This window comes from Papio anubis, unplaced genomic scaffold (assembly GCF_008728515.1).
Source record: "Papio anubis isolate 15944 unplaced genomic scaffold, Panubis1.0 scaffold86, whole genome shotgun sequence".
Classification (NCBI taxonomy): domain Eukaryota; kingdom Metazoa; phylum Chordata; class Mammalia; order Primates; family Cercopithecidae; genus Papio; species Papio anubis.
In genome coordinates, this window is record NW_022168830.1 from 6,182 (window position 1) to 291,649 (window position 285,468).

The 285,468-nt window shown below is 39.4% G+C and overlaps 1 protein-coding gene and 1 long non-coding RNA gene across 4 annotated transcripts; one reads left to right on the top strand and one right to left on the bottom strand.

The window, feature by feature from the left end:
- Positions 1 to 104,530: 104,530 nt before the first annotated feature.
- On the bottom strand, positions 104,531 to 240,226 carry LOC116273548 (ERC protein 2-like). Of its 3 annotated transcripts, XM_031662688.1 has the most exons (8): positions 240,025 to 240,224; positions 231,638 to 231,778; positions 228,364 to 228,504; positions 224,286 to 224,321; positions 213,177 to 213,370; positions 207,110 to 207,121; positions 171,585 to 171,720; positions 104,531 to 110,410 (listed from the first exon to the last, which is right to left on the bottom strand). In XM_031662688.1, the coding sequence occupies exons 4-8, from the start codon at positions 224,295 to 224,297 to the stop codon at positions 110,246 to 110,248; spliced, it is 519 nt and encodes a 172-aa protein (XP_031518548.1). In that variant the 5' UTR covers positions 224,298 to 224,321; positions 228,364 to 228,504; positions 231,638 to 231,778; positions 240,025 to 240,224; the 3' UTR covers positions 104,531 to 110,245. The 3 variants fall into 3 exon arrangements, with proteins under 3 accessions (XP_031518548.1, XP_031518549.1, XP_031518550.1); XM_031662689.1 differs by lacking the exon at positions 207,110 to 207,121 and having other exon boundaries at positions 240,025 to 240,226; XM_031662690.1 differs by lacking the exon at positions 224,286 to 224,321 and having other exon boundaries at positions 240,025 to 240,222.
- LOC103882042 lies at positions 205,980 to 206,905 on the top strand. The gene is made up of 2 exons (XR_643710.4): positions 205,980 to 206,064; positions 206,779 to 206,905. It is a non-coding gene; the product is annotated as an uncharacterized LOC103882042 (long non-coding RNA).
- Positions 240,227 to 285,468: the final 45,242 nt, after the last annotated feature.

Here is a 285,468-nt window from a genome sequence, read left to right on the forward strand (position 1 = left end):
CTGGAAAGGCAAGTGAATGGAAGGAGGGGGATATGGCAGGAGGTTCTTGTGGCAGATCATTTTGTCATTCACAATTATTTGCTCCCTGCTTCCCTCTAATAGCAGTCAACATCCCCTCCCCTTGCCAGGTGATTTGCAGGCCTTCCTGTAGGAAAAGTATACTTCCTTGCCCCATCATCAGGCTTGGCCATGTGATCTGCCTTGACTAATGGGATATAAGAGAAAGTAATGCATGCAAACTGCAAGCAGACACTTTAAGAGCCGTTGTATGCTTCTTCTAACTCTTTTCTCTTTGCCAGGAGAATGGCATATCCCAAACAGAGGCTGCTACCTCATCCTGGATCCTCGAGTGATGGTGATATGTAGAGCACAAGCACAGACCCCAGTGACCCATGGCTGACATGCAACCACTGAGCTGTAAGGGTCACCTGTTATCCTCCAAAGCCCACTAATATAGTTTATAAACTGGCAGCCTCCAGGCCACATCGGAACCATAGGAACATTTTGTTTGACTTGCATGGAATTTTAAAAATTTATTTTTTTAGTCAGTTGCCAAAATATTAAAAAATCCCAGTTTGAGGCTTTCTCTAACAATTGGAAGAATTGATAATATCAGAACTGTATTCCTGCATGACAGAAATCAACTGGAATGGAGGAGTGACTGCTCCCTTCCCCCTTTGATGGGCAGATGCTCTCCAGCCCTCACTATTTCCTAGCATCTTTCCAACTGTGAATCTAAGAGTTAGTTGCAATTTATCATCACTGTTAAACTGTTGGTTTTTAATTTTTTTATTATTTAAAAAAATTTTAATTATACTTTAAGTTCTGGGATACATGTGCAGAATGTGCAGGTTTGTTACATAGGTACACATGTGCCATGGTGCTTTGCTGCACCCTCAACCTGTCATCTACATTAGGTATTTCTCCTAATGCTATCCCTCCCCTTGCCCCCCACCCCTGATAGGCACCATTGTGTGATGTTCCTCTCCCTGTGTCCATGTGTTCTCATTGCTTAACTCCCACTTATGAGTGAGAACATGCAGTGTTTGATTTTCTGTTCCTATGTTAGTTTACTGAGAATGATGGTTTCTACCTTCATCCATGTCCCTGTTTTTTATGGCTGCAAAGTATTCTATGGTGTATATGTGCCACATTTTCTTTATCCAATCTATCATTGATGGGCATCTGGGTTGGTTCCAAGTCTTTGCTATTGTAAATAGTGCTGCAATAAACTGACGTGTGTATGTGTCTTTACAGTAGAATGATTTCTAGTCCTTTGGGTATATACCCAGTAATGAGATTGCTGGGTCAAATGGTATTTCTGGTTCTAGATCCTTGAGGAATCACCACACTGTCTCCCACAATGGTTGAACTAATTTACACTCCAACTAACTGTTGGGTTTTTAATACTTGATTCAATATAGATCATTCAGATTGCAAATTATCCTGATTTGCCTTAAAGATAAAATGGAGAATGACATTAACAACATCTATTATGCTAGGTACTAGGTACCTTATGTGCATTATCTCACTGAGTCTTCAGGTCCACCCTGCTACCGTTGCACAGAAGGGGAAACTGAGGCTGTGAGCCCAGCGTTAGACAAAAGTTAGTAAGAAGTAAAGCTAGGACTTGAACCCAGGTCTGTTTATCTCCAAATCCCATGCTTTTAACCCCTCTAGTGACTTGTTCACGGTGGAAAACTTAGAAGATGAAAATAAGTGGAAATGCTGAGGCATAAACCCTACTAGGCTGGCTGACTGTGCAGGCACAAAGCATGAGCCTCCTGATCAAACTGGGCTTCCAATTAACACAATCTGTCAGAACAGTAGTAACTCTTGCTCCCATTGCACTGAGATGAGATAATTAACCCTGCACACCTGATGAGACTGTGCCTTCTTCAGTACCCACTCTGCCCCACAACAGGCCTGAGGAGGCAGGCTCTCCACCTGTAATGGGAAATAACCTTTGCAGAGAGCACACAGGATGTCTGTAATTACGGGTTTTCTCAGAAATCTCAACTGTATCTCACCTTTTGCTCCTATCCAGTTGTAAGCTTCACAAACAACCACTCACTTGGAGGGGTGAAATATCCACCAGTGACCTGGGAGCAACTCATAAAGGCTCTGGGCTCCAAGGCCTCACGTCTGTGGGCCTCTCTACCCATCAGGACTGTTGTGAGTATTAAATAAGAAAATCCATGCCCAAAGGTTAGTATGGTACTGTAAGCATACAGTAAGGCATTAATACCTATTCTTAGAATTACCATTTATTTTATTAATTTAATTATTTTTGAGACAAAGTCTTGCTCTGTCACCCAGGCTAGAATGCAGTGATGTGATCTTGGCTCACTGTAACTTCTGCCTCCCAGGTTCAAACAATTCTCCTGTCTCAGCCTCCTGAGTAGCTGGGACTACAGGCACACACCACCATGCCTGGCTACTTTTTGTATTCTTAGTAGAGATGGGGTTTCATTATATTGGTCAGGCTGGTCTCAAACTCTTGACCTCAGGTGATCCACTCTCCTCAGCCTCCCAAAGTGTTGGTATTACAGGCGTGAGCCATCGCGCCCGGCCTATTTTATTTTAATTTTTGGAAAAGGTATTTCAGGTTATCACCCATCCTTTCCCTCCCTAAGCTTTTGTATTCATCAGCACTGAGCCCAGCATGTTGGAATTGTCAAATTTGCCAAGATGAAGAGGGTCCCTTGGGCCTAAACCAACTCCTGCTGCAGTTACCCTATCTTAGCTAAGGGTAATTCTATTCTTCCCATTTCTCAGACCCAAAACTTTAGTGTCAAGATTAATAGCACCACACCCTGCTCCCTGCCCCTGTACTTACATCCAATCCTTCAGCATTTCCTGTTGGCTCTACCTTCAAAACAGGTCCAAAGTGGACCACGACACACCACCCCACTGCCAAGACCTGGTGGGGCTTGCCATCATCTCATGCCTGGATTATTGCAATGGCCTCCTAGCTGGTCCCCTGCTTCTTTTCTCAACACAGTAGCCAGGGATCCTGCTAAAATGTTACACTGGAGCAAGTGATTCCTCTGCTCAAAACTTTCCCAAAAGTCTGTGCATTTTTCTCAGAGCCAAGCCAAAGTCATCCCAATGGCTACCAGTCCCATGTGACCTGGCTCCTAATTACTTGTCTAACATTATTTCTACTCATCCTCTAACCATCCTGGCTGGTCCCACCTTAGGGCCTTTGCACTGGCCGTGCCCTCTGCCTGGAGTGCTCTTCCCTCCCAGACATTCACTTGGCTGGCTTCCTAGCTCCTTCCAACCTTTGTTCAAATCTTGCCTTCTCTGTGAGGTCTTTTCATAATTAAAAATTCGTAATCCCAACATTTCAGATTCCCTTTTCTGACTTCAATTCTTTCTCTTTAATACTTACCACTATCAAAATATCATATGCTAGGTTAAATCATACACAGTTTCCCGTTTTTAAACTTTTTGACCTACCCACATGCCAGTTTCATATGAGACAAGCTAATACTCATCTTGCCTGTCGTATTGATTATTTCTCCCCTGTTGAGAACATCAGCTCCATGAGGCAGGAATGTTGGTTTCGTTCCCACACCCAGAATGGTGCTGGGCACAAAGTAGGCCCCCAGTCAATGGTTATTCAATGAATATGGAAAGTGGCACGGTGCTTCCATTTCAATTTGTTTTTAAAAAAATCATTGCTGACAGGTGCTCCTGGGAAAGGCTATTTTGGTTAGAAGTATCCCGGCCTTCTTACAAGTGCACAGAGAAAAACTTTAAGTATATTTTTTGGTTCACTGAACACCCAGGATATACTGAAAGGAACAGAGATTATAGAGGGAAAGAAGGCGGCTTTTGTGTATATACTTATCCAATTTGAGATTCTTGTCATTTTATTTTCCTCCTTCCCCAAATTTGGGTTGCTACCCCTGTCTGATGCCCAAAGTATTCTAACCAGAAGCCCCATAATCATAATCTTTTTGAAAAACATCCTTCTGGCTGCCCTGCTTTAGTTCAGAGCAGTAATTAACCCCACTGCCTTCTGAGACCTGAGCACCCTCATCCAACACACACTTTTAATGGGATACATTCAGTCTCAAACGAGGCTGGGTAAAACATGGTCCTTACTGAAGGGAAAGAGGAGACAATGGGCCATAACCACATAGTTCCTAGTGGTCCAAGGACCACCTAGCAGGGTTGGGAAGAAAGCTCATGGGAACTCGGGTAGTGAGGCATTATGTTAACACTGGTTCAACTAACAAGCTAAGATGGATTCTGCAGCCCAAGCACAAGTCTGCATGTGCATTTAGACACTGGGGAAATGAACTCCCCTGAGCTGTCTGGAGCAGGATACAAAGCACTCAGGGACCCCCTGACTTTGTGGTCTCTCGTCAATGTCATGATGCTGCAATCTTCCCCCTTTCCTTCGCTCTCCTGTTACCCTGGTCTGGTTCTCTGGGTCCTGCTCCCTAGGTGTTCCAGTGGTTTCCCAAAAACCTAGTTTACAAAAGGAGGCTTTTGTATTCATTCTGCAGGTTTGGCTTTGCAGAGCCAGGCCTTCAGAGGCTCGGATCTCCTTCAGAGCCTTGGCTGTCAGCCTGGGAGAACCCATCAGGTTGCCCACCAGGTAAACAGGATGTCCTGGCCCATTTGGGTGACCCAGGCAGGCTTTCTTTAGCCTTGGCCAGTCAGGGGGAACATAATATGCCTTTCCAGGCAATTTGCTTTATTTTCCATTTAAAAAGAAAGTCCTTCATCAAAATAACAAACCATTAATATTAACTAATTACTAATATTTATTTTAACATGGTTAAGAGAATGGCACGTTTTACAAGTATTAGAGACATAAAACACAAGCCCAATTTGGTCCTTGCCTCATTAAATTTTAAATTGTTACAGTTCACTGCTTACAACAACACTGATTCTCACCCCGGGGTCTAACTAAAGAACAAATTTTAATTCAATGGACATTTTAGGGAGACGACAGCCTTGTGGGAGTCTTTCCACAGTAGAAGCAGGAGCCCAGCTGGCATCAAATGTCCCCACACATGTCCTCCTGCCTTTAATCTCCTTAATCGGCTTTCCAACTACCCAACTTCAGGGGAAAGGCCTCTGTCTTCAATTTTCTGTTTCCTTTTTCCTTGCTTGCTTGATGATGAAAAAGACAAGAGAGACAGAGAAAGAAAGAGACAGCAGGGGTTGGTTGTGGTAGCTCACATCTGTAATCCCAGAATTTTGTAAGGCCTAGGCGGAAGGATCACTTGAGGTCAGGAGTTTGAGGCCAGCCTGGTCAACATGGTGAAACCTTGTCTCTATTAAAAATACAAAAATTAGCCTGGCGTGGTTGTGCATGCCTGTGGTCTCAGCACTCAGGAGGCTGAAGTGGGAGGATCACTTGAGCCCAGGAGGATGAGTCTGCAGTGGATGAGTCTCAAGGATCACTTGAGCCCAGAAGTATAGTAGTGTGATGGCACTCCAACCTGGGTGACTCTGGCAGAATGATACCCTGTCTCAAAATAAATAGATAGATAGATAGATAGATAGATAGATAGATAGATAGATAGATAGATAAAGAGAAAAGGAAAAAGTGAGAGACAGAGAGAGTAAGGAGAGATAGATAATATGAACAAATGAGAAAGGATGAGAGAGAAAAGATACTGAGAGGGCCCTGCCCTGTCTTGAACAGAAAAATCCAATGAGAAAATACTTTCCCTTCCTAATCTGCTGATTGTTACAACAGCAGACAATTAGCTATGAGTCCAAACCAACTTCTCCCTGCCAACTTCTGCCAGTTTTGAGATAATTTGTTTTGTTTGGTGTGCAGCAGCAGGGGCAGACCCAGTTGGCTTCCCCAGGGGCAGTCTGTAAATCAGCATCATTTGCATAATCCATCTCCTCATCTGCCCATGAGCTGTGCACCACAGGAGAAGAAGGATAAAGAAAGCAGTTTGGCAGTGATCCCCAGACCAGTCTCACTAAGCTGAGACAGAACCTATCCTTACCCTTAGGCTGGGCAAGAGGGGGCCCTACTGTGAAGGTCTGCATACCAAAACACCAACACGTACTTTTTCTTTCTATTCTGGCTCTTTAGAATGTTATTTCTTATTGTTGTTGAAAGTTTAGAAACTGACCAAGTGAACTGGAATTATAAAGGGCACACAAGCCACATGGAGCCTCCATTTGTCCTATTGCCCTAGGTCCTGGAAATGTCAAGAAGCGGGTCTGTCTGCACACCATGGAGAGAAGATAAGGACAGAAATGATGGGGGAGATTGTCATGGAGAGCACAACGGAGTAAGAACAGACTGAGGATTTAAATCCTCAGGTATAAAATGTGACTAAGGATGGAGCAGATCTAAGTGAGAGAGAAGGCTGACGCCATCTCAGGGATGGAGCAGGGAAGCCGCTGAGTGGGGACGATGGTACTAAGAAGGAGCAGGTCCAGGGATTCACTAGGAACATTCTTGGGGACTCGAGACCAGAGGAGCTTAGGAAGAGGGTAAAGACCTACACAAAGAAATAGGCACGAGTCACTCATGTGAGCCCTGGGGGGATGGAAAGGGGCTGGGAAGGGCCAAGCTGTGGGGCAGCTAGACCTGGGTTGAAATATTAGCTCCAGAACATCCTGGAGATTGGGAGCTGGAGCTGGTGGCCTCAAGCCTTCGACCTAGACCTCTCTAATCCTCGGGGTCCTTGTAAATAGTAGTCATCCCAGAGGGCTGCTGTGAGAAGAAAATGAGAAAGCTCATACAGAGGAATAACATAGCACCCAACATGGCAAACACGCACAAGCAGTAGGCAGTGTGGTTGGCATTAGCATTCATTTTAGTATTAATACTCATTGTAGTTTTTCTGTGAATGTGATTCCATTTGGCTGCTAGGGCCTGAAAAAATGTGGGAGACATCTACAACTTCCTCAACCCCATCTTTTCTGGAATTCTCTTAGGAAGATTCTCTTCTTGCTTATAGGACCACATGTCTCCCTCCTCTCTTTCTCCTTCTCACCCCAAAGGCAGTTAAAAATACATAAAAAAAAAAAAACCCCAGCAATATGTGGCATCTCAAAAAGGAACATGTGATTTCTCCTCAGGGACAAATGGCCTTGCCAGGCAGGGGCACCTGGCACCCTGTGGATCATACCTGGTTTCAAGGTTCCAGTTAGTGCCAGGGACATCTGGCTTCAGTTTGGCATCTGAGGGCCCATGTAGCACCAGGTTCTGGGGTAACACCCTCAGAAAGGCAGAAGTGTACCCAGCTAGAGCAGGAAAAAGCTGCAACTCTGTTATAGTGAAAATGAAATTTCATGCGGTGCGCTACAGAAGGCCCAAAGATGGGTGTCCTTTACCCACACCCAAGGACCTACCCTTCAGACCATCTCTGGATAGAAAGTCCAGCAACAAAAGTGGGCATACAGGCACTCCCGTGGGCTGGCAGAAGGAGGGGAAAGGGAGGCTTTGTTTCTAACCTGAACTTATTTATTGTCAGCCTCCAGCTCCACTAGAAATGCTGTTCACTACCCAGAAAGCCAAATTTGTGTGAGTTAATTTACAACTGAAAGACGTAATGTTATGGAATAATCTAGACTTTGATTTACTGTAAATTTCCTACTGGCATGAATTTTTATACACCAGGCTTTAGCTGATCCCCCTAACCGACAAATAATGCTTAACAATTACACACTATCAGGCAAACATGCTGGAACATACACTTTTACCCCTAATCCTGTATATAAATTTTACTTTTACACTTGTGTGGCTCTCTTCCACATGTGAGCTTCAGAATACTGTGCCCATTTAGTGTACTGTTTATCAAGGTGAAATGTGACCAAATTGACTATTTCCTCAATGAGGCAATTAAAAAAAAATTTGTTAGGTTTTTTATTTTCTAAAGAGAAACAAAATTCTCAGGCCATAGGAAATTTCCCTGATGATGTTTCATATCAGATTAGGTAAGATTTCTGATGCCTACTGTTGGCTGACATGATCCTTTTTCAATGAAGTAAATCCATATACTCATGAAAAAAATATCCTTAAAACAATTTTTCACAAAAGGGATTTTGTTAGAGTAGTACCTATGATGTAAATGCATATGCTTATGTATAACTAAATGAATACACGTGTGTATGTATATACATATATGCACACAAGATTGGAAAAAAATGCAGGTGTTCCTTAAATCCTCAGAGGGCTACTGGAGAAATTGGGTCCTCTAGAAACATGACTGGGGTAAGTCTGGCTGTTTCTAAGACTCTACTTTTGGCACTTTTATACCACATTCAGAGTGGTGTGGTAAGAAGGAAGAGGAAGGAAAGGAGGAGGAAGAAGAGGTTATTCTGTGTGTCTACTCCATTTCATGTATTTCATAATTAGACATAATGCCTAATTATTTCATTTCTCAATTTTATTTTCAAACTTCAAAAGACATGAAAAGACATGAAATCCAGATGCTATAAAGGAAAAGACTGAGATTCATATAATTATGAAAGCTCTGTGTGGCAAAAAACAACTACAACAGCAACTCCCTACATGAACAAAGCTGTAAGATAAATGTCAATTAGATAACCACATTTCAGATAAATAATTTGCATCCACAATATGACACATTAATAAGAAAAAGTTCTATCAGCCCAGCAGAAAGGTACAAAGGGTATGTATCATTAGCCCATGCAAAGGATATGAATATACAAATCTCTGAAGAGAGACATGCGAATGGCTAATTGATAAAGGATGTTCATGCACACAAATAACTAGGAAAACAAAAAGTAAAACAATTAAACTTCTTGGAAAGTTTAATCAAGGAGAAAAAGGGTAGAGACAGAATTTAAAGAAATAACTACAAAATGACAAAAAGGCAAGGGAATATAACAGATAAAGAAGAGATTGGAATAATGACAATAGACATATATGTGGATGAAATGGACGATACTCTAGCAAAACAAAAATAATAGGGAAGAGGCAGATAATCTAAATGGGCCAATAACCCAATCACCAGGAAATAAATTAAAAAATTGCCAAAAAATTATCTCCAAAAATGGCCCTGGGTTTGGAGTATTTAATAGAGTACTTTCACACTTCCAAGAACAGACCAATGTTTTTGGCTGCTTAAAAAGTTCTGGAAATAGGCCGGGTGCAGTGGCTCACGCCTGTAATCCTAGCATTTTGGGAGGCCGAGGAAGGTGGATCACTTGAGGTCAGGAGTTCAAAACCAGCCTGGTGAACATGGTGAAACCCCATCTCTACTAAAAAAAAAAAAAAAAAAAAATTAGCTGGGTGTGGTGGCAGCACCTGTAATCCCAACTACTCAGGAAGCTGAGGCAGGAGAATCACTTGAACCCTGGAGGTGGAGGCTGCAGTGGGCCGAGATCTTGCCACTGCACTCCAGCCTAGGTGACAGAGTGAGACTCTGTCTCAAAAAAAAAAAAAAAAAAAAAAAAAAAAAAGTCTGGAAATATAGACTGCTTCACAATTTAATTTTCAAAGCTGACATATCTTGGATACATAAAAGAAACTGTAGATCAATTCTACTTGTGACTATGATATAAAAACTGTAAGCCGCAACACTTGCAAAAAAAAAACCCAGCAGCACATTGCAGAAATGATACAAACACGGCCAAGTAGGGTTTCTTTAAGGAAAGTAATGATGATTTAATAGTAGGAATTCCATAATATAACACATTATGTTAATAAGTCAAGAGAGGTAAATGCATATGAGATCAGTCAAAGCAGTTCTTCTTCATCAGTGGTGCACATCAGAATCCTGGGTCTTATTCCTACCACAGCAAATTATCTTACAGTGTATCTGGAGAAAGTGGAGAAAGTCTTAGTCTTCTTTTTTTAAGTGCTCTTTGGAAATTCTTATATATACCTTTGTTTACGAACCACTGATTTAGAAAAAATTTTCATGAGGCATTTAATAAAAATTCAACAATTCTTGATATAAAATCACAGGAAACTAAGAATAAGAGCATATCTCTTTAATAAGGACTATCTCATCTGAATAACAAGCAAAGAAATAGTGAACTACATGCAACATTCCCATGAAATTCAGAGGCAAGACAAGGATACTCACTATAACTACTAGTATTTAGTATTGTTTTAGATATTCCACCTAAAACAATAAGACAAGGAAAAGATATTGAAACATAGCTATTGTAAAAGAGAAGCTTAACTGGGATTATTAACATACGATATGATAATCTATTCAGAAAGTACATAAAATCATGAAAAAGATTCCATTTCCTTTATGGAAAAGAGTCAACTAAAAAGCTACTTGAACAAAAAATAATACAGGAATGTGTCAAGTTAAGAATTCACGAAGCTCTACCTCAACCTGCACTGCCAGTTAAAAAGACAATGGAAAACGTTTCCATTCATAACAACTAATAGGTGTATCAAAAACCCACAATAGCCGGGCACGGTGGGTCACGCCTGTAATCCCAGCACTCTGGGAGGCCGAGACGGGCGGATCAAGAGGTCAGGATATCGAGACCATCCTGGCTAACACGGTGAAACCCCATCTCTACCAAAAATACAAAAAATTAGCCGGGTGCGGTGGCGGGCGCCTGTAGTCCCAGCTACACGGGAGGCTGAGGCAGGAGAATGGCGTGAACCCGGGAGGTGGAGCTTGCAGTGAGCCGAGATTGCGCCACTGCACTCCAGCCTGGGCAACAGAGTGAGACTCTGTCTCAAAAAAAAAAAAAAACCCACAATAAATAGACATAACAAAAAATTACAAGTTCCAATTTTATAAATATCAAAAAGGAAAAAAATTCATCTTAGAATTAAAACCATATAATGAATCAATACAAATAACATATTTTCAAAAATCTCCATCATAACAACTGTTATTTACTAGTATGTGACATATGCCAGTCTTTATGTGGAAATGAGCATTTTACAAGTGCATTTCATTTTCTATTCAGAAAAATTCACTCCTCTGTGGCACATGCCAATATTATACTTAAATTACGGATGTGCCTTTTGCCCAAGGTCATAAAGTTGGTAGGTGGCAAATCCTGTATTCAAATTCAGCCAAATCTGCCATGCTCTCGACCACGCTCTGTGGCAAATATCTCCTCCCACCAGGGCATCTGATTCTGTAGCCCTGTGTTGTGTGACAGTAAATGATATGCCAGGAAGAGCTCACTCAGCTTCATAGGGTCAAAACCTTTCCACATCACTGTTTATTAAAATGTCCTAAATGAAGAATAGCAATAAAGGGCTCTGAAGGAAGCTATCAGTGACATCCGGGGCCTCAGCATGTGGTATGTCACCCAAATACATTTGGACATTATATCATGGCTGTTGTTTTGGGCTCTTGCCCAAAACTCTGTGTGAGACCTTGGACAAGGAAGGCTATCTCTGCTGTACTGAGCATTCTGTCAACACTCAAAATAATGCTGAGGCAGCCACAGCACAGTGCAGGAAGGGATGTCCGGGGCCATGACATCTTGCAGAGGACACCCCATATTTATCACTGTTTCAAGTTCAGACCTGCATGAGCAACCGAAAGCAATACTTGGACTGTTGGCAGAACAAGCACTGGGATGGGAATGAAACCCTCCAGCCCTGAAACCACAGGCCCTGCCCACCAGCCCTGCTCTCCAGGGTAGGTGCTCAGAAAACATTCCCAGACTCCTCCATATGATCCTGATGGAAGCCTGGGGGAAGAAACATTTATTTTCTGAATTTTCAAGTTCATAGTGCATTCATTTAATTAATTTTTTTTTGTCATGGCTTAATTCCTTTCTCCCCTTTATTCTCCCTGGAAATCTGAGGAGATGAAAAAACTCACATGAAAAAGGAAGAGGGAGCCAGGCACGGTGGCTCACGCCTGTAATCCCAGCACTTTCAGAGGCTGAGGCGGGCGGATCACCTGAGGTCAGGAGTTCAAGACCAGCTTGGCCAACACGGTAAAACCCTGTCTTTGTTAAAAATACAAAAAATTAGCTGGGCATTGTGGTGGGCACCTGTAATCCCAGCTACTCGGGAGGCTGAGGCAGGAGAATCGCTTGAACCCAGGATGTGGAGGTTGCAGTGAGCCAAGATCGCGCCACTACACTCCAGCCTGGATAACAAGAGCAAAACTCAGACACACACACACACACACACACACACACACACACACACACACACAAGAAAAGGAAGAGGGATACAAAGTATGAAGAACCAGAATGGAAAAGCAGCCTGTGAGAACCTTCCTTAACTCCATGTTGCTTCCCTGTGGATTGGGAATGATGGAGTTGTAGAGAGAGGGGGATCTGAGGGGACATTTTACCACTCCTCTCCCACCAGGGTGTACCACACAGATATCTGCCAGGAACATCTCACATTGGTTCCCACTGTGTGCTCTGAGACACTCAGGCTTTCTCACACCTTGGCAGGAATTCTTTTCCTTTACACCTGTCCAGGAGAGACAGCCCACTGAGAAGGTTCTGCATGTGTCAGGCTGACATTCTTGCTGTCATCAAAGACCACAGGGGTCTTGCCTACAGGGTGATGCTAGCATTTTTCTGGGTACTTTGGGTTGCTAAGTCCCGTTAGATTTTCTGCTTATCCCAAGTCCCCATACCCATACCCTCACCTCTTCCCCGTGCATCCTTTTGCATTTCAGCAAAAAGCACCATCATCTGGTCATTTCATCTGACCAGAAATCCTGTTTCTTATCCACCAGGTTCACTCCATTTCTTTGCTTTGAACCAGTACCCGTCTCTCCATTTCATAGGGCAGGCTGCCATCACCTTATATGTTACAACCCCAGCAAGCTCCTTACTGGCTATCCTACTTTGATCTATTTACTCAACAAATACAGAGTCCCTCCTATGTTCCACGAGCTATTTAAGTGCTGGGAACACAGCAGTAAGAAAATAAAAACAAGCAAACAAAAGAACACCAGGGAAAATGGAATAGGGAGCAAGGATCGCATCACTACCATGAACAGGGTGTTAAGCAAGGCCAACTGACAACATGACAGACTCTCCTGTTCCCACCCACTGTAAGCTCCCACCCTCTCCCCAACATTCAGCCAGGATCATCTTCTCAAGATGCAAATCAGGCCAAGTCACCTTCCAGCTTGGAAATAGCCACTGACAGTTTAAATAGCATTCATCACTTCCCACCATCTTTTTGTCACCCTAAATAAGAGACATCAAACTAGTATTTGACAAATAAACGAGTAGGTTTTATCATCACAGTGAATATTTGCAATTACTCCCATTTTAGGAAAGAATACAGTGACGTTCAACAGATGGTAAATAACAGAGCCAGAATTCACACCTCTGACTCCAGAGCCAGAAACACCTGGTGTGGCCAGCCACAGCAGGAAGTGCCACAAAATGGGGCACTTTCTGTACAGTTGTCCCCAGAGGTGTGCATTTCACCCACATCATCTAATAATTCTCACCAAATTTTCCCTGGAAGGATGCAAGGAATACTTACCGAAGCCTGAAATGAATAACTTCGGTTTTTACAAATGCCTGTACTACCTCACCCGGAGGAAGTGTGCATAGCACCAAGTGCATGGGCTCTGCAGGCTGACTGCCTGGACTCAAATGCCAGCTTAGCCACTCCCTGGCCCAGTAACCAGTCTGGGCCTCAGTTTCTCCATTAATAAAAAGAAGCAAATACTCGTAGTACCAAGATCACAGGACTAAGGTAAGGTCCAAGGTAAGCACTCAGCAATGTGCCTAGATTGTTATTTTAAAAACTATTCTATAAACAAATGTTATTTCTCTGAATCCAACAGCCCACCTGTCATTGTTACATTTACTAGCCCTGAACTGATTCAGTCTCAAGAAATGAAAAATGTGGATTTACTTTTTAAAATATTTCACTCTTTACTCTAGAATGGCAGCCTTAAAATAAAAAAACTTTCCTGCTGCTGCCATTTAAAAATATTATTATCTACAAGCTAAATTCAGAGAGACTGATGGCATGGTCTTGATGTGCCTATCATTCGGGCTTACCGAGGCTGGAGAATGCCCATCCTTGAGAATATAGAAAAAAATATTGTCAACTGTCTTGGGTGACAAAGTCTCGTCACTTGCCCCAACAGGTGATAACGTGAGGATCACCAAACCCCATCCCCAGGGCAAGGTCCCAACACCGAAAGCCACAGCTGGCTTTAAAAGGACAGAACAATAACTAAGAAACCAGGGTTAGCTGTTGAATATCTAAAATGGTATTGGTTTCTGTGACATCTATCTTTCACCCCTAACTACTCTACAGGTTACCAGATTAATGTTTTTAAATATAAAATTTCTAAAAAGTAATTTCAGATGACTAAAATATTACCTTAAACTAGGACATTTTCATTCTAGAAGGGGAAGGGGTACTTGTTATAGTAGATGAAATTATGTTTGAACAGGCAGAAATGGGTTAAGGCTTTTTAGGAATAATTTCTCACAAGTTAGTTATGTAAAAAGAGGCAAAATCCTTTGTCTTTTGGATTTTTTGTTTTGCTCTAAAAAACCTCAGTTTGTCTTCTCTATCTTTGTGATTTTTCCCCTATACCTCCACAGAAGGGTGGAATGAAGACTATGAGAGAAACAAAGGTAATTCATTTTACAGGAGATTTAATATTTACTGAAGTTCATCATTTTCCATCTTTTCTAAAAAATAAAGAGTGTCAAGAGAGTTTCTATAGGACTTATCAAGTTTCTTGATTTTCATTACCAATTTATGGGACTGTGTAAAAAAGGCTGCCTAGTGAGGTCATAGGACCCAAACCAGTCATATCAACAACATTACCTTGTGACTTCGAAATTCTTTATAGGAACTCATAAATTATGCCTGTAGGTAAAACAGCCTCAACATGGTTTGGTCAGTGTTTTGAGTCCCTCTCTTAAACATGAACAGTTTAGAGATCTTTCTTCTTCCTTTATGTTTTATCGTCTACTAATCCCACCTCCCACCCCATTTTTCTAGGTTTTGTGTATTCTTCTTAATAAGTCTGCACAAATCACTATACTGTAGCTGAAATGTTAATTTTCAAATTATGCTTCAATCACCATCTACATGAAGCCAACTGGGAGACATCCCTTTGTCTCTTGGAATTTGTCAGGAGTTAGTTCCTTGCATGTGCCGGATGGAAGTTGCTACCAAAGCTAGAGTTTCCACAAATGCCCTCAAAGGAAACAGTTGCTCATTTACGCATCCATTATGTTACTTACCCCTTAATATGTGTGGTAATTCTGGCCTTAAGGAGAACAAGGGAGATAAGAAAGACATTTAAAGGAATAACCAAAGATTCGTGATAGAAAGCCTCATGAAGGAAGGGAGGACACCATGGTTCAATTCTGTGGAGGGTTCAGAAAGGGCAAAGGGTGCTTCCAGCTTCAGCAAAGACTTCTTGCAAAAGACATCATTAGATGTAGGCCTTGAAGGACATTTGACCCAAAGGGAATGACTGAAACAATTACCCGAAAGCAAGATCATTCAGGGTACACAAGGAAAACCTAAAAATAGGTCCTGATCAGAACTCTTTGTCTTAATCTTCCTGCTTAGCCTTTGAGTGTTAAGATGGCAAATATCGGCTTGACAAATTAGCCAGCACCATTCTTTGATTTCTCACTAAGTCCCATTTCAAATTATTTCAGAAAACAGATGCTATTGAACTTGTAAGGTTTCAAGGTTTCTGCCATCACTTTTCTCAGTTCCTTCTTTTAGCTAACCTCCATCCCTTGCTGTAATTTTGAGCCTATTTCTTCTTTCTGCATCCATGGGCAATAGGTGGTTTTCATGGTCCTTACTATGCCACCGTCTTCCCTCTTTGTCCAACTCTCCAGTGCCCTGCATTCCTCAACCTCAACTCTCCCCCGACACTGAGGACCTCACATGGCAAAGCAGTGTGCTCCGCTTCATGCCAATAAAGAGCCAGCAAGGGCTGCCTCTTGAGGCTTTTGCAGTCCACATCTTCTCATTCATGCTGCCCGGAAGTGCCTTTGACTTTTCAGCAATGCCTCTACTTGGGGTTGATTCTCTTGACTAGGTCTATACAAAGCTAGCTCTGCACCATCTTCAGCTCACAGTTTGTCTTTCTCCCGCCCCACTGAGTTCAAATAATTGTTACTGATAAATTCTTTAACATATCAAGGTCACAAGGAATTCTAATCCTTTCCTGTAAGATGCCAGCTACTTCTGAGTGGGTTGTGTTCCAACTCGGTGGTTACTGGGACTTTGAAATGGGCCATGTGTTTAACATATTGAACAAAGACTTAGATCTTTCAATGTGCATTTATCCTTTCACTTATTTTCTTAATTCGTGAATTGACTACCACTTATGGATCGTGCCTGTACATCTGTTTTAGATGTGGGAATTTTTTTTTTCAATTCCTTCGTCATTTGAGTTAAACTCTACATAGTATGTCATACATAGCTTGCAATATGCCAACATACAGTAGAACAATTATCTTTTCCTTTGCAAATCTGATTAAAAATGAGCCAAGTCCTGTCCTTCTGTGGAATGTGTGTATGTATATGGGGCAGACAGGTAGGGAGTTCTTTTGAGAAAACCAAAGCATGGCTTAACTGTATATTTTAGAAGATATTATAGAGCCTTCTACACATTGAATCTAATGCCATGGAAATTATTCAGATGCTGACGTGATGCCAAGGGCCATGCCCATTGAGTTCATTCCAGAGGAATAAAAAGTCTGATCTCTGGCTCTCCATGCTAGAGTCAAGCTTCACAATTAATTCCATGTGTGTAACTGTGTGTGCAGGTGTGTACATGAGGCTCCCCTGTTGCCACTGCTAATTATATATAATTGTATCTACAGTGTTGTGACACTTACTGTGAACCAGGCACTGTGCCAAGTACTTTACATAAATGTTTCATTTCACCTTCCCAATAAGCCTATTGTATTGGGTATGTACTATTATTATCCCCATTTAACAGATGAATAAACTGAGGCTTAGAAAGGTAAAACTCACATGAACCAAAATCTGTCAACTTCAAAGTTAGGTTCTTGATGGCATTGCCATTCTAAATGTATACATCTAAGTCAGAGGCCCCTGGAGTGTTGGCTCCAGGTTTTGGCCATGGCTGGAATACAGGATGAATTGAGTGAGCTCCACCCAAGGAAAATGATAGCATCTCCCTCAAAGTGGTGAAGAATGAAAAAATGCCCCCTGGCCTGTGTTCAAAAGAAAAGTTCTACTCAGCTAGTGCCCCAGCCCTTAGAAAGGTCACTCCCAGTGCTTCGCAGGAAGAACTATACTACTACGAGTCCCTGCCCTGAGATGTATATGGCTTCATTATGAACTGTGGGACAGATAGGACCTAGTTTTAATACCAGCTTTCCTAATTACTATCTGCACAATCTTAGGCAAGGTAATTGGTGTCCTTGAGCATCAATTTACTCATCTGCAAGAAAGGAATAGAAATAGTATGTGTTGGCTGGGGATGATGGCTCACACCTGTAATCCCAGCACTTTGGGAGGCCAAGGTGGGTGGATGGCTTAAGCCCAGGAATTTGAGACCAGCCCAGGCCACATGGTGAAACCCTGTCTCTACCAAAAATACAAAAATGAGCTGGGTGTGGTGGTGCATGCCTGTAGTCTCAGCTACTAGGGAAGCTGAGGCGGGAGGATGGCTTGAGCCCAGGGAGTTGGAAGATGCGGAAAGTCATGATCATGCTACTGCACTCCAGCCTGGGTAACAGAGTGAGACTCCATCTCAAAAAAAAAAAAAAATAAATAAAATAATAATAATAATAATAATAATAATAGTATTTATTTATTAATACCTAGTAGGGTTGTTATGAGAAATAAGTTGATTAAGCCCAGTATGTGATCTCTATTCAGATACAGGGCTAGACATGGCATCTCAATTATTTCTTATATGGTAGAATTTTTCACTAGTAACTTTTCATACATTTTACCTCTTATTGGAGCTTTTAGTTACTAATACTGCATTTTACTCTTTTCTAAATGGGAAATAGGAACAAGGGATATAAGAAGCATTCATCTCTTCAGTAAATCTACGAAGACCCAAAACAGATCCCTATTGATCCATCAGAACCCACTAGAGAAAATTTACCACTACATATCTGATACTACTACTCCCATAGGCTTAAAACAGTTTCAAGGTCAAATTCTCCAGAAGAGATCATATCTCAACCCCAAAGAAGTGGCATGCTTCTGAAACACATGGGCTTTCTAATTCCTGGGACCTGTTAGTCCCTATAAGAAGGAATCCCTGTCCTGGAAGCCACCTCTTGGATGGTTAGAGATTTTGATGTGTACCCAGGCCCTAGTATTATTGACGAAGAAGCCAGTAGCAAATTTATCCTCATAATCTTTTCTTAAGTAAGTCACATAAAATGACTCAGTGGTTCCAGAATCTTCCAAATTAGACATACTAAAAGGGAGAGGAGATTTTTAATCCCTCACAGAACCAGTTAAACTCATTCACCTTAATTACTAATAAGGCCAAGTGTTATCACCTCTCTTCTCTCATCTGAAAGCTAAGGATAGTGTGGCAGGCCTTGGGCCAGTTCCAATTGGGATGAAGAGCTACATGTCTGACTTAAAACATGGCCCAGAATCTCCCCTGATAATCTCAGAGTTCTTTAAACACTGGACAGCTAGGGCATTCCTTGACCACAGCAGAAGCCACTCTGCAAAGGGTATCTTGAGTCCTGGACATGTGCTGGGAAAGGGCCTAAGAACGCTCCCCTGTCTCTCCCCAAGAGAATGGTCATCAGTTACAATGGGAGGACAACAGGCAATTCAAAACCAAAACCACAGCATAAAAGGACCTCGATCTTTTTCTCCGGTGAATCTTTCCTTAAGAATTCAGCCCCATTCTTCAATTCTCACCTGGATACACTGAGTCAAGCATGTAATTCGGATGATATAGAGGCAGCAATGGCCTAGGAGAGGGTCCCTTTGGGTACCTCATCGATTCTGTAGCTGGTTGGTCAGCTGATGGTCTTTGAACACACCCTACCTCTCTCCCAGGTCTTGGTTTCCCAGATGTCAACATAAACAGGCCAGAGGTGATGGCCATTGAAGTCCAGCTCTGTTCAGTTCTGGTGGCCTACAGTTCTATTTTTATTTATTTTTAAAAATAAGCTTACTTACTGAGGAATAACATGCATACAAAAAATTTCACACATCATAAATGGATAGCTCCATGAATTTTCACAAAGTGCTCATATCTATGTAACCGGTGACCTTCTCCAAAACTAGAACATAACCAGCACCCAAAAGCCTTCTTGTGTAGCTTCCCAGTCACCTCCCAACAGGGGTAACCACTGTCATGAGTTCTCTAACACCATAGACTCGTTTTTCCAATTCAGACTTTATGGGATTGAACGTCTTCTCCTTTATTGTTTCTTTCTCTCTCTCAGCATGTTAGTGAGATTCATCTTTGTTGTCATGTTACAATAGTTCATGCTCAGTGTTCTAGAGTGTTTCACTGCATGAACATACCAGCCTAAGGCTTAATATTTGCAGATGCTACCAGATGTCCCCAATTTTATCCTATAGTGCATGACCCACTGTGACTGTCCTGCAAAAAGGCAGAAAAGCAGAACCCCCCAAAAGAGAGACTTTCTTTACTGCTTCCTAGGGCCATGGATGCCGTGTTTTTTCCAAGTCCGTAGGGAAGCTGAGAGTCTTCTAAGTGGCCAGAGATGCTGAAAGCAAAATATCAACACCATCAGCCTTGTTTAAGTAGCACCTTTCTGTGCTTGCTACTACTCCATGAGATTTACACAGATAAGATCCCAAGTCCCTTAGCAATTTTCAAGATAAGATCCCAAGTCCCTTAGCAAATTTCAAGCTAAAAAGACAACACTGATGCATAGAGAGATTACGGATGCAGACAAGAAACCCAATACATAATCTAATTTAAAGAAAACCATTAAATGCAAATGAAAGAAAATACTTCATGTGCAAAAGGAAGAATAATGGCATTTTGTGGGGTTATGTCAGGTACAATTGCTATCCTTTCCCCCAAACAATTGGTCTGAGAAGAACTCACATGGTACCCTGGAAGGGAAAGGCACTACAGAAAGAAAAAGAAACTTTCCTATTTAAGCACATATAGAGGGTAATAAGCCTACTAATGATACAGAAAGGCAGAAGAGTTCCAGAGCCATCATCTGCATCCCTTGACAAGGCCAGGGGACTTTTTGGCATCAATGTGATGTGATTTGGCAGCCAGCATTGATACCGTTGGGAAATGTCAGCTTGAAAAGAGGCTGTTCTATTGGACAGATGTGAGGCCATGACTTAGCCTCACAGGCCTGGATTACTGCAGCATACTCTCAACTGGGCTTCCTGTCTCCAACTGTCAGTCCTTCCCTCCATTCTTTGAACTGAAGTCTAAAGGCTCTTCCCCAAACATAAACCTGATCATGATACACTCTCACTTGAAATCTTTTCATGATTCTCTATTCCCCGCAGGATAAAGTCCAACTCCTGTGTAGCTTTTGGGGCTTTGGGGAGCTGACCCCTGATTGCCTTACCTTGCTCATCTCTCAACACACTGCAACCATATGGAACTTCTTATAGTTCCCTCTGCCTAGAGCACCTCCCTCACAGCCTTCATTGGGCTACTTCTGCTTCCTGGCAGGTGTTAGGGAGCTGCCAGTTTCTCTGGAAGTGCTTCCCTTATGGCCCCTCTATTCTCCTGTAGCCCCCCACAATACAGTAATCATAGTCAAGGTCTCTTGCACTGCTTATCAGCCCTGGCCAGTGCCTCACCCTCATCCCCTCAGCACTCAACAGCACAGAACTTGTCAACAGAGTCCTACCGTTGACACTGGTAATTCTACTTGTGGGCTTCTTCTTGGCATGCCCTGCACATACAGCCCAGGAGCACCAGAAGTTAGTGCTCCTAGGAGCATCCCTCAGATAACAGTGGAAGGAAAATGGAGGGTGAATAACAACCCTGCTATCCCCCACCTCCAGATAAGCTACTTGTATTCAAATCCTTGTCTGAAGGCCAACTTCTAGGGAAACCCAACCCAGACAATGGCCCATCCCCCAGCCAGACTGTGAACTCAGTGAAGCTCGGAACTAACTTTCATTTATCAGTGGACAGCAGCCATATCTACCGTATGTCTGGCATATAGTACCTAAATGTTTATTGAATGAATGGTAAATGTTCAAGGAACCCTTGTTTCATTCCTGGTTTTCTACTCAAAGGCAATACAGAGCTCAGCAAAGAGCATCGGCTCTGGAGTCAAAAGACCAAGTTCACTTCAAAAGGTTTCGGAATCCTCCATTCCAGATGGGTGTGAGTTTGGGCAGGCGTGGGTAACCCACCTGGGTCTCAGCTTCCTCTTATTTTCAACCAGGGTCATCATGAGACTCAAGGAGAGCTGTTTGAAATTGCAGGGAGTCACACAAATTAAATAGTGTTTATTTTAGGCATTCATGTAATTCTTTGTGACTAAATATGGGGAAGGAGATTTTGTTCTAGATAACACAAGCACTTGTGGTGGGAAGAGGAAGTTGATGAAAATTGGGGCTGGGTAAACAGTTAATTCCACTTGGAGAGCCTTTAGAGGCAGAGATCTCTGTTTTGATAAAGATCATTTAAATTCCAAAAAAGAAAACAGAATGGAAGTGAGAAAATAAGTTTTTAAAAGTTCAGAAATAATTGCTAACTATAAACAGACATAAAAGATAGGCACATATCTCTATGTGTGTATATATATACATATATAAGAGCAGACAGGTAATGAACTATATTAAATATGAAAAATCTTACTGTGTTTTTCCACTTTGTTTTTCTCCTTTAAGAGCTTCAGAATTCCAAAACACAAACACATGTATGCTGAGAAATGCCTGAGATGTTTTTAGGTCAAGCTAAAATCAAATGTTATCTTATAATCTTCAAAAAACTGCTTTTATTTTCAAGACATGCAAACATCCATATTAACCGATCAGGCACAATTTTGAATACAGGACTTGAATGAAAAATTAGAATATAGTCAAAAAGAGTGAAATTCGTATTTGTGGTCAATATTGAATGAATTAAATGTCTTTTGACATATTTTTAATTTAAGGTCCAGCTTTAAGAACAAAAATATAGAAATACAAGGAACCCAGATTTATTTTTCTTCCCTTTATTTAACTGTTTTGTATTCTAGTGGGGGAAAAACATGGAAAAATCTGATCCACCTTCATATTGATTAGCACTCTGCAAGAGGAAGGAGTATGTGAAAATTTTTACTCCAGAGTTCTCAAAGTTAATCTTCCAAGGCTGGGCTTTCTCTCCAGACCCTCACCCACGACTGTGTATCTTATGTATTCATGCACATGGAGGACATAAAATACATGTCAAACAAAATAAAGCAAGTTATTAAGTACAACAAACCCCTAAATCTTGGTGGAAGTCAACAGATAAACAGACTATAACAGACTATAATAGTCTAAGTACACAATGCATAATTCATGGCTAAACCAAGGCTAGGCTTGTGCAATATTTCACCAGCTCTCCTTTGCAATCTTTGAGGTTAAGACTGGGTAAATCGCACTGACTTTGCTAACTCAGCAAAACTGAAAAATTAGAAAAGAAACCCCTAACCTTTCCAATAATGGGAACAGGCAAGAAGGCAGAAGGTGGAGAAAGGTATTGTTTAGCTCTTGAAGCTAGGTATTTAAAAGTCACTGTGTACTAGGCTACCCATTATCTTATTAACATATAATTTTATTGTTGACAAATGTTTATTTTTCTGCTAAAATTAAGAGAGCAGATCAACTTCCCTTCTTACACCTAATCACCAGCCCCTGTGCTCAGTTCACAGGAGGCCTTCAATAAACATTTGTTGAAAGAACTTCCTTTTGATTTCCGTTTGTTGTCTATGGAATGCAGCAATGAAATGTGAAGGTGAATATGCAATAACCAACAATAGTAATGGAAAGGTGAATAAAATTAAGCACCTTTATGCAATCTGGATCCTGGACAACTTTTCCATTTATTATTTCCCAAAATGTAGAAAAAATGAATGTGCATGAATTTCCCAAAGCTAAGAAGGTGAAACCAAGTCCTTGGCAGCACTTCAATAGCCACAAATGAGGCTCTATTCTGTTAAGGACCACCATGTCTTCCAGGGACTAGCGAGCTGGTGGATTCTGGGTGTACCCAGTGTAGAGTACAGTGTCATTTTTAGCAACTAAGAAATGAGAGAGGGAAGACAAAGGTCAAGTCAGCATCAGCAGAAATTATTGTGTTTCCTGACAATGGGGGAACCATGCCTGGTGATGCAATAACCCTGAGCCCTGGGGAGTATATAGATGGGTCCAAATAGCAATATTTGTGCTAAGATAACTGTGGATGCAATTTATTTATTTACTTATTTTATTTTATTTTATTTTATTTTATTTTATTTTATTTTGAGACAGAGTCTTCCTCTGTCATTCAGGCTGGAGTGCAGCACAATCTCTGCTCACTGCAAAATCCGCCTCCCGGGTTTAAGGGATTCTCCTGCCTTAGCCTCCCGATGTAGATGCAATTTAATTCTTTCAAGGTACTTTGCAAATATTTTTAATAACGGAAATTGAAAGAATGCTATAAACACAAAAAGGTGAGAACTCCCGGTTTAGCCTTCTAAGCAAATAGATTGAACCAGTCATTAACATCCTCTTTTGAATGTGTTGAGGTTGATGGTTATTTGCTGATCAAAAAAGCCAGGTGAACATTCTAATTACAGAAGGTCTGTGACTTATAGTCACTGCAGGACTGTTTTTGCCTAGGAGTAAGCAGAAAACATACTGGTTCTGCAAAGTTTTTATCCAGTGCTATAGGGAAGTTTCTTTCACTGTTTAAAGTTTGAAGGGGCAGTGGGAGACTTTAAAAAGAGTTATGTTTTGATTATTTCACAACTCATGTTATTTTGACATATTGATGATATAAATATAACAGCAGATTGCATTGCTAATAAGCAAATTAAAATTAAAAACAGAAAAGCCTAGATAAAGCAGAAATAATTTACACTGAATCTGTTAAAAGCGGTAACGCTTCACTTCCTATGAAAAACTATTATTTAGGGCCCCTGTCTACATCTAATCAAGTTATGAAAACCTCAGTACATCACTAATGAACAAAGAGAGAGAGAGACCAACAGAAAAACTTGAATGGTAACTCAAAGCTGTCATGAAATTTAAAAAATGATGGTGAGTGGAAATTTTAAAAATTTGGATATGTTCAAGTAAAATCCCTGTGTAATTGCCTAGATGTAGAAATAGTGCCAGATCTCTGCAACATAGGCACACAGATTAGAATTTCTTTCTGGACCTTTAAAATATGCATTAAAAGCAAAACCATGTACCTTTCACAATATGGAAATAAAAACTAGTACTCTCACAAAATGTCCCTACTCTGAGTTGCACTTTAATGTTATGGCACCCTCTTTTATGGGGAGTCATTATAGGAGACAGTGCTATGCAAACCACATCTGCATTTGCTGGAAAAGGCTGTCAAGGGAATTATCCATTATCTATAGAAAATCACACATAAGTAACTCCTTCTGCTATCTGGTGCCAGGAAAATCTTTATCTCTAGAAACTAATCTGTTTCCTCCTTTCTAATAACAAGAATGATACAGCTTTTATCCTGTTTCCCTTTTTGCTCTGGCTGCCAGGGAGTTCAGGGCCAAACGTGATGATCAGTCATAGTAATTATAATGGACTTTGTGGCTACAGGAATTATTTCTCAGGTTTTCATGGCTTTTATTTTCAATTTTTAGTTGTATTAATCATGTTTTATGTGTCTTTGTGTGCACACATGTGAAGAATTGTTTTTAATTGTAACTTATTTCAAGTCGTTTTTGGAAAACTTTTATTTCATAAAAGTGAAAAATACGACAGATGTCAAAATACACTTTTTCCTGGTACAAATATCTTTCATACCTGTGTGTAAGCATATGCATTTTGTCTTTCTCTTTAGGGAAAACTGCTTCTAAACAAGTTATATGTTAGTCAACATTATACCCAGACAAGCTTTATTCTGCTTATGGATCATTTCTTTGACAAAATAATATATCCTTATTTATAGTTGATACCTTCCAGAAAATTAACACCATAATTTTGCAAAACTTTGTTAAGCTCACAGTTATCATGAAGTCCTTGAAGTTGGTTCTGATGGTTTGGTTGAATTCACAGAATCACTGCAGAGGATTCATTTACATTACATTTACCAAATGTTTGAAATGGACCATCATGTCATTTTCACTTTGCTTCAATGTTTTCTTTTTTCTTAGGTAATATATATGAAATAAATGGTTGATTTGCTTCAAATGGTCTATTTTCCTTCCCTGAGCCTGTTCTATTACCTAGCTTACATTTAAACATATTTCAGTCATATAGATTTTCCACTGACTAATAAGCAAAACACAGCTTTTCTAAAATCCTAAAAAATGTATGTTAACCTTCGTTCAAATTATTGTTTTAAAATAATGTTCCACATTAAATTCCCAAGTTTGGGACAAACTGGAAAGAGCCCCTGAGTTTTTAGACCATATTCATTTCTCTGAGCATGGGGGCTCTGCATCCTGGATGGTACAATGTCTTCAGTGCCCCTGTCAGTTGGAATTTAGGAAGTCATTTCTCTTTAATGCTTGCCAGACCTCCTGGATAAGCTGGGGCACTTTGCTTTGCCCCAGATCTCCGCTGAGAATGGAACCTTCCTACTTACTTTCCCTTCACCGTCATAAGAACACTGGGATCCTGCTGGCATAAAACCGTTTTGACCCCTGAATCATAAAGCTGTACATTAACAGTGGGATTGTTTGCAATTAGGTAACTGATCCTTTTCCCCATTTAACTTGAGTCAGCTCATTCGATACTAACATAGTGCTTCTGTAACTCCACCTCTCCATCCCCCGCCTTTCACTCCCCTGACAGGTCTCCAAGAATAGCTGGGTGGCTTTGTTCTTCAACGCTGTACGTAACGAAGAAACCAAGACCATAGAGGGACTGGATGTCAGCCCAGGGCCTAGAATCAAACAAAGCCACCTCAGATTGAATCTGGGGTCTGCCATTTCCTAGCTGCACGACCTTGGGTAAGTGACTTAATTCTGTGAAACCTGAGTCTCCTCATCTGTAAAATGTGGATACCAATAGTAGTACCTGCCTTATAGGATTGCTTCATCATTCAGCAAATAATTACCCAGAGTATCTACTATTGGCCAGGAACTGTGCCAGGAACCAGAATACAGTCAGAGCACACAGGGTTCTACCTTCATGGAGCTCTCAGTATAGTTGAGGAGTCACATACTAAGCAAACAAATGAAAAATGCATAGTTACATATTTTCAGAAGCGTTTCAAGTGAGATAGAATTCTTTGGTGAGAAACAGTGAGAAGTTGTGGTAGGGGAGTAGAAAGAAATCAAGGCAGCCCTCTTAAGCAGGAAGCATTTAAATTAAACCTGCAAGGCTATAGCAGAGGAAGCTAGACACAGGACACGTGGAAGGGAATTTCAGGAAGGTGGAACAGCACATGCAAAAGGTCCTAAGTAGGCAAGGCCTGACTTTGTTTGAGAAGAAAAGTGAACTATTGTGCCTTCGGTGGACTGCGTGAAAAGCAGAAATCTCAAAAGTGAGGTTGGTGAAGCTCAGTAGAGATCCAAGACACAAAAACACTTGATCCAGAGTTTAGAATAGATCAGAATTCCAGGAACTACAGAACTGCAGTCCAGTCCATGGACTCACTGCGTGTTTCTTTTTCTTTCTCTCTCTTTTTTTTTTTTTTTTTTTTTTTGAGACGAGTCTCACTCTTTCACCCAGGCAGGAGTGCAGTAGTGTGATCTCGGCTCACTGCAACCTCTGCCTCCTGGGTTCAAGTGATTCTCCTGACTCAGCCTCCCAAGTAGCTGGGATTACAGGCGTGTGCCACTACGCCCAGCTAACTTTTGTATTTTTAGTAGAGATGGGGTTTCACCATGTTGGCCAGGCTGCTCTTGAACTCCTGACCTCAAGTGATCTTCCTGCCTCGGCCTCCTGAAGTGCTGGGATTACAGGCATGAGCCACCGCGCCCCGCCCCACTGCCTGTTTCTATAATAAAAATTGTACTGGAACACAGTCACACCCATTTGTTTATGAATCGTGCCACTGCACTATAGCATGTGTGACAGAGTGAGACTTCGTCTCAAAAAAAAAAGAAAGAAAGAAAAAAAGAAATAATCACAGAGGAAAGATAGCCATTTACAATTAGCCCGACAGCCAAGTTTTCCACAGCAACATTGGAAGCCAGACATTTGTGGAATAACATGTTACTGAGAGAAAATAATTATCAACCCCAAATTGGGTGAATCAAGAATGAGGGTAAAATAAGGACATTTTCAGAGAAACAAAAATTGAAATGGTTTATCGCCAATGGACCTACACTAAAAGAATTTGTAAAAGCATAAAGAATTATAAGCCCAGAAGAAAAGTTTAAGATGTAAGAAGTTATGGTAAACCAAGAACATTATTTTAAAAAAATAATTTTATAATTGGTTTAGAAGTACCTATATGTTTTTTAAAAATAATGTCCAATTTATGGCTCAAAAAATAAAGAACAATTAAAGTACTAGACAAGAAGCGCATGTACGTAAGAGGGTGGTACACAGAGTTAATGTGTGTTCTCATCTCTATATAATATGGAAGGGGGAGTCATTGGTCACAGTAGCAGGGCCAGTAGGGGCCATGTACAGCTCAATCGTACAGCTTTTTACTCACCAAAGCTGATCCAGCAACCACCATGGCTCAATGTATAAAGTGCTACTGCAAAGGCCAATGCTGAGTCCCTGGGTGGACTAACTGGCTACCTAGTGACACACTGATGACACTAGACTTCTCTGACTTTGAAGAGGGCAGTACCTTGACTTACACAGGATAGTAACATTCTGTGTGTGGATTTTTCTTCTTTTCCTTCAGTATTCTTCCAGGACCACAATTCTTACATGTACAAAATGCCTTATCTATCACATGGCATCCTACACAACATCACCTCCAATTATGGGACGCATTTTACCACATGCAGTGCATCCAAGGTTCCACTCCACAGAAGTTCTGGTTTAGTAACAGCTGAGTGACAACACACGAAGAGGTTAGGATACTTTCCTATAGGAATGGAGTATGTGCCTTAAATCAGAGGCCACTGTATAGTGCCATCTCTCCCATAGTAAAGATGCATGACTGGAAAAACTGAGGAGGAGGTGGGAGTGGTCCCTCTCACGAAAACACCTAATACCTTGCTGGAATGATGTTTGCTTCCACCAGAGAACATTATCATGATGTGATGAATTAGAAACTGAGACTGTCCTTCAGCCATTTTGGGCTCTTCGTTCCATTGACCCAACAGTCAGAGTACGTGTCACCATTATTGCTATATAATAGGGATAAGGAAGGCAATATGCATAAACCAGGGATTCACTGGGGTGCCCTTAAACAAAAGCCCTGGTCAGTGAAAACAGTGGTAATCCAATCAAGTTAAAGCCATCAAGGACTGAGATGACTTCCATTATTGAAAGATGATGGAAGAAGGAAATGTGATTACTAATGAGACCTGGTAGTCAGTTATAGAGACAGGGGCTAGAGCAGTTATGTTTCTTCCTTTCTATAGCAGTTATGTCCCTCCCTCCCTCCCTCCCTCCCTTCCTTCCTTTCTTAGATACAGTCTTGCATGGAGTGAAGTCAGCTCACTGCAACCTCCGCCTCCTGGGTTCAAGCGATTCTCCTGCCTCAGCCTCCCTCCGAGTAGCTGGGATTACAGGCGCACGCCACCATGCCTGGTTAATTTTTGTATTTTTAGTAGAGATGGGGTTTCACCCTGTTGGTCAGGCTGGTCTGGAACTCCTGACCTCATGATCCATCGGCCTCAGCCTCCCAAAGTACGGGGATTACAGGCGTGAGCCACTGTGCCCGGCTAGCAGTTATGTTTTAAGTCACCACTAAGTGACTTTTTTCTCCCCTTCCCCCCAACTTCTACCATATAAAAAAAGACAATGCTCATGATAGTTCATGTTTTAGATGTATGGCCAAACTGACATTATCTTACAATGACACAAGACCTAAGGTGACTCCACACCTCCCTCGTGTTGGGAGAACCAACTTTTCATCTTATGAAAAACAAGAGTAGAGGCCAAGAGGCAAATGAGTGAACAGCACCAGGTATTGTCCATTTGCCCTTCTAGATCCATCTCCACTTTTCTCTCCTTGCTTTCTTCCCCACAGGGTGACATATACGAATGGCAGCAGAGAGCTCTGCACCCTCAGGCTTCCAGCAGAGTTAAGCTAATACCAGGAGATAGATGTAGGAAGGAAAGTAAGGTCAGCACATTTATTCCCATGGTTCCCTCCCAGTAAGTTCACTTCAGACTGGCTGTGTCCCTCAAAAGAGGGTTACTATCCTTCTTAATGCAGCTCTAGGGGACTCTCTCTTCTTCAAGGGTCTGAAAACCTCTCCTTCTTTTGTCCTTTTGGGCCTAGAAGCAGTGACATTTCTGCCACTGTAGCACTAGGTTCTTGAACAAACCGTAACATTCCCCTATATCGTGCCCACACCTTTGGAATTAATCCCTTTGCACAAAATTCCTTCTTAAATTATCTCAAGTTGAAATATCTGTTTCTATTGGAACCTGACTGACCCATTCACTGTGATTACATGTTACTTAACACAATGTCTGTGAACCAACACCCATACCAAGAGATTTTCTTAAGACGCCCATAAACTGAGATACCTGGGTAATTCTGAGACCTGGGTAAAGTCCCAGGAAATTCCCTGTGGACTCAAAACCGGTTAACAGTTTGGAAGCACCTGACGGGCTCAGAGAAAGTTTTTATAAGAATACTTTCTGGTAACCAGGGAGAAAGAGGTCCAAGAGGGATGTGAAAAGTCAGGTGCATGCTACTTCTGGTTGTAACTCTTCAACAATTTCTATGGAAAACCAAGAGAGAGCCAAAGGTTTGTCTAAAAACCAGGTTACCCAGTTAAGAGAAATATTAATCCAGCTTAGTGTTACCTTCTCTCAGGACCAATTTCCTTAGAACAATTTGAATCATTTGAATCGGTTTGAATTTATAATCAAATGACCAACTGACCAGATACCCAGAGGGAATCAAAATATTTCTGGAAGACAGAGGTTCTCTAAGTGAGCACATGAGCATCACCTGGAAGCAGGACTGGCTATAATTTGGCAGGGCCCAGGGCAAAGTGAAAATGTGGGACCCTTGTTAAGAAATTATTAAGAATTCCAAGATGGTGATAGCAGAACCATTAAACCAAGCACAAGGCTCTTCTAAGTGCAGGGCCCTGTGTGACCACACAAGTAGCCCACCCATGAAGCCTGCCCTGCCTGGAGGGTTTGTTACAACACAGACTGCTATGCCCTGTTCCCAGAGCTTCCAATCCAGTGGGTCTGGGGCAAGGCCCCAAAATTTACATTCCTAACAAGTTCCTGGGTGCTACTAATGCTGCTGGTCCAGGGACCACACTCTGAGAACCTCTACCCTAGATAATACAGAAGACAGGGAAAAAAAAATCTCAGAATAAAATGAACATATGACCAATGTATTTAGAGCTTAAACTGACTATCTATATGGGTTTTGTACTGAATATCTCAGTGTATATCTACAATTCATAAAAAGGTGAATTTACTTAATTACAAATTTATAGATACAAATTTAATATCCTGAATATTATTAACTGCCTATATCACATTTAATTATTCCTTTTCCCAACAAATGCTTTTTGTCTACTTATGCCAGGGTACTGTGCTTGCTCACGCATTACGTATTGAATAGGTTATAAATAAACGAGGATATTATTTAGAATAGTGATCTTGAGTATAGGGGAAGGGGAGGCATGAAGTTCAGATAGGGAGAACACCCAGATAGGGAAATTAAAATGTGGGAATGCTATGTCATTTCTTATAAACACAAACCTATTAGAAGCCTATTAAGAAAATACACCTTGACAAATATTTTGATTTTGATAAAATTGATACATAAAATAGAGCAAACATCATATCTGGGTGCTTTTTAAATGGTAGATAACTCATTTCAAGTAAGGAAGAAATATTTGGTTTTCATGGTTACCTACAAAAGTTTATTGAGAATTTTAAACTCCTGTCCTATATTGAAATACCCAGTATATAAACACACAAACAAAATCTTCAGAAGTTTTCAAATATTCCACTTGGAATAACCCAAGTTATTTGTTAAGAAAATCAGCAAGTTTAGGGGGAATTTTTTTTTCTGAAGGATTAACAGAATGTTAGATATCCTTCTATGAAGATGACACTACCCCACTGTCACTTACAAGGTCTTACAAAGACACTGACTGTTTTCACAAACATCTCCAGCATCACAGCCTGCAAGAGTCCATGCCAGGTTCAGTGTTCTGGTTTCTCCTCCTGAATATATGGTGTGGCTAGCTATTGACCATGCATCATTACAATTTCAAAGAATGAAAAGTTGGCTCATGTGGAATGTAGGTGTTCTTGACCTCTGAACTCCATTGTTCTGAAGCAAGGGAAAAATATGAGTATGGAGGTGATACTAAACAAATCTGATAAGGTCATGCTTGGCTTCAAAGGAAGACCAGTAACCAAGTGCACAATAGCCTGCAATTTTCAGTATATTCTTCTCTCTAAGCCCTGAGTGTTGATAATTAACTTCCTACTATTCTAAACTGAATTTATTGCTTTTTCAATTGCAATTTTAGTAAAATTAAATAATTAAAATTTTAAAACTTATTATATGACATTCAAAAAATTAAATAAGTGATTTTTTCTCCCATGGCCTCCCTACCTCACACTTAAACATAACGATGAAAATATATGTACCATATTACAAGGGGTTTACTGGGAAGAACATTAATGAAGAATACCAAGAAAACTTTATGCTAGACTTCTAAAACATAAAAATAAACACAGGAACTCCAATTGCCAATAAAAATGTTCAAATCAAGGGCATTTCAACAGATGAATATTTACTATGAGTTTCTGGTAATTTTTTTTTTTTTTGTAAAGCATCATTTTTTTTCAAGCAAAGATCAAAGAATATTTTGTATCTGGTCCCCTGTTGATTTATATCAGTTTAACTGCCAATATTTCTTAATTCAGAATGAAATTGCACAGAGCTCAATTTATAAATATTTATGTATAAAGTTAACAACTGTGAACTGCAGTGGTGTGTCAAACTGTAAACACAGTCATGGAATATTGGTTCATTTTGAGAACAGATGTTATGCTATCTCCATGATGGGACTGATTGCAGGAGAAACAAGTCATGATTTAGTCTCTTGCTTTTTAGCAACTTTCAAAACAACAGGTAAATCTAGGGAGAGCAAAACCTGACACTCCAGTCCCCACTCTCCATGCCTGCCACAGTGGCAGACATCACTAATTTCTTCTAGAACCTCCTCAGAGCTCAGATTACCCTTGGTATAGTTTCCAACATGTGCTCCGGCAGTCACTATCTATTGACTGGAAATTATACAAGATTCAAGCTATTTTCTCTGTGTTTAATTCTTGTATCTTGCAGTGGTTCCCAAAATTTTTTTATGTGTAGTGTATTTTCAAATATTAGAAAGTCTGTAGCATTCTCAAAGGGATTAAGAGATTGAAAACAAGTATAAATAAATTTCACCAACAATAATAATCGAATCCCTCTCACATCCTCTTGGTCTAGTAAAGTGCCACAATTATCTGGTTCATTTTGTATCCAAGTTACCCTCAAAGGGTAACTTTACAGCTTTGGCGACATGCCTGCATTTACTCACAGAGTAAATCTCTCTTGTACCCATTAAACACATTCCTTTAGGTCCTCCTGGTGGTCTGCCTAGGAGAGTAAACTCTACTGTTAAGAGAATGGGGTGAGATGCTGTCGGTTTGCCTTAGAAAGAACATTTTGGCCAATGAGTGTTAGCCTAACCCGAGACAGAGAGGATGATTAGGAGTCTACTGGTTGTTTGCTGTGAAAAACAATTAGGTATCCCTGTTTTATTTGCCTTATTTCCTTTAATCCTCTCAGCACTGCTGTGAGAGAACTGAGGCTCAGTGAAGTGAGTTCCTTGCCTTGTGACCCCAGGAAGAACTGACAGAGCCAGGATTCTAATCAGGAGATATGGCTGACTTCAAAGCCAGTGTGCTAAGCCTCTTTGTAACTCTGCCCTCCAGTGACTAACAGAATCCAGTGACCTTCCATAGCAGGAATGGATCTTAAAAACCAACAGCCATACCCCAAAATGAAATAGCCACCATCATTCTTTTCACTGCTTCAGTCCGAGTGGTTTTATTGAGGGCAGAGAATCTACTTCGTGCTTGGACCAGGTGCCCGAAAGCAAATGTTCTTCTGCTTGCTTCAGGAAGTCTTTCTGAATCACTGGTCTTCCACTTGAAGTGTGGCAACTCAGAGGAGATAAAGCAGATGAGAGGGCTTTATAAACATTAAAAGCCACAGTGCCACACAATATGAATTAGTGTCAGAATTACTTAAATTTAGCTCCTTACCTTCAAACAGGAGCTATATGTTTATTCTCACCTTATAGGTGAAGCAATGAAGGAAGGAAGACAGGGACCCTACTAAACTTTATTGAGTACTTACATGCCAATGCTCTTCTAGATATGACATATATGAGATCGTTTAATCTTCACCACAGGTACCAAGGATATGTTTTTAATTCCTTCTGTTTAATTTTTATTACCATGTCACCTACTATATGTTTTACTTATTTAATTTACTTATCATCTGTGCCCTCCCCATCCCATTAGACTCTTCCTTAAGTGATTCAGATTTTGGTCTGCTTCATTTACTGCTCTATCTCTAATAGTGCCTGACATAGAGCAGATGTTCAATAAATACTAGTTGAGTAACTAAACGGAGGCTCAGAGAGATTCAGTACCTTCCCTGAGGTCACACACTTGGAACTGAGCCCTGTGTCATCTGTATCCAATCACCACGTGAACACTCCCAGCTCTGGACTCGGGGTTGCTTGAATGATTGACGAGTCCCACCAGAGCAGAAGACTGAGGACAATACAGTCATATTTGGATATCACTTGGCATTGCATTTCACAGGAAAAAATTGTGACATTTGTCACAACTAGGGAAGGGTGCTACCAGATGTGCTCTGAAATTATTGCTTATTCACAACAACAACAACAACAAAGAAAGAAGTTTAGTCCAGAGATAGCAGACAGATCTCTAGATTTAGAAAACCCTAAAATAAATGGTCCTTATCGGATTACACACCCAGAAACCCAGCTCACAATTCCTCCTTGATACTTTCCTCCTAGTCTTTGGCCCCTGTCTAGTTCAGATGCCTGTAATGAAACTCAACAGAAACTGACCAAGGGCCTACTCAGGGCCACTTTGTGTCACCCACAGGTGGTAACTGGGGAAAATGTTCTGAAGTATTCAGTCTACTATGAGGAGAAAGGCAATGAGACACTAAAGTTTATATGAAACATTACAAAAATGATAGAGCATACAATAGAGTGCCGAGGAAGGCAAGTCTGTTATCCAAAAGCTTAAAGAAGATATGAGGGGCCAGCTGTGGTGGTTCAAGTCATAATCCCAGCACTTTGGGATGCCGAGGTGGGCAGATAAATTGAGGTCAGGAGTTCAAGATCAGCCTGACCAACATGGTGAAAACCTGTCTCTACTAAAAACACAAAAATTAGCTGGGCGTGGTGGCATGCATCTGTAATCCCAGCTACTTAGGAGGCTGAAGCAGGAGAATTGCTTGAACCCAGGAGGCAGAGGTTGCAGTGAGCCAAGATTGTGCCACTGCAATCCAGGCTGGGAGTGAAACTCTTGTCTCAAAAAAAAAAAAACCAAAAAAAAAAAAAAAAAAGAGAAGAAGAAAAAATGAGGAAGAAGAAGAAAGAAGAAGAAAGAAGAAGAAAGAAGAAGAAAGAAGAAATAATGAGGGAGGAGGGAACTTGTGACCTGGGCTAGGAAGAGAGTCACTGTCCAAAGGAAGGAAGAATCACAAGGTCACCACCAAGCTCAAGCAGAGGAATCATAGATTCTACAGGTCTATGCAACACTCAGAAGCAATAGAATTGAGCCCCAGGATTCTCACCCAGGTGTGATTTTGCTCCACAGCTAACATTTGGCAATGTCTGGAGACATTTTTCACAACTAGGGAGGGGTGCTACTGGCATCCAATGGGCAGAGGCCAGGGAAGCTACTAAGCATCCTACAAGACAAAGGATAGCCCCTACAACAAAGAATTGTCCAACCCTAAATGCCAATAGTGGCACGGCTGAGAAAGTATGACTCAAAAATTGTGAGCTTTGAAGGCCAACACACCCGGATTGGGGTCCCAGCTCTACCCCTAAGTAGCCAACTTATGTTGGGCAAATGACTTATCCTCACTCAGCTTCAGTGTGTTTATCTGTTAAATGGGAAATGCTAGTGGTAACTACTCCACAATGATCACTCCTTCATTCAGCAAGTATGCCTAAGGGGTCTCCTAAGTGTGGAGCTAAACATGGAATTTGGGCATAAGAGCAAAAAATGATACTAAAGAGGTAGAGGTGCTATTGAAGAGATACATGATGGCTAAAGAAGCTTCAAGAAGGATCATCTACCCTACACAAGCGAGATCAAAGACTTCCTGGAAGAAGCAGCATTTAATTCAACATGTGAAGGACGGTGAAAGATGACTCATATGAAGAGGAGTGGATTAAATGAGATAGCAAATGATACTCATCATGAGATGTGTACATTGCACCAGGTACTAGAGTAAAAGTTTCTCTTCTTCCTAGGTACTTGGCTCCTTGTCTAGACATTTTCTAAACTTCCTTACAGTTGATATGGCGGTGAGACTATGTTCGTGTTAATATAATTGAGAAGTGATGTGTTGATTTCTGGGTCTGGGCTTTTTGGTCATTGATTTCCCAGTGACTTCTTTTTGTTTCTTCCTGAATGCAAAATAGGGAAGTGGCCCAGACCCAACTTCAACCACGCTAGGGCAGGGGTAAGCAGAGTTCTTCTGTAAAGGGTTATATAGTCAATATTTTCAGCTTTATGGGTCATATGAACTCCATTGCAATTACTCAGCTCTGCTGTTGTAGCACAAAAGTATCTACAATACACAAGTGGGCATGGCTGAGTTCCAATAAAACTTTATTTATAAAAAAAAAAAAAAGCAGAGGACCGGATTTGGCCAGCCATAGTTTTCTAATCCCTCTGCTAGAGATGGAGGAGCAATAAGATGGAAGGAACCTGGATTTATGACAGATAACATGGTCTAGAACTTCCCTATCAACCTAGACTCCTTCCTTTGTAATTGTCAGGAGAGAAAGAAGTAAATATATACTTTAAGGCTTATAATGTAGCCTTACCGTAACTAACACATGGGCTTTTCAGCCTTCTTTGGGCTTTTCAGCCTTCTTTGGGCTTATTTAGACTGTCCTCAAATCTCAATAATTATGTACATATAATATAGTCTTCTGCTAAAATGACCTCTGAGCATGAGGCTTTTGGAAGTAAGGCTGCCTTCAGGCTGGAGGAAGCTCATACTTTAGCATCAAGGGTTGAGAGTTAAATTCTCAGCACTCACACCCCATCCAGCTAAGGGAAGCAAATTGGAGACATCACCATCATTTCAAAAGTCAAGGTTTATAGAAAACCTAACAAATTGCCTAAGTCTGGCTTCCTGACACCTATTGGTGTCCTCCTGGAAACTCCCCTCTAAGTAAATGGATGGTGAGTGCGTCAAATGAGGTAAAACAGCAGACAAACTCTGGGTGCTTGCCGGTAGGCCAGGCTGGCTCAGTGGGGCCTTGGTAACCTAAAATAAGATGAAAGTAGAATTTCTTGTGGGCCTCTGGACCAAACTCAATGATGGTGTTAATTATTTCTGGTTTGCTTATAGCTGTTTTTGTTGGGAAAGTAGGAATGTAAAAGTATCCCAGGCAGATCTTTTTCCAAAAGATTTTGAAACAAAATGATCACAATTCTTTTTATAGTCATAATCCATTTACATCTATAACTATTTTAGGCAACCCCACCTTCAACAGAAAGTCATCATTGCCAATTCTAAATAATCTCTAGACCATGACAAAAGAGAGCTAAACCAGTCAGAGGCACTGGGAGAGGAGGGAGGGATGGCAGTGCCAAGATGTTTCCATTAGAGGGAACTTAAAAAGTATCTAGTTTAGTTTGTTTCTACCATTTCACCGATGAAAAAATTTTGACTCAGAGAAGGTAAATTTTCAAGGTCAAAAACTAAAATAATATATTATTATGCCATAATTACATATATAATGTATAACTAAACATATATATATATATATATATATAAAATTATGAGAGAATATGACTCTACTGGTCCTTTTCCTCTTTTGTTTTCTATATTGAAAAGATCCAGAGGTAAATGTGGACCTCAACTTTTTAATCAATTTTTATGACCAAATCACAAACTCTTATAAAACTCAGAATTAATAAAACCTGCAGAATATTGATTTATTTATTAACCTCACTTAGTTGTCTACTAAGAAAAATGGTATGAACAGATAACATATTTATACTTAGTCTGGTCAAATAGCAGCTGTGTCCCCCAGTACAGTCTTTTAAAAATATCCTACAGAATTCTATGGCTTTCAGAAATAAGATGGAAAAGAAGGTAAGTACTAGTTACATTTAGAGTCAGATGTAAGGATGCATCATAAACAAAATTCACTTTTCTGTTTTGAATCTCCCTGTATCTTTGAAAATTGATATATAACATAGGCACACTGTTTTGGAATACATGTGGTGTTTCGTGGCATGCATAGAATGTGTAATGATCCAGTCACAGTATTTATGGTATTTATCACCTGGGAATTTATCATTTGAGGATGTCGGTCTAGGCAAGGATTATATGGCTAGTATCTGAAAAACACAGGCAACAAAAACAAAAGTAGACAAATGGGACTACATTAACCTAAAAAGCTTATGCACAGCAAAGGAAACAATCAACAGAGTGAAGAGACAGCCTGTTGAATGAGATAAAGTATTTGCAAACTATTCATCTGACAAGGGACTGATAGCCAGAACATATAGGGAACTCAAACAACTCAACAGCCAAAAAATTTTAACTTGATTACCTCTGTAAAAAAATAAGAAATAAAATAAAATAATAATCCCATTAAAAAATGGACAAAGAACATAAAAGGATATTCCCCTGCACCTTTGAATAGGTTCTCACCTGGTTTCCAGAGAGTCCTGTGTCACACACCCTAAGGGTAGCAAAAGATAAAAGATTCCAACACAGGTCTGCATGGCAGGGCCCCTGCACCAGGCTGCCACTTATCACCCCATTGTAAGTCTAGGAACAGTTCCTCCCTGCCTTACTTAGAGTGGCACAGACACTCACAAAGTCAGAAAGACTTGGCCTCCAATCTCAATAGGCCATGACTTCTTTGAAAAGCCAAAGCTGGGACAAGAAAATGTTCAGTACATGGCACTATACTGTTGATTTCCATCTAAGCCATATATTTTACAGTACCTAAAGAGTGAAAATATGTATAAATTCTCCAGCCTGGTATTCAGAAAGATCAGGTTGGCTGGGAAGTTCCGGGATCGCAATCCAGTCTCTGGGAAATCACACCAGGGCCATTTGTCTATCAACACAACCAAAGTATCAAAGTCCCCACTGGGCTTCCCTACAAGCTGGTTGGCATCCGTGCCTCAAATCACAGAGGCTTTGTGGTAAGAAATTAGCTGGAACAACTGCTGGCCACATTATGATCCCCCAAACTGCAGGGAAAATGCATGTATCAAGTGTTTTCAACACATTTTCAGATACACCAAATATGTTACAATAAAGAGCATCTCAGGTAGAGGAAAACAGTTTTGCTAGTTCTTGAGTCTACTTTCAAAGGGGCCCGGAAGGCTGACACATGAAGAGCAAAGATGTACTTCACATTAAATAACCAACGACGACAAGAGTTTAAGGAGATAAATCCTTTTCTTCACAAAATATGTGTAACTCACTGGCATGTCTACAAATCATCAGGCAACTACTGTACATTTTAAAAATCCATCTTAGTCCTCTGTTCATGCAAACATTTTCATATTCTGACATAAGCAAACATCTCTGCTTCTTTTTGTTCTTTTTTGGTTACACGTAGAATTCATATCATAGAAGAAAATCCAAAAGATAAAGATAAGGAAAAATAAAAACAACAAACTATAATCTCATCAACCCAAAATAAAAAATATTCAGATACTGGTAAATATCCCACCAAATATTTCTTTCTTTTTCTCTCATGTCTTGTTCTCTCCTCTCCCCTCCAAGTACATAACACACAGACGTACACATCCTAAAATGAATGCACATCTAGATAGTAATCTGAGTTTTTTCACTCAGCGATATATGTACAATCTCTCTGTCTCTCTCTTTTTTTTTTTTTCTTTTTTTTGAGACAAAGTTCTGGTCTTGTTGCCCAGCCAAACTGCAATGGCATGATCTCAGCTCACTGCAACCTCCGCCTCCCAGGTACAAGCGATTTTTCTGCCTCAGCCTCCCAAGTAGTTAGGATCACAGGCATGTTCCACCACACCCGGCCAGTTTTGAACTTTTAGTAGAGACAGGGTTTCACCATCTTGGCCAGGCTGGTCTCAAACTCCTGACATGAGGTGATCCACCTGCCTTGGCCTCCCAAAGTGGTGTGATTATAGGCATGAGCCACCATGCCTGGCCTAGAATATCTCTTAATGAAAATAAATGCATATCTACATGATACCTTAATGGGTATATTGCTGTTGAACAAATAAGAGATATCTCTCCTTCCCTCTACTGTCATAAATGATTCTTTAATAGATGTGGATATCCATGTACCTAGATCTTTATGTATCTGTCTAGTAGTTTCCACAGGCTAAATTTATAAAAGAATAGTCACACCAAAGAATATAAATATTTTAATGCTTCAGAAGCCTACAATTCCCATGTTAGGATGAGTGCTGTTCAGAGCTGTGAGAAAGAACTTGGTGATATGGAAAGGTTCTATATCTGCACTATCTGATACAGGAGCCACTATCCACATGTGGCTAATATGCATTTAAAATGCCATTAGGATTAATTTTTCATTTGCTTCAATTTTAATTTAAATAGCAACACATGGCTAGGGGCTACTGTATTAACATCACAGATTCTAGATCAAGTCAGTATTACCGGAACTTTTAAGAGTAAATGTGCCATATCAAGCATGTCTTTTCTTAATTAATCCCATACGCAACCTTGACATTAAAGAACACCATCTTTCCTATCAAAGAGCTTTTAGGTACTCTCTTTCAAGAGGTCTTCACAGTATCTTCTGAGAAAACAAGGGCAGGCATTATTTTTTTCCATTTCATACATGATGAAAACTGGAGATCACAGAGGTGAAGTAATTCAGAGTAAGTTAAAAGAGGCAAATGGCACACAGTTCATGTTTTCAGCTCTTTGTCTAATGTTCTTTGCTTATAAAATTAGTCTACATTACCTGAGCCTTACACAAATGGAGTTCTGCCAAAACTGAGTTCAATTTCTTGCCACCCAGCCTTTGCCTATGTGGTTCCCACTGCCAGGGATACTGGTCCAGTTCCTACTCCTTTGCCTACCTACCTGCTCTTTATCTTCCAGAAATCAGCTTAGATATCACCGTGCTTCTTCCAGCAACCTTTCCCTGACCATGTATCCCCAAGGCCTGTGTTACGTATCCCATTCTCAAAATCCTATAGCGTAATACATTTCTTCCTTCCTCACAATTGCCTATTTCTCTTTTTTTAATTTAATTTTGTTTCATTTTAAGTTCCAGGATACATGCACAGGATGTGAAGCTTTGTTACATAGGTAAACGTTACATAGGCCATGGTGGTTTGCTGCACTTATCTGCCCATTACCTAGGTAGTCAGCTCCACACGCATTAGCTGCTCATCCTGATGCTCTCCCTCCCCTACCCACCTCACAGGCCCCAGTGTACGTTGTTCCCTTCCCTGTCTCCATGTGTTCTCATTGTTCAGCACCCACTTATAAGTGAGAACATGTGGTGTTTGGTTTTCTGTTTCTGAGTTAGTTTGCTGAGGATAATAGTTGCCTATTTCTTTTTCTGAAATCGGAAGCTGTGCTAAGGCAGGGGCCATGCCATTCTTGTTTACTTCAAGACCCTCAGCAGCTAGCAAGGTACCTTCTCCCATGTAGTGGACCTCGACAAATGCTTGCTGAAGCAGTAAATAAAAGTATAATAGAAGAAGGGATCCCCACAGCGTGTTTATTAGCAAAGAACAAGTATTCTGAGGTTGGAAAAATAACTTCAAATAATCCATTAATGTGATACTCAAAAGACTACATAATCAATTATAAATGTAAACTAATCCATCAAGCAAATACTTGTTGTGTATCCATGATGTTCCAGACATTGGATTCCAGATTCCAAAGATACAACAGAGAATAAAAGAGTCACAATCACTGCTATAATGTGATGAAACAGGCAATCCAGAGGGCACCCAACTACAAGTGGGAGGAGGTACGATGGATGAGGTTGAGAGGGCAATCAAAGAGAACAGGAGGGAGGATCTACTTAAAAGGGGGGAAAGGGAGCATTCCAAGCACAGGGAGTTTGACTATTTTATTAAAAGCATGGTAATAATAAACACAAAACCCAGGGTCATGGGTGTATCTCAGGGCAAGGCACAGGATAGGAGAGGGGGAAACCCCACACGGACATAATGTTATAATTAATCTGCTGATTCTTGGTGTGATGGTCAGTTTGTGTTTGTGTGTACGTGTGTACATGCATGTGTGTGCATGTGCATGTGTCCTGCATGCTGCATGGACCAATGATGACAGTATGGCATGAATCAAGTATCATGGTTAAATTAACTCCATGAACTAAGGTCCATTTGAAAGATGAATGAGTGCCAGGCACTGTGTTAAGCACTGTACACTTTCTTATTTCAATTCTCATAAAAGTCCAATGAGGAAGTACCGTCATTATCCCTATTTTGCCTATTAAGAAACAAGCTCAGAAAAACCAAGTACCTTGCTAATATCCTATGGAAAGCAAATGTTAGGAGTTGTACCAAGGCAGCTTGACTCCAGAGCCACAGTCTTCTAAACCACCACGATACAAACCTTCTCAGGCTATACTGGTTCGGTTACCTATGCATCCAATACAGTATAGCTAGGTTCCTCCTAGCCACACTGGGCTATTTAAATTTGAATTAATTAAAATTGAAAAAGTTTAAAATTCAGTTGCACCAGCCACATTCCAAGCACTCAGTGGCCACATGGAGCAAGTGGTTACCCTCCTGGAGATTGAAGATGGAGAACTCATCACCACAGAAAGTTCTACAGGACAGCCCTGGCCTAGATGATTGCAGAATCAAGAACACAGCTCAGGCCAGCTCGTTTCCTGGTTCTGTGCTCTTTCCCCTACTCCAAACTGCTTCTCAGTGATCTTGACAGTGCTTACAGAATCTCTGCTCAGGAAGGTCCTTTGAAAATCTGCCCTGCATTGATCTGGAAAGGTACAAGGTGACCGGGTCTGAGCAGGTAGCCAGCTTTCTATGCTAGCCTTCTTCTCAGTACTGGCTATTTTTTTCCTAACAAATGAAGAAACAAAAATTATGTAACATAAAAATGTTCAGCATGTGTAAATAGTTACACAAGAGAAAAGAAAAGGCTTGCCACAACACCTTCAAAGAGCCAGCCTTAATATAAATGCCAAATTTTTATCATTCCTTCAAAATTATTTCTCCTATTAAATGCAAGTCCCTCCATTAAAGCCACATTGGCTCATTTAGTCAACCACTCTTCTAGCCTTGGGCAGCACACACTTTTCCACTTCTTCTCATGTAACCCTTTTGGCTACTGCGAATGCTACAAAACCCACTTCAAAGCATGTGAAAGGCGGGAACAGGATCTACATGGCCAAAAAGAAAAGATTCCAGGGATGGGGTAAGATACGAAGCTTGGAGAGGAAGATGAAAGCATTTATAAACATTTTTGCAAATGTATTAGTACCAGCAAATTGAAGATGAAACAGAATGAAAAACAAAAATCAAAGTGTATCTCTGGCATTCCAATCAAAAACTCTTTCCAGGAACCTGATTATTCAAAGGTTCTAAAATTCAGGAAGATTTAAATTAGATTTTGGTTGCTTGACATGCATAATCCAACCTTCAGGATTATTTCATGTACATTTTCTCCTTTTGATTTTCATGACAATCCTATATGACACAAAGCTAGTGGTAGTATGCTCATTTTGCAGGTAAGAAAACCAAGATGAGTCAAGTTTATAAATTGCTGGAGAATCTACATATGATATAGGATCAAACCAAGATTTCCTGCTGCCAACTCTGAAGAGTTTTTGCTCTGCTGTGCTGAATTTTAACTTTCTTTTTACATTTTGAAGCATGAATCATATTCTCTACTCTTCCCTTTCTGTTCAAATAGGGCTTATGTAAAAAAAAAAACCCTTTGAAAACCATAGCTCAAGCATGAAATAACTAGGAAAACAGAAATGTTGGCTGAGGTGGTCAATCTTTCTATAGACGTAGTTACACGATAGATGACAAGTTATAAGATATATGTGGGGTGGTAAATGTGGACTATTTATTTACAAGCCTGCATGAAAGCTGGATGCATATACGGCTCTAGTCACTCTTCTCCGTGTTCCACGTGAAAGCACTTTTCCTGACCCTTTCCTTCTTGTCAAACTCACAATCGTGTGGTACATGCTGGAACTCAGTGGATCCCATGCAATGACAAAGTCATCTAAAACAGGCATGGTGTTTGGCAAGAAGTCTGCTCTTCACCCCTCTGTCTGGTTAAATCTTTCTCATCCTTTAAGTCTGTGGTCTGGACAAGATACGTCATCCAGAATCCTCCCTTGATTCCTTAGCACTCTGACCCCTATTGTAGCAGCTGCCCATCCCATCTTACTAGGGCAGTCCACTTGTTGTAATCCCCTGTTTAGTCTGTCTCCACCAACAGACTCAGCTCCAAAAGGCAATCTTTAAATACTGGAATGGGGCCTAACATAGAGCAGCCACCTGTAATGTTTATTGAACAATTATTTCAATAACTTCGATTAGGGTTCAAATATGCCAAAGATGCCCATTTAGAAATGTGCTGAGACAACATCTACTCTTAGTGGGGTGTCATAGGCAGAATCTTGGCCCCTGTCATTTTATTCCCTAGTGTTATACCCATGAATATATTACGTTACCTGGCAAAAGGGACTTTGCAAACATAATTAAGGTCACAGATGAGCTTTGCCTTTAAAACAGGCAAATTATCCTGGATTATTCTGGTGGGCCTAACATAATCATCTGAGCTCTTAAAAGCAGAAAAGGAAGTGACAGCAATGTGAAGCATAAGAATGCAGTCTGCCATTGCTGAGTTGCAAATGGAGGGGCCACGTGAAAAACACCAGAAGGCAATAAATTCTGCCAACAACCAGGAGTTTGGAAGGGGAGCCTGAGCCCTGGATAAGGACTGCAGCCTCAGCTGCTAACCAAATATTAACTTGTGAGACCCTGAGTAGAGAATCTAGCTAGAATTCTAACCTACAGAACCTGAGATAACAAACGTGATATTTTAAGCTGTCACCTGTGTAATTTGTTATGGCGACAATGGAAAACCAATGCGGGGGATTCCCCAGATGTAGCAGGCTCTAACACAGGATTTGACTGAAAGGCTTCAATTGGAAAGTTGACTGCCTTGTCAAAACTGGTAAGAGGGTAAAGAAGTGAGCCAGGAAAGGAAAGGAAGCCAATACAAAATGCATTCATGATAAGCAGGTTACCACTCTAGGAAATGGAGCTCAGTCCCACTGGGAGCCTCTGGAAAACCTACCACACTGCCTCAGTTATCTTCTTAGAGGGTAGGCAGCTGGGACTCTGCTCTACCAGTTCTCTCCTGGCATTGGTGGAGGACTGCTCCCAGGGACTTTAACTCTGCAGCACTCTAGCCTTTCTGTATTTCCTTCTCTCTTGCAGCCTCTCCTCTAGGAAAGGAAAGCAATCTGATAACATAATTCCTCAGAAAGTATTAAGATGACTTAGAGAAAATGTGCAATGGTTAACCTTCTCAACAGTGAATCCCAAATGGGGGAATTTTAAGCATGCATCGGATGGGAGAGGCTTTCCTAGTCTCCCTACTACATCTCCCTACTCGCAAGTCTCCATCCCTACTTGCTGCTGCATCTGCTGGCAAGGCTTGTCTGTCTTGAAAACTGCTGAAAGTTAGCATTTACTAGTGACATTATTTAGTGAATACAAGTGTGAGCCTTATCAAAACTGTGACCCATGTGGCCCCTCTCCATACCAATGTGCACATCTTTAACCACTTTGAGCATCTCAAATGAAAGCCACTTAGATACAAAGCATTATTCCCATTTACTGGTAATGATGGTAATAAATCCAAAGAACAAGAGTAAAACCTGATGCTTGGGGACATTCCGAGGATGTAGGAGACTCCATGGAGGAACTCATATCTTAGCACAAGCATAACTGCACTTATGCCAGATGCAATCTCATGTCCCCACATAATTCCCATTGCTTTAAGACAATTCAAATCCCATCTTTCCTCGGAGGAAAGGCTGTGATTGCAAAACAAGGAGTTTTTTACAGCAGGGATAAATTGGGTTATTCTACACAACCATTTTATCTGAAAAAAAAAAACACCCCAAGCAGGCAAAGTAGGCCTAAAGGAGACTCCAGTAGGTTGCTATGGATGAGCAGACCTGGCCAGGTAGAAATTCCTTACACAAATCCTGAAAGAGACTTGAAAAGATTTTCTGCGTCTGGCATGTGCAGCAGTGCAGAGAAAGTCATGAGTGAGCTACCCAACTCTCAAATGTGTCAAGATTCCTCAGAATATTCATATCAGAGGCTAGTCTCAGGCTCCACTGAACACACAATGCTTCAAATAACCACTTTCAAAGGTAAGGCCCATAGGACAGGAGGGCTTTCTACCCATCTCCAATAATGTGGGTTATTCACTACTTTCTAGACCCTGGTTTAAGCATCATTCATGCAATTACTCACAACCACCTTCTGCTATTATTCTTATCCCCATTTCACTCCTGAGTGAGGATCTTAGTCAGGTCACTTTCCCAAGGTCAAAAACAACTAAGATCTGAACCCAGCTCTGACCTGCGACTCTGGTCCCTGTTGTGATCATTTACAAGCTTTTAGTGTTTCACATCCAGCGTGCACAGGTTCAGGGAACAAATGGCTGAGCCGTTCCAGCAGTGAGGTGGGCAGCCCTCTGCTGCCTCTCAGCCTTGACTTGTGCCACAGCATCCCCAACTGGGCACTCCTGAAAGTTCACCCAAGGGATGCACGGTCTTCAGCTCATCATGTCTAACCTCTCCTCTTTCATTCTAGAAAGCATTTCAGGTTGCAAATAAGCGATACTTACATTGTTATAAGAATAACCCTGAATTGACTCTCATATATTTATTAAAAAGTCAACTACTCCCAAACCTCGGTTAAGGCACTAATGTGTAGGGGTTATCTCCTTGGGCTCAGGGGCCAAAAGAACTTCTGAATTCACCTGCTTTGTTCACAAGTCACTTGCAAGGCAAAGCAGTTAAGTTACCTGAGTCTCAGTTTCTTCATCTGCCAAGTAGACCATTTTATAGTATCTGTTCATGGTGAGGATCAAAAGAAATAATGCATGTAAAGAGCTCTGAACAACGCCTGGAACATAAACAGCCTTCAGTAAATGTTAGTCTCATTATCACCATTATCATCTTATTATTTTCTGTAGTGGCAAACCTCCAGCTGATGAGGACATAGCAGCTCCAGGTAAGTCAAAGGAACGACCTTCCAGTTCTCTGACTGGATGAAGTCTCAAACTTGGCCTCTCCTTATTGACCTTTCGAGCCAGCCATTTGACTGCTTGTCACCGCCTCTTTCATGGGGCACTACACTTCTGGGAGATTGTAAGTAAGATTTAAGGTCTGAACGATGGGACTGTCAAGTGAAATTCCTCCTTTCTTTTGGCAAAACTGCCAACACCTTCCAGAGCTGCAGAAGGAGACCATGCCCTGAATGTTTCAATCCATTACAGTGACATTTATGCAACACGGATTCTGTGTGCCAAGCTCCACACTCAGAGCTGGGGCCTCACAGCCAAATCAGCCTGGTCCCTGCCCTGGGGAAAAGCACAGTGAAGTGCCTTTCATTTCTTCAGAATACAGCAGGAGTCTGAAAGAGTCAATACATCCTAAAAGTCGGAATTAAAAAACAATACAGTACTACTAACTTTTATACCTCGATGAATGATATCAATGTATATCTCACTGCAGATCAAATATTCAGCAATTATCAAGTGCTATTACACTGATAAGATTTCTATGAAACACACAGTACAACAGTACAAGAACGTTTCTTCTTTCAAAAGAAAAACAGAAACACAGAAGCTGACCCTCTGTTCAGATGAATCTAGCTGTGAACTCTCACTGGCTACTTGCAAGCTGGGATAGTTAGCAAGTGACCTAACTATCTTGACTTTGCTCTCTACTTCTGCAAGATGGAGGCATCGAGACCAGCAACCACAGACGGCTGCTACGTGTGTGTGCAATGTGACAAGGCAGCTGAAGCACTTAGCACAATGCCTAGCATTCACCAATTGTTAGAAATGCTTCTTATTTTTAGAGTGCCTCCAAACTCACTACACAGATTCACTGGCAACAATTCAGCAAAGAAGCCTCTAATGGATTCAGAGAAGGGATAGGTTTAATTTTTCTAATGGAAATCATTTCAGAGTTGATGTATATAACTTGTTTCCCCAAGTCCACAAGTGTCTCTATGTCTACTTGGGCACATGGGAAGGAACAAGCTTTTATAGATACCAGAGTACCTTGCAAGGTTGACTGGCACTGGTGCCAGCTAGTGTGGGTCACCCCATAGAAATTCATTTTTCTGCACTGACTCTTAATGGTCCTTCTCTGCTGGGCATTTTGGGCTATGGTTTAAAGAAAATGCATTCAAATAAACATCTTTTGGTGCCAGAAATGCCATGGGCACATACTTTTCTTTCAATGGTCCTGGGAAGTGGTTTGTTAAACTATTGTTCTCAATTAAAAACTCATGTGTTTCTTCAGTCCAATATGGGTCGCCGCTTTGAGTGAAAGATCCCTTGACATGGCAAAACCTTGACTTGTGACAAGTCAGTGCCAAGTATGTCTTAACCAGATGCAGGCCCGGGTTTGATTAGCAGCCACTGAATTCCATGTAAAATCAGATAATGATGGTTTTTCTCCTTTCTGTTGAGCAAATATCCTCAGCTTTTAATCAAGTCTATACATGAAAACTCCTATATAAATAACTCTATGCAGTACAATGGTTTTAAAACTATGGTTCATCTCAACTTTCCTGACCTTTGACTGCTTAATCTGAGAAGAACCTGTGCAATACCAACTAAAAATAAAGGAACTACACTATTTACTTTGGCAGATTCCATGAAGATATAATAGAGGGACATGTGGTGAGTGGAAATTCTCTACCACACATGGAGAGAAGAGAAAGGAAAGGCTCTGGAGCCCATTTTTGTTTTCCCACTCGTGGGATGGCATCTATTGGATAATGATGATATTAGGACGGCAGAGACACGTGCCACTTTGGAATGGCCGCACCAGACTCCACAGCCATGCACAGAAGCCTTCTCTGCCCTGTTTGATGTTCAAAGGATCCAACTCAAACCTGGGAAATATGAACCTTTTCAGAGAGGCTGGGGTCTCAGCCTGGGCTTCCTCTCCTTTCTTGTGGGTACAATTTGGGCATCTGAAGTTAATTATTTGCAGGTGCATTTTGGCTGCATGCAATGGAGGGTGCTTCCCAATTAGCCTCTTGCAGGTGCAATTAGCAATTTCACCTCACTTTGAGGGGGCAAGTGGATAATTGTGCCCATGAAGTGGTTCCTAAAGGGGTCTAGCAGAATGCCCATTGCAGACTGTTGTCTGGAGAATAAGCTCCATGAAATGGGATGCTAAGCATTCAGGAGTAAGTGTCAGGTATGCATGTGGGGTCTAGAAGTGTAGCCCCACCTGGAGGGTGGGGTTAGGAGTTCCTTCCGGTTCTTCACATCCATAAAAAGAGAGTGGAGCCACAAAACAGCATTAAGAAACAAGGACCATAGGCAGACTCTCTGAGGCATAGGGAGTAAATATTTTGGCCTGATGACATTGAGTAATACAAGAAAAACTAGCTCAGAATGGAGAGTGGACCAGAACTACAGAATTAACATTTTGTAGAACAAAATGGCAAAGCAGCTCAGTGAAAAGAAATTATTATTAACTTTGCAATAAGTCTTACACTTAAAGTGCTGTCACAGGAATCATCTCACGTGAGCTCATCTACTTAGTTATAATATTCAAAATTTTAATAACAACACTTACTGAGGAGTTATGGTATCTGACATTATTCTAAAAGTGTGTGTGTATTCAATCAACGCTCTTAATAGACTGCTTCAAAGACTCGCTCTACCCATTTTAAAGAAGATAAATTGAGGCACAGGGAGATCCAGTAGCACACCCAAGGTTACACAGCTAGTAAGTAGTAGAGCCAGATCTCCAAGCCAGGCAGGCTGGCTCAAGGGCACCAGATAGGTTACGGCTCTGGTTGATAAAACGTTCAAACAAGAAGATGGAATCAGGGAGTTGAGGCTTGCTCTGCAGGATACAGCTATACAAGATCATGCATTGCTTAATTCATTTGTTCAATCATCTAATCACTCAAGGAACATTTAGTGAGCCCTGGGCCCAGTCACTCCACTGGCATAAGTGTAAGGGAGAGGGAGACAGCCTTATTGGTTAGGAGTTCCTTCTGCTTCTTCACATCCATAAAGGAGAGTGGAGCCACAAAACAGCACTGAGAAACAAGGACCACAGGCAGACTCTCTGAGGCATAAGGGAGTAAATATTTTGGCCTGATGACATTGAGTAATGTCACCAATGTCAGATGAATGTTTTTATAACTTGAAGGTTTCCTTGGCTGCTTGTTCAGTGTTGGGAAGAAAAATGGGAGACAGCAAGAGAAGAAGGAAGGAAACAGAATGAGGAAAAGAGAGAGGTATGAAGGGTGCTAGAGAGTGTGAAGAAGAGGTAAAAAAGGAATCCTTCAAAATGAGTTTTTCTTCTGAAAATGAATCCTTTTATGAGAGGGAGAGGAGAAATCGCATCAACTGAACAGTGAGATTAGACTGAGGAATGTGGAGGAGAAACCCTACTGTACCTCCAGATGATTGTCTGCTTGCTTTAACAAGAATAGGTGTGCAATAGGACTGCCAAAAGTTATTCCCCGTGTTAAAATCTGAAAACCAAAATGACCCCATCTCCGGCTTGTTGGCCACTGTGGTCTGTAGAGGGGCTAATTCTGAGTGCTTGAGTTCTAGGAAACCCATCCAACACATGGAAATGAGCTTGATGAGAATCGCTAGATGTGAAGGGGCTGAGTGCTGCTAACACAAATTCCACTGGCCCATTCCCTTACTGACCAACCGCCTGTATTTTGTCACTTTTATTGAAGCACTCTTTAGCAGCATCACTACATATTAACCTCTGTTGAGACTGAAACAGAAGATTCACAGTGATGCACCCTAAAGGATGCGCAAAACTTGAGAGCGCGCAGGACCAAAAGAAACCTAACTATTGTTTTCTGACAAAGCTGATGGTCATTCTAATGAGAGCTGATGTAGCGTGCATGCAAATGTCTCACAGGGACCATCATTCAGTCCTCATGATGAACCTAAGAACAGATATGACTCCGTTAACCTAATAACACCTAATACATACATATTGAGAGCTTCTGTGTGTCCCACACTGTGCAAAGCCCTTTATGGAGACTATCTGATGATGGAGAGTATCTCTCAATAATCAGTACATTACCACGGGCTGGGGCTTGGAGAAGTCCCATACCTTGCCTAAGGTCACACAGCTGGCAGGTGTCAGGACAGAGAGAGAATGTATACACTCAGATGTGTTCATGCTATGCTCCCAGCATGCACATGGAGTTGGTTAAAAAAAAAGATCTTTCCTTTGATGTTTCCTAAAACTTCATTTAAAACTTCAATATTTTTTTTCTTTTGCTGAGAGGGTGTAAAGGATATTGTCACTGTAAAAGTCTCCTTCGCTTTACTGGTTTCATTAAGTAGCTGGGCATTCATTCTATTGGCTTACTAAAGTCTTGCAAGTGTACATTTTTAAATGTTCTGAGATTTGAAATTGATATGGTGCAGTCATCCAAGAGACTGTGAACTTGGCATAGTGTTAGTCATCAAAGAAGTTTTGACTTTGGCATGGTGATAGTCATCCAAAATATTTCCTTTTAAGATCCTCACTTATTCTAAAAAGATTTAAAATTAACTAACACGTGAGGCCTGTTTCTGAAATTTATGTTGCTACAATATAATCTTAAAGTTAGTCCTTCAGGGTTAAGACCTGCTACACCCCTTAATTAAATTATCTTGTTTTACTATGTATGGCAATGAAAGTAGGGACTCAGTGCCCCACTCAGTGAGCATGCTTAATTTTTTTTTTCATCCTCATCATGGTTCTTATCACCAGCTGGACTGTACTGACTTACAAGAATTTTTAATAGCCATCATGCTGCCTAGAATTGTCATGGCAAACCCCTTCTTCCTTTTCTTCATGCGCCAATCACATATGGCTTTGCGAGTATCATCTTGGCTAAACTAATGAGGTCAGGAATTGTGCAGTGCCTTTCGTTTCTATTTTAAAAGACATGAAGGAGTCATTTGGCCTCTTTGTGCTGAGTTAGTAGAGCAAAACTGGGTCCACTCAATTACATTTTATGTTCATTGTAATTGAGCTGGCTTCATGAGAGAGCTGGCCTCACAAGAAAGCTGGCCATGGGCAGTCACCCATCTGAGTGATTTGAAGGGACCTCAGAGAGTTCACTTGCTCCAAGGCTTTAAATTTCCATCATTCAAGCTGGACCACAGGCAATGTTCTTTGAAAATCCCAATATCCTCCCAGAGGGAGCACATTTTCTGCCTTCGTAGTGGACACCTCTTGTCTTTGTTAGCCCAGTACACTTCATACTTTGACAAATGGCCTTCCTACTATGCCCTGCTGTCCTGGTAAACATCTTAGGCACAGGGCCCCCTCCTCCCTGTCTCAGGGTGGGCATTTTACCTAGCCTGAGTCATTCATAGTACATGCCCCTCCTCCTCCTCACCCCCACAACAAATGATTGGTTTAGACATGGACTTTGAGAGGGATGGAGGAGGAAGTCAATGACCTGGTCTAGTGGAATTGAGGACCTTTCTCTAAACCCATAGAGGAGTAGCCCAAATGCAAAAGAGGGGACACAGGGTATGGCAGATACTATACCATACTACTTAGTAAACTCATTTTTTCTTCTTCCTGGTGCGTAGCTAAGGTTTCATTTTCCAGATCCCATCGCACATAGGGGGCCATATGACTGACTTCTGTTTAATGAAGAGTGAGTGAAAATGATGTGCCCCACTTCCAGTACAGCCCTCAAATTGCCATTGTATTAGTTTACTTGGGCTGCCATAACAAGATACCACAGACTAGGGGACTTGAACAGCAGAAACTTATTTCTTCACAGTCTGGAGGCTAGATGTCCAAGATCAAGGTGTCGGCAGATTCGGTTTCTCCTGAGGCCCCTCTCCTTTGGCTTGCAGATGGTCACCTTCTTGCTGTGTCATCACATGGTCTTTTCTCTATGCACATATAACCCTGCTACTTCTGTGCATGTCCCATTTTCTTCCTCTTCTAAGGATGTCAGTCATATTGGATTAGGGCCCTCCTGAACAAGCTAATTTTAACTTTATTGTCTCTTTAAAGACTTAACCTCCAAACACAATAATAGTCTGAGAGACCAGGAGTTAGACCTACAACATAGAATTAAGGGAGTGGCCAAAATTTTGCCTCTAATACCATTCATGATTCTCCAGGCTCTCTCCACTTCTACCATCTGGATGTCAACGCACAAGTGGAACTGGAAGCTGTGAGTTGAAGATGGCCAACCTCCATCATCCAGGCCCCCATAACACCCATGTCGGAACAGAAACTCCTGTTAACCTGGACCTTCCTTGGACTGTTTATGTGAGCAAAAATAAACTCCCACATGAGTAAGAAACAAACTCCTGTATGTTTTAGCATTTATACATTTTTGGGTCTATGTGTGAAAGCAGTTAGTTGACTCCAACTCATATACAGGACAAAGCATTTTTTGACACTTTGTCCAAAGTCAGCCTGGGTGGAATGATTATTTATGTTGAGGATTCTGAGAGTTCCCACAACACTTTATCACTTCCAGTGTTATCACATGGTTTACATCAGTGTTTCTCAAAGTGTTGTAGAAGTATGGATTCCTGAGCCTCAACCCACATCTGTTAATCAAAATCTCACTGCATTTTGGGGGCTCTGCATTTTTAATAAGCCTATATGTCACTCAGATGCACATTAAACTTTAAGATGCATTGGCTTACACTGTGGACCCCATTCTAATTTTAAACGAACATTGAATGAGTATAGCAAAACTTCTCTTTCTCACTTGTGGTTAGCTGTTGAAATAAGTGTTTAGATTTTCTCCACAAATTACAGAATATGTTCATTCATTTTTATTTCCTCTGTATTTTAGATAAGCCACAGAACTCAATTTCCCCCTTAATCATCACTATTTTATGATGATTTACCATTAGATTGAGGTCTCAGGTAGAGCCACCATTTTTTTTTATCATGATGTATTTTAGCAACTTTAAATTAAAACTAGATTTACAATGGACACAGAAGTTCACCCAGGGAGTACCGCAGGGCAAGAACCTGGAATTCTTCCTCATGTCTTCATTTCAAACTGTGAGCAGGGTTGCTTAGTTCTCAGCATTACAACTTTAGGTCCAGGCTGAGGAAGAGCAGTGAATTACCCTGAAAAATACTCCTACTCCATTTTATACCTGAGTCTTGGGCTGGCATTTTCCAAAGTGTGACAGTAACTCCTTAGGGTTTTAATTACTAACAAATAAGTAATTGAGAAATACAATATACAATTTAACAGATTTCTTTATCTAATGATTATGATCTGAACCTCCAAGAGCACAACACAATGTCCAAATTTTCCAGACTTGCCACAGAGAGTTTGTGTGTGCATATGTTTGTATATCTATATGTCTGCATAACTATTTAAAATATCACTATTCTTCAGTACACAAATATCCATCTAAAAAAATCACTAATAATTTTGATTTGAGGTCATATCATGGCTGTTTTTTTCAATGGACATAGTTACGTCTCAATTTTTTCTAACATTAGAACCATTATTAATGTATAATCATCCTTTTAGTCCTGTGATAATTTCAGCCATCTCTCAAAAGATATTTTACCCTCTGCTGAGAAATTAATATCTCATCTGTGGTGATATTACACTAAAGCTAATATAAAGTTATGAAAACTGAAAAACTACTATATTTGCTAGTATTAGTGACATTATTGTGTTTGTTGTTTTTACTTATTATTATTTATAACATCATTATTCCTATCTCTACACCTCTTTTACATGCTGGATTCTGAACATTTTTCTTTCTGGGGAAGTTGAAGTTAAAAAAAATAATTAAAAACAAAACAAAAGAAGGAAGGAAGAAGGAAGGAAGGAAAGAAGGAAGGAATGATGAGAGAGGGAGGGAAAGAGGGAGGGAGGGAAGGAAGGAGGAAGAGAGAAAGGAAGGGAGGAAGGGAGGGAGAGAGGACATATTGCTGCAGAAACCACAGAGCTTCACAGAGTCCTTGGTATCTCAGGAGTATAAAGGTGGTTGTGAACAGTAATAAAAGCTACTTTAACTGAAGCAATAGTGTCTAATTACAAAGTTGGAAGGGCCCTCGGTTGCTGGGTGGATGGCAAGCATCAGTACACTTGTCTTCATTCTGTCCTCTTGTGCCACAGCAGGAAAGAACAATCAATCCAGGACAGCTCTAGTGTACTTGGCCTCAAAATGACTGTGAACACAGCACTCCAGAAAGCCACCACAGAACAGTCAGAATTAGGGCTCCAGCTGACCTCTATTACTGAGTAGTTGTAATTTCCAAGAGTCTACCAGAATCTGGACTCAGAATACCTTAATTTTAAACTTATTTGACATTGGCAAATACAGTAACTTCCCTAAGCCTGAATTGCCCATCTAACAAAAAGGAATGTTAATAGTGTATATATTATAGGTTGCTGTGAGGTTAAGTGAACTAGTTCTTGTAATGCACATAAGGCAAAGCCTGACAATAATCATTGTTTAACAATTTCCATTCATTGTTTATTCCATCAGATATACCACCCTCCCCATTTTACAAAAGGCTAAAACTGAGACTCAGAAAGTGTCTTAAAATATGCCAAATTAATGGAGCCTAAATTCCTGATTTCCACTTCACTTTTTTCTCCCCCATATTCATTCTGTAGAAAGTCTTTATTACACTTATTTATCTATTTAGAAGTGTATTTATTTTCTTACTTTGTCATAACTATTTGGATAATTCCAAAAAGATTTAAAATAGCTTTCAAATGGAAGACTGGTGAGGCATATTCTGCTCTGGGAGGGGTTCCAACTCTCCTGCCCAGTTCTCCTGGAGGGCAGTGGATATCACTGAAGAGCCGGCTGAAGTGAGAGGCCACCGAGCAGAGCACAGCCTGTTTCATTTTAATAGCAGCCTCACTTTACTTGCTACTGACAATGCCCTCCTTTACATTAGCTATAACCTCAGATGGCTGCCTTAACAAAAGGAAGTAACACAGTTTAATTGTTCTGGATTTATCTGTAACAATTCCCTCTTGAGTAAGGAGCATTCTTTCTGTATTCCTGTTGCATGTGATTCCTGGCCCTTTTCCAGTATATTTAGTCATTCCCTCATTGAAAGGAAAGAAAAGAAGAAAAGAAAAGAAGAAAGAAAGAGAGAAGGAAAAAGAGAAAGAAATGGAGAGAAAGAAAGAGAGGGAGAAAAAGAAAAAAGGAAGAGAAAGAACAAAAGAAGAAAGAAAGAGAAAGAAAGAAAAGGAAAAAGAGGGAGGGAAGGAGGGAGGGGGAGGTGAAAGTAAGAAGAGAGAGAAAGAAAAAGACAAAGAGAGAAGAGAGAAAGAGAAAGAAAGAGAAAAAAGAGGGAGGAAAAGAGAGAGAGGGAGGGAGGAAGAAAGGGAGAGAAGAGGGGGAAAAAAAGAAATGAAATGATAGTCACATGGTCATAATCAACCCCCACCGTGCTTCTACAAAGCTATATCTGGTAATTCATAAATGCCACTGCACATGTGGGTAAAGATGTTGATTGAATAATCACTACACAAATTTAATCAGTCGGTTTTTCATGGGGAAAACTTGGGCACAATGTAAATCACGTTGTTGTTTGTTGTTTTAATATGTCTATTTCCCATATAATGAGCAGAAATCTTCACTGAAACCATGATCCTACCTTTCCCATGGTACCTGAGTCCCTACGAATTCTACATTTCTTCATCCTCCCCAGTGACAAACGCTTGGACTTAAGCCTTCAAAAATGCCAGTCACTGGATGACTAGTAAACCAGAAAGAAGACTCTTGCACACAGAAAAGTACTAGAATCCATGATAAATACAAAGCCCCTCATGAGAGACTGTCATTTGGGATATTCACAAAACGGTTCCACTCAGCAGCAATGTTGAGAAGCCAGACAACATCGCCTGTGTTCAGCACATCCATCGCCACTGCGGCCAAGCCGACGGAAACCAGCTGGGAAGTTGTCAGCCATTTTAAACACTCAGCTAGAATCACTGTTGTGCTACCAACTGCGACCGTCTGGAAAAATCACATAAGTATAAAGAGGCACAAAAGAATAAATTCTGAACTCCACTTTTAAAGAACACAGGGAAAGCTGCACAATGGCAGGCAGCATTTAACTCTTTAGGCCCTGAGACTTCCATTGCTGGCCATAGTGGAGTGGCCCGCCACAGACCAGCTCTCTTACTGATTACAGCTAAACGGTCCAGACAAAATGCAAAAGCAACTTCCTGAAGGCTCTGAAAGTGATGTGCCAGCAGCAACCACAAAATAAAAATTCTTGGGGAAACCTGTCTTTCTGGCCATAGACCTGGGGAAAGAGGTCCCTGTGGTCCAAAGAGTATGGGGGAAAATCCCTATTTTGCTCTTCCTTTTTTCTCTTTCAGCTTTGCCTAAAGGTGGACTGTAGTCACAGGGCTGTGCTGCGGCAGCAGGGGCAGCAGGCAGTTAAACCCCCAAGAAAAATCCCATCCTTCTATCAGAGGACTACAAAAGAGGGCCCTGTGGACTGAAGAGTATGAAATGAATCCTGGAGGGAAAAGAGCTGAAGATGAAAATTTCATAAATTTGTGTATGAACTTGCAAAATTGTATCTCATCCCTAAGCTGTGCATGTGCACAACAGATCCAAAGACTTGAAAACTTAATGGATACTGAGACAACCACCACCAAAGGTGAGACAGACTTGTGGTATGACCCTAACCAGGTTGACTGCTAAGAAAAAAAAATTCAATATTCTCTACAGGATTTTAGCAGGACCAAGAGTCTAAACTATACAATGTTCAAAATATTCAGGCCTGGTGCAGTGGCTTATGCCTATAATCCCAGTACTTTGGGAGGCTAAAGTAGGCAAATTACTTGAGCCAAGAATTCCAGACCAGCCTGGTCAACATAGTGAGATCCTGTCTCTGTGAAAAATACAAAAATTAGCTAAGTGTAGTGGGACATGCCTGTGGTCCCAGCTACTCGGGAGGCTAATGTGGGAGGACTCACTGAGCCCAGGAAGTCGAGGCTGCAGCGAGCCATGATTGTGCCACTGTACTCCAGCCTGGGCAACAGAGTAAGACCCTCTCTCAAAAAAAATTTAGAATCCTTGACATATAAAAAATAGGAAAGTGTAACCAATTTTGAAAGGAAAAGACAATCAATAGATGCCAACCCCAAGATTACTCAGATATTGAAAACATCAGACAAAGACTTTAAAGCAACTATTACAACTATGCTCCTAAGATAAAGGTTGATACATTTCAAATAAATGGAAAGGTCGATCTCAGAAAAGAAATAAAAATAAAATATACAAATTTTTAAAAATCATTGGATATCTCAATAGCAGAATGGAAATGGCCATGAAGTCATGAAACTTGAAGACAGATCAACAGAAATCATCCAATCCAAAAAAAAGGGGGGAGAAAAAATTAACAAAATATAAATAGAGCCCCAGGAACATGTAGAACAATATCAAAATATCTTTTTTCTTTAATGAGATGGGGTCTCCCTCTGTCACCTAGAGTGCAGTGGCACAATTATGTCTTACTGCAGCCTCAACCTCCTGGGCTCAAGTCATCCTCCCATTTCAGCCATCAAAGTGGCTGGGACCACAGGTGTGCACCACCACACCCAGCTAATTTTTTTTTTTTAATTTTTTGGAAAGATTGGATCTCACTATATTGCCCAGGCTGATCTCATCTCAAACTCCTGGGCTCAAGTGATCCTCCTGCCTCGGTCTCCCAAAGTACTGAGATTACAGGTATAATCCACCACACCTGCCCCAAAATATTGAACATTTGTGTCATTGGAATCACAGAAGAAGAAAAAGAGTACAGTGCTGAAAAAATATTTGAAGAAAAAATAATAACTGAAACTTCTGAAATTTGGTAATAGACATAAATATACAACTCAAGAAGCAGAGCCAACTTCAAACAGGAGAAACAAACAAACAAACAAAAAACCCACCTGCAGCTACATCCAAATCAAACTGCTAAAAACCAAAGGTCAAACAAACAATAACAAACAAAAATAGGCTTCAAAGCAGTAAGAGAAAAATGACATGTTACATAGAAGAAAACAATGACTGAAATGACTGTGTACCTCTCTCAGAAATCACTGAAGACAGAAGACAATGGAACAATTTTTTAAAATCCTGACATAAAGAAACTGTCAACTGAGAATTCTACAGCCAGCAAAAATATACTTCAGGACTGAAGATGAAACATGATAAAGGCAAATTCAGAAAATTTATCAATGGCAGATCTACTCTAAAAAAATGATGTTAAAAAGTTGCTCAGACTAAAGAGAAATGCAGAAATTCAGAAATGAAGGACGTTCAGAAGCAACTGCAAATATCTGGAAAATATAATAGACTAATTTTCTCCTTTTCGGGCCTTCAAACTATGTATGATTGCTAAATGTAAAAATTATAATGTTGTCTTGGGAGGGGGTTTCAATGTACATATATAATACATTTGACAAATAGGAAAGTGAAGAGAATTTTAAGTTTGTGAGGTTTCTCAATTTACGTGAAGTAGTAAAATATTAACTCTAAGTAGACTATGAAAGATTAGGTACCTGTATAGTAATCTCTAAAGTAATAATTAAAAATGCAAAGAGGCTGGGTATGGTGGCTCACACCTATCTATAATCCCAGAACTTTGGGAGTATGAGGTGGGAGGATGACTTGAACCCAGGAGTTTGAGACCAGCTTGGGCAACACAGCAAGACCCTATTTCTACAAAAATTATAAAATACTAGCTAGATATGATGCTATTGTGCCTGTAGCCTCAGCTACTTGAGAGGCTGAGGCAGTAGGATCCCTTGACCCCAGGAATTTGAGGCTGCAGAGAGCTAGGATCACACCACTGAACTCCAGTCTGAGTCGCAGAATGACACCCCATTTCTTTAAAAACTGAAATAAAACAAATATAGTCAAAAGCCAATAGATAAATTAAAATAGAATATTAAGAATATTAAAATAAGCTAGTTGCAGTGGCTCACACTTGTAATCCCAGCACTTTGGGAGGCCAAAGTGGGAAGGTTGTTGGAAGCCAGGACTTCAAGACCAACCTAGGCAACATGGCAAGACCCCTCTCTACAAAAAAAAAAAAAAAAAAAAATTAATTAGCCAGGCAGGGTGGCGCACACCTGTAGTCGTAGCTACTTAGGAGGCTAAGGTGGGAGAACTGCTCAAGCCCAGGAGTGTAAGGCTACAGTGAGTTGTGATGGTGCCACTGTACTTCAGACTGGCTGACAGAGCAAGATTCCAACTTGGAAGGAAAGAAGAAGGGAGGGGAAGGAAGGGGAGGGGAGGGGAGGAGAGGGGAGGGGAGGGGAGGAAATCCAAATAATCTAAAAGAAGTCCCAAAGGGGAGAAAGAGAACAAAAAATTAAAGGAGGCAGGGGAAAACACATAATAAAATGGTAAACCTAAATAAAATCATATCAAGGATTATAATAGTCTAAACATATCAATTAAAAGACAGAACCTGTCAGAGCAAATTAAAAAAACAAAACCCTACTGTGTGCTGTCTGTGAGAAACCCACTTCAAATATAAAGATATACACAGATTAAATGTAACAAAAATGTGAAACATATACCATACAAAAACTAAAGGAAAAAAAAGCTGCAGTGGCTACATTAATATCAAACAAAGTCAATTTCAGAACAAACAGTATTACCAGCAATTTTTTAAGAGTCTCTAGTAATAAAAGATAATCATTACATAATAATGAGGTTGCAACAATATTACTCATTTATGTACTTAATAATAGAGCTTCAGGATACATCAAGCAGAAACAGAACTGAAAAAAAATTATTTTACTTTGGACTTTAACATTTCTCTCTCAATAATCAATAGAATAAGTGGAAAGAAAATCAATAATGGTATAGAAGATCCATACATTATTAACCACTTTGACTTAATTGACATTTTAGAACATTCCACTCAACAATAGCGGAATACACATTCTTTTCTAGTACACATGGAACATTGACAAAATAGACAAATTCTGCTGTCATACAGCAAACCTCAAGAAATTTAAAAGAATAAAGATGATAAAAAGTATGTTTTCCGACCATAATAGAATCAAACTAAACATCTATACCAAAAATGTATCAAGGAAAATCCCCAAATACTTGAAAATTAAATAATATACTTTTATATAACCCACAGGCTAAAAACGAAGTCACAAGGGAAATTAGAAAATATTTTGAACTGAATGAAAGCACAACATATTAAAGCATACAGAATGTAGATAAAACAGCAATGACAGAGAAATTAATAGCACTAAATGTTTTATTAGGAAACAAGAAAGGTCTATCAATCAAATTGAAATTAGAAAAACAATGCTAAAATCAAGGAAACAAAAAGTTTGTTCTTTGAAAAGATCACTTAAGTTGATAAATCTCTAGGCATACTGACCAAGAAAAAAGGAAGGAAGACAGAAAGTACCTGTATCAGAAAGGAAAAGACACCATCATCATTAGAAACCCCCAAACATAAATAGGGAATATTACCTATGATTCTATGTCCATAAATCTGACATTGATGAAATAGACCAATTTCTTAAAAGAAACAAACTACAAAAGCTCACTCAAAAAGAAATAGATAACCAAAATAAAGTATTAAATAATACCCTGCTACTCATGAAGGTACCATAAAATGGCAGCAACAAATTTTATAAACCCACAGATCCAAGAAGTACAATAAACCCCAAGCACAAGAAACGTGAAAAATTAAGGCAAGGAACATCATAGCCAAATTAGTTAAAACTAATGATAAATAGAAATCTTAAAAGGAGTCAGAAAAAAACTTACAAAGAAACAAAGATAAGGATAACAGAAGATTTCCCATCAGAAACAATAAAAGTTAGAACACAGTGGAACAACATTTTTAACACATCAAAAAGAAAACAAATCAGCCAAACTAGGATACTCTTACTGCAAAAAAACTACCTTCAAACCGAAGGTGAAATAAAGACTTCTTCAGATAAAAAAAGCTTATAGAATTCTTCACTAGTAGATCGGCACTACAGAAAAATGTTAAAGTATTTAAGCACAAGGAATGCAATACCAGATGGATATTCTGATCCACAAAAATGAATAAAGAGCACCAAAACTATTAACTACATGGATAAACATAAAGATATTTTATCTCATCATTTAAACTTCTAAAGATACTTAGCTATTTAAAACACACCTAATAAAAATGTATTGTGGGGTTAACAAAAATTAAAATAAAATATATTACAGCAAAAGCACAAAAGCCAGAAAGAGAAAAATGGAAATATAATAAGATTCTTATACTCTACATGAAATGGTATAATATTATTTGAAGATAGAGTTTAATAAGTTAAAGATATATATTATAAATCGTAAAGCAACCACCAAAATAGCAAAACAAAGAGCTATAGTGAATAAATTGCCAAGACAAAACTGAATCAATTAAAAATCCTCAATTAATCCAAATCAAGACAGTAAAAAGGAATTAAGGAAAAGATGGGGCAAATAAAAAACAAATAGCAAGATGACAGATTTAAACCTGACCATAACAAGGAATCACATTAAATGTATTTGGTCTAAGTACCTCAATTAAAATGCAAATATTTTCATACTGGATAAAAAAGCAAGAGTCAAATATATGCAGCCTACAAGTAATCCATTGTAAATATAAAGACAGAAATAGGAAAAAAGTAAAAAGCTGGAAAAATAAATATACTAACACTAATTAATCAAAAGAAAATTGGAGTGACTATATTAGTATCAAAGTTGATTTCCAAATAAAGAATATTAGCAGGGATAGGGAGGATCATTTTATATTGATAAAGGAATCATTTAACCAAGAGGACATAACAGTCCTAAATGCTTATGCTCCTATTAAAAGAGCTTCAAAATAAATAAAGCAGTCCCTACACTAGGTAAAAAGATTTGCAAATCACATATGTAATAAAGAAATCAGATATCAAATATATAAAGACCTCTCAAAACTCTAAAACAAGCAAACAAATAATACAAAATGGGCAAAATATTTGAACAAACATTTCACCAAAGAATCTAACACAGATGACAATTAGGCACATGAAAAGATGTTCAAGTTCATTAGTCTTTAGGGAAAGGCAAAATAAAACCACAATTAGATACTTCAAATCTTCACCAACACTTGGTATGGCTAAATTAAAAGGACTGACGATACCAAGTGTTGGTGAAGATTTGAAGAAACTGGAACTCTCATACACTAATGGTGGGAAAGTAAAATGGTACAACTACTTTGGAAAACAGCCAATGATTTCTTAAAAAGTCCAGCACACCCTACCATATGACTCAGTTATTCCTCTCTCAGGTATTTACAAAAAGTAAAGAAAACATTTGTGCATAAAAAGGCTTATACAGGAATGGTCATAGTTATTCTATTTAAAATAGCCCCAAACCAGAAATAATCAAAATGTGCAGCAACAGATGAACAAACAAACGATATGCCAAACCTACGGGCATACTAGTAGGCAATAAAAAGGTATAACCTATTGTTTCATGTAACATGGATGAGTAAAAATAAGCAAGTCAAAAAAGAGTACATTGATGATTCCATTTATATAAAATTCTAGAAATTGCAAACTACTATATAGCATAGTGACATAAAGCAGATCAGTGCTTGCCTAAAGATGGAGATAGAGGGGTCACGGAGAGATAGGAGGAATGGATTACAAAGAGGCATTAGGAAATTTGGGGTAGTAATGGATATGTTCATTATCCTGACTGCTTTACATGTGCATCCATATGTCAAAACGTATCAAGTGGTACACATGAAATATGTATAATTTATTGTATGTCAATCATACCTTAAATAAATTTGTTAAAACTTCAAGCAATAAACTTAAATAAAACAAATCTGGCTGATATGGTTTGGCTGTGTTCCCACCCAAATGTCATCTTGAATTGTAGCTCCCATAATTCCCATGTGTCCCATGTGAGGGACCTGGTGGGAGGTAACTGAATCATGGGGGCGGGTCTTTCCTATGCTGTTCTCATGACAGTGAATAAGTCTCACGAGATCTGATGGTTTTATAAACGGGGCTTCCCCTGCACACGCTTCCTTGCCTGCTGCCATGTATGACATGACTTTGCTTCTCGTTTGCCTTCTGCCATGATTTTGAGGCCTCCCCAGCCATGTGGAACTGTGAGTACATTAAATGTCTTTCCTTTATAAATTACCCAGTCTTGGGTATGTCTTTATTAGCAGAGTGACACCAGAGTAACACACTGGCAACACCCAAAACAATACAGAAGATACCTTTTACTAGGCATTTGCTATGTTCTAGGTGCCATACTAAATGCTTTTCATATCATCTAATTCTTTCAAAACACATAAGGCAAGTACTATTACAGTTTCTACATTTAAAGAGAAAGACTAAGGTAGAGAAAGGTTAAATAATTTGCCTAAGGTCACAAAATTAGAAAGGGGTAAAGCTGGAATTTGATTCTAGAGTCAACAGTCTTAACAAAATCACCATGAGGAAACTGAAACTCAAGGAAGGCCACATAGTGTTGGGGATCCATCCTAGATCTGTCCAACCTCAGAGTCCGTTCTCTTAATTGCTTCATTGTACTACACCCCTTCTTGAAAATATTCTGCTGAAAACCTAGTAGCCTAGCCTGAACACACCTGTGCTAATTAAATAAGTATTTCCTAGTTCCCATATTCAGCAAAAAGGGGACTCATACTCAGCCTTTCTCAGTTTTCATGTAACCAACTACTGTTGCATGAATGAATTAGGTGAATTAACTTAAGGTTACTAGCAAAATGTCCTCATGTTAAAAGAAGTAAAGTGAAACTGGGGGAATTTGAAGCTCAGAAAGATATCAAGAAACTGCCTAAAGCCAAACAGTGAGTTAGTAGTGGTGAAAGTGGAAGTCAAACTCAGGTTGGCTAACTCCAGAGCTAGATGACTCTGTCTCTCCAAAAAAAGATGCTCAAAATCTGCCTGCTAAAAAATTGCACCCTTTAAGACAACCATGAGTGGCTCAGAAGTGTTGAAGAGCTGCAGATGAGCTGAGACAAGCTTACAAAGGAATGTGGGTGTCCTGTTCCAGGGACACACAATGAATGCCCAGCTCTCCTTGTCTCTGAAGACAATGCATTCCAGGCTCCCAGCCCTATTTAAGAGTGGAGGGGTTCTGCTATTCAGCTGTCCAGCACCCCTGCTATCTCAAGTTTAACTAATTATTTTCCTTTATAATTCACTGTAGACTGATAACTATTACTTCCCTGTCTAACACATACTGACAAGTGCTTTGGTTAAATATAGGTTGCTAGGAATTGGGGTGGAAATTTTTTTTAGCTCAACTTTATCAAGGGTCTGTAGACTCAGAATTCCAGAATCATCCCATTACCTCGGTGAAATTGACACATAGACTCAGCAAAAAAGAGAACAATTTTTGTTTTCCCAGATCTTGAGAAAGATATGGGAAGGTCTGCATGGGAAGATATGGGAAGGACTGCATGGCTTTCTGTCCTCCTATTTCTTGGTTAGAACTTCTAATGATCAAAAGTGAGTTGAGGAGCTTTACGAGATTAGTTCTATGCAGAAGGACAGCAGGTAAGAAGGACAAGCAGTGTGAGAGAGAGATAAGGAGAGATCAGAGTTCATGAATAAAAAATATGCAATTTATTTATCAAGGCTCCAAACCCACATAGGACTGCTGGTTATTGTCCAATCTTCCATTCTATAATTACAGATGTTTAGCTGGTCTGTGGTACACAACTAAACACTAAATTTTCTATTTCCCTGCAACACAGGATATAGCCATGTGACTAAGTTTGAGCCAAGGTATGAGCACAGTAGTGATATACAAAGCATCCAGCCTGTGCCCTTGAAGGAGAGGAATATGGTCTCCATTACTTGTTTCTCTTCTCATAGTCAGAGCACAAACTGGATAGAGGGAGCTGGAACAGTCATTTTGGACCAAGAGATGGAAACTGTCATATTTTTAGGGTGGCAGAGGGATAAGATAGAAGGAACCTGGTTTCCTGTCAAACCATTTAGTCTGTTCTAGGTGGCCTACACAGACTTTGATGTAAGGAAGAAACTAATACATCACATCATACGAGACTGACAATGAGGATAACAATATTGAATGATATTGATAGAAAGGAGAATTTTATTTCATTGCCACAAACTCTTCTGGAACACTCTTCCCCAACCACCCAATGGTACAAGTTCAAGAAGAGATCAAAAGTGTGATTTATTGTCATGGACTTAAAAATCTAGAAAATATAGTCAAGTTGTTGAGCTATTTCAATTTTCCTTTGCAGCTTCTTTCTGAAGGCTTGAAATATTTTACTTTAAATGTGGAATGTTTGCAGGGAGGACTTTCCAAAGCTGAAAAGCACAAGTTCTCCCATTCCCTAATCCCACTGCAAAAATGTGTGGCCCCAATGTTTCATGTCAGACCTGTTGGCTCCTTCCTTTGCAAAGTCTCCAGTTGTTACACTAAAATCACACTGGATCATATTAGCTCTCTCCTCCCAATTTCCTGTTCATAAAGCTTGGAGCCTCATCACAATGAATGTATTGTAAAAATATAGAGTAACAAATGTTTTCTGCTTGGCTTGGTAAATTGGAATGAGACAAGGATTGGGCATTTACACCCAATTTACTTCAGACCGTATTACCTATAGACTAACTCGTGAGTTCTTAGATAAAAGCAAATAATGGAAACCATGCCAAAGTAAACGAACATTTTTCAATTCCTTTCAAATATTAAATACTGATATTTTCCTCCAGAAATACAAAAATGCATAGCTGTGAGGTCCACTTTCATGCAATATGTGGCATATGCTCTCTACCACTATTTTGGAAAGGTTGAACATATGCATTCTACATATGTCTTTCTACTCCTTGGTATATCTGCAATAGAAATGTATGCAAATGTTCATCAAAACACAGTTAGTAGAATGTCACAGCAACACTATTCATAATAGTCCCCAAATGGAAACATACATGTAAAACAGAATGGTTTAAAATAAAGATTATATAATTGAAGAACGGAATACAACAATGAGAATGAATTGACTAGAAGTACACACAAACAGATGGATGAATCTCACAAACATAATGTGTGAAATAATCCAGAAAGGAAAGAATGTCTGCTGTATGATTTCATTAACATCCAGTTCAAAGCCAGGCAAAATTAATCTATGATGTGAGAAATCATAATAATTATCTTTGAGAGAAAAAAATGACTAGGAAGGGAAGACTTCTACAGTGCTCAAGATGTTCTGTTTTTTAATCTAGATACTAGTTACATGGGTGTGTTCACTTTGTGAAAATGTACAAAGGTGAAGTCATATAATTTGTACACTTTTATGCATGCATGCTATATCTCAATTTAAAAACATTAAAGGGATACATGAATTCAAAATATCACAATTGTTATAATACCAAAATAAAAGCATGAAAAGATTGCTACTACCCTTCATCTAAGACATTTACACTAAAAAATACTATGGACATATCTATAAAAATGAATAAGTTACATCAGAGGATAAAAAGAGACACTATAGGGCAGCAGTCCCCAACTTTTTTGGCACCAGGGACTGGTTTCATGGATGACAAGTTTTCCACAGACCAGTGAGGGGGTAGTTTCAGAATGAAAGTGTTCTACCTCAGATCATCAGGCATTAGATTCTCATAAAGAGCACTCTACTCAGATTCCTCACGAGACAGTTCACAATAGGGTTCACAGTCCTATGAGAATCTAATGCCACCACTGATCTGACACTGATCTGACAGGACTGCTCAGGCGGTAATGCTCACTCACCCGCCACTCATCTCCTTCTCTGCAACCTGGTTCCTAACAGGACATGGATCAGGATTGATCCAGCCCTGGGTTTGGGGACTCCTGTTATAAAAAATAGGCAAAAATGGAAAAGCAGGACTTCCCTTTTTAGGAAAATCTGCTAACAACATTTGAGTCTAATTCTAAAAACATAATTCAACACCAACTGTTTTACTTACAAGTAGCAATTTTCACTCTTAAATCTTACCATTTGAATTATTTAGAATCCATTTTTTGCAATGAATCTGAATCTATAAGCCAGAATCCACTGGCTTATAATGCAAGCCTGGAACACCAGATTCAAGAAGCTACTGTCTGTAAAGGCAAGACAGTAACTCAGCTCACAGGAGACCAACTAAAGTTTTCAATATGGCAGCCATGTACACCAAAGGTTGTGCAAATAGAGCAAGCAACTGATGAAGTTCAGATTAAACACAAACGTATTAGTGAACACCACTGGGGACAGAAAGTTGTAAGGAATATCCCAGAAAGAAGGGCAGCCTCTGAGTTGGAAATGACTTCTTACAAGGATTGATATTATATCATTCTTTTTTTAACTTTTAAGTTTGAGGGTACATGTGCAGTTTCATTACATAGGTAACTTTATGTCACAGGGGTTTGTTGTACAGATTATTTCATCGCCCAAGTACTAAGCCTAATATCCAATAGTTATTTTTTTCCTCCTCTCCCTCATCCTACACTCTACCCTCAAGTAGGTTCCAGAGTCTGTTGTTTCCTTCTTCATATCAATGTGTTCTCATAATTTGGCTCCCACTTATAAGTGAGAACATATGGTATTTGGTTTTCTCTTCCTGCCTTAGTTTGCTAAGAATAATGGCCTCTAGCTCTATTCATGTTCCTGAAAAGGATATGATCTCATTCTTTTTTATGGCTACATAGTATTCCATGGTGAATATTTACCACATTCTCTTTATCCAGTCTACCATTGATGGGCATCTAGGTTGATTCCATGTCTTTGTATTGTGTACAATGCTGGAATGAACATTTGTGTGCACATGTCTCTATGGTAGAAAGACTTATATTCTTTTGGATATATACCCAGTAATGGGATTGCTGGGTCAAATGGTAGTTCTGTTTTTAGCTCTTTGAGGAATTGCCATACTGCTTTCCACAATGATTGAACTAATTTATATTCCCACCAGCAGCGTATAAGTGTTCCCCTTTCTCTGATATAAGTATTATTTCATCTTTATTCATTCTCATTCTCTCTCTCTCTCTCTCTCTCTGCATTGGTTCTGATTTCAGGTTATGTTTTCATGATATGTTTTGTCAGGAGAAGGGATTTCAGAGAGATGGCAGGCTTCCATTTCAAGATAGTCAAAGCCCTTAATGATATCTTTGCCTGCCTTGCCACTAGGAAACTCAACAGAAAGCTTGTGCAGTTTGTAGGGTAAATGGCAAAGTGCAAGTGAGCAAGTTCCAGACACACTGCTTCATACATCTGCCTGTTATTTGTGGAGGTAAGAGAAGGTCTTCTTAGGCCTGACCTGGAAACCAGAAACCATGAAAAGGTTGGTAGATGTGGAAACATAAATGTCAAAAAGGCAAATGCACATACACCCACAACACAAACACACTGGGAAAATATTTTCAATGTTTCTAACAACGGATATGTATCTTTAATACACAAATAGGTTTATCAGATGTGCCATCGGATCAAAATCAAAGGGAAAAATGAGACAATTTACAAAGGAAAAAGTATAAGTGGGAGGACTTTACAGGCTTATAGGTTATAAATCTATAAAGCTTTTGCCATTGACCATAAATAAATAAATTAAATGAGGATTTCCACCCTCCTTTTTATTGAGAGGGAGGGGAGTCTTCCAAATTAAAATGATTTTGAAAATTGCCAAAGTCACTATTGGCAAAATGTTTAAAAATGGACTATCTCATATGAATTCATAGTCATATGCAAGGGCTTGAAATGTGTGATCTCTAACAGCAAGACCTGGAGATAAACTTGACATCCATTCACAGGGAGTAGTTGAATAAATCACGATGCCACAGATAAAAGTAGAGTGCTCCACAGCTATTAAAAACAATGAGGTAAAACTGTGCATCGTCACCAGCACTGAAACTAATGCTGTGCTGAGAACCAAGCTGACTGTAGTAGCAAGTACGATTTTACCACTTTCATATAAAATTATACATACATGGTACCAGGAGGACAGATGAAAAGAAGAAGGAAGAAAGGAAAGAGAAAGAGAAACGAAGTTTCAATTATTAAAATGTTAACAATGATTATCTCTGCATGGTGGCAATCTGGGTGATTCTTACTTCATTGCTTATACATTTCTGAATTACTGCTATTATTATTTTTGAGACAGAGTCTCACTGTAGCACAGGCTGGAGTGCGGTGGTGTGATCACAGCTCACTGCAGCCTTGACCTCCTGGGCTCAAGTGATCCTCCTGCCTCAGCCTCCCAATTAGCTGTGACCACAGATGTGCTATCATGCCTGGCTAATTATTTTATTTTTTGTAGAGATGGGGTCTCACTATGCTGCCCAGGCTGGTCTCCAACTTCTGGGCTCAAGCAATTTTCCCACTTCGGCCTCCCCAAGTGCTGGGATTATAGGCATGAGCCACCAAGCCCCAGTTAGGATATCATCACTTTGAAAAAAACAAAACGTAACCAAAGATAACAAAACTAAATAACTGAAAAAACTTCAGACTCCCTAGGAGCTCATATTTATGACATCATCTGAAGCCGTCTTCTCCTCCTTCTGCCTTTTCTTCCAAAGCCAATCTGTTTCCATACCCTATTAATTTTACTCAACGCTCAATAGCCATTTTATGAAGCTCCTATGTTCTCTGTGTTTCTCTCTCCTTCCTCTCTTTCCTAATTCTTCTTCTCTACCAGGATTTATCTCCACCACTGCCCACCTGGGCCATCGCCTAAGCCTCTTAACTTACGCCTGTGTTTCTACTGACTTCTGCTCCCATTCATCCTTCACACCTCAGAGGCATCCTTGCATTACGCTTTTAAAGGCCTTCCATGTTTCCTTGTGGCTCCAAATTCCTTATGGTGGCATTCCAACTTGCTGGCCCATACTGGCACCTCCACCCTCATCTCCCATGCATTCACTCCTATCCATTCTCAACTCCCAATAATTGCTTGCTCCGAGGATGACTCACCATTCTCTAAGCTCACCACATATGTTTTTATATTTCTATATAGTTGGTCATCTTGTCCTCTAAGATGCTAATGCCTGATTTCCTTGATCATGGAAGGGAAGTTTCCTGATTATGGAAACTCTGATTACTTTCCAAGATTCAGATCAAACTGAATCTCCTCCAATAACTCTTGCTCAATCTTTTTGTTTTTGTTTGGGAAAACAAAACAAAACAAAAACCAATCACCTTTCTTAGTCACTATTTCATTCTTCTAAGTGTGCCCACACCTTCTTCACTACAATGTGGAGCTTTTGTGAGTGGAGGCAGTTTTTTATTGTTGTTGTTGTTGTTCAACTTTCTGATACCCTAACATGCCTAGCACCAGGTTTTTCATATCTTAGGCACTTAAAGAAATTTTTTTTTCCAAAAAACTGAGAGAGTACCTGCCATCTGCCAGGCTCTATGGTAGGTGAGTCCATAGTCAACTGTTCTCAAAACAAGTCTGTATCCTGGGCACAGTCACTCTCATTTTCTGTGTGGACAAAACTGAGGCCAAGAGATTCAGTAACTTGCCACAGACCACACAGTAATGGCAGATCTGAGATAAGAGTCCTAGACCACCATATGAATCCAGATTCTTTTAACTGATCTGTGCTTCTGCACATATGTATATGGAGTTGGACTGATCTGAACATGTAGGAAGTGCTGGCTCCTAAAATCCAGATTTCTAACTGAGAAAGTGATCAATGTATTCCCAGGTTATAAAAATGTCCATTTGCTTTAGGCCAGCTGAAGTATCATCTATCCCCTGGACCTGTGGTTTCTCTAAGCTTCTATCACCCCAAGAATGTCAGTGCTTGGGGGTCTGTCTCCAGACTAACATCCTCTTTGCACATTTTAAGATTTTTTTTCCCAGAGCTCACTTTTCCTAGAATTCAACTCCCTGCCTTCTCTCAAATTTGGATGTAATAGCTGGCACCGATACAGGAGGATGCCTTGTCCATTCTACTGTCAGCCATTCTATCTCCATATCAACAAATGCCCATCCCTCTCCTCAATTTTTACATTCTAATGATTTCAAATTTAAGCTTTCCAAGGACTAAGTTCAGGGAAAAATAGTCCAAAGAACAAGTCACTTGCCACCATCAGAGGTAACAGTGTTTCTGGGTAGCCTGAGATTCTGTTCGACTTTATCAAAGTCAGCAAATTCCAGGACTGCCCAAATTATGAGATAGCCAAGGAATTGATCTTCACCTTAAAGACAACAACAATAATAACGCCAATACCCAATGTATTAGTTTCCTAGGATTGTCATAACAAATTACTGCTATGGTAACTTAAAACAAGAAAAGTTTATTGTCTTACGGTTCTGGAGGCCAGAAGTCCAAAATCAAGGTGTCAGTAGAGTTGGTTCCTTCTGGAGGCCCTGAAGAAGAAACCATTCCATGCTCTTTCCTAATTTCTGGTGATGGCCAGCAATCCTTGACATTGTTTGACTTACAGATGCATTACTTCTCTACCTCCGCAATCTCTGCCTCCATCTTCACGTGAACTTCTGGTCTGTGTCTCTGTGTGTCTTCTTCTTTTCTGTCTCATAAGAACATCTGTCATTGGATTTAGGGCCCGTCCAAATCTAGGATGTTCTCATCTTGAGATACTTACATTAATTACATCTGAAAAGACCCTTATTCCAAACAAAGTCCATTCTGAGGTTCCAGGTGGACATATCTTTTAAAGGCTTTCATTCAACTCATAAACCAACAGTGGTTGAAAGTTCACTGTGTAACAGGTGCCATTCTAAATAATGTGTATTAATTCATTTTATCTTTACAATAACTGGAAGAGGTAAGTAACTATTTATAGAGGAAGAAGATAAAGACATAGGAAGGCCCCCTAATCTTCCTAAGAGCTCATGGGTGGTAAAAAACAGACCTAGTACTCAGGCGTTCGTCTTCTTCATACCAGGGTAAACTGTCTTAGATGCATGTACCAGAATTAAAGTGTCCTAAATAACAGCCACGACCACTCCTAGAGAGTCACACAGTTAATCTAAAATCCCTGAACTAGAGAATGTTGGAAAATATATAACATATGGGCCATTGCAGTTTCTACCCAATCATGTTAGACATCACTAATTGATCACAGAGTTGTTCCCTATGGTGCCTTACGTGTTTAAAACATTCATTAGCCATCAGTTCAAGGTAGCACTTTGAATGAAACCTCCTGACCAACCTGTTTGTAGACATTCTTTTTCAAACACACACATAGACACACACACACACAGAGGAGAGAACCAAAGGGCAACATTTGGTCTCTTCCTGTCAAGCTCCTGTCCTGCCTTCTAGCCTGCCTTCCCCTGAGACTTGTATTTGCCTTCCAAGTCTGATTGACAGAGCAAGACTGGATCCCATCAAACAGCCTGGAGAGCCAGACAGAAGTCCATGCTCAAAATCCAGACCCCATCAGACTTTGTTTGAAATTCAGAGACTGCAGGGACTGCTGGCACATTCTTGGAAAAGCTCTGATCTTGGGAAGAAACCTTACTTCCATCTCTAAGAAAAAACACTAGATAATGATTTTTTTAAGCCCATGCTGGGGATTGGTGGCAGGATGAGAATGCACACGGTAACAGGACAACAGTGGGTACTGGCCTGGAGCAGGCTCCTACGTGGCCTCCCCAGAGTCCAGGCTTTATTCTCATCATTCTCTATGATCCAGCCTCTCTTCACTTAAACTACACTTCAGATAATGGTGTTTGCTACAACTCTTTACAATCAATTATTTTGTCATTGTCTTTATTTAAACACGTACACACACACACACACAACTAGAGGGAATGCATTGGAGAATGACACACAACGCGTTCCAAGGAAATAACATTTTTTCTGGGTTGCGTGCCCAACCCCACAAACTTGAGGATCACCAGGGGTTTACTTAGTTTGGTTCACATTACCATTATGTGAGGCATGTTAATAACCGGACCCCAGAGCTTTGCTTTTAGATGCTTGTTCCTCACCTCTCCCATCTAGAGTTTTAAAAAATAGTTTTTATTGTATATACATATTTTTTGCTTTTCCTGCCCACCGAACTTTTAAAAAACCCCAAAATCCCATCTACTCTCATGAAAGTTGACCACAACAAAACTGCATTAGGAAAAAAAAAAGAATCCCTTGTATCACATGGGTGTCACACCACTGTTGGCCATGGGAGCTCATCTTAATAAGGAGAAGATATGACAACAGAAAGAGCCCAGAGTCTTGTGCCCTTTGCACAGAACATGGTGTCCTTACTGGCAGTTTGTTTTAGGCTTAACATATTAATTTATTGCTAAAACAGGCTGGGTATGGTGGTTCATGCCTGTAACCCCTGCATTTTGCGAGGCCAGGCAGGTGGATCACTTGAGGTCAGGAGTTTGAGAACAGCCTGACCAACATGGTGAAACCCCATCTCTACTAAAAATACAAAATTAGCTGGCGTGGTGGCACATGCTTCTAATCCCAGCTACTCGGGAGGCTGAGGCAGGAGAATTGCTTGTACCCGGGAGGAGGAGGTGGCAGTGAACTGAGATTGCATCGCTATACTCCAGCCTGGGCGACAGGGTAAGTCTCTGTCTCAAAAACCAAACAAAACAAAATAAAAAAACTGATGTAGTAGAATGTGCTTTACAGTAATTACACCACAAGAATAAAACACTAGCTTAGAATTATTTGTTGTATTTCACTAATACCAAAGACAAAGATTTTTATATGTAATACAAATCCTTTATTTTATAGGTGAGATAAATATGGCCCAGAGAGATCATCATAATTGCCAAATGTCACATAGCCACTTAGTATCAGACGAGCACAACAGCAAGTTCTCCTAGTTACAGCTCTACACCTCATGACCTCCATGGAGCCATCTAACCTGATCACCAGATTACCCATAAGGGAATTTTAAAAATTAAAAAAATTCCCTTGTAGATAATCTGGTGATCAGGTTAAAAATTCCTTTAAGAAATCTTGCAGCAGAATTAATGAAGGTAAAGGTACATGGATTCTTTTCTTTTGACTTCTTCCATTTTTACACCTGTAGTTACTCCATGAGAGCAGGAACTCAGTCTGCATTTACTCATAATTGAACTCTCAACATTTAAGACATTTCATTAAATTAGTAATAAATTGATGGCAGCATAGAAATTTGTTTCAAAGCTACTCAATAAAAATACATACTGCATTTTTCTCAAGATTTTCCCCCAAAAATTATTAGCATAGTCATTAACCTTTTATAGGAGTTTTTCAATTTGTCACCTTGACATTTGGATGGGCTAATTCTTTGTTGCAGGAGGCTGTCCTGTGCACTATAGAATGTTTAGTAGCATCCCTGGCCTCTGCCCTCTAGATGCCAGTAGCATACCTTCTGGTTCCTCCCCACCCCACTGTCCAGTTGAAACAATGAAAAATGTCTCCAGTTGTCGAATATTCCTGGGTTGGAGTTGGGGTGGGTTATGGAGCACAATTGCCCCTGGTTGAGAACTCCTGATCTACGGTGACAGCATACCTACCTACCCTCAACCCTCCAACCATGTGATTCATGGGACATGGAAGCTTGATGAATCAACCAACTGAAAATTAAAAGATACACATAGAAAGCACTCAGGAGGCTGGGTATGGTGGCTCATGCCTGTAATCCCAACACTTTGAGAGGCTGAGATGGGAAGAACACTTGAACTCAGGACTTCAAGACTCACCTGGGTAACATAGTGAGACCCTGTCTCTACAAAACATTAAAAATTAACCAGGCATAGTGGTGAAGCACCTATAATCCCAGCTACTTGGGAGGCTGAGAGGGGAGGATGACTTGAGCCCAGGAGGCTGAGGCTGCCATGAATGTCATGATTATACCACTGCACTCCAGCCTGGGAGACAGAGCGAGACCCTGTCCCAAATAAACAAAGAAAAAAAAGAAAGCACTAGCATTCAGGAAATATAAGTATGAACTGAATTAGATATACTCTAATCTGCTTATATTAAACACCATCACTTTTGAAGACATTATGCTAAGTGAAATAAGCTGGTTACAAAAGGTCAAATATTATATGATTCCACTTACATGAAGTACTTAGAGGAGTCAAATTCATAGACAAAGTATTATGTCAGTTGCCAGGGGCCAGGGAGAGGAGGAATGTGCAGTTATTATGGAATGAGTGCAGAGTTTCAGTTTGGGAACATGAAAAGAATTATAGAAGTAGGTGGTGGTGATGGCTGCACAACAATGTGAATGTACTTCACACTGCTAAGCTGGACACTTAAAAACAGTTAAAATGATAAATTTTATGTTACATGTTTTGACCACAAGGCCTAAATTAGACCAAACTATCACAAGGCCTAATTCCACAAAGCACGAAGCAGGCCCAGCGTGGTGGTTCACACCTGTAATCCCAGCACCTTGGGAGACCGAGGTGGGCTGATTACCTGAGGTAAGAAGTTTGAAACCAGTCTGGCCAACATGGTAAAACTCTGTCTCTACTAAAAATACAAAAATTAGCCAGGCATGGTGGCAGGCGCCTATAGTCCCAGCTACTCAGGAGGCTGAGGCACGAGAATCGCTTGAATCCGGGAGTCGGAGGTTGCAGTGAGCTGGGATTGCAACACTGTACTCCAGCCCAGGTGTCAGAGTGAGACTCCATCCCAGAAAAAAAAAAAAGCACAAAGCACCTAGATAAGATTTAAAACTCCCACATTCTCCCATAAACTTGAGCTTTTGTTGTTGTAGTTGTTTTGTTTTTTGTTGTTGCTGTTTTGGTTTGGTTTGGTTTGGTTTGTTTTAACAATAAATTCCTTAGCTAAGGAATCCAAAAGCTAAGAAAATCTTCCTCTTCATTTGTGGCTGAGAGCACAGGAGCAGCAGAGCCAACCACGGCTATGGGGCCTGCTGCTGAGCAGCGCAAGCACAAACCAGGACATGGGCCCTCAGGGAGGCCCCCTGATTTAAGAGCCTTCTCGTGTGAAATGCATCCAGCCCAGATCCCCTAAGGACCTGGCCTGTGGGCCATGTCAGCCCAGAGCCCTTCCTATTGCCAGGATGCTCTTGACAAAAGACGGTCTGGCAACGAGCGGCAAGGCCATTATTTTCATTTAAACCATACATGTCATGTCCTGTTTGTGAGAAACACGTTAAACAATTCAGAAACACATTCACAATGGGCTCTGGAGTGGGATTCGCATTCCTATGGGCCTGCGTACTGTAAACTGGGGATGGGGAGGGAGGCTGGTGGCGAGGGTGGGATGGCGCCCCTGCCCTTGTTTTAACAGAGAACACCTCCCCGGAAGCTCAGCTATAAATAGAAACTCTCGCATCCTTGTTTGATGTGGGTCTTAAAGTTTTCCTATAGCCAAAAGCATGATGCTCAAAGTATGATAAGTCCCCCATTATCAACGGCAGCCCAGTAACTTGAATTCCTTTAAGATTCTCTCTTACCAATTTTTATTTTAATTTTAAGAAAGAAAACAATTCCACTAAGGAAACACTCAAAAGGAAGTCAACTGCCTCATTTCCACCTAGATTGCCACAGCAGATGATCCATGTGCCATGACTAAGAGGTATCTCGGAGGTGTAAACCATACCAATATGACTGAAATCTGTGATCCTGAGCCACCCCATCACAAGAGTTATAGGTGGAAATGTACACACCTATAACACACAAGATGAGAAATTCCTCATTCACTGATGAAAGGAATAAATAATAAACATGGAGAAAATCACATTCAGTCGAGTGTAATTTGATTTACAATGCTGTTCACTTACCTAGCATACAGTATTTATATGCAAACTTCCAAGAAAAGTACATTCTAATATATTAAAATTAGACCCCAAATCTAGGCCTTTGGCCAAGTCAAATAATAAACAGTGTGATAACTATGTCTGCTTTCTTGCCATGATATTTCTTTAGTGGTGGGGAAGATTTATCATTTAAACCATACATATCACATCCTGTGGAAGTTTTTGAAAACTTGAACAATTTCCTCCAAATGCTTAAAGGCAGATTAACTATAAAGAAAAACAGAATCAAACAGAATAAAAGTACTGTAGAACCCATTAAAACATTAAAAGAAACTATGTAGCTTATTAGGACAAAGGTGGAGCTAGCAGATTTAAACAATACCTGCAAGGATTTGTCGGAGATATAACAGCAAATGCTAGAATGCCTTATTTCCCTTCCCATGGGACTCATACTTTCTTGGTTGAAGTATACAAAAATTCTGCAGTAATTTAAATTTTACTTTGGCTTTACATAAAAAGGTGTCCCTAGCCTCTTAAATGTAACTGGTGAATAACAATACATTTGGCCATCGACCTCCAGGCTGCAACAGTCCATTCTTTCCTCTCCCACCCCTGTCTGTCAAAGTAGAGATAGACATCAGGCCTCTGAGAAAGACGGAGCTCAGGCTCTTCTTGGTACCACTAAAAAGAACTTCATCTTTGCCTTTACTACAAATGCAAGAGGATTCCTGTCACAGACAGAACTGATTCTCTTGATAAAATAATCAGCATTAAAACTAAACTCAGGCCTGTGGTTGGTTAAGACACCCCAGTTTTGTGTCTTTAGATACAGGCCAGGCAGCAGGCTTGGTGGGGCCCACCAGTGCTCCAGTGATATTAAGGAACAGTTTTCTTGTTTGAGTGATGGATCCGCTGGGGCATATTCCACCCAGAGAAGGGTTTGAAAGACAGAAAGACCAAACGATAAACTATAGATCGGGAAGAATTTTGTGACTCATCCAATGCAGAACAGAACACCATTCATTCTTCATCAGCTAATTCATTCAGTTGGCGCTGTTCTGAGCACCAGAGATACAGCAGAGCATGAGATACAGCCTAGGCTCTCCCAGAGCTTTCATTCCATAAAGGAGACTACAGACAATGAAATAATAAAACATATATATACACACACATATACATATATATGTATAAAGACACACATGTATATGTCTCTGTGTGTATATATACATACACATACAATATAATGCATATATATACAATATGATACACACATATGGTGGCGGTGGTAAATGTTAAAAAGAAAAATATCTATACCCAAGAGAAATGAAAACACATATCCACATAAAAACTTGCACATGAATGTTCATAGTAGTATTATTCATAATAGCTAAAGAGTGGAAAAAATCCAAACGCCCATCAGCTAGTGAATAAACAAAATGTGGTATATCTATTCAGTAGGATATTACTTGGCAATAAAAAGAAATGAAGCATTAATACATGCTACAACATGCAGAAACCTCAAAAACATTATGCTATATGAAAGAAGACAAACACAAAAGGCCACATATTGTATGATTCCCTTTATATGGAATGTCCGGTATAGGAAAACCATACAGACAGAAAGTAGATTAGTAGTTGCCAGAGAATAAGGAAAAGGGGTAATAGAGAGTGATTGTTTAATGAGTAGGGGTATTTTTTTGGGGGGGGGGCGGTTCTAGAATTAGGTAGTGGTGATGGGTTGTACTACAAAATGAATACACTAAAAATCACTGAATTGTATACTTTATATTGGTTAAAATGGTGAATTTTATTTCAATTTTATAAGTGTTAAAAAAGAAAAAAACAGAGAGGGTACAAGGACAGAGGGTGACAGGGAAGACACTATTTAGCTAATGTGGTTAGAAAGTGTCTTGGATAAGTTCACAGTGAAGCAAAGACCAGAACGTAATGAAGTTATGAGCCAGAAAGATACCTGCATCTTTGTTCTCTGCCATTTCTGTCTTTGTCTCTCTCTCTCTCCCCCTCTCCCTCTCCCTGTATCTTTTTTTCAATTGTGGCAAATAGATGTAGCACAAAAGTTATCACTTTAACCATTTTTAAATATACAATTCAGTGGCATCAATCACATTCACAGTGTTGTACAACCACCGCTATTATCTATTTCTAAAACTTTTTATCACCTCCAATAGAAAATTGTTATTCTTTTAATGCTACTGTCAGGCCATTAATACAGAAAACAAAACAAAACAAAAACTGTGACAAATAACTAGCAAGAGAAAAGGTGAGCTGGGAGCATACTTCCATTGCTGTTTAGTAAAGGGTAAATGATGACTATTATAATTGTTTTACATAGGCTGCTCAGGCTCCTTGTTGGATAGAGAAAAAGCTCAGTAAGGTGGAAAAAGAGATGTCTGGCAAGATCAGCCTTGTAGTGAGAAGGTTCTTCCCTCATCATGAAACACTTGATTTTCAATGATTTGCTGACTCTTCAAGTACAGACCCTCATCTCTAAAATGGTTGGGTACCTCTTCACATCCCATGTGTTCTACTGAATGGACAGGCATCCAACCAAATCTAGGTCTACAAACTCCCAGCCTCTCCTTCCCCTGTTCCCCAAATGGTACATAACCTCAAAAAATAGAACAGAACTATTTTGCTATAACTTGGCATTAAGCCTTAATAATTTACAGAAAGAGCAGTAATTATTTTTCTCCTGAAACTTGTGACATATAAATATATGTATATACATACGCATGCATACACACAGACGCATATGCCATAACTAAACCTCTATTTAAAAAGGAGACATATGCTACTTAAAGATAAAAACATGTAAAGATGGCTAACATTTTATTAGTTTGAATTAATACGAGTTGGTTCCTATTAAACACAGCATTCTCAGCTTTATTTTCTCATAATGTCATTCTTACTCTGGGCTATAACCCTGTTTATATATTACATGTCTTTGTTACATGTAAGAAGGAATTTAAATTTACAATGCTGGCAAGAGAAATGGATATATTAACTCTAAAATATAAGCTCTTATTCAACATACTTAAAAGTACTTAAAACACTACTGATAGTAAGCTGCCACGAGGCAATGTGTGATCTAAATGACTCTTAGAGCAAAAATATTTAAAGGAGGCTCTGATGCCTATTACAAAAGCATGCTGCTACACACAATGAAACAGAAGATAGGTATCACAGCCCTCTGAGAAGCATCCAAGTGTAAGCAGTAAGCGTGTTCTATCTTAAAGGGCTCTGATTTACAAAGTCAGAAGAAACATTTTGATTCAAAATACAAGTCTCTATATTGTAGAGCAAGATAAAAATACTCTGCAACACACCTAGGCTGAAAATACCACAGATGTAATTCCTAGGTGATCCCCTTTACAGCAGGCACATCACATAGCTGACAGGGTAGGCAGGGTCTGGGCCAGCCTCAACACCGCTCTCTGCTTTAGAGCTGAGCAGCTGGATTCTGTTTTCCTGGCATGCTAGGCCTATGTTCTCAATCTACTCACTTGCTGAGGTCGCACACTGCCAGCCTTCCCTTAGCCATTCTGCTCCCTCTGCCCAGCACCGGATGTCCTCCTGACCCCAGCACTCTGTCCCTGGTTTTGCGAAGAATTGACCTCGTTCCCCTTATAGCCCCAGTGTACCCTCAGCACCTTCCCATTTTGCATCCAGCAATTCTATTAGTTGGACGTGGCCATGCACTTCTCCCAGCAAGCCCTCACTCATCCCTCTCCAATAGCGTCAGGCTCTCATACTCCATCTCTTCTGATTGTCCCTGGTCCAGATGGAGAGACATACAGCTCTTTTGGGGTCACTTTCTGGGCTGGGGGAGGCTACTGCACTTCCTGGATGGGGGCTCACAGTGCTTAGCTCCATGGGGAAACTTTCCCCACAAAATCGTTTCTTATTTTTTTTCCTCTTTCTTCTTCCCTTCCACCCACCCCTTCCCTCACCCCGCTTGCAGTAACTCTAAACTGTTTTAGAACACCTTCATTCCTGCAGGGCTTCAACAGCAGTGTGGCCAAGTCCGTGGAGGGGCTGCTAGAGCTGTCTTCGTGTTTGTCTGTGCCACTGGGGCAGGGGTGTAGGATGACCTTCAGTCTCCAGGCTCCCTACCAGCCAGCCTGGCCAGGCTGCTCCTAATGAATAACAAATGGGCCTTCATGATGCATTGGCTCAGGACAAGCTGCCATTACAAGCCGTTTTGTTTTTTTAGCATGTGGTAATGTATCATCTTGCTTGGCTGGATGTCATCTTCGAGAAGGTCACCAAAGGTATGTGTGCCTTTGCCCGAGACTCTCCTCCCACTCACCCACACCCCCAACACCACCCCTTCTTTAAAGGAACAAAGTGCTTGGCACCCTTGTTTGGACCTATGGAGCCAGAACATCTAGGTCTCTGCTTGTAGCCTTCCTAGTCAGCTATAAACACTCCCCGTTTTGTAAGATGGAAGATCTTTAGCAGAGACAGAAGACAAACCAGGGGGATGACACTGCTTTCAAAATTGATTTTGAGGAGGAAAATGCACTCCTGTCCTAAATTAAAAACTCAGATCTCAATTTAGAGTGTAGAAAAGGTTTGTTTTTTTTTTTTTCCAAGGTTCCTACTATTCATCTTCATTTCACAGATATTTAAAGCATGTATTATGTTGCTATGGACAATTAGCCTTTTATCCAATTTTACTTGAGAGTTTAACTCTCCCACCCGAAGGTTTTAATTATACCCTCAGCCCCATACTTAGGCCTCGGTTCCTGCAGCTGGAAATCTGCCCCAGTGATGTTATAACCTTGTTAATGTAACAAAAGAGGAGTTTACTTAAAACTAGACTGACTATGGATTTAAGCCAAATTTACTTGAAAGAGGAAAGAGTCTGTCAAAAATCCTATAGTAAACACGGCAAAGCAGTTCTTTCATAGCCTTCCCTTAATTCATAGCGACAAGCAATTTACATGTAAGTGGATTCATATGCTCTACCAAGAGGCCACCTCTCCAAGCTGGGGTGGTGTGCACACCCCCCACCCCATCCGCCTCCCTTTTTTCTTTTCTGTCCTCTCTTTTAGTGTTTTTTTTTTTTTTTTTTTTTTTTTTTTTTTGGTATGTAGAGTAGGCCATTCTCCTTGGTGAAACAGCATAAATTCACAATGTTTTGATCGCCCCAAAGCATAATTAGGGCCCTCTAAACATTTACCAAGCCAGTCGCTCTGAATAAAGGCAGCTGAATTTTCAGAAAGCCACTCTCAGACCTGACTGTTGTCCCGTCAACGACGCACTTTATTTTCTGTCGAAGCCTGCTTAAAAAGCTCCAAAAACTCCCCTGCTAATGAGGTAAGAGTTGTGAGCTTTGAGTAGGAATTGCTGATCAAATACCAGAGCCCACGTTTTTCTCTGTTGCCAAAATCCTGCGGGCTTCTTACCTTCTGTTAATTAGATTACCTTTTTTAGTCCACACACTAACAAAAAGCATACATGAGACTAAACACAATGTGACAGCAAGGAGGGGACTGAAGAGAGAGCCTTCTGAGAAGACATTAAAGAAAAAATCACTCTTAATATCCCTGGATAAATGGGAGTAAAAGAGACTACACAGGTAATTTTAGTCTGCAAGGAGGGAAATCCCTGACATTTTAGAAGCAAAAACCAAAAAACTAATTTCCCCTAAATAGAAAGGTAGGGGTTTGCTGTAGCTACGCTATTTTCAACTGTGCTCGTTGACAAAATCCATCCATAGCAAACAACTGGCCAGCACTCAAGTTTCTTTCATGCATTTTGAAAGTTTAATTAGTTCTAACTAGATCAAAAGTTGCTTTTCCCCCTTTTGGCATGTATCTGTATCATTTCTCTGCTGTTTGGAAGCTGCTAGACATCAAAGGCAGATCCATCATTCTTGAGGAACCGCCACTCCTCGGAAGTTTCAGATCTACCTCGCCTTCCTTACTGCGGATCTCATGGAAGCCAGGGCAGCTGGTCACACCCCAAGATATGCACATAGTTAATTCTCACTCCTGCTGAAGAGCACCTGGTACCAAGCAGCAGAAATGCTCCTGAGAATGCCCCTAGACAACCCCAAAGCAACCATAACATGTGGAAACACAGCAAATCCTCCAAAACAGAGAACCTGTGAAAAATATTCTAAGATGGAGAAAGCCCAGAGCTTAGCATCATTTAAGCCTTTAACAGCCCACAGTATAGGGACCTGTTTTAATTACTCTGAAGTTTTCCTTTTTTTTTTTTTTTCATTTCTCTCTCTCTCTTTTATCCTTTTTGCTATTTACTCTAAGGTCTTTTGTTCAAAACTTTGAACTGGATTAGCAAATTACTAGGCAAATCGACTACCTACCCAAAGCCTTCTAGTTAGGAGAGCTAAGAGGTTATAAAAGCCCCAGGCCTTGTTGGTAGAAGGCCAAGGTTGGCTTCTCAGGCTCCCCGCTCCCCCGCCCCGCCCCAATTAGCTGTGTGCCTTGGGCAAATTTATCTAGCCTCTCTGGGCCTCAGTTTCCTTCTCTGTAACTTGGGGAGAATATTCTGTCTTTCATCAGGTTGTTTCAAAGAATTAGATGTAAAACACAGAGCCCTGTACTATGTTTTATAGGCCGAATATGCCTGTAGGCCGTGCTCAGCCAGTGTTAAGCATCACTCTAATCAAAGTAACCACTTCTACTTCTAGTGAATAGAGTTGCAGTGTTTCCTGGTATTGTCTTTTAACTACGAAGGTGAGGTTGTTTTAAGCTCCAAATTTTTATTACATGCTATGTGCCAAGAACTGAGCTAGAAGCTAAGCAACACACACACATACACACACACACACATATTATATATATATATTACATATATATACACACACACACGCGCGCGCACATTTTTTTTTTTTTTTGTCAGAGTGGCAAGCTCTATGGGCTCCACATTCTAGTTGCTTCTTCATCTATGCAGAGTCCCTGGCATCTGAGAGAAGCCATATGACCCACTTCAGGCCAATGACATAGCAACGGTCCTTGGAAGGGGGTGTCCCTTCCTAAATATGGAAAGATGTCCTTTCCTACAGGCAAGGTCATTTGGCACTTATACTTCCTCCTGTTGGGACACAGATGTGATGGCTAGAGCTGTGGCAGAAATTTTGCAACATGAAGACAAAAGCTGGCTATAACAGAGGACAAACTAGGATGGCCTAGTTTATCCTGGACTGCCTGTCTCCAGACTTACTGTTACGTGAGAAAACATATTATTCCATTTGTTAGGTTTTCTGTTAGAGCAGGCAAGTACATTCTTAGCTGATATCTACCCTGATTTCTCTTTGACCTAGAAGAAGCTACAGAGAAACTCTGGACACTTTGCAGATTTACTTGGACCTATTTAAGAAATAATTAGAGGTCAACTTGAGATGTCGAATTCTGCTGCCCAAACCTGTCACACTTCCCTTTCTAGCAGACCCACCACATGCTGCAGGATCACACAACACAATTACTGAATTATGGTTTTATCATTGTCTGCAATATTTTGACTTCCCTTGGGTTCCAAAATATTATGTTTTAAAATCTCCATACTTGCCCTTGGTTGGGTTCCAAAAAGAAAAGACGTTACTGGAGAGCCTGTGCCTTCCTAAGAAGCACTGACAAGAGTACATCTTGAAGTGAGTACATTAATGGGTGTCCTTTAAACCCTCCACTTCCCATTTTCCCATTAGAGCCTCCTTAATTTGGCACCACAGGATTCACTTAAATTACCTTCTTAGTTGGGATTAGGGGAGCAAAAGGAGACCACAGGGCCCTGACCCTGACAGTTCAAACTGTCAGCACCAGGAGACTGACACACTTTTCTCCTCGCTAATCCCGCACTGTATGGCATGGTCTCAATTTTGGAGAAATCTGAATGCTTATACACTTAGCCAATCCTCAAGTGATTCAGATAGACTCAGTACTGAATAAGTGAGCCACTTATGTATCTTGAATATCTCTGCTTGCTCGATGCCAGGGCCTCAATATTTTGATGAAGCGATGACAGGAAAAACACAGAGAACAAAAAGCAAAGGCAAAGAAAATACTATAAGTACGTGGAAAAACTATGAGCTGCTAGAATTTATTTTGTATGTTAGAGAGGGAATATAGTTCCCTAATGCAATTTTCAAAACGTAGATTTTAGAAGCCAGATTGGTTTTCCTTCCTTTTTCAAGGCAACTGAAGCAGAGTTGGGCTCAGAAAATTCAAATTCAAGGGTCAATTTCTAAAAGCCACTTTGAATGGTTTTGCTCCAGAATGTGCCAAAAAAGCACACCAAAAAGAGCTTTTAAAACCCTCTCTGTCTGTAGCAGCACTGTCAAACAGAAATACAACACAAACCAGATTTTCTAGTAGCCACATCATAAAAGTAAAAAGAAACAGGTGAAATTAATATTAATATTTTTATTCAACCCAAAGTATTATTATTTAAACATGTAATTAATACATAAATTATTACTGAGATGCTTTATATTCTTTTTTTCACACTAAGTTTTTGAAATTGTGTGTGTTTTATACTCATAGCACATCTCAATTGTACTAGCCATATCTCAAAAGCTCAATAGCCACATATGGCTCACGGCTGTACAGCTACAGTACTGGATAGCACTGGTCTATAGTACCTATCCTCTCTGTAACACACACATACACACTCAGAGTTAATAGCATAAAGGTTGTCATTATAGCAGGATGATATGTAGCTCGTTTTCACCCCTTCTACCCCTCCCATATACTCAGTAGAGTGCAGGAGACATAAATCAGCTGCAGGTATATATATATTATATATATATGTGTGTGTGTGTATATGTATATATGTATATTACATATATATATATAATAGCTTAATCCAGATAAAGTTTTTGTTGTTCACCATTTTTGACTCTAAAATGGCAATTTCATATGGTTCAAATTAATATTTTAACCCAAAGATTTCATGAGAGGAGTTACTGTGAGATTCAGAACTAGGCATATAGTAGACCTTCCAAAAAGTTACTGACATGAGTGGCTGCTAATTGCAAAGATAACAACCACTGTATTTTACATTCACGTGCAGCAATTCATTAACTGTTAACATACTCGGTTCCTTCTTTTTAAGTCAACACACAGTTTCTACAAGTCTGACTGAAAGATAATATTTTATCAAAAAGCAAGGCATTGGCCAATGACAGGTGCTCTTGGCCACCATGTGCAGCTTAAAGTCTATGACTGCAAATGCCTGAAAAGATATAACTTAAATGCTTCAGAAGCCCCTCAAACTCAGTCTTTGCCAAAGTGTCACCATCATCACAATCATAAAACTGTCACCATCATCACAATCATAGTCATCATCAGCAGCAGTACCACCACCACAGCCATCATCACTGGGTCATCATCACCATTATCACCACATCATTGTCATTACTGTCATTATAACCATCATCACAACCATCATCATCATTATCACCATCACCACCATAATCATTGTTGTTCATCACCATTACCAACACCATTATCACCATCATTACCATATCTCCTGTTTAGTAAGCCCTTACTTAGTTCCTTTTACCCACTTCTTCACCTGTTGAACTATTCAATCTTTAAGACCCAGTTTAAATATCAACTTTAAGCCACCCCTGCAACCACGTCACAGGTCAAATGAATTTCTCTCTCACTTCTTGGGAACTACTGAAAAAGCCCTTTGTATATATCTGGGTTATAACATAATGGCCCAATTATATAATCTTCTCTACCTACTTTCAGCTCCTACCACTAGGCCTGGTACTTACTACAAGACTCAAAATAAATATAAGTTGATTGAATTCAAATGAGTGGGTTTCACTTCAAGCACCAGTGCCTTTCACTTGGTAATGCATTCCTTCGATGCTGAGCTAAAAAACGATTTTGAGGCTGTGATCTGATATTTGCAATCATTTTATATATATTCTCCTTTCAAACAGGCTGTACATAAACATACGCATGGACTATAACTCGTATGTCTTTGCAGATTTCGGAGCACTCTGCAGAGACCCACTTTAATAAATATTCACATACCATACAATTCACCTACAATTCACCATTGAACTATGGTTCAATGAGTTTTTGTATATTCACAGAATTGTGAAAACATCACCACAATCAAATTTTAGGAAATTTTTTTCACCCCAAACAGAACCCTATACCCATTACCAGTCACCTCTCACTCTCCTTCCACCAGTCCTAGGCAACCACTCATCCATTTTCTGTCTCTATAGATTTGCCTATTTGTCATATAAATTAGATCATACAATGTGGCCTTTCTGACTGGCTTCTTTCACTTAGCATGATGTTTTCAAGGTTCTCTTATGTTGAAGCATCTATCAATACTGCATTTCTTTTCATTACCAAGTAATAGTGCACTGTATGGATGTACCATCTTTTGTCTATCCATTCAACATCAATTCATCCATTTGAGTTGTTTTCACTTTCTGGCTATCATACATAATGTTGCTATGACCCTTCAGGTACAAGTTTCTGTGTGACCATATGTTTTCATTTCTTTTGGGTGTATATCTAGAAGTTGAATTGCTGTGTCATATGGTAACTTTGTTTAACATTTTGAGGAACTGTCAAACTGTTTTCCAAAGTGGCTGCACTATTTTACAGTACTATTGGCAAATGTATGAGGTTTCCAGTTTCTGCACATCCTCACCAACACTTGCAATTGCCTGTCTTTTTTCTGGTAACTATCCTAGTGGATGTAAAGTAGTATTTCATTGTGATTTTTATTTATATTTCCCTAAAAACTAATAACTTTAAGCAACTTTTCATATGCTTACTGGTCATTTGTATATGTCTATTCAAATGCTTTGCCCATTATAAAATTAGGTTATTTGAGTTTTATTATTTCGTTATAAGAGTTCTTTTTTTTTTTTTTTTTTTTTTTTTTTTTTGAGACGGAGTCTTGCTCTGTCTCCCAGGCTGGACTGCAGTGGCCGGATCTCAGCTCACTGCAAGCTCCGCCTCCCGGGTTTACACCATTCTCCTGCCTCAGCCTCCTGAGTAGCTGGGACTACAGGCGCCCGCCACCTTGCCCGGCTAGTTTTTTGTATTTTTTGAGTAGAGACAGGGTTTCACCGTGTTAGCCAGGATGGTCTTGATATCCTGACCTCGTGATCCGCCCGTCTTAGTTATAAGAGTTCTTATAACTCTTATAGAGGATACATATCTCTTACAAGCCACATTATGAAATACGCCTTGCAAATATTTTCTCCCATATTGTAGTTTGTCTCTTCTTGATAGTATCCTTTGTAGCACAAAAGTTTTAATTTTGATGAAGTCCAATTTATCATATTTTTCTTTAGTTATTTGTGCTCTTGGTGCCATATCTAAAGCGGCTTTGTATAATCCAAGTTCACCAAGATTTATGCTGATGCTTTATTGTAGGAGTATTATAGTTTTAACTCTTACATTTAAGTCTATGATCCATTTGAGTTCATTTTTGTGCATGGTGTGAAAGAGCCCTGTACATAGCTTGGAGTTTTAAGAAATAATCCATGAAGCGTTTTGTGTATTTCACAGCCACATTACCAACAATGTCTTCTTTAATGGCAACAATATTTGAGTATGCCTTCTCTTGAGTATTTCAGAGAGAGACTTAGCATTCAAGATGTCCAGAGAAATTAATACAGGAAGAACCCGCGAAAGCTTCAAAGCTTGTTCATCATCAAGTCACTGTTAATGTTGGTAAAATTCCCCCAAAATTGATTTTATATTGTCTTGGATATCTTTCATATCATTATTTAGAATGATTTATATATTCTGAATATTGAAAATTCATTAGGAATTTATGTTTTTTCTTTTTTTTTTTTTTTTTTTTTTTTTTTTGCTTTTTGGTATTATTTATCCTTCCTTCCTCCCTCCCTTCCCTTCCTTCCTGTCTTCTTTCTCAACACTCTCTCTTTCTTCCTTCCTAAGTCCCTTCCTTTCCTTCCCTCCTAACTGCCTTTTTCCCTTATTTACTTCCAAATTTCCTTTCTGAATTCTCCTCTCAAATCAAGTGTAAGCTGACTGAAAACCTCCTCTATGTGTTGGTCATCTTGGCAGGGCTTTCCCACCCACCACACCCACCTCCCACACACAGTGCCTAGCACGGGGCCTGGCATGTGGTAGATGTTCAATAAGTGTTTTAGGGTTTAACTCAAATAGTTAAGCCCTTTCCATGAGTTCTGAATCTAAGCTGTAAGGGTTCCTTTCATCCATAGTGACTGTACATACACAATTGCATCTATATTCAGTTTTGGTGGTGGAGATAGGGGAAGCATTTATTTTATAATAACTAGAGAATAATAAGCATTGCTTCATGTAGATGAAAAAAATGAGAAGAAATAGTAACAAAGTGCAATCACATCTACACGAAATGTATGCATGAGAAAAGAGACTAAGGGAAAACAGAATTAAAATGTCAAGTCTTTTTCTTGAGTAAACTCATTCTTCTTTTTGCTAGTCAATATTTCTCATAATATGTATATGTAATTTCTATTTTTTAAAAAAGGTAAAACTATTTCAAAATAAATATTTACTCTTGATTTTCAGATATGAAAAGAGATGTAATGTCACTGCTATTGGTCACTTTAAAATGTCAAATAAGAGAAAGCACTTTTATAATTATGAAGTTTTATACAAATTTTTATTTTGTATAAGATTATTCTTATCTCGAATGATATAATATTATTATTCTTATCTTGGATAATCACAAAACAATGATTCAACCTTATTCAGCCCATTACACTGTTAAAATATCTAGCACTACTAGAATTTCCGATCATCTAGCATAGATAATTTTCCATATTCATTTGGCCCTACCATGATGATAGCATACCTCCACCTCCTCCTCTCCCCTGCTTTCCTGACCATGTGTACATTTCTACATATTAAAGAAGAATTTCCTGGTCCCTTAATCTTTAAGTGAAGTGAGCTCTACACTTCCAGGGCTCGTTAGAAAGCACCTAAGTGGGATGAGTGGGGTGCGTGGACCATGGAACTGTGCACAAACACAAGCGCACAGTCAAGTCCTGCATCTACAACAGGCAGACTGCTCCAGATGTGGAATGAGTGGGCCATCATATAATCCATGTCTAAAAACTGGGAAAATCCACTAGATTCTGTAAACTGTTTGTTGGCTGGATTTAAGAATGCTGGAGCCTGTAGTTATCAGTTCTGTTCTGGTGCCATTGAGGCCGAAGTGAATAGTGCCAAGAGCATTTCAGAAGACAAAGGCGTAATTCAGATAGCTTACAAAAAAAAAAAAAAAAAAAGAACAAAGACATCCCTGGTGGCAGAAGCTGGCCCTCCCTCCCTCCCAGCTGATTTGGCGAAGTCCCTGTTCTGTGGACTTCCGCATCAGAGGCTGAAGCCCTCCTAGCCCTCTGCTGGCTGCTGTTCAGTAAAATCACCATCCCATTCCATAATTTTGATCATTTTTACTTCCTCAGTTAATGAAACTTAAAGCATGTTTTCAGAGATGCTAAGGGGCAGAGGTCCATTTTGGCTGAGGTCAGTCTTGGCAGGAGTCAACTCTTCTTTTCCTAAGGTTTTATATTCTTTTTTAAAATCATATTATTTCAAGTATTGAAATAAGGAAACATTAGATTATGCAATGGAAAGTGGCTCATGGTTGCTGCCACAGATTTTCATGTATATACTTTTAGTTGTATTAAAAAGCTTAACTCCAAGCTGGAGTTTTAAATAATATTTTCCAGGCTCAATATCTCCCTGAAAAATTCCAAGCCAGTTCTGGGAGCCTCTTTCATTGTGTATCTTATTTTTTTCTAAATCCTTTCTTATTATAAACACATAAATTATTCCTAATACCACCATGAGGGAAAGGTAATGCCAAACATTTTATATCCAGTTACAGTTGACCAACGTGAATGTAAACAATGTTACTATACAGTTTGGATATAGCCTTTCTAATGGCAGCTTGGGAAAAATGACTTGGGTTAGTAGCCAGTTTTCATTGGCTACATGTTAAGGAGAATATGAAAATGGAGGAAACAGGAGGTCTCTAGCCTTGCTTGGTGGGGAACCTATTTGTCTTAAGGCAAACATAAGGTGAAGAGTCAAGAATGTTGTGGTAGAAGATTATCTATTATTGCCAACTTATGGAGATGACATTTTGGAACTTCCTTTCCTCCCCTCCCTCCATACAAATGACAGCTTTCAGCAGAACCTTCCAGAACTGTTCTGAGCTTTTAGAAAGACTCCATCTGTTTAATCATCAAATTCTTTTTATTCACCATTTGAATTTTTTTTGATTATGGGTTCCATATGAAACCATTCTTCTGTCCCCCCTTCTTTACCTCCCCAAATTCTTCCACCACTCAGATCACAGTCTCAGTTGAAATGACCCTCCCTCCTGAAAGCATCCCTCAACCCCATGACTCCTTCCCATCTGGAAAGCCCCATGACACCAGGTCTTTGGTCTTTCCTTCCCAGAGCACTTACCATCCTGCATTGTAATTACCAGCTTACCCCCCAACTTCCTTATTAGAGTGTAAGCTCGACTAGGCAGAGACCATGTCATTAGGGCCAGATGCAGCACCCTCTCATAGAAGATACCCAGTAACTATTTGTGGAATTGCACAGAGAAAGAATGCACAATATCCAAAGGAGATGAGTCTTCAAAATCCATCACAAGAAGAAGAGAAACGGGAACCGGCACTTTCACACAGAGACAAGAACATTCTGCAGCATAGAGTGTATTGGCAAGAGGAGAAGACAGGAGAACTGTCCTAAACACTCAAGGGTTGTGAAAAACCGAATACTTCAGTGGCCTCAAAAAGCAATTGCAAAAGAACCAAAGAACCAGGGGGTGAAATGATAACGTTGTTATAGTATAAAAGAGAGCACTTTTTTTTTTTTTTTTTTTTTTTAGACAGGGCGTCACTCTGTCACTCTGTCACCCAGGCTAGAGTGCAGTCGCATGATCTCAGCTCACTGCAACCTCCACCTCCCGGGTTTAAGCGATTCTCTTGCCTCAGCCTCCCAAGTAGCTGGGACCACAGATGCCTGTCATCATGCCTGGCTAATTTTTCTATTTTTAGTAGAGACGGAGTTTCATCATGTTGACCAGGCTGGTCTCGAACTCCTGACCTCAAGTGATCCTCCCGCCTCAGCCTCCCAAAGTGCTGGGATTACAGGCATGAGCCACCACACCCGGCAGGGTAGATTTTTCAAGAGACAGAGTTATCTGAAGAAGGAATGAGTTCCCTCAATGTTAAGTAGATTTATTAAGACTTGCTAAGTAGCAGATCCATGCTAAGTGTTTTACATGTATCAACTCATGTAATGCTCAGAAGAATCCCACAGGGGAGGGAATGTGATTTACACACTTGGTCAAGGTCACAGAGCCAGTAGAGCAGGTTTAGGGCCAAGATTCAAATCTAAGTCATCTGATCCCCTGAAGCCCGGACACTTACCCTTGTGCTAATGCATCCCTCATCACCCCAGTGCTCAAGCAGATACTAAGAGACCCCTTCCCAGGGGTTAAGGAGCCCAAGGAGTTAAGGAACACCACCAGATGAGATTACAGAGCAGAAACACTGTTTCCATGACGACATTTAATTGTCACCTCTCAGTCTTCCTTGGCTCAAAGCCAACTCTCAACAGAACTGTGATGGACACAAAGTCTGTTTTGGTATGGGACTATGGCCTTCACATTTCTCATCCCATTTCAGATACCTTCTCTCCCTAGCTCCCATTGGAGCCAGGGCTAGAACGCTGCTCAAGTTCCTGACCCAGCTGTTATAGTGTTTTGAATCAATCCTCTCTAGAGCAAACAGATTTGAAAGTCAATTCAAGCCCAAGACAAAAATCTAGCTCAACCCAATGATATCCCATAGTTACCTAATTGAAGGATATTTGGATATGGAAGCCACCCCACTGACCCTGCAAATCACCAAAGCGGTGTCAAGGTTGGATGTACAATAGACATTCAAATAATCAATACTGGAGTAAGCTCCCAGAAAGCTGGGACTGAGCCATGACTGGATCAACATCTAGTACAGTGGGAGGTCCTCAGTTATTGCTCAATAAATGAGAGTTGAATTAATTAATCCTCCAGAGCAAGCAACCATGAAGAAGTGAGATTTTTCCCAATAAAACAGGTGGTTTTGGGGGTAAGCCGATGTGATGCTGATGTGATCCTTAAGAAAAACAGTGCAAGAAGCTGAGCGGCTTATGTTCAGACCTCACCAGAGATTCAGGTGTTTAATTTCCCTACAAAGAAGGCTTAATCTCAGTTTCATTGTCTGCAGAAAAGCTACTATTAATCAGGATCCAAGAACCCTTAGGTGTAGACACGGTAGCCAATGATCAGTTCAAGCTCACACTCTGAAAGTTGTTTCTTCAAAATCCGGAAGAGGCAGCATTCAGCCAAGAAGTTGAAAAGAGACAGGAAATCCCTTCCATTTATATGAAGAAATGTCAATAATCATAAAGAGACAACAAAACTCTAACCAAGATGTAATTATGTCAGCCCTGGGACATCAAGACTTAAGCAAAATCCTCAAAGAACAGAGCCAAAATCAATTAAGGAATGTGTCAGTGGTGTAAATCCTTCTGATGTCCCCATATAATACCACCAAATGGTCCATTTTGCTGTTTTACAGCAATATTTTTTTTCTTAATTAAAATCTAAGCCTTTCATATTTGGGTGCCAGAGGGTTTCACCTCTATGGGGAAAAGTCTTCGTTAGAATTCTCCTCTACTTTAAAGAGTTTGCAATTTGGTATAAGATGTTTATCTGAAAAAATAATGTTTATACTGAAATATTTATGGATGAAATGACATAATGTCTTAGTTTTGCTTCAGATAATATAGGGATGAGGCAGGGAAGTGAGGAATAGAAAGGAAACAGGACTGGCAATGAGCTGATAATTGCTGCAATTGGATGGAGGTCATGTGGGGGTTCACTTTAGTATATAATTGACATTTTAAAAATTAACAGTAATTTACCCAAGCCCATTGGCCCAACAGAGAAGAGATGGTGTTCCTAGAATACTCTACTCCATTCCACAGAGGCATCTCCTGCCTTTGGAGGAAGAGAAACAACTACTCATCAGCACCAGACTCACGGCCATACCTCATTTGAGGGCTTGTATGTTTCTCTCCACATATCTGCATGGATGCCAGGCTTCCATGCAGGCTTCTCATGGCACTTTCTTAAAAAATAAGATTTACCAGGGGATTGTTAATTACTTAAAAGTCTCTTCTCCAAATATAGGCATTTGAGAAATTCAGCTTTGCAATGGGCAGTTAGCTTCAATAGAAAAGCCTTCTCAACAAATGAAAGCCTGCAAAGGAAAGCTTCATAGCTATTTAGGAAATAGTTCTCCAGAAATTTGACAGGCAATGCCCAGACATGAGAGTAGATTATAAAAGGTTCATATTGGAATCAGTTGCATAGAACTGAAAAGGTGTGTGTCCCCAGAGAAAAGAAAATGGCTCTGAGTGATGGCCAAGTGTCTAGGCTACCCCACCAAAGGCTGAATAGTAGAAAACGCTCTTCTCTAAGCTTTCTGAATCTACCTGGTCTGAGCCCATCTGCCTCCAGAGGTGCTGGGCATGAGCCAGTGTTAAAACTCTACTAGTGCCACTAATACACTGGCTCAAGGTCCATGATATTTCAGGAAAGAGTTGGGCCACAGGTCCAAGGTGAGAAACAACAGACAGACACAGGCTAGGACTAGACCAGCTGTTCTCAAACAGGGGTGATTCTGCCCTCTAGAAGACCTCCGGTGGTAATGTCTGGAGTCATTTCTGACTGTCACAACTGGGGGAGGGAAACTGACACTGTCATCTAATGAGCAGAAGCCAGGAATGCTACTAAACACAGGACAGGCCCCACAAGAAAGAATTATCCAGCTCAATTTCAACAGGGCTGCACTGAGAAACCCTGGACTAGAGCAACAGTTGCCAAAATCATTCTCCCACAGCTCTCCTGCATGCAATGATGAAAGTGTTGAGGGGAGCCAGTGCAGAGTGGGCAGGAAGAAAGGAAAAAGAAGGTCATTCTTCTAGTGTGCCCACATCTAAATGTATTCTCCTCACAGAAGCCAGAGGCAGGGTGGTGCCATTGTCAAACACATGGCCAAACCACAGGACAATCCTGACAGGTTCAAATCCCACCTTTGCCATATGACCCAGGACTAGTTAGTTACTTAACCTCTCTGAGCCTCTGTTGCCGGAAATGTAAAATAGAGATGATAACAGTACTTATCTTGGAAGGCTGTTGTGAAGATTAAATGAGTTGATATATATATATATATATAAAGATCTTTACACTGTAGTTATTTGTTATTCTTTTCAAAACACAACCCAGTCATGTCATTTCCATTCCATGGGTTTCTGCTTTTCTTAGGAAAAACATCAATAATCTGACCATGGCCCCAAGGCCCTGGGTGGTCCGGCCTCTGCCCACCTCTCCAGCCTCAACCGACCCAGTTTTCCCCTTTGATCTCTATGCTCCAGTCACACAGGCCGCCACCGAGCAAACAGAAGGCAAATCAGTCCTTCTGCCACAGGGCCTTTGCACAGGCAGATCCCCTCTTATGGAATAAACTCCCCCTAACCCCATCTATCATCTCCACCCCTTCCCCTAATGTGGTTCCCAAATACATCTCAGGGTGCCTTCAGGAAGCTTAGGTCCAGGGACCTCTCCTCTTTCATACACTTACCCAGTTGTCATTCTGCATTCTGATGTCTCATGCTTTGACTGGACATTAGACTGTTAACTATGTACTCAATAAATAAATATTTGTTCATTCTCTCAAGAAATAACTGACTTCCCAGCATAATTTGTTTTATGAATGAGTCAGTGACTAAACAAATGACTGAATCCTTGAGAAGGAGCGCTTAGCTTGCCTTACCTCAGTCTAGTGTGTTACATTAGAGCAGTTGCAACAAAAAGCTGCAATTGCCTTCAGCTTCCTGGAAACCAAAAATGCTCTGAGCTTGCCTCCAAGAATGCTACCCATACCTTGGAGGCAGTTGACTTGTACTTGACCAGGCACTCCTAGAATGTTCTCTTTGCTTCTGTCTCAATAAACTCAGTCAAACCAACTTTCCCTAGGCTGAAGAATAAGGTGGGGAGGCTTTTCTTTGTACATGGAAGGAGTATGGGGCTGTTTTCACTTGACGTGAAACTGAGACTGGCTCTGGGAACCCCAGCCCCACATCTTTCTAAGGTAGGAGCAGCAGAAGTCATTCATGTTGAAAGGTCATTTGAAAGCCATTTCTCTTTACTAAACCACAGAATGGTGGTTTTGTTTTAGTGCTTTGACTTTAGTATCAATCAGCTTATTTTCCCGGAATTTCTTAATATGGGAAATGTAAACATTTTCGAACAACGTATTCTAACACTTGTTAGAATGATTTGTTAGAATGATTTAACAATGATTTAACAAACCTTTAAATGATTTAACAAATGATTGTTAAATCATTCCAACAAATCTTATGTATTTGACCACGGCACCATGGCCTTCCCCACTGTACTGGTCTAAGTCCTGAAGGCAACAGAATTCGACACAGATGATTCCAGTGAGGAGACTTCAATGGAGAGGCTACAGAAGTAGGGGTGGGCAGGGTTAGTGAAAGAAATGAGACCTTGAGGCATCCAGACACTAGCAACACTGGACAGCCATTACCACACATCAGGCTGAAGGGCCAAAGGGAGGAATGAGTCAATCCCAGCGACACTGGGAGCCATGAATGGGCACTGCTGAGAGGGAGCTATAGTCATGGAGAGAAGCACTATGGCCAGAGATGTGGCCCCAAAGCAAGAAGGGAAGCAAGAGTAAATTCTCTAGATTTTTTTCTCTTCTGCCTCTCCCATCTCCTGAAGTGCCTCTTACTGGCCCCAGACCCTCCCCAGAGTCAGCCAGCAAGGAAACCCCAGTGATGCCGCTCACAGGGGTCAGTTTCCAGGAAAATGACCAGGAGAGGGGAAGAAGAGAATAACCACTGGACCTACCCAATCCCACACTGCCTTATAATAAAGCATTAGTTGACAGGAGCCTTGAAAATACATTGAAGGGAACGTTTTCCAAGAAAACTTCCAGAGGCAAAGCCAGGAAGAGAAAGAAGCTCCAGGCTCAGGGCTCAGTGAAATGAACACAAAAACACCAATTTCAAAATAGAGTGGAAAGACAGCAATTGAACTGTTATCATAACTGCATGCTGGCACTGGCTGCAGTGCACTCTGCAAATGTCTTCAAGTAAGTGAAGCATCAGGGGTGAGGTAATAACAGACTTCTCAGAGTTGGCCTCAGCTTCCTGCAGGTTCGAATTAAGATCCCAGGGAATTGGCTTAACCAAAAGATCAAGTCAAACACTGCATTTCAATTTTCACAATCTGTTGGTTCCCAAATTCCATGACTGGAAAACAAAAGACTCGTCCCACTTGACTGGCAGCCTGCCTTTGAGCTATAGTTCTCGATCGCTTTGCTCCTGGAAACTGAGTGGTCTCCCTTAACACATCTTATTCCCCAGGCAAAATTGCCAGAGCCAGACTCTCCTTTTCTGCCCCCAAACTCACTCACGCACGCACACTCTCTCTCTCACCCCTCTTCCCACATGTTTGGTCTGCTTTGGTCTGCCTCCTGCCCAAAAGTCAAAATTAGAATCTAACAAGACAACCATTATGTTGAGAAAATGCGGAAAGCATGTTGAACCCCTGTGCTTTGTAAAGCACCAGAACAGGGATAGGAAAGGGGGGGAAAAAAGACAAAGAGGAGAGAGAAAGATGGGGAAAAGTGAAGAGAAGGAAGAGAGGAAGGAAAAGAAGAAACAGGAGATGGAGTGGAGGAGAAGACAGAGTGGGTAAGAAAGGGGGAAAGGAAAAAGAGGCAGCCAGCAAAAAGCAAAGTATAATTTTCATCAACATTCATTCATTCATTTGACAAACATTTATTGAGTATTTAGGAGAGATCAAGAACATTCAAAGCCCACCTCCATGCTATTCCTCCCTTAAAATCCTCTAAGTCTTCATTGACTTGGATCCTTTTGTAATAGCTCCTTCCAATGAGGAAACAGATCTTGATGTTTACCCTCTTCATCCTTAGGGTTGAGACTTTGCTTGATGATATTTGGACTGGATTTTGCCAAGGCAAAGAAAATGTTACAGGGAGGCAGAGAAACCCTACGAACTGGGATTTGCCCAAGACCTGCCCTTCAGGGTTGAGGCAGGCATCTGGCATCCAGGCAGCAGTTGGTTTCCCTTGGATGTCCACATGCCCTGTACTGGCATAGATTGTCCACCTCACCAGTGTTCTCATTTCTCTTCTATCCTTTCTGCTCTAAATGAACACTGTAAGAAGTGTTTCCCTAGAAAAAGATCTGGCTACCCAGAGGGATGTTGTGAAGAAAGGAACAAATGGAAAGGAGAGACAGAAGTGGAAAGAGAGTAAAAGGGGCCATTGTAACTGTGCATCAATTTATAGGACCAGCCTAACCCTTGAGGACTGTCCAATTTCACACTCTCAATTTAAAGTTGGGCACACTGTGGACCAGAAAGAACCACAGGTTAAAGAATGATGGAATTTTGGAGCTAGACAGAATTCTGTTGTCTGCCAAGCAGCATGCATTGATGGAACAGGTCTTTTGGATCCCAGCCAGGGTTTACATCTCATAGGGAGCTCCATCCCCTGAGGATTTGAATCTGAGAACCGTCAACTCCACTGGGGACCTACATGGTGAGCTGGTCTTTAATGCCAAGAAAGCAAGCCAGAATCAAGAGGTCAAAATCATGTACACAGAATGGGAAGTCCCCAGGCCACTACAACCTCTATGCCTGATCATTGTGCTGAATGGGAAAATACATCCTGTGTGAATTCCATGTGAAAATAAGTCAAGTTAAATCAGAGATGAGACCCTACAAAGCTCTTCTCTCTTCCCTAGTTTAAGAAACACCAGTCTAAAAAATGAGGCTAGTTACAGGTTTCTCAACCTCAGTACCACTGGTATTTTGGGCCAGAAAATTCTTTGTTGTTGGGGCTGCCCTATGTGTCGTACGATGTTTAGCAGCCTCCTGGCCTCTACCGATTGGATGCCAGTGGCACCTTCCCTCCAGTTGGGATGACCAAAAATGTCTCCAGACCTTGCCAAATGTTCCCCTGAGAGGTAAAACCACCCCTAGTTGAGAGCCATGGCCTCAGAGAATCACTGAATATTAATGAAGTCATCTGAGTCCACAGGTCTGTTACCAGATGGAAAGACCAGGTCAGGTGTATCTGGGCTCAACCAACTACAACTGGCAGAGTCAGGCTATGAACTGGGGTGCTCAGGGTTCTGCTCACTGCACCAATAATTCTTTTTCTTTTCTTTCTTTTCTCTCTCTCTTTTTTTTTTTTTGAGACAGGGTCTCATTCTGTCACCCAGGCAGGAGTGCAGTAATGCAATCACAGTTCACTGCAGCTTCAACCTCCCAGGCTTAAGAGATCCTCCCATCTCAGCCTCCTGAGTAGCTGGGACCACAGGTATGCAACACCATGCCTGGCTAACTTTTTGTATTTTTTTGTAGAGACATGGTTTTGCCATATTGCCCACACTGGTCTCGAACTCCTGAGCTCAAGTGATCCACCGGCCTCAGCCTCCCAAAGTGCTGAGATTACATAAATAATTATTCCTTCAGGATTTGATATGTCATTCCTCTGTACTCTCAGCTCCTTAGTGTTTCTTTGTGTGATGTGGCTGCCCTGTCCCTTGCCTCAAGGGGTTAAATCTGGCAACGCCCCCTTCAGCATTAGATCAGGTACTGCTCAGAATTCTTTCAATATGTTGTTGCCCTTGGATTAGAAGAAAGGGCCAAGACTGCCTCCTGACTTGCCATCTTTTAGGAGGTTGGAAGGCCTGAATATTTTTTTTCCCTTTTTTTAATGGGTGACCTTCCCTAGTCCCTATGTGGCTGCTGTGAGGATAGAGATAACATGAAGTATGGTGCTTGGAATTATTTAAACTCTATGATTCACAAGCATTTAGATTATTTAACTGCTGATTATGATTATTTAAGCTGAAAGACTATACTTCTCTAGCTCAGAAAATGTTTGTATTTCCATTAAAAACCACCAGGCTGAGGGCCTTTTTGACTGACATTTTTCACTATTAAAACTATACATACAGTGCATGTTTTTGGCCAGAAGACAGTGTGTCCCTTATTTTGTTTTAAGATAAGAAAGCCAACTTCAAAGGCCTTCTCCAACTAGTTCTCCTCAGGCCCCCTTCCTCCCACCACCTCCCCATCCTGCTGTCCTCCTGCCCCAAAGAAGGGAAGAAGCACCTATCTGCCCACTGCTTTCCACTATTTAACGAAAACTGGTGCCACTGTTCCCACACTTGAAATTCTTACACTGATATCCCAAGTTCTTCATTGGGAGACAGTGCTTTCAATGGCTAAGACTGTGAACTATAGTGTCAAATAGACTTGTATTTGAGTTCCACATATATGAGCCTCAGCGTCTCCATCCACAGAATGGGGCAATAATACTCCCTGCCTCACAGGAGGTGACAGCACTATCTGGATGAAGTACTTAGTCCCTGGAATCAGCACTTAATAAGTGTTCACTGGTAATATTAATCCCATCACCCAAAGTCTGCATGCACTGAATAGTATATATGCCTGGGCTAATTTAATTCTCTGAAGACATTTTAATCCAAGATAGTACATTCCTCAAGGCAAGGATGAACTTCTACCTGACATGCAATTTAACTCATCCCTGCTTGGCTCATATATTTAATAACCTAAGAGTTTTACGAAAAATAAACGCCTAAAAATTCAGGGAAAATTCTACTGTGGATGTATTAGAGCAGTGTCCTAAACCACGCAGTAACTTTCCTTTTTCTTTCTTTCTTTCTCTTTTCTTTTTTTTTTATTGGCAGAGTTTCTGCATTCAAATTAAGTTCCTCAAGGGAAGGAATGAAAAAGATCCCAGCATTTCCTAAGTATCATCTATGTGACAGGGCATTTATTTAGTGGAATTACATACAGGAGGGGTCTTGGAGATTGCCTTTGCCTTTCACTTGGGATGAAAATTTCCTCTGCAGCGTGCAGAACACGTGAGACCATTCCTACTGCTACAGAGTTCTTTTGCACTAAAAGAAAAATCTTCCTCCTCTCAAATTTTGCCTACCAACTCGAGCACAATCATCTGAGGCAGCATGAATCAAGTCCAGTTTTCTTCTTACAGTCACTTCTTTAATACTTAAAAGAAGCATCTGTCTTCTTGGCCTTCTCTGGACCTAATACCCCTTACCAGTGGAGCTATCCCCAGCACGATGAGATTTTCAGGTATACTTCAGCTTGTTTGCTCACTACATGCCTCCTCACAGTCTACCAACCATGGTACCCAGAAATGAACTCAAATATGCACTAAACATACATGTATACAAATAAATGTCTGTTAGGAATAGACTAGAGGTGTAATTGCAAAGTTGTTTTTTACTGATAAGTGACATAACATACCAGTTGACCTATTTTTCTTCAAACTTCATTCACGTTGTCAGAGACTGCTAATTACCCCTAATATCCATTCTTTCCTTTCCTTCCTTGGAACTGGATTCCCAGAATGCAACTAAAGGCTACATTTCCCTGCTTGGTCTTGAAGCTAAGTATGACCATGTGGCTTAAAACCCTGGCCAGTGGGCCCCTTCCCCCACACTTGTTCTCACATCTAGTAAAATATAAGCTCCACCAACAGGAGGATTTTTGTTCATAGAGTCCTTTCTGTTCACTAAGAACAGGGCTTAGATAAGTGCCTAGGGCTTAGAACAGTCCTTGCACATAGCAGATGCTCAGCAAATATTGAATAAACTGTGAAATGACTCAGATGTCAATGGATGGGATGTGTAACTTCAAGGACAGGGAGGTTTCTTTCTCATGTCTGCTTTCTGATGGATGGAACAGGGATTGTTGGATAGCTGGAACTGAAGCGGAAGTCTCACACTAAGAGGTGCAAGCAAATGCTAAAAACGGCAAAATGTCAAGACAGAAGGAACATGAGTCCCTAGTGATTACAAAGCTACTTGTATGAGCTTCTGGAATGTGGGGTTTTCTGATTCTTGCATTTGAAGCTAACTAGAACATTCCTCTATTCTAAAGTTATTTTCTTTATAGTTAAGTTTTACTTATCCACTATAAGTTTTATGTTCAGCATCGTTTTTTCTTTTTGTCATTTTGTTTTGTTTTTGCTGTAGACTATAAGCCATCAACTTCAGAGTTAAAAGAAGGAAACAGAAATCTGGAGTGGTAAGCAACTGTGCATTTATGTCACTGCCTGCAGCTAAAACCAAACTTGATTTTGAGTGAGTCGTTTTTTGTGACATTTATTCCTTCCCTCTCTGCTACCTGTCCTGAATCAGTACATGTAACTCAAAAAGCTTCATTAGGCTTCAGCAGTGTTCTAGCTGATTTAAATACCTGTCGGAACTGAGCAGGTAGTAAAGAGAAGCAGATGACAAATAGGACATTCTAGGATACATTACCATAGTATTTAACATTTTTTTAATTGGGCATGTTAAAGTTTTTCTAAATAAACTACTGGTTAGAGAAAGAATAGTATTATAGCAAAAAAAAAAAAAAAAAAGAAATTTTTGAATGGAGAAGGCCAAATTGTAAATTAAAGACAGGATTAGTGTATGCTAACTGTAATGGATGTAAATAACATATTAATATATGTATAGCCTTTTGTGGATTAAAAATCACTTTCTCATGAATTTATAATCTCAGTCAATCCCCATAATATCTCTGTAGGCTAGCACAACCCTCTTGTTTATTGAGTTTATCAATTTTAAGTAACAATTGGCTTCAAAACTCTTCTCCCAAACTCCATTTATCCTGTCCAAATTGCTAGGCACTTAGGATTCCGTCCTAAAAAAATGTGATTTGTCTTTTCTCATGTTGGCATGAAGTAAAAAATAAACTGATTTTATCATTTCTGCACCCTTGCTCTCCTTTGAAGGGTACTTACCTAATGAGTGGCTCTCTCAGAAAGGATCTTAGATCAAAGAGGCCAACAGGATAATGCCCTCGAATAAGCTGCTGCCTTACCTCACTGTAAATGTCCTAAAATAATCCAGTGTATACAAAGGCTTGTGAGGCTATCTGGAGAAGATGTCTAAAACCCAACAATACCCAGTAAATTAAGATGAATTGCACCATATCGTCAGATGAGTTAAAAACATAGGGGCCTGCTGAAAATGTTTGTATAAGCATAGGAAATCACCACCAAAAGTCTAAAATAAACATTTCAAAAAATGTGACTATTAAGCAACTATCAAAACCCTTATTCAACTTAGCATTTTATACTAAATGAAAAACATCAATTAGGATGCCTGTCTACCTACTAAACTACTATAGTAGTTGAAATCATCCAAGCAAATGCACACAGATTTTTAAGTACTATATCTTACGACCCTCAATTTCTTTTAGCCACAGATTTCAACTCCACCTGCCATACATTAAATAATTGGGCTTTGGTTACTGGAATGTAAGCTTATTAACTGGCATTAATAAAATCAAACATAAAATGATGTTCTTAATATACTTTTAATAAAATCCTTTTAAATATGAGTAAATGTAACAAAATTGAACCATTATGAAATGTTTTAGCAAGAAGTTTCGGATATATTTTAAGTAAAAGAATAATCTTATACACAAGGAAAGATGAATATTATGTACTATGAAAACATATGGTTGGGAACTGTTAGTTTCTTCCAGCAGAGGAATAATAACCGGCAGTTAGAATACCAACCAATAAAGAACAGACTGAAGAAGGGTATTGCTGTGGTTTGAATATTTGTCCCCTTCTAAACTCCTATTGAAATTTGATCCCAGGTGGGGCCTAATGGGAGATGGGTGTTTGGGTTGTGGGGTGAATCCCTTGAATAGATTAATGCCCTCTCCCTTGGGGGTGAGTTCTCACTCTGCTAGTTTCCCTGAAAGAGCTGATTGCTAAAAAAGAGCATGGCTCTTTCCCTCATCTCCACCTTGCTTCCTCTCTCCCCATGTGATCTCTGCACATACAGCTTTCCTTTCCCTTCTGCCATAAGTGGAAGCAGCCTGAGGCCCTCACCAGAAGCAGATACTAGCACCAAGCTTCTTGTACAGCCTGCAGAACCATGAGCCAAATGAACCATTTTTCTTTATAAATTACCCTGCTTCAGTATTCCTTTATAGTAACACTAAACAGACTAAGCCAGGAATGTTGAGGGAAATAATCCTACACAAAATACAGTTGGCCTTCTGTATACATAGGTTCCACATTTGTGGATTCAACCAACCACGGATCAGAAATATTTTGGGAAAAAAATGCATCTACACTGAACTTGTACAGACTTTTTCTCTTTCTACTATTTCCTAAACAATACAAGTATAACAACTATTTTCATAGCATCTACGTTGTATTAGGTATACGTAGGCAGGAGATGATTTAAAGTATACAATGATTTAAAGTATACAGGAGGATGTGCTTGGGTTATATGCAAATACTATGCCATTTTATATCAGGGACTTCAGCAACTGTGGATTTTGGTATCTAAAGGAGGTCCTAGAAGCAATCACCCACAGATACCAAAGGGTGACTATACAATCAAGGCTCTCCATTTGAATCAAATTGGCCTCAGTTCCTAAAAGTGTTCCCAGATTACAGGAAATCACAACACACTTCCCATGTCCCTTCTTGCCCCAAAAAAACCAAAAGGGTCCTTACCTTAAGAAATGACTTTCTAAGTGGGATTCCAAACCTCTTGGGTTACATAAGAAACTACTTTATCTATGTATCTATTCATTTTTTTGCTTATTTGTGTATTCATTTCCTTCACTCATTTTACTAAAATGCAAGCTCAACAAGGTCACGTTTGTTCATCTAAAACAGTACCTAGCACATGGTAGATCAGCAGTGAATATTTATACATTTTTTAACTAATTCATCCTTTCATTTTTCAAATACTTTTTGAGTGCCTACTATGTGACAGATTCTCAATATCCAATATTAAAAGAAAATTCCACTGTAAATAAAATAAAATCATATAATGAGAAATCTTTACAATGGAAGAATCAGGCAATATTTACTCACTCTAAATCCAGTCGGCATTTAAAATAAGAAAAGCTAAAGAAGAATGGTAGGAGAAAATGTAGGTCAGTGTGGCACATGTCCCAAAATGATATAACACAAAACAAAACTTTGGGTAAAAATTATACAGCCTAAGAGTGGATGTAACTATAAAAAGATAGTACCAGAGATCACTGTGATGATTAAACAGTTCTGCATCTTGACGTTGGTGGTGGTGACACAAAACACATATGATAAAAGTGGATATAATTAAACACACACAAACACACAAGTGCATGTAAAACTGGAGAAATTGGAATAATGTTAATAGATACGTAAAACTGGAGAAATTTGAAGAAGGCCGGTAGATTGTACCAATATCAATTTCCTCATGTGATATTGTACGTTAGTTATGCAAGATGTTACCAATTAAGGAAATGGTTGAAGGATATGAGAACCCTCTTTGTATTATTTCTCGCAACAGCCTGACAATCCACAGGTATTTAGAAATATGTTAATAAAATAAAATTAAACAGCAGAATGCTTATCAAAACACTGGAACTGAGACAGATGCCCAATAATGATGTAAACCTATATGACAGTATATTGAGTAATTAAAAATAATACAATCCTATGTTTGCAACATAGAAGGTTGTTCACATTCACAAAAGAAGAGGGACTTGCAAAATATGCAAGTACAATCCAATTTTCTTTATAAAATAAGGAGCATTTGCAAAAGTATACACCAAAATGCCATCAGTGTCTCTCTCTCTCCACGTTAGGATCATGAGTAATTTTTTCATGTTGTTTCTCTATACTGCCTCTTTTTTCCTTTAAAACGAACAATATCACCTAACAAATATCTAAACAAATATCTATCTTTGGATGGGATTCAGGTAAATTCTGTATAGCTCTGGAACAAGAACCAAGACAAATGGAAAGACATTTCAGTTCAACATAAGGACAAATGAGCTACCTGTAAGAGCCATGAAACATGAACCACCACCTTGTGAGCCCATGGCCTGCCATGGGAATGGTGTTCACCAGGGCCTGGTGAATTCCTTATGAGTAATCCTGTGAATGGGAGACTGGCTTGTGCAGGCTGGGAGGTTGGACCCAGTTGCTTTCCCATTCTAACTCTGTGCCATTTGGTTTGCAATGAATTTAACAGATACCACCTCTTGTTTCAAAAGCCCCTTTTAGGTTTCAAAGCACTTTCATATGTGCTGGTTTATACTAATTTTAGTTTGCTACTTAAAAAAAGAAATCTTATCCCTATAAGACTTCTATAGAGTAAGCAGGGCAGGTATTACCACCTCCATTTTACTGAAGAGAAAACTGAGGCAACCAGAGAGTGATGTTTAATGTTATGGGGTGAGACAGAAATGAGCTATGAGATCACAGTTCCTTTCTCTTGACTCACAGCCCCACCCCTCTTCCCTCTAATACCACACAGCCTCTCCCTTCCCACCAGGGTTTGGAAACTGGGTAGACCTGACATAAAGATGCCTGTCTAAAGATGATGGGTGCCGGTTGAATGAAAAACCAACAATGCTTGGCACAGATGCTAACAACTCACCAACAATGATAATACCCATCTGACTGTTCCCACGAACTTACGTGGACTCAATCAATGTCAAGTAACCCGTCTGTCAATTCAGCTTAAACACTGTGATTGAACAAACCAGTGGCGAACTTGAACAGCCCAAGAGGCTGGTGCCTCTAGTTGAGGATCTCAGTCAATATACTTGCCCTGTATCTGAGTCCTCCCATAGTCCCAGGGCAGAAGCCCACAGGTTGGGCTTCTAGGCCAGTTAAATAGTGAATAGGGTCCATATCAGGTTTAATGAAGCAGGGCTTTGTTACTTTCACCAAAGGAATTAACACAGGAATTTTGTATTTATTTTGCAGTGGCAGCAGATTAAGCACTTCAGCAATAATGTGGCAATTCACCAAAAGAGGTCTTAGTTAGGTGCTATCTGACACCATGAAGTTAAGTGGGAAAACATACACATGGAAAAAGTTTATATGTTTTAGAAAAATAAATCCAAATTTTAGATAAATGATACTCTTCACAAAGTATACTAAACAAAGGACATATTTTCATTGGCTGATAGTGCTATTTGCATACATATATCATTTTCTGTGTGCCAAGCCCTCTGCTGAGAACCCCTCCTCACAACCACTCCCATTCAAGTCATTACGGGAGGAAACTGGAAGTTTCGTGAGGTTAAGGGTATTTCTCCCGAGTCACACAGCCACCGGGTGGAAGCAACAGGATTCCACCCGGGGTCTGATGACTCACAAACCGGTATACTTCACCATTACTTGTTCTCTCAAAATGTTGAAAGTATATGCTCTTTTTATAAACAGGAAGTAATTAAAATTTCTTTATAATGGCATAATAAATCACTTCAGGAGATGGAGAGTTAACTTGAGAACAGTTGGAAAACAAGGAGAAAAACTAGGCTGGACTTGACACATAACACACAGGGAGGAAGAGGAGAGACAGGTGAACAGAAAAGAATATAGGCTGATTGAATCAATGGACTCGTATTGCTAATTCACTAATACTAGCATTGGCTATTGTTAATAAATTATTTTTATTCTATACTACATTTATTATGGAAAGTAAAATGCAAAAAATATATATGCTAAATTTTTCAAGGGTAAAACTAAGTCATAAGTTGAATTTCAGTATTTTTAACCTCCATTCAAAAATCAAATCCAAAATGAAGGTGGAAGTATATGTAATTCCAAAATCTTTCTCTATTCTTGTATAAATCATAACATTCCACCTTGTTTTCTAGGAAATGAAGTTTTATTGGTTAATATCAGCAAGATGGAAACTTTCTCAAATAAACCATTTTATGAACTTTGTATATAGACATTATAAAAAGACATAACTTTAGATTCTAACATGAATATATTCATAAATGGACTTTCCATTTTGCATATTGCTGTTTCTTCAATTATTTAATACTACACTATACTTTTGGTCTTTCTCAGCTGAGTGTTTATACACATATTGACCGTAATAATTTTTCTGGGTGTCATTTAAATTTATACACATATTCCACAACTAATTACATAAGTTAATCTTTTAAACAACAGTAAATATTGGCAAACATCAAGATTTTATGTATGCTGTGCTTATAAACATGTATCCTTTCAACAGTGTTAATAAATTATTGATGAAGGTGATAATATCACAGATACTTAAAATACTTTTCTTCTTAGCTACATCAAATTCAGCCTCCAGTATTCAATCTAGTCACTCACTCAACAAACCACTGAGCACCTATCATATTCAAGACACTGTCGTGGGCAGCAAACAATCACTGAGCACCTCCCATGTGCCTGGCACTGCTCTCATCAGCATGATGACTACAGTGACTCAAACAGACAGAAGTTCCAGTCTTAATGAGTTCACATAAATTCCTTGAGAAAATTAGGTAGCAGAAATGGAGCTTGAGGTAGAAAACTGGTTTTGTCGTGGCCAGATGGCCTTAAGCAAATTATGTGAATCTCTCTGAGTCTCAGCTCCCTCAACTCTGAACTGAATATAATAATACCTGTTTTTATCATATTATATTTGATTAGAAAAAATGCTAGTTTATATGTGGAAAAAAAAAACCCTACTTATTCTTTGGTCTTCGAGAAACTGAGGTAGTTGATGAGGAATAAATGTTTTGTCCTCATTATTAAATCCTTCAAACTATTTCATTCCATGTTTTCCATGATTTAAGCTTTCTGCGTTTAATGCTAACCATGTGTAAGGCTTGCTGGGTCACCATAAGGTCACTTCCATACCTAGCCACCAATTTCAAAGTCTGTGTTACAGGCTTAAGATGCCATAATTATGTATGTTTCCCCTTATTGTGGAGGGAAGTTCGATTTAAATTATAACTTAGTGATTATTTCATTTAAAAACACAGAGATGCTCCTTGTTGACTAGTTCTTTACAAACAGACCTATTGCAATTGATATTTATGAAAATCTCTCAGTGATTTTCTTTTCTATGTTGTTCCATGATGATGCTCTTTCATTGTGAGAATGAAATAAGAGTGAGGCGTAGGTGGGTGTGTCACAGGACCACAGGACAACCATTTCCCAGCACTCAGCCCCACGTCATTGATTAAATCAAAGGAAGTGATTAGTTCCAATCCAATCTCCCTGATTTAGCTTCCCAAGCCCCCACCCGGGTAGGGTGTGGCAGGGATGTGGGATTTCCAACCTATTTTTATAAGCCCAGCAAATCAGAGTTTCACTTTCTAAACAAAGAGGTGCCAACCTAGAGACTCTGCAAGAGCCAACACAAACCAGGCATTGTACACAAGTGAAAAGAATATAATTAGCGAAGTTATAGTCACAATTAGGAAATACCTCCTCGGAAAAGTTTCCAGTTTACTCTGAGCAGCGCTCAAATTACCATTGTGCTTAACGAGGCCTCCGTCTCTTGGCTGGCTCAGACCTTTCCAACAGATCTATGAATCCCAGCACCATCCACAAAACACAGACACCCAAAATCTAGAGCTGGATCTATATTTTTTTCAGTGACAGATGTGAGAAATGTGCAAACGGAGACACCAAAGTTACAATTAAAACATAAGAAATGTACTTTCAGAAATGACCAGGCAAGTGTGAGCTAAATTATTCTTTCTCTGAGCTCTTTCTTCATCTTCTCTAGCCCTTCCCCTTTCCCACTCTCAAGAGAGGCTAGAAGAGAGAGGCTACAAAAGCAACAATGGGTGCTCACTTCATCTCCAGGATCTCCTCCAGCTGTTTCCTCCTCTCAATCCGGAGGTTGGCCAAGTGCGCTTCTTTTTCGGCCAGGGACTGCTGTGTGGAGGCGAGGCGTGCTTTGGTGGCATCCAGTTCCTGTCTGGTCTTCTCCAGTGCATTCATCAGTTCCTCTATCTGAAAGGCACATGGAGCTCTGTGTGTTATTTCTCCTTCATTCAAGCACAAGACATCCCTTGCTAGCCTGTGTTCCAAAAATAAACACAAAGGAATCATAGGGATCCTCAAACTGGGCCGCTGTGTCTTGGAGCCCTTTCTTTCTTTGTCATTGAAACTATGAGGATGCAAACACCTAAGAATGATATAATGGACTCTGGGGAGTTGTGGGGAAAAGCTGGGAGGAGGTTGAGTAATAAAAGACTACACATTGGGTTCAGTGTATACTGCTTGGGTGATGGTTGCACCAAAATCTCACAAATCACCACTAAAGAGCTTACTCATGTAACTAAATATCACCTGTTCCCCCAAAACCTATGGAAATAAAAAATTAAAACAAAACAGAACAAAAATCCTTAAGAAGTGTTTCAAACACAAGAAATGTCCAAATTTCTCCAAGGTCCTTGTTCAATTGGATTGCCCAATAACCTTTATAAAAACTACTTAATGTATTTATTAGAATTGGGGGTGAATGGCTTGACCCAATTTCAACCTCTGTTTGGCAAAAGTCTCAGATACTTCCTCACCACTGAAGGAAGGCAACACTCAAAAGGCATTTTGCCCAGCACAATATACTTCTGTGTGTAGGCCCCAGAGTACTTTGACAGAAAGAATCTATGTGTTTCAAATTCGGTCACATTTTAACCTATCAAAGCCGTGTTTGGTAAAAGCTATTTGATGTCCAGGGAGCCTCAGGAGTCCCTCTCACCTCACCTCCCAGCCTTACATTCAGGAAGCAAGGTTTGGTCAAAGGTAAACAGAATTCCAGCCACAAAAGGTTCAAGTTTGGTTTGCCCCTGAAGTTTGAGAGGGTTCTAAACTTGAAATAAATGACATGTAACTTTTATAGGGTGCTAATACACCATAGAAATAAGCCAGACTATCAAATATCCAGGGTTTTCAGCCAGGTCCCAAAAAATGAGACCCGGGAGCCCTGAGGCAAAGCCTTATCCTCCCCAAACCTTTGGGGACTTTTAAAAGGCAACACACAACAAAAAAGGCTCGTGTTTATGGTTCCGTTCCAAAGACTTCGGTGGAGCAAGCTGGTAAAATGCCATCCCTTGCACAGATGTAGGCTGTGTCCACCCTGCTGATCCAAAATCATGATTCCAGGAAGTTTCTAGATTCGAGTTGATGTTTGGCTTTCTAAAACACTCCTTCCAGCTGAACTTGGCAGAATAGGCTCATCCATCACTAAAGTCAACAGAACGCCCTTCAAAATGTGTCAATGACATGTTAAGTTCCAATTCATAAAGACTTTCTACACAATTTCTGCAGTTTTACATGGAATTTATTCAGAATAAGCATTATAGTTTACATCCAAGGTAAATTACATGCTTTTAAGATTTAGAAAACCCTTCATTTTGCCCTGATAAAAAGAGGAAATTTAATGATCATGTAATTTAAATCAAAGCCAAAACCAAAAAGAGTTTAAAAAGCAAGGAACGTAAAGAACGACCTATGAAAGTGACAAAACCACCCCTATTTAACTGTAGAGTAAATTGCATTACTCTTTAACTTTACAAATCTATACAGTTTAAAAAGTATTAATAAACTTTTTAGTTTCTCATAGAAGTTCACAGAACATCACAAATATGACTAGAAACCCAAAGCAATATTTGATGAAGTTAAAGCAGAGTTTTAAGTTTTCCTCCCTTTTTCTATTTTTGATACACCCAATAGCAGTGACCCCCAAAAACTCAGAATTATGATCATTCCATATGCCAATTCAGATAGTCTGCCTGACCCTCCATATGAGATGGTCTGTGTCCTCACGATTCCTTTTCTGTCATAAATCGTTCTTTATTTCAAACATAATATTGATTTCAGAGGAGTGGGAGGTCTCCATTATTCTCATTTGTTCAATCTCTCTCATTCATCGAAGCTGACCTATTTGCAATCTGTAGACACGGAGTTATTCAGCTGGGTTTCCAAGTCTTAGATCACCTGCCACCGGACCACTTAGGGCAAACACTAGCTAGTTCTACATTAACCCAACTTTAAATGACACTTTAACCTAATGATTTCAGGCTGTTCCAGCCATTTCAGCAACAAGCACATGGAGAAACCTAGGCACCTGGGAGACATAATCCAGAGTAAGTGATGGAGATGCCACTGGCCTCAAACATCAGTAAATGCTAGTATCAGATGAGACGAAACTGCTCCCCTCAACACCTTGGAAGCAGAGTTTTAAAATAAGTTCCCAGGCCAAGCTCCTCACTCTTCCTAATTTGTGTGGCCCTGGACAGTGAGTATTGCACACCGAGGACCATGTGGGGCACTGGCCTCAGAATACATCCTTCTAGTCTTAGCATGACCACTGTTTCTCTCTGTGACTTTTTGCAAACAATCATTATACCCTTGGAATCTCAGTTTCCTAGATGATGCCCATGAGTTCTTCCTGTGTTTAATATTCTAGAGACCTGAAAGCTGTTTCCTTTGCTGCCAAAACAAGAGCCTTAGAAAGCAAAAAATATGTCCCCTGGTGTGGTGATCATTAGGGTGGTTTCACAATATCCTAGTTCCCTTCCTTACAGGCACGTGGTAGGACTACATTTCCCCTCACCCTTTGAATTGGCTGTGGCTTTGGCCAATTAAAACCACTGTCATTTCCAGGTAGAAACATTTAAATGGTAGCGTTCAACTCCAGCGTTACCCTTTCCCTGCCATGGTGACCATGGAAGCAAGTTTCAGATGACATCATCTTCAGCCTGAGTCCCCGAGTGACCACAATGAAGCCCAGGGCAAACCCACATCACATAGGTAAAATATAAACCTTGTTGTGCTTCCCCACTGAGATTGGGGGTCGTTACTCCCAGCATAACCTGGCCTATCTTCACTGATGAACTGTCTGATTCTTTTTTTTTTTTTTTCTTTTTTTTGAGACAGAGTCTTGCTCTGTCACCAGGCTAAAGTGCAGTGGCATGATTTCGGCTCACTGCAATCTCTGCCTCAGCCTCCTGAGTAGCTGGGATTATAGGCGCGTGCCACCACACCCAGCTAATTTTTGTATTTTTAGTAGAGACGGGGTTTCACCATGTTGACCAGGATGGTCTCAATCTCCTGAACTCGTGATCCACCCGCCTTGGCCTCCCAAAGTGCTGGGATTACAGGCGTGAGCCAACTGCCTGATTCTTATCAAGTTCTCTATGCCTGCCTCCATCTCCCCACCACAGTCATCTCTCATCAAGAGGAAAGTGCTTGTTATTCTTGCTGTCACATGGTATTTCTACTCTTGCAGGCCACAAGTAACTCCCTTCTTGCCAAATGTCTTTTCTTAATGTGTAGTTTGCACAGCTAAACACATCCCCAAGTCTCTATCCCTTTTTGAAATACCATTTTAACTGACTGATTGTATATATGTAGTTTGTGTCTTCATCACCAGATTAGAACCATGGCATTATTATGGTGTGAGTGAGATGAGCTCCTCATCTTTCTCAGCTTCCATTTCCTCATCCACATTTACCTCAAGAGGTAAATAGGGAACCCTATTGCTTGCCTATCAGATGATTGTGGGCACATTAAGTGAGATGATGTAGCCCATAAGGCATTTATTCCTCTTCTTCTGATACCAAGAAATTAATTTTTTTTCTGATAATAAGAATAAAGTGTGGCCAGGCACAGTGGCTTATACCTGTAATCCCAAAACTTTGGGAGGCCAGAGCCAGTGGATCACTTGATCACAAATGGTGACCCCAGGAGTTTGAGACCAGGCTGGGCAACATAGCAAAACTCCATCCCTACAAAAAGTACAAAAAAAAATGTAGCCAGGCTTGGTGATATGCACCTATAGTCCCAGCTACCCTAGGGGGCTGAGGCAAGGGGATCACCTGAGCCTGGGAGGTCAAAACTGCAATGAGCTGTATTATGCCACTGCACTCCAGGCTGGGTGACAGAGTGAGATCCTGTCTCAAAGAAAAAAAAAAGAATAAAGTATATTCATTGTAAAAAATATGAAAGATCCAGGTATGAAAATGGATGAAATCTTTCTTCTTAAGATTAAATAATAACACCATTTTTAGTTAAGATTCTCCCAAATCCCACCACCTAGAGGTATACATTATAAACATTGTTATAATTTCTCTATGTATTTGTGTATACATAATTGAGATGCTACATATAAATATATACATAATTTTGTATATAACTGATAAATGATGAGCATTTTTCTTTTGTAATTAAATTGTCTTTTAGAAATACAATTTTAATGTGTGAGCAGTGCTCTATCCACTCCTCATCTTCCTGAAACTGATGCTTCTCTTAGTGTTATGGTCTGAAACTTTATGTACCCCCACAATTCATATGTTGAAATCCTAACCCCTAAGATGATAGCATTAAGGGGTGAGGACTTTGGGAAGTGATTAGGTCACGGGGGCAGAGCCCTCCTATATGGGATTAGTGACCTTATGAAAGAAGCCTAAGGGAGTCTGTATATTCCCTTTCACCATGTAGGGAAACAGGAAGATGTTAGCAGTTTGGAACCCAGGAGAGGGCCCTCACCAGAATCTGACCATGCTGGCACCTTGGTCTTAGAATTCCTAGCCTCCAGAATGTGAGAAATACATTTCTGTTATGTATAAGCCACCTACTCTATGGTATTTTGTTAGAGTAGCCCAAATGGACTAAGACACTTAGGAACCTGTTCCCCTGTTTATTTTGCAAATTACTCATCTTCCTGCAGCCCATAACTGGGTCTTTCTCCTTGTGACTCCGTCCTAGAGGCATTTCCACCATCCACATAGAAATACAGGGAATGCAATGAGGTCTGTCTCCACAGTTCTCACCTCTACGTAGATACCTCTCCAAACCTTAACTCCTTTTTCCTCACTTGACCTCTTTCACATGTACCTAACCACCTGTTGATCACTTCCGTCTGGATGTCCTAATATTACTTTAAACTGAGGATGACCAAAATCCAACTCTTGATCCATATACACCTGCCTAACCCAAACCCCTATCACCTGTCCTCACCCTCCCAACCTGCCGCTCCCTAACACATCCACCATTTTGGTCCAAGGCCCTGACCTTTTCTCAGTCATTCATGTTTAAGACGTCAGAGCCACATTTATCTTCTCCTTCCTCTTTTACTTTCCATTCATCACCAACTCCTAGAGTTCTATTTTGGAAATATTTCTTGAATCCATCATTCCCTTCTATCATTACTTTTGACACCCCAAGCTCAGGTCGCTTCCCCTCCCACATGTATAATAAGGTTGAACATAATTATGCATGCATACATATATATACATATGCTCATGTGTGTATCCCTAGCCTCTGTCTCTACCCTTACCCCTAAGTGAGGACACGGCTTTGTCTGATCATCTGTAACAATAGTACTTCCAGTATTATATGAAGCAATGATTGTAGAGCTCTTAGTGCTGAGCCTGGCAAAGATGAAAACACTTAGTATATTCTTAACACAAGAGGCGGAGCAGCATAGTGACTTAGAAACATAATTCAGGAGCTAGACTGCCACTTACTAGATGTATAAATTCACTCTAAGTGAATTATAACTTTTTTTCCCAGGTGGAAAAATTGATTTCATGTAAGAAAAATAAAATAGTATTTACATTTAATAAATAATATTCAATAAGGACTATTACAAAATTATAGAATAAACTGCTTACCTTCATGAAAGAACCTAGACAAAATTTTCTAGGTTTCTCAACTAAACTCAGAGGCAAAATTTGCTTTAAATATGTATTAATTATTACCATTGCTATGTGAAAATTAGGTTATAGTAATTTTTACTCAAATTATATTAAAATGCCCAGAATATGGATTATTCGGGGACAATATAAGAATAGAATTGACTTTTTAAAAAATGTTAGCTTTAGGGGCTACATATGCATGTTTATTACATAGGTATACTGCATGTGGGAATTGGGCTTCTATGTGTATCCATCACCCAAATGTTGAACATTATACCCAATAGGTACTTCTTCAAACTTCATCCCCCTTCTTCCCTCCCTGCTTTATAAAAAAGAAGGAAATCAGGTCCTTTGCAGCAACAAGGATGGAGCTGGAGGCCATTATCCTACACGAACTAACTCAGAAGGAGAAAATCAAGTACCACATGTTCTCACGTGTAAGTGGCAGCTAAACAATGAATTATAAAACTCTGAGCCTCAAGTACCTCTTGTGAAATGGAGCTAATAACATAACTTAGCTCAAAGGGTTTTTATGATGATTAAATGGGTTCACATGGGCAACGCTCTCAGCACAATGCCTAGTACTCAGTAGTGCCACAGAAGTGTCAGCTCTTATTAATGCAGTGCCCAGTAAGTATTCAGCCCATCTATGTCTGCATATTGCTCCATTCACCAATGCTCAACCACACATACACATGCACATATACCCCTGGACTGCCCTATATTCACTCCTCTGCTTACCAAAACTGCCCATTCTTTAAGGCCCTGTCTACACCTGACCTCCTTCACAGCTTGCAGTGATCAAAAGCTGGAGCTCTAGAAGCAGTCAGATCTGGGTCAAGTTTTGGTTCCACCTATAAGATCTCTGACCTTAGGCCAGTCTTAACCCAATGTTTCCTAAACTTTGCTGTACGTTAGAATCCCTTGGGAAGCTTTTACAAATGTTGATGCCGTGGTCACACTGCTCCTAATTAAATCAAAATATTTGAGGGTGGGAGCCAGGCATCTGTATTTTATTAAAGATCCAGGTGATTCCAAAGTGCAGCCAAGTCTGGGAACCCTAGATGTTACTGACCTCTCTAAGCCTACAGATACTCCCCTATAAAGTGGAGAGGGGGCAGAAGCAGCCACACAGGATTGACATAAGTGTAAAGTGAAATAATGCATGGCAAGTACCCTGCCTAATACCCTGGAAGGCACCAGCATGTGCCCATTCCTAGCCACACTACTTTCACCCAACCTGAGTGCCTTCAGTTTTCATTGCCTGCACCCATTCTGCACAATACTTATGCTTAGTTGCTATAGTACAACTGGATTACAATCCCTGGAGGGCAGAGACTGTATCTCCATCTTCTTTGGAAGTCCCTTCAGCACCTGACATAGCACCAGTATCCACACTCAATAAATACCTGTGCAATGGGAGGAAGGGGAGCACAAAGACGTGATTCTGAAACACCCTCCTTTGACCCACTTAGTGCAATGATGGATGAAGTGTAAGTCCAAACTTGATACTTTCCTACCCCATAAATCAGTGGTCCCTTCGTCATCCTCAACAAATGCCCTTCAAGTTCTTGCTCTCTGTTTGCTTCAAGCACCTTCACTTTGCTATGGGGACGAGGGGGCTCAGTTACTTGGCTCCTGAAAGGATGGAGGCCCTGTGTTCCTTGCCACCTCAGCAGCTGCCTGGAGAACCCAGGAACTTGTGAGTTTCACAGAGACACAAAAAAGATGTCTCAGGTTCTGTGCTGGCACAGAAGCATGTGGCTTTTAGTCCTGCTATGCATTCCACAGGCTCTGTCCTGGGACCTGGGAGATACATACTCCCTTCCTTCATTCCACCACCTTGCTGGGCATCTCCCACATGCCAGGCACTCTGCTGGACACTAGCCACAGGTCTGTCTTCAGAAGGGTTTCCACAGGGAAGTTGGGAATCAACAAATTACTTAATCACAATTGTGACTTTAAAGAAAAGTACTGGGTGGTGCAAAAGAATAAAACAACAGCCCATCCTGCACTAGGCACTGTGACTGGCCTCCCTAAGGCAGGCAACTCAAGTAGCCTGGGGAAGTGCAGGTGGTAGCCCTGGCTGGAGGAGGCCCTGTGGTCCCATTCTTTAGAAAAATGCTAGTTGGAGAATCACAGTAATTAAGAGACAATAAAAGCTTTTGACAGTCTAGCAGGAAAGCAACCCACTTGTCTCTATTTAACACAGCATGTGCTTCTTCTAGAAGTACATCTATTAGTAATTCACCAGACAATAATATTTCCTGGGGAAAAAAGTATTAGAAAAGGTGTTTAATTGCTAAAATGTCATTTTCAGTGAAAACAGGATTCAAAGCCACCTCAGAAGTCTTCTAGAATATTCCAGATGTTTCACTTAAAATAATTTCCTAAAAGGTCCTCAATGTGGCAAGACTGGAATTCTGATTTTATATCTAAGATTACATTTTTAAAATACATTGGCTTAGTGTTACATATCTAGAACATAATAAAAGTTTCTTCAAACTAGATGTTGATTTGGCCTCATCAATTACAAAAAAAGAAAAAAAAACCCTGAATAATTGTGTCCATTTCTGATTGTATTAGTCATTCTATGTTGCAGATCATTAAAACTCTCTTTTAAAATAGTTGTTACCAGGAAATATTCAACTGTATTTGAATAATTCATAACTGTTCACTTTCAGAATAATGAAGTCATCACCTGGCTTTCTAAAACGTCCAGTGTTTACGCATGGCTCTGGAGAAATCATTGGATCTTTTAAAGTGAACAGTGGAGCCTTAAAACAATAAAATAAAAAACCCGTTTAAGACCTTAAATCATTAACATGTGTCGACTTAAACTTACACATACATTTGTGTTGTTTAACTAAATATTTGAAAACCAGCCTCTCTCTCAGTTATCTGCCAGGACCCCACTCCGGGTTCCATGCATCTCCTCCTGACGCGTGGCAGCTTCCTGTGCTTTTCAAGAGGCTTGCTTGGCAAGAGCTGATCCTCAAATATTTTGATAAAGCTATTTTTTCCCCTTAAATTACATGTCAGCATGGAGTTGGTGTGTATTTTGTGCTAATGATTTGGAATTTTTAAAGCTATATTTTAAAAACAGACAGGCTCTTCTGAGTTAGGCTCCACCATCCATCCTGGTTTCCTGTCTTCATTCCATCCTGAGTGCAAGAGGATGGTAGTTTTCAGTTTGCACCAGAACACAGAGCCAGTGAAACCCCCACATCCCAGGTTGCAGCAAATCTGGAATGTGAATTGGTCCTGTGGGAATAGCTGGACTTGGCCCAGCTCAACTCTGGGCACAGAAGGTCACCCTGAGATCAAAAAGTGAAGATAAACGCTTAAACCCCCTCCTCAGCAGCAGCAACTTCTCTGACAGTGATGCTGGAGGCTGAAGGATCTGTTAAAACAAGGACTACTAATCTTATTTTTCCAATTACCCTTATCTGACATTTCTATCTCTTCCTCCCTCCCACCTCCCCACTGCAGCCTTAGAGTGACACCTTTTGGAAAAGGTTGAAACTGAAAATCCCCAGACTGCTCTTGGCCTGGACCTGACCATTCTTAAGACTGTGTTTGTGATTTGTTTTCTTCTCACTGAAGTTTAAGCATCAAGGAGCTTTGCTTACATTGGTTGCGTCCTTCTCCTGCAAACAAGTGTCCACATCAAGAGTTTGGGCTCAAACTCTTTTGATTTTTACAACATTTTACATTCTGCCTTTCCTCTTCTCTTCCCAGGCTTATTAACAAAACTTCACACCACAATAAGAGAAGGATAGAGAAGAAATGTGCAAAAATACATACATCTGACTTAAGAGTCTGTTAAATGAGAAAGTGTCAGAATACAAATGAATGACACTTTCTCCAAAATGCGCTTGAGCACTCTTCATTCCAGATGGGATTGGCTCAGTGGAACTTCCTCGAGAAAAAGGCTGTGGGGATGTGCTTCTGGATATGTAGTGTAGGTATATCTCGAGCAACTGGGAGGCTTTATTATACATTTGTCACAGTTCTGCAGCGTGGCAAAGAGATGGCCTTCTCTCTAACAGCCTGGGACATTCTTGAGAAGCAGTACAGACATAGTGAAGGATGTGGACTCTGAAGTCAGAAAGCTTGGGTCCCCATCAGGCCCCAGCTACATGCTGACGGCGTGATTTTAGTAAAGGAGCTTGACCTCTATGTACGTCAATTTCCCCTTCAGCAAAATGTGAATAATAACTGCACCTTCCGGAGACCTTGTGAGGAATACGGGCACTACAACAGCAACACACTTGGCACATAGTAAGCCTGCAACCACCCGAGATTGTCATTAACAGTGGTATTAGCTTAAACACTAGTACTTAATTTTCAGCCTATAAGAGGATACATAAGCAAGACAACAGGTTGGATTTCCTATTTTTTAACATTTTCCAAAATATGCATCACATTTTTCATCTTCAATGGAAAGGTGAAAATTTTCACCATGAAACATGCTTTGTAATAAACCAAATTAATCATATACAAAATATGCATTGTTCATGTTTTAATCTTACTTAGGCTAAATTCCAAACATAAAGATGAAGGAACTGGAGAAGAAAATAGAGAAGCATTGCCCAGTAGAACTTCCTGCAATGCTGGCAATGTTGTAACCTGTTCTGCTCAATATGTATGCCACTAACTACATGTGGCACTTCCAATGTGTCTGCTGCAAACCAGGAAATGAATTCTTTTAAATTTAACACTAATTAAAATTTAAATGTAAATAGTCACAGGTCTATTGGCTACAGCATTAGAAAGTGTAATATCAGAACATCTCATTTTCACAGCTTTGTTGTCCAATGGTGATGTTCAGAAATTATCTCAGTCTTTGTGGAACATTTACCTTTTTTGGTCATAGGAAAAAACATTTCAATTCTTTTAAATTCAGTATAAAGAATGAATTACTATTTGATCCAGTGGTTCTACTTCCTGGATTTATTTTAAGGATATATAATAAGGGATTTTCCCAGAGGAATTTACTCTAAGAATATAATAAACATATTCATCACAACGTTATTTATAAAAATCAGAATAAAAGCTTGTATGTGTATAGATATATTTACATATAAACACCCAATACATACATATACAAACATATATATGTATACATATCTTCAAAAAAATTAGTCACAAAAATTATGGAGTATGTGTGTGTGAGTGTGTGTGTGAGAGACAGTGTGTGTGTGTGTGGTTTAAAAGTGTTACAAAGAAATTAAATAATAAATTATGGGCACCATATTGTTGAGATGTTGGTCAGATATTAAACACTAAGCAAAAAGATTTAAGGTAAAGGAAAGATGCTCATGAAATCTCAAGTGAGGAAAGCAGGCGGTAAACAGTAGATACAATACAATCTCAACTATGTGTTGGGATTTTTGTATATTTGTAGGAAAAACAAAAAGGGGGAAATGTATCAAACTATTCACGATGGCTTTGCTTTCAGGTTTAGGGATTTCATACTCATTATATATTTCTTTGTACTTATTGATAAAATATATATTACAAATGTTTACAAAAAGAGTAATTAAACCAATTTCAACTAAGAAAGATCTGCCTAGAAAATATTTCTGATCCCACGGAATAAGCAGTTGCAGGTAAAACATAGCCTCTAAAGGAGAGGTACGAAGCAGGCCTCCAGAAAAAGATGGGCCCTCTGGCGGCAGTTACAATGGCAGCTAACTTTAGCCAAAAGCACGTTAAGACGGGCTACTCTTTAAGGCAGAGGTACTTTGGTTCTGAGAGTCCCTTCAATTATACTGGTTATAATCCCAGTTCACTAGGGAGAGCCCAAGTGTTAGTGACTCTAGAGCTGTCACCAGTAATTCCTGCCACCTCCACCCTGCCCCACAATGCACTTTACTCATTTCACCTTGTTCTCTAATAAAGTTCCTATGGGTTTTGGAAGTCCAATGTGTTCATTTTCTTTCTTGTTTTGTTTGGTGCTTGTTTAGTTTTGTCTGATTTTGTTATTATCATTTTGTTTCTGCAGCACTCAAAATAAGCTGTGAGTCCCTAGAAAATCAAAACCATTTGTCGAGGCTATTTGGCCATCTCCATTAGCAGAGTCTGTTCACTCCCATTCAACAAATCAGGGTGGTATTCTCAAACAAACCCATTTTCTTATAATGCAAGGATCAGTGCTGGGGCAATTCCAAGGAAGGAGAAGAAAATGGGGTTCCTTTACTTTGAGTTCCCCTACTGACTTGGCTCTGGAAGAGACACCTATTGATGATGACAAATTTCAATCAGCTCAAATCAAGCCTGACTCCAAGCCTGATATCTCTGGATCCTTGCATCACAAGATCTACCTTGAGCAATAGGGAGTGGCTTCCCTGTATGTCACCTTGTTCTTTTAAGCACATGGAATCCAATGCACCCTTGCATCCTCCACCTGGCACAGCCTCTTCTCAAACACACAGTAGATAGTCAACGATGTGGGAGGGAGGTTGGGAGGGAGAAAAGAAGAGAAGGAGCCATACTGTAGAAAGATAATCATTACTGGTGATTTAGATAATATCCTATTTGATTCTCACATATTCCCAAAGAAGCAGACCATTTAAATGATGGATAACTTAAGCTCAGAAAGAGTAAAAGATTTTCGGGTGGTTTACTTTTTACCAGGATCTGAGACTGATTGTTGAATACAAACATAATAGGAGAATAGTCAGAGAGGACTCTACTGAGAGGCTCTGGGAGGAAACCCTGGACCACAAGACCCTCAAGGGCAAGCAAATCCCTGGTTCATCTTCTCTCACATAGTCAGCACCCACAAATGCATGGATGAACATAAATTAGTGATGGATCTTGGGTCCCTTTTGTTTCACTGGAGTAGAACAGTCATTATCTGTTTTGATCCCAGCACGGTTCCAAAATGCCTTAGATGACTTTTGTACTCTATTTAAGTCTTCCATTATTGTACAATAAATTATCACAAGCTTGGTTCCTCATAGTTCTACAGGTCAGAAGTCTAGGCAAGGTGTGACTGGGTTCTCCACTCAGAGTCTCATAAGGTTGCCATCAAGATATTGGCAGTCTACTTTCTCATCTGGAGCTCAGGGTCCTCTTCCAAGCTCATGGAGTTGAAAGATTATTCAATTCCTTGCAGATGTGGGTCTGAGGTCACCCTGTCATGTCCAGTTCATAGAGGCCACCTGTATTATTTGCCACACTGTCCCTTCAAATCTTTAAAGCTAGCAAATGGAGAATCTCCCTCACATCAAATCCATCTCATGCTTTAACTCTCCTTCTTCAGTAAAAGCCCAGCACCATTTAAGGGCTCGCCTTAAGGATTAATTAAGTCAGACCCACCAAAGATAATGTCCCTTTCTTAAAGTCAACTGTGCCAAATAACACACTTAATCATGTGAGTGACATCCCATCACATCCACAGTCACTATCCATAAGGTCGATGAGGCCATTCCCATACTCCGAAGGAAGAATCCCTCCACAAAATATCATAGCTTTGAAGACTTCAGCAGATAATTTTCATGTTGTAAATGCTGTCTAGTCCCAAGGATGACTACACACTAGGTGAAGCAACATTCAAATCAATGACTTGATACTGACTGAATCAGGAAATGAAATTGACTTTCTTAAGAGTCATGTGATAAAAAGGTCATAATTGTGTTCCCTTTTTATAAAACAAACTGTCACACACAAACACAGACACATACATTTTAAGTGTCATGTTTAGCAACAGCTACCAGTGCCTCTTTTGCTAATCCATAGGTACCACCAGCAGGTACTGGTTTCCTTATTATTATAATCCAGGTAAGTTAAAAAAATCACAGTAAAGCTTTATCATCCTCCAACTAAATATATCCTCCAGACTGCTGGCTTGGTTAGCTCTTCAGTGGGAGGAAAGCAAAAACCAGACATAATGTGCCAGAATGAAGTCTTCCGCTTCAATTTCTCCTTTATTTAAAACATTTTATAGGGGCTTTATGTTGACCCTATTGCTTCAGGAGAAGGAAATCCTCCCAAATGCGTCCCTAGGGCACAGCATCCCCCACAGTGTCTTGGCTCCCTCCTCTCAGCGATTACTGCGACATGGAAAAAATTCTTAATTGGTTAACCTTGGGAAAATCACTTCATACAGGGAAGACTCAGAACAAAGAACGCCCACCCAGTCACTTCTTCCCATGTACAAAGCTCCTGGTAAGGAGTATGAGAGGCATCACATGAGCAAGGCTGACCGACAGAACTTAGCTGCATTTTAAAGCTAAATAGAGGGTTCCTATGCTTTCCTTCCATCTCCAAATGGAATAAGTACTCACGCAACCACAACAGCAGATCCACTAAACCTCGCCTCTCTTCCCATTATCAGCGTGCTGCTCAGCATCCTCCTTGTACCCTAGAAAAGGAGACTGCTTTCTGGCTGTCCAGCTGAACTAATGAGAGTGGGGGTTTTGACACTGGGCTCCCAGTACCAGCTACTCTGCTTCTCACCTGCTCCACACCAGAAATTATCCCCTAGCCCCTGCCAGGGGCTATGTATTGGTCCCAAGGGAGCCTGGCAGAGAGTGGGTGGATGGCAAAGGTCAAATTCAGCCCACTCCTATAAAAACAACCAAAGTACACATCCTGCTGTGCATAATTTTCATGCTTAAAATCAGCAACTTTTGTCTTTCTGGATTATCTTGATTCATGGAAACATTTACTGTTTATCTGAGCAGAAACAAAACACACTCAAATCTTAACATGTGACACTTTCACAACTGGGATGAAAAGCTATCTGCCAGAATGTACCATTTATATTCACATATTAAACTCCAAGCTTCACCAAATACCTGTACCATGCTTTGGAAATAGACATCTATGTTTTCCCCCAAAGGACACATTTTCTACGATGTATGTCTTTAAACTACATTTTCAAAATAAATGATTTTTCCCTAGTAGCTCTTCTCTGATTAAAAAAAAAAATCACCATTTTCATTACCAATATGAGATTATAGTCTAGTCTCCTATAGAGTGATTAAACATAACTCTGCATCAAATGTAACTCTGACATCAAATAGTCTCAAGACAAATAAAAGTGAAAACATTGGATTCCTTGCTTTGTAAATGCCAAATGTTCACTCAAGGATCTAACTGTTTTAGCTGGGACTTTTTCTTTCTTGTACAGCTTCTGAAATATTTAAATTGCTTTGTTTAAAAATATTTCTTCTTATTTTTCCTCTCACTTCTTCAAGAATGTATAGCTATAATAAAACCATGATACCCAGAGTTCAAGAGGAAAAACAGCCTCAATATTTAAAATAAGTAATAATTATACATATATCGAAATGAACACCCCATTTTGATGGGTCACATTCAGAAACCTTAAAGGCGCCTCTATCTGGGCAATAGTTCCTTTTGGACTAAAAACAATTAGGCTGTGTAATTTTGTGCTGAATCCCTTCAGATAACTGTGTGTGCACAGCCAGGCCACTTTCTCACTGGCGTGGAGGCCAGGGCTGTCAGGCCCACTCCTCTGGTTAATGTCAGTAGCACTATGTATAAAAGGTGACTCCAGTGTGTACAAATGTTGATCTTTAGAGAAGTCATGCCTAGACTCACACACACATCCACTCTTTCGCCCACTAGGTCAACAGTGGGAACAGAGGGCAGCCCAGGAAGGGACTTGCCAAGAGCAGAGGCTTATTTGTTAGGTTACATAGCCCTCAGGGACTTTCTTGCTTGAGATTAATCCATAATCCTGTTTCGTGTTTAAAAATTCAGGTTCTAAAAGCCTTGCCTATGAGACATTTTCAGAGGTGATGGAGAAATGTTCTCATGTACAGCAACAAATTAAGTGCCAGTGCAAGTGAGCACTGACAAGAAAGGAACTGTGTGGAATAGGTGGCACGACATTTTTGCCCTCATCCAAAATCATTTCTTTAAAGCTTCAAAATGGATACAGATCATATTTTAATGGCCAGAGTACCTGTAGGTAAAAATAGAATAAACACACACACACACACAAGTTGAAACCATCTATGGCTTTTCTGATTGCTGTACAAGTAAAGCAAAATCAAGATGCCCCCTGATCGAAAATACAGCAGAGGTTCTGAAGAAATATAATATTCGCTGATGTGACTTCCAAACTAAATTTCATCTGAATACCAAATAGTAAGAAAGCCCTCATCTCAGCTTTGAACAATTCTATTTTTATTACATCAAAATTGTTTCTTCCCTTGCCAACCTCACTCTACCCCTTTTTGCTACAAACTTAATGTCCAGAAAGCTTCCTTTTACAACTCTAGCAGACCCAACCAAAAAAAGCAGGAATTCCTAATGCTGCAGAAACCATCATGAACATGTTCTCATCTGGATGAGTCTAATAAAGTATAACTCACTCCAACTCTTCAGTGAAGAAAGAGTCTGGGGGGAACACATTTCTGAACTAGAAGGCCATGTGAACTCCTCAACACACCAGATCACTGAGGTGTGGACAGAGCCAGCTGGCCTCGTGGCATCTTTTCCTTCAATTTAGAGAGAAAGAAAAGCATGACAGTTAATAATCCACATTGCCATTTCAATGTGTGACTCAGCCCATGTTCACAGTCATTCCTGCTAAGGTTTAACTTACAATGTTTGGCAACAGAGCTGACCTTTTAAAAGCCAAAGATGAGCATGGGAAGAGCATTTTCTCCCCGGACGCAACTTCTCTAGTCTAACAAAAGCAGCTCCAGTTTCCAAATATGAACAAAAAAGGAGACAAATCACCAAGCTTGTTGCCTATGTCTTGAGGTGTTGCACACTCTTCTTTTTGAGACAGAGTCTCACTCTGTTGCCCAGGCTGCAGTGCAGTGGCGCAATTTTGGCTCACTGCAACCTCTGCCTCCTGGGTTCAAGCAATTCTCCTGCCTCAGCCTCCTGAGTAGCTAGGACTACAGGCATGCACCACCACACCCAGCTAAGTTTTGTATTTTTAGTAGAGATGGGGCTTCACCATGTTGGCCAGGTTGGTCTCGAACTCCTGACCTCAAGCAATCTGCCTGCCTTGGCCTCCCAAAATGCTGGGATTACAGGCGTGAGCCACCACACCTGGCCACACGTTCTTCTTTTTACTTTTTTTATGGACCTTATAGTTTGGAGTAGTGGTGGCAGTGGTGGTGGTGGTGGCAGTGGTGGGTGTGCAGCATCCCTCCTGCCCCCTCCCTCCATAGGCCCTAGTACACACTCTTCCACTTAGCAATAACTCTGAGGGTAAGTCACCATTTGTATAGGCAGAGGAAGCCAAAACCCTACAACAGAGCAGACTAAGGAATTTTCACATCTATAAGCATTGACTTCCAAAATCAAAATACAGTTTTGAAAGAGGCAGTATAGTTTCTATTGCCTTGCAAACAAAACCCCAACTCCTTCCTGCAGCTGACAAGGGCCCTGTATTGTCAAGCCCCCTACTCAACTACACCCCTCGCAACCCTGGTCCATGTAGAATCTGTTCTTTCTTACCATGCCTTGTTTCCAACCCCCTCCTCCCAAACTCTTCAAATAGCAGGCATCTTCTCAACTGTCAGGTCTTGGCATAAATGTCACCACCTCCCAAAGGCCCTTCTGAGTCCCTTTAGATAAAGGAGCTGCCTGCCTCCCACCTGTCCCTGGTATTCTTCATCTCAGCTCCAAGTCGGTTTTCCTCATAGCATGTGTCACAATTTTAAATGACTTTACTTAAGAATTTCCTTCTACGTACCTTCCCATTTCCTTCACAAGGCTTTTTGCTCCATGTCTATCTTACCCCTCCTGTATTTGTAATACCCATCCTGAGGCCTGGCACATGGTTGACACTTTGTAAGTACTCACCTGACTCATAACTAGAATTAGCAAAAATCATACCTGATGTTTATGCTAGTGGTTGTCAAAGTGGGGGCAGGGGATTCTCCAATCAGCAGCAGCAGCAGCAGCCTCACCTGGAAATTTGTTTGAATGTACATTCTCAGCATCCTCTCATCCCATGTTTCTGCCTATTGAATCAGAAACTGAGGATACAGCCCAACAATATGTGTTTTAACAACCCTTCTGATTGATTCTGATTCTGATGCATGTTCAAGTTCGAGAACTGCCGCTTCACACAATATTGCCCACTTTCCAAAGGGCATTCAAACACAGATGTAGGCTTGCCTCTAATTGGGAAAGGAAGAGTGAGCATGATTTTGCAGGAGACTTATCTTTACAGGCAAAGAAGCTGTGAATATTCAGCCTGGAAAAGACTCCATGTTGATGAGTATTTCTGTGTTTGGGGGAGGCTCTGTGAAAGGAATCAATTTATGCAAAGGATTCCCTGGCTCATTTCCATTCAATCAGGGGGTGATCAGGCTGAGTATGATGATGCCACAGCCACATCACTGGCATGGGAATCCTGCCTTCTCTGCAGTTATGGCCCAGATGATAGTGGTGCTTGCCTCCCAGTCTTCATCTTGATGGTAAGGTTTTCTGAAAACAGATACTGCCTTGTCATCTATGCACCCTGGCCTTCACCCAACACCTAGCACACAGTGGTGAATCAGAAAGTATCTGGGAAAGAACTAGTAGCTGAAGTAGTGGTGATATCACCTGCATTGCTGGGAGAAAACGTGCAAGAGGGCTTTGCTTGCTGGATTTATCAGTGGGCTAGTAGCTTTTATATGGGAAAGTGGTTCAAAAACATGGTGGGTAGAGAAAGAATGCAGGACTTAGAGTTAAGAAAGATCCCAGTTCAAATCACAGCCACTTGCTCCTGTGTGTCTTTGGCCAAGGTAGTTGGCCTTGCTGAGTCTCTGATTCCTTAACTATAAATGGAGATATCATGCCCTGCTGCACAGGGCTTTTGTGAGGATTACATGAGATTGCAGGATAAAGTGTCTAGAATAGCATCAGGTACATACTCAGTGCTCAAGATGCTGTAATGACCCATATTAGCATTATTGCTTAATTGTTTGACTGGAGAAAATGAATCAGAGGTCTGTGTCTCTGATGTAATGTGTACTCTGTAAACATTTGATGTAAGAGAGTTACAGAATGGCATTCCTGCCCACCCCATAGTGTTCAGTGTGATGGGAGAGATCCATCAGTATAAAACATGAGGAAACACAGGTGCTGAGTTTGGACTGATGAAGGCTTAGATCCCTTCTCTGCCACTTACCAGCTGTGTGACCTTGAACAAGCCACTTACACTCTCTGGGCTTCTGCATTTGTAGATTGGAGATAATAACACACTTCACTCAGGGTCATAGTGAGGACTGGAGATTAAAATATCCATGAAACACTCAGCCCTGTGCCTAGCCCTTAGTAAGCACTTGATAAACGATAAGTATTATTTACTAAAACCAACAATAGGCAGGGCAGAATTCCACCTCTGCTACAGAAGAGGCAGACGGGGAGGAGCAGAGTGTTAGAGGCAAAAACAAAGAGGGGACGATACATTGGGAAAAGCAACATGTGGGGAGAGGAGGCTTCCCAGAAGTGATAGAGTTTAAATGACAGGGGTCACCACCTCAAAGGTTTGTAGGGTGAAGCAGTTACCGTCATGGTCTGATGCTGGCCAGGAAGGGAAATGCCCTTCAGCTGCTGCTAATTTCCACCATGTAAACATGCAGGTTCTACATGGCCAGATCCTCTGATTTATCAAAAGAAGCAAACATATCTGAATTTTCCTGAAAAATCTTATTTTTTAAGTAGTGTGTCAATCAAAGAGAAAAATATCTTGCCTAAATTGAAACACACATTATAGGCCATATCTGGATCATGAATGATCAGTTTTGAGGCCTTATTTTGAAGGATGACTAGAATTTTGTCAAGCAGGGACGGTGGAAAGAGCATTCTAGCAAGGAAACAGTATGGGCTGGGACAGGAAGGTAGGAAAGGCCAGGTAACGCTCAGAAAGCAGAATTCTGCTCCAGGAGACCGAAAGTGAACAGAGGAGGAAAGGAAGAGTCAGGGAGCAATGCTCAGAGGGAGAAGCCTTCCAGGGAGAGATGTGGGCTGGGCTGGCAGGTAAGTCCAAGAATGCTGACATGAGAAGGAAGGAGTTAGAAATGACAGAAGAGCAGCCAGCTGGCCGGTCACTCTCTTCCCCTCTTTCCCTCTTTGGGACTCAGTTTTCCTTGCTATAAACTGAGCTCATGAATTAGATAAGCTTTAAGCCCTCTTCTAGCCCCATCCATAACACTCAGGGGGGTCACCACAATTCCTACACGCAGGGTTGCCATATGCAGCTCCTGTGCTCTAGGTTCTGGGGGATGTTGTTGTAGCTCACCATCAAGGAAGAAAAGGGTCACATGTCTGCCCCAAAGACCACCTTTTCTAGCCTAGGGACAAGCTAACTTGGGTAATGCAGAAAAAACTGGGGGACATAAGCATAGAGTCAATCCTGAGGTGAAGCTCTAGCTCAAATAATAACACATTCACCTTCATTGAATACCCACTTGGAGCCAGACTCTGGCCCACTTACTGGACAGAATAATGTCTAAGGTCCCACTATTATTTCCACATTACAGATCAGGCACAGGGTGGTTAAATAGGTCTACAGTCAAAAAGCTGGAAAACGGTAGGACCAGCAGTCAAACAGGAAGTCAGTCTGATGCCAGGGTCAAGCTGCCTTCCTCTAGATCCTTTCATATCCATGTTTCAGTGCGGCACTTCTTTCACAATGGTGTCTGAAATTATGTGTCGGTATAACTCAACTGGGAACATTCCTTGGCCACATCGGGACAGACTACAAACCAGAGTTCCCTCTCCTGCTCCAGAGGGTGGCCAAAAGTTTGAGTCCTGGGGAGTTTTGTACTTCTTTTGAGAGGAGAGATAAAAGGTCTTTGTTCCCAAGAACCTGGGATGTTAGTCCAAGGAGTCAAATTGTCAGAATGAGTTTGAATAAGTGGGGAGTAGCTGGGCTTGGAGAGATGTGGATTTCAACTTGCGGTGGCTGTGTAGATCTCACAGACAGCAGGGGTTTGAAGTGCATTCCATCCCAAGCAGCTCCCCAGAGCAGGGAGACAAGAAGCAGAGGACTGAAACCTAAGGGTAAAGGTTCAGGCAGCCATGGGAGCCATGGGAGGGAGTGTGTCAGCCACTATCTTTGGCATGGACCCTGAGCATCCCAGAGGCAGCCACCCCGGGGCAAAGACCACAGGCCTTCCCTCAAGCACTCTGGGCAAACTAAGAGAACCCTGAGGGACATAGAGGGAACCTCATAAAATCTGAGATTTAATTTTCTACCAAACATGATAAATGAGGGGAGGGGTTGTGAACTAACATTTAGTTTGACTCAGAAAACACAAGATGTTAGGTTTTGCATCCAAATATTATAGGATAAATTCAGTCAATGATGATTATTTACGTGGAAAAATATTTATATTGAGAAGGCCTCATTTCTTTGAGGAATTTTGTCCATGTGAATACGAAAAGCCTTCCCTCTCTCGCATACATATACATTATGTATTCAGGTTTTTTTTTTTTCTCTAAATATTCTATGTTTAGGTTGAATCAATGGCTAGTCTATAAGATAAAGGTAAAACTCTATTTTAAGAAAACATTGGGCTGGTCACAGTGGCTTGCACCTGTAATTTCAGCACTTTGGGAGGTGGATGGGGGGCAGATCACTTGAAGCCAAGAGTTGGAGACCAGCCTAGCCAACATGGTGAAACCCAGTCTCTGCTAAAAAATACAAAAAAAATTAGCTGGCATGGTGGTGCACACTGGTAACCCTAGCTACTCTGGAGGCTGGCTGAGGCACAAGAATCCCTTGAACCTGGGAGCTGGAGGTTGCAGTCAGCCCAGTGAGCCAAGATCACACCAGCCTGGGTGACAGCAAGATTCTGTCTCCAAAAAAAAAAGCAAGAAAAACAAAACATTAATATGTGTGTGTGTGTATATATATATGTAGACATATAAATATATGTTTCTAACTCTGCTGGAAATGAGAGAGAAACCAAATATTCTAGGGGTTTCCCTAAGACCCAACATCAATACCCCAAAACTAATTAACTAATAAGTATTAATACTAATTAACAATTGCATGGCATTAATTTTGTGCCAGGCATGGATCTAAATCTTGTGAGTGTGAACAATTGTCTATAACACCATTTATTTCTCCCAACACCCTGTTGAGTTTTCATTACCATTTTACAGATGATGAAACTGAAACACAAAGAGGTTAAGCAACTTGCCCACAGTCACACAGCTAATGAGTGGCAGAGCCGGGATTTGAACCCAGGCTGTCAGGCTCTAGAGTCTGAAAACTACTAGAATATTTTGCTTTGTAACATCTGTTGTAAGGATTGAAGGTAAAAATGTATCATGTTTCAAGCTTTCTAGAAATTCTTTCACTAATTCAACACACTTATTGTGGCACTATGCCAGGTATGAGGGACGCAATCCCTGCACTCATGGTGCTCACAGTCTAGCAGAGAACTTCTCCTCTTCCCCTTTCCCTCCTTCCCCATGCTCCATCCCTCTCTCTGTCCCAAGGAAATTATCCACATGAACAGACTTTATTTCACAACTTCATCTAAAAACTCACATGCACATACCCTGATGATGTAACTGAACAGGTCTAAAAAAAAAACAAAACCCCAAATTTACAAATTTAAAAAAGAAAATCACCAACCCAAAGAGAGGAGGACATGGCCCAATGGGAAATAAACCCAAATTGCTAAGACACATACAGCACTAAAATCTAGAAGGCCTGAAAGATAACGTTTGCCACTATTGAGAGATTTCTAGTGCTTTCAAAGTCCACAAAGTCCACAAGCAGAGAGTGGTTCATAAACATCCTGTCTAAATGTAACATTGGAGGCCTGTCTCAAGGTAATATTCTAGTAAGGGAAAGAGCATTGACTTCATCATAAGTGGCTAGTCTGCCGCTGATGGCAGACTAAGACTGGAATGTGCAGATAATTATCTTTAAGGCCAGTCAACGGCTATATGTCTCCTATAATATCACCTTTAAGATCAAGCCAAGACATTCCAGTCTGAATCAAGGTTTATTTATGAAAGGATTTAACACTTTTAGATCCCATATTGCTTGGAGGACCACCAATTTGCATTCCCAAATATCCAATTTCTTCAATTTCACAGAGCATGAATGAGATTTCAGGTTCTCATACGTTAGAAGGAAAAATTTAAGACACTAAAATTCCTTTTCTTCAATGAGGTGAATTTCTTTGCTAATGCCTCCACAAAATAAAATCACCACTAGGGACTGAAAGTAGAAAATATCATAAGTCATAATGCCACATTCATGTAGACATAAGCAAATTTTCAGGTATTTCCAGCTGAATGGTCTTCCTTGTTCCACTCAAACTTGAAAGGTCAAAGGAGCAATTTGATTGTGGGTGCTCTATACAGACCACAGACAGGAGGAAGAATGGCCCTTCTACCAGCAAGGACACAATGCTTAAAGGGGCATGCAGACAGCTGAAATCCAAATGAACCCCCATACATTGGAGTGATCTACCAAAGGGAACCAGTTAATCAGGAAGACTGTACAAGGTTCCTCATTGGTGGTGTTAGGGATTGATCAGACATCTGTTTTAAAGAACCGGTATAAATATTGTCTTAAACTACACCAGAACCGGCATAGCATGGGATGTGGAGTGAGAGGTGGTGGTACCTACCCACAGGTGAGGAGAGAGAGAAGAAATCTCAGAAGAGATATCCCAGAGCTGGTATTTCAGCCCTACAGTGCTACCTGATGGTTGCCAATGCGAGTGAGAAAGATAATGATGACCATGAAGGTTGCCAACGGGTATTAAATCAACCCGTCATTTTATAGGGAACATAGTAGCATTCATTTGATGACATCAGCACACTGAAATAGTTTAAGAATGAAGCAAGAAAAAACGAAAAGGCACTTCAGTTGAAGAACAGTCAAATGCCCTGTCTTTATTATTACCCTGCTGTGTGTGTGTGCATATGTGAGTGTATATTTACTTTTATGTGAAAATCCAGCCCTCTTGATAGTCATATTTATCACTCTAAACTAATAAAGAGCCATTCTAACTTTCTGAGACAAAATTAAATGTACATATACACATATTTGTACACATAGTAGAGAAGGCTGTTTGGAAATAAATATATCAGGGAATTAACAGTGGTTTCCCTCGATTATGAATCATGGGCTTTTTTTCTATTTCTCATTACTCAAACCCAAAATAGCTTTATTGATACTTTGATCTCAATTATAAAAATAATGCATATTTGTGTCTCATTAATATTAAACATACAGGAAAGTATGAGAGAAAGAAAGAAAAGTAAAACAAAAATCACAAGCACAAACCCAGGACCCAGGGGACCACTGATGGCCATTTTTATAGGCTTCCAAACTTTTTTGCATCAGCGCCCCTTCTTTCAACAAGTCAGACATGCTACACATACTGTTTTATGGCTTTCTTTTTTTATTGTATTTATTTATTTAGAGATGAGGTCTTGCTCTATTGCCCAGGCTGGAGTATAGTGGTGTGATCATAGCTCACTGCACCCTTGAACTCCTGGGCTCAAGCAATCCTCCCATTTCAGCTCCTGAGTAGCTAAGACTATGGGTGCATGCCACCACGCCTGGCTATTTTTCTTTTTTTAGAGACAGGTCTTGCTTTGTTGTCCAGTCTGGTCCTTCCTTTTAGTTCGACAAAATAACATGGATGTTTTCTCTATTGATAAATATTGATCTAGTTCATTTTTTCATGGTCACAGTGTAATCTATAAGAATCACCTCCTGGGGGTCTTGTGGTTATTTCCAAATTTTTAAATTTATAAATAAGAGTAGATAAATCATATTTAAATAGTTTCTTTGCCAACGACCTGGTGATTACTTAAGAGAAATTCCCAGAAAGGTACTTGCTGGTTCGAAGGACACGTACATCTTTATGGTTTAGCACACATACCTATAAATTGGTCTCCTGAAAAACCACACAAATCCAGAAAGAGAGGCATATTTTATTTTCTTCTTTTTGTTTTCCTCTATTTTTTGTAACTTGCTTTTTTGCTGACATTATACTTAAAAATTGCTTCTATAAAAGGAAAAAAAATATATTTTATGGAAAAAGAAAAGGGACAATTGGAAGATGCCTTTTTCCAATGGAGAATTTTGACCTACGGGACAGGACTTTCCCAGAAAGAAGACGGGGACACAAGACTTGACACACTGTTCATTAAACTCACCACCTCACCCACCTTGCTCATGCCCATCATCCAGACTTTTCACAAACGATCATCTACAGAAGGAAACGCAGTGAGGAGCAAGCCTCAGTATTCACTCTTTACATAGTTCTAGCTAACACTGCATCAGTAAAAGACCATTCTGTACCCTTTTTCTAGTAGTATCTCCCTTGAAGGTAGAGATTAAAAAGAATCCACCTTAGACTGAAGCAGGACTTTCGAATTTCCTTCCCTATCCTTAAACTAATAAAATATTCTTGCCTCTTTATGACAAATTTTTTTTTTAAAGATAACACAGCCCAACTGAACCAGGGGTGCGGAACAAGGAGACTGGATATTCATCTTGAGAAAAGTCTCCAAAAGTGATAAATATAAAAAATATTTTCAGTTGTTATTTTCCTGAAGTTTGTTAACTCTGATGCAAAGATGTATCTGAAATCTCTAGATATACACAGACATTAGTTAACAACTGAGGTTCTTTCTGTATGGGCTAGTTTCCCACCAACCAGAGTCATGGGCTTCCGAATCCCTCCTACTCTTAGTCTCACTCCCTCTAATGTCAAACCTGGTTAAACTGGGGGCTGGAGACTGGGTCTCTTATATTTAACTATTACATTATTTTTAACACTCTCTATTGGCTAAAAATAAAACAGAAGTTCAGAGAACTCAGAGGCCATGAATCTGCTTACTTCAGAGGTCACGTTTAACATTTAAGAATACTGCCAGCTTTTCACTTTAACACGGTACCCACTCCTATCAAAATCCTCTTTCTGTTGATAAACACACAACTTGATTCTTACCACTTCTAGAAAGTCATCACCCTGCTGCTTGTCCTGTCCCTAGATGCAAGGTCTGAGAATTCATGAACTCCCCTGATCCAGGCGACCTATTGGCTAAGCTTCACCTCAGGCCAGAAGAAACAACTGGCCCATGCATTGCACCATTTTCCAACTGGCAGAAGTAAACACATGAAATCTAGGCCCACAAAGGAAGCAGCTACTTCTTAAGTTGATTTTGATGATCTCTTGAACTTTATCCCACAAAACTAGACACCAACCATTGCAAGATGAAAGGAGAGGAGCTAGACGTGTACTTTCTTTCTGGACATTCTTCCTTCTAAGTGCTAATCATTCCTGCAGTCCTCTGTTTGGGAACATAGTTCATTGTTTTAATGCATATAAAAAGCAAACAATTAAGATAGAACCAAAGATTTTAAAAAGAATCTAATTTTGAAGCATCTTGCCTTTCAGATCCAGTCTTTTATAAAACCTATGAAGTTGTTGCATATTTCATACACACTTTTTAATTGGATCCACCTTAGTTGAAATGCTCATATCCATAGTATCCTGAGTAAGTCTCAGGATGGACATTTGTCAGGACATTAGTAATTTCCATATTTGCCTCAACTTTACCAAGTATATAAACCCTATGCTGTTTAATATTATTTCAGCATTTTTTAAAGCAAAAATAAAATAAAGTGATTTAAAATTTCATATAATTATACAATCATTGCTGTACCAACAAAGATTATGACGCTTCTGTTGGCTTACAGAAGGCATTTCCATAGAACAGACAGAAAGGGTCATTTTAGCTGATTAAAAAAAGTCTGAATGCAGTACAAAAAGGGCTGTTATGGAGGTATGTAGTATATAAAATCAAACTCACAAGAATCACTTATATTAATTCATAACACGCCTTGGTTTCAGAAAGAAATGGCTGTGTTTTTAATATTTTAGGCCTTTTGATAAAATTCTGTGACATGACAGCTATACATTTGGTTACGAGAAAAGTGAGTTTGGATTCATGAAAGACACATAACATTTGAGCTAATGGGGAGGTACAATAAGAACACACTGATCCTTATGGATGTCAATACACCTGACAAGTAACAGCTTTCCTACCTTCTGACTGGCTGAAGGATTGGAAACAAGATAACCACCCTCATTAGCAGTACATGTATGCAGAAAGACAATAGGCTCAATTAAGGTCATTGAGGGGAGCTGACTTAATTTGGGGGGATGCCTATCCAGAGGCTTGGTGATCGCTTCCTAATTTATTGCTGTATTGTAGAGAGTAAGAATTCTGGATAAGTAAGGTCCTAAAATGTAAGAAGTTACAGATGACTCCAAAAATTATTTGAATCTTTAAAAAATGATGACAGATTATAAGACAAAAAAATCATTTAAGTCCTTCCTAGTAATAAATATCTTCAAAATAGAACATGCATATTCATAGTATTTGTAATAAGGCCGTCCCAACTCACACACAGTTGCTGACCCAAAGTCCCAGAGCATGAACTCTGCTGTGAGGTCAAGCCAGGCCGTTCTGAGAGGAGTGCTAAATCCTTCAACCACTGCAGACCCATTCAGTTCACTGTGGCAACAGCGTGGTAAGAATATTTCAGTCCCAGTGGCCTGGAAGAATGAGTGTACTTCACAAAGCACCTAATTTATTCCCATAAAATGCTTGGCATGCCAATTGACTTTAGGCTCATTTTACACAAAAATCTAGGTTTTTGGAAAGATTTACTCTTGGGTTTCCAAATGTTTATTGCCTCACTGACAGATTTTTAGACTGGTGCTTGTAACAGGTGATTTTTCACACCATAAGGAATCCAAAATGCGATTCCAGGACACTAGGCAAAAATTATCTCTAAGATTCCAGTTGGTGTCAAATCACATAGAACCTAGAATATACAAGCAGACAAGTAAAAATACTTCTTCATTAATAATCACATGTGAGCTAGTACAGTGCCATCAAAAGTTACACCGACCACACCTCTCACTCTCCCTCACTCTGTAAGGTCCATGCCTACTGGTATGTTCTCTGTTCAGCAAATGCACTGAGCGTGTTCCCACTGCAGGTGGCTTGCATTTGCTGTTCCTGTCACCTAGAGTTCCCTCATTCCAGTGTTTGTAGGTTGGCTCCTGACTGTTATTCAGCTTCAGGAGTAGCCCTCCTGCCTCTCTCCAAGCTACACTGTATATAATATGGCCTGGCTGACTTCCTTCATAGCATATATTACAATCTCTCTTGTTCATTTTAAAAACATGTATTTCTTGTTAATGAGGGCAAGACCTGGTCTTTCTTGCTTTTCTGTTCCTAGTACCTGGAACGGTATTTAGGACAGGGGTGGGCACTCAAGAAATATATGCTAAATAAATGAGTAAAAGGTTTAATTAATCGAAAGTACTAGGGGTTTTTTTGCACTAAAGTGCAAAGCCATGAGGTATCATTTGTATTGTATTGTAAGTATTCCATTATTTTTAAAACAAGATATATTTGAGACAAGCCATATGAAAATTAGGTCATAATCTGCAGAATGAAGAGGATTCCATTAACTCACTAGTTCCCAAAATTCCATCATGAAGATCCCCTGTTGTAGTTTTTCTTCCATGCCAATGGCTTGAAATAAAAGGCTTTTCAAACCCACTTGCTTCTATTAAATCAGTTTATATACCCTTATACACTTTCTAACAAGATTTTTGCAAGAAAAAAAATGGCAGGTGGAAAAAAAACTTGTTCATGAATATTCATAGCAACATTCCTTATAATGGCCAGAAGCGGAAACAACCCAAATCAACCAATGAACAGATAAATAAAATATGGTATATCCATATAGCCATGCAATGGAACATTATTTCTAACAATAAATGAAATACTAACACATGCTGCAACATGGATGAGCCTTGAAAACATTGTCCTAAGAAGAAGAAACCAGATACAAGAGACCATGTGCTATATGATTCCCTTTATGTGAAATATATGAATAGGCAAATCTATAAACTATATAATTCCATTTATATGAAATGTATGAATAGGCAAATTCATAAAGGCAGAAAACAGATTAGTGGTTACTGGAAGCTGGGATTTGACGAAGGGCAGGGGTGTGGAATAACCGCTTACAGGTACAGAGTTTCCTTTTGAGGTAACAAAAATGTTCTAAAATTGATTGCACAACTCTGTGAATATGCTAAAAATCATTGAGTGGTACACTTTAAATGGTGAATTGCATGGTATGTGAATTATATCTCAATAAGGCTGCTGCATATTTTTCCAAATGCTGTGTGGATACCAGTTATATCTTTGAGAATGGAGCTAGATGATTAATTCTCATCCAGACCTAAAGTCTACAAATAAAGACACTATCTGCTCATTGAGAGTTGCCTTGATTAAGAAAATGCTAGCTGCTCTAACAGAGAAACTCTGAAATCTCAGTGGCTTATTATAAGTTTATTTCTAGCTCAAATTTTTTCTGTATAGTGGTTTCACTATCCTTTAGTGAAGTAGATCACTAGATCTATATCTAGACATCAATAGAGATAAGAGGATAGACCACACCAAAGCTATTTATATGCCAGGTCTGAAAATGGAAAAGGATAAGTTACTTCCATGGACCAAAGCTTGGTTATATGGCCATTTCTAGCTACAGAGTAATCTGGGAAATGTAAAGTATATCTAGGGGTAAGAGGAATTAGGTTTTGTTGAAGGTATAGCTAGCGGAGACTTACTCCCTCAAGGTTTACTGTCTTAAAAAATAAAAAGGTGGGGGCAGGGTGATCTATGAGCATCTGTTTTGTCTCACTCTTCCTCCAAATATCTTCATTCTTAACAAGTAATTGGTGCCAGTCAGGGAATAAACTGGTAAAACTCCCTTACAGAGAAATTTGGCAATATGGAATAAAGTTAAAGATGTGTGAAAATTATGGCCCAAGGTGCTAGATTAGAAAAACATAACCACGAGTTTTTTCAGCTTTTCATTCCTTAAATCTGGGCTGGTCTTGGGACTTGCTTAGACCAAAAGAATGTGGTGGAAATGATGCACTGTGTGCATTTCAGAGTCAAAGCCTTAAAAGGCCTTGAAGCTTCTTCTTGAAACACCGTCTCAAGAATGCTGTGCTGTGAGGAAGCTGATCCACCCTATCATAGGATAAGAAGCCATATGGAGATCTGAAGTGCCCTAGCCACAGGCAGCACCAGCCAGATATGTAAGTGGGGCCACATCAGACAATTCACTCATTCTAGACATCACCTGACTGCAACTAGATGAAGAAGACTAGCTAAAGAATCATGCCAAAACACAGCATTGTGTAAATCATTATTTTAAGCCAGTAAGTTTGGGGTGTTTTGTTATGTAGCAATAGATTCCTGATGTAAACAAGAATTTTATCTTCAAGTATACACTGAAGATAAATTCTCATATGTTTTCTCAAAGAGAAATGCTCAAGAATGTCCACCTCCGCATTGTTTGCAAAAGGAAAAATACAAAAATAACTAATATGGCAACCATTACCAAAAAATGGATATTTAAAGTATGATGTAGGTAGGATGGAGTGGATCATGCCTGTAATCCTAACACTTTGGGTGGCCAAAGTGGGAGGATTGCTTGAGGCCAGGAGTTCAAGACCAGCCTGGGCAACATAAAAAGAACTTATCTCTACAAAAAGTTTCAAAATTAGCAGGGCACAGTGGCACATGCCTGTAGTCCTAGCTACTTGTAAGACTGAAGTGAGAGGATGGCTTCAGCCCAGGAGTTTGAGGCTGTCATGAGCTATGACCATGCCACTGCATTCCAATCTAGGCAACATAGTAAGACTGTCTCTAAAAATAATCATTTAAAAAAGTATGATGCCAATGGAATGCTATGCAGCAATGAAAATAAAACAGAGCTACAGGTATCAATTGGATAAACTTCAAAAACATACTATTAAGAAATTAAAATGAATTGCCCAGTGATACACATTTATTCAATCAACAAATATTTATTGAACACTTTGTAGGTGTCTGGAATAAACCCCCACAACCTCACAACTTTATCTTCAATGAACATGTATTCTAGTGGTAGGAGACATCCAGTAAAGAAGAAAATAAGTAAAATGTGTAATAACTGAGACAGTGAAGAGTGCCAAAGAGACTAATAAAGCAGAACAAGGAGATGACCAACTTGCAATTTTAGGTGGGGAAGCCCAGGAAGGCCCTAAGGCAGAGCCATGTAAATAAAGACTTGAGTGGGTAGGAAACCAGCCAGTGGCTATCAGGGGAAGGGCATTTTAGGCAAAGCGAATTGCAAGTGCGAAAGCCCCAAGGTGGAAGGGCCCCGGTTCATTCAAGGAATAAGGGGGAGGCCACTGAGTAAATGGCCTAATAAGTAAAGTTAATGAATAAAGAAGAAAGTATGAAGCCATTTATGTTGCACTTAAGAACGCAGAAAATAATAGCACATATTATCTGTGAATTCATAACATCAAGTAAAATTACAAAAATAGTCTACATTGGTTAGGAATACACACATATATCAAGTAAGTATAAAAATTAGTATGGCCAGATGCACATTACATTTGGGAGAGGATTCTCTTTGAGAAAAATGGAGATTAATGGAATCAGAATGGAGTAAAATATTTTATCTATTTAAAAATGTCATGCAAATATGAAAAAATTATTAAGTAAAATTTAATTTGTATTGAGTGTTGGGTTAATGGATTTCATTACACTATTTTCTGTATTTTCCAATATGTTTGAAATATTTCATAATTGGTTTTAAAAAGGCACTAAACTAATAAATATTTCATCAACAATCAGCAACTGTTGTTTAAATGAGAAGATCTAGTTGCACATACACACATGCACACTAACACACACACACACACCTCCCCCCTCCAAGTGAGAAGGATTTTTGCTAACTGTCCAAAAACTCAACAGGCATCTGGGGGATGGGCTTCACTGAAAAGGACATCATCTCTCCCTGGAGGTAACAGTCAACATATTTCATGCATAATATTATATAAGATTTAATCCATATATAGTTAATTCTATTTTAATCATGGCAAACATCAACATGGATTCTACTAGAACCCTTTAGTGCTTCTTTATCTGCCTCTAATACAATTTCAAAGAAGCACTTGAATGTAAAATTCATTCTAAATAATAGAGCATGTGATTCTGCAAAACCAAACAGGAAGTGGGGAGGTTAATAATGATAACAATGACAATAATTGTATGGCATTCATTGGATGTTCAGTATTTGTCAGTCACTTTTCCAAATTCCCATCTTGTATTAGCTCATTGTTTTTTCCTACCAGCCCTATGAGGTTATCCCATTTGACCACTGAAGAATGGAGGGGCAGAGAGTGACATGCCCAAGATCACACAGCTAGAAAGTGATGACATTGGGCTTCAAACCTAGGGAGCTAAGTTTGATGGCAGAGGCTGAATCATAACCACTCAGCTCTGTTGGGAATGCAGAAACCTCTGAGCACACCCTAAAACTTCTCTCACAATTTGCTGCTTATGTACTAAAGTAAAAACTGACTGTGAATGTGTTTGTGCAATTAGGCAATAAATTATTAACTACATGGTTCATATTTGCTTCAATTGACAGGATTAAAGACTTCAGTTGAATCAGTGTGAACCTTAATTACCCACCAACATGAATTTGAAATCTGGCTAACTCTGGTAAATAAAAATATACCAATAAAACTGCACCCAAAATAGTGAGGACCCTTTAAACTCTTACAAACACTATCATCCTTATGATGGTGTTGGTGTTTGGGCAAGAGGGGGCAGGGTCCTATCTAGCTCTGAGAATTGCCTCCTGATTCTCACTGAACTCCTCATTCATTTATTTGAAGGCTGTATTCCCACACATATCGGTCCTACAGAGTTTTATGAGGCAAGGTTTGGAGATTGCTTCGCTCCTGGGAATTCTCAACATGGCAGTTCAAAATTCTGTCATTGCAAATTGAACAATCAACCTGAATATGGTTTTTAAAAAACAAGATGCTGAGACAATGAATACAATGCAATGGCATCAAAGATCGTTAAAGCCAAAGTTGGAAAATGCAAATTAATTTATTTTAGTTTTAGCCACAAAAATGAAAAAGAACTAGCATATCACTTTTCTACTAGTTTTGTGTTAATAGGAGATTTAAATATGAATGCAGTCCATATAGAGAGACTATTAATTCTTATAACTGAAAAATCATGTTCTCTAGGAATTATATGCAATTGGGAACATCTAAAAAGTATTTAATGGGACATCTTAAAAACAAATTCATTGTTGGTTAATCAATTCTTTCAGATAATTTCTACTGTTAACATAACTAATAGTTTCCCTAATTTAAGTGAAGCTTTGTTAAATGAGATCAGACTCTGTCTACCTCTTTGCTCTTGCTAAATTCTAACGATTGTATAATATCAACCCAGAGGTACTGCCTTGCCCTACACATTAGCTCATACAGGGAAATGTATTCATTCAGAAGTCTTCCCAAACATACCCTCCTCTAGTCACTTAGTCTTCAAACTAAATAAGTGGACTAGAACTTTCTAGCAACTGTCTCAGAATACTTCTCACCCACATAGTTTCAAATCAGTTACTTTAAGTACATTAAAGCTTAATTTAAACTATTTTTATTACTGGAAGCAAGGTAAATTCAATGCTCCCAGAGTGACGTTTCTAACAAAACCAACTCAAACTTTGCTTCACTAAAATATAACCACCCAGGGGAACAACATCATAAAGATAGTAATTATGGTGAGATAATCAAAGGCCTCCACACTGAAAAAAAAAAAAAATTGTCCTAAAAATGTCACTTGTGGGTTTTGAGGCTTTGGAGCCCTTCAAGGGACTATTTTAAACAGAAATCAAGCAGAAGCAACACACTTGGGGTCTCTCTGTGTCTCCCCTCCCATTTCTCTCACTCTTGGGAAGAAGAAAAGATGCCAGAAGAATAACATCAAGCAGCTCTTCTCCCCTCTACCCCTTTCTTTCTTTGTCTTAATTTCTACAGTTGCTTCAAAACATCCCCATTTTACTTAGAATCTTTTTCCTCTCAGATGTTCCTGGCTTGTAATTACAATCAAACAGAGACCCTACGTAACTATCCTCAAGACCTTCCAGGTCTCCCACAGGGAAATTCCCAGCTGAAACTGCATCTGTCTCTTGCTGTTTAAAGAAAACAGCAGTATGAATTAACTATAAAAGTTGACTCAATTTGAATGGGCAACTCTCATAAAAGGAAACACAATAAGCACTTGAACAAGATGCTCAACATCACCAGATATTGGGGAGACGCAAATAAAACTACAGTGAGATTCCACTTCACACCCATTGAGATGGCTACTGTCAAAAAGTATTGGTGAGGATGTGGGGGAACTGGAGTCCTGTGCACTGCCAATGAAAAAGCAACATGGTGCAGCCACTGTGGAAAATAGTATGGCAGCTCCTCAAAAAATTGGGAATGGAATTACCACACAGTCCATCAATTCCACTCTGGGTCGATGCCCAAAAGAACTAAAAGCAGGGACTTGAACAGATACGTATACACCACTGTTCATAGAAGCATTATTCACAATAGCCAGGAAGTAGAAACAACCCAAGTGTCTACTGATAGATGAATGAATAAACAAAATGTGATATATACATGTCATGGAAAATATTCCATTATTCATCCTTAAAAAGGAAAAAAAAATCTGACACATGCTACACATGGATGAACCCTGAAGACATCGAGTTAAGTGAAATAAAGCAGACATAAAAAGAAAAATATTGTATGACTCTGCTCATTTGAGATACTTAGAGTAGTTAAATTCATAGAGCCAGAAAATAGAACACAGGTTGCCAGGGACCAGGGCTATGAGGTTATTGATGTGTTACTGTTTAACAGATAGAGAGTTTCAGTTCCGGAGATGGATGACAGTGATAGTTGCACAACAATTCGAATGTATTTAAAGCCACCGGTAAAATTGTAAATTTTATGTTATATATATTTTGCCACAATAAAAAAAGAGTTGACTCAGAACATATAATAGCAAACAAGGAATTATTTTCAATTCATTTATAAAAGCTTTTATAAATAGCAATAGCTTTTATAAATCTGCCTCTTCAATTGCGGCTCCAGGATAGGCTACGAATATAGGGAATCTGGGTTGTAGAGGCTCTCTTCTTAGTGACCTCAGATCAGAGTCTAGGTTGTGATAGACAGAATCACAACAATTCATGCCTTTAAATTTTCTACTGCTTTAGGAAGAAGGCTCTAGCTTAAGACAAATGGAGCTCATTTCTTCTATCCACCAGCCCTAACAGACATCACTAATCAATTACAGCACTGCCTTACACTGAGTCTCCTGGGACCTCATAATCTTTCCCAGCATAGGGTTAAAGCAGCCACCAATTAATCAGAGCTATCTCCCAAAATGAAATCTATTTGTTGTAGTGATCCAGGTGGCAATCTATTTATTTTAAGCCAAACTAAAATGTTACATATTAAAAACCAGTTATTATTAAGCTAGGGACACCAGATTACAGATGCAAGGGAACAGATTTGCCCCACTTTCTGTTCATGCCTTTTCAACTGTTTGGGATTCTGACACATACCATAGAAAAGCACCTTGGATAAAACAACACAAAAATCAGAGAGAGAGAGATTCTGGTACATATAATATACTAGTAGAATTAAAGCTATCCTTCAGGAAAGGCCTCACTGTCTTCTAGAGCAGGGGTTGGCAACCGTCTTCTGCCAAGGGCCAGACAGTAAATATTTTGGCCTTTGTGGTCCATATGGCCCCTGCTGCAGCTCCTCAATTCTGTCCTATGAAAACAGCTACAGACAAATGAATGGGCATGGCCGCATTCCAATGAAACTATGCATAAAAACAGGTGGCAAGAGGTATTCAGGTTTGGCCTGCAGACCATAGTTGGCCAACCAGTGTTCTAGATATTTTATCTTCAGTCCAGATCTCTGTAGGGGCCTTTTTACTCTTTCTTTTCATGTAACTTCAGATTTTAAAGCCATTTCTAGTCCCACCTGAGCATCACCTTCCTCTCTCCGCAAAAATCCTGTGGACCCGGATATAGCTGAATGAAGACCCAGTGCAGAAGGCAGAGCTCCAAGCAGAAGGTGGAGTGACGCACAAAGAAAGGATTCAAGAGCACAGAAATGTTGTGGGGAGAGGGAGCATTTAGAGTTAGAACTAAAAGCCAAGAACTAAGGCCTTCTCCCAGTGGGAGCCTGAAAGATGGATCAGCAGAGTAGGGGAGTCACTCCTCAATTTCTAGCCATCCAGAAGCTGGATGCTTTAAAATATAGGATTCAGATCTATTCAAAATGAACCCTGTGTGGATATGCTCTTGGATTCCATGTGTGAGCTTGATCTGACTCGCACTACCTTGCTAAGGACAGTACAGAGAATTATATCCTCATATCTCTCTGGAGACTGGTGCAAAGTAGGTTCAAAGCTTAAACAAGGTTATTTAATCTGTTGCCACGTCCCACAAACTGCTCAAACACAATTATATACAGCAGGGTAAGCATGGAGCAGGTTGAGCCAGGAGAAAGAAAGAGCAGGGTATGTTTGTAAAGAGAATGGATCTATTCAGTGTTACGAGATCCTAAAGCTGGAGGCAGATTCTGGTGCAAAATGGGGATGAGAGTTAAGCCAGGGTAAGACAATGGAGGGCCTTGAATGTCCCAATAAATATCTCAGAGTTTGCCTTGCATTCAATGGTAGGGTTATTGAAAATCTTAGGTAGGACAGTGATGAGAAAGTGTAGAGAGTAACTCAAAACAGACTCAGGGCTTGAGGCAGGGGGACTGGTCAGGAAGCCACCACCTAATCTAAGCAAGAGAAGATGAAGATCACAACAAAGTCAGGGTATGAAAGGGATGAGGAGGATGTTGCAGATTCAAGAAATATTTAGGGGCTAAAATCAGCAGGACCCAGTGAGCAATTAGATGTGAGAACAGGGTATGTCAGAGACAGAAAGGAAGTAAGGGTGGCTTAGATTTCTGGCCTGGACAACTGGGCAGATGCCTGGGCTATGTCCCTGTGAAGCCAGACCAAGCCATACCCCAATATGATCTTCCAAATTACAGACAGAACTATGCACCCAGCAAACAGGAAATCTGGAAAAAGTTCCAAGAAGAAAAGATTTAAAGACAAAACCAAGTTTGGAAATATTCTAGTAACAAGTACTGGAAATCATAATTACGGATGCATAAATAAAAGGCCAGCAGAGACAAACGACTATATGATGCTACTATTAAAGCTAGCTTTACTATACACGGTAGTATTTCTACTGTGTTTCAATGTTTTCCTGTAAAATACACAAAGCTATAAAATGTACATCACACGTGTGTCTGTGTGTTTTACAACCAGGCCATGCCTCAGATGAACACCTTCTGTCCTGTAGTATTTCATTAGACACAGCACCTTTAAACAATGGAGGGAATTTTAGTAAGTACATATTTCAAATGATCCACCCAGAAAAGAGATTTGAGTGGGTGGGCACCCATTTTCTATTTAGGTTTACAAATTATTGCTATTTCTACAACTTTTAAAATATTTTCAAGTTGTCTTAAATAGTGTATACATCATTAAATAGATGTCAAATGATTATGGGAAAATGACATGGAATTGTTGAAGATTTGAAGCACTACCAGTCATGGGTAACTAAATTCAAAAAGACATGGAGGATAGAAAAAGACAAAAAAGAACAGCAAAACGTCCAGAGGCTTGGAAAAATCTGTTCCCATGGAGTAAATTCAAGGTCTACATGCTGTGCCTAAATTCAAACCAAGACCTAGCACGCTGGCTTCTACATTCCACCTGCTGCCCTAACAGAGCTTGTTTTTTTGTTTGTTTGTTTTTTTAAACAAACAAACAAACAAAAAAACAAAAAACTAAAAGAGCAAAAGTCCTACACCTTGAAGGACATACAAAGATTTTATATCATTTATCAAGGATTGAAATAAATAATATTCAGACACAGGCTCCTGGTCTTTCAGTTTCACCCTGTGAAATGTACCTATGTTCCATGGACTGTAGAACAGTTGAACACAAGTAAGATCCGGGTTTGAATCTTGGGTCTGTCACTAACAAATTGCATTCCGTCGAATAAGGCATCCTCCTTTATCACCTTTTGTCTCTACATCTGAAAAATTAGGAGGGTGAACTCAAGCATCATGGCCCCTTCCTGCCAGGTCCACCAGCCAGGCAGCCCCTGGAGAGTCCTCCACAGCACTCCACAAGTTTTTCATTAATTTCCTGTTTCAGGTCTCCGTGGCTAGAAGACAAGTCTATGAAGATGGGGGTCATGTAATCTTGTTGACTTCAGAATACCCAATGCCTAATACAGTCCCTGGCACTCAGGAAGGGCTCAATAAATATTTTTCAAGTAACTGCCTTCCAGGAACATCCACAAGCTTTTTTTATTCATTTTTTTTTACGTAGTTAGTTACTAGCAACCCCAGAAATGAAGTTCAGATCCCTGATACTGCCCTGAGAGTGGAGGGCAAATTAGTTCCAAGTTGGACCCCTGTCCTTTCCATTTTTGCTATCAGATCATTTGTGGACTTGCCTCATTAGAAGCTCTCCCAGTAACTGGTTGCTCGCCCATCTGAAGGTCCACATTCCTAAACTGTTCCCCAGAGCTTCCTCTTTCTTCCAAAAGGAAACATAAACCCCATTTAGGTTTGTCGTAGATTTTACATTAACAACCATAAAGAGGCTGATCATGAAATGGCACATACCAGGAAAGTTGAAAAGGTAAGCAGAATCTCAGGGTAACTTCTCAAAATTAAGCCTTGTCCCACTCAATTCTTCTCCTTCCCTAAAAATCCCTAGGGAATGATCCACCCCACAAAGTTGCACCATCCTTTTGTTTTTTTGCTTTTTATGGGAGGGGATGTTTGTACTTTTTACATTTTTATTTTCAATTTTTGTGGGTACATAGATGTATATATTTATGGGGTATATGAGATATTTTGATATAGGCACACAATGTGCAATCATCACATCAGGGTTAATGAGGTATCTATCACCTCAAGCATTTATCCTTTCTTTGTATTACAAATAATTCTATTCTATTCTTTTAGTTATTTTAAAACATACAATAAATTATTGTTGACTCTAGTCACCCTGTCATGTTATCAAATACTAGATCTTATTCATTCTATCTAACTATTTTTTTGTAACCATTAACCATCTCCACTCCCTGACCCCAACCCCAGTACCCTTCCCAGCCTCTGGTAACCATCCTTCTACTCTCTATCTCCATGAGTTCTACTGTTTTAATTTTTTTTAGCTCCCACAAATAAGTGAGAACATGAGAAGTTTGTCTTTCTGTGCCTGGCTTATTTCACATCACATAATAACCTCCAGTTCCATCCATGTTGTTGCAAATGACAGGATCTCATTCTGTGTTATGGCTGAATGGTACTCCATTGTGTATAGGTACCATATTTTCTTTATCCACTCATCTGTTGATAGACACTTAGGTTCCTTCCAAATCTTGGCTATTGTGAATAGTACTGCAGTGAAAAGGTAGTGCAGATATCTCTTTGATATACGGATTTCCTTTCTTTTGGGTACATACCTAGCAGTAAGATTGCTGCATTGTATGGTATTTCCATTTTTAGTTTTTTTAAGGAACCTCCAAACTGTTCTCCATAGTGGTTGTGCTAATTTACATTCCTACCAACAGTGCATGAGTGTTCCCTTTTCTCCACATCCTTGCCAGCATTTGTTATTGCCTGTCTTTTGGATAAAAGCCTTTTTTAACCAGGATAAGATGATATCTCCTTGTAGTTTCGATTTGCCTTTCTCTGATGATCGATAATGTTGAGTACTTTTCTCATATACCTGTTTACCATCTGTATGTCTTCTTTTGAGAAATGTCTATTCAGATCTTTTGCCTATTTTTTAATTGAATTATTCAATTTTTTTTCTTATAGAGTTGTTAGAGCTCCTTATATATTCTGGTTATTAATCCCTTTTCAGATGGATAGTTTGCAAATATTTTCTCCCATTCTGTAGGCTGTCTTTTCACTTTGTTGATTGTTTCCCTTGCTGTGTAGACGCTTTTTAACTTGATGTAATCCCACTTGTTCATTTTTATCTAGGTGCATGTGCTTCTGGGGTATTACTCGAGAAATCTTTGCCCAGTCCAATGTCCTGGAGAGTTTCTCCAGTGTTTTCTTTTAGCAGATTCATAGTTTGAGAACTTAGATTTAAGTCTTTTCTACATTTTGATTTGATTTTTGTATATGGCAGAAAGAGGGGGCTAGTTTCATTCTTCTGCATATGGACATCCAGTTTTTCCAGCATCATTTATTGAAGAGACTGTCCTTTCCCCAGTGTATTGTTGGGGAAAGGCACCCCAAAGCTGTTGGCACCTTTGTTAAAAATGAGTTCACTGTAGATGTCTGGATTTATTTCCAGGTTCCCTCTTCTGTTCTATTGGTCTATGTATCTCTTTTTATGTCAGAATCATACTGTTTTGGTTACTATCCACCATTGCTTTGTTCCTGACATGGGGAGTGAACCTCTCTGCTGGGGAGTACTCCCTATCTCCTTGACCAGGGTCCCTCTTCCTTAACCAGTAGAGAGAGGCTCCCAGTTTGAACTTTCTCTCAATTTTTCTGTCTACAGATTGCTGGGCCCCCTCCCCTACACCACAGGGCTTGGGAAAATGGCTGAGACTCCTTCAGAGGACAAGCTCCAGAACAGTGTAAACACAGAGCTCCCCTTAAAACTTCCTGCTCAGCATTGCCATCTGGCTGTCCACTGTCTCTGAGTCTCCAAAAGAGATTCCCTCACATGGCAGAAGCAAGGGGCTCTGAGCCAGCCACACCCCTCATAGGTACTGCCCTGCCCTCCTCAATTTCTCCAAGCAGCTTCCTCTTACCTGCTAGCCCTAGCTGAGTTCAAGTTTTGCATATTTTTTTCATTTACTTTTGATCTTCCTTGCATGCCCCCTTTTATTTCATTCCTGTTCCTCCAATGGGAAAAAACTGAAGCTTGCTTTCAAATAAGGAAAGAAAAAAGTGGACAAAGCTAAGTTATAATATATATAGGGATAGGCAAATGGATAATAAAAATTACAAAGGAAAGTGACATAATTTGTATTTGTGTCCCCACCCAAATCACATGTCTCACTGTAATCCCCAGTGTTGAAGGAGGGGCCTGGTGGCAGGTGACTGGATCATGGGGGCGGACTTCCCCCTTGCTGTTCTTGTGATAATGAGTTCTCAGGAGACCTGCTTGTTTAAAAGTGTATAACACCGTCCCCTTCGCTCTCTTCCTCCTGCTGCAGCCATGTAAGAAGACATGCCTGCTTTCCCTTCCCCTTCTGCCATGATTGAAGATTTCTTGAGGCCTCCCCAGCCATACTTCCTGTACAGCCTGTGGAACTGTGAGGCAATTAAGCTTCTTTTCTTTATAAATTACCCAGTCTTGGCTGGACACAGTGGCTTATGCCTGTAATCCAGCACTTTGGAAGGCCGAGGCAGGTGGATCACTTGAGGTCAGGGGTTCAAGACCAGCTTGGCCAACATGGTGAAACTCAATCTCTACAAAAAATACAAAAATTAGCCAGGCATGGTGGTGGGTATCTGTAATCTCAGCCACTTGGGAGGCTGAGGCAGGAGAATTGCTTGACCCTGGAAGGCAGAGGCTGCAGTGAGCTGAGAATGCACCATTGCACTCCAGCCTGGGCGACAGAGTGAGACTCTGTCTCAAAAACATAAATAAATAAATAACCCAGTCTCAGATAGTTCTTTATAGCAATGCAAGAACAGACTAATACAGAAAGTAAGGCAGAGATTACCACAAAAGTCAGGAGAGTGATTATTCTTGAAATCAAAACAGCATAATACTGGTACCAAAACAGATATATAGACCAATGGAACAGAACAGAGGCCTCAGAAATAACACCACACATCTACAACCATCTGATCTTTGACAAACCTGACAAAAACAAGCAATGGGGAAAGCATTCCCTATTTAATAAATGGTGTTGGGAAACCAGGCTAGCCATATGCAGAAAACTGAAACTGGACCCCTTCCTTACACCTTATACAAAAATTAGCTCAAGATGGATTAACGACTTAAACATAACACCTAAAACCATAAAAACCCTAGAAGAAAATCTGGGCAATACCATTCAGGACATAGGCATGGGCAAAGACTTCACAACTAAAACACCAAAAGCAATGGCAACAGAAACCAAAATTGCCAAATAGGATCTAATTAAACTAAAGAGCTTCTGCACAACAAAAGAAACTATCATCAGAGTGAACAGGCAACCTACAAAATTGGAGAAAATTTTTGCAATCTATCCATCTGAAAAAGGGCTAATATCCAGAATCTATAAAGAACTCAAACAAATTTACAAGAAAAAAACAAACAACCCCATCAAAAAGTGGGTGAAGGACATGAACAGACACTTCTCAAAAGAAGACATTTATGTGGCCAACAAACATAAGAAAATGCTTATCATCACTGGTCATTAGAGAAATGCAAATCAAACCACTGTGAGATACCATCTCATGCCAGTTAGAATCGCAATCATTAAAAAGTCAGGAAACAACAGATGCTGGAGAGGATGTGGAGAAATACAAATGCTTTTATACTGTTGGTGGGAGTGTCAATTAGTTCAACCATTGTGGAAAACAGTGTGGCGATTCCTCAAGGATCTAGAACCAGAAATACCATTTGACCCAGCAATCCCATTACTGGGTATATACCCAAAGGATTATAAATCATTCTATAAAGACACATGCACACGTATGTTTATTCCAGCACTGTTCACAATAGCAAAGACTTGAAACCAACCCAAATGCCCATCAATGATAGACTGGATAAAGAAAACATGGCACACATACACTATGGAATACTATGCAGCCATAAAAAAGGATGAGTTCATGTCCTTTGCAGGGACATGGATGAAGCTGGAAACCATCATTCTCAGCAAACTAACACAGGAACAGAAAACCAAACACCACACGTTCTCATTCATAAGTGGGAACTGAACAATGAGAACACATGGACATAGGGAGGGGACCATCACACACTGAGTCCTGTTGGGATGTAGGGGGCTAGGAGAGGGAGAGCATTAGGGAAAATGCCTAATGTAGATGATAGGTTGATGGGTGCAGCAACCAGCATGGCACATGTATACCTATGTAACAAACCTGCACGTTCTGCACATGTATCCCAGAACTTAAAGTATAATTGAAAAAAAAAAAAAAAAAAAAAAAGAATGGAGGAAGTGGGCTGGTTTGAGCAAGACCTCTTGGACTGTTTCTGGGGTAACTAAAAAGTTCAAGGTCCTTACATGAGTGTTGGTTCAAAAGTGTTCATCTTATAAAAATCATTTGCTGTGCATGTGTTTAAGCTGTTTGCATTTGCATCGTATATTAAAATTTTACTTCTTTTTTAAACTCTCATCATTTTGGACTCTATAACTTAACTATGGAATAACGACCAACTGGATTTGTGTAGAATTTGTTCTGTAAATAGAGAAACTAACAAATCTCTTTGTATGTTTTCATAAGTTCTCATTGCTGCAATAACTATTTCATATCCAACTTCCATTTGGTTGTCTCTACTCATGAATCAAAGCCGATCTGCTTGAAGACAGACAGCAGGTCTAAGCAAAGCTCGGCCAGAGAAAACCTTCCATGATGGACAACCTAGGGTCTAAAAGGCCTGCGTAGTCACTAAAAGTATAATGCCTCTTTCCTTTGATGTCTGTTAAAGTATTTTTAAGAATTATTATGTACAGAGAAGAACTTTAAAGCAGATGAAGGCAATAATGATGTTATTATTATGACATCTATTGCTATGGCATGCCTGGGGCTAAGTATTTAATGCACTTCATCAAATTTAATCTTTATAACAACCCTAAGAGATGGATATCATGTTTTCTTAGTAATTCTGCCCGGTTCATACTGTTATTCCTCCAACAGGCTATGCTCGTTCTCACCTCTGGACCTTTGTACATGCTATTTCCTTTACCCGAAATGCACTGCCCCCAAGTATTTGCATGGCTGGCTTCTGCTCTGCCTTCAGATCTTAGCATGGATACTGCACACTTCTCAATTCACAATCATCCTTCTTTTCCTTTCTGGTACCCCTTAAAATATATTCCCAATACATTCACCACTCATAAAAGCAAGTGTCCAATGGGATTATTTATTCCTTGACACAACTACAGTAAAATCTTCCAAAAGTAACAGATAACCCTGATGACTGAGTCATCCTGGAATTTTTTTTCAGGTAGAATGAGGCAAACTATCTTGAGATACATACCTTTTAACAATGAGCCATGAAAAAAAGAAAGCAATTTATACAGGTTTGGCCAGGACAAATAGTCTTGTTAATTACTTTAGAGAATAAAGAAAGCACTGGGTGTGGTAGCTCACTCTTGTAATCCCAGCAATTTGGGAGGCGGAGGAGAGAAGATCACTTGAGGTCAGGAGTTTGAATCCAGCCTAGCCAACAAGGTGAAACCTTGCCTCTACTAAAAATACAAAAATTAGCCAGGTGTGGTGGTGAGTGCCTGTAATCCCACCTAGTCGGGAGGCTGAGGCAGGAGAATAGCTCGAACCTAGGAGGTGGAGGCTGCAGTGAGTAGAGATCGCGCCACTGCACTCCAGCCTGGGTGACAGGGAAGACTTTGTCTCAAAATAAAGGGAGACAGAATAAAGAAAGTAACCGTGCCCAATCTTCAGGCTGAGAAGTGAGAAAGCCTACCCTCCGTGCAAAAATGAAACCAAAGAGAAGAATCTTAAATTCTCATTGAAACAGCTATACATGGGTTTTGGTTAGTCAAGTTTTAATTGCAAAATATAAGCAACAATAAAGATAGCAAACACAATTCTTCAGCCATGAGAAGAAAGAATAACGATAGCTATATGCACTTAAACCAACAGGGAAGTGTACAGTGTTTCTGAAATTTATTTCATAGCTAAAATTTTTGTTTAGCTTGGTTTTGTGGCTGACTTTGCAGCCTATATGTGCAGGGCTTTATAAATACTCTTCAGGGATCCTGCCTCCCCATAGCATCAATCAAATTAACCAAGTAGCCGTCAAAGTCCGTTTGGAGAGCCCTATGTGGCCCAAACCAACTGCAGGCAAACCGCGTGGCCACAGGAGCCATGCCATTTCCTCCTCAGTCACCTCACTCCTGTGGCCTCCGGCCTGGAGACGGTGTCCAGCCTCTCAATTTACGGGAACCCCTTGCCCACCTCCAGTGCGTGGGTATGCAAGGCCATATTTAGCTCAACCTACGCATAGTTCACTTTACCCAACCAGGTGAAGCCAGACACCAGTGAGCACAAAGAAGAAAGGGCTTTCTGTCTCAAGTATCTGTCTGTGTGAAGTCAGTGGCCACTTTGGTGCCTATGTGTAAAATTCTTCGGGTGTTTAATTTAGAGGTGGAAAATACAGCCATCTAACTCTAGCAAGCAAAATTAAGGAGGCCATGATGTTTCATGGCAAGAAAATAAAACCATTTGAAAATGGATATACATATGTGTGTGTGTGTGTATGTGTATATATATAAATGCATATATACCATATGTGCATGTGTGCTCAATGAGGGTATGGCTTGCTGCCAAACATTAAGAAAAGTTTTAAAAATTTATGATGCTGGGAAAAAGTATACAAAGACATAAATCTCGCATTTTTCTCCCAATCAGTGCTAAACTATCCGAACAGGCATGCAAATCTTCAATACAGTTTAACCCTAGGAATTTCGAGTTTAACAGAAAACCTGAAATTAGCAATGACCTCCACAAAACATATCAGAATATGACTGAATATTTGGTCAATGCTAAGTGTAGTAATGATAATGATGACAAAAGTAATTGTGACTGCCATTTCCAGAGTACACTCCCATGCACAAAGAACTGTGATAATGACTTTACATTGAGAGGTCATTGATTCATACAAACTGATGAGGTAGCTAGTCGTCTTATCCCTGTTTTAAAGATAAGAAAACTGAGGCACATCAAGAGTAAGCAATCTGAAAATCACACAGCTGTGAAGTTGTAGAAGAAGGAATGGATTCCAGGCGTATGTAACTCTAGATTGAAGAATGAAAGGAGATGGCCACTGATATGCAGCCTCCCTGCTGAAATGAGGAACTGGAAAGAAACAAAATCCAGATATAGACAAATAAATAAAATTGGGAAGAACTCAGGAAATTTCTGGATAATTTAGGCCTCCAAGGAATCAACATCAGCCACAATGTCTACATAATTTTGGCAATATGAAGTTTTTGTGTGGTTACAAATGACTGAATTTTTTGCAGTATAGAAGGAGCCATTTGAAAAATTCAAAATCCAATCAGTGTATTATTTATATGATGCTTAAAAATTAGCTTGCTTCATTTCAAATAAAAAAATCATGCGGTCTGGGGAAAAAAAAGATAAAGTTACAAAACATGCCAGACTGTTCCCATCTCTGTGCACACCATCCCCATTCTAAGCAGTGACCTCGGAGGCTGTGACCTACTCCAAAGATGTAGCCTTTACTCCATGACATTTTGGGAGACAGCTTTGGAACCATCTTTAAAGTTAGGCACAGCACCCTGCCAGAAGCATAACTTTATAGCCACATGTTTTTTAGAACCAAGTCTGGAGAATAAAGCTGCTGATCAAAATAGGAAATGCTGGTTTTAGGTAAGAACATGTTGTGATTACAAAAGAGTAAGATCTCTTGCATGGCTTTCAAGGTGGCCAGAGGAGTTCCAGAAAGCTTTTGAGTAATAGTCGCCATGCTGGGAAGTGAATACGAGTTCCACAGGGTGATAGCTGAGAAGGAAAACATTCATTTGTAATGTGAGTGCCAAAAACTAGACTATTGAAGATGGTGGCTGTGATGTAGTCCTAGTGCTTACACAGGTTTAGTGTTCCCTGCATGGAGCCCAGCACACAGCAGGTGACCACGGCGCATTTGCTGAATAGCTCAATTACTCCATCCATCTGTCAATTAGACAATGAACAAACTCTTGGCTAGTGAGAAAATTCCTTGCTTACATAACTTCTATTGGTCAAGACCTAAACACTCAGAAAAAGTATGGCTTCACTTAGAGAACCAAAATACAAAGAAAAAGTTGCTCTGAGAACCAGATGGCTCATTTTGGCATCTTTCTGAACATTTTTCCAGTCAGCAGGCCATGTGCCCCAGATGTGTGCATACAGGGTGCCCGCCACACAAGGCTATTGCTCTGAGGGCAGGGTGGAAATTAGGTTTCCTCTGGCCCCTTTGTTACGCTGCCCTCCCTGCTCTCCAGACAGCTATTCCAAGCAGCTTCTAATGAGAAAGGTGCCCTCTGCAGCTTCACGGAGAAATGAAAAACAGCTAGGGTAGATCAACAATAACACACATCTTCAAATGCCAACAAGAAGGCCTCTTAGAGGAATCTCTGTTCAAACAAACTTCACGACAAAATCTAGATGGTGCATTCTTTATTCATGGTTGGCCTATCTGATTATTCAGTTACTCATGTATCCCACTTTTATGAATAATTAATAATTACTACCTTATTACCTATCAGACACTGAAAAGACATAGGTCCTCACTTTGAAGGAGGTCTCCATTGAGCCTCAGGCAGAACACACACTCCTGCTCTCTGCCGAGTCCCCGGCACGGGCTGATTGGCGTTGGCACTCTTCTCTTCCCTCACAGACACAGCCTCAGCCCTTCTCTCCTGCATGCTGAGGAGCCACTACCAATCCTCAGAGCTGCTATGGAAGCTTATTTGCAACTCTGCTCACTTATAATAATTCATTTATTCAGTTAGTCAAAAAGTATTTATTGAATATCTACCATGGGCCAACTCTGCTTTGGACACGTTAGTCCTACATTCTAGTAGAAGGGACGATGGACAAAGTGCCTGTGTGCTCATGGGAAAGACAGATAAACAAGTCTACAAATAACTGTACATTATTATTTTAGGCTGTGATATAAATGATGAAGAAAGATAAAGACAGAAACATAAAGAAAGACAAGAACTATCAATTAGAGCATTCAGAGAAAGCCTCTCTGAGAAAATGACATGGGAGCAGAAACCTACATGAAATGAGTAACTCACACACATGCCTGAAGAAAGAACCTTCTAGCCAAGGGACCAGCTTGTTCCAAGGGCAGGGAGGGTTTGGAGACTGGAGTGCTGGAGCAGTCAGTGAGGGAAATGATGGGAAGACAACAGGGGGTCCCAAAGAGAGCGAGGGCACAGGGCGCTATAGGCTATGGTAAGTAAGGTCTTTATAGAGCCCTCACCAGTGTAAATGCTGAACAATAACATGACATCATCAGCATCCTAGCAACATCATCATGGCATCAACCTGCATTTACTCTGTGCCAGATGCTGTTTTCTAAATGACCACACAACACTAGGAGGCAAGTACTGCCATCATCTGAAACTTAACAACCTTGTTGCACAACACACAGCTAGTAAGTGACAGCATCAGGAGTCAATGTAGAAGTCAACGATCTTAACCCACGTGGTAAAAACATCCCTTAGAAAAGCAACCACAGGCAGGGCGCAGTGGCTCATGCCTGTAATTCCAGCATTTTGGGAGGCCAAGGCAGGTAGATCACTTTTTGTCAAGAGGTTGAGACCAGCCTGGCCAACGTGGTGAAACCTTATCTCTACTAAAAATACAAAAATGAGCCAGTTAGTAGATGATCCAGGCTCAGGCCTCTAATCCCAGTTACTTGGGGAGTCTGAGACAGGAGAATCACTTGAACCCAGGAGGTGGAGGTTGCAGTGAGCCAAGATCGCACTACTGCACTTTAGCCTGGGTGACAGAGTGAGACTTTGTCTCAAAAACAAAATAAAACAAAAAAAGCAATTACAGCCCGGCCTGGTAAAAAGATAAAAAAATACTCACACCTAGTCAAAACCTGTAAAACAAGCTAATGATCTGTGAGTAGATGGCTGTGGCTTTGTGCAAGACTCCAGCTAGTGGGTCACACATGGGTTCCTAAGGTACGGGGGTCAGACCTCTCAGAGGGGAAGATAAAGTGCAGGGAAGGCTGCACCACATAATGGAAAAGCACCTCCAGGGAGTCACTGTTAGGCAGAGGAGGCTTATGAAGAGTTCAAGTGACATTGTTCCATGAAATACAAGAGTAAAAAAGATCACATGTTGTGTAATAAGTGATTTTGAATGTAACTAAATTGATAATATAAATATCATAAGTAGATACCTTGACTATTTTATCTATATCTCTGTAAGTTTCTATATTGAAACTTGAAAATTTCTCTTTGAGAAATAGTAGATGAGTTTGTATTCAGGGTGGCTTACGTTTGGGTACATGAGATTATATTTACTGACTCATAAATGATGGGAAGAAGAAGTCATCAGAACCAGGGATAGAGGCCCAGCCCTTAGCCTAGAAACACATGCAGGGAGCCCCAGCAATGCTGTAGGAGCTGACTTGGGTGGAAAAACTCAAGCTGCCTTTACTTAGAAGGTTCATCTTTTAAACTCGTAGTGCTGCTTAGTCCAATCTACCAAAAAGCCCTACGCCCACATTTCCTAGTATGTCTTATGATTATGTCTTCATGGTTCTGTCTGTCCATTAGACAGGGCATGAGAGAGAAGAACCTAGCCTCGAAAAGCCAAGAGGTTTGTTCAGAGCCTAACATGATGGATGTGGAATGAATGAATAGATCAAAACGTTCTTTTCAGAAGCATTTAAAATATAGAGCTATGTCCTTATTTTTATATGCGAAATAATAAGCTTCGAGAATTAAAAGCATTACAGAAAAGAATGTCCTCGCCCAACTGCCATCTATCTCCCAGACTTCATATCTAACTATGATCTCATTCTAACTACTACCCTGGTCTCAACCACTGGACTCTAACGTACGTGTGGTAATTCCCATGAAGTGAAACTTTATTCTGGTGAACCAAGCAATAGTCAAGAATGACCTTAATTCCTCATTTCAACTAGGAGGAAAATAACCTTGCAAGATGAGTAAAAGGTAAAGCCGTCATTAAGTCAGGTTAAGAGAGGTGCGGTTCATTCAGAAATCATGGGCCCATTTCTGAACAGACCCGGGCATCTAGGAGACGTACACTTAAGGTCATATTGTTTAACTGTTAACATTTTTAAATGTGCGGTTTTCTGATTTCTTATAAGGATCCTTTCACAGCCAAAAAAGTACAATCAAAATAAAAACAAGTCTGCTGGTAATGACACAGGGACGCTCTGTGCTTCATTTTCAACCCATATAATTGACTTGGACAGCATAACATGAGCCCAGAGCACTATATTCCATACTGCCTTAGCAGAAAAAAGAGGTAAAATTGCATCCAAGTGACAATTAACAATGGATACTTAAAAAATTCAATTTTATCTTTTAAACCTGGAAAAATGTCTACATCTTCCCCCAAAACATTCATCAATTTTTAAAAAAAATTTATCAAATTTGGATTTGGAGTATAGCATAATGTGAGCTTGTAATTAGAAATCAATGTAGATTCCAGGATCAAGAAATAATAGATGAAAATATTACTGTACCTTTCATAAACATTTTTCAGTTTGCTTTATATCAGCTTTCTTAATGAGGTACAATTCTTTAAAAGTACATCAGAATTAGAATTTTCTTGGCCAGTCATTATAACAGAGCTGTTTTTCAACAAAGTGGCAGGGGCAATCCAGGTGAATTCTGATTCAGCAAAGACAATATTATGCTTAATAAAGTATTACTGCAGAATTTGTCCAAACTCAAACTCTAATCGAAGAAGTAATTGCATATGTCTGTTATCATCAGCAAGAATTGCCTAAATCAGCATTTGCCCAAGTTCCATAAAATGCTAATACTTTGCATTGTTAATAAATGCTCGAGTGGGAAAGAAAAGGGCTCCTTTTGTCAAGTGATTTAGAGAAATTTTAGATTGAAGAATATCAAACATTTCTTTTGACTGCAGGACTTCTCAGAGTCTTTAACATGTTAATATGCACAGTACTCTTAAAGTAAAAGAGTATATATTATTTTCCAGAGGCATTTGACAAATGAAACCCCTTTTCCTTGTAGTATTCCATAGAACCATCACTCTGATAAACATGTTTTGTGAAATGTGAATCTAGATAATATCAACCCTCTTTTAGTCAAATTGGTCTCTATTCTATTTTCCCACAGCTCGCTATGACCTGAACAATTAGGAGAAAAATAGCCCCTGCTGACATAGTGGCTTATTAAAACAATAATCTACTTCACAAACAATTACATTTTAAAGCCACATAGTTCCTTCCCTTGAGAAATGTCTGTAAGCCAGGTGGCTCAATTCTGAGAAATTCCTGCACTGTGTATCTTGTGTCCCGACTGTCAGAGTTCTAATCTGTCTTACACCAAAAAAGTAACAACTGGTGGATGTATTATTATAACTGATTGCTCTAAAGAAAACAAAACGTGTTGGTGCACACTATGAAAGTCTCAAAATGGCAGACCCCACACTCCAGATAGAAAACAGAGAGAGTTCTTAGAGTGACTTACATTTAAAGCCAGGTATTCTATATTACCAGGATGGTGCCAAGAAGACTGACTTCCCTAGATTCCCAACAGGAGGACATCCCTGCTCCTGACCTGCATGTTCTATTTTTGGCAGCAGCCTCTCCAGTTGGCCCATGAGCCTCCCCCTTGGAAGGTACTTTTAAATCACCACATATATGCACCCTTCAATTAGTCCCCAGACACCAGGATTTCAGAGTTGAAAGGACCTTACTTCAATACAAGCCTCTCTTTTGTAGATGAGAAAACTGAGGCTTAGAGAAAAAAAAAAAAATCACTTGAGTCTAAACTAAAAACCAGATCCCCTCACTTCCTGCTTGATACGGTCATCTCTCACCCACTCAAGCTCAGAGACCCACGGATGACCTGAGGTCCAAAAGGCCTTCCAGAAGCTTCTGTTCTGGCTCACGAGAGCCAAGGCTCCAGCGGCAGCCACAACTTCGTTGTTACCTCTTTCAAATGCTCTTCTGTCTCAGAGCACACAGCAGCCCAGTAATGCATGTTCTGGTTGACTTTCAGAAGCTACTGCAAATCAAATGCTGGGGGGAGGATATCTTTTGTCAAAAGAAAAGATCTTGAGATATTCAAATGTAAGGAATTTTGTCTTACTTGTTACAGCTCAGTAGGTTGCACAGTGCCTAGCACACAAAAAGTCCTCAAAACACATCATTGGGAATGCTTGATGAACTGAAGGCAGAGTCTTGTACACCTTTAAGAAGCATTTAAGTCTAACTCACTACTTAAAAGAAAGCTTAATCCCTTTCCATAAAATCCATGCAAAGCTCCATTACCCAAGTTTATGCCACCTAATTTTTCTATCTGTTTTTGGAGGGTCCTGACCAGCATCTTCACTGTTGATACAGTTACTGTGCCCAATAAAAGTCAAGCAAAGAAACAGCCCCACTCAGGAGAGAGAAAGGTGTCCAGTTTATGACTGAGACCTGAGAAACAGCATCGTCTCTTTCTCTTGTTTAATATCACCAAGTTTCAATCTTCTTTTCTGTAAAATGGTTTCAAAGATAGTAACATCTTCATTAGTTTGTTGGGACAATTAAACAATTCATTGTGTGTACACAGCAACTTGGCCAACTATGATTGCTTTTTAATGGCTGCTTATGTTGAAAAGAATTATGAAGCTGGGTGGGTAAGACTTGTCTTGGGATCAGTGGCATGTATCTGCCATGGGTGTCAATGAAGAATGTGCAACAGACACATCAGGTGTTTGCTGTAGATGTAGGTGCACTGCCCTGATACCCCTTAGGACCAAGACACTGTCTCCAAGCGCCAGGGATGTGCTTTCCCTGAGAGCTGCCTTGTCTAAGATTACACCCTTCTCCTGGCATTGCCCACCTCCGTTGACTCAGTTGGGGTCAACAGCCCTCCAAATGGCTATCCCAGCTACTGAGCAACTGACAGGGACTGCTAAGGCCTTTGGTGCAGCATTACAATTTGGCTTTTCCCTGTGCCTAACCCTGCTTCCCTCCCTTTCTGAGAGTACTCTCAATAAACTTCTTGCATGTTCATCTCAGAGTCTCATTTTCCCAGGGAACACAACTGAAGACATTATCCTTGGCCTAACTCATTGTTTAATAAAAAGCAGCTATCATTCTTTTGGTTGAATTTTCCAAAATATCCACACTTGTTTTCCATCACAGGAGATTTTCTGACTCTCTTTATGGGTGACATCCTTTTATGGAAGGAGAAAAGTGGCAAAGATATAAATAACTTAAACTAATTTTTATTTATCATCTAAAGAGTCCTAAACTCTGCAGTCTGTTCTCACAGTAATTATCTCCACCACCGATTTACTACTTCTTTAGTTACCCTAGTTTTAAAGACATAAGAGAGGCACAGGAAATGATAGAATATCCTGTTATAAAATATACATAAAGCTTAGTTTATTCATAATAACCAAGTAATTTTATGTAATTTTAGATGCTCAATCTAATACCCAATGCTGAGGGGAATAAGCCTTAGGTATAGGCTTGAAGATTTTAACCATTCAAATCCTACCAAAGGTAGTCATACCTTATGGAACCAGTGGGCTGCACAAATGGCACTGGGCAAGGATGCAGAAGGCCTGGGATCTGGTCTCCCCTCCACCAATAACTCCCTCTAGGATCATGGGCAGGTCATTTCCCTTTGCTGGGCCCTACTTCCTTCATCAGCAAAACAAGGAACTTGTATTAAATGAAGTCTAAGGTCCTTTCTAGTAAGAAAAACTTATGATTGCTTAAACCTTGTAGGGCTTTTTCCAGGCAACATAAATAAGATGTAGACGGAAAGTGTAATAGCAGAGAAGAAATTAAAAGTGTCATAAATTCAAGTTACCAACTTCCCAAATGTGTATTACAGGAGAGATGATTAAGTGAATAGGAACAGATTTAATAGTTGTATTTTCCTTTTGCAAGATTTCCATCTAAATCATTGCCTGTGTCATTGATTGTCATTTCCTTAATCTGGAGTGTTTGAATATATAGCTTGGCAATGCTTTGGACAAGCCATAAGTCAAAGTTAACATTTTAAGAAGCTAACCATGCCCAGATCTCTGCCTTGGGCAGCGATGTGCTGAAATACCAGCATCTATTTGAGCTATTGGAAAGAGGTTATTGATGTCAGCGTGTCATGCACCGTGATTTGCAGGTGCCCCCCTGACTAACCTCTGGTAGCGATAACTCAGGGTAAACCTGAGGTAATTATCCTGGCCAGGGAGAGCTGGTTTAACTAGACTGGCCCTTTTGATGCATGTTGAACAAGATTGCACCCTAGGGATTACACAAGTCCTGTGTGTGAGTTATTACATAAATTCTACCTTGGAAAAAGTAAGAAGGTGTGCTGTCAGAATTTTTTTCTTCTCCCAGTCCCCTTGCTTTCAATGTATGGGTTCTTCAGTAATGCCTTCACCGTATTTACTTTGAAAATGATACTGCACGTGCTATGGAGTGAAATGGAATAGAAGAAGATATAGATGCTCCCAAGCACACACCTCAGAGGTCTCGCTTCCCAGTGGTTTTTGAAGCATGATTCTGGTTCAGAATCTTTTGCCTGAGGAAGCATTTTTTTTTTTTTTTTCAGTGTACGAAAGCTGAGGCTTAGTCCAATCTTCATAGGAAGAACTCCCAAACTTTTGGTACCTCCTTAAGTCTTTATCTTCAATGAGACTCACAATTGCAGACCAGTCACAGAACAATTGTCTGACTCTCAGTTTCCTCATCTATAAAATAAAGATAGATAAACTGGTCCTACCAATCCTCAAGGCCAGAAAAAGGATCCAGCATGAAGATCACCCCCATGAAAGCAATTTAGAAAGCACACACGGCTCTGGCTTCGATGGGCTGTTGTTTTATTATTGACTAAACAAATCATCAGCAGTGGTTTTAATGAACATACAAAAATGGGGTCTCCAGTTTATAGTCCAAGCTTCACCTCAAAATAAGCCCATAGATCAGAGTCAGGGATAAACAGAGGCAAGACAGACTCTACAAACCTAGCCCTTCTCTCTCCTTAGAATGGAACATGGCATTTCTTTTAGGAAAGGATCCACGTCTGCTTCTAGTTTTCACTGGAGCTCACAAAAGGATGAACACTTATTGATTTTTCCCTTATTGATTTCTATTTCAGGGACCAAAAGGCACAAAATAGGATAACATCTAAAAAATAGTGTGAGCTTCCTTAGAAAGCCCCCTCAAAATAAGAGATTACTGTACCATTTAAGCAAGATTTCTTTTTCCAAATCCCCCACCCCAAAGTTTATCATTTCAAACTCTACCCCCATAACAACAATGATTACATCTGAGAAATATGTTGCATTTCATTCAGCAGGATCTTCAGCCTTCAGCAAACAAACATTCACTTTGCCAAGGACTGTTAAAGAGCCACTAATGGGGTGAAACCTGAAAACCCTTTGGAAAAGAATAATGAACCCCACTCTGTCTTCAGGGGGTAATTTAGTAGGTAGATTAGGCAACACTTGATTAAGGGTAAACCTCTCTTTTCCATAGAAATATATTGTGTTTGTACAGAAGGGCTATATGAAGTGGAGGATTAGGTCAGAAATCCACAGGAAAAAGCAGGAGACGTTTCTCAGAAGAAATATGCAAGTTACTGCACATTTGGAAAAACAAGTCATACTTTATTGGGAGGAAAGAAGAAAAACTCCACATATAACAGTTTTATTTACCCGATTGCACTTGGCTTCTTGGAACATTTCTAACAAATAGCTACTTCCCAAATACATTGCACCGGATGTCTTGTCACCCCTGACAGTCGATGAGTTACTACAAAGAGTAATGACTTTAACTCAAGGCTACCTGAAACTGATTGTCAAATAAGATTTTCTGAGACTGCCTACAGGGGCCTGCTACAACAAAAGTCGTTTTTTTGGCTCGTGGGGGATTATAGTGTGAAAGAAAAACAAATGTCAAAATAAATCCCCAAGGAAAGAAAGCACTCCTGTGCCGACCCTCAGTCCTACTCGTCAACGTTCCTTGTCCTCTGCAGACTAACAAATACTTGAGTATTTCTCTTCGTCTGAAACCATGAACAGAGTCTGAAAAAATTAGATGAGGGTCAGTTCACATTTCAACAATGTGATAAGATTCATCCATAACTTAATGGAACTTCCCAATCTCTACCCATCAAGGTAGAAAACTGTAAAACAAACAAATAAAACACTTCACAGTGCTTAAAACAAATCATGATGTTAAATTCTAATGAAAATTTAAACAAATGTGGATTCTTTTTTAAACCTGGGTTAGGATGACCTTTCTCATCTTTTCCATATGTTGAAAATGATGGCTGAAATGGAGCCTCCCTAAATCACTCTACACCATGCCTACCAAACAGCCATGGAAAACTAGGAACTAAATAAACTCATTTTGACAATGATGAATCTCTTAACTCTGCTGGTCAGGTTTCTTCTAATGGCAGTACTTAGGTAAGTGTACCATAACACATGAACATAGATCACAGTCAAAGTAACAATTTTAAGTTCAGGGAATTGAAAAAGAAATGAATTTAACTTAGTGATTTGGAGAGATGAACATATAGATATGAAGCTTAAAAAGTTGATGCTTAAGATATACACAACCTTCTGCAAAGAAACAACTTAGCAAACCTTGGGAACTCCATAATGAACTATATGTTTTGCTGAAAGCTATGCATTTTTGAGGTTGATGTTGTTTGTTACACTTCCTCTGTTAGCTGATTCCAACTCTAATTGGAGGAGGAAAGTAAAGGAAGTCCCCTTCGAAAAAAGATATTGGCTGTACAGGGTTACACAAATTAAAAAATAAAATTGTCTTTCTAGCCTTTTTTTTTTTTTTTTTTTTTTTTTTTTAGAATTCTATTAAAAGGACAAGAATAAATGAGAACATTCATTTGCTTTTTAAAGTGATCACACTTGGGTTTAACCACGGGCAGAGAAGAAACTTTACGGTTCCCTGGGAACCTATAATTTGGAAACGGAAGCACACAAGAACAGACTTTAGTTTTCAGGCAATAAATTGAAGAGAATTCTGCAGACATGTAACAGAAAAGGAGCATAAAACATTGGCTTGTGCATTTTTTAGAAAGTTAGTTTATTAACTCGATAAGCTACACATGGAAAAATGCAGCCAAAATCTACAAGGATATCCACTGGGGTTTCAAATTGGCATATTTACTCAGTGAGAAATAGGTAGAGCTTTAAAAAAAAAAAAAAAAAAAAAAAAAAAAAAGCATCCCATTCTGGAAATGACGATTTAGTGTGAATCTCCAGAAAGACACCTTGTTGAAAAACCTCCATGTGGGCTCTGATGGGACACACAGAAGCCCAAAGCCCCAAGGTCAGACATAAATATCATGCCCTATAATCTGTGTTCTGGGAAAAGCTCTGCAGAATTATACAAGAAAATCACGCTCTTTCACATCCACCTTTCACACACAATTCAACATTAACTTGAAGAATGTTTTAATTTTCCTCCTTATTGCCCAAAATGTTTTTTTAATGCTTTATTGGGAATTTCCATTTACTGGTGTGTGTTCTATATCTGTATTACTCATCAGTGTAAAATAGTTGCAAAGAATTTGTTGGTTGATACTCCCAATGGTCACTGTCTTCTATGATTAAAAGCTCATTATCAGTCTCTCTGGGAGAAAACTCTAGTAACTGAAGTCCACATATGTCAGGTACTGTGCTAGGTTCTTTCACAAACCTTATTTTATTTAACCCACCCAGGGAGGTAAAGATTGCAATCCCCATTTACAGATGAAAAAAGTAAGGGTCAGAGAGATTCTCTGCCATACTCAAGGCCTTAAGCTAATAATAATAAGGGCCAGTATTTGAACACTGGCTAGTTCAACTCCATAGTTCTGCATCCTTCCCTTCCTGTTCTCCTTGTCAATGCTCCAAAAAATGATTTGAGAAGCTAAATCAAGAACATTCCCTATTCCTGTTGATTGTGGATGGTTTCCTTTAAGAAACAATAATTCAAGTATCTTCAAACAAAATGAGGACTCAGGACAAATACTAAACTGCCACCTTTCCAATGAGTCAAGTTCGGCTAACTAGGGTGTATTCTTAGTCAGTTTATTTACACTATGTAGACCCACAGGGATCAAAGTGCCAAGCCACGCAGCAGAGGCCACAAGCCAGTGGGCAACTCATGTGCACATGTGCTTCACAGGATCCCAGAGTGTTTAAAAATTCAACTAACTTCCTAAAGTCCACAGATTTCACATACAAATTCCCATTTTATGGATTATCTTGGACAATCGGGGGTCCCACCCACCACCCTAGGCCCACCTTTACAGCAGTGTTCAACCAGAGCGTAGTGGCCACTACTCCCTTAGATGAGTAAGGGTTCTTGAGTTCCCTACAGCTCCCCACCACCCTCAAGTATATCCACACACTAAGGCCACCCACAGCTGAACTTTTTCATTAGGCATATGCTATTTTTCTTATAATAGAGAAATACTTCTCCAGGGCTTGTCTCTTTTGATAGACTGAATAATTGGCCCCAATTCTTCACCTCTCCTCGTATCTACTCCCATACATTTTTGTCTTTGTGAGTAGAGTGTACTTTTCCAATCTGTGGCTTGGCTATGTGCTTTGCTTTGGGCCAATGCAAAGGGTGAAAATCACAATATCAGTTCAAGACTAGGCCTTGTGAGGCCTAGCATGTTTTGCTTATTCTCTTGTGCCTCAGCAACTGTCACTAGAAGAGTTTTCCCTGGGTTGCTCACACCTGTTCGGCCTCAGAATGAACACGTGTAACAGAGCTGCCCCAGACACCACCACAGACGTGCAGTGAGTAGAAGAAGTGCCCAGTCAAACCCACCTTAGAGCAGCTGGGCCAGTTAGTCAACCTGCAAATCTGTAAGAATAAACTATTGGTACTATAAAGCCACTGGGTTTTGGGGTGATTTGTTGCACAGCACAGCATTATTATGGCAATTGCTAACTGACACATCTCTACCAAAAATAAACCATAAAAAATAGGCAGAAAGAACCAGACATCGTTATTTTTCCTACACACAAGCCTGTTTCTTATGTTAAAAGCCTAGACTCTGAAAGCATTTGAGTTTGCAATTTCTGTCGGAAAACTATAAACTTATGAAATAAAGAAGACTGGATTTGTAAAATGTTTCGTACTGTGCTATGTATCTAGGTTTGACTGAGGTGACGCAGATTTTGTCTATGCCTTTTGTGTTCTGGTTTGAACAATAAAAAACATAATCACTCTATCTTCATTCAACTTTTTTACCAACTTTCATACCAACTAGTTGAATCTCTTGGTGCTCTTCTTTGAAGCCTGATCCACTAGCTGTTATTGTTGTAGGCAATACACTACATTATATTTTTCTGGATATAATACCTATTGGGTTGGTTGAAATCATGAAGCCAGTGTATCCAGTTGTTACCAAATGCTTGTGTAGAATAAATAAAAATTAACAGGTGCCATTGCCACAACCACCAACCAGCCAGGCTAAATCCCGGTTGACTGACACTTAAAGGCTTAACAGGCTAACTTGTAAACGAGAAATGCTCAAAACAATAACAATATTAAAAAAGTCAAGTGCCTCCAGAAAGTTTTGTTTTCAGAAGGCAGTAATTACTACATCTGAGCACGTCTGCTTAACAATCCAGAGAAGTGGGAGGTTTACTCTCTATTAACCTTAACCAGAGACATTTTCATCAAAAGTAATCGTGATTACTTTTTACTGCATTTCAAATGCTATCCTTTATTTCGGGTGGTCAGGAATGCAACTAAGCAATTCCAGACCACGCTATCTTTTATGAATAGGGCTATGAGGTAGTTATCAAGGCCCATTATGAAAATATTGCTCTACAAAAGTTCATGGGCCAAAACAAGACATTAATTTCCATAACTAGATGTGCCCTTAGAAAAGAAGAAATTACTATATATAGAAAAGATAAAAACTTTGATGCTCATTGCATATCAGATTAGAACTGTAGAAATACCTCTGCATATAGTAGACAAATCGTTTTTAATGTTTCATTTACCTTTTCCTTGTTATAACAACCGTTAGTCATGAACGCTTATTTTGGGCATAGTCAATTCTAAGTTATTTATATGCTTTGACTCTTTAAGTCTCACAACTACTCTGAAGCAGATGCAATTATTATTCTTCTTTTACAGAATACACCATAGCAAGGTGACCCCTAGCGTCAGGTCCTCTTTAAAGTTCTGGGCCCACCTGGCTGGGTGCAGTGGCTCACACCTGTAATCCCAACACTTTGGGAGGCCGAGGTAGGCGGATCACGAGGTCAAGAGATTGAGACCATCCTGGCTAACATGGTGAAACCGCGTCTCTACTAAAAATAGAAAAAAAATTAGCCGGGCCTGGTGGCAGGCACCTGTAGTCCCAGCTACATGGGAGGCTGAGGCAGGAGAATGGCATGAACCCTGGAGGTGGAGCTTACAGTGAGCCAAGTTCACGCCACTGCTCTCCAGCCTGGGTGACAGAGGGAGACTCCATCTCAAACAAAAAAAAAAGTTCTGGGCCCACCTACTATTGTCTCACTATTCAGTGAATGCTCCAAATCAGGCATCAATGTAAAGGGCCTTCAGTGACACCAGAAGGCATGTCTAGGACACAGAGAGAAAAAAAAAAAAACACTGATATTGACTAACGAGTCCCCATGTGCCATGCCCTATGCAAGGTACTTCCTTGTATTTCCTACTCTGGAATAATTATTGATTTTTCTTTTGGCCAATTAAAAAGATGAACTATGAGTACATATTGAAATTATCTAACTTCTCCTATCTCCAAGGAGGAAACCTAATATATGACTGGAGAAAGACACTAATTAATAACCAAAATTTAACATGAACTCCAGCCAACTTGAACTGCTCTGTTTAAAGGCACCCTGGAATAAATAAAGAAACTTCAAAGCAAATGCCCTGTTTTAACTTGAATGTTTTATTGAGTACATGGGGAGCACTCCTTGGCCAAAAATAAGGGTGGTTAATGAGGAAAAATTGGTGTTTCCAGTGAGTTGGTTTGTTTCTAAGATAGAACTGTCCACTGAAAGATAACTATATTCACGGAGAAGACAGAATAATGATCTGTGCCTGAGCCTCGCAGTCTTGAACAAAACAAAACTGGTTTTGTAAACTGTCTGGGATCAGCTGAATGCATCCTCACCCAAATACCTTCTGTGATAATACACACACATTTGCCTTCTTCTATTCCCAAAATAATTTAAATATAAATTGAAAATGAAGACATTTCTATGTTTTAAGTTTCTTGCCAACTATATAAATGCAGCCCTTACCTTTTAAGGTGAGTTACAGGAACCAAAAGACTCTGCGTTGTATTTCTAGGCTCTACCGTAATTGGCTTTTCATGGCCACCGTTCTGAAAATGATGACCCTCCCTGGGAAAGACCTACTGGGTTCCTTGTTAGTGCTAGACCCAGGCAAAGGTAAAGTCCACCATTTCTGTGAATATCTTCCAGCAGCAATGGTGACATTTCTGAGAGAGTCCATCTCTAGTTATTTAGGGATTAAGAAGAGAAGCTCGTGCTTACCTGCAAATGCTGTGAGTTGTCAGCCATGCTATCTTCTCGCCTGCGGACTTCTTCTAGTAGCTGAGCATTTTTCTTCTTTTCCAACTGTTGATTGTGCTTGAGGTTGGCCACCTTCTTATTCTGATCTTTCATATGCCTGAGAAAAGTCAGCACAGCTTGGTTAAATTCTACCACTGGAAGATCATATGTTATCACAAATAGACTCAGGAAGTACTAAGCATAGGCTATCTGGATATGGGCTTGGGAAAAAGATGATACTTCCAAATAATCCATTAATTCAACTACAAATATGTATTGAGCATCCACTTAATACCAGGTCCCAGGAAAGCACTGGGGCTGCAATGGCAAATGGGGCAGGTATAATCTTCACCCTCATGGAGCTTAGAGGCCAGTGGGAAAGATGGACAAGTATCAAGGAAACACGAGTTAGGTTTCGTAACGTTGAAGGAAACAAACAGCATGCTGTGAGAGACAGTGATGTGCTTGTGTGGACAGGTGGAGTGGAAGGAGACGACTTTAGATGCTGTGGCCAGGGAAAGCCTCCCTAGCAAAGTGAGACTGTGGGTGAGACTAGAAGGAGCTAACCAAGAGAAACACCAGTGGCGGAGCTCTCAAGTAGAGAGAACAATGCATGTAATTCCCAAGACAGGAAAGAAGAAACCGGAAGGCTGCAGTGAGGCTAATCCAGGGAAGGGTAGATGTGGGTGGGAGATGGGACTGCACAGGTAGGCAGGGCCCAGGCACATAGGGCCTCTGGTCCATGATAGGGCATTTATTTTCTTCTAATTGGGTGCTGTTCTAATTATTATCATTATTATTCTTTTGGATCATGTTTTTATTCTGAGATCAAAATCCATTACTTTGATTTTAAAATAACAATTACAAGGCTCCAATCAAATACATTGTCATCACTTAGCTCAAACACAATAACAATTTGGCTAATCATAATGTTAAACAAAGTTCTGGGGCTTGGAGTAAAAATTCTTAATGAATCTACAGGATGTCAAAGTGCAAAATCATAAAGTGATCAAGTGAGTAAAAGACTTAGTATAAAGAACGGGTTCAAGAAAACAACAATGGGAATTATAAGCTTAATGTGTACTATTGCACCAGCAGCGTTTAGCAAAACATTCCACAGATTTAGGCAACCATGTCCACAGCAGCTGTAATAAATCTAATCCAACACATGAGGAGGTAGGAGGGCAGTACGGAGGGCTCGGGAGTATTGACCACAAGAGGAGGGATGAGCAGCAGAATCATTTGGGGTCCCTTCGGATCCCTTTCCCCCATACCCCAGCATTGCCACGTCAACCACTGTTACTGAGCCCTGACTCAGTAAAAAACATAGTGAGAATCACTGATCTTTTGAAAATGTAAACAAGGTAAGAACTAGATGATAAACAGCAAACATGAAATTGAAGCAAGTAAAATCAAATGAAAACTGCTCTCCACAAGAAACTCTTATTTCTAGTCCCCATAAATTATATACTCCCCTACTCTCTCCCATTCCAAGCAAACAAAGCACAAGAGCATTGTTTAGTTAGTAGAATAATATTATCTGGCACTAACAGTGTACTCCCTGTTAATAAAAATAGTCCAAGGGTGCAGTGGCTCATGCCTGTAGTCCCAGCTACTCAGGAGTCTGAGGCAGGAGGATCACTTGAGCCCAGGAGTTAGAGTCCAGCCTGTGCAACATAGCAAGGCCCCATCTCTAAATAACACACACTCTCACACACACACACACACACACTCTCTCTCTCTATATATATATATATATAAAAAACTAATATTTTCTGCACTTATATATTCTGAACATTTTGGCTTCTTATGAATATTTACACTAACTGAAGCCATGATTTAAATATTATTGGTAGCACTTATTAGGAGGTTATAAAGTATGATAGAATGACCATCTCCTTAGTCTTTGAGTTGCATAATTTTTGTCCAATATTTCTCCATTTTTACCTGATACAGCAAGGTACACACATGAAGCCACCAAGTCAAACTTGCGTGCTAATCCACTTTGAGAAAACTGTCTTTTGGTTAGTATAAAGATGTTAAGAATGAATCTTGCTTTCTAATTGAATGAGGACACAGTATTTCCAAAGCCCATGCAAACCTAGGGCAGTCATATTTTCCAGTTCCTTAGGAAATAAGGCCAGAGCTCAGTAACAGGATATAATGGAGAGGTTAGGATGATTCGTGTGACTGTTTAATTAGAGGGTATTTTTTAAAAGAAATAATTGTATCACTTTAGAGTATAGTATTAAATAGAACCAACTGCTAAAAGTGCCTCTGTCCCAAGTATGGGTGACAAATACAGATTATTATTACAAACATCATTTGCATAGTGAAAGAACTCCCACAAAGTTCTTAGAGCAGTCTGAACACAGTGACCTTACTTTCAGGGACACTGCAACGATTTTTCAATCCCAAAGAATAAAAGCAAATTCTAAACCCACATGTCCCTTAAAGCTTTCCTAAGAATGAGCGGCGGCCAGGTGCCGTGGCTCACGCCTATAATCCCAGCACTTTGGGAGGCCAAGGCAGGTGGATCACGGGGTCAGGAGATTGAGACCATCCTGTCTACCACAGTGAAACCCCTCTCTACTAAAAATATGGAAAAAAAAAAATAGCCGGGCGTGGTGGCAGGCACCTGTAGTCCCAGCTACTTGGGAGGCTGAGGCAGGAGAATGGCATGAACGTGGGAAGTGGAGGTTGCACTGAGCCAAGATCACACCACTGACTGCACTCCAGCCTGGGTGACAGAGCAAGACTCCATCTCAAAAAAAAACAAAACAAAACGAAACAAAACAAACAAACAAAAAAAAAAAAAAGAATTAGTGGCTAAGAAAAATGGGGAACTGAAGTTTTGACATTATGCTGGAGGTCTATCTCTAGCCACTCCTTTCAACACTCCCTTATTTAAGACACCAGTGACTGAAAAAGGAAAGTCGGGTTTTGAATGGCATTGCTCAGGATTTGGGCCAATTAGAGAGATGCAGAGCAAGGTGATGAGAATGATCATCTTGTATTTGTACATGAAACTGTCAATAGCTACATATAAAGTGTCCACACTCTCCTGAAGTAGTGCCACGGTTTTCAAAGATATTTCTAGCAGTTGAAGCCCTTCTTTCACTTAATGCTTACCTGAAAGTCAAAAGGGAAATGAAGGAATGCTCTCGCACAGGTAGGAAAGAAGCAAGAAGTGGGGTGGAACAGGTGAGCAGAGCCTCACTACCAGAGAACTCCTCTCTCAAGTGTTTCTCAGGGAAGCCCTAAGGCTACCTAAAACACAGGTTAAAATGGCAATTTATGAGGAACGCAGGCAGAGGAGTCATGAAATTTAAAAATACTAGATCTCTTAGAGAAGAGAAAATTCCCTCACAGATGCTCAGTGAAAAAATGACCACAGTGATTTTTGCTAGCAACAACTTCAGCATTTGTAAGAATAAAATCTGTAAGTGACCTATTAGTCTCCACATCTTCCCCTACCTGCAGAAGTACACCCACACTGAATGAATCAAAGTGCTAAATTCAGTACAGCTTTCAAATATCTCCAAAATCTAGACGGGAAGGGCCCTGGTCATGGAGACTGCCACGCCTTCTTACTATCCTGCCCCAGAAGCAAGTATCACTCTTTGTCAAACACCCAACCACTTGGCAAGGCTCTGCCAGAGACTGACCTGCTCCATTATTTAAAAAAAAAAAAAAAAAAAAAAGGTTTCTTTGGGGTGAATTTTTTCTCCAGAAAAAAAGCAGCATTAAGAATATATGCAAAATGTAAATTTTAAAAAGATAAAAACAATTATGGTAAAAGAAGTATTTGGAAAATATAGTGGTAAGGTTAATTTTCAATGTTTAATTTAAATTTACCAGTTTCATAAAGCAAGGGATGTCACTATTCAAAATTCAGTTGCCATCAAGGAATTTGCATTAAATTAAAAATTTCCAACAGGTTCAAGGTCAACAATGACTACCATATTAAGAAAGCATGTCAGAGAGAACAGAATCCTGCCATTTTCACTAGAATCATCTGTCAAATTCTAAGAATAAAGTGCTAACTTGGTAGTGAGAACATGTCAGACCTCTGGAATTACATAGCTAGGAGTGCAGGACGGGAGATGCATATGTTTGTCCAAGGGCATGCGCATATTTGCAAAACAAGGAGAAAATCGAAACTTATTTTGAAATCTCAATAGAAACAAAAAGATGCCACTTTTTCACCCATCTGCTCTCAAAAACTTTTAAAGATTGGTAATATTCATTGCTGGGAAGAATGCAGGAATGTAGCTCTCTCACATTGGTCAGGAGGAGTGTAATTAACAAAAGGATTTTTGGAAATCAATTTGGCAATTTCCACCAAAGCATACCTTCCTTTTGCCTAAGGAAACCCTTCTTCTAGGAAAACAACCTACAAAAGTGTTTGCACATGTGCACATCCATATATATATATTACATATATATACAAACATTTCCATTACAACTGTAAAAGTAAAAATTTGAAAATTGCCTAATCATCCATCAGAAGGAAACTGAAGAAATTAAGTATATTCATAACATAAAATCAGGGTCTCTAAAAAGATTAAGGCAAAATGAAGTATGGACATGGAAAAGCCTTTAGGATATATTATTACTCAAAAAGGAAAGCAGGTAGCAGAAATAGAAATAATACATATAGTCTGATCTTATTTATGTTAAAATAGGAATGTCTATTTGGATGTATACAGACACACATGCATATAAATGGAAACTCCTGGAAACTCCACACCAGTCTATAAAAACAGTGGTCATGACTGAAGAAGGGAATGGATTTGGGAGGAAATGGGATCTTCAATTTATACTGTATGGGTGTGTGTGTGTGTGCATGTGTGTGTGTGTGTAAATGGGGTATAAATACGTACATGAAGATGCACAAATATTAAGTGTACACGTCAAAGGTTTTTGACCAATCAAAATATAGAGCATTGCCATCACCCTGCCTCATGACCCTTCCCTCTTCCCAGAAGTGATCACTATTCTAATCTTTATTTATATGGATTTCTTTTGTTTGCTCTTAAACTTTATATATATGGAATCATATGGTACATAATCTTTTGTATCTGACTTCTTTTGCTTAGCATAAAGGTTTGAGATTTATTATTCATATTGTTGTTTGTATTATAGTTCATTGCTTATTGCTGAGTACTATTCCATTGTATGAATACACTATAGTTTGATTAGCTATTTCCTTGTTAATGGATATTTGGGCTGTTTAATTTTCTTTTACTGTTAAGAATAAAGTTGCAATGAACATTCTTATACCAGTCTTTTTGTGGATATATGCATTCATTCCTGTTGGACAAATAAGTAGATGTATGTTTAACTGCAAGTATAAAATGGTGCAATCCTATGAAAGACTATTTCTTGGCCATATGAATCTTCTAGGGACAGCAGTGGCTAATAGCATAAACCTTGGAAGAAGACTGCCTGGAATCCCATCAGCAGTCTGCCATTTCTAGCTGTGTGGCCATGGGCAAGCTTCTTAATCTTTGTGCCTCGGGTTCCTCACATATAAAAATGAAAACAATAACTGTATCTAACTCATAGGGTGATTGTGAGGGGTTGATGAGTTAGTACTGGTAAAATGCTTAGAACGGACTACATCATGTTCACTCTGTTTCACTCTTAGCTTACAGTAAGAAGAATGTAATCATGTCTTGTGCAATATTGTGCACACATATTTAGTGCCTTGTTACCCATTTCAGAACAGCAAGTATTCCAAATACCTCAAACAATGGACTTTGGAATGCATTATTGAATGCTTTATGTCACACATTTAGCTCCCACTTACACTTTCCTTAATAATGAGATGAGTTACATTCCTAGCAGGTTATCCTAATGGAAGCATTGCAGGAAGCTCATGACAGCCATAGGTAAGTAAGCTGGGCTCCTGAAATGACTGCTCAAGTAGATGGGCCACACACATACAATGGAAGCTGACAATGCACATTGCAAGCAGAATTTCCGATAATAGAAGTTTTTACTTGTAACCACTGAGATGATTCCATTTTTTTTTGAAGCTTGTAAATACCATTCAGTACTCCAGCAAAGTTATACATTTTAGAAAGCTTTCATAAATATTCTAAGGATTTGTTTTTACAGCAAGCATAAATGTGCTGAATGTCATGAGCATGATATCCTTTCCAGGAAGAGAAAGGATCTGGCCAGCTGTGGCAACTTGAACCTAACTCTCCTCCCAGCAAAGAGCCAAAAGCTAGAGAAAGGTCTGAAGACTTAGCTCCAGGATAAGCCAGAGCTCGTGGACTTTTGCACCTTGTGGCAGCCTCTCAAGAACAGCCCAGCTTTTTGGCTACTAGTTTTGATCATGGTCAACTGCGTAAGTCCTTGTCAAAGCCATGCAGCAGGATGCCCAAGCCCACATCCCCACATTTGCTGTCTTGGCTTCCCTCCTTGCTTTATTCTTCCTCCTCTCCCTACTGATGCTCCTTGCTCCCCGGAGGTGAGTACCATCATGCATTGTGTCTTCCACCTCCTCTGTGGTGCTTGGGGCTACACAAGGGCCCAGAGACAAAGCCACCCTCAGTTAAATCTGACAATGCCAACATACTTAAAAAAAAGACATCTGTCATTTACCAGACCAGCAGGACACACCCAGAACCTGATAACATAGCATAAGATAGCTAAAAGAAAGGTGTCAGAGACAGTGTTCAGATTTGAAAACTTGAGAAGAAGAACTGCTTGCAGGCAAAGACAATTTTGGCCTCCATCTTGTAGCATCAGGCCCCACTAGCAAAACCCTCCTTGGGGAAGATGTTCCTATTCCTTGCTAAGCCTGAAAAAATGATTGAATCATATGTGACCAAGGGGGCCAAGAGGCAGTGCAGTAAGATGCCCAAGATCAAGGACTTTGTTGCCAGGTCAGCCACATTCTTATTGCAGCGGCATCCCTTACCAAGTCTGTAACCCTGGTCAAGTTATCTCATTAGGGGATGGGGATGTTAAATGATTTAATAAACCTAAGGCTCTTAAAATAGTTCCTGGCACACAGTGAGTGCTTTATAAATAACAGTGTCACAGGATCCTTAGGGTGTTGCTCTACCAGCTGAAAACCTCTGTGGCCAGCAGCACCCCTGCTTGGGTTTTGCTTGAGCCCACAAGCAAAGTGGGTTCGTTCAACCCACTCGACTCAGCAGGCTGCGCTCAGCTCACACTACCATCTCAGATCCCATGCCTGCCAAGGGCAAGCCAGACATAGAGTGATGAGGGGTGTGTCAGCAAGCATGGAGTCTGGCTACTGCACACAGCCAGGTACACCAGCTGTGGCAGGGGGCGCAGCTCCAGGCGCCTGCTCCGTGTAAGGCTGCAGCTGGACCAGGTGTACCACAAGTGACTTCCCTTGCAGGCACCAGGGAACGTGGTGGTACCCAGAAGCTTGGAGACACCAGGAACCGCAGAGCCTCAGAGAGGGTGTCACAGCCCTGGCTCTGGGAGACCCTAGGTCTGGGCTTTCCAAAGAGCCGCAGCTCTTCTCTCCTCACCACCTACAATATGGTGAGTTGGGGGTGTGTTTCAGTCCTGTTTCTGTTACAGCTTTTTCTGTCCCACCATTCAGTGGGTCCTAAGTTCTTGTCCCACTTCCAGGAAGAATGAAGAACATGGACAACTGGAGGGTGAGCAAGGTGGAGAGGAGCTTCACTGAGTGACAGAACAGCTCCCAGGAGACCCGAAATGGGTAGCTCCTTTCTGCAGGCAGGTCATCCCAATGAGTGTTCAGCTCTCAGCAAAGAGGAAACTCATGGTGGGTAGCTCCTATCCACAGGCAGGTTGTCCTGAAAAGTCAAGGAGACCCGAAGCAGGTAGCTCCTTCCTGCAGCTGGTAGTCCCAACATCTGTGTGAGTCTGGATGAGTCCAGGGTTTTTATGGGCTCAGAAGGGAGAAAGTGCATGCTGATTGTTCCATGGGTGGCCATGCGCAGGCCCAGAAAAGGCATCAGAAGTTCTCACTCTGGGCTTCAGACTCCACCCAGAACAGGCAGCCCAGTCCCCAGGCTTCAGTCTGTCCCTGGCTTGAAGGTGGGGCTTCACCAGGGATCTGTCCCTTTCTGCCCAGAAACCTGTCTGCCTCCCGCTGCCATCAACATGCCATCCACAGTGCCCAGGATATTCATGTGGAGGGGTGCCTGCAGGCCCATGCCAAGCCGTCCTCAGCACCCCTGGCCTCCCACTTGTGCTCGTCGGCACCCAAAGTCCAGAGGGGGCCGAGGTAACAGAAAACTGGAATGTCAGTGCTGCCTTGAGCATGCACACACCTGGCCAGGTTGCAGCAGCGCCCAGACTTGGCCACAACTTTGCTCCACACAGAAGCAGGCACCAGGAGTGGGAAGAGGACAGGGAGCAGAAACAGGCACTTCTGAGCCTGTGGGCACTGGGGGCTTTCTGGCCCCTGAGAGTGCAGGGATGCATGGGTCCAGAGCCACAGCTGGGCAGCTGTAGCCAGTGTAGGGCTCCTGCTCTGCTAGCTCAGTAGGGGGCAGGGCTCCGGCCTGTTCTTGGATCCCGCTGGACCCACAGAGCATGCAACCCCAGCTGTGCCTCCCCACTGCAGCCAGTATCTTTGCAGCAGCCACTCCAGATGGGCCACTGCAGCCATCAAGAGCCTGATCCCCTTGCCCCAACCCTCTTCTAGAGCACTTATCTACTCCCCACTACACTTACCATTTACTTTCCCACCCAAGCCAAGAAAACCTTGGGAGCAATCTTAGCAGGTGACACAGCAGAAGGTCACAATTAGCAAAAGAAGGGTTTATTTTCCTTCACTCCGGTGGAGGTTCTGAAGGGCTGATTCCTTCAAACATTCTCCCGTATTCTGGCCCTGAAACCTCCCCCAAATATGGATGCAACACCACCTGAAATGTAAACGGAACCCAGTGCCTGAAAGCCAATGCTAAGAAATGATCGAGCCTATTCAGGAAGGCCCCAGAGATGGAGGGCAGAGAGACCCTGGGTGACTGCAGATGCCCTCCTACCCCTCCTGATGGACTTGGTAGGATTGGCATGAGCCCATAGGAAACTCCAAGGGGAAAGGAAAGGCAACTTTCTCACCCTCTGCAGAACTCAGTGTTGAACCCACAGGCATCTAATAATAAGATGCTCTTCCTTTCGAGCAGACCACACACAGATGTCAGGGCCACATGATTAACTAATGAGCCTGGCTCTGATTTACTATTTACCAAATAAATTTCTTATCACTTGGCCTCCCATCTAGGTCTGGTGAGCCAGAGAGCACAGAGTGGTCATGTAGGTCTGAGGATAGTGGCCCTGGAATGGTTATTTTTCAAATTGTTAAGCATTAAATATGTTGTCACAGTCTACATCCCTCTCACTGTAGACTGGACTGTATGCTCAGGATTCCTGGCCCACATGGTCAAAGCTGGTGGCAGATGCACTTTCAGGAGAGTCCAAAGCAGGGTTCCTCTGCCATCTGTGCCCGCATGAAAATATTCCCTGCTTCAGTATGTTGTGGCTCCACATATCCACCTGGTGCCTCAAAGCCCCGCCCAGAGCCAATAGCACAGGAGTGCAAACAGGGAAACATTGCCCCTGCTTCCATGAGAGCTGAAGCCACCATCACATTTTGCCTGGACCACGGGTCTCTTCTCTCCTCCCTGGTCTCCCTGCTTCCACTCTTGCTTCTCTTTTCACCCATTCTCCACCCAACAACAAGACTGGGTGTTTCAAAGTAAGTCAGATCATGCACTGGTTGGCATACAATCTTCCAATGGCTTCCCTTTCCCAAAGAATAAAATTGCACACCTGTGAACTTTGCTTATCAGTCTCATCCCACACCATTCTCACTGTTAGCCCCAGAATCAGGAATTCAGTTTCCTTTCAGTTGCAATAACACAGCAGCTCCTTCCCACCGGGAAGTATAGGCACAGGCTATTCTCCCTGTCTGGGATTCCTCTCCACAGCCACCACTCCTCCCACAACTGACTTTTACCCTTTAAGTCTCAGCTGAAGTAATGCCTCCTCAGAAGGCCCTTTTCTGGGCATCAAATGCAAGGACGCCGCTCTTATCACTGAGAATCTCTGACAGCACCCCACACACTGGTTTCACAGCATTCAGCCAATTTGTAATCATATATTTATTTGCATTTTGAATTCCTTATGGACTATTCCACCACCAGACAAGCAGGAGTCCATCTCCAGGACATTCACTAGAGTGAAGGAATGAGTCCCACCCATGTCCTCTCTGGCCCAAGCTACCGCCATCTCCAAGTTGGACGAGGATGCTGGCTCCAATTGTCCACCCAATCCACTCTCTGCTGGGCAGCAGAAAGTATACAAAGGGATTATATCTTCCTCCTTTGAAAAACTTTTCATTGGTTTTCCACTGCCTGTAAAAACATCCATGTGTTGGCCGGGCATGGTGGCTAATGCTTGTAATCCTAGCACTTTGGGAGGCCGACGAGGGTGGGGGCGTGGATCACCTGAGGTCGGGAGTTCGAGACCAGCTGGCCAACATGGCGAAACCCTGTCTCTATTCAAAATACAAAAATTAGCCAGGTGGGGTCGCAGGCGCCTATAATCCCAGCTACTCGGGAGGCTGAGGCAGGAGAATCACTTGAACCTGGGGGGGCAGAGGTTGCAGTGAGCCAAGACCATGCCACTTCACTCTAGTCTGAGTGAAAGAACAAAACTTTGTCTCAAAAAAAAAAAAAAAAAAAAATCCATGTGTCTTCACACTGACTTGTACCAGATCTAACTCCTACTGTGCGAGTCTTATCTCACCCTACTCCCCCAAGCCACACTGGCCTTCCATTTGCACCCTGACATGCCAAGTCCTACTGTCCTCCACGGCTCTGAACAAGCAGTTTCCTCTTCTAGAAACTGTTTACCTCACCCCCACCCTGCCCCTTCCTTCATCACTGATAACTCATATTTATTTTTTCACCCCAGTATAAACGTGATGTCCTCTGGAAGCTGTCTTGGCCTATCAAGAAACTTAGGTCCTCCTGTTACTAACTCCCAAATCACACCATGCCTGCCTTGCCATGAACTCACCACACTTCTGCTCCTTTCCTGTCTTCCTTGTTCTGCTATAGGCACCCTCTGTACAGTGATCACACCTATCTTCTTGTCTTCTCTACACAGGGTCTAGCACAATGCCTAGTCCATTGTCACCCACAGATTTCTGCTGGTGACAATTTAATTTAATTTTATTTATTTCTGGAACCGACCCTCACTTTGGTCAATGGATGAAACAAGTCCCCCTATTTTGCCACATGCTTTATGTGAATTCTTAAAATTATTTAGGAATAAGGATTCTAAATCTAAGGATTTGCATAAATTAAGTTTGCTCTCTTACATCTGTTTTCAGAAAGGCATTTTCTATTAAAAAAATTCAATTTCATAAAGCGACTGTCAGTTCCTTATCAATGAAATGATACCCACTCAAAAAAAAAAAAAAAGGCACAAAAAACCTGGACTGATTCTTCACATTGACTTCTACCAGATCTAACTCCTACCATCCAAGTCTTATCTCATCCTCCTCCCCCAAGCCACACTGGCCTTCCATTTTTGCACCCTGACATGCCAAGTCCTACTGTCCTCAGGGCGGTAGGTGATGATGAATACTGAGTATTATTAGCTGGTGGTAACAATGACAACCTAGAGTTCTCATCCCTAGAAAGATAATTTTTAAAATTAAACTGGAAATCTAAGAGGCTGAGGTCAAAAAAGAAAAAAAAGCCTGAGTAACTCTTTCTGAATTTAATTTGTATTCAACAGATGATTTTTAAAATCTACATAGTTCACAGCAGACTGATGGTTTATTCTCATTTATGCCACTGAGAAAGCCTTTCCAAAGTCTGGAATAGTGGTCAGCAATCTTTTTCTGTAAGTGGCCAGATAGTAAATACCTTAGACTTCACAGGTCATATGGCCTCTGTCAAAACTACTCAACTTTGCCTCTACTTTCTCATGCAGTGCAAAAATAGCCACAGAAAATATATACACTAATATATACACTAACCATATATACACTAATATATACACTGTGTTGCAATAAAACTTTATTTGTAAGAACAAGTAGCAGGGTCAGATTTGGCCTGTTGGCCAGAATTTGCTGAACACTGGTCTAGAACATGAGACAATAATCATCATAGCAGCAAATGCTCATATTACTTACTCCGTGACATCACATGATGTGCTCTAGGCATTTTACATATATTAACTTACTTAATTCTTGCAAAGGCCTTACTAGGTAGGTCTTATTTGTTTGTTCCTTTTACAGATGAGGGAATTGTCAAAAGTTACAGAGCTAGTGAATATCAGAGCCAGGAGTCTCAATCATTCTGACTTCAGAGACTATCTCCAACTCTTAACCTGTGTGCTATGCCAACCAACTTTGCAGAATGTTGCAGAGTTCCTTCCTACCACTGTCCCACTTTCCCTTCCCCAAAGCAACCCTACAAAGCTCTATGGAGCACAAATGGGAACTCTCAGGATACTGTGTCTGTTCTATAGTTCAGCTACTTCAAGACACACCACTCCAAACTTCATAGGATGCCCCTGGCCAGTAGCTTGATTGACTATTAGAGAACAAGATACAGATGAAGTCATAATTTGGGAACATTAGCTTTCCACCAGAAGGGCTTCAGGATTGAAGGTGAGAGCTCAGCAACTTAAATGCCACGGGGCAGCAACAGTTACTGAAATGAGGACTCAGCTATGAAGCAGAACACAAAACCAACAAGGGAACCCTGCAATTTCCCTGTTAATTTCCATTCTCTGAACCCATTAATCTCAAAGTGATCACCTTTTGAAAAAATTACAAGGTTTTATGGATGGATAAAGCCCTACAAGCAGAAATTTGTATTGTATTTCACATTCTGGAACATAAGTGTATCATAATGAGTCTGATTCTTCTTCCTGTACAAACAGATTAAATCTGAGACAAAGAGTTTGGAGATAACAAAATAAGAGAAGATAGAAACAGAAGCTCAACAAAACATTCCCTTTCTGTAAGAGAAGGACAAAAGGGCAAGGACAATACAGATATCAGGTAACGGATCTGAGGACAGAGCTTCAGGACCAAAGGGGCAAACCCAAGACAGGGCAAGACATAAGATGAAAACTCCTGCCCTCTTCCCACCTCATATCTCCTCTTTGCACATCATTTACCTCTTTTCAAATTAAAAAATGGAATCTGAACACTTTAAAAACAAAACATTCATTTAATTACCACAATTCCATGGAGTACTGTATCATTCTAAAAGCCTACGACTCCACTGTTAGACACAGGCACATTAGGGCCAATTTGGTAGGGTGTCAGCTGTATTTACAGTTTGGAGCAATATAAAAACATATGGAAACTGTGAAAATTGACCCCCTGGGGGCTAACGCTGGAGGAAACCAACATTCCACAGTCTGGCCAGAGGTTGAGGGCGATTTGCCCAGACAATATACAGCCAAGGCAGCCTATGAGCACAAGGGGCACTTCGTGTATGCAAGACCTATTTTTATTGCATCCAATCTGAAGTTGGGCTGCAGTGGTCCAGACATAAAATAAAATGGAGGTATAAGAAGATAAAATCTTATATGATGATTTTCCAAATTAGAGTATGGAAGTAATGTGTTGGAGTTTATATTATTTGCTATCAGAAATCCATTTTAAAACATTGTTAAATAATGAAAGCATCCCCCATTTTGAAATGTTGAATTATGTATCAGATCCTGTGCTAAACATTGTAAAACTAAAATCTCAGTTAAATGAAACAACATCCTTATATGGAGGGCACTTTATCCCCATTTTATAGATGAAGAAGCAGAGGCTTAGAGAGGTTATATAATATGCCCAATATCATATAGTTAAAAAGTTAGGGATGCAGAATTTGAACCATTGTTTTGATGATGTCAAAGATCATGGCATCTATTATGCTATACAAAAATAATAAAATACTGTTGTACATTACTGAGGCCTTTGCCACAAAAGAGAATGGAACATACTAACTAGGCCTAGATATTCCCTTTTGGAAGTTACAATCTCTTTTTTTTTTCTATGAGGTAGGCAAAGCACCAGCTGTAATAAAGCAAGTTATACACTCTTTAGGATCTGGTCCATCTGAGGTGTGGCTTATTGGACCAACCCAAAAATAATTTAGACCAGCACTGAATTAGATTTCTATTGGTGCATAACAAATTCCTACAAACTTAGCAGCCTAAAACAACATTTATTTATTATCTCACAGCCTCTGTGGGTCAGAAGTCCAGGCACAGCTTAGCTGGTTCCTCTGTTCATGGTCTTACCAGGCTGAAATCAGGGTGTCAGCCAGACTGCAGTTCTCATCTGCAGGCTTAACTGGGGAATAATGTGCTTCCAAGCTCATTCAGGTTGTTGGCAGGATTCTTTTCCTTGCAGCTCTGTGCCTGAGGTTCCCAGCTTTTAACTGGCTATTAGCTAGAAACTGGAGGCTTCTCTCAGGTCTGAAAGGCCACCCAAAGTTCCTTGCCATGTGGCCTTCTACCTAAGCAGTTCAAAACATGCCTGTTTGATTCTTTGAGGCTAGCAGGAGAATCTCTCTCCAGTCTGCTGAGAGGAAGTCTCATATAACATAACATAATCATGGCAATGGTACTCCATCACCTTTGCCATATGATATACCCTATTCACGGGAATGACATCCATAGCCTTTGCCATATTCTATCAGCTAGATGCAAGTCATAAGACCCGCCCACACTCAAGTAGAGGAAATCATACAAGGGTGTGAAAACCAGGGGGTGGAGATCATCATGGGACCATGTCAGAATCCTGTCTCTCATATGCAATATCCAATAGACCTTTCTGCAATTACGGAAATCTTCTACTTCTACGCTATCCAGTAGACTACCCATGAGCCACATGTGGCTACTGGACACTTAAAATGCAGCCCATGCAACTGTAAAAGTGATTTTTAAATATTATTTAATTTTAACTAATTTAAATTTAAGTAGTCTCATGTGGCTAATGGCTACCCTATTGGACAGCACAGATTTGAACATTAACCAATGTCCATATTATATGTTAGTTATTTTTTAAAACTTCTTAAACCTTTGTTTTATTTTTATGTTTGTGTTCTTCCTTCTAAATGTTTCATAATCTTTTTACTGACCATATCAAACAGTTCTTAGGGACTATTCACATTAGTATCTACCTAACAGACTTCATTTTTCCATTGTCCCAAACTTCTTCCAAACTATTTTCATTAATGCAACTTAAGGCATCTGGAAGGCTTAACTTATGGTCAATGAGGGGTTATGGTAATTTATGCATCCTTACACTTTCCCAAGTATTTATCCCCATGACAACACACTACAAAAATAAATGGCTGATCTTTCCACTCTTCTTCTCGTAACTCAAACCTTTTCTCTTAGTCTAATGTGAATGAGTAAAACAGAATCGGTGGTGGGTGGTAGATGAAGCAAAAATCAATGAAGGATAAGAAAGTGGCAGAATTATCGGCAAAGAGGGCGTAAACCACTTCCCCATGATTAAATGAGAAGACAGAACAAACCACTTCCCCACACAATTGCCTCAACACAACCACTTCCACAATCCACTGCTAAAATGCCACCTGTTTCAGTTTCACCTGATGACATATTTTTCCTAACCCGGTGGTTTCCAAATAGCATTCTACCAGTACTAGCTCTAGGGTATGTTAATAACGTTACCAAAAATAAAAACAAAAGCAAAAAACAAGGGGCTAGGGTCAAATAAGTCTTGAGAGCCCATGTGCAGATTCCTGACCCCTGGAACATAGGCCTTCCCTCTTCTTGACCAAGCCTATTTCCTCAATGTACATAATCCTCCACACTACAGTCATTATAAGATCTTTATCTAGTGGGATTCACGAAAATCCTGGGAACCCACAGTTTTTCATGCCCTTTCTAGTTTCCACCTGGACAGCAATGTTTCTAGAGCTCCCAGGGGCAGGGGGGCCAAACATTTAGGAATGTTACCCCATCTAAAATCCACAGAGCAGCCACTAGGATCTCCAATTCAGGTGCATAAGCACATATGCCATAGAATGTAGCATTTCATCAGCATCTAGTTGGACTAGGCAATGCTCATGTTGTATACACACCTCATTTAATCCTCATGACAATCTTATGACATAGATATTGCATAGACCAGAAAAATGAGGAAGAGCAGGAAAGCAACGTGCTTAGAGGGCTCATCCAGCTAGAGGGAGGCAGTGCTGGGGCTTCACACCAATCTATTAGACTCCAAAATTCATGTCATTTTCCTAACTGAATACCTCTGATTTACCATACTTGCTAATTCCCTTTTATCAGAGTTAACCAGGATAATCCTACTACTAAAAAGAAAAAACTCATTATGCAGCTGTAAGACTGTTTATCGAAAGCTACATGACTCCCACCCACCATGGGCTGTTCCAAGTGCTTTCTCTCCTTCTCACCACAGAAAACTCAGTAAATACCCATTTTTTTTCACATCAGAGGATAAACACACACACACACAATCACACACACACATATATATTTATATTTATCTCACACACACATATCCTTAAACAGTGCTTGTGAGGGCATCTCTCTTTTACACGTAGGCTTTGTCTTCTGTATAACATAGACATTGCAAAGACTAAAAACTATCTGATACTCCTTGAAAACAGACAGGAGTAAGCTTACTCTAATATTCTTCATACAGCATCTAAGGAAATTGTTTATCAGTGAATAGCTGAGGTTTGAGAAATAACTAAAGTTTTTGAAAATTCCTATGGGATAATGTATGGATAACTATTAAACATAGCTGTAGCATAATTTAGAAATGAGAAATAATTTAAAGTCATATTGTATAGACGGATTTCTCTATACTTCTAGGTAGTAAGTCAAATTTTTTAAGAAAAACACCAATACTAATTAGATGAATATGAAAAATATTTCATTAATTCAAACTAAAGCAGAAAAAAAGGAATTGATTTTCAAAAAGTAGGTGTTTTGTTGATAATAGGGTCTCAACCTCATATTTCTTAGCCCATGCAGTGATTCTGATTACTATTAGGCCCTATTTCTGGTATAAATCCTAAATTATTTCTTGTTGTACCTTATAAAATCAGAATTCTTCCCTCAAAGAAGAAATTTACAAGAAAAACTTGCCCCTTTCCCAACTGAAGAAACTGAAAACCCCTATAAAATCAACATCTTCAAAGCCCAACCCATGAAGAAAGCAACATTTTATCTGTTATGGTTTAAATGTGTCCCCCAAAGTTCATGAGTTGGAAACTTGATCCCCTATGCAGCAATGCTGAAAGGTGGGGGCCAAATGGGAGGTGTTTGGGTCATGGGGGAACCGTCCTTATGAATGGATTAATGCTGTTGTCCTGGAAGTGGGTTCCTTATGAAAGGACAAGTTCAGCCCTCTCTCACTGTCTCTGTTGTACTCTCTTGCCCTGTCTTGCCTTTCTGCCTTTCACCATGGGCTGAAGCAGCAAGAAGGCCCTCACCAGATGCCAGCTTCCTGATTGTGGACTTTTCATCCTATAGAACTGTGAGAAGTAAACTTCCGTTCAGTATAAATTACCCAGTCTGTGGTATATATAGCACCACAAAACAGACACTATTCAAAAATAGAGTGTCAAATTCTTAATAACTTTTTGTTTCATAGTGAACTCAAATCTGCTTTTCTTATATTTTTAATTATTTGATTTTCTATTTTTTTCTTTTTTAACATAGCATTTTAATATGAATATTCTAGAAAATCAGCATATTGGTTTACATTCCAAATGCAGAAGTCAAATGACAAGGAACAGTAGTTCCCCTGGCTGCTGGTGTTTATTTTCTATGTTGCTGCTTGAAGGAAACTAATTAAAAGAAAACTCCCGGCAACACCTGAAAACATGATGATTCAGAAAAAGAATCATAGTTTTCTCACCGAACAAATTATTGGGAGTAGAATATTTATGATATAGATTTAGAAATCTCTATGAACTGAAGGCATTTCCTGGGCAATTAATCAAGGGGAACTTTTACATAAAAACACATCTCGATTGAGCTATTTGCGTAACAGCCCACAGGCTGCAATGACTAATTATAAGCCTCAGACCTGTGCAGTTTGCTGAAATGCTTTTCTTCAGGCCATTAAAAACACCATGACAACATACAAATTCAGCAAGAATAAACTAACAATGGGAAGTTACAATTACAGAAAGGAATTATTCAAAGTATGTGACCTTTGCACAAAAATGATACACATTTATTTGATACTACAGACTCTCCTCTATTTCCCACCTTTGATAGGTCTGTGTAATTCTCACTAACAATAATGAGAGATATGTGCTAAAAATGAATAGCTGCTAACTCCAGCCATCTGTGCATTCCTGGTACAAATAAAATTGAATGTCATCACTACCCTATTGGATTTCTCAGTAATGCTCTTTGCTGATAAGAACTTTAAAGAAATACCAGTGGCTTTTTTTCTTTTTCTAACTCATAAAAAACATGCCCATTCCCTTTGCTACATAAAGGGGTCTATTCTACTCTGAATCCAGGCAGCCACTGAGAGGTGAGGGTGAGATAAATCCTTGCTTATCAAGATAACTGTTTCCCCACTCAGTATAAATGGAGACAAAATATACCCAGACTCGAATGATTAAAATGGCCAAATTCTTAGCAGGTTAACTCATTACTTTTCATCCTTCTCTTGCCAGCCCTGAAAGCTAAGTAGCTGTCTTAACAGCCTGCAGCAATCACTTCCAAACAACTCTCCTGCCCTACAGGAGAAATGTAAAGGTAAAATGGACTTAATTCATTTTTCCTTTATGAATTACTGGCTGTCAAAAATTGAGAAAGGTCCCAAGCTTTAATGGATACTTTTGGAAAGAGAGATCATGTGCTATAGAACCCAAGATGGTATGCTGGAGAGCCAGAAAAGCTGGAAGACTGGAAAGTCGCTGGTCAGGAATTTTATACACACACACACACACACACACAAACACACACACACACACATCCTCACCATTGTATACACATGAAGAGAGAAGCCAGTATGACCATCTCCAGTCCCAGCCAAGTGTCTCTGCAGTGACAACTGAGGAACACATCGCATCACAGGGCCACACAGTTCTACCTTCATTTCCCTAAGCAGCCAGTTGACCAGCAGTAAGCCAACCTTTGCAAGGGCACCTCCACACATCCTTCTCAGGGTTGAGTGTTAAATCCTGCTTCCGAAAACCCAAAGATCTAATAATCAGGTGAATCGCTTCTTCCTCTAGAGCCACACAGAAGGCTGTGTGGGATCTTCTCTTAGGTTTGATCATTAGATCTAGTTTTATATGACATACGATGACAGAACTGCTAAGAATATTTATTAGCTTGGCTAACAACTAAAGAAAAAAATGGTAATCACAGCTCTCTGGAGAGGCTTTTTAAATTTCATTTTATGGCACTATAAAATGAGGCCATACCCTGAGCATTTAAATGGGTAAATTATTTGGTTGGAAGTAGCTCAAATTTTGAAGTTCAGTCACACTGGTAGACATAAAAACTAAGTGAATATTCAAGGTAAGAGTCCATTTCAAAGGTAGCTAAGACATTACCAAAAGAGAGGAAACATGTATTTCATATAAATGGCCGCATGTGTGTTGCAGGAGCATATATGTTTGGGGTCAAGGTTATGCTTTATTTTAAAGTTTTGACAAACTGTCCCTAGCAGTACCTCATTGAACCATCAAAAAAGCAGTGCCAATATAAAGCTGTCAACTAGTAATTTATTCATAAACAACATATTTAATTATAATAGTACAAATCACAAATCATAATTTTACTTACTTTCTCTGAGAGCAAAATTTTTAAAACTATTCCCATTATGACTTATTAAAAAGATTAAATATGTATTGAACAGGATTTTAAAAGGACATATCAAATACTAACAATGACTAATTAGCAATATTACTAATTATTATAGTAATACGGGTAACAAAATTACTAATATACAAGAAAAACTAAGAGTCATATATTTAATAAGGGTCTAGTATCTAGAATATATAAATACCACAACTCAACAATAAAAAGACAAATAACCTAATTAAACATGGGCACAGAATCTGAACAGACATTTCTCCAAATAAGATATACAAATGGCCAATCAGACCATGAAAAGATCTTCAATCTCACTAGTCATTAGAAAAATGTAAATCAAAACCACAATGAGATACCACTTTACACCCGATAGGATTGTTATAGTCAAAAAGAAAAATAAGAAGTAGTGCTGGTGAGAATGTGGAGAATTTAGAACAATTATTTATTGCTAGTGGGAATGTAAAATGGCACAGTCACTTTGGAAAACAATTTGGCAGTTCCTCAACAAGCTAAACATAGTTACCACGGGACACAGCAATTCCACTTGCAGATATACAGCCATGAGAAGTGAAAACATATATTTAAGCAACAACTTGCGCATGAATGTCCATAGCAATATTTTTCATATCAGCTAAAAACTGGAAACAACCTAAAAGTCAATCAACTGACGAATAGATAAACAAAATGTGGTATACCCACACAATGGAATATTATCAGTAAAAAGGAATGAGATAGTGATACATGCTATAATGTGGATGAAACTCAAATACATTATGCAAAGTAAAAGAAGCCAGTCACACAAAAACACATAATATATAATCCCAATTAAACAAAAGGTCTCAAATACTTGAATACTGAGAAAATATTATAGATTAGTGGTTACCAGGGGCTGGGGAAAAGAGGGAATAAATGAGGGAGCGGAGAGTGACTGCTAATGGGCATGGGGTTTCTTTCTGGGGTGATTAAATTTTAATTCTAGAATTAGAGGGTGGTGATGGTTGCACAACCTTGTGAATATACTAACAATCCCTTAATTATACACTTTAAAAGGGTGAATTTTATGGTATGTGAATATATCTTAATTAAAAAATTACAAATGCTAGTAATAAAAAATTAAATGGTACAAAAAGGTTTATAAAAAGAAAACTTATATTGCCCCTCCATCTTCCCCAATAAACCACTCTCACTGTTAAGGGTTTTCTGTCAATCTTTCTAGAAATTTTTTAGGCATAATGCAAGCATAGACACATCTCCTTTAAAAATACAGTGGACAATACTATACATTTTATAATATGTCTTGGACATCTTTCCATGTCAGTAACATATAGATTGGGCATAAAGAAGGGGGCTGGAGAGAGACAATGGAGCTGAAAAAAGGAATGCCAGACAGGAACTGAAATCACTCTCTGAGTGGTGGAGGTGCAAGGATCTGTACCTTCCTCAAATTTTCAAATGTCTGTTGAACAATCCTGGATATCCTACATACATCTCAATATGTTAAAATTAAAATCTCAACTGTTGCCTCCTCATAATCAAAATCACCCTCATCTTATGTACTCTTTATCTTCATCAAAACCACCCAAGATTGGGAGTCAAAGAGGAGTGAGTCTTCCATATTCCCAGCACATCACACACAATAGATCACTGTGCTCTACCATTTTAATTTAAAATATCTACCAAAATAGTTATCTCCCCTTAATTCTTATTGATACTAGCTCAGCTCATACCTTTGCTTTCATTGTCCAGACACTGAAATAGCTCCCATTTGGCTTCCCTGATGCCAATCAATGTACCTATCATTCCATCTATCCTTCCATCCATCCATCCATCCATCTAGTCATCCAACAAATATTTATGAAACATGAGCCATGGGTCAGGCATTGAGAACACAAAAACAAAGAGGTTATCATCTTTATCATTAAACCATTCAAAGTTTAGTGAAAGGGAGAAACATGGAGTTGGTAAATGATAACAAAATGCTTTTTATTTGTGAATTTCTTAAAATTTTACTTTAAGTTCTGGGATACACATGCAGAACGTGCAGGTTTGTTACATAGGTACACATGTGCCGTGGTGGTTTCCTGAACCTATCAACCCATCATCTAGGTTTTAAGCCCAACGTACATTAGATATTTGTCCTAATGCTCTCCTTTTCCTTGCCCCCAACCTCCCAACAGGCCACGGTGTGTGATGTTCCCCTCCCTGTGCCCATGTGTTCTCAGTGTTCAATTCCCACTTATGAGTGAGAATACGTGGTGTTTGGTTTTCTGTTCCTGCGTTAGTTTGCTGAGAATGATGGTTTCCAGCTTCATCCATGCCCCTGCAAAGGACATGAATTCATTGTTTTTTATAGCTGCATAGTATTCCATGGTATATATGTGCCACATTTTCTTAATCCAGTCTATCATTGATGGGCATCTGGGTTGGTTCCAAGTCTTTGCTATTGTAAATAGTGCTGCAGTAAACATATGTGTGCATGTGTCTTTATAGTAGACCGGGTGGAACTATTGTCTTTTGAGAGAAATCAGGGAGCTACATTAAATTTGAACCTCAAAGATGTATAGGGGTTTGCAGGTATATAGACGGAAAGGGTCATTTAGGCAATAGGAAAAGTATGCTCCAATATAGAGAGATGGGAATGGTCTGTCAAGTGCAGACAATGAGAAAACATTGGGTGAAGGCAAACACTGAATGGGGAATGAGGGGTTGGAGCAACATTGTATGTACATAGAGTTTAAGATGACTTGAAAGCAACTTAGGGCCAGATGGTGAAGAGCTTATAAAGCCAGGAGGTGGAGTTGGATATTCTGCCTAACATGTGAGGAGGAGGCAACAGGGGCTTTCAGGCACAGGTTATTGCCTCATTGATTTTATCTGGAGTATAAGACAGAGACTGGGACAGATTGTGACTCTCTGGAGGCTACTGCAATTGGCCAAATTAGCAAATGGGACAGCAGCATTGAGAGTGGGGAAACAAAAGGAAAGAAATGGAATCTGTTGGATTAGATATAGTGAGGGATGAGCAACAGGCCATTTAGAGTTTTCTACCTTAGATAAGCAGGTGAATGTTGTGCCACTTTCCACACCTAAGTGCCAAATATATAGAGCAGTGGGAGGATGGGTGAAATAAGTGGTGATGAGTCCAATTTTGGTTGTATGGGAAGTAACAGGTAGACGTCTTTCTGTAACACAATCCTGTCTCCCACTGCCTTCAGAATAAGTTTTTTAAAATTGTTTTTATGATGGCATGTAAGGAAATATTAATGTGTGCCTGTTCCCACATGCCCATCGCTCCTGAGATAACCTAGGTTCAAATCCAGTGACCTCGAGCAGATTACCAATAACCTCACTAACCTCAGTTTACTCATATGCCCTTTGCAAATCACACTACCCTTCCAGGGTTGTCGGGATTAGAAAAATTCTCGCACATCAGTGTTTTGCACAGACACTGGCCCATGAAAACTGCTTAACAAATGAGAGTGCAGTTTTCCAAGAAAGGCACTTAGAATTATCTTCCCCCAAAATTACATTAAAAATACAGAGTTAATATCGGGTTTTAGAAAGGTCTTATGTGTTTTTAAACTTTACAAAACTTAGTTGATCGTATGATAAAAACAGCCTACAAATAGCATTTAAAATGCAGGGAAGTTTAGTTAGTCACTCTACCCAAACATTTTAATTTTAGAAAACTATATAAAAGTAAGATGTCTATGAGAGATGAGAAGATAAACCAAACAAACCAAAAAACAAAACAAGGAAAGAAATCCCACTCTCTCCAGCAGCTGGGAGAACTGAGAAGCCAGCACAGATCCTTTCTATCAGGCATACCGACAAAGTCATCACAGCTTAAAAGTTTAAAGTTTAAAAGTTTAAGGAAAAAAATAAAAAACACCTAAGCTCTGTAGGAGGAAGACCCTACATCTTGATGGCATGATACCTACCCTCTGACCTGACATAACGATGAGGAAGGAATGATTCCACAGTGTGATTACTAGCCGGACAGAGGCTAATACGTGGTTTGAGTTCTCAGCCCTTGTCTTTGTTATGTGCTGCCAGCACTCCCACTTGTATCAGACAAGATCAAGGCAGATACAGATACTGTGCTGCAGAGAAGTCCATCTCTCCTTCGGAGAGTTGTTTTCCAAAAGGAAAACCATCATATATCAAAACAAAGGCCTTCATTTCTTTTCGGCTTTGATGCTGCTGCGGTTCTCTAATCACACTGTGTGGGGCCATGAAGAACTGTCCCAAAAAATGATTCCTGGAACAAGCAGAAAACCCCTCCTGGAAATACATCTTTTCTCTTGGCTGCTTCCCCAGAATTCCCCGCCGGGAGCCATCTTAAGCAGGCAGAAGGATGGATGACCGAGGTCTTCCCCCATCTCTGCCGTCCATGATCCTTGAAGCGCATCCAGAGCTGACTGTCTCCAGTCTACAAAGCCACTGCCTCCATGGAGGCCCACTCACCAGGCCCACTCAAACTCACTTCAAAAACAGGAATTTCACATTCCGGCTCAAGAGAGGGCAAAGACTCGGACCAGCAGCTCAAAAAAGCTGCTAGAACTGCCAACACAAACAGCTTCTCAACTTCCATTATAAGAGGTTTTCATCAATGCCTGGAATCCTTTGTATTATAGAAATAGCTTTCCACCCCAAAAGAAGCACAATAAAAAGTGGTCCCTATGGTCCCAGGAGTGCCTGAGCCAAATCAATTTATACTAGCACAAAAAGCCTTACTTTGGAATCAGACACAGTGTTTAAGATTCTGGCTCTGGAACCGAAACGGCTGAGTTTGAATCCTGGCTCCACTACTTAATAGTTGTATAAGAGTGGACAAGTTACTTAACTTCCCTGAGCCTTCGTTTCCTGATCTCAAAAATGGGACTGAGTAATAGCACCTACTATCTTGGAGTTGCTATAAAACAAAACAAAACAAAATAAAAACAAACAAACAAAAAAACATAAATTAAACCTTGCAGAAGGCATAGGACCAGAGCTAAGAACAAACAGGTACTCAACAAAACCTGTTCTTATTTCTGCTGCAATGATAGCAACAGCAATAACTGCAAGCTACTTAGGCAAAGTTTCTTCCACCATGCTTTTATTTTCTTCCTGCTCTCTTAGTAGCTTTTTTGTTTATTTGTTTCTCCTGTCTTGCTGGCTCTTGTGGAAACACGGCCTTGTTCTTCTGGAAACAAGGAGGATAGAGACACAGGCTGAAGATTTGGGTGCTTTTGTCTTTTAAAAATTTTCATTAATTATCCCTACGTCTCCTAAACCTGTTTCTTCTTATTCGTCATTATTGCTTCTAGCTTGGGCTACTGCCTACCCCTCCAGCACAAAGATGGTTCAGGATTAATCCTCCCAGAAGATACTCCTCGTTATGTTCATCCCAGGCTCAAAAAGTTCAAAATCTTTCATCTCAGCACTCAAGGCTTTCCTCTGTCTGGACTGGCCCTTTCTGCCCCTCTTTCCCCTACTGCAGAGCCTAAGCTACAGACAGTCCCGTTTCTTCTGAGCGTGCCTTCTATCTTCCCACCTCTCTTGCCATTGCTTAGGCTCTCCATCTAGTTCTACATCTGGTAAAATCTTTTCCATTTTTCTAGTCCAGTACAAATACCACCAATTCATAGAAATTTTCCAACTCTTCGCTCCTCTGAATGTCCATGACATTCATATAGAATTTGTCACCCTGCACCATGGGTAATGCCTCTTTGCCAAATTTCAGATTTTCATTCCAATCTGCCTACTGGGCAGGGCTACCTAGCGATCCCAAAGCATCTAAAACACAGCCTGGCCAACATCTCTTTGTTCTTAACTCTGGCCACATTTTCCACACTTGTTCCTACATCCTGCCACAGTTAGCCAGGGATCTCGATTATACAGGTGGGTCTCACGGAAACCAAGGAAACCTGAGAAATTAGATTTCCCAAGAGGAAAAAGAAGAAAATTATATTCCTTCTGGGTCTCATAGAGAAGAGCACGGAAAACCCATCCTGGGTCCAAGGTGACTCTGGACCCAGGGTTGTTCTATTGTCTCATGAAGCAAAAGCTGGCTCACCTTTCACCCCCTGTTGACTTGGTTCCCCTCCATCACTGCCTTGATGACTCACATTCCACTCCAAATGCCTTTTTTACAGCTTCAAATTACTCATAATTTCTACCTCCTTATAACTCCATTTCTTCACAACTCACATTGTTTCTTCTATAAGTGTTTATTAAGTATCTACTATTTTTGCAGGTACTGGTTGGATAAGACAGGTCCTTTCTAGATCAAAGTTCTACTCTAGACTGAAAGACGGACATTGAACAAGCAAGTAAGAGTGTGTCCTGTTTTAAAGTGGGAAACTACGTGAACTTAGGCAAACTTAACCTGGGCCCGTCTAACTCCAGTGAAGAGCAAACGATGAAAGTGACATTGAAACTTCACTTGGCCTAGGAAAAAAAATAAAGTTATATCCATGCTTCATACCTTACACTAAGATAAATTCCAGATGGTTCAAAGACTTAAATGCAGAAAATCAGAACATAAAAATACTAAGAGACTGTGCCCCCGGAAAATTCATCCATTGAAATCCTAACCTCCAAAGTGATGGTATGAGGAGGTGGGGCCTTTTGGGAGGCGACTAGGAATGGGATGAGTGCCTTTATAAAAGAAGTCAAAGGGAGCCTATTTACCCCTTTCACCTTGTTCTCACACAGCAAAAAGGTTCTGTCCATGAGCCAGAAAGCAGGCACTCTTCAGACACTGAATCTGTTGGTACCTTTGATCTTGAACTTTCCACTCTCCAGAACTGTGAAAAATACATTTCCGTTGTTTAGAAGCTCTCCAGTCTATATTTTGTTATAGTTGCCTGAACAGACTAAGACACAAATCATGAAATTACTAAAAGAAATCACAGGACAATTGTTCTTATAGTCTTGTAGCGTGGAAGGGGTTTCTAAGTATGATACAAAATTCAGAAGACATAAAAGAGATGACTGAATACATCTTCTGACTATGTAAAATAATTTTGTAAAAAAAAATCTGCATAACAAAAACCACCATTAGCCAAATCAAAAGAAAAGTGACAAATGGTCAGGGGGAGCATTTAAAGCTCAGATCAAAAACAAACATATCATTTTCCTAATATATAAAAATCTTTTACAAATTGTATAAGAAAAAGACCAATAAAAGAATACAACAAATTATAAACACATTTAAACATGTCCATTTTCACTTGTAATAAAATAAAAGCAAATCAAAACTGCACTTAAATATCATTTTCCACCTCCCATATTAACAAAGACAAAGTTTGAAAAGCGCATGGCACTGGCAATGCCTCTGTCAGGAATGCCTCTATGGAAAAAGAGGCATTCCTACACATTGTTGATGGGTCTGTAAATGGTTTAGCCTCTGTAGAGGACAAGTGGTAAAATCTAGAAAAATTATAAGCATATTACCCTAGCAATTCCACATTTAGGAATTTATCGTACAGATATATTCACATACATTTGAAATTAAGTCTATTCAAAGTGATTAATTCTAGCAGACTGCATGAGAGGAAAAGACTAGAAACAACCTAAAAGTCCTTCAAGAGGAGACAGACACAATTAAATAGTATGCAGAGGTGAAAAAGAGTAGAAAGCCTTTAGGTATGGATATGGGAAGATCTCCAAAATAGTTTGCTAAGAAAAAAAAGCCAAGGTGTAGAAAAGTGTGAATTACATTATACCACTTGCATAGATATCATGTTATAAATACTATGGATCTGCTTCTGTCTCTCACGATGCTGCTTCTGGGTGTAGTGCTAGTTACATCCCAGTGCCTGATACAGAGCAGACATACCATCACTATTTGATGAAAGCAAATAAGTTAATGAATAAAGGAGATAAATGTGTAAGGAACACCCTTAAATACTTAGCCCATCCTCTAAACTCAATATCAGATCTTTTTATACTTGAATACAGAAAGGCAGTAGCTGAATCCTGGATCTCTAGTTCCAGGAAAATCTAACATACGTCCCTATATAGGACAAACAAGGATTGCATGAATTAGTTCACATATTTATATATAAAGATTACTTTTCAATAAGCATAAGTTGATTTTTCTATGCTTACTTATTCATATCCCTGGGGTCGGGGGAAGCATGCAGCAGGATGCTGTTTTCAACCTTTTCCTCAAAAATCTCTCAATGGCTTGGGAGAAAATGTCTAAAGTCTTTATTCTGGAAACTCAGGTTTTTACAACTAGAAAAGCAATGGAGGCAGCCAGCTTCTCTCTTGTATCAACTCCCTACTCTCACCTGTTACTCTTGGCACGAAAATCTTCGTCACATACATAATCACTGCCACTTACTGAGCGTCTCCTATGTGCCTGGACTGTGCTCCACGCTCAGTGTGCATCTCGACCACATGCCCATGAGAGGTAAGCTATAATATAATTGTCTCCACTTTACAGATACAGAGATCGGCTTAAAGACAGGAAGTACTGTGTCCCAAGTGCTATAGCAATGGTGATGCTGTTTCTCAGGAGCTGGTCTATTTAATTTTCTACACTGAATGTTCTAACAATAGATAACATCTTGAATAACTTGGACTGTGAATGACATATTAATATAAACTAATAATAGGTCTGTGAGAGACAACACACATGAAATCCTAGAACAGTGCTTCTTTATCTGCTTAGGAATCCCTAAAAAGCCCCTGCTTTGCGTATTTAGGTGGCAGAAGAGCACCCACACTCAGCAAGGCGATAGGACACCTATCTGGCAATTACCCAGTGAGTGTTTCTCACCAAGGCCCATTCATTGCAGGTTATCAGAAGATTCTTCAGTTATTCATTATTATAACCAACTCATTCTCTCCACGGTAATTATCTGTGAGCAACATATCATGCTGTCCTTGGAACCATCAAACTGACATATGATTAAATAGCAGAGGGTTCTGCAGTTAAATTTAAAACCACTCTCTTACACTTCAACTCACACATTACATCAAGATCTCTGCAGCCACAGGAATATTCCAGTTGACCAACACCAATGGCTGGTGAGAGACTATTTTGTTACTTCATGGTCCCATGTGAGACAGGTGGTAGTTATGTTCTCAAAACTTGAAAAAGGGATTTTTTCCCAGGACCTAAAGTAAAAAATTGCCAGGCAATTTTATGTATGAAATCCTGCATTCATCCCAGGTTAAAATGTCTCAAGAGTTGCTAATATTCACCACTATGTCTTCAAAATTATGGTGGAATCTCACTAGAAATAGTACATTCCTTCAAAACACTGTGAGAATCACACACTTTACACCTTTCACTGAAAAAAGTTACTTGAAAGCATAAATTATTGTACATACAGCTCTGTATATGCCAGTAAGAGAGGTACTTATATTAACATGGCTACCAATCTACAAAAAAAGGTGGATGAGAAGGTCAATCTGCAAGCTGGAGTTAAAGCATGAGTCTCACTGTTCTTGGACTGGAAAAGGAGCCACACCAGGAGTTTGAGATCAGTCTGAGCAACATAGCGAGACCCCACCTCTGCAAAAAAAAAACCCATTTCAATTAGCTGTGCATGGTGGTAGGCCTGTAGTTCGAGCTACTTGAGAGGCTGAGGAGGGAGCACCACTGGGCCAAGGAGTTCAAGGGTGCAGTGAGCCACAATCACACCACTGCACTCCCGTCTGGGAAACAGAGCAAGACCCTATCTCTCCATTTTTTTTTTTTTTTTTTAAGGAACCATAGAGGCTCTTCAAGGGAAAATGTGTTCCCATCCCCAAACCCAGTCTACAATTTCTAAAACTAAAGTTCTGATGCAAAAATAATTCTACAGAATCCACTATGTTTGCAGGAACTGTAAATCAGAAAAAAAAAAAAAAAAAAAAAAAGCTTTTTTTCTAGCCCCAATAAAATAGTTGTACCCAAAGTAAAATCAGCCGATTTCTGGGTTCTATTCTATTTTTCTTATTTAATTAGCTTAATATTACTCTGAATCTAGAGTAAAATGAGAGAGCAGCAAATACTAAAATCATCAAAATCCTCCACAAAAATAAAATGTCGAAAGCATTTGTTATACATAACAACAATGTATTTTCCTCAGACAAACATACACGGTGCCCACTCATTTTTAAATAGGTTCCCCCAAAATTGAGACTTCACAAAAATGTGACACTACACACTGTGGAAATTCCAAGCACCTTCACCCAATATGGAAGAAAGTCCAGTCACAGGATGGTTGGGTTTCTCTACAACCTGAGCTAGTATTGTGCATAATGAAGTGAGAGAATTCACATTTCATAAGAAAAGCCATATAAAGGAAGTAAGATATTATTTTTCTAGAAAGTGATTTATAATAATACTAAGAAACTATTTTTTTAAAATTCCTTCCCCTTCTCAGCATTTACAGAAAAAGCTAACATATCTTGAGAGATTTACTATTTGCTGATATTCATCCATATGGTAGTACCAACCAACAGCCAAGAGGATGAGAGAAACAGGGAAAAGAAAAGGTTTTAGAAAAAAGTACAGTTGAATGATTAACTCTTACCAACTTGGTATCTCTTATTCAAGGTCATGACTTATAAGGCCTACCTGGGGCCATCCTTCAATTTTGCTGTTGTTGTTTCTCCAGGGAATCTCAGACACACACTGAACTATAAAACGTTTCAACTACAGTGCCAATTGTGTTCCTTCAGTCTTCACCATTCTAGAGGGTATAGATAGAGTGCCAGAACAGCAACTCAAGCAAAAGCTAAAGAGAAAAACAACAAGCAGCATAAAGCACTAGTTCTATAAATCAAGGCTGGCTCAGCAAAACATTAGTCACGGCAAGTCCCACCAAGGCCAGGATGGGAAAGGTGTAAGCACCAATCCCTGGCTATGCCTCAAGGGTTCAAAACCATTTCTAAATATAGAACCCACTTTATGTTTGCAGGAGTTATAAATCAGGGAAAACAACTTTTTTCCATCCCCAATAAAATATTTGCACCCAAAGCAAAATCAGCCGATTTCTGGCTTTCTACCAGTTTTGCTTGGGCATAAAATTTTCTGACACTTCACCAGAAATGTCAGCATTAGTATAAGGGAGCTTTAAAGAAGGATATGATTTTCTGACCTGTGGATAACCCCTTCAACCCCAACAGGAAAAAGGGGGAAAAGCACACCTGAAACCTGGTTTTTCCAATTATTAGTATAAATGATACAAATTATTTTTCTTAGTGGCCAAATCCTTCCTTACAGGAAGTATTGGTCTTTGAATTTGGTGAGGGGAGGGATCATGTCTGTTTTGCTGCTATATCCTCAACACCCAGCCAGCACAGGCTCTCACTTGGAGAAGGATTTCTATGAATAGTCAAGGAAGAAGAGGAGGGAGGAGAGGGAAGAGAGGGAGAGAGAGGAAAAGAAGGAAGTAGGGAATGAAAGTGAGAGAAGTTCAGATGAAGATCTTTTCCCCTCTCCTTTTATTTGTCTTCATTTTTCTTGAACTTGCAAGCATCCAATTTGATAGAAAACCAATGATATCTTTTCTCAGGTCCTCATGTCTGAAGCCAGATAATGACGTCCAGTGCAGACAACTCAGCTTCTGGAAAGAGCCCCAGCAACTCTCCGTGGAGACAAAGAAAAGAAAGGGTGGGGTGAGACAAACCCAGTGGGTGCTCCTTTATTCAACAGCATTCAAGAGCATAACCGCTGCCCCCCATGTGTGGCATAACACACCGCACAGAGTCCATATGGTCAGTGGGCTCAGGGAAGGCTTTGGAGGAAGAGGTAACTCCTGCCCTGGCTTTGGAGGGGCAGAATTTGTACAGGAAGAACCAGAGGCATGGAGAGGGCAGATAAATCTGAGAATGAAAGGAGACGCTAACTGCACAGCTGGCAGGACAGTTTTTCCCCAGAGTGCTTCATGGAATATATTCGATGAACACCATATTCAGAAAACCGAGGATTGAACAGACCTGCACAGGTCTCCTTACTGCAGACCTTCTCAGTGCTTTTCCTATGCAACTGGAGCAGAAGTGGCAAAAGATCCCATTTGTAAATCAAAATGGATTGATTTAGGGGGTAAACAAACAAATGCCTTTGCTTACTAGCTGTGTAAAGTTAGCAAAATGTTCAACTTTGATGAACATGTTTCCTCTTACCTAATATGGAAAAAAAAAATGATAGTCCCAACCTCAGTTGTTATGAGAAGTGAACATTAAAAAGAACACTAAAAAAAAGTGATTAATTCAGTGCTGGCACTTAGTTAACACCAAATGTATTACTGTTGCTGCTTCTGCTCCTGTTGTTTCTATTACTATTATCATCAAGCTATGTCATGAATATAAAAAATGTAACACAGCATTTCTTAAATGGTTTGGTCAATTTTTCATCAGGTATTTTTTGGAATTGCTGGGCCAGCACACAGTGCCTAGCCTATTACACAGTAGGCACTCACTATGGAGGGAATGGGGCAAAAAACTGCCCCTAGCAAAGAACAAATTGCAGGACACTAAAGGGATGCTCTGGGAAAGGTGTTTTTCATTATTTCTTTGGGCAACAGGCCTCTGAGGTCTGGGAGGAGTGACTTCATCTTTTGCTAGAAGAATAAGGGATTGAAAACACAGTGTTCAGCTTTAGGGAAACATCACAAAGAGTTTATTTTGGTACAAGTGTTTGAAGTGACTGTATAATAATGAGCTCACGCCTGCTGCCAGGCGCCAGCCATCAGCTTGAGCCTGCTTGTAGGGCAGTGCACACAGTCCATCACCGACAGCCCCTTCACCAAACATGTGATGCCCACGTGCAGGCAGGATCCCAGAAGACTTGTTCCAAAGATGGCTCTCTCCTCTCAAAGAGAGGACACTGAGGCCCAAACAAGAAATCAGCTGACCTGGGATCCAAAGTGAGCTGAAGACTGAGAGGGCCCAGGAGAAGTCTGTGTCTTCTGGTTTTACTTGGTTGATTCTCTGGCAGGACTTTGAACTGAATCCCAAAGGATACTTTTTATTTTTTTAGTCAACTGCTGCATACATTTTTGGAGATAACCTCATCTGTCATAAGTCACACGCTAATCTCACAAATAGTTACTAGAAATACAAAAGTTTCACGTAAACCCTTCCCCTGAGTACAATACAGAGATCCTGATAAACCTCTCCAGCTTCCCACTGGTTTGTGTATAAAGACATTCTTGACAGAAGTGGAGTTTACTGGAGTGGAGACCTGAACAGATTTGGAATGCGACACTTGTATTTTACCAAACCCAGTACTTACTATCTGTCCACCTGAATTTAAGCATAAGAGTCTACATAGAGTTTGAAGAGGAAATGAAGTCATCTGAAAAAGTAGTTGGAGGGAGAACTTCCCATGGAGTCCACAGCACACAGAAAAGTCTCAAGAGTTAGTGCAGTTTCCAAACTTCAGATTGGGAGGTGGCGATGTGCAGGGCAAACCACAAACTATGGTAAGAAAGACTAGATGCGATTTTTCTAAAATACATATGTGTATACACATACACACATATATATATACAGATATATGCACACACACACGTATCTCAACTGCATGCCATATAAAGAAAGTACATAGTCAGAGATTCTGCATTCAGTTCAATTATTACATTTCATTTTATTTTATTTTAACTGGTAAACCTGGAAGTCATTGGGAATAAAGCACAGTTAATTCTGGAAACTTGTCAGAGTTGAAGAAAGCTTCTAGGACTCTAAAGACTTTTTTGTTTCCAAGAGGGCAGAGTTGCCCAATTCCTGCTACACTAAAAACATAACCAGAGATGATTATTCACAATGATTGCACATTTTCTTCATCATGTTCATTTGAGGCAACAAGTTAAATGATATTGGAATGATATGAACCTTGATGTAACTCCTAAGTTCATCCAACTAGATTTGGCATGTACATTTTGCCACACCCTATCAACACACCCTGCCCCTTGTCCAGAGAATCACTGGACACCCATCACCCCTTCCAGCCCTATCTTCTGAGAGTCAGAGTTCATGTTCATTCACCATGAAATAGGAAGAAAAAAAAAAAAGCTACCACACAATAAAGTTCCTAGAGCATAAAAAACCACAGTAGAGTGTAGATAAAAAAAAACTAAAGGCCCTGAAAGGAAACTTGAGGTGTGAGAGCAAAAGGGATCCCTGGATCTCAAGCGCTTCAATATTGAGAGGTACAGGTTAGGGCAGCAACGGGAAGGCAAAAGGAGGGGGATAAAGGTGGGCAAGGAGAAAAGCTTGAAGCTTCATTAAGTGAGTGGATCAAAAACTTGGAGAAAAGGTTTGGATGCATGTGTCCAAGCCTCTCCCATCCCACCCTACCTCACTGCCCATTATGATGTCTGTGTTTCTGCACATAGATGCACCAGATTTGTTCTGCTCCAGAAAGTAAATTAAGAGTCATTAGATTTGGGAATAAGAGCAGTTCTCTGGGGGCCATGCTCTTAATCTCTGATCAGATCTCTAGGGACTTTTGAGAATGAGGCTTTCCTGCAGCATGATGAAGTTCAGGCAGTTCTTGGGGGATACCCAGTGTGGTATGTGAGAGGGCAAAGAAGTATTAAAGGACTATGAGCCACCAGGATTGGAAGCCAGCAGTGGGACAAAATCAGTAGATGAGCAGGATGCCTTGTTTTGAAATAACTTGGTACTGTAGTCAATGGATTGGTCTGGTGGTTTGGGTGATGGGGCAGAATAAAGGGTTGCAGACCCTGTGTACAGAGAAGAAAATAATATCCCTTGCCTCTCAATAGAGCAACTATACTGACTACCACATTGATGTGATGCTTTCTTTTTTTGAAGTTTAGACAGCCTCAAATCCTAGAATGAGCATCCTTTATAGTAAACTCATTGATTGAATGATTAAGAAATCACTACATATTACTATGTTTTACTGGAAAGAGAAGTTATCCTTGATTTAAGCAAGAAGAAATTATTGGCTTGGGCCTCCTACATTGGAGGAATCAAGCCTGGGATGCGTTTTCAGACAAAATGCCCATTTCATTTCTTAATATTGAGGTACACACAGTCAACAATGAATCAAGTTTTACACTTGGTTCCATATGCTATGCCCTAGGTAATTAAAGTATGCCTTATGGCTAATAAAAATGAAGTTAGAAAGTTAAGACCGAAACAATGTCAGGAAATAACATGTGTGTACAATATGTCACTAACACATTGATAATTTTCAAAAGTGACTTTTTAAAAAGTATTATAAATCTTTCAGAACACAGTGATTTATTAAGCGAAAAGTCTGAACATTTTGCACTATTAAATTTAGCTTTTAAGTTGCTGTGTCACAGGCAGATCTTTTGTTCTCCTAGGTTAAATTTAGCATCCTGCATTTTGTTTTTATCCACAGCTCCATGTTGTATCATCCTGAAGCCAATTTTCTGAACTGCTCAGGAGAAAGGCACTGGGGAATTATCACGAAAATTTCTCTCATGGAATTTGTAATCCAGAAATAGAATTAAATAATCCAACAGTGACTTATTTCCATCGTCTTCCTTGCCTTTTCCCACCTATACATCCTTCTCATAAAATAAACCTTCCCAAGGCATGGAATGAAATGAGTGGGGGAAATGCAGTGGCCAGAGGAAAACCATTTCAGAAACGTGTTTGTTAAACAAGTACAAGCCATAAATTGAGCTTAGAAGGGAAAGGCAGTTAGAAGAAAAACTGAAATTACTGACCTGAGAGTCAAGCTGATTGGAGCAAGGGTGAAAGCAGCAATTTGGAGGATAAGCAGAAAGGAAAAGGGATAGCAAAAGAGAATAAAAGGAAGGAAATGCATTAGTTTTAAACATATAGCCAACAGATGTTACATCAGCAGGTTTATAACCAAACGAAGCAAACTTTTATCTTATATTACCCCCAAAAGCCCTGGGCACACACTGTAAGCTGTTGTATTAAATATCATACCAAAGAAACTGGTATCTGCTCTGATACGTATAATTACAGAAAGCACTGATGGGAACCAGAGGTGTGCTCCCACAGTACAATGACAGCATCAGCCCTTCTCTGGAGGAATATTTATAGAGAAAGTTCCTATCTGTGTGCATATAAAATTTTATTATTTAATAAACTGAAATGGAAACTACTAAGGTATTAGACCTGGGTAAGTGCTCATGTCAGAAAGATTTTTACTTGAACCAGTAAGTTGGATGGATATATCCTATGAGATATTTTTCCTTCATCCCTGAAAACCAAAAGGAGCTGACAATTTGGCTTTCGGTTCAAAGATTTCCATTTTAGATGCTTACAGAGCACTGCACCTAGCAATGATCAAAGACCCTGTGAGGAGGGCTTTTGGTGGCATGCCACCCACCTATCAGCTTCCCCAGCAAGGACAGAGTAACTTCCCAAGCTGAGAGTAATTTTTTTCAGTCAGAAAAATAAGTTCCAACTTCATTACTGAAAATATCAAGTTCTAATACTTTTTGTTTGTATAAAAATATCTAGCATGCCCTTCTCGTTGGTTAAAACAATAATCTCTATTGTCAAGCAAAAAAATAAAATAAAACAAACAAACAAAAAAACCATATTCATCTTCTACAGGAGCACATAGTGGACATTCATTTTGTTGATCTGTAAAATGTCCTTTGCAAAAACAAAGTGGATAAGCAAATACTTTTCCAGCTTTCTGCTCAATGGGGTCCCACCATTCCATACTATAAAAAAGTAGTTTTAGGTATTTCACATGGGAAGGAAAAACAAAACAAAATAAAATAAATCCTCAGGATAAAGCTTAAGCTAGAACATTCAAATGAAAAGAGTGTTGACTACAATGATACAACTGAAAAGAGAAAATTTAAGATTAACCACATGGGGAAAGTGTTGATTTGATAATCCCTTGTATCTGAAATCCCCCTGCCGAGTGTTTTGTGATCATAAATGCGCAACTGATCGAAAATGAGAGTTTTGTCAGGACACGATCACTGTGGGGACTTTGGCAACACTGGCCCCAGCTGCCATTTCAAATCCTTCTGGATCAAAGGTAATTAAATCAAGGTCTGTGGCCAAGCCTTAGGAAATCTTAAACTGAAATAGCAAGCACACATTTCAGAAGTAGTTGCCTCTTTCAAGGGCTCCTAGTTTTCATCAAACTCTCAAAGGTGTCCGTGATGTCCATGACCTTCCCCAAAAAGTTGCTAGGAATGGCGTATAACCATCTGCCCTTGTCTTCAAGAAATTCTTTCAAATACATTAACAAATGTAAGTGAAAATTACCCGGCAAGACACATTGATATCAAAACAAATAAAACTGGCATCAAGTTTTTTCCATGTACCATGAAACTTCTAAAACATATTATCATAATTAAAAAATAGTAATAACACTTAAGTTTATGTTTTGAAAGGAGCTCTGAAAGGCATCAAGGAAATTATGTTAGTACATTATTGAGCAAATCAGAAGAAAAAATAACACTCTCTTCCTCAAACTTAGATAAGGCTCTTTTAGGCATCTAAAATGATTTCTCAGTGTCCAAATGTCTGGTGATATTATTTCTCCAACCAGATAATTAAGTGGAAGTCTGTTTTCCATTCTGATGTTATGTCTTATGAGTGGAACCCCAGGGATCCAGCCTTCTCTCCGCATTGGGGAGGTATGTGATTGAGGGCTCAATTTGGGTATTCTCATCCTCTAGACAAAAACCAACAAAATCCCTTACATATTTAAGATAATTACATGAAAGGTCACCCAACTGATTCCTTCCCATGGGCGGGATGTGAGAAATATAGTGGCAGCAGGTCTGTCTTGACAGATTCTATTAACCTCTCTCTTTCCCCTAAGTCACCAAAGGATTAATTCTGAAACTTTAAATAAAATTCAGAGACCGTGATGGACACTGACACAGAAGTACTACATATTTCACTGCCTCTAAGGTTTAATTAGCCACTAGCTTGTGTAATATACGTGACATCTGACACTGGGGATGGAATAAAGACTTCAGCTGAACTTGGACCAACTCTCAGAGCCTTGCTCAAGGACCACCACCCACCTAGTAGCAAATTTCCCTGAACTGCCTGCAGTCCAAGGCAGAAGCTCCCCACTGGGCCATGCAAGAGTTTACAGGCATAACTGCACGTGGGACCACACTAGAGCAACATGCACTTTAAAAACCAAAACCTTTAATGGCTGATGAGAAACGTCACTCACATAGAATTTAAGAGGGAAATGCACTGTGTAAATGCCAGCCATGTGCTATCTGGAATGGGAAGATTAATAGAATAGAAAGTAAACACATACTGCTTTCTGAGAGAGAGGGGGGCCAGTGTCAAGGTTGTCTGAGTTATTCCTAACCCTGTGCCTTTTGTTGCATACAATTGAAGTTCTGGAATATTTTAGAACATGTGCTCCTTTTAAAAGAGGTCTTTTCACTCTGGTAGGTCACATTACAAGCTAGAGACCACAAATTTATTTCACGTTCAATTTTTGGTTTTCAAAATTACAAATTTTATTGCAAACATTTCTCCATGGCTCCAAAATGGAGATACATGTCACTTTGCTAAGAACTCTAGTTCTCAATATTGTGAGGTATGAATTTTGTAGTTTTATCCAGCAAATGACAATATTGCCCAATTTGAAAAAGGCTGCTTGACAACTGAAGGGAAGATGTTTTTGTCAGAATACACATGTAGCATAGCAGATAATGCTTCAGAAAGGCAGGCCAAGGCTGAGCCTTCTTTTTCCCAAGAAACTTCCCCTCTGAATCTCCACCCCCACCTCCTTAGGGGCCTGGGCTGAGGCTGGAGCTCAGACATTTCCCAGACAATGCTCTGCTGCTGGACCTGAGACACGAGCAGGCAGAGAACTGGGACAGACTCAGGTCCCACCACACGTTTTATGAATTACAGTGCCTGGGAGGCATCAGCTTTAAGGAGAGACAAAGGCAGAGATAAAGAAAATGTGCAGAAAGTGCATAAAGATAAATGCCTGTAAAATCACTGCTGCTTTAATGCATTCCATATTGAAGAAATAAAAATCTGAATATTCTTGATGATTTAAAGGCAATAGTGTCCAGCTAAGATCTGTTTGTCCAATTAGACCATTAAGCTGTTTATATGTAAATGTTTATAATAGCTTGTCCTGATTTTCAATTACAGTTCTGGGGGGCTGGTTTAGTATAGAAAAAATGCCATCTAAACATGAAGCATATCACTTTCTCTCCTGTATGCTAATAAAGAGGTAGATCTCTTGCAGCCCAGCAGCAATGCCTGCTCAGGAAGGCTCTCTGCTGGCTGCATGACTGTTTAGTCCTGCTGTACTAGCTTCTTTCTTCTGGCCCATTAGTGGAAGGGATTGTTCTCAATGGCTCATCTGTCAGCCCTGAGTTCGAATACCGACTTGATTCTTATAAGCTCTGCAACCTGGAGGAAGTTACTTAATCTGTATAAATCATAGTTTCTCATCTGTAAAATGAGAATAATGATAGTTTCTGTATTGTGGGTAAGACTAAAAGGTATATATTATTGCAACTCAAGTGCTTAGCAGAGTACCTGGCACACAGTGAAGCACAGAATATACATACAATATACATACCCTAGTATTACAAATAAAACTACTATAATTATTAATATTATTATCTAGGGCATCCTCCACATAGCTCACCACTTCTCAGAGCAGTGGATTAGGAATCAGGAAACCCACATTACAGTTTTGCAACTTTCTGACTATAGGCCCAATCTCAGGAAGGTCATTTAACTTTTCAAGATCTCAGTTTCCTAGTCAATGAAAGAGACATGATCATAACTTTCCTGTGATCTCATGTCAGTGTTTTAAAGAAAAATTTTGGTTCTAAAATGTAGCTCCAAAATAGATCCATCTAAACTCACAGTGCTCCTTGCGTTTTAAGAACTAGCAGACTAGCAGAACATCCCCACATTTTAAAATTAAAACTAAGCCCTTTAGAGATCTATTTTGGACAGTTACCTCAGAAAAAAACGAAATCCTTGACTTACTGCTAAAATTGATCACACTGAATAAAAATCAGATTATCATCAAACTAATGCTAAAATTATGAAGAGAAATATTAATTGATTTGGAATTTGAATGCACCAAACATTATACCTAAAAATGTTGAAATTTTATTGGAAATTAACCTATTTGTTTAATACAGAGACAAAGTTGAGATTTTTTTTTTCTTTTCTTAGAGAGAGGGGTCTTGACCCCAGGCTGGAGTGCAGTGGCTCATAGTTTACTATAGCCTTGAACTCCTGGACTCAAGTGATCCTCCTTTCTCAGCCTTCTGAGTAGCTGGGACGATAGGCACACATTACCACACCTGGCTAATTATTGTAGATACAAGGTCTCCCTGTGTTGACCAGGCTGGCCTCAAACTCCTAGGCTCAAGCCATCCTCTCACCTTGGCCTCCCAAAGTGCTGGAATTATAGACACGAACCACCATATCTGGCCTTGAGAATTTATTTGTTTTAGCATTTGACTGTTCATAATGATATACATGTTCCGATTTACCTGGGGACCAATTGCTTGCAAAGCTTCATTTGAATAGGTTTTTAGAGATTCACTCACTTCTAACAAGATTCAAGGCCATGAAAGGCTAAGGACAGATGATTGCTTGAGTCCAAGAATTGGAGACCAGCCTGGGTAACACAGTGAGAACTGATCTCTACAAAACATTTTTTAACATTAGCCAGGTGTAGTGGTGTGCACCTGCAGTCCCAGCTACACAGGGGGCTGAGGCAGAAGGATCACTTGAGCCCAGAACTTTGAAGCTGCAGTGAGTTGTGACCATGCCACTGCACTCTAGCCTGCACAGCTGGCAAAAAGTAGAGGCGAAATTTGAACCCAGGTCTTTCTGTCACTGAAGCCCACGATCTTTCCACAAGATGATAGAGAGCTACTCTGTGTATGTCTTGAAGTCCTTTAGGGCTTCACAAGTATCTCGATCAAAGCTGGCTAACATTCACACGTTTGTTCAAAATTTGGTGATCTCTTCCATATGAACTGAATCTGGGAAAGACAAATTCTGCCTTATTGCTGAACCAATAAGAAATCTGCAGAGGTTATGGAGTTATGTAAGATTTTTCAGAAAGCTTTTTTTGCTTACATGAAGTACAGGAAAAAACATTGATAGCAAGCTTATTTTTCACATTCATACTATACATAAATACAATATGGATATGGTTTATCCGAAAATCTAAATACTCTGATTCAACACTCCCTGTTTTTACACAGAATTTGCTATCACGCAGGACCTATTCAAGTATATGTATTTAAAAGGTCCTCTTAAGAGATAAACCTCCAGGATGAATTTGTTGTGATGTGCCAAGAGACATCCAAAGGATATGAGCTCCTTCCTTCTTCCCCTATCTTGAATGAAGAATTCTCAACTATATTCTTCGGTTGTTGTGGTGGTGGTGGTGGTGGTTGTTTGATCAAGACAAAACTAAACCATAAATATTTACCTATGATGGAAAAGAACTGAAGTTTTGGGTAGTCAAAGCCCCAATTTCTTACACACTTCACTGGAAAAAATGCTAGATCATGGACATCACTCAAGAAAGTTGACCACTATTTTCTTTAACACTGAAGAAGTATATAATCCCTCAGAAGATAAGCCAATTGCATTCTTAGCATTCCACAGAAATGTCATCTTTCACAGGCCATATTCCTCATTTATGACTTGTTTCTAACTTGGAATATGAACGTGCAGTCCAAATCCACCATAACCGGAGATGGGCAACCACGCAGTCCATGTTCTCTCACTGTCAACAATTTACATGACTGTAAAATTTACCTCTCCAGTTCTGCGATCTTCTTGTCCTTGTCATTCTTCTCATTCTCCACCTCCTTGAGGATCTCCAGCAACCGGTCCACTTCTGCTTGGGCCTTGCCACACTCGTCGCGGTAGTAAGACGCCTCTTTATCTAGCTGTTTTATTCGGTCTGCAAACTCAGGGTTCATCCTGGAGTCATCTTCAATATTATGTGCCTTCAACATTACATTTGTAAAGAATGCAGTTAAGACAACAATTTAGAGCAATAGATAGTGCTGTCAACAATGGCCCAGAAATTAACTTTGGAAAGAAAATCACCACCAAGATTTATGGGTATATTGTCAGTGAAAAGGCAAAATATAAAAATCACACATTTCAGCTACCTTAGAACAATGTTGGTTTTAAAATAATATTAGAGTTTCACAGGGGAGTTTCTTCAATTACTGATATTTTGTTCCATTAAATGTTGCTACTTTTAGCTTTTCTTTCCACCAAAAAAGTGGGGTTGGAGACTGTGATGTCTTTATTCCCAGTCATGTGACAAGCAGACCTAAGACAATTCAACTCCTCACAGTTAAGGAGGTGATTCATACAAAATGCTTCCATTTCCAATACAAAGACACCAAAACAACACGATATTAGATTATCTTCCAAGAACCATCAAGGGCATATGTAAAGCCAGATAACATATAAGAGACGGATTGACTAATAATTGAACATGTCATCCCACTGAGAAATTTCAGCAGGAAACATAGTTTGAAATGAGGCTTGGAGGTGAGGAAGGGCTTTCCAGCTAACAGTTATACCCATAAATTCTCATTCTCTTAAATAAATTTAACCTAAACCAGGAGGAGGATGAGCTAATTCATGAACAAGTACACAGACGAGAATCTGCAAATACATGCATGGGTGGGTGGCAGCTTCACACACAAGAAAAGACAGGCAACAACACAGCAACAACATTGCAGAATAATTTGCAGCCAAAGTATTTGTGGGTTGTGTGTGAGAGAGTGCGTTACAGCTTTTTTTTTTTTCCCAAAATAAACTTTTGGCTGAAATATTCCCAGACAGATAGAAATAACACTGCACTGCAATGTTTTGCCTACCCCTTGTTTCCCATTATTCCTAATTGACTTCTTCAAAGAGCAGGCAGGGAAAAAACAAGTAGTTTAACAACAGTGCACATTCAACATAGAAAGTTCAGATAAGTCATATATGTATGTATCTTCAAAATCCACCGGTGACATAATCAAATGTTAACAATTTATAAGGACTTAAGTTATTCTGCTGTCTTGCTACATGGAGCAGATATTTATTGTGTTTTAATATACTTTTTTGAAAATTTCAGGGAAAAAACAAGGCAAGCAAGCTACAGCTACTGTGGGATTGAATGAATCATGCATGGTTAGAAAAATTAATACTAATACTACGGTTAGAAGGTTTGACAGTCTTTGCAATGGTTTAGTAGAAAAAAAATTCAAAAATTAGTATAAATAAAATAAATTTCATATGACAAAATAATCATTTTAGAAATAATATTTTTGCATGTAACATATTATTTAAGCATGAGGATAAAGGGGAAAAAGTTGCTTTCATGTTCTTAAATCTAAGATTTCCTTATTTAAGAAATAAACTCAACTATACAAAAAAAAGCTTGAGAAAAATGTGTCAATTCAACACACTATCAGATACTGGTTTATTCCCTTTTACCAACATTTTTCAGAAACCATTTATTTTCATTTATTTACTATGCACTCTGTGTTTCATTATAATAGATTATTAAACTTTTTCAGTATAATTAAAATAATCTGAAAGAGAATCCTGAGCTAATATACCTTTAGGAGTATATTTATCTAATAATTTCCTTTTAAGCTTAAGTAATGAATATTTAAATTTCCTAATCTCCACTTTAAAAATGTAGAGCAGAAATCCTATTTTAAAAGAAAGTAACTACTCCATATACCTGTTTCAATTTGTGATAATATGAATCATTACTTTTGTTAGAGAAAAGCATTTAAAATATACAGCTTTTAAATAGCTAAAGAAAAAAAAACTTTGTGTTAACCTCTCTTTCACTTTTATACTGTATTACGATTCTTTTACAGCAGTTAAAAACCTTTTCATGACATTTCTTGAACTATCCAACCAATGCTATTAAGATTTTTTAAAAAGAATTAATGAACTGAGTAATAAGCAGCTGGAAGCACTCAAAACAAATGAATAAATATATTTTGATTGCCTGTTTCTTATGAGAGTTAAAATTCCTTTCCTGATGCTGATTTTCAAAAGTTCACAAATAGTTAGCAGTTAGCTGCTGTGGCTTATTTTAGTTGTTGTTTTTATTGTTATTACTATTTGTCTCTTTTTAATAAGTGGGTACAGGATTACTAGTTGTAAGACCAAGATTCTAAATCCAGTCCTGCATCTTATATTTACATAAGATTAGGCAAATTCATTAGCCTAAAAACCGTGAAAACTACAAAATGACAAACATGGGGGAAGATATTATTCACTTTTGTTTTTATTATAATTATTATTTCATAATATGCATCCCAGAAATACAGCTTGTTATTCAGCTAAGTTAATAGATTTATTTGGTTTTCATTGACAAGATACTACATACTCCTTATAAAAAAAAAAAAAAAAAAAAAAAAGCCTCCCTGATAGGTTTACAGAGACAGCATAGTCTGCTAGTGATGGTATGTACACATATTCCTTATTTTAGCTCCATGAAGAAAAGAGGATTATCCAAGGCCACTTTTCAACATTGGGTGAAATCAGATGAGTTCATAGTCTTTTCAAACAAGTAAATAAGTATGGTGAAAGGACTCATGGGATGTTTAGAGGCACAGAAAGCCTAGTAAAAAAAAGTGCCTTAATCTAGACTGTACTACTGCTGATATCATATGCTGAAGTTAGGTCATGTTATTAGAATGAAGACCAGAGCCGAGTTTACAGCTGGCCCAGTATCTATTATTAATAGATCATACTTCAAGTGCTAATGAGACTTTTAAAATAAATAGACAACCTCAGCCAGGTGCGGTGGCTCACGCCTGTAATCCCAGCACTTTGGGAGGCCAAGGTGGGTGGATCATGAAGTCAAGAGATCGAGACCATCCTGGCCAACATGGTAAAACCCCATCTCTACTAAAAATACAAAAATTAGCTAGGCACTGAGGCACGCGCCTGTAGTCCCAGCTATTCGGGAGGCTGAGGCAGGAGAATTGCTTGAACTCGGGAGGCGGAGGTTGCAGTGAGCCAAGATCACGCCACTATACTCCAGCCTGGCAACAGAGCGAGACTCCATCTCAATCAATCAATCAATCAATCAAATGAATAGACAACCTCAAGAATACCTGTGAATTAAATCTCTCTATCTCTATATCAGTATCTACTGATTTCCAGGCAAAAGAACTTATGTCAAGCCACTTTCAATCTTGGTGCCAGAATTCTTGGAAGGGCTACTAAAATATCATTTAAAATGTTTTTAAATCAATAGAAAGCTTTAAGGAAAAGTCATATAAAGATGACAGGGAAACAGCTGCTTCTTGGATCATTACTAGGGTCCATGTAAAGACTCAATGAAAGAGAGTTTCACATGACTGGGAAGGCTGGTGAGTCCCCAACTAAGCTTAGGTATTGGAGGCAAAAGCCTCTAAAGGATTTACAAAAGATATTGTATATAACCAGCTCTATTCAGCCTGAGTCACAGTTTTTCAGAGGATGGGCTGAAATTTTTAACTAGTAACCAGCATGGATGTGTTCTACCACGATCTACAGACATGAATGATTCTATACTAAATAAAATAGTGGAGGAAATTGAGCTTTTTAAACCAATGCTTCCTTCAAAATCATGAGTCCTGAGCTTCCTCCAAAAATGGAATGAAATAAGCACTTTATTTGTATTTAGGCAATATTCTCGCCTTTTCAAATCACAACATGAGTTCTTTAATCTGGACTGGTAGCTCCTAACAGAGATCAAAAGTAGGTAACAGACTTGGATCTAACATACTTTAGACACTACAGCGAAAAAAATAGATTTGAATAAATCATGATCACAGTAAATTCCAAACATGGCATTCTAATGAATTCAAGACATAAATTGAAAATGCACAGTAATATTTTTCCTTAAGAATCTGTTGGTTTGCAGTTAGCTCCCCAACAAGGTCCGGGAGGGCTTGCCCATTCTATACTTCTAAGGAACATCAACTTTGTCTTCCTATTGTCATTAGTCAGGAATTTACCTCTTAAAAACACAAATTGGTGTGAGTTTTCTTTTGATGGCTTCAGATCTTATTTACCATGAATATAGCAAGCTCATCGTCACTTTCAAGGACATCCACCAGTCATTAAAACTAAAGGAATATCAATAAGCATTCTTTCACTAATATAGAGATTTAATTCCACTGATTAAACAGGTCAGTTTAAAGGCAAATCCAGGTATCTGATTCTGCTCAAAAATACGTCTTAAAACATTTAGAGCAACTTTCAAGCATCTTATAGAAACACAAAAAAATGTGGAAAGGACATTTCAGAAATGTCTGCATTGCATATTACATCAGTAAGTTTTGAGGGACTCCCAATTATGTTTCTTGTATTTCCATATGTAAGGAAATTTCCCCACAAATGGGAATAATCAAAACAAACTCTGGAGCCTCACTGATGTGGGTAGGCCTCTGGGTTTTGATGTGAACTGACTTTAAAAGCCTAGATCAGGCATTAAGAGAACTCTGACCATGGCTTGGGATGAGCAATACATAAACCTATAGTTACAATAACCTAGTAGTTATTTTAGTGAAAGAATTTATAACTACTTCAGGAAATAAGGCAAAACTTCGGATTAATATTATATCTAAATGGAAGTTAAGAAGCCAAAAATGGCTAAAGCCAAACTATGGGGTTGTCAAGTATCAAAATCATACAAGTTTATCTACATTTAATCTTATAAAGACTGGTCATTGATTATTTCCAATAAAATGGCAGTTCATCATTTCAGATCCCTAGAAAGGAAAGTATTAATTTTGGTCCAGAAACCTGCTGTGAAACAAGGCAGGGAACTTTCAATTATTATATTATATAACACGTTCCCTTTGAAATAGACCCTACCAATTTTAATTAAAAATCAATTCCCTCAAAATAAACAAATAATTACTCATGACCATAAAATAAAAACAGAATGTTAACCAATGTATTTGATGACTTTTCTTCCCTGCTGTTTCTGGGTTTTAGCAATAATTTGCTAAATTTAGGCAGTGTAGAAATATGATTCTCGACTGTGGCGTGTTGGTGGTTTAATGTCCATTGACAGCGCTTTAATATTCCTCTCATATCTTAACAGCAGGACAGGGAATAGAAACTATTCTAAAAATTATATTTGACTACAGTCTTCCAAAAGAAATTTCAATATTCTCATAATTCTAAGTTATAAACGAAATATTATATTTTAAAAGAAAATTTTTAAGGTAATTGTAGAGTTATATGTTATAACATATTATACATTATATATATGTTATATATAACATATTATACATTATATATATGTTATATATAACATATTATAACTCTATAATAGACTGATTGATATAACTCTATTATAGACTGATGAAACACACATATTATTGTTTAGAATTAAGAACCAAGGGAAGAAAAAGAACACAACTGAAGATAACCTGCACAGTGTTTATAATAATAAGACAAAACTCCAGGAGTAGAATGATAGTTAAGCTGCAGAACGGTTATAAGAAAAATAACAATATCAAGGCAAAACTTTCAGTTCCTAATTTAGAAAATTAAATTTCATTTAAAATACAATGAATCAATACCGGGCATCATAGCTGAGACTAAATAATACATTTGGAAACTAATAATGATATATTTTGAAATGTTATACATCTTAGTTGTTTTTTTTTTTTTGGTAGAGATGGGGTTTGCTATGTTGCCCAGCCTGGTCTCCAACTCCCAAGCTCAAGTGATCCTCCAGCCCTGACCTCCCAAAGTGCTAGGATTACAGGCATGAGCCACCACACCCAGCCCCTATATATCTTAGTTCTAAAGGAAATTATTCACTCATAATTCAAGCTAACTGCATTCAGAATATTCAAAAATTTGCATATTAAAACAACCATACCAAAAAAAATTCTTTTCATAGATGGAACAAATAGGGTATGTATAAATAAATACAAATAAATATTCAAAATTATTCTTGTGTCTCTCTCTCTCGCTCTCTCTCTGTCACACACACACACACACACACACACACACAAAAGAACAACTGTATGCTTAATACTTTCAAAGATTCCCCAAACAAAACTGTAATTATTAATGTAATCCTTTCTAATTATGGGATTTCCTAAAATTAGCAATGTGGAGAACTGAGGTAATTATCTGGATGTCCTCAAACAAAGCATGTGGCTTCAAATGTTGAGTGTTATTGCAAATATTAGTTGAGTTTTTTAGACACTGAAAGCATGGATCAATTATAGGGTGTGTGTTTGTATGTATACATATGTTTACACATGCTATGTGCATGCCTGGAATTATCTCTTAAATAGTTGCAACTTTCCGCTGTGCTGGGAGATAACTGGTTTAAGAGTGAATCAAATACTTTTCAGAAATAGGCTTTAAAAATCATAAAAAGAAACTGCTATATCCAAACAATGACTGTGAAAGCATTTATAATTCAGCCCATTATGTTCCTGGGATTATACCGTCCTGTAATGACCTACAAAACAGTAAGACCTCACGGAACATTAACAAGAATTTTTTCTATCTCTCTGGAATGAAAAATGCCTGCTTTTTGGCTTTTGTTATGTTTTTTGTAAACACTTATGTAAAATGTGAACCCTGCTAAATATGTATTGAGAAGAGATAGGATTTCAAATGGATAACTACTAGGGATTGGGGGCCCCAATGGTGGGGAACATCAGAGGTGTCTCAAATGTGCCCTGGCCAACAGCAAGGTTGTGCCCAGTGCCTACAAATCAGTCATTTGCCTTGTACCAACAAGGGTATTCTATGAAGCACTAAACTGAGGGACCCAGAAGGTCTGGAGATTTATTAAAATTTTTTGAAAGACTCCTGATACCATCTCTGCCTAAAATGACCACAAGGGCTACAGCAAAGAAGGTATTTGAGACTGATGAAACACATATTATTTGTTTAGAATTAAGAATCAAGGGAAGAAAAAGAACTGAAGATAACCTGCACAGTGTTTACAATAATAAGACAAAACTCCAGGAGTAGAATGATAGTTAAGCTGCAGAAAGGTTATAAGAAAAATAATGATATCAAGGCAAAATTTTAGGTTCCTAAGAAATGTCATTAGATATCACTTTGTGCAATAGAGTGACTAAAGTAAAAGGAGATAAAAAGTAAAAGGTTCCTTTCTACTCTAGAAATAATAATACTTGCAGGAGCACTTAAAAGTTTAATCCTTGTTCACTCTAATGTAGTGTAGACTGTCAGACATAGAATTGACTATAAAATTATCTTATTTAACAAAAAACAACTATACTATAATTCACCAAAAATTTGTTAGGTGGCCATATAGAAAATAAACATACAAGAATAAAAGAAATTTCCTAGCTATCAATAACTGATTAGAAAATAAAATAATAAATATATCATTCACAATAGCAACCTAAAAATTAAATATATATAGATATGCTTAAGACTATCTTTAAGAAGAAATATCATGGATCTGTAACAGGAAAATATTAAAATTTCACTGTAAAAAAACCACTGGAATAAATACAAGTTGGATCATGTTTATGAATGGAAAAAAATAATATTGGGAACATATCAATAATTCTAAAATTATTTTATAGATTAAATATAATTAAAATCAACAATTTTGCATTTTAATTGACAAAGTAATCCTAAAATTTACTTGGAATGATAGACAATTAAAGGCTAAAAACTTCAAACAAAATAAGACAAAATGAAAAGCAGAAAGAATTAAGGTGTAATTTGTTTTACTAGATATTTAAAAATATAATAAAGACACAATAGTTAAAATGTTGACCCAACAAATTAGAGACATCGATAAAACTGAACAGATGCTTAGAAACTAAGACATTCACCCAAATGAGAACATCATATTCAATAAAACAGTAACAAGATCAGTGGACAAAGAGAGAACTGTTTGATATATGGTGCTGGATAATCAGTTGATAATTTAGAAAAATATAATTAGAACCTCACCTCTCAACATAAATAAAAATAAACTAAAGATGGATAAAGGGCTTAACTTGATATAAAAAGCAACATTAAAACATTTTAAATATAGGTAAGTGAAATCAGAGAATACTTTCCAGAATAAAGGCAGTGAGGAAAGCCTAAAGAAAAGCGCAGGTCAATAACCTAAAAATTGTTCTCTATATACATAAAAAAAATTCAAGCTAAATAAAACTGTCACAAATCTGGCAAAAATTCTATATAAAACACAGAATAACTCATATAAACTAATGAACAAAACAGTAAGCTCAAAAGCAAGTGCTCAACTGATTTAAACTGTTTACATAAGAAAAAATACAAAAAGCTAATAAATGTACTGAAAAACCTCAACTTCAGTAGCAATTAAAGAAAGAAAAGTTAAAAAGGAAAAAATTTTCCACCTAAGCTTGTGTCAAAGTTATGTACAATGCCAATTCTCAATGTTGGCCAAGGTGCGGCAGAAAGGCCATCTTTAATCAGTGCTGGAAGAAGCATGCTTTGGTAGAATTCCTCGGAAACTCAACATAGTAGGAACTATTGGGATCTTTTCAAATCACTGGCGCAGGAAGGAGGCAGGCACAGTGGCACATGTTTGTAGTCTCAGCAACTCCAGAGGCTGAGGCAGGAGGATCCCTTGAGCCCAGGAGTTTGAGACCAGTCTGGGCCACATAGTGAGACCTCGTCTTAAGTTTAAAAAAAAAAAAAAAAAAAAGATGTTGGGGGAAGAAATTACCAACATTAGGGGAAAAAGCAAATAGAGTAGAATAGTATACAATCATTAAAATAGTATTTTGGAGGAATAGTTCATTATATGAGAAAATTCTAATAATGTAAAAAAATATATATAAACCTAAATAAACACTTTGAAGTAGAGTGTTAGATAAGGAAAAGAAAAAGGAACACGAGAGAGAGAAGGAAAGAAGGAGTAAAGGGAAGGAGAAGGCAAGAGGAGAGAGGAAAGAAGAAAAGAAAAAGAGAGAAAAAGAACAGCAACAACAAAAATATGTCCAGGTGGAGAACAATCCAAATGTTCCAGCAATTATTTCTGTGCCATGAGATGTCCTATTTTTTAATTTTCCTCTATAGCCTTCCATATGTTTGCAAATTCTCAACTGTAACCATATATTATTTTTATAACTAAGAAAAACATAGTCATTTTTAAAAGACAATTAAGGGTAGAAAATCCATCATGCTGCATCCCTATCAGTCCAAAAAAGAATTAGACACCGAGACAGGGGGAGTTAAAATAATGAGAGTTTGGCTATATTCCCGGGATGCCAAACCAATGGGTTAGTTTAATTAACTTGAGGAGAAAAGTCAGTCAATGACTTTTGAATTAGTCACTGAAAAGACTGAAAAGTTCACAGTGGCATATTAGAGACGCACCACTGGGGTGAAGTGAAGTAAAAGTTGATGATGCCATGTCACTGATATTTCTAGAAATGGTCTAAAAGCTAACTAAGAGTTATTTCTTTGGTCCTCCCTATCCTGACAGGGAGAGTGAACTCCTAGCATGGTCCTGCTATATTTTTGCTGCTGCAGAAACAAGGTTCTCCCCATCTGTCCTGCACACACCCAAAACATGACATTCTTTGGTTTTCTTCCTGTTCCTAACTAGTAAGTATGAAACAACTGTGGTGGAATTATTTCGCTCATTTTTTAAACAACATTTTTTAAACACTCATTTTTCCCAGAGTGAGTTTTCGAGCTTGAAGATATTCCAACCTTATTTGTCTTTCTTCACATCTCCACTGTCTTGAGCCTGCTTATTAGCACTTATATTCAAACGTTAAGGGAAAAGAACTTGAACTGATTATTTTTTGCTTCTCTGCTAAAATCCGCATTTTGAAAAAGAGGTTAACAAAGATGCTCCAGCAGGGTTTTAGGAATTCTGTTTGCAAAAATAAAATGTGTTGTAAAGAATGGAGGGTGGAGGCTGAATCTAACTAAGTACACCTGAACATCTTGCAGCTCAAGCTGTATGTATCCTGAAGCAGTGGCTTAACAAATAAAAAGTTGTTGGTGGAATTGTTTACTTTACCTATATGCTATTCATTTTTTCCATAAGGGGATTTATACATAGGAGGTGATTAGAATGCATGATAGCACAGATCGCATCTGCCAAACGATAAACTCTAGCCACCTTTAAGAAATATTTTCCCAGTAAGCCACTTAAGTTCACAGAACAAAAAAGCTTTTCTTCTTTAATAAGTTAAAAACAAACTGCTTCATCTATTAATAAATGCACACATGTCACTAGGATAAAAAAAATTCGTGGTGGCACCTGGATCATTTTAGAAATATTTTTACTAGTTACCTGTTTTTTCGTTTTTTCGTTTTTTTTTTTTTTTGTACTCTATTAAGCTATAATCGGAATTGTTACTATCTGTTATTAGGAGACTATATTATGGTTTGTCCTCAGCCAAATGGCATGCTTTTAACTGTTACGAATCCACAGTAATGTTAGGTATTTACCAATCTCAAAGACCATAGCTCTATTTTTAAATCTAAACCTGTTTTAACTTCTATCACTTGAATAAAACATTGAATTGTTTGCTGTTTTACAAATGTTGTTATCCCTTTCAGCCTAGATATGCTTGTGTTTGAAGGATTTAAGGAACAGTTCCATAAGCCTAGATCTTCAGCTGACTTCTGTTTTTCTACAGTCCTTGGGGTGAGGTTAAGAAGGAGGTAATATCAGAGTTGGCAATATTTTCTTGAGTTATTAATTTTTAAATTTCACATTCATAAGAAATGGCAGTGGCCTCAGCACAGATCATTTCTTTTGACAGAACGGAAAGGGGAAGAAACTCGTAAATATTTTCAAAACCTCCCCAGTATGGCACACCGTGACTGGTGATCAATGGATCCTCATGCTTTGATATGTTACAGCGGGAACTTTCAGAAATGACTTACTGGGTTGTACATCTGATTGAACAACTGCTCAGCTTGCTACATTGCAAAGTTGGGGAGGCATTGAGGCACAGACAGGGAAAGAAGGAAAGATCCAGAAAAACAGCATTAGCTCAACAAATTCAGTGCATTCGCACAGACGAGTTGGTCATTAAAAAAGAAGAAATTTCAGTTTCTAAACATTCCACAGTGAAAGTGAGATGCTCTAGGGAAATACAAATGTTGACTTTGGCTCCTAAAAAAGAATAGCTGGAATAAGAAATTTAAGGTTTGTGTTACTTTCCCTTTCTCGAGTTAAATAACCCATGAAATAAAGAAAGCTGTCCACTTTTGATGATACATGAAGTGCTGGCCTCCAGCAATGAATCAGAAGAAGTACTTTTGGCTAAGTCTGCAATTTATTACCTGAACTTCAAAGATGGTAATAATAAAAGATTAATTAAATCTTATCATTGAATTTATAGCTCTTCTTTTATATTAACACAAGCCTGAATTTTCTATTCAGTCTATCTTCAGAAAAATACAGATTAGCAAACAGCAGGTTAGCAACAGCAAAATATCAGTAAGACTTTATCGGATTAACTTAAATGGGAAAAGAAAAAAATTTAAATCAGCAGGACCAAAATACAGTATTATCCATTGCCTACTACCAGTTTCTACTGTTGTCTCAGGATTAATAGAAAATACAATTTTCAAAGATATTCTATTGTGTTCCAAGTGCTTTAGAATCTATAATATTTTCTTGTCTATTTTGTGTTGAAGATTTAAATTTTTGTGGATTTAAATATGCTGAATATTATTTTAAATAGCATTCTCAAGTTATAATTTCTAAATACCTGCACTATTTATCTGGGGCTCAATGTCAAGGTGTAGAAGGTGAAATATTGTAGAAACTATTACTTTGCTTCAAGCTAAGACACACTTTTTAAGAGCCTCAATTACTTTTTCCTTCAACTTGAAGGAAGTAAAAGACAACGTTATCATGGTTTAAAGAAACTCCCTCCTCAAGTATAATATCAATTGAAAAATTACTAAAAAGCATAAATCATATTTTGAATTGCCATTGCTTCTCAACTGATTTCTAGTCACATAGGCTAAGTTTACTCCCCCATTTTGAACCTCAAACACTCTTTTGAAAGACAAAATGATCCATACGTCAATTATCAGTCTCTTCTCAACTCTTGGGTATCTATTTAAGATTGATGAATGCACTTAATTATAAAGCACACTCATAATGTGCAATTATGCATTAGTTGGTTAGTATCATTTTGTCAGCCTCACTAATATCAGTAACAACTTCCTCAGACATGAACATTTATAAATAGTGGGATGGAATGTATAAGGGAGTTCCTTTTCTGCCTATAAGCATTTGTCATCATGAAGTATTTGAAGGCATCTTAAATTAACACAGTATCATAAAGGGTTAAAGTAATTATGTGTGTGAATGTTCTCCACAGACTTTTACGTAAAAACTCCCTTTACCAATGTCAAGCATTGTTTATAAGACAAAAATAAGTTTAAATCACCATTTGGATTTCATTGCCACTGGCAGACAAGGTTTCTGTTCAACGACACACATCTACAATATCGTGTAGATTTTATGGGAAAAATACCTGGACACTCACAAACCTTGAGCAAAATTCCACTGGGAATTTTTGGTGTATTTATGACATAATAAAACTATTATGTTTTCAGCTTTCATTTAGTAAACCTTTACATTTTATTCACAAGTCACGTACCCTTTTATTTAAAAAGAGGCCCAGACACACTTAAGCTTTTATAGCTGCTTATTTTTCCATGAGTAAATGATGTGTTTATATGTATATTCACATACTGTTGGCTTATATTTTCAAATATTTCATGTAGATCTCAATTTTTTTAAGGTGATGGGTAGTTGAGGTTTTTACGGAACTATTTATTAGCAGAAATTAAAGACTACTGAAAAAATATTTTAAACTTTTGAATTTAGTTAATGCTAGACAGCCAAAAATAACAAAATAGCATCTGCAGGTTAGACATAAATATATTTAAATTATAACTACCTTATTTAAACTCACTACACTATGCACTTAGGAGACAGTATAAGATTATGTATATACTTAGAAATGAGTTATCTTTTCATAAATGAAATAGGTCCTTTACAGCAAGACAACCATATTTGTTACTTTAATTCTAGTGACTTGGTAGAATGTTAAAATACTGTCAGGAATAATGCTAAAATGTTTACAGGATTTGGTCTGTGAATTTCAGTATGTGGTGTCTACCTGTGAGTCAAAGGAAACCACACACTCTGAGTGATCACAGGGGCAAACCACAGCTATGTTGAAAGAAACTATATTGAATTGCATAAATGTTGATTGATTAAACTAGTCAAGTCATTACATGAAAACTATAAGCATCAGTATGTGAATCTCTTCCTTTTAATTACTAGTGGATTTCAAATTCCCATAGATGATTTACACTAAAAAGGAGGGTGCCGAACATGTACCTATAGAAATAATAAATGGGGTCCCCTGATCTCCATAACAACGGCTCATCAGAGTAGGTGGAGGACATCTTTCATGCCCAGGTCTATTTGAGGCCATCTTTCTTCGAGACTCAGCACACTGTGACTAAAGTAAAATAGTGCAGAGGATGGTCATAAGGAGCCAGTGAATTTCTCTCTCTCACAAAGCTAGCTTAGAGCCTGCCTTATGATCATAACATTTTTTTAAATGAAAAATATTTTTCATAAGTTCATCCCTTAATATGCATATCATAGATAACATTTTGTAGAGCACATTTATATAGATCAAGAATGTATGTCATATACCCAATACATCACATCCAAGTCATTCTCCATTTAAACACCCTCAAATGGGCAATTTAAATTCTTTTATTTATTGTTCAAGATTTCTGCTTAACTAAATATTGCTTGAAGTAAGTGAGATGATGAGTGGATTGGGAAACAGATTTTGCAATATAGAGATTTTCTTGCTGTTTTTTATTAAAGGATTTGATCTGTGTATTTATCTTTTTCTGTATTAGCAAGTAGACTTTCGTAGTGTGAAATTTCTCATGACAGTTTCCTAATTATCTCTGTAAAGTGAGTACCATATAGTAACATTTCAGTTATATATTGCATCATACAAAATAGTATATTACATTTTAAGATACCCAGAGTAATTCCTTCACAGATATGCGATTCCTTCACATCCTTGACCATCCATGTCATATATTTTCATAACTTTAGCCGATAAATCCCCATCCCGGTGTGCTATGAATTATACATAGTCAAATTTTATTATATACTTTGTTTGATTGTTTAGATTCTTATCATACCTTTTGAATAAGTTTATGAGTTGTCAAAGGGAAACAAAATGCTTAAACTCATAATGTTATGAGTTTTATGTGAACAATGAGTGCAGACATACCAAACAACACAGGGAAAAAGTCAAAGTAACAATGCATGACTGGAAATGCACTCCACAAAAATGTCTGGGTCAGAGAAAACATGTTAATGCCACCATGTAAATATCCTATTTCTTTTCCAAAGCCTTCTATCTACAATAAGCTTTCTTAGAGAGTAAGGTCATTTTGGTCAAATATAAATAGTCATTCTACAGAGATGCCAGGGACTTGACAATTTTGGTGAACTTCTAGAAATTTAATAATGTCAGAAAAGCTTTTGCAAAGTTCTAATACAAAAAAAATGACCTACATCTGAAAGTAGCAAAAGTTTATTAACATCTAATGTGGCTTCCGGATTCTGCGACTTGTTGAAAACATTTCTGTTTTTCTTTGTTGATAGTTGAGATTTGCCCAGAGAGTAATGGCTGGTTTTTATAATATTTTTAACTTCTGCTACTATTTTCATCTATTTTTCAAGTTTTTCTTAAACAGGAAACCTAAGATAATTTTTCAGGTTCACAGACAGATTTGATAGACTTCTTAGCAATAAAGTTAAGAGTATTTAATTAATTCTTTTATCAGCAGACAGCAACAGATAAGGGGTTTGTTTCTTTTTAAAAATGTCTCTTCCTGTTCCATTTTATAAATTCATTTTTAAATGAGCATGATTTTTTTCTCAGACTTCACTTACCTTTTTTAACTGTGCTTCCAATTTGCTACATTCCTCTTTCTTTTGTTCGATGGCTATTTCTAGAGACTTTAATTTGGAATCCCTTTTCAGCCCTGCAGAGGCTAATGAAGATGCATGTTCTTTGAGGTCAATTAAACTAGACTGAAAGAGAAAGAATGTGAGTGAGTAAAACACTGAAATTTCTACTAGCAATGCCTTCAATTTGAACACATTGATTCTATACATAGCAATAAAGTGTGCAGTAGACAGAAAGGGTAAATATAATCTTACTAAGGTAACAATAGTCAGCTTTGGTCAGGAAATTAAAGTTGGCCAGCTTACAGAATGAGTAGGATCTAATTGCCGTAGAATCAAATGTGACCAAATGGTGTGGTCAGTAAATGCATGTTTCATGTCTCAAAGTCATGCTAATGATGTAAGTCCCAAGGTGGTCTTTACATGTCATAGCAAAACAGACACCCTGAACCTTCCATTTACATTTATTGCTGTCAGACTATGCAGACTCTGAGACAAATATGAAAGAAAATACTAACTTTAATGCTTCCGCTCCCAAGAGCAAGTCAAACATAAAAGAAGCCTCCTATTACGTTTTTATCAAATCCCATCTCTTTAACAGAGAAACGATCAATGGTTTTACAAACATCTTCTGGAAAATCAAACATAAAATTATTTTAAAATTTAGAGTAAACTTTATGTTCACGTCCTTTGCAATCTAGATTTGACAGATGTGATGAAACTTTCCAACTCAGACATGGGGTTACCTAAATTGTTCCAATCACTAAGCATGTCCAGAAACCAACAGGTTCCACATATAGTCTGAATTCCAAAAACTAAAGAAATAAATACTTGCATATATTACTGAACGTGACTTTGCAACCTAAAAGAGCAATGTTTGTCATTGAATAAGAAATAGCAACATCTAACTTTGTGACTGAGATGTACAGGTTTTACCCCAAAACAGACTCCATGCATTTCCTTCTTACTCATTTGCATCACCTAGGAAGACACTAAGGACACAATGGTCTCTCTGTAAACGATGTTGGCTAATAATTTATGCTGGGTGGCTTCATTGGCACTGGAATGACCTTTATGATAAAAGTCACCATCATCCAGCAAGGTGCTTCTAAAACCCTCTGAGGAACAGGTGAGCCATTCTCATTTTTCACATCAGGAAACAGAGGCTTACAACAGCTGAGCATCTTGTCAAAGGTCTCTTAGCTAGTAAAGGCAGATATAGGTCTCAAACCCAGGTCTACAATTCCAATTTCAATGTCCTTTGTTATATAATTCCCACAGAAATAAGAAAGGACATTATAATCCAGTCACTTTGTCATGGTGAAGACTATCATCACTCCAATTAAATCATAAGCTCCCTGCTGACGGCAACTGCATATTGTTTTCCTTTATAAATTTTAAATTGCCGGATGCAATAGCCAGTTTTAATCAACTTGGCTAGGCTCTAGTCCCCAGTTATTAATCTAGGAGTTGCTAATAGAAGGCATTTTGTAGACATGACTAAAATCTACCATCAGTTGACTTTAAGTAAAGGAGATTATCTTCAGTATTCTGTGTGGGCCTGATCCCATCAATTGAAAGGCCTATGAGCAGAATTCAGGTTTCCCTGGGGAAGAACAAATTCCACCTATTGATTGCAGCATCAGCTTCTGAGACCTTCCAGTCTGCTTTTGCTGATGGCCTGTTCTGTGAATTTTGAATTCGCCTAGCCTCCGTAACTGTGTAAGCCAATTCCTTATGATAAAGTTCTTAATCTGTAGAAAATGTTTAACGTGGTTCTGTTTTTCTGGCAGAACCCTGACTGACACACCCAGCCCAGTGCCAAGTACATCATGCAGAAACAACAAATGTTTACCAAAATGTCTATCTGAAAGTCATACAACGTTGGCATTATTTACAAAACTACTTTCACTTACAGCTTATGCTCCACCACGTCATCAAGATCTCTTTCCATTAGAAATATATACATTGATTTTAAGGTGCAAGCCCACAAATAACACCCGCAACTGGAGAAGAATATGCTATAAACAAAGTCAAAGCTTTCCTATCTTCTGTCGCATACAAACTAAGGCATCACAGATCCTCCTACTCAGAAGCAGCAGTGGAAGCTAGGAAGAGAACTCCATTCTTTATTTTCGTAACAAACAAATAAGCTCCTTTCTAAAAAATAAGTAGGTTTAAATTTTAGGAAATATAGATTTTATTTCTGGATTTCCTCGAAACTCCTCTTACTCATCCATTATTTTCCTTCTTCATCTACATCCCTAATTTATTCAGGACTTTAATTTGTGTGGAATTATCAGTACCCTATGAGTGAGGAAATACTGCGGAGCTGGGAGATAGACAACTGTGCTGCGGTACCGTCCTGCAGGGTGAAAGGTCTATGACAGCTCTAAAGAAGATGGACAGTTACAAGAGACAAAAGTAAGTGTGAAGGGGCCAATTGCAGGCAATCTCCACATATCTCAGAGTTATGAGGATTAAATAAAATAATGTGTAATTACTGCTTCTCATACTTCTCCACCAAACTATCCCCAAGAAAACTGAGAGGGTTATAGGGATCGCTTGAAGAATGGAGGAATAACCCAAAGCACCCTCTTCATAAGCCCCAAGCAAGAATTTCTTTAAAGTGTAAGATGTTACTTTAAAAATACAGGTAACACTTATATTCTGTATTCATGTTTGCTATGGCATAAAAAAAAAATACAGCTCTAAATTATTTACTACAATGTAAAAATAATATGCCAGAAGAGCAGCCACATTTAAGCTCTACCTTGGGGTCCAGCATGGTACCACATCTCCTAACCCGAGGGAATTGGGTGGTTCCCTTTGAAAAGTACAAATGAATGTAAAGCACTCGACACAAGGAATAATAGTACATAGCAGACACTCTAATAAAATAGAGACATTATTATTATAATCATCGCTGCTGTTGTTATCTCAAGCAAGGGATCGTGGGCCTGTGAAAAATATAGAATCCTTTAAGCCATGCAAATGTGGTAAGACATAAATAAAAGTTTCAAGGAGCTACATTGTATATAGTTAGCAGAGCAGAGAAGACAGGCATAGGGCATCACAGATGAAGGAAGTTACAAAAAAAAAAATTCCTTTAAATTCAGGCAGCTTTACAAAAGCAAAGTTACCACATTCCCCAAGCCTTCATATAGTGCCTCCAACTAACCCTCTAGTCTCTTGCAGCTGCACTGAATATGGGTTTATGAGGACTATCAATGTGGTTCATTTGTTTTTCCAGACTCACCTCTTTCTCAGTGAGTTCAGCCTGTAAAGCATTGACCTTCTCTTTCAGGTCTTTGTTCTCTTTTCGGAAGGATTCTATCTCTTCTAGTCTTTCCCGATCATCTCTTTCTCGCTGTTCTTTCAAGCGCTCAATTATTCTCTCCTGTAAGGCAATTAACAAAAAAGAAGAGGTGAGAACCCATCAGTGTATATGCCAAAGCATACTGCAAAAGAAAACAAGAGGCAGTACATCCAAGAAATGCTCTACAGGAATCAACACACACAAGAAACTCAAAATCGGATTCATGGGGATAGGCTGTGCATAACAGCACTTGGGAAGGACAACCAATACAGCTTTTGACTTGTTAATAAAAGTTAACATCACAGGGCTGCAAAGGAACTTAATGTTCAAGTTCTGTGGCTGCTCTTGGTTCATGGTAGTATCCAGCAGATTTCTAGAGCAGCTCTAGAAGAGGGAGCTTCAGACACCAAGACTCCAGACCTGACACAGCCTCGCACAGGAAAGGAGAAGCAGAACATGCCTCTTGGCTCAGCCCTCTTTGCTTAGCCTCTTCATTTGGCATCCAAGAGCCTTCATTGGTTTCTGAAGACTGTTCTCTGGCTGGATGGGAATGAAGTGGGGCAGGACCCAAACCCTCCAGGACTTAGAGCTGGGACTCATTGTGAGAACTTGAAACAAAGAATCAGCCCATTGTGTATGTGATTTTCCAGTGTGTCTGAGGATGTTTACTTCTCTGTTTTGTCAATGGTTTCTTGATAGTCAGTAGAGACTCCAAAACACTGGCTGAGTTTGAACAAAGTTCAGCAGCAGCTTTATTTTATTGAGGGCTTACTACATGCTAGGCACTGTGATGCGCTCTCCTCATCAGTCCTCATCACAAGCGTAAGGGCAGATCCAGTGCTCTTGGTGACAGTGTAGAGGTGAGGAAACCCAGAGCTCTGAGACGCAAGGTGGCCCAGGTCATAAACAGAAGGCCTCCCACATCCTGGGCTCTCGGACTGTCAGCCACATCCATGAGACCACACTGCCACAAACATACACCTGGAGCCATTCGGGGAGGTCTGCCTTTGACTTTCACACTGAAATGAAAACACTGCTTTGTAGACTTCTTTTCCAAAAATAGGGAACCTGCCTGATATCAAAGTAAGAAACTTACACACACACACACACACACACACGCACATGAAAATTCCATCTGCGTAAAGCTTGAGTTATATTTCTGAAATCAGTTTGAAATTATCCAACACATATCTAAACTTCCTCTTGAATGGTCATGTTAAAAAATACTGGTGCAACAACTGTGGCCAAGGATCCTGATATTATCTTTTATATTCTTATAATAATTGCATAGCACAAGACAATGCCTGATAAATAAGACAACTGTAAAATAGTATTTAATGCAGAGGGAAGTTAGTTTGAACACTTCTCCTATGATTTAAGATCCCCTGAGGAAGCAACTGTTCTACCCCACTGACAATAATTTATGTATCTAATGCTTTCGGCGGAGGAGGTACCATTACTGTTTTCCAATTACTTAAAAACACTTTAAATGAAATATATTATTATAATAGAGGAGGCAGAAATATAATAAATGAATCAATTAATTGCCTATATTTGTTTCTTCTTGATCCCAGACCTAGTTTACCTACCCGTGACAATGGTGAGTGGATGACTATGTGATCCACAAGAGAAGGAAATGGCCACAGTACGTGGTCAGTCTCTCAAGTGTTTTCAATGATTTCAGCAACTGAGCCTTTGCTGCCTTTTGTCTACACTACAACCAATTACCCAGTCACTTCTCCGTCCCATCACTTCCACTACATGGCTGTTGGAGTGACATTTCTAAAGCTCCAAAATGACCTGTCGCCTCACTATTTGGAAACCTTCCCAGGAATCCCTCTGGCTGGACCACGTGGCACTTATTCCCACTCAGCAGCCTTCACATGGTTTCACCGCATGATCATCCTCCCAGCCCTACTTTCAAGAGGGCAGCACTAAAATCCTTTGAGTCTTTTTGACCCACAGCTGGGCGAATCATCTGGCATACAACAAGCAATTAAAAGAGCTGAAGGAAGGAAGGAGAACTCAAATGAGGGACCATCTTGACTTCAAAGAAAAGGTAATAAAATTAAGCAGGCATGTTAACAGCCAGAAGGTGTCAGAATCGTTTGGAAAGTAGGTCGATTTGCTCTAATCACTTGTACTATTGACTGGGCATTGATGACAAAAAAAATCAACAAGCACTATAATGTTTTTAAGTGTTATTGATGATTCAATACTACAAAATATTTCTCCGTCAATCACAAAACCAATTTAACTGTCAGCCGCGCAGGGCCAGATGTCAAAAACATGTGTTAAAAGGCCCTAATATGCCATGATGTACTTGATTAACAACTAACTTGCAGAAATTCCAACAATGTGTTCTTGTTTTAGTCTTATTTGCATTGGCAAGCATTCCTTGTGCACTCATCTGGCTCTGCACAGGTTTAATCTATTTGTGCTTTATCACAGGGTGGGAACTAAATTACAGTGGCCTCCAGCTCCACTATCTGGCTTTCTCCACTGCTTATCTGCTATGTGGCTACAGCAAGACTTGGCGAGACCAGCTTTAGAAATACAGTGGGTTCCGTCTCTTGAGCTTCTGTGTGTCAATCCTAGAACCAAGTCATATTCAATCTTAACTCACGGAGAGGCATTATTCTTTGCACTCTGTTAATAGTTGAATAAGTTCCTGGAAATTAAAAGGAATAACATACTCCCTAGGATGCCATAATCCAGGGGAAATGGTGAATACTGCCTGATAGATTCTTTTCATCAGCCAAAAGACAGCGAATAATTAAATGTACTTAAAAATCCATGAGTTTTTATTAATCATTTTGTTTCACAGCATGCCTTGTTACAGAGGGATCTGTGCAATTAAATGTGGATAAAAATGGGACTTGTGAGCAAAACTCCACTTAAAGGAGATTGTGATGTTGCCAAAAGCACAAAGATTCTTTGAGTTTTAGTCTTATTCTATCACCTGTGAGCTAGGTGGCCTTGGTATAGTCCAGAGGAGGCAGCAAAGTCTCAACCAACGACCAGCTTAGACAGGGTGGAAACGGCTTCCAGGAGCAGTGGGTTGAGAAGTTAGCATGTGCCATGATTAATTAGCGATGTCTTCCTAGGCCCAGAAATGGGGGATGATGCTGTACATGTCAATATTTTTATTTCCGGGCAAGTCATTTCACCTCATTGAACCCATTTCCCATCTTAAAATGGAAGAGCATAGACTTAGTGTTTCTCAAAATGTAGCCTTCTGACCACTTGGATCAGAACCCTTCAGTATGTTTACAAATCAGAGGTTCCTGGGCTCCACAGCAGAGCAGCTGAATCAGAATCTCTAGGAAATAGGACCCAGGAAACTGTATTTTAAGAAACCTCCTAGATGATAAGATTATTTGGATACACACAAAGGTTTGATGCATACTGGAATACTCAAAATAAATCTTCTATTCTTTGTCCTAAGATAGAGAACCTTGCCAGTTCCTATTCAATGGTTTTATCTGTACTTTTCAAATACACTAGGCATTCTGATTTTGGCACCTTTAAAAAATTCCCTCCACATCCATTGCTCTATGTTTGCTTTTATTCTTCATTGCTATGAAAAGTTAAAAAACAGATGCAAACAGAATTTGGAAATAAATAGCTCACAAAGCCAGTATGCAGAGCTCTTTTGTTTGACTTGAGCATCATAATTTTTAAAAATCTGAACTTGAATGTTTTGAAATAGACCAGGGACCTGTAGCTTACCATAGTCACCAGTAGTCCCTACTATACTTCAGCAAAGCCACATCCCTCATTTTTGTTCCCTCCCTGGCCCTTCTAATCATCTAAGTTCTCAACTCCTTATCTATGGTCCAATTCAGATGCCATGAGCCTGAGATTGCAGATCGGCAAACTTAATAATTCATTCTCAAGGGAGTTCCAGGACAGCATGAAACTTAGAGGTCAGCTAATAAAAATGTATATTTTGAAGATGAGGTACTGAGACCCTGAGAGAAGAGGCTTGCCCAGGTGATGTAACTATCAAGCAGTGAAGACAGTCCAAGGGAGCCAGGCTCCCACAGACCTCAGATTCCTTCCCAGACACCCCCTCAGTCTCAAAGGAAGTACTTAAATAAAGGGAGTAGTTTCAGAGTTGGGAATTACTTTGGGATTTAAGCTAGAATAAATCAAATCTTAATAAGGTCCAGAAAAAAATAATAAAATCCTGCCAAGAATTCATGACATGAAAAATTATATGGTATATGTTTACTTCTGTGATTTTTAAGAAAGAAATCAAGAGGTAGAAATGGGATGATATCATACAACCCAAAATATGCTAATGAACACATAAGCATTAATAGTTTTTGAACAAACATCCCCTCATTCCAATTTTACAAATAAAACTACTACAGAGAGCTCTGGAAATAAATTATTAAAAGATGAAAAGAGAGTATCTTTCCCCCAAAAGTCATCTTATTAAATATTCTTGTAAGTTTTCAAGTAAAACCTTATAATTCTTATACTTTAATCCTGAAGTTATAATCTTTCAATGTTTTAAATTGTTACAGGATTTATAAGTTTATTAACCAGCAACTGTTTCTCCTCCATGGATTTTTTGAGCAAAATTAATTTGGAAATACATACTAAATATGATGTGAAATAAGGTAACTCAATGTCAAACTCTACATTTTTTTCTTACAAAAGCCTCATTTTAGTTGTTTGCTATATTTTATTTACATTCTGGGATAGGTGTGCATGACGTGTAGGCTTGTGTGTAATGGTGTGTTTGGTGGTTTGCTGCACCTATCAACCCATAACCTAGCTATTAAGCCCAGCATGCATTAGCTATTTTTCCTAACACTCTCTCTCCCTCCCACCCCTCCCAACAGGCCCCAGTGTGTGTTGTTCCCTTTCCTGTGTCCATGTGTTCGCATTGTTCAGCTCCTACTTATAAGTGAGAACAGGCAGTGTTTGGTTTTCTGTTCCTGCATTAGTTTGCTGAGTTTAATGGCTTCCAGCTCCATCCATGTCCCTGCAAATAACATGATCTCATTCCTTTTCATGGCTGCATAATATTCCATGGTATATATGTACCACATTTTCTTTATTCAGTCTATCATTGATGGACATTTGGGTTTGTTCCATGTTTTTGCTATTGTGAATAGTACTGCAATGAACATAACACACACATGTATCTTTATAATAGAATGATTTATATTCCTTTGGGTATATACCCAGTAATGTTCTTTATTGTTCTAGGTCTTTGAGGAATTGCCACATTGTCTTCCGCAATGGTTGAACTAATTTAGATTCCCACCAACAGCGTAAAAGCATTCCTTTTTCTCCTCAGCCTCACCAGCATCTGTTGTTTCTTGACTTTTTAATAATTGCTATTATGACTGGTGTGAGATGGTGTCTCACTGTGGTTTTGATTTTCATTTTTCTAATCATCAGTGATGTTGAGCTCTTTTTCACATGTTTGTTGGCTGCATAAATATCTTCTTTTGAGAAGTTTCTGTTCATGTCTTTTGACCACTTTTTAATGGGGTTGTTTGTTTCTGGTAAACTTGTTTAAGTTCTTTGCAGATTCTGGATATTAGACCTTTGTCAGATGGATAGATTGCAAAAATTTTTCTCCCATTCTGTAGGTTATCTGTTCACTCCGATGATAGTTTCTTTTGCTATGCAAAAGCTCTTGAGTCTAATTAGATCCTAGTTGTCAATTTTTGCTTTTGTTGCAATTGCTTTTGACATTTTCATCATGAAATATTTGCCTATACCTATGTCCTGAACGGTATTGCCTAGATTTTCTTCTAGAGTTTTCATAGTTCTGGGTTTTACATTTAGGACCATGAAGACTAGCTCTAGACTCATGGGTCTTTTTGTAGCTTCATTTTTTTTCTTTTATTTTTTAAATAACTTTTTAATTTAACTCCAAAAATATGCTTACCCATCTTTTTGTAGCTTTCAGGCTTTTATCACAGAGCCTTGGTTCTCAGACTACAGTTTACATCATGATGACCTGGGGAACTTGTTAAATTGCAGATTCCCAGGCCCTATGAGGTTCTGATTTGGTAGGTAGAGATGGGGCCTAATAACAGAGACTTTCAACAGAGACTTCCTGGTAATTCTGTAGTAACAGAAGAGAAGCCTTCTTTAGGATACACTGGCTTAGGAAACCCATGGGCATTTAATCTAATTCCCCCATTCATCATATGGGAAATTTGAGGCCCTGAGAGAGAAAATTACTTGACAGGCTCACTCAGTTAATTAATGGCTCCCCAGTTAATTAGTGGCATAGGTGGGACTGGCCCCTAGGTCTCCTTCCAATTACTTCAATACCCCAGAGTTTATAGGCTGTGATAATAGGAGATAATCTACTACTCTAGTAGGGCATCCCAGAGGAAAACCCCCACAACATCCTATGCATGTATGGACAAATCCTGCAAAGTGCTGCAGAATCAAAAAGGATGAGAAAGACAAAGAAAAAGAACATAATAAAATCTACTCCTACACTTTAAAAGTTAACATTTCTTTTCTTGGTTTCAAGCTAAATTTGAGAATAATGCCAATAACATGGGCCTAAAAACTGTGCCAGCACAGTCCATGTTCAACCAACAAACAAGCTGTCCCTCCTGAGGATTCCTAGAGAACTGTACCTGCACTGGCTCTTACATTCAGGAAGTGTTGGAGGAGAGGAGAGAGCATATGCAAACTCAACTCCAGGGTCTGATACTTGCGATAGGTGCCCAGAGAATGAATGAACTCATTTAGCCAGAATGAAATGGACGAGAAATCATTTTAAAAGTAAGTAAACATCAGAATGAGCTATTTGCCTAAAGGATTTTATTCATTCACTCTTTTATTCAAATTAATCCCTTTAAATGTAAGTCAGAAGGAAACCCTCAGGATGGCATCCCATCCCCTTCAAAGTAAAAGCCAATTTTTAAAAATCTTGTCTCACAAGGGCCTATGAAATCTGCTGCCCTTCCTCTCCCCCATACCCTTGTACTTGCTCTTCCCTCTGCCAGGACATTCTCCCTCCACAAGGGCTCCTGGCTCACCACTCACTTTCAAGTGTTTCCTTAAATGTCACCTTCTCAGCAAGCTCCTACCTGGCCATTCTACTCCAGCACTCCCTGTACCCCTCCCTGCCTTCTTTTCTTTTATAGAAAATATTACCCTCTGAAATCCTAGGTATGTCACTTATTTATTATCTGTCTCCCCATCACCTCCACTACAGTCTAAACTCTGTTAGAGCCAGGATTTTCACCTATTTTCTTCTCTGCTGCATCCCAGGGCTCAAAAGAGGACTTGTCACATGGTGGCAGCTCACGCAACCAGTATCCACTACTGAGTGAGCATCCCCGATGCAGGTTATGCTGGGCACAGGGAATGGAAAGATAACACACACATAGGATATGTTTCTTGGGTTTGGAGTCTAGCAGGGAAGAGAAATTAAAAACAGATAAATGGATAATTAAGAATGTGACATGAGCTCTGGGGAGTTTATGGTGTTCTTGAGACATAATGGGGATACCTAGGAGGTGTCCCTAAGGAAATGATCAAATAATAATAATAATAGTGATAACATTACATCTCCTATTCTAAACACATTCCATATTTTCCTGCATTTTCTCCTCAACATAATCCACTGAGGTTGCTATTATTACCCCCTTTTACAAATGAAGAAACTGAGAGGTTATGTAATTTGTCCAAAGTAGAAAGTATCAGACCTAGGATTTGATCCTAGGCAGTCTAGCTCCAAAGTCCACATTCTTGACTACTGCACAATACAACTTCTCATGAAGCTGACCTCTCAGAAGAGGAGGAATTAAATTTGCAGAGAGTGAGGAATATCCTCAGCTGGGGAATAGCATCTACAAAGAGTCTGAGGCAGGAAGGAGTATGGTACACTTGAAAATCTGGAAGCCCCACATAAGTAGGGCACAGAGAACCTGGAAAAAGAGAGATGGGGGATGAGGCTGGAAATGAAAGAAAGAATGAGGGAGGGAGCAGGCACACAGTGTGGGGGCTTGCCAGATCAGATGGGAGACGGGACCCTGGGGGCCAGGTAGAGGACTTCAATTTATGTCACCATAAGAGCAATGGCAAGCTAGTGAAGGTTTTTAAGGAGAGCCAAGGGTGATGTAATCAGATTTGCATTTCAGAAAATGCCCCTGGCTGTAGTGTGCCAAGTCCACTGAAGAGGGCTTGTGTGGGGAGAACAAGGACCAGCTGGGACTAAAGGTAGTGTTAGCAAAAGAAGAAAAGCAGGCACATTTAAACGCATTTGGATTAACTTTCCCCAACTGTGTTTCCCCACATCCTGATTCCCCAGTTTTTGAGTGCATGCTCACCTTCTCTGACAGAGCTTCCTCTAGCGTCGCCAGTGCAGTATCTGTATTACTGGAATCTGTCTGCAAGGACTTCACTCTGTCTTTCAGGTTGGTCAGTTGCTTGTCTTTATCCCTAAGTTGTTCTTGCAAGTTTTCAATCTAAAAATAAAAATCAGTATTTTAGTGCATATTCGATTACATATCCTGGGCCAAAATTCCTGAAGTGGATCTATCAATAAAAAAAGAAGAAAAAAAAAAAAGACCTGAAATGATAGAAATTGTCAGTATTATGAGGTTATGCTTTGAGGTTAGACTCAAGGCCATTTTGATGACATCTTCATTTCTCCATATAGTTCAACTCTCTGTATTTAATGGTGATACAGAGGAGCAGAGCATCTCCCTCCATACAAAGGTAAGCCCTTCTGACACATATGTAAGCACTATTATTTCTTTGTATTTCTATCCCTTTTACCAGCCTTTTAGGTCTCAGGTCAATAGGCTTGAACTTGGTACACTGAACCAGGGAAATATTATGCAAGATGAATTCATTGATTAAACAGACATTTCCTGGGGAGCCCATTCTGCACCAAGCACCATATCAGTATATGGCAGATCCCATGTAGCCATTCACTCACTCCTTTATTTCAGTATTAAAGTTTGTGATATGCCAAATGTTGTCAAGTGGCTGTTTCAAAGTAACCACATGAAAAGCCAAGTAGGTTATCACCAGCAGACTGTTAATGGGAAGAACTTGTGATATAAGTCAAATGTAACAAGTACTAAACACTCCATTTGGCAACTAAGTCATGTGCTGGCAACCAACCAGCCACTTTTATCCACTATCTGCAGCCTGAAATAAACACGCCAAATAGTCGATTATAATGCCTGTCCAAGAGCAGCAGCAAGGACTTTCTCCTGGGCATTGAGGACATTATCATTCATGTTTTTATTCTCTGCTTTCAAACCATGTATTTCTTATCTAAGGATTTAAAAAAGCCCCACTATACAAACAATTTATTCGTATTAAGGGTTTTAAAATGACAAGGAAAAAAAGCAGTACAACTCTAAGATAAGTCCATTCAAAATATTTGCATTCTGCACCCAACTTTCTCAGGAAATCATTCCAAAAGTATGTTTCACAATGTACACTCAAACAAATTTTTTGATTACTTGATTCCCTTAGCATGTATCTGGAATGGTAATCCAAATAATAATAGTAATCCCAGTAGTAATGAGGAGGAGGAGATGATTACAACGACAACAGAGGTGGCAGCAGTAGCAGCCTCAAAAATAGCTCTGGATGCAAAGACAATGGCTCTGCTGACCTTCAATCTGGAGGACATGGCCTTAGCTAATTTTTTCAACCACTACAATGGAAACCCATAAGCTTTGTGGCCTAACAGATGGAATTTTTCCTTCTTTCCTTCCTTCCTTCCAGCCTCCTTCCATCCTTTGTTCCATCTTTCCTTCATTCATTTTTTTTTTCTTCTGCCTTGAGATAGACAACTTAGAAACTCAGGTTATAGGTCAAATAATTATTCTTTTTCTTTATCAAAATGTAATGTGTTCCCATCCAGCTGCCACTATGAAAATTCATTGCCACTCCGTGGAAAACACAGCAATTCAGAAGGCATAATCATCTCCAGTCAAAACAAAGGCTTCCTCCCTTCCAGACAAATGTTCACACAAAAGTACGCATGAGTAAGAATATGGATGGTTATATGTTAGAATGATACTGGTTATGTGGAAGAAGCCAGCAGCTGAGAGGACTGACACTTGGAGAGACTGTATGTTATTACTTTGAATACACCCATGGATACATTTGTGTACACATATGTACGCAAATCCTTAGCAGTTCTGAGCAAACTAATTAGATCCACTGGCCCACCCTGGGAGACAGTGCCCCAGGCATAAGAGGAGGACATTAGCCTTGGGGCAGTAGTAGGCAGCAATTTCAAAGGACTTTGGGCATGAGAAATAGAGACCAAAGGAAAAGTGGCTGTGCACTTACATCACAATCCCTGGGGCCTCCTCATATAACCAAAAAGACTAGGGAGACTGAGGGTCAGGGTCCTACTGGAATGCAGGTAGGGGTCACGAGCTGGAGAAATAGGGATGGTGGAAACTGAGGGTCAGGGTCCTACTGGCATGCGGGTAGGGGTTACAAGCTGGAGAAATAGGGATGGTGGAGACCAGAGACATGCGGGTGGTATATCTGTTTATCTCACATCTAAGAACCCAGCAAAAGAGCCAATGATACTGCAGGCATGACTGACTAACAGAGCTGGAATTAAAGATGCATTTATTGAGCTAGGGATGCACCAATTTAGGAAATGCTGCACAAAGATCAGCAAGAATGACTCTTAAGAGAAAAAAATAAGGTACAGAACAGTGTGTAGCATATAATCTCTTGCATAAAATTTGAAAGATCTATAAATAGATAAATATATCTGGAAAAAATCACAAGAAATTTTAACTTTTGTGGGGGTAAGGTCTGGGAGGCAGAAGGAAGAGGGAGTTTCTGGTTTTCATCTTTGTACATTTGTGTAGATTTCTGCTTGAATTTTCTAACCATGTGGGTTTTATTATTTGTAAATGTCAATCAGGGTTATCCAGCGGGTAAAACTGTGGGCCATTTTTGGTTTATATTTTTATATAAAATAATAAATATTGTGCACATGAGTATATAATAATTTAATAAATAACACAAATGCCTACTTAATACTAAATTGTCCAAGTTGCCAGCAGTTACTGATTGTTGATATATTTATTTATTTATTTAATGGGATCTAAATATTTTCCTTTTATTTTAGGTTTGGGGGTACATGTGAAGGTTTGTTATATAAATAAACACGTATCAAGGGGGTTTGTTGTACATAACATTACATCACCCAGGCATTAAGCCCAGTACCCAATAGTTATCTTTTCTGATCCTCTCCCTCCTCCCACTCTCCACCATCAAGTGGACCCCAGTGTCTGTTGTTTCCTTCTTTGTGTTCATAAGTTCTTATCATTTAGCTCCCGCTTATGAGTGAGAACATGTGGTATTTGGTTTTCTGTTCCTGTGTGAGTTTGATAAGGATAATAGCCTCCAGCTCCATCCATGTTCCCGCACAAGACATGATCTCATTTTTTTTTTATGGCTGCATAATATTTCATGGCATATATGTACCACATTTTCTTTATCCAGTCTGTCATTAATGGGCATTTAGGCTGATTCCAAGCTTTTGCTATTGTGAACAGTGCTGCAATGAACATTCACATACATGTGTCTTTATGGTAGAATGCTTTATATTCCCCTGGGTGTATACCCAGTAATGAGATATTGGTATAGTTAAACCATGGCCTATTATGCAAGTATTTAAAATCCTGTTTGCATAGCATTGCTAACTAAATGAAAATAGTAGAATCTTTAAAAAGCAGAATGTAAAAGAGTATGGCATTAATTTTGTAAAAAGAAAAATTATTGCATAGAACAAAAATATATATAAGGAATCTACTAAAATGTTTCATTTGGCAATGGGGTGACTAATGATTTTATTTCTCCTCTTCATGCTTTTCTGTATCTGCCAGTGTGTTTTCATTGAGTGTAAACAGAATAAAAAGATATTTTAAAACCAACTACAAAATATCAGAGTGGTTAAGTGAGTTTCGAACAATAAGTTTTTGCTTTTTAAAAGGACTCTGCAGGAGAAAATATTCCTTTCATACTCCAAAGATGACTGAATTCTTACAATTAAAACTTAAAAGACTGGAGAGAATATAAAATTCTGTATCTTTTAAAAAAGTACTGCACATTTTTCTCGTGTTCACAAATTGTTATGACATTTATATGAAAAATGTTGAGAACCTTTTTCTTCAAAGGGTGAGGTTGTGCATGGTTCAAATAGCAGGAATTGGAAAATAAGCAAATTGAAAACAAGGGTTAGGATGGGAAGCTTTGGGGGTGGAAAGTGAAGGGTTTTTTTGAGAAATTTCATACTGCAGAAATGGACACCACCTTAGCAACACAGACAACAAAGTATGAGATGGCCCTGAGCACAAGAGAGCGAGAGAGAAACCCTGCCCTTGCTTTTGACCTGAGTTGCCTTCTGGTCATGGCTGGGAAGATTCAGAAGGAGCCACTACTGCTGAAGCAATAGCTGCACCTTCTGGGGCAGAACCCTGGAAAGGAGATAAGAGAGTAGGAGAGCTCAGACCCTGGAGGTCACTTGACAACCCTAATCCTAAGGCCTTTAGCTGACTTCTGAAGCTCTGCCCAAGAATTAATGGGGTCCTTAACTCTGGGCTTGCCAAGCCTGAGATGGGCCAATGTTCAGCAGGGGATCTTTGTTGTGAATTTCACACAAGTGTACTCCTCAGCACAAAAGGGGCCTCTGACTAACAGCCACAGTCTCCTTGACTCCACATTTGCTCCTCCTTCCATTTGGTCTCCATGCTGCAGCCAAGGGTAAGCTTCCCAATACGCAGATCTAACTGTATGACTTCCTTCCTTAGAACCCTTCAATGTCTCCCCATTGCCCCCCAGATAAAGCCCAAACTCCCTGATATCATACATGATGCCCTCCAAGAGATGGTCCGTGTGATCTTCTACCATCCCTCAGTTCAAGTCCTGGCCCTGACAAATCACTAGTGCTATTCCCTAGCACGAGGATCTCCTTATATCTTCCCTATCTTTGTGTATCTATTTCTTCTTCCTGGAGCCCTCTTTGCACTCCAACTTTTCATCTATTCAAGCTCTACTCAAACCTTTAGATATCAGCACACTCCTTGCCTCCTTCAGGACTCCTTCTCTAATGCCCCCCAACCCAGGTTAAGTCCCCTAATATGCATTTTTCATATAGTATTAAAATTGCTTCCTTACTTATCTATTTCCGCAACTTGGCTGTGAGCTCAGTGAAGACAAGAGCTCTGTTCTACTCACTGTTGTATCTCCGGCTGCAGCACCCAATTGTTGACAACACCAACGAAAGAAAGAAGGAAGGAAGGAATCCTAAAGAAAGTGGCTTGTGTAAAAGGAAGAGGCCAGAGTAGGTGATGGCTGAGTCCCTTCAGCTCTGGGATTCTACAAAGAAGTAATAAAAAGTGATGGAGAAAGTCTATACATAGCTTAAAACAGGACCTAAAACATACTTAGTCATTGTTATAGTTTCAAATATTACCCAAATGTATCTTTCTGGTTGTTTTCATTATAAAATTCCAAAATCCATTCACTAATAAAATTTATCTTCTAAGACTTGTCTCTGGATTTTGTGTTATCCACACCTAGAGTATCAGTTAATATTATTAGCTAAAGCAACAGAAACAGCTCAGTCTGATTTAAGCAGAAAAATGGGGAAATTCACAAAACTGCCAGAAAAGCTAGAAAACCAAGGTCAGGGAAAGTAGAATTATGCCCAAAGTTTTGATGCAAGTGGTCTAGTGCAAACATTGTTGCTCCAACTGCTGAAAACCAGACATTGAGGCTTACAGTACAGTGAGCTCTGTCCCACTTGTTCTATCTTTGGCCGCAGCACCCAACTGTGTTGGCAATACTACATATTAACTTACTGAATAAATGAAAGAAGTGAGAAAGGAAGGAACCCTAACAAGAGTGGCTTCAACTGACCCCTGGACACCACCACTAGCCCTGCGGTCATGCTGCCCCATGACCTTGACTTTGCAGTCCCTGCAGCAGAGAGAGGGTCCTTCACTATCCCAACATTCCAAAGACACTGGGGCAGGTACATCTAATGAGGAAAGCCAAGATAAGGCATACAGCCCAACTGCAAGGGAGACTTAGAAACCAAGTGTTGGCAATTTCATCTTCCATAGTGAGATGTTCTTCATAAAATCAGAACAAAGTTCAGAGTCTGGATGGCCAAAAAATAAGACCCATATCCACAGCACCTAGGGAGAGCTCTGGTGTTAGCTCCCGAGCCAGCAAACTGCACCATCCTAGAACAATTGCTCTGGACTTTCTTTCTCTCAAGTTCCTACAGGCCTACAAGGTTAAGGTTTGACTCAGACACTTCTCCAGTTTGGCTAAGTTCCCTCTTGAACCTGGCGTCCTCTTTCAAGCTCATTCAGGTTGTTGGTATTATTCAGCTCCTTGCTGGCTGCTGGCCAAGGCTACTGTCAGCTTCCGGAGGTTACAGAAAGGCCCTTGCCACATGGTACTTCCGTCCCTCTTTAAAACCAGCAACCAAGCATTTCTCACATATAAAATCACCCTCCTGCTTGGAACATCTCTGACTTCCCTGTCTCTGACCTCTAGCCCTAGATTTACTGTGCTCATGTGATTAGGTAGGGCCAACACAGATAATCTCCCTTTTGATCAACTTAAGGTCAATAGACTAGTGACCTTAATTACATCTGCAAATTCTCTTTTGCATAAAATGTAACCTAAGCATAGACATAACACCAATAGGCACATAATATGGGAACCATCCTAGAATTCTGCTTATACCCATATTTTTTCTTTGAAATAAAAACATGTTGGTCTTTTAGATCTCTTAAACAGAGGATTCTGTGAGTGGAATTTATTCAAAATGGAGGAATTCTCCACTCTAATAGGATGTATAACATTTTAATATGGTCAAAAAATAGAATAAAAATTTGAAAACGAACTTTCAGCTTATAAAAAAGTTAGTATTGTATGCAGCAGACCTCCTTCCTCCATTTCTTTTTTCTTTTTTTTTTTTTTTTTGAGATGGAGTCTCACTCTGTTGCCCAGGCTGGAGTGCAGTGGCATGATCTCAGCTCACTGCAACCTCCGCCTCCCAGGATCAAGCCATTCTCTTGCTTCAGCCTCCCAAGTAACTGGGACTACAGGCATGCACCACCATGCCCAGTGAATTTTTGTATTTTTAGTAGAGACGGGGTTTCACCATACTGGCCAGGCTGGTCTCAAACTCCTGACTTCAAGCGATCTGCCTGCCTCGGCCTCCCAAAGTGCTGGGATTACAGGCATGAGCCACTGCAACCGGCCACCTTCCTCCATTTCTTGGACCTATCTCCATTCTTAAGCAGCATAGGTTCCCTGCATTAGGGTCTATTCAGGAAACCTGTTTAATGAGATGACTATTTAGAAGGCAACATATAGCTGTCTCCAGTCAAAAACCAGCCTCACAACTTTCAGCTAGTATAACAATGTCATGATGATGAGGAGGAGGAGGATGAGAATGATGAAGATGACAGCCATTATTTATTAAGTGATTCCTACAAGCCAGGCACTGTACTAAAATCTTTTTGACATTTTATTTTGAGATAATTGACATTTGCATGCAGTTATAAGAAATAATACAAAGAGAACCCTTTTACTCTACCTTGTTTCTGCTCATGGTAACATCTAGAATAATTATAGTAAAATACTATAACCAGGGAATTGACATTGATACAACTCAATGGCCTTATTCATATATCATGAGTTTTTATATGCACTCATGTGCATTTGTGTGTTTGCGTGTATCTGTATTTAGTTCTATGCAACGGTACCACAAGTGTAGATTTATGTGACCACCACCAAAGTCAAGATACAGAACAAGACCCACACCACAAAAATCTCTTGCATTGCCCTTTTATAGCTGCACACAAATCCCTCCTGCCTCTGTCCCATCCTTAACCCCTGGTAACCATTAGTCTCTTCTACATTTCTTTAATTTGGTCATTTCACAAACGTTAGATAAATAGTCACACAGTATGTAACCTATGGGATTGGCTTTTTTCACTCAGCATAATTCTCTGAAGATCCATCAAAGTTGTTATAGTTATCAATAACTTCTTCCTTTTTATGCTAAGTAGGTATTCCATGGCATGGCTATCCCAGCTTGCTTAAGCACTTACCTGCTGAAGGACATTTCAATGTCTTTAGTTTGAGCTGTTACAAATAAACTACTATGAACATTCAAGTATGGGTTTTCTTTTTTCAGTGACATAAGTTTTCACTTTTCTGGGATAAATGTTACCAGAGTGCAACTGCTGGGTTAAATGGAAGTTGTAATTTCTATTATACATAAGATACTACTGCACTGTTTTCCAGAGTGGCTTTACCATTTTACATTCCCATCAACAGTGTGTGAATGTGAATGATCTGGCCTCTCTACATCCCCACAGACTTTTGGTGTTGTCAGTATTTTTTAGTTTGACAATTCTTTTAGGTATGTAGTGATATATCAATGTAGTTTTACTTTGCATTTCCCTAACGGCTAATGATTTTTAACATATTTTCATGTGCTTATTTGCCATCTATAAGTCTCCTTCGGTAAAATGTCCTCAAGTCTTTTGCCCATTTCCTAACGTTTTTGTCTTACTATTCACTGTTGTGACTTCTTTATATACTCTAGGTATTAGTCCTTTGTCAGATACACGGTTTGCAATTATTTCCTCCAAGTCTTGTCTTTTCATTTTCTTAACAGGTCTTTCACAGAACAAAAGATCCAATTTATTAGTCTTTCCCTTTATGGATCTTTTTTTTTTTTTGAGACGGAGTCTCACTCTGTCACACAGGCTAGAGTGCAGTGGCACGATCTTGGCTCACTGCCAGCTCTGCCTCCCTGGTTCACGCCACTTTCCCACCTCAGCGTCCCGAGTAGCTGGGACCACAGGCTCCCGTCACCACGCCCGGCTAATTTTTTGTATTTTTAGTAGAGATGGGGTTTCACCGTGTTAGCCAGGATGGTCTTGATCTCCTGACCTCATGATCCTCCCACCTCGGCCTCCCAAAGTGCTGGGATTACAGGCATGAGCCACTGCGCCCAGCCTGGATCATACTTCTGATGTCACTTTCAAGGTTTGTTGCCTAGTCTTAAATCATGAAGATTTTCTCCTATAGTTTTTCTAACAAATTTATACTTTCATGTTTTATATTTAAGTCCATTATCTACTTTTTGTAATTTTTTGCATAAGGTGTGAAATTTAGGTCAATGCTCAATGTGTTGCCTGTAGATATCCAACCGATCCAGCATCATTTGTTTAAAAGGCTATCCTTCTTCCACTGGAATGCTTCTGCACTTTTGTAAAAAAAATCACTCAGGCTTATTTGTGTGGCTATATTTCTGGGTCCTATTCTGTCCCATTAATCTATATCTCTACCCTTCAACAATATCACACTGTCTTGATTACAGTAACTATATAGTAAGGTTTAATATTAGTAGAGTGAATCTTTTAACCTTATTCTTTTTTCCCCAAGATTGTTTTAGTTATTTGGGGGGTTAGGCCTTTTCATAAGAAATTTATAAAAAGTTTGTCTATGTCATCAAAAACTTTTGGTGGGATTGTGATAGGAATCTCATTAAATCTATATAGCGCTATTTGAACAGAATTGACATCTTTACTATGTTGAGTCCTCCAATTCATTAATACAATACATATCTCAATTTGTTTAGGTCTTCTTTAGTTGTGCTCATTAACATTTTATAAGTTTCTTTTACACAGATTCTTTTATACAGATATTCTTTCATTTTATACAGATCCTGCATGTTTTCCTAAGTTTGCACCTACATATTTTATTTTCTTTGGATAATTGTAAACAGTCTTATGTTTTTAATTTTATCAATAGCTTCCACATATTCTGTTGTTAGTATATAGATATGTAATTAAACTGTGTGTGTTGGTTATGCATCCTGAGACCTTACTGAAGTCACTTACTAGTTCTGGGAGTGAGGTGGGTTGTTTTGTTTCATTTTTTATCGCTTTTTAAAGATTCCTTCGGATTTTCTGTGTGGACAACAATGTCATCTGCAAAAAAGGATGGCACTTTTTTCTTTCCTTTTTGCAGTGGCTAGGGGCTTTGGAGTACTATGTTGCACAGCAATAGTGAGAATAGACATCTTTGTTTTTATCCTGAATTTACAGAGAATACATTCAGTCTTAATGGTGAAAAACAGATGTTCGCTATAGGTTTTTTGAAAATGTACTTTATCAAACTGAGGTAGCTCTCCTCTGCTCCTAACTTACTAAGAGTTTTTTTTATGAATGGGTATTGAATTGTGTAAAGTGCCTTCTCCGTGTTAGTTAACATGTTTTTTTCATCTTTATCCTGTTTATACAGTGGATTATAATAATTGGTTTTGGTGTGCTAAATCAGCCTTGCACACCAGGAATAAATTTCACTTGGTCATGGCATATTATTCTTTTTATACACTTTTGAATTTGATTTATGTAATATTTTGTTGGAGATTTTTATATCTAAATTCATGAGAGACAGTAATCTATAGGGTTGTTGAGGGTTTTTTTGACTTTATTCTTTTTGTTTTTTAATTTGATACTGTCTTTTTCAGGTTTGGGAATCAAAGAGTTACTGCCATCAAAAATTAGTAGGAAAGTATTCCCTCTCTCATCTCCTATCTGGGAAAAATTGAGTAAAATTAGGATTAATTCTTTAACATTTTGGTAAAATTCTCCAGTGAAGCCATCAGGGCTTAGAAATTTCTTTTTCAGGAGCTTTTTAACGACGCCTTCAATGTGTTTCATGGTTTTAAGACTATTCGGTTATCTATTTCATGTTGGTTACATTTGGATACTTTGTGGTTTTTTAGAAATTGGTCCATTTCTATTAAACTGTCATATTTATGAGCATAAAGTTATCTATAGTATTCTTCTATTAGATTTTTAATAGCCACGGGAACTGTAATGAGAGCTTCTGTTTCATTTCTGACATTGGTGATATACATCTTCTTTCTTTTATTTTTCTCAGGGTTTCTGCAGATTTATCAATTTTATTTATGTTTTCAAAGGAGTTTTCAATGTTATTGATTTTCTCTGTTGTTTCTATATTTTTGATTTGATTAATTTTTGCTCCATTTTTATTATTTCCTTCCCTCTACTTAGTTTCAGTTTATTTTGTTCTTCTGGGTTATTGAGGTAGGAACTTGGAGTATTCAAGAGCTTTCTTCTTTTTTCATATAAGCATCTAATGCTTACATTTTCTTCTCAGCACTGCTCTAGCTGCATCCCACACATTTTGATATTTTGTGTTTTTCTTTTCATTCAGCTTTATATAAGTTTTTCCTTTGAAACTTCATCTCTCAACTATGGGTTACTTAGCAGTGTGATGTATAATTTTCAAGTGTTTATAGATTCCCTTGTCTTTCTGTTATCGATTTCTAGTTTTATTACATTACGGTCATAGAACATACCTTACATAAATCCAGTTTGTTCAAATTTGGTGAGGTGTGTTTTGCAATGGAGGATATGGTTTATCTTGGTGAATATTATATATGTACTTGCAAATAATGCATTTCAGCAGCTGTTAGGGATATTCTATAAATAGCAATTAGTTGATAGAATTGATAGGTTCTTTCCATATTTTTCTACTTTTCTACATTTAGTTTCCTATATTTAGTTTCTTTATTTAGTTCAATTGCTGATAGTGGTATGTTGAAGTCCCAAACTATAATTGTGAATTCGTTTATTTTACCTTTCAACTCTAATTGTTTTTCTTTCACATATTTTGAAGCTCTGTTGCATATACATTTAGGATTGCTATATCTTCTTGGTGAATTACTTTGTTTTATTATGATATAATGTAATGTCACTGATTGTCCATAGTAATTTTTTCTGCTCCGAAGTCTACTTTATCTGATATTAATATAGCCATTCTTGCATTTTAAAAATTAATGTTAGAACAAAGAGTGATGTCAGTAAGACGGCAGAATAGGAATTCCCAGTGCTAATCCTCTGACAGAAACATCAATTTGAACAACTGTCTATGCATGAATAACCTTCATGGATGCGAATTAATCTATGGGTAAGTAATTATACTCCCTGAATGGAGCACAAATATAAGAAAAGACTCAGTGAAGAGAGTAAGAAGAACAGTTTCACATTATTCAATCAGCCCTTCCTGAATCCCAGGCAGTGCAGCATGGGGAGAGAGATACATGGCGAAAAGAGAGTAAAATGAGCACCTGACTTTGCCATGGATCCTAGCACCAGGCCTCCTCCAGTGAATCCTCGCTCCAGGCTGGCCCCTGAGAAGTCAGATTCCAGGCCCACTCTATCACCAGACCAGCCCCTGTGGGCACAGCATTAACAATTCCCAGTGAGGATCAGTACTAGGCTGGCCTCCAAATACTCAACACCAGGCACATACCCATAGACCCAGGCACCAGGCCTGCCCCAGCCCAGGTCAGCCCCGATGAGCACAGCCTCCAGGATGTCCCCCATGGATACAAGCTTTTGGTCTGCACCCATAGACCCAGACAACAGGCTCATCCCTGTGGATCCCAACGCAAGCTGGTCCCCATGGATATAAGATCCAGTCCCACCCTAAATAACCCAGGTTCTAGGTCTCTACCATGGACTCAGTACTGGACCTTCCCATGTAGATGCTGCTCCAGGCCTACCTCCTCCGCATACCCATGGCTGGCCCCATGCAACCAGGTACTAGGCCAGCCAGACCAAGGACTCTAGCAGCAAAGCTGCCCAGACTCCATCTCATGGCCCCTCTAAAATCTCTGGACAGGCTAACAGGTGAAGGCCTTTCCCTGCTGAAGCCAGTCTGTAAAGACTAGAAAAGGAGTCTACTTCTTCAAATGTGCAGACAAAAATTCAAGGCCACAAAGATCAAGAATAATCAGGGAAACTTGATACCACCCAATGAACAAAATTAAGCATGAGTAACCAACTGTAAATAAATGACTATCTGTAAACTGATTGGTAAACAATTCAAAGCAATCATCTTTAAAAACCTCAGTAAACTACAAGAAAACACAGACAACTAAAGAAAATCAAGACAATAACACAAAAATGAAGAAATACATAAAAACAAGAAAAAACAAAAAACATCATGTAGCTAAAGAACATAGCTAAACTTGAAAAATTCCACTGGGAGCTTTGGTATCGTTTGATTTGTTTGACCCCTCCAAATCTCACGTTGAAATTTGATCCTCAATCTTGGAGGTAGGGCCTAATGGGAGGTGTTTCAGTCATGGGAGTGGATTCCTCCTGAATGCCTTGGTGCCATCCTTGTAGTAATGAGTGAGTTCTCACTCTATCAGTTCCAATGAGAACTGACAATGAGAATAAGAGTCTGCCACCTCCCTCTTCTCCCTCTTGTCTCCTTTTTTGCCGTGTGATCTCTGTACATACCAGCTCCTATTTGCCTTCCACAAAAAGTGGAAGCAGCCTGAAGCCCTCACCGTGCTGATGCCAGCATCATGCTTCTTGTACAGCCTACAAAACCATAAGCCAAATAAACTTCTTTCCTTTATAAATTCCCGAACCTCAGGCATTCTGTGATAGCAACACAAATGAACTATGACAAACTTCAAAAGCAGATTTAATCAGGCAAAAGAAAGAATCCACAAACTCAAAGAAAGATCATTGGAAACAAATAATGACAGAAAACTACCCAAATCTGGAGAGGGAAATGAGTATTCAGATCCACGAAGCCAAAAGAATCCCAAATAGATATAAAAAGATCTTCACTGAGACACAATATGACCAAATTCACAAAAGTCAAAAACAAAGATAATTTTAAAAGCATTAAGAGAAAAGTGACACGTCATATAAAATGGAATTTCCTTAAGACTATCAGATTTTACAACAGGAACCTTGCAGCCCCAACCAGGCACTGTGGCGTGGCACATTACTATACTATCAGCTAGCTACTTGGGAAGTGAGGCTGTAGGATCACTTGAGCCCAGGAATTCAACTCCAACCTGAGAAACATAGTGAGACCCTGTCTGTTTAAAAAGTAATAATCATAAAGAAAGAAAAAAAAAAGTAAAAAGAAGGCTAGGCAGAGTAGCTCATGCCTGTAATCCCAGCACTTTGGGAGGCCAATACAAGAGCATGCCAGCCCAGGGGTTCAAGACCAGCCTGGGCAACAGAGTGAGACACCATCTCTACAAAAAAGAAAAAGAGAAAAATCAGCAGGGTGTGGTGGTGCATGCCTGTGGTCCCAATTAACAAATTATTGTAGCTATAGTTATTTTTAATACTTTTGTAGAGTGAAAAGTGATTTATACTCCACTATTACAGTTTTAGAGTACCAAATACGTGATCAAAGTCTTATCATTACAGTGAATCTTATACTTTCACATATTTTCATGTTTTGGTTAGCATCCTTTCATTTCAACTTGAAGAATTCCCAGTAGCATTGTTTGTAAGGCATGTCTAGTGGTGATGAGCTTCTTTCATTTTAACTTAAAGAACTACCACTAGCATTTCTTGTAAGGCATGTCTAGTGGTGATGAACTTCCATAGATTTTATTTGTCTAGGAAAGTTTTATCTCTCCTTAATTTCTGAAGGACAGCTTTGCCAAGTGTAGTATTCTTGGTTTGCAGGTTTCTTTTTTCTTTCAGAAATTTGAATCATATAATCACCCTACTCTCTCAGCCTACAAGATTTCTTTTTTTTTTCTTTTTTCTTTTTAAAGACAGGGTCTTGCTCTGCCACCCAGGCTGGAATGCAGTGGCATGATCATGATTCACTGTAGTCTTGACCTCCTAGGCTCAAGTGTCCTTCCCACCTCAGCTTCCACCTACAGACTAGCAGTAGTAAGTCCTTACCTATAAATAATTCAGATAATCAGGATAATTTAATCCATTAACTTTAAATGTAAATAAATTACACAATCAAAAGACACAGAATGTCTAAATTGATTTTAAAAACAAGATTCAACTATATGCTGATTATAGAAGACTCACTTTAGCTTAAAGGACACATATAGCATGAAAATGAATGAACAGAAAAAGATATTCTATGCAAATTGGAAGTAAAAAAGAATAGGGGTGGCTATTACTCATATCAGACAAAACAGACTTTAAGTCAAACGCTGTCATAAGAGACAAGGTCATTACATAATAACAAATTTCATCAAGAAGGTAAAATAACCATACACACACACACATACACACACACACATACACACACCCATCATCAGGACACTTAAATATATTAAGGAAATATAACCAAAACTGAAGGAAGAAACAGACAGCAATACAATAATAGTAGGGGACTTCAGTACTCATTTTTAACAATGAATAGGTCATCTAGACAGGAAAACAATCAAGAAACAGTAGATTTGAATAAAAGTGGGCCTAACAGACATATACAAAACATTCCATTCAAAAGAAGTAGAATACACACACTTCATAAGTGCACATGAAACATTCTCTAGGATAGATTATATCTTGGGCCACCAAACAATGTTGAAAATTTAAGAAGACTGAAATCATATCGAGTATCTTTTCCAACCACAATAGTATGAAATTAGAAATCAATAATTGAGGAAAACTGGAAAAATTCACAAATATGTGGAAGTTAAACAACACACTCTTGAACAACCAATTGGTCAAGAAGGAAATCAAAAGGGAAATTTAAAAATATATTGAAACAAATAAAAACGGAAACAGCATACAAAAATGTAGGGGACGCAGCAAAAGCAGTTTTAAAAGGTAAGTTTATAACAAGAAACACCTATATTAAGGAAAAAGAAAGATACCAAATAAACAACTTAACCTCATACCTCAAGTAACTAAAAAAGTAAGAATGAACAAACCCCAAAGTTAGCAGAAGCAAGGAAATAATAGAGAGCAAAGCAGAGACAAATAAAATTAAGTTTAGAAAAACAACAGAAAGAACAAAAAAACTCAGAGTTTATATATATATATATATATATATATATATATATATATATATATATATATATATACTTTAATTTCTGGGGTACATGTGCACAATGTGCAGGTTTGTTACATATGTATACATGTGCCATGTTGGTGTGCTGCACCCATTAACTCAACATTTACATTAGGTATATCTCCTAATGCTATCCCTCCCCTCTACCTCCTCCCCACAATAGGACCCAGTGTGTGATGCTCCCTTTCCTGTGTCCAACTGATCTCATTGTTCCATTCCCACCTATGAGTGAGAACATGCGGTATTTGGTTTTCTGTTCTTGAGATAGTTTGCTGAGAATGATGGTTTCCAGTTGCACCCATGTCCCTACAAAGGACACAAACTCATCCTTTTTATGGCTGCATAGTATTCCATGGTGTATGTGTGCCATATTTTCTTAATCCAGTCTGTCACTGATGGACATTTGGGTTGATTCCAAGTCTTTGCTATTGTGAATAGTGCCTCAATAAACATATGTGTGCATGTGTCTTTATAGCAGCGTGACTTATAATCCTTTGGGTATATCCCCAGTAATGGGATGGCTGGGTCAAATGGTATTTCTAGTTCTAGATCCTTGAGGAATCGCCACACTGTTTTCCACAATGGTTGAACTAGTTTACAGTCCCACCAACAGTGTAAAAGTGTTCCTATTCCTCCACATCCTCTCCAGCACCTGTTGTTTCCTGATTTTTTAATGATTGCCATTAGCTAACTGGTGTGAGATGGTATCTCATTGTGGTTTTGATTTGCATTTCTCTGATGGTGAGTGATGATGAGCATTTTTTCATGTGTCTGTTGGCTGTATGAATGTCTTCTTTTGAGAAGTGTCTGTTCATATCCTTTGCCCACTTTTTGATGGGGTTGTTTGTTTTTTTCTTGTAAATTTGATTGAGTTCTTTATAGGTTCTGGATATTAGCCCTTTGTCAGATGAGTAGACTGCAAACATTTTCTCCCATTCTGTAGATTGCCTGTTCACTCTGATGGTAGTTTCTTTTGCTGTGCAGAAGCTCTTTAGTTTAATTAGATCCCATTTGTCAATTTTGGCTTTTGTTGCCGTCACTTTTGGTGTTTTAGACATGAAGTCCTTGCCCATGCCTATGTCCTGAATGGTATTCCCTAGGTTTTCTTCTAGGGTTTTTATGGTTTTAGGTCTAACATTTAAGTCTCTAATCCATCTTGAATTAATTTTCATATAAGGAGTAAGTTCAGCTTTCTACTTACGGCTAGCCAATTTTCCCAGCACCATTTATTAAATAGGGAATCCTTTCCCCATTTCTTGTTTTTATCAGGTTTGTCAAAGATCAGATGGCTGTAGATGTGTGGTATTATTTCTGAGGGCTCTGTTCTGTTCCATTGGTCTCTATCTCTGTTTTGGTACCAGTACCATGCTGTCTTGGTTACTGTAGGCTTGTAGTATAGTTTGAAGTCAGGTAGCGTGATGCCTCCAGCTTTGTTCTTTTGGCTTAGGATTGTCTTGGCATGCGGGGTCTTTTTTGGTTCCATATGAACTTTAAAGCAGTTTTTTCCAATTCTGTGAAGAAAGTCATTGGTAGCTTAATGGGGATGGCATTGAATCTATAAATTACCTTGGGCAATATGGCCATTTTCACAATATTGATTCTTCCTATCCATGAGCAAACAACTGGAAAGCCACTATGAACATGGAATCTGGAGCACATAAAACAGATTCAAATGCCAAAAACTCTTGATAGGAAATCAACCCATCCTTGGTTTGATCAGCTACTCCTGCCAAGAGCTGCACAATCTTTGGGTTACTATTTGGATCATTATACAGTCCAAGATAGCGCTGAACAAAGTCTTCCGGAGTCATGTAACGCTCTCCATCAACCTCAGTACTGGCATACTGTAGAAATATGTTTCTTAACTCATGAGGATTCCCTTGCTTAGTTGTCTGCACCTTGACCACCATGCTGTGCTCGGAAGCCGGGGTAAGAGTTTGTTTTTTGAAAAGATGAACAAAACTGACAGACCTTTAGCAAGACTAATAAAAAATGAGAGAAGCCTCAAATAAATAAAAGTATAAATGCAAGATGAGACATGACAACTGACACCACAGAAATACAAAGGATTATAAGAGATTATTACCATGAGCCATTATAAGCCAAAAAGTTAGATTACCTAAAAGAAATGGATAAATTTTTAGAAACATATAACGTACCAAGACTAAAATATAAAGAAATGGAAAATCTAAAAAGACCACTGGGTAAGGAAATTAAATCAGTAATCAAAAACTTCCCCACAAAGAAAAGCCCAGAATCCAATTGCTTCAAAGGTGAATTCTACCAAACGTTTAAAGAATTAATGCCAATCCTTCTTAAACTCTTCCAAAAAATTGAAGAGGAGGGAACATGCTATGGTCTGAATGCATCCCTCAATATTCATGTGTTGGAGAATTAATCCACAGTGCAAGAGTACTGGGAGGTGGGACATTTTGAGATATGTTTAAGTCATGAAGGTTCTGCCCTTATGAATGGATTAATGCCATTATAAAAGGGCTTGACAGAGGGAATTTGGTCCTTTATGCCTTTGAGACTTTGGCCTTTTGAGGACACAGCCTTCCTCCTCTCTGGAAGATACAGCATTCAAGGTGCCATAATGGAAGAAGAGAGCAGTGCTCAGCAGAGGCAGGCACTTTGAATTGGACTTCCCAGCCTCCAGAAATTTGACAAATAAATTTCTGTTCTTTACAAATTACCCATTCTCAGGTATGTTGTTATAGCAGCATGAACAAATGAACACAGAACACTTCCAATCTCATTTACAAGGCCAGCATTACCCTGATACCAAAGCCAACAAGAATACTACAAGAAAAAGAAATTACAGTCCAATTTCCCTGATGAATCTAGGTGCAAAAATCCTCAACAAAAGACTAGCAAACAGAACTCAACAACATATCAAAAGAGTCATACTTCATGATCTAGTGGAATTTATTCCTGGAATGAAGAAATTTTCAACATATGCAAATCAATAATGGGCTATGCCACATTAATAAAATGAAAGATAAAAACCACAAGATCATCCCAATAGATGCAGAAAAAGCACTTGACAAAATTTATCCTTTCATGATAAAGACTCTCAATAAATTGGGTATAAAATGAAAGTGCCTCAACATAATAAAGATTATACATGAAAAGCCCACAGCTAACTTAATACTCAATGGAGAGAAAATGAAAACTTTTCCTCTAAGATCAGGAACAAGACAAGGATGCCCACTTTTGCCACTTCTTTTCAATACAGTACCTGGCGCCTTCTTTTCACTATAGTACCTTGCTACAATTAGGCAGAGAAAAAACAATAAAATCATCCAAATCAGGAAGGAGGAAGTAAAATTGCATCTGTTTGCAGATGACATGATCTTATATAGAGAAAACCCTGAGGGGAGGGACCAAGATGGCTGACTGGAAGCAGCTGCTGTCAGTGGCTCCCACCAAGAAGAACGAAAACAGCAAGTGAATCATGCACCTTCAGCTAAGGTATCCAGGTTCTCTCATCCGGGCTGACTAGGCGGTTGGTGTAACCCATGGAGAGTGACAAAAAGCAGGATGGAGTGACGGCCCACTTGGGAGCTGCACAGGACAAGTGGAGCTCTCACCCCCAGGCAAGGGAGGCAGTGAGTAATTGTGCTACTCTGTCTGGGAAACCAAGCTTCTTGCACGAACCTGTACAACCTGCAGATCAGGAGATTCCCTCATGAGCCCATGCCACCAGGGCCATGAGGACCAAGCAAAGAGCTGTGCAGACACTCAGCAGCCACTTGGGTTGAAGCCAGTGGCAGCAGGCTGGAGACTGCCTAAGATGACCAAGTTCCCAAGGGGAGGGGCAGCTGTCACAGCAAACCATAGCAGCCCTATAGAAGAGGGGCCTGACTGTTAAAAGAAAAACAAACAAAAAGCAACAATAACAACAACATCAACAAAAAAGCCCCTACAAAAACCCCATCCAAAGGTTAGCAGCCTCAAAGATCAAACAAAGGTAGATAAGCTTACAAAGATGAGAAATAATCAACACAAAAATTCTGAAAACTCAAAAACCCAGAGTGCCTATTCTCCAAGTGATTGCAATACATCTCCAGCAAGAACACAGAACTGGGCTGAGACTGAGATGGATGAACTGACAGACATAGGCTTCAGAAGGTGAAGAATAATGAACTTTACTGAGCTAAAGGAGTATGTTCTAACCCAATGCAAAGAAACTAAGAACCCTGATAAAACATTACAGGAGCTGTGAATGAGAATAACGTTTAGAGAGGAACATAAATGACTTGATGGAGCTGAAAAACACAACATGAGAACTTCACAATGCAACCACAAGTATCAATAGCTAAAGAGACCATGCAGAAGAAAGAATCTCAGAGCTTAAAGACTACCTTACTGAAATAAGACAATCAGACAAGATTAGAGAAAAAAGAATGAAAAGGAATGAACAAAAGCTCCAAGAACTATGGGATTACGTAAAAAGACCAAACTTATGACTGATTGGGGTACCTGAAAGAGATGGGGAGAATGGAACCAAGTTGGAAAACATACTTCAGGATATTATCCAGGAGAACTTCCCTAGCAAGACAGACCAACATTTAAATTCAGGAAACCCAGAGAACCCCAGTAAAACATTCCATGAGAAGATCAACCCCAAGACACATAATCATCAGATTCTCCAAGGTCAAAATGAAGGAAAAATGTTAAGGGCAGCCAGAGAGAAAGGCCAAGTCACTTAAAAAGGGAAGCCCATCAGACTAACAGTGGACCTCTCGGTGGAAACTTTACAAGTCAAAAGAGATTGGGGGCCAATATTCAGGAAATTGAAACAGGACCCCTTCCTCACAACTTATACAAAAATCAACTCAAGATGGATTAAAGACTTAAATGTAAAACCCACAATCATAAAAACCCTAGAAGAAAATCTAAGCAATACCATTCAGGATATAGGCATGGGCAAAGACTTCATGACAAAAACTTCAAAAGTAATTGCAACAAAAGCAAAAATTGACAAATGGGATCTAATTAAACTAAAGAGCTTCTACACAGCAAAAGAAACTATCATCGGAGCAAACAGACAACCTAAAGAATGGGAGAAAATTTTTGCAATCTATCCATATGGCAATGGTCTAATATCCACAATCCACAAAGAACTTAAACAAATTTACAAGAATAAAACAAACAACCCCATTAAAAAGTGGGCAAAAGACATGAACAGACACTTCTCAAAAGAAGACACACATGCGGCCAACAAATATATGAAAAAAAGCTCAACATCATTTATCATTAGAGAAATGCAAATCAAAACCACAATGAGATACTATCTCATGCCAGTCGAAATGACAATTATTCAAAAAATCAAGAAACAACAGATGCTGGCGAGGCTGTGAAGAAAGAGGAATGCTTTTACACTGTTGGTGGGAACGTAAATTAGTTCAACCATTGTGGAGGACAGTGTGGTGATTCCTCAAAGACCTAGAACCAGAAATACCATTTGACCCAGCAATCCTTCCACTGGGTATACACCCAAAGGAATATAAATCATTCTATTATAAATATATATGCAGTGTACATTCATTGCAGCACTATTCATGATAGAAAAGACATGGAATCGACCCAAATGCCCGTCAGTGATGGACTGGATGAAGAAAATGTGATCATTCTCAGCAAACTATTGCAAGAACAGAAAACCAAATACCACATGTTCTCACTCATAAGTGGGAATTGAACAATGAGATCACTTGGACACAGGAAGGGGAACATCACACACTGGGTTCTAATGTGGGGAGGGGGGAGGGGGGGATAGAATTAGGAGATACACCTAATGTAAATGATGAGTTAATGGTTGCAGCACACCAACATGGCACATGTATACATATGTAACAAACCTGCACGTTGTGCACATGTACCCTAGAACTTAAAGTATAATTTAAAAAAAGAAAAGAAAATGTGGTACATATACACCACGGAATGTTATGCTACCATGAAAAGGAACAAGATCATGTCCTTTGCAGGGACATGGATGGAGCTGAAAACTATTATCCTCAGCAAACTAATGCAGGAACAGAGAACGAAACACTGCATGTTCTCACTTATAAGTGGACACTGAACAATGAGAACATATGGACACAGGGAGGGGAACAACACCCACTGGGGCCTGTGGGAGGTGGTGGGAGTTGGGAGAACATCAGAAAGAATAGTTAATGTATGCTGGGCTTAATACCTACATGATGGATTGATAGGGCAGCCAGTCAAATACCCTTTTATTGCCATCGGGCAGACAGTATCTATTATGTACTTCTCTACCATCCTCACCCTCATACCACTCACCAGCCTAATTGAAAATAAACTACTTAGGTGATGGATTGATAGGTGTAGCAAACTACCGTGGCACATGTTTACCTATGAAACAAACCTGTACATCCTGCACATGTACCCTGAAACTTAAAATAAAAAATAAAAAGAAAAAAAAGGAAAACTTTAAAGACTCCGGTAAAAAACTGTTTGAACTAATAAACAATTCAGTGATGTTGCAGGACAGAAAGTTAACTTGCAAAAAATCAATAGCATTTCTACATACTAACAACAAACTATCTGAAAAAGAAATTAGGAACACAATCCCATTTACAATAGCTTCAAGAAAATAAATATAACAGGAATAAATTTAATCCAGAAGGCGAAAGACTTGTACACTGAGAACTATAAAACATTGCTAAAAGCAACTGAAGACACAAATAAATGGAAAGATATCCCATGTTCATGAATTTGAAAAATTAATATTGCTAAAATCTCCATACTACCCAAAGCACTCTTCAGATTCAAATTAATCTCTATGAAAATTCCAACGTCATTTTTCACAGAAATAGAAAAAAAAAATCCTAAAACTCATATAAAACCAAAAAAGACCCTGAATAGCCAAAGCAATCTTGAGCAAAAAACAAATCTGGAAGCATCATGCTACTTGATTTCAAAATATACTACAAAGCTATAGTAATCAAAACAGTAAGGTGCTGGCATAAAAACAAACATACAGATCAATGGAACTGAATAGAAATTCCAAATATAAATCCATGCACTTGTAGTCAATTTATCTTTGCAAAATTGCTGAGAACATGCAATGGGGGAAAGAGAATATCTTTAATAAATAATGTTGGAAAAACTGGATATCCATATGCAAAAAAAAAAAAAAAAATGAACCCTTATCTCACACCACATGTAAAACCCAACTAAAATAGACTAAAGACTTAAATACAAGAGCTGGAACTGCAAAACTACCAAAAGAAAACATAAGGAAAAACCTTTTTGACATTCATCTCTCCAATGATTTTTTTAAATAAAACCCCAAAACAGGTAGCAAAGTAAAAATAGGCAAATGGGATTGCATCAAACTAAAAAGTTTTTGCACAGCAAAGGAAACACAGATGATGAGCACCACAACAGATGTTGTTACAATTTTTCTTCAACCATCACATATGTGATTTAAGGACCACAAGGAGAAAGATAGTTTGTTTTATTTATAGTTTATAAGCCATTTATTAATAATTACTTTGATTTTTTTTCCATTACACTTTATTTCCTTTCTGGTTGGAGAGCTTCCTTTGCCATTCTTTTAGACAGGGTCTCTGTCACCTAAGCCAGAGTGCAGTAGCATGATCATAGATAGCTCAGGGTAACGACAAAACCCTGGGCTCAGGAGATCCTCGCACCTCAGCCTCCTCTGAGTAGCTGGGATTACAAGCATAAGCTACAGCAGTCATCTCCCTTATAGCCATTCTCTAAGGAGATATATATATATCTCCTCAGAGAATTTTCTAAGATTATCTATTTTCTCTGTGTTGTTCAGATTAAGTCCTATTGATCTGTCTTCAAGTTCAATGATTCTATCTTCTGTCATTTCCACTCTACTGTTGAGTTCTTCCAGTGAGGTTTTCCACTTTTTAAATGCATTTGTAATTACTCATTCAATATCTGATTCATATCAGCTGTCTTTTTCTCATCAAAATTGTGATTTTTCTTATATGACAGGTTTCTTGGTATAATGGGTGATTTTCTTGGTATGACAGGTGATTTTCTATTTATCTTGAACATTTTAGATATACGTTTAAGAGGTGGGGTTTTTTTTCCTATTTATATTCTACATATATCTTTTACCTAATAAGAAGTCATCTGTTTTGGTTTAGCATATTAGTTCAGTCTGACCTCCCTGGGTCACTGATATCACTGCTAGGGGCAGAGAGATTCTACCAGCAGTTTGTGGCTGGTGATAGGTTGAGCTACCCTGGCTCTGCTGATGAAGCTGCTGTAGGCATCCTGTGCTCATCACTTCTGGCAGGTGTAAGACAGGAAAATGGGTTGGCTTACTGAGGGCTGGCAGTCTGCACAGACTGAGCCATTACTAAATCCCAGTTGGGCTTCTCCTGTTCCACTCCTTTGGCCGGAGAAAGCGGGCATTCCCTTCCTCTTTCTTCCTTCCTTCCACCTTCCCTGTCTCACTTCCTCCTTCTTCCTTTCTCTCTTTCATTCCTTCCCTCCACCAATTCTTGCTGGCAATTCAGGGTCGCAGGGCTCTCCAGTTCCCAGTAAGATATACATGGGGATAGGAAAAAAAGCCAGGAAACTCGCCATGATGCCGTTCTTCAAGTCCTGAGGTCCCTAGCCAATCCACTTTCTTCTTTACTACCTGTCAAAGTCCTTTTATGATTGCCTGTTGTACTATTTTCAAGTATTTAATTGTATTTAGAGGGAAGGAGCAAGTATTAGTGACTTTATGACACCCTGTTGCAGAAATGGAAGCCACTAAATACTTTTTAAAAACAGATTATCTCACTTACTCTTTGAAAATACCATCAATGATTTAAAATGAAAAGAAGCAAAGTAACTTGATTAAGGTGACCCAGGAAATTAGTGGCAAAGTGAGGTTCACACTCAGACAGGCTCAAGAAGCCCCACCTCCCGCTTCAGCCTCCACACCACTACCCCAGGAGCCTTTTAGAGAAGGAAGTCTCAGCCCCCTTCCTGAACCTGCACATATAGTTATACATTCCCACGAGATGAAAGAGGGAAAGGAACCAGTTTCTAACTGGGGAACTGAATTGTTTGCAAAACCTGATCTTCCATTTCAGATTCATCCCCAAATGACATAAAGCTACATGGGAAATAAATTCAAACACATTCAAGCCAACTCACTGTGTTGGTAAATATTCTGTTAGCTGAAATGCCAAACACAAAGTGAAGAAGAGGAGCTTCCTAATACCACTAAGATTTGCATTCCTATCATGGGGCTGGCACATAGGAGGTTCTCAGTAAATATTCCTTGACTGAAAACAAAGTGAACCAGCCATTTAAATCACTGGATAAGGTTTGGCTCAAATACCTCCTATTAAACAGTGTCCCTGAGAACAACCAACCACATCATGACACCCTGTGGAATATTTGAGATACTGCAGTATGCAAGCTCTACCAAAGTCCAAATTCAAATGGACGCGTGAAAGCAGAAAATAAGACCGCTCCCCAAAGTGCATAATCAATGTTTAAAGGTCTAGAATGAATGCTCTTTTATCGTCAGCAGTCTGACTTCAATGAATAAGGTACTTTAAAATAAAAGTACTGGCTTCCCATGCTCGGTGCTTAACTGAATTTCAGAACATTTATACAATTTATTTTCTCTTAAAACTAATTTTAAAATGTGGTCCAAACCCCTAACCAAGACAGCATGTTTCCAAATAGTAAGGAATTTTGTGTAATTTTTCCTTTAGACATAAAATGAATAGGCAGCAAATTTAAAACATCCCCAAATTGTCCTAAAACAGAACATCCTGAAAAAGTCCAATGATAGAATGGCAGGCAAAATCCAAAGGAGCTTCTAGAAATATTTTATGATTTCAAAATATGAATAAGTGATTACTGTCGACAAGATCTTCATGGTTTGCTAACCTTGGCTAAACGTATTGAGAGGATGGCAGAGCAGCTAAGGGGTCTGGAGTCCCCAAAAAGAAAAAAACTCCTAATATAGTGTAAACTCATTTCTGCTGGATATCATGATAGCCAGAAAGAAGATTTGTTTTTGTTTTCCACATAAAAACCTGAAGACCCATCAAATTTAGTATGTAAAATATTCTAGTTTTTTGACATTTTGTACTCCCCAAATAAAACAAAAAGCAGAGTGTACACAAGGGGATCATTGTATGTGGTAAACGTATATTTGCACACATTGAACAGAAAACGATTAAGAATTTTTTATGGCACTACTTTTATTGGAAAGTCATAGCTATATACGTTATACAGCTTTGGGATCAAGTTTCAACCATGTATACACCTTTCATATTTAATTGACTTCTTTATTTATTCAAATAGTGTCTGACATCAGAAAAATTGGACGGCTTATTGGAAACATAAGACACTCAGAAAAAAAAAAAGGGAGGAATTAAAAAGGAAGCAATAGGACAAGTAAAAAAAAATCTTTAAAAATCTTTAAAATCTCATGAAAACCAAATGCAAATGACTGATTCTGAGAAATATATCACAGATCTTCCACAGATTTTCGTTAACACATTTTCTTTTAATACTCATACATTCATTTTCCACCCTCTAACTCTATTCTAAACTTAAAAGTTAGTTGACAAGATACTACCTGCCTTTCATGCTTGCTTTGTTGCTGTTTAATTCCTCGTCTACAATTCAATTGCAACTAACTTTAAAATTTAAGAACATCATCTAATCTTTGACTATTTAAATAATGTATATTTTAGTAATTAAGATTTGCCAGTAAGATCACTTAAAAAAAATCATTAAACTCTTCAGGATAAAAGTCTTTTCTTGTCCACACACTGTCAATAAACAAAGTGCTAATCTTGTCACTTTCTTGGCCACTGTCTCAGGAATGCTTCTTAAGTACTCAAAGGATTAAATTAAATCTCACCTGCAGACAGGCTTTACAATTCGGCCGAAAACCTAGTTCTCAAAGGAAAATTACTTTCATTATCTTAAGTTAAAACCAAATATTCTGTCCTCTGGGATTTGCAGGAAAAAGAACAGCATCAAAGAAAACAATTCAGTTCAAGAGAGTTTGTTCTTCAAGATTCTGTCTGAAAGAATTATTTAAGGGAGAATTCGTTTTGGGAAACATTTTTTTCAAGGTCATTCTAAAACAGCTATAAAACTGTGTTATTTAAATTACTTCAAGTTGATGCCTTTTCACAATTTTGACTGTGTTCTTGGGGTTTGGGGATTTTATTTTAAGAATTATTTTATGTATAGTCCTTGTTTTGAATTCTAAATTTGGTTATGATCTTTTACTTTTTAAAGAGATTATATAACTTTATGAGCTAAACATTTGAAACCTATGGAGGGAATAAAAAGAAGAGATTTATTTCCTTTGAGTTCAAAAATGAAATAATAGAATAAACTAAATTTGAGATTAAAAGTATGTATTCATTTGGGGGAAAAATTACAGCACTTCAGTACTCAAGAAACTATTTTCCAACTTAAAGTACTCTATCTATGCTCTTTAATTTAATTTAAGAAATACTTAATAGGATAAAATACTCATATTGCAGAAAATTTCCTCTTAAGAACAGATAGCATTTCAAAAAATCCCTCCACAATGTTGTTATAAGAGTCACCGGGGGCAGGATTAGGACGTGGTTCATTTTTGGACTCTTGCATCTACTTCCTAAATAAACAAATCCTAACTCTCGCTCCCCAAATCAAATACAAACCCAGAGGAAGGACAGGGAGATGAACTACCAGACTGAAAAATAGAAACATTATGTCAAAGCACCCCACATCGTTATTTGCAGACAATTTATTTTGTTATTGCTTAGTATCCTTCATGCTAAATGTTCTGTCCCCTACAGCAAATGTTCCATTTCAAAAACATAGTAACATGTGCTAGAAATAGAAACCACTAAAGCAATAGTTCTAGTGGCTATAGAATGTATTTTATGGTAGATTAGAAAAATATACTTTAAAACTGAAGTTCACTATCAATATAATCTATAAAATAACCTAAGAGTATGATAGAATTCTTTTTTAGTTGGCATAAAGCTTTAGAAATAGAGATTAAAGTGCATTTTACCATCATCGGGCTATCTCTAAAAGAGGGCTGTTAACATGCAAGAATTAAAGGCAAATTTGCAAATTTACTTTTTATTTTCATTTTAGAAACATCAAGAAATGTAAACAGAACCATGACACTTCTTCAATTAGATTCATGAGCATGACCTGTGGGAAGATCATTTACTAATTTGACATATTTTTTCTTTGACCTGTGCATTTGATTCTTTAACAGTGTGTTCTACCTGCATGGCAAGACATACCATAGCCTTATGTTTCCAGAGTCCAGTTTTGAATAGCCCTGATAAGGACCTCAAAGATGGATCCTACCTGTGCCACAAATCCTCTTCACTTCAGATGGATTTCTATAGGGATGTATAATCTTACCTAGCATTCTGACTAAAGCCACGGTGTTGCATCTAAAATTCAAAAATGCTATCCAGTAACTTCGAGAACCTTTAAAATTTATATCAAATATTTTAGAAACTAAACATAAAAGGATTTCTGGAAATGAAGCGTTTGCATGAGGTTAAGGTCAAAAATTCCTCTCAAGAATTTTTTGTGACACCGTGAGATATGTTCTTCATTGGAACAAAGTGATGGGTGAACAGAAAGCCCATAAGAATATGATTCAGCAACCTCTGAGACACACCAGCATCCAAATGATTTACACAACTCTATACAGATGATCCCCTGATATCATATTCCTATCATTCACTGTGCTGTGGTGAATCACACATCTGCAAAAAATATACTCAATTATTAAAAGATAAAAATTACACAAAAATAGCATGGCTTCCAAATTTGACTGCATATGAGAATCATTTGAATACCTGATAATGCAGATTCCGGAGCCCCCAACTAGAAGTGCTGATTCAGTAGATTCAGGGAGAGGTATGGTAATTCACATATTTAACAAGTGCTACATGTGATTTTTGATCTCCCAGTCCCATGGACCAGAGTTTTGGAAACACTCGAACTGAAACACTTTTACATCAAACCGAGTCTGGAAAATAAGAGTTACTCCCCATTTCTCCCTCAACCATCACCTTTTTCAAGAAAAACTGACAATGCTCTCCCTTAGTTTCCAGTACTGAACTTATTTTTCAAAGGTCTGAGAATTCAGAAAGCATTATTCACTGCCATTTAGGAGATGCCCACAGGACATGGGTCCAGGAAGAAGCTGGGGGTGAGAGGGGTTGGCAAGGCAGCTCCTCCTCCCTTGCACCTTCCTTCTTAAGAACAGCATAGACATCGGTGGTATTTACATTGATAGGGGCATCTTCCATGAGAAAGCAAAGGGAATGCAAAGATTCCATCTCTGTGAAAGCCTTCTTCAATGGGAAGTCATCAGTTACTTATGACAATCATATCCACAGCCTAGCTTCACTTAGAACCCATTGGAGGCCAACGATAAAACAAAGAGGCTGAAGATACAACAAATACCCATAAAAATAATGAGACCTGATAAATTCTAATGGACAGGGCTTCAGCATAAATTAAACAAATTCTATATATTCTTTGCCTTTCAAGTTCCTGGTGAAAAAACTTCATGGAATCTCCCACTTATTGAGAGACAAGAGGCACAAAAAGATTATGAACAGTCACCCTGTAGGCCTGTGATCTAAACCCTGGGGCTGGACGGATAAGTTGAAATAGTTAAGAAAGCCTTTCATTTTCTTCCTTTCAAAGTTTAATGTTGTTCATTCCTTCCAGCAGTAACCATCTGCAGTTAAGAGGTCTGATTACAGCACATGCAGAATTTACAAAGTAAAATAATGAGGCAGGCCCCAGATTCATTCCACTAATGGAAAGGAGTCTGTCTTCTGCAAAGTGTCAAAAATTCAATCTCATCTGCTAGCCTGACACTGAAGAAAACGTAAACCCGGGCTTCTTTTCCCAATTAAATTCAGGGTCCCTTAAACTTTCCTAGGAGGCTAGTCTTGTTCTGAAATCGGATATTTAAAGAAGCAATCTGCTTTTGTTTATGCATTTTTGTTTCCTATTAAGATCCAGAATGTGTTTTGTTCTTTTATTGTCCAAGGCAGCTTCTCCACGTGTAATTTTGGAATCTCACAGATCCATGTTTCGGGATGGCCATCAACAACTTCTATGCTTTGTTAACAAATTCCTCTGGTCCCTTAATACCACTGGATGCTGTCCTTAATCAGAGCATGTGTTTGGTGTAAGTGATCCAAATCCAGATGTATACATAGGTGCCATACTGCAGGTCATTGCAAAACTCCCTGCAAAAGAATATTAAAATGCAAGGGGCTGCTATAAGGCATCAAGGAGTACTTCTAGAAGAAAAAGGCCAGAGTTCATAAGCCAGATACTTTATTAATAATTAGTTAAAATGTACAAGGAACCAACTGTGAAACCAAATGCAACACTTAAAGCACACAGCATATTTAAACAAGCCCTGAGAACAAAATGAAGGGGGAAAATGGGGAATATTTGAAGTGATACACCCAGGGAAAGGTGCAAGGAATTACTAGTAGTTTTGTTCCAAGATAGCTTACATACTTTCAAGTACTTTTTTAAAAGAAAAAGATAACTGTAACTTTGAAAAATAAAAGCAATTTGCCCTCATGTTTAAATTTCCACAGGCTCTCCCTTAGGCTTCCTCTTTTCCATGGTTCAGTAATTGCTGGCAAGAGGGGCCACTTGCACCCTCAAAATAAGGGGCAAGTGGCTAATTATTTCTGTACAAGTCCATGTGCAGATTCAATCAGTTGCAGATGTAGAATTGTACCCACAAAAAAGAAGCAGCTTCTATATTATAGGGCCCTAGATGCAGTGGAATTCCAAGAAAGCAACACAATAATCCTGCAATTCATGGGATGGTGAATCCCTATGTAGTACCCCAAATGGGCTGCCTGGTGATTTTCTTTAAAACAAATTACTAAGAACAATAAAAAAAAAAGATTTAAAGATATTCAGATGATATTCAGATAAGCAAGTCAAATCTGCTCTCAATACTTATCTTGGTCTAAATATTAAATCTTAAATTACTTCAGTGTTTTGTCTAACTCTAACTCAGTCTTCTTTTAACTCAGAAGCAGAGCGGGCAGGAAGAAACTATAAGCCAAGAGTAAGGTCTCCCAGTGCCAGGCACTGTTTGCTGATTGAATCTGCATAACAACTCTATGATTTGGTGACAATTATCCCTATTTTACAGACAAGGGTCACATTGCTACAAGACAGTAAAGTAGGACTTGAACCCAAGTCTCTCACATTCTAAGCACAGTGCTTGCTTTGTTAAAAAACCACAGTCATCTGCCCACCACTTTCATTTTTTTTTTAAATATCTAATGTGAATTGGCCAACAGCATGCTCAACAACAGCTCTTCTGTAAGCATTTACTTCCAACTGGTCTGACTACATACTATTAGCACTGCACGTCCAGTCTCAGTGAGAATCAAACAGTTTCAAGACAGCATAGGAAAAATGCTTCATTAACAAGAAAATCAAAGCATCTTCCTTCTCGATATGCCTGGTTATATATTTTTTGAATTCATTCAATATTGAGCTAATATTTGTTTAATTCCTCCTGTATGCCAGGTAACCTCTGCAGACCTGGTGAAGAAACCAGACTCGGTCCCTGCCTCTGTAGAGCTTATGTACAGTGGGGACACAGCCAATAAATAAGTCAATAAATGCACATAAAATGTAGTAACTTCAGACAGTGATAAATACAAAGTACTAGGTACAAAAATAAAGCAGTTTAGGGAACAGTAAGTGATCGGGGGTTTGCAGCTGAGTTACGTGAGATGGGTATTCAGGAAGACCTCTTGGAGGAGGTGATATCTAAGGAGAGTGGTAGATGATATGAAGAACCTGCTGGGGAGAACTACAATGCAAAGGCCCTCAGGCAAAAAGGAGTTCCAAATGGCCAAAGCAGGGTGGAAGGAGGCAGTACAAAGGAGGCCAGCAAGGCAGGCATAGCCCAGATGATAGAGGATGTTGTGAGAATGCTAAGGACTTTTATTCTGAAAGCAGTAGGTGGCTTTCACATTTTGAGCATAGAGATAGCATGACTCAACTTGTGTTGACAAAGATGAGGCTGGCTGCTGGGGTTGAGTGCATGCTAGGGACACAGTGAAAGCAGAAATGGCTGACAGGAAGCCCCCACAGTCAAGCAGGTGAGATTTCTGTGAAGGGGTGCCCCATGTGATCATGACTGGACCACTTTAATAGGGGAAGGAACAAACAACTGCAGTTCACCCATCAATGGATTCTTTCTCGGCAATAAAAAAGAATGGTCTACTGATACTGTGAAGGTTAATACTGAGTGTCAACTTGACCGGACTGAAGGAGGCAAAGTATTGATCCTAGGTGTTTCAGTGAGGGTATTGCCAAAGGAGATTAACATTTGAGTCAGTGGGCTGGGAAAAGCAGACTCGACCTTAATCTTGGTGGGTACCATCTAATCAGCTGCCAGTATGGCCAGGATATAAAGCAGGAAGAAAAACATGAAAAGGCTAGATTCGCTTAGCCTGCCAGCCTATATCTTTGTCTCATGCTGGATGCTTCCTGGTCTCAAACATCAGACTCCAAGTTCTTCAGCTTTGGGACTCACACTGGCTTCCTTGCTCCTCAGCTTGCAGATGGACTATTGTGGGACCTTGTGATAGTATGAGTTAATACTACTTAATAAACTCATATATATATATATGTCATATATATATATCTATATATCATATATCATATATGTTATATATTATATATATCCTATTGGTTCTGTCTCTCTAGGGAACCCTAATACAGATTTCCACAACTACATAGATGAACCTCAAGTACATTATGCCAAGCCAAAGAAGCTAGACCCAGAAAGCTACATACCTATGGGTCCATTTATATGACACTGTATAAAGGCAAAACTATTGGGACAAAGCAACAGATCAGTGGTTGCCAGGGCACTGAGGCTGACTGCAAAGGGGCATGAGGGAATTCTAGAGGATGATGAAACTGTCATATATCTTGATTGCAGTGATGGTCACAGGACTGTATGGATTTTTTAAATGCATAGATTGTACACCAAAAGGAGGCATTTAACTGTATGTAAGTAATATCTCAAGTTTTTAAGTGACTAGTAAAACATGCTTATATTAATAGGTTTAAAGACTGTACCACTAAGACTGAGCCCATGGCCATACAGCTATTTCTATACAACTGTCTCAGTCTGGGACACCCTCCAGTTGGATCTGGGATCTGCAAGGGACTAGAGTAGAAACAAGCTGGTGGATTGTTGAGGCTGTTTTGTCTCAGTTTCATAAGCAAAAAGTGATGGAAAAGTGTTGGGGTCAAGTGTGAAATTCGTGCCTCTCCTACAAAACCTTCCCTTAGCCCTGCCTAATTCACCAGCCTCCTCTCAACCCTGCCTGCTTACTCCAGTCACACTGAAGTCCTTGAACTGCTAAGCTCCCCAACTCCACCCTCTCTGGCTCAGCAAACACCTTGTCTTCTTTGCTCCTTTCTCTGAAATGCTACATCCTGTCCTTGACAAGGGAAGAGTCCTCCCATATTCTCTCAGCACCTGTATTGCTTCATCATACTCCCTGCAACTGCAGCCAGGTTATTAACTCTGGAATCTTAGCTTGACTTTTGTTTACCGACTCATTTTCCATTAAGCCAAAGCTCCATGGGGGCAGGGACTCCATCTCTCCCATTCCAGGCTATATTCCCAATATCCAGCACATAGATAGCAGGCCCTCAATACATACATGTGAAATGAATTTCAATAAGTTGCTCATTAGAAATATTAGGTATGCAAAAGCAGCATTGGAATAGCTTCTTGATTCTTCTAGAGTAGTAGTTATTATGGAAAGCAGATGAGAAACTCACATAAGGATTTCACAGAGGAAAGCCCCTTCCCCACCCACTCCCTGATGCCTGCAGCCAGAGGTCCTGAAAAGTACTTTCTACCTAACAGAAGACACAGGCAGGTGGGACCTATTTACAGTTCAGAATGAAGCACTTCTCCGGGCTGTAGGCTTTAGCAGAACTTTGCTCTGCTTGTTGGGAAGGAATGCAATTCATGATTCATACATTCAATAAGAGACCCAAGAATAATTTCCCAAGGTCCACTTGGAACTCAGATAAGTGCTAGAATGAAAACATTTACCAGCAGATTAAGGTGGTTTTAACATTTTCATTTCAAACCCCTATTTGCAGAGGATTACATGATAAGCCAGCAGTAAAACTTAATTCTCAACTGAAACTTGGCAAATAATGATGAACTGCCTTCACAGGTATTTTTAAGAAAAAAAGGGGGTGGGAGTGCAGAGAGAGAGGGAGACAACCTTTGGCCACTTGTAAGATACTGAACTGAAAAGTAGTTTTTGTTGTTTCTTTAAATCATCCTTGTAGAGAGGATATTTTTGTTTTCAACATCAATCTTGAGAACCAGAGCTCAGAGATGAGACCAGACTTAGGCAAAACAGGACACTGACTTCCATCCACACCATACACTGGGCAGCTACCCTATCTCTACTAAAAATCCAAAAATTAGCCGGGCGTGATGATGCGTGTCTGTAGTCCCAGCTATTTGAGAGGCTGAGGCAGCAGAATCCCTTGCACCCAGGAGGCAGAGGTTGCAACGAGCCGAGATCATGCCACTGCACTCCAGCCTGGCGACAGAGCAAGATTCCATCTCAAACACACACACACACACACACACATAAATTTAACCTGGTCACATTTATTTGTCAGAGTTAGTGTCCCAAGATGTAGAAAATAGCAACTTCTGCTGTTCTTTAGACACAATAAATTGAGTATAAACTATGCTCTCTTAGGTCCCTGTGGCCCCAGAGAGAAAACCAGACTTTGAGAAATACAGGCAGTGCATGCACTGTCCACTTTGCTTTAAAAGAAACTAGAAAAAACAGTCACACAATTCTAGTAATGTGCTGTTGGCCCAGACTGTAAAATCCCAGCATGTCTCCAACCAAGTTCAGAGGTAGCGCCATCAAGGATGCACTGTGGGTAGCTTAACAGTCACTGCAGACCTGTTTGCTCTGTGAAAAACTACAAGATGCTTTCAGCCAGAAAAAGAAAAAGAGCTCAAAACGACGTGGCCACATGGATTCTGTTCTGGATTCTGTTCTCAATCCACTTTAGGTTTTAGAGACATTAAATAGAGAACCAGTATTATAGGAAAAGGCAGCAGTATGCTAATGCACAGGGTCAGCAAACTCCCGCCCACAGGCCAGTTTCCAGCCCACCACCTGTTTTTGTAAACGGAATTTATTGAAACCCAGCCAATATCTATACTTGCTGTAGTACTACAAATGGCAGAACTGAATATTTGCAATGAAGGCCATCTGGCCCTTTAAGAAAACATTTGATGACCCTCAGACCAGTGAATATGAGGAGATATTTAAATTCTGTATGTGTTGGGCAGGTTAATGTCTTTGAACCTCATTTTATCCACAGTAAAATGGGATAATAGTAACACCTATCCCAGAAAGTAGTTATGGCAGCTACAAGAGTTAATGCAAATGTAGAAAGCAAGGGGGAAATAGAATTTTAAGAGCTGGCACCCGAGTTGCATTTTGAGAGAAGTGTTGCCGTTGCTTAGGGAAGTATGAATTACTATGAGTAGTAGTCATCTTTCCCACATAATCATAGGACTGCCAGCCCTACCCTATCTGAAAATAGCGGAGTTGAAGTCTTTTGATGCTCCTCTGCCTCCTGACCACACCTCCAGCCTCTCATCTTTCCACTCTCTTCAGGTGGGATAGGACTGACAGTGTGAAGAAAGGTAATCAGGTGGGCCAAGGAGAAAAGTAGGTAAGGGAAGAAGCTGAACACATGCAAGCTGCTGAAACAAGCAGGCAAAGTGACTGATGAAAAACTCCACATGGCAAAACAGCATCAGCTTTGTGCAGAATCAAGGAAGCCTGATGCTCCACTTTCTCAAGTCCTCCCTGTTATGATGATAAGCCCTGCTCTCCCAACCCAAGGTTTCAGGAAAGACTGCTCAGCCCACATGCCTTGTGAGAGTTGTAAGAGGAGAAGTTAAAGGGAAGAGGCTGTGTGCCACAAGTGGGTAAACTGAACAACCAGACCCACGGGGAAAAGAGGTGTAAGTGAGCAGTATAACAGGGATGGAAATTCACACCTGGAGGGCATTCTGGAAAGAGGAGACTGTGAGGGATGGGGAGAACTGGGGAGGGATGGGCTTCTTTCTGGATGTGGGGTAGAAAATGCGAGCTGTATTTAAATCTCAAAGACCAGGATGATCTCAGGTGCCACCCGAGTTACACACAAGAACTTAGCACAACTGACATATAAAACATTTTCCTGATCTTTTACATGTCCTTGCCATTATGATTATTGTTGGAATCATTATTTATTGGAAGCCAGAAAACTTGATTCCCATTGCTTTTTGTATCTCATGATCTCAATCAAGCCATTGAGCCACTTTAGAACCTCAGCTTCCTTATCTATAAAAATGGGCATCATAGCTGCCCTGACGACTCCATTGGATTTAAGGAAGGGATCAAATGGGACAATGCGTGAACTATGAAAATTATAAGGGCCCTTTGCAATGTAAGGTGGCATCATTAAGAAGAAGTTGACTTTTTTTTTCTTTTAAGTAAAACCTTAACCACCCTAACCCTTAAAACCAAAACTTCAAAGCTCTTGAAGCAGTTTACATTTCTCCCCTCTTAATTCCAGGCAATAAAACTGTAACCTCCTCAAAGTTGCAGGAGATACAAAGAGGCAGACAGACCAGCTGCAGCTCATGGTCCACCCCTGCCCCAAATAGGCTGAGATCATTTATTCAAAAGCACACCTTTGAATCATCTGTAAACACCTCCTTCAAGTTTCTAGTAAGTTAAACTTTGCTAACAGCTGGCAATTATAGGGCAATTATTATACCCATTTTGTTCTTAGGCTTAAAGTTATACTCTTTGGAAAAACAGAAGAGAATGATATAAAGTTGGCCTCTTAATAAAATCGTGTACAGTACCTGCCTCCTGACCCATTGCTTTTTAGGAAATGTCAGGCAGTGCTGAAAGAGAAATAGCAGGAATGTGCCCACACATGGGCCAGAGTGATGAATCTGCTTTGAATTGGAATAAGGAAAAACAAACATCATTGAACAGGGGAGATTTAGTTTAAGGGTTTCAAAGTAAAAATTCCAGAGACTCCATTTCAAACCACTGCACCCAATTCTGAGTTAAGAGATGAATGAAGTCTAGAGGTGGAACATGATGGGAATACAGTTATATGACTGAATAAATGCCTTTCATATATATGATAGCATATTTAAATATGATTGGCTATATAATGTATCAAATATCTATTATGTCCTATTATCTCTGTGGGGTACCTTGTCCCCCCTGCTGGATACTTTTAACATCCATTATATCATTTCATTCTCATAATAATCCTATGGAAAAGATGTTGTGTTCTTATTTCACTGATGAGGAAACCGCGGCTTCAAGGGATAAAATAACTTGACTCATTCCATACAACTAGTTAGTCACTAGTTCAATATACTGTCTGTGGATAAAACACGGGCCATCTCTTTTAGAACAGCATTTACAATCAAGTTGCTTTGCCAACACTCAAGCAAGCAAGTTGGAAAAACCGTTGCAGTAACAATCAAAAGCCTGTTTTCAAGATGCTTCTATTTTTATTAAGTCATTCAAAAATTGCCCTCATGCTCTGTATATGTAATCTTATATCAAAAAGCAATTAAGATCTGACATGGGCCAAATGTTGGTCTTCAGAGGCTCACAGCCCTCATGGCAGTGCGATGTAATTCAATATTGCAACACAGAGGCTCGGAAAGACAATGCTAGTGTTAGGTTGCAGCATTCGTTACCTCAGGCGAGACACAGGCCCTCTGTGTATACACTATCAAAGCCCCACTAAACTTAAACTGAAATGCCAAACACGGCGACCTGGGCCCCGTTAATCAACATCTGCTCAACAGTTTGCTTCTTTCCACCAGCTAGCAAAGAGAATGCGATACAACCTTTGTGCTGTAAAACCTGGGTAGGCTGAAAGAACAACCTGAGCTGGTGCCTTCTCGCTGGGATGGCAGTATTCCCTGATGGGGAGGGCAGACTTAGGGGAGAAAAGACAGTCATAGTTGTCTTTGAGTTTCAGAGATTTTCACTCCCAGCAGAATAGCAAATGAAGCAAGTCATTTTCCTCGCTTCCAAGGAGTGATATCACTTTTTTTCAGACAATAAAATACATGGAAAGTGAAATGGTTTGATTATCTTTAGCACCAGTAAATTTTATTGTAATCCATGGCCAAATATATTTATGTCTGGTTCTGATATACAACCTTAGCTCCTATTGTTCAGAGGAAATTTTACTTAAAAGACGTTAGTCATTAAGCCTGCCCTGAAGAGCTCAAGTAGTGCTTTTCCTACTAGAATGTCCCGTATAACAGGCGAGACAGACAAACTGCAGAGGTAATGGAGGCTGGCTTCCAAATCTGCCACTCTCCAGGGGCCTGTCAGCCCCACCATTAGCACAACCCAGCTACAGAGAGACTCTTCTTATTTTCAGTGAATTCATTCCATCTCAACTTCTTGGCCAATCCCACTCTTCGTCTCCCCTCTCTCTATCTGCACTTGCATGCCCTCGTGCTGAGAATTGCCACATTGTGGTTGGTTCTGTCTGCCCACATTTCAACAACAAATAACAGCCTGGGTGGCTCCAGGTTTTATGGGGCCTGAATTTGATAGGAGGCCCTTTAAAGAAAAATCTTACTTTTGCAAAATTTGCAAAAACATAAGAATCCACTGCCAGAGTTTTGGAGGAGACTTACACAAAGGAGAGGGCATGAACTTAAGCACCGTTAGCTCCCCAGCAAATTCATCTCTGGTATGTAATAATGTTTACTGACTGATGTCCACATAACCCTCAGTCCATCCTGCCTCACCAGACCAAGAGCTTAACCTTTGCCATGTGACAATTCTTCCTTCATCTGGAGCCAAATACTTTTGAACACCTGTCCCTAGAGGACACAAGGTTTGGTCTGCTCGATTGCTAAGAGATAATTTATGAAAGTCCCCATAAAGGGAGGGAAAGAAGACATGAAATGTCATTTGGTCTTTATAGTTTCCTCCATGTCATGAGGGTGTTGCATACTTGCTATGACTTTGTTTCTCTTGGGAAACAGAAGAAACCTACTTCTCAGTGCCCCAGATAAGAAAAGAAAAGTTACAACTCAGTGGCCTCACTGCCAACCACCTCAGAAAAGAAAGACACAAATGAACAACACTGACCAGGTCATGTTCTTGAAGCTGATCTGGACAAAATCTGTTTCCCAATTACGTATGTATTATGTATCATACATTATTATGTATGGGCCTTGTGAGAGAGTTGGGGCCTCCTAGCACTACCTGGACATAGGTGTCAATCTTTAAGACCTGAGAGATCTCTGCTGGTAATAGCTGGTCGCTACTTAATACCCTCTGAGTCAAGAATAGATGATGTGACAAGTGCTCTCTGACCAGTTTTGGTCTCTTAGAGCTCTCAATCCTGCACTAAACTGCTTTATTGAAAAGCCAATCAATATATTAAGGGATTGGAATGAATGAAGACATGTTCCTTGGTCAACAGGCATACTCTTTTTAAAAAAAAAAAGATTCGTTAGGCGCCAGTCATTGTACTGAGCTCTTTTCACTCATTCTCCATGAATCCTCATGGCTTCTCTACGAGGTAGGTACCATGATCATATTCATCACAGATATGGGGGCAACTAAGGTTGAGAAGGGTAAGGAACTCGTCTAACCTACATAGTTAGAAAAGAGATAAGCCAAAATTTAACCTCAGGTCTTTTCTTCCTCCCATTTCCCTAATAAGATCCCTTTACTTCTTACCTTCTCCTTCTTCCCCCACAAACACATCATTAAACAATGGCTCTAAATCTTAACACTTATTTTTTATATTTTATTTCTAATTACAGTAAAATATACAAGCAAGATTTACTATCTCAACCATTTTTAAATGTCCAGTTCAGGGGCATTAAGTATATTCATGTTGTTTGCTGTGCAGTCATCACCGCCATCCATCTACAGAATGATTTTCATCTTACGAAACTAAAACTTTGTACCTATTAAATAATAACTCCTCATCTTAACACTTTTTGTTTAATTTTTCTTTCTTTCTTATAATTTGTCAGCATCAGGCCCCACATTGCTTACTCATTTCTTAGTTTTGCTTTGGGCCTATAAACTCTTCAGAACAGTTGGATTCTTCTTAATTATATAGCCACTATCACAACCCCAGCTGATCGGGTTGTGTTCTGATGTAGCTGCATGGTTCTTCGGCCTCTCTGAGATGTAGTACCTAAAATGCGCACCAAAGCAACTTCCCAGAACCTTGTTTTCATCTGTTAAACTGGAATCCAAACAGTACCTACCTCACTGACATGTGGGTGTTGTGAAGATTAAATGAGACAATCATTCAATGTATTTCACATATATTGATTAAGCTCCTGTTACATAGTGGATGCTGATCTAGGCACTTGGGATACATCAGTACACAAAACAGACAATGATTCTGTCCTTATAAAACTTAGATTCCAAGAGAGGGAGGCAGATGAAAAATAAACACAATTAATGAGTAAATGATAGACTGTATTAAAAGGTGAAACACTATGGTTTTAAAAAAAGAACAAATAGAGAAAGGTAAGAAATATAATGATCTACCTCTTTAGTTTGATGTAAATATTCAAATATGATAATTTTAAAGAACATTACTTTGCATAATGTTCCACATTAAATTCCTCTCCAATTAATTGATTGTTATTTGTCGGTAGCCTTACAGTGATATAATCAATGTGATTTTCAGAGAAGCACTTGTAAAACAAATCTTCAATTCATATTACAAATTTCTGTAGCAAGATACCTGCGCTTAATAAACAGCTGTGCTCTGGTTTTAATTCCTGATATCCAAACATACTCACAAGTTGTGACTACCAGGAAAACCATCCTGAACCCATGCCTCCCCTAAACGTTTAAGGAGACATACCCTGACAAGGCAGATGTACTGACCTGCAACTGGTCTCTAACTGTTACGACCCTTGGACTTCTTCCAACGGCTGGCTCTTGGGAAAGCTGTGAGGTTGGAAAACCTTTACCTTCAGGTTCACGACCTTATGATTGCTCACCACACCATACTCCAGGTGCCTGGTATTAGTGTCGTCCCCACCAACTCTGCCACCACCCCTAATCACTTCTGAAAAGATAAAGTCTCTCCGTCCTCTGGTGACGTGACCGTTAATTTTATGTGTCAATTTGGCTGGACCAGGACACCGAGATATTTGGTCAAGCATTATTCTGGATGTTTCTACGAGAGTGTTTTTGGATGAGACACATTAAGTCAGTGGACTTTAAGTAAGCAGATTACCCTCCATAATGTGGGAGAGGCTCATTCAATCAAAACAAATGGCTGACCTCCCCCAGGCAAGAAGAAATTCCTCAGCAGACTGTCTTCAGACTTCATCAGCTCTTCCTGGTTCACTAGCAGACTGCCTTGGACTCGAACTGCAACTCTTTCCTGGGTCTCCAGCCTGCCAGCCTCTCCCATTAGATTCTGGACTCACAAAGTCCCCATAATTGCATGAAACAATTTCTTAAAATAAATCTTTTTCTTTATATATACACACATTCTATTGGTTCTGTCTCTCTGGAGAACCCTGTCTAATGCATTTGGTCTTTCCTTCTCCACCACAGAAACTTTGGTCCAGGGCCCTTAGCCACTCTCCCTGGCTAAGGGTCAATGAGGGGATCATGGAAAGCCAGAAAATTATAAGGCTTCTTGTACTTTTGTAATGTCTTTCTCCATGAGCACATAAAGATATCTTATTTTTTGCCCCCCCCCGAGATGGAGTCTCACTCTGTCACCAGGCTGGAGTGCAGTGGCGCCATCTCGGCTCACTGCAACCTTCGCCTCCCAGGTTCAAGCAATTCTCCTGCCTCAGCCTCCTGAGTAACTAGGACTACAGGTGCCCGCCAACACGCCCGGCTAATTTTTGTATTTTTAGTAGAGATGGGGTTTCACCTGTTGGCCAGGATGGTCTCGATCTCTTGACCTCGTGATCTGCCCACCTCAGCCTCCCAAAGTGCTAAGATTACAGGCGTGAGCCACCACGCCTGGCGACATAGAGATATTTATATGTACAGATAACGGTTAAGCATAAAATCCAGACTACTTCAGTTCATAACCTATTGCTGCTACTAATCAGCTACAGGAAGTAAGTGACTTTGGACAACTTACTTCAGATCTCCAGGACTCAGTTTCCCCATCTGAAAACTGAGGTGTCTTTGGGCTCAAGGATTCTTATTTTAATTTCCATTTTTGCCCAGAAGTCCTCTCTAAACAATTTAGGAGAGTTGGATATATTCTTTGTATTTAAGTCTTTTATCCTAAATCATATCCCATTGTGCCACATCACAATTCTTTCTTTAGTGTTGAAGGAAAAAAAAACCAAAAAACTGTGCTTCAATAGAAAATAAATGTTCAGATCGTCCCCTTTCAGGTTATCTGGTTCTAGCCTTTTATTGTCTTTGAGCTATTGTACAACTTGGTAAACTGTAAATAACTGATAGCAATGAAAATAATTCATGTCTACAAACAGATTCTGAGCTGTCCAGTAGAGGTTGTATTGACTTCCCCTCTGCATTGGGAAAATGCCAGCTTTGTCTGCATTTGCACATTCATTTCAATATTCCTGATCTACAAATGTGTCTGTTCTCTGAATTCTCTATCCAGTTCTAACATCTGCCTGGTTCCCTAGCTGATTAATGAGTTAAGTAAAATCTTTAACGTGTGTTCATTTTATAACTGTATGAAACTCATAATTTTACCATTTAAAAAAATTATCTTAGAATGAGTTCTATCTCTACTACACTGGGAACATCTTATGTACATTTAATATGTTTGCTAAATGAACACACAAATGAAGGAACTAACAAACAAACATAGCCTTTCTCCCATGGGCCCATAAAGATTTCCATATCCACAGATAATGGTTAAGAGTAAAATCCAGACTACTTCAGTTCAGTTACCTACTGCTGCTACTAATCAGCTGCATTATCCACAGCAATTCTCTGTAATTCCCTTTTCCCATCTGTAAAATGGGAAGAAACTCCCACCCTTTAAATGTTGTCATTAGGATTAAAAGAAATAATCCATGAAAAAGTTTTAGTACTATGCACGGCAGCCTTGTAAGTATTTAATGAATTGTACTTATCATCATTTTTAGACAGGTTGACCATTTGGGCAATCATACACATTCTATCTTTCATCTAACAACCCATAGGGTGCCCCGTACCCAACAGGTGCTTCATAAAGGCTAATGACGGTGGCGGTGACTACAACAGTTCCAAAACCTCCTGGCCTGCCAAGCTTAATAAAGTGTGTTATCCATTCTTCCAGACCACTGCTGGAGATGTTACAGCCTGACCTTCTATTGATCCCAACATCGTCCCAATGGACCCTGTTCCATTGTAATTTATTACAACAGCCAAATTGAATCCACATGACAGTGCTCAGAGCCAATTCTCATTGAGGGTCTCCCCCTCTTCTGCGCCTGCCCCTACTGCCCCCAAAGATTTGTGGAGACACTGAATTAGATGATTTACTCAATTCCAGATATTACCGCTATTGAATTCCTTTCTTTAATCTTGCACATCCACCTAGAAAACGATAAAGATGGCCTGGCATGATTTGTTCTGCACTCTCGTAAATTTTTTATTAATGCAGAGTCAGTAACCTCCACTTGCCTGCTCAATTCTTCCCAGCCATGGTCTTTATCTTGAGGAATTCAAGTTGCTTGTTGCTACTGACATCTCCTATATTCCTCAAGCCTTTATTCTCAGTTAGAAAGAAGCAAGTCCAGAAAGATAGTTCTCTGGCTGCAGGCACGACTGCACATAAATAACAACAGGATCTAGCAGATTCTACATGCAAGTCTGCCAAAAGATGTCTGAGCAAATTAGTGCCTCCTGTGCGCTATAAGACAATTTCAATCACTAAAATTGACATTCTTGATTTTTCCTTCAGTTCAACACAGGGATGGTGTCTCAGGCTCTTTCTCTATTGACTTGGTAAGCATTTTGGATGTGATTTTCTACCTCCTCCTTCTCTCTCTGAACTAGACTAGTCTGCATGCTGACACTCCAGTTGGGAGCCTTACCTAACCAAACTAGTTTGTCAACTACCACAACACTTAGCACAGTGTTTGTTTAGTTCACATGTCCTTGATCACAGAGACCTACAAAAGAAAGGAAGGGACTTTAAAGGATGAATTATTCAAAGAAAAAAATATTTAGCTAAAATTCTAAATAAAGGTCTTGTGGCACTGACGAGAAAAAATATATAAACCACACAGAAACATACAACAAATGTTTGGACTATGAATGGAAATGAAATACCAAACCAAAGATTCTTCAAGAACAGTTTCTGAGAGTTTAGGTTTGAACATAGCAAATAACATGTATTTCCTTATGACAATTGCCATGTTTACCAGAAATCTAAGTTAAAGTTACTGTCAACAAAACAAATACATACATTATCTTGGGTGCTTAACTAAGTTCTGTACCTGCAAATCAGTAAACTGCTATAAAAACTATTTTAAAATGCAGGATTAAAATAATGCAAAGGAAAATTAGCTGATATTTATATAAAAAAGCTTATACATGGGTATAAGCACATTACCATGATCAACTTAAATTAGCAAATAAACATTTCATGCTATGTGTAGAATTTTTTCTGCATTTCATATTATGAACCATAAATCTTAATTTTCGTTGTTTAGGTTAAATGTTTATTTTGCTCATTGGCTTATGCAATAAAAATAGATAAATAGTTTATATAGATTTAAGAGATCCCATTTTAAAAGCCTAATTTGATTTTTAAGAATAAAAAGGCTATACTGTTTCTTTTCTAAAAAGAAGTATAATATAGTACTTACATGTAAGCTAATTATTTTAAAATAAAGAAGTACTATTGCTTTATAAATGAAAAATAAACAGGATAAATAATAAATGGCAAGAGAACTCTTTTTAGTTCAAGCTTCAGGACAAAACTGTGTACCTCTCTACAAGATCTGGTGTGAATTTTCTATGAGGATCTTGTGCTTATCAGGCCAAACTTACACATTTAAAAGGTTTGGCCAATTACCATATATCTATCTGCTCCAAGGGTAAAAGCAGCATCTATGATACCTCTGGTCACTCTTCAAACCATTCACTGCTTACTATGAATGATAGAAAACGAAGATGGATTTACACAAACTCATGCTGATTACAAAAAATAATAATAATGATACAAGGCCCTTTTTTCTCATTCTAAAACAAGAAGTGCTAGTTTCTTTTATTTTAAAAAATAGTCAAATTCTATCATTTCAGCACAACCCATTGCACACACATGAACACACACACACATACGCACGCCTTTCCCTGCCCTTTAGGGAGTTTATCATTAGTACACCACCAGAATTGTTTACCCTACCTAACTTCCCATGTAACTTTGCAAGTTTACCATCAAGGGCTCTGGATTCTGGTCTCAACTCTGACTTGAGCTCACCTGGGGTAATGCATTTGATTTCTGGCTCTCAGACCAGAAAATCTTACCTTCTCAACAGACTGAGACTAGGTTGTTTCTCAAGTTCTTTTCAGTGCCAACATCCTACCCTGCCCCAACTCTGGCTTCAGAATAACTTCAGGGATGAAAGACTCATGTGGTTATGACAAAGACAGTTTCATAAACAACAAGGTTACTCTCAAAGTTATCTTTTTTTTTTTTTTTTTTTTTTTTTTTTT

Excerpts from the sequence above, each read along its gene's own strand:
- LOC116273548 (XM_031662688.1), bottom strand. Across the intron at positions 110,411-171,584 it reads ACAACTCACAGCATTTGCAG|ATAGAGGAACTGATGAATGC; the intron begins GTAAGCACGAGC and ends TGTGCCTTTCAG.